The 243793-nt window shown below is 37.9% G+C and overlaps 2 protein-coding genes, 1 long non-coding RNA gene and 1 pseudogene across 13 annotated transcripts; 2 read left to right on the top strand and 2 right to left on the bottom strand.

Annotated features, from left to right (window-relative positions):
• Positions 1–21944: 21944 nt before the first annotated feature.
• On the bottom strand, positions 21945–182444 carry COL28A1 (collagen type XXVIII alpha 1 chain). Its single transcript, XM_072764384.1, has 36 exons — positions 182262–182444; positions 179032–179192; positions 177140–177696; positions 171221–171241; positions 169464–169520; positions 166715–166768; positions 164406–164447; positions 159973–159999; positions 155651–155695; positions 152653–152697; positions 151556–151609; positions 136406–136474; positions 135232–135300; positions 128033–128101; positions 125370–125438; positions 121641–121709; positions 117426–117494; positions 116228–116296; positions 107119–107190; positions 106302–106370; positions 103511–103582; positions 100292–100360; positions 99602–99670; positions 96330–96398; positions 96147–96215; positions 83215–83283; positions 79169–79237; positions 50002–50070; positions 49356–49436; positions 49232–49267; positions 44453–44489; positions 42244–42798; positions 40485–40642; positions 25616–25802; positions 23762–23934; positions 21945–22654 (listed from the first exon to the last, which is right to left on the bottom strand). Exons 2-35 carry the CDS (start codon positions 179153–179155, stop codon positions 23762–23764), a joined length of 3432 nt encoding a protein of 1143 aa, XP_072620485.1. The 5' UTR covers positions 179156–179192; positions 182262–182444; the 3' UTR covers positions 21945–22654.
• Positions 182445–188891: 6447 nt separating this feature from the next.
• On the bottom strand, positions 188892–199675 carry LOC140599713 (uncharacterized). Its single transcript, XR_012002672.1, has 3 exons — positions 199349–199675; positions 199181–199245; positions 188892–189072 (listed from the first exon to the last, which is right to left on the bottom strand). It is a non-coding gene; the product is annotated as an uncharacterized lncRNA (long non-coding RNA).
• LOC112923921 (RNA-binding protein EWS pseudogene) lies at positions 189447–197108 on the top strand (annotated as a pseudogene).
• Positions 199676–201400: 1725 nt separating the features above from the next.
• Positions 201401–236951, top strand: MIOS (meiosis regulator for oocyte development). 11 transcript variants are annotated; one of them, XM_026003819.2, is made up of 12 exons: positions 201401–201559; positions 202627–202719; positions 207790–209131; positions 209462–209560; positions 216556–216810; positions 219360–219529; positions 222052–222117; positions 222943–223101; positions 228215–228367; positions 229601–229805; positions 235777–235906; positions 236717–236951. In XM_026003819.2, the coding sequence occupies exons 3-12, from the start codon at positions 207838–207840 to the stop codon at positions 236811–236813; spliced, it is 2628 nt and encodes an 875-aa protein (XP_025859604.1). In that variant the 5' UTR covers positions 201401–201559; positions 202627–202719; positions 207790–207837; the 3' UTR covers positions 236814–236951. The 11 variants fall into 11 exon arrangements, with proteins under 11 accessions (XP_025859604.1, XP_072620491.1, XP_072620490.1 ...); XM_072764389.1 differs by having other exon boundaries at positions 201404–201559; positions 202623–202719; XM_026003818.2 differs by having other exon boundaries at positions 201415–201559; positions 202575–202719.
• Positions 236952–243793: the final 6842 nt, after the last annotated feature.

The raw sequence follows: 243793 nt of genomic DNA on the forward strand, positions 1-243793 counted from the left end.
TCAGAGATAAACACTGGTAAGGAGTGTGACAAACAGGGAACTAAGCTGGGTCTCTTCATGGTGACCCCTTGTTTCTTATAGGACATGCTTTCTCAGGGAACATCCAACCTTAGTCCACATGAAGCAGGTTTTGGGGTACAGAATGGGGGGAAATGTGAAATGCTTATGACCCTCTCGCCTTGCTGGCCCTCACCAACTATGTGGACGCCTATCAGGGCTTTTGAAATCCCTTCTGAGATGGACCAATTTCCCTCCCTAGCAGTGCAGTGTGGACCTCTAGGTTAATTACTAAGAGGTCTGGAATTCCTGCTGAATTAGAAGAAATTGTGTTGTAAAACTTAACCGGTGAGATTTAGTACTGACGTAAAGAGGAATTGGTGTTTCACAGATAATAGCCAGTGGTAATTGTTACACAATATTCATGGAAATAGGTATAAAGCCTAATGACACTTGCCCCAAATGTCTCTTAAGTTACAATCTGCTCCCGGAGTACAGAGGACGGAGAAGGGCCACTGTGGATCTCAACTGAGGTTGTGGGGAAAACAGTAAAAGTTTGATTAAGTGTGGATTTAGAATTTGAAGATACTCTGGTTGAGAAGTCCTCAAATAGCTCTTCAGTTTCAACTCTAAAACTGATACTCTATTAACAACCCACAGGCAGTTTTGGAAGTAGCTAAGTGCTGTCTGACTCATATTTCTAATGCATTTCCTATATGCTCTGTGCAGAAAAGAAGTTGAGTTTCTGTTGTGATAACTGGGCTACCCAGAATCAACTAACCGACAGGTCTGACTTGTAGCTGATCCACCCTTCTGAATACCTGTAACCTAAGAATGACCCAGAGCCAGAAAGGCTAGAAATCACCATTTATTCACTATCAGACTCTGAAGCCTTATGAAACCACACAATGGATCGGGGATGGGTTGTGTGTGTAGAACTACTCCCAGGTCACTTACCCCATTTCTAGGCTCCCTGAGTGACAACCTGGGGCAGTTCCAGCAATAGAACACATTTCTTGGAGTTAGAACTGGCTTTGAGTAGTAGTAAATTTACTGTAAAACTGGCTAAGTGACTGTGAGCAAATCATTTCACCCTCCAGGAACTGAGTTCTGGCATTTGTAAAATGAAGGCTGTGGACTCAGTAATCCCATACATGATAAACTTCTATTAAGATTTATGATAAGAAACAAGAACTTCATATAAATTAAGATGTAAGTCTTAAGAAGAAAAGTCTAGGCCTGGTTCATTTAGAACTTGTATTTCTCAAATCACTCAATTAAGTCAGTCTTGGAGTTATAAATAAAGGTATTTGATAGAGAAACCTTTTCAGATTTCCTTAACCATGGGTAATATACACACTTAACAAAAATCTCTGATTTTTTCAAACTAGAACATAATTGTACTGGATGAAAAAGTTTACATTACACAAAGAGTTCTTTAGGGTCGTACCTGACATTCCCCAACAATGATAGTTTTAATGAAATCTTGTAATTGATTTGCTGTCTACATGTGGGTGTAAACTTACTCCTTTAGAATGTGGGCTCAATGGGAGTGCAACATCTTTTACTTCTATTTCAGTCCAGCAACATTGAATTCAGTACTCTAAATATAGTCTGCATTCAATAAAAATTTAATTATTGACTGAATCTAGGCTGTCAGAGGGAAAAAGGACATTGCTACTTGTTTGGACATGCCCCTCTGATTAAATGCCACTTTTGCCTTTCTAGCTAATCAGTCAGTTAACTAAGTGTGGTGCACATTTGACCTTCTCCCTAAGAGAAGGTCAGTGGCTGAAAATGAGATCCAGCATGATCATATTAGAAGGATTTTCATGTGTACTCCATTAAGGAGATTAAATATCCAGGTGCCTCCCACATTTCCCCTTAGAACTTGTTAGAATCTCAACATTTCAAGACTAGCATCAATGCATTCATTGTCACTTCCCAATGATGTTTATAAAAGGTTCATATAATATTAGGGTCCTTCAGAGAAACAGAACCAACAGGACGTATATACATAGAGTCATTGTCAGGAATTGGCTCACTGATTGTAAGGGCCTGGTAAATCCAAAATCTGCAGGGCTAGCTGACCAGGAGGCCCAGGGGGGAGTAGCAGCTCAAGTCTGGAGGCAGATTCCATCTTCCTCAAGGAACCCGTCTTTTCTCTTCAACTGATTAGATGAGGCTCTCCCACATTATGGAAAATAAAGTTTTCCTCAAAATCTTCTGACTTAATTAATTGAAAGTGGTTTTTTTTTTAGATGTGACTAATATTCCTAACAACATCTATATTGATGTTTGACCAAACATCCGAGCACCAAAGCCACACTAAACTGACACACAAAATTAACCATCACACATATCAAAGCAAAAAAAAAGGATTTGGGCCTCTTGCAGTTATCTTCTAGAAGTTCCTAATTTCTTCATTATTTAAAATTGTTCAGGGCACCTGAGTAGCTCAGTGGTTGAGAGTCTGCCTTCAGCTCAGGTAGTGATCCCAGGGTCCTGGGATCAAATCTCACATCAGGTTCCCTGAAACACAGAAGAAAGAGCATGGTTTCCAACTCTCATGAGGTTATAGTCTGAGAAGAGAAGAGTGTGTAAACTATTGCCAGGCTGTCTGCTTGCTGTTCTGAGTTGCACAAGGACAACAGAAGAAGGAAGAATTAATAAGTAAATTCACGTGTTGACGGTGCTTGCTTATGTAAGTCCTGTTTCTTTTCTCTATGAGGCACATGCATCCTCCCTGTATAATGGTTAGGAATTGGATTTTCCCTGGAGCTGAGTCTGAGGGCATGTGACCCCAAACAATCTGTAAACTCATTTACTCTTATCTCCCTAGCATACACACTAAGCTAAATAAATTTATTCTCCTGGTAAAACTTATCATTTAATGAAATGACATTAACTTGGTGGCAGTTTCTCTTCTGTTTGCGACTTTATTTTCCATTCTTAACTTTATGTTAATTAAGCTCCAGATTTTCTTTTTCACTGTGTTAAAATACATGTAATGTAAAATTTGCCATCTTAACCTTTTCAAACTGTACAGTTCAGTCGTATTTCACATCCGTGCCTGTGACTCTTTTCATCTTGGAAATTCTGAAACTGTACCAATAAGCAACTCCCTAGTCTCCCTTCCTCCAGCACCCTTCTGTCTTTATGATTTTGATTACTCCATCATATAAATGGAATAAAATAGTATTTGTCCTTTCGTGACAGTAATTAAACTTCAAATTTTGAAATAGGCTATATAGCTACATGTGTAGGCTATAAAGATGTGTCTGGTGCTGGAGGGAAGGTGTGTAGGACTATGTCATTGAGACAGAGGCAAAATTTCCTTTCCCACAGCACTGGGATTTGATCATGCAGCCAAGATCCAGCAGGGTATTAAGGGCCCAGACTCTAAGTGAACCCTTATTGTCCAAGCACTGCTGAGAAGCCACTGCCAACAGGAAGTTGATTCTAGAGACTAGCATGCTAGCAAATATATATCCTGGGATTATGAGCACCTGGCAGTGGTTTTGGCAGGCCTCCCTTGGCCTCATTGACATCAGTGGTAGGGAAGGGACAGAGATAGACTTGTGGACAGAAATGAGAACCTTTCAGAGATGTCAATTCTAGGATAGCACCTTTGGTTTTCTAACCCTTCAAGGGAGTGAAGAAAGCTATCATCCCTTCTATTTTTCTTTTCATATTTTTCTTTGATCCAAGGCATGAGCCCCATTCATTGTCTGTGACCATGACACAAAAGTTAAGAAATCCTGCATTCTACTCAAAGTGTGGAGGGGTCTGGGTTTTTGATTGTGCCAAGCATGTCTACAATTGCTTTCTGAGGTTTGGGGGGAAGCAAACAGAAACCTAAGGAGGCTTCTCAGTCCTCCTTATCATGTGCTTAAAATTCCAGTGTACTATTAGATCCTAGAATGGTGAGAATTCCAGGGAAAATGGAATTATTAAAAGCAGAGCCTGAGGCACATGCCATTTAATAAAGCCACAGAACAGCCTCAGATTCTGCAAGTAGGGGGGAAAATGGTTAGTATAAGACTTATGTTCTGGCCTTTTAAAATGGTCTTCACACAGTCTTTACACATTCTGGAATTAAATGTGTATTATTCTATTTAGATGACTTGTGCACATTAACCACCAGTTTGAAATGTGACTCCAGGGCCAATCTTTTGTGCTTCTTTTTCTATGTTTTGTTCTAGCTCTTCAGAGGAATTGCGTTAGCTCAAGTCTTTAAAAAAATTACTGAAACTAAGAAATGTTGGTCCCTCGTATTCTATACTAGGCAAATACATGCACGATTAGTTCCATTTCTCCCCGTGGGCCTGTCTCCTGGGAATCATAATTAGGGAGATGTTTCAGGAGCCTTTTAGTCAGAGCAAGGAGCCTTGGGGGATAATGCAGATGTCTGCTAGCGCTAGACTGTGGCAGCCCGATGCATCCGTTCACAGCAGGGGCAAGTCTGGGCAACAGACAGGATCATGAACTGGCACCCCCACCTCCTCTAGTGGGGCAGGCTAGGCACCACTGTATGCATTTTTAAGGTAAATTTAAAATATTTTTGTCCTGCAAGTATCTGAAGCATTGTAAACAATCTCGTGCATCGAGATTCTTTGGCAGACACAGCCAGCAGGATTAAAGGTTGCTGTGTAAGTACCTCTCACTGGTTTGCGATCAATTTATCCTAAATACTCTCAATGCTGGTGTATGAGGCAGCATTTCATAAGGCTGCAGGGAAATGCCACAGGGTTATCATATCAGATAGGTCTAAGCCATAGGAAGAAGATAAAGATGAAGCAGGAAATATTGAGATGGGAGAAAGTAGAATGAGAAAAGGTAAGAAGGTGAGAGGCAGGAAAGGGAAAAAGAAATATTTCATAGGAGGACCTGTTTTTGTGGGAAGTATAAATCGCCTTTAAAACTGCTCCAGGGGACACTTGGGTGGCTCAGTCAGTTAAGCACCTACTTTCGGCTCAGGTCCTGATCCCAGGGTCCTGGGATCCCTGCCTAGCAAGGAGTCTGCTTTTCCCTCTGCCTTTTCCCTCTGCTCATCATCTCAATCTCTCTCTCTCAAATAAATAAAATATGAAAAGAAACAAAGAAAGAAACTGCTCCAAGGATTATGGTTCTCATAGCAACTTAGGCTACATGAATATCTGAGCCAAAGAACAAACCACATATCCTAACCCTAGGTTGATCTAACGATAATGCCTCAGGCAAGTTGCTACCTTTCTGCGTATTTTTCATCCATAATCTCAAGATAACTAATACTTGCAAAATAGAATGAAAATAGACATGACTGGCCATGATAGTGTCTGGCCAAACTACTGGTTGTTTTTTCTCAGCTGTGTCCCTCCTTCTTTCTTTGCCATGAAGTATTGGCACTCACACATTTAACTTTCCTAGTGAGGCCCAAATTAGAGACAACCTCCAAAGCAAACCAAACACTAACCAACTAAATACACCAAAATTGCTCAGAACATATTATGCCAGAAAACTTATCTATAAATTTCTTCAGATTTCGGCATTATTGTCAAGAGACTAGGAAACAAATAACCTCATTCAGCACTACGTGCTAGGTTATATATACGTGGTCTGATTTGAGTTTTGTCCAAACCTGCTCAATAGGTATCACTTTCTCATTTTACAGATGTAGAAACATTTCAGAGAGCTCATTGTAATGTATATTGGAATGGCTTTGCAAACCCATGTCTCTGACTTGAACCTTCCATTAATTCCTAAGACCAGTTACCCGTGTGGGGGAGTATTCTTTGAAGAATCAATTCAGGGACATACAATACATGTATAATATGATTAATAGAGTGTATTTACTGAGTAATGTGATCTAGGCCCTAAGGTTCTCCACCTTCTTGTGCATATATTTTCTCATCTGTAAAATTAGGTTAACAATGGTAACCTCACAACAAATAAAGCAATGGAACAGGATAAATGATCCAGAAACATATCATTCATCTTTGCTCACCAGATGATCAAGGGGGCACTGCAGGATCATCACTTCATTAAATGGGACTCAGTTAACTGGATAGAAATATGGGGAGGAAAACGTGGTCTCTACTTCACACTATATCTCAAAGTCAATTTCAAGTGGATTAAAACTTTTAGAATAATAATGGGAGGACATCTTTATTTCTTTAAGCAAGGATTTCTTAAACAGCAGCAAAAGTGTCCCAAACAGGGAAAAAAGGTAATAAATAGGACTACAATATAAGATTAAGGACACGGAAGGCACTATTGAGAGAGAATAGGTAATGTACAGTATAGAAGAAAAATATTTGTGCAACACATATGACTGACTCACATCAAAATATAGAGCACCTAAAAGTCAATTTGAAAAAGTAGATTGTTATGATAATTAAACATATTAATACAGGTTTAGAGAAGAATTTGGTTCATAATATGCCTTCACTTCATATATGCTATTATTTTTATTAAGAATCTGAACAAAGGTTTAGGACTCTCCTGTTTTGAAGTTCTGTCTATTACCAGCCTAAGGGTCTCAAGTTTTGGTTTGGAAAACATGGTAACCATAGTAATAAGGCACTGGAAAGGTAAATCTACAGACTAGGCTTCAAAATATATGATTCAACAACATCAAGAGAGCATTTATTTTCCCATTGTTTCAGTATTTTCTCACTGCTTTCTATTGCTGTGTGCCCATGGAAAAGGTGTAAGGTAAGAGTAATGCTACAATCTAAATTTAGCTCAAGAAGCAAAGCATGCTCCCACTCCACCAGTCAGTTAAGGGCATCACAACCTCTCATTCCTGGAGCACCTCCAAGTCCCAGAGGGCCTCCCATTTAGGAATCCTGAGTTCAGGGTCTCTCCTCTTAGTGTTCCGACTCAAGCCAATCTGAAGCTCCAGAGGGACTACAGTCTGCCTGTCTACTTCATGTCTGATCTCTCTCAAGGCCTGCTGGAAGGAGGGACTCTGTCCCCACATTTACCAAAGTGCTTTGGGACTCATTCTCTCACAGTGTTGTATAACCTGTATCCCTGTTATCAGCACCCTTCACCCCAAGTTGACCTAAGGAACTTCCATTTTCATGTGGAAAATCCCTCCAGAATCTTGGCTTCTTGAGTTCATGATCATATTCCCCTGTTCAGCTACCCACTGTTATTGCCTTGTTTTAAACTTTGCCATAACCTGAAGTTCTAAATTCAAGCATGCTACTCTTTAAACACAAAACTCTGTTCTTTCAATTCTTTCTCATCCATTTGCATGACATTATTTCTTTGACTTCAACAAAGCCACCAGTCATTGAATCTCTTCACTTCCCAACTATCACCACTGTTTTCAGGTGAATTTTGTTCCTCCAAATTCATATGTTCAAGTCCAACCCCCAATACCTCAACATGCAGCTGTATTTGGAGATAGGGCTTTCAAAGAGGTAAACTGAGGTAAAATGAGGTCATATGGGTGGGCCCTAATCCCAAATGACTGGCATCCTTATCAGAAGAAGATATTGGGACACAGACATATGTATGCACAGAGAGAAGACCATGTGACAACATAGTAGGAAGGTGGCCATTTGCAAGCCAAAGAGGGAAGCCCTAGAGGAAACCAAATCTTCTGACACCTTGATCCTGGACTTTAGCCTTCAATGCTGTGAGAAAATTATTTTCCTTATTTAAAACATCCAGGTTATAGTATTCTTGTGGCAGCTCTAGCAAACTAATATAACCACTTTCCATATTTTCTTCTCCTCAGTTTAATTTGTATTTCATGAGCCATCCACCACTCTCTTTCTACATCTTTGCTCCATTGTCCTTCTTAGTTCATTGGCCTAGCAAAATCTCAACCCTAGGTGAATTTAATAGTCTGTCCCATGCATGTCTGCACCCAGGCACCTTAATGTGGTTGGAGAGAATCACAACACCATGCTTATTGGTAAAGCTTCAAAGCTATGGTTTCAGTCTCAACCAGACCTACAATTACCCTAATTTCCCTTTTATATCTATAAATATGCAAGCTTTCTACCTCTCCTCTCACTCTTGACAAGTTATTTTGCATCCTTCTCATTTGAAAGGAGCCACCAGACAATAATTCATTCAACTTTCTAACACCAAATCAGTACATTGTTCTGCCTGCACCCCATCTTTTACACTTTCCTATGTGCTGCAATGGAACTGGTATCTCTGGCTAATCCTTCCACTCATACTGTAGATTGTATGCTCTCCATGTACCTCAGAAACTTCTTTCAGTGTTCTCTTCTCTTTCATATATTCAACCTCTCCCTCTGTATAGCTCTCTCCCAACATCATTTAAATATAATCAACCCTGTTCCATTAAAAACAAAAAAAATATAAGAACCAGCCTTTATTCCATGTGATAGACTGATAACCAAAAATGGCCTCAATTCTTTACCCCTACCAGTGGGCTTTGCAGTGGAACTTTGCAGTCCCTCCTATCAAGAGGTAGATCTATTTCCCTATATCTTGAAGTTTGGCTGACTTTGTGACTCACTTTGGATAGTCAGGTGTGTCAGATAGAGTACCAATTCATGACTAGGCCTCAAGAGATCTTATGGGCTTGTGCTCTGTCTTAGAACCCTGCTATCACCATGTGAGCTAGCATGCTGAATGATGAAACATGGTCCAGGCACTGCCCCCACCCCAGCCAATAGAAAACCAACTTTTTTTTTGAAAACCAACTTTCTAAACTGTGAGTAAGACCATTCTAGATCAGTCAGCCCTCAGATGAGCCCTTAGTTGCATGAATGGGCCTAGCTAGGCCCAGTTCCGAAGAACCATCCAACTCACCCATAGACATAGGAGTGATAATAAATCCTTATTTTAAGATACTGAGTTTAGGGCTGTTTGTTACAAAGCAATAGCTAACTGATATAGCCCATATCCCCTTTCAACTGCCCTCTAGTCTTTTTCCTTTGGATTCCCAACTAACTATATTTCCTATCTTACTTCCCTCTCATTCTATCCTTTAAGCACCTTAGTCTCCAACCCTAACAATTACTCTTCTTAGGGCATTTTTGCCAAGATGTCCATGACTGCCCTGTTGTTAAATGTAGTGGACACTTGATATAAACTTACCAAACTTTGGCTCAGCATTTATCACCAGTGACTCTCCTGCTTTGGCTTTTGTGCTTAGATGTCTCACTTGTGACACCCAGGTTTCTCCTTCCAGGTTTCCTCAGAGGCTTCTCTTGGATTTCCAACCCTCTAACATCGTGGTTACTTAAGAAGTGTGTCCTAGGGTGCTACTCTTCCCACTTTATAATCCTTCCTGAAGACCTCTTGAACTCATTTTTTTTTCATAGAACTATTACTTCTTTTATAAATTTATTTCTATTAAAAATTTTAAAAGACTTATTTAATAACCACATGAGAATCACCATGCTACTTTGCTCACCAAATTTAACTATGGTTTAGGTTAAGAAGCAGCATGTATTAATATTAAGTTGAATTTTTTCTTGGCTTGTTGAAATTAGGCATATTTTTAACCTTGTAGATTGTTTCTATCATATCTATATGGACAGATTCTTTCAGCATTTTGAAAATGTCACAAAGTCTTCTGGCCTCCATTATTTTTGCTGAGAAGTTAGTTATTAATCATATTATTGTTTTGTAGTTAATGTAACATTTTTCTCTTGTTGCTTTCAAGATTTTCCTTCCTTTCTTGGCTTTCATCAGTTTGACTCTGTTATGGCCAAGTGTGGTTTCTTGCTTTTTGTTTGTTTGCTTTTTGACATTTTAGTTATTTATTCATGAGAGAGACACAGAGAGAGAGAGAGAGGCAGAGACACAGGCAGAGGGAAAAGCAGGTTCCATGCAGGGAACCTGATGTGGGACTCGATCCCAGGTCTCCAGGATCAGGCCGTGGTCCGAAGGCAGTGCTAAACCACTGAGCCACCTGGGCTGCCCCAAGTGTGTTTTTCTTTATATTCATCCCACTTGGGACCCATTAGTTTTTTGGCTCTATAAGTTAATTTTTTTTTCTTCTTGCCTAATCTGAGATTGCCACTTTATCTTCAAATATAGAATATTTTTACCACCCTTAAATCTCCTTCACATCCATACAGTCATTATTCGACTTCCTATAACATTCTCTATCTCATGTGGTCCAGAGCTTTAAATATTGTCCCTTTCATTCTCAGAATCTACTGAAGCTAAGATTTAAGACATTCCAGAATAAATGTTGTATGTATAGACTCCAGTGTTCTACTAACATCTCTAATTTCCACTTAGATTTTAGGCCTTGTATCCCTCAATCTCTCATTAGCAGTTTGATGCTTTTAAGAAATTTCTTCTACTCTTTTCAACAATTTCATTGCTTCTAGTAATCAGATTTGTCTAACTAAGTAGCCCTGACTGTTACCAGGAATAAAATTCTCTAATTATAAATTGGTTCAAATGTTTTTTGATTTTTTTAAAAAAGAACATACATTTACTAAGGAACTCTCCCAGAAAGGCATGGGTTCTTTATAAAATGATGAAAATCCAGAGGATAGAAAAGCCCTCCCTGTCAAAGGCTGTACAATGTCATTTGAATTGGAAAGAAAATCTGAAGATTTCCCCACTGTAGCAGTGGAAACTAAAGAAAGCATACAGAAAGTACCAAAAACCTACTCAAGACTTTTAACATGTTCATGACTATTTTATATTTTATGCCTCAGGAAATCAAATTATATCATTCAATATCCTGTAGCAAATAATTTGGAAGGCTTTTCTAAAAAGAAAATAATGGAAAATTCATTTATTTTGAAAACTCACTTAAGTTTTGTGTAAAACAGAATGACCAGAGGAAGGGTAAGATTTGTACTGGAAAAGAGGTTTAAGAGGGATAATCCTTAATTTGGAACTAGCAGTTCTAGGAAAGTGTAGATAACAAATATATCATAGAAAAACTTTCCACCTATTCCTGCCAAAACTTCATTTAAAAATCATTTGCCAGAGCCTTTTGATACTGAAAATATAAATAATATCTATAGAGTTGTTTCAAAGCTTCATTATCTTAAAATATTTAAAATTATTTTCCTTTATCAAACAAACCAGATAAATCACTCGGAAATTTTTTTTAGCAGAGATGAATTAGGATTCTTGTCTTCTGACTTGCACCATGTTGCTTTCCCACAGTGATGAATATTTATTAAAATAAATTGTAGTAGTCACACCTGCAAACAAGAATGCACATAGGCTGTCAATTAGATTTTAGCTACACTGCCCAGTGAAAGGAAATGACCGTTCTCCTTCTTGTCCCTGGTGCATGAGTCTCATTTAAAATGCATGTTTACAGAATGCCGGGGTGGCTCAGTGGTTAAGCTGCCTTCAGCTCAGGGCCTGATCCCGAAGTCCTGGGATCGAGTCCCACATCAGGCTCCCTACAGGCAGCCTGCTTCTCCTTCTGCCTCTCTCTTTGTGTCTTGATTGAATGAATTAATGAATGAATGAATAAATAAATAAATAAATAAAATGTCTGTTTATAGTCTTCATTGGAATGACACATGTCACTCCATCAATAAGTAAATTATTTCTTTTTCAGGTAGGTGGGGTTAATAAGTACAAGTTTCTAAATGCCCAGAACATAGATCTTTCATCTTCTAATGTCTATTCTAATAAAAATGATTGCTCTTCATTTTTTATTATTATCTTTCTAAAAACAGTCTTAGTCTCTAGGTGGCTCCAAGAAAGGTAGTACTGCAAACTCTGACCTACATATTCCTTTTTTCTTTCTGTTATTTCCTTTTTACACTAGAATTTCTGTGATGTCTCCTAGCCCAAAGCACTGTAGACGTCCAAGTTCACTGCCCCAAGGTTATGGTTAGTTATCATTTTACTTGTGCCATTAGTAGATCTCACTAAGGCAATATTATTTAGAGGCTCAAACAAAAGGGGACTTTTTTTATTTTATTTTTATTTATGATAGTCAGAGAGAGAGAGAGAGGCAGAGACATAGGCAGAGGGAGAAGCAGGCTCCAGGCACTGGGAGCCCGACGTGGGATTCGATCCCGCGTCTCCAGGATAGCGCCCTGGGCCAAAGGCAGGAGCCAAACCGCTGCGCCACCCAGCGATCCCCGGGACTTTTTTTTTTTTTTTTTTTTGAGAAGCTGAGAAAGGCTTAATCAGAGATATAATGTTTAAACTAAGTCTTATAGAAACGACAAATACCCACCATTTGCTTCGACGTGGATAGAACTGGAGGGTATTATGCTGAGTGAAATAAGTCAATCGGAGAAGGACAAACATTATATGGTCTCATTCATTTGGGGAATATAAAAAATAGTGAAAGGGAATAAAGGGGAAAGGAGAAAAAATGAGTGGGAAATACCAGAAAGGGAGACAGAACATAAGAGACTTCTAACTCTGGGAAACGAACAAGGGGTGGTAGAAAGGGAGGTGGGAGGTGGATGAGGGGTGGGGGTGACTGGGTGACGGGCACTGAGGGGGGCACTTGATGGGATGAGCACTGGGTGTTATTCTATATGTTGGCAAATTGAACACCAATAAAAAAAAAAAACAACTAAGTCTTAAGAGATTCTGTAGGAGTCTACCGTGCAGAGGAGAGATAGAGGAAACAGCAGGTATGAAGGCACAAAGGCAAAAATACCAACATCAAACCTTGCCTAGTACACTTAAGATTATTAAGCAGAATGGCTGGAGCATAAGGTGAGGAATGAATGATGGAACAGCATTAAAGCTGGATTGTGAAGGAAATTATCAGTCTTATAATTATAACATTGGACTTCATCATGTAGGTAATGGGGAGTAGAGCTTTGAAAATAATCTAATTTGTATCTTAGAATATTTCTGATGATTCTGTAAATTATTAATTGACATGGCAACTAAAAAAATAAAGAAAACACTTAAAGATAATAGAAGTTAGCATGTAGAGAAGGGGGTAGATTTGATAGAAATTTCTGAGGTCCAATTGACAGGACTCAATGATTTATAGAATGCAACAGGAAGGGAAGAACTGAAAATAAATGTGCAAGATTGGTGACATAGTGAGGCCATTAATAGAGATGGGGGACAAGGGGAGTAAAGCTGGGGTTCAGAAGGACTTGGAGTTATCACTGGAACTATGCCAGGTCATATATAGATCAAATAGTGTAAATAGAGGTTAAGATCTCTACCCACCTCTCAAACCCCAGCTTTCTTCCCTTGAGAATATGGGGGGTGTCTGGGGGGCTCAGTCAGTTAAGCTTCCCAACTCTTGATTTCAGCTCAGGTCATGATCTCAGGGTCGTGAGATGGAGTTTTGTGTCACTCCTGCTGAGTGTGGAGGCTGCTTGGGATTCTTTCTTTCCCTCTCCCTCTGCCCCTCCCACTTGTACTGGTTCTCTCTCTCTCTCTCTCTCTCTCTCTCTAAGAAGAAATACAAAAACGAAAACTAGAATAAAGGATGTTAACTTGATTGATCACAGGTCACCAAAGTATCCACATTTACCTCTAGACAGGAGCAATGTGTATTAAAATATTAAAATGCCAAAAAATATATTAAAATGCCAAGTACATAGGAATTTGTAGTCTCTAGAGCATTCTCTCTCTTTCTCTCTCAGGCTGTAGAAGGGTCAGCTCCTTTATTCTCTCTCTCTCCCTACAAGACACTTTAAAAATACTTAACAGCTTCATTGAGGTATAATTGACATACAGTAAACTGCATCTATTTAAATTATAGAATTCTGTAAGTTTATATGTATATACCCATTTGTTTTCTGCTTTCTATTTTGTTAGTTTTCACTCTGGTCTTTATTATTTCCTTTTTTCTACTTATTTTAGGTTTAATTTACTCTTTCTTTTATTTAGTGCTATAAATTTCCCCTTAAACATTCTACAAATTATGATACGTTGTAAATTTTTTCATTAAATTCAAAACACTTTCTGATTTTCCCTTTCATTTTTTTCTTGACTTATGGATCTACATGTGTTCTATATGGTTTGGAAATATTTTGAGATTTTTCAAAATATATTTTTATTACTGGTTTATAATTTAAACTCATTGTGATAAAAGAACATATTTTCTTTTCTTTTCTTTTTTAAGATTTACTTATTTATCCGACAGAGAGCAACTGAGCCAGAGAGAGCTTGCACAAGTTGGGGGAGGGTCAGAGGGAGAAGCAGACACCCTGCTGAGCAGGGAGCCTGATTTGGGACTCGATCCTAGGACCCCAGGATCATGACCTGAACCAAAGTCAGATGCTTAACCAACTGAGCTGCTCAGGAGCCCCAAGAGAACATACTTTATATGATCTGAGTTCTTTGAGGTATAATGGCACTTATTTTACGGCTCAGAATAAGTACTCTACCCAATATTCTGTGAATCTTGAGGTTTTCCAGTCTGGCTGGTGTGTAACAGGCACTGTTCCGGGCCCACTTAGCACCCAGCGCTGCTACCTCTGATCTGTCAGAGGGTTCAGTTTCTAGCTTTGGGTAGTTTCCTCATATGCATTCAGTCATCAGTACTTAGCTGAATACTCAAGGGGAACTGTCCATGTATTTTCCAAGTTCTCACTCTGTGAACTTGTCTCTTTTCTAGCCTTCTGCCCCCATCCTTAGAATTTAGTTATCTAGGTCTTCCTTGACTCAGCTCATTTGCTCACCCAGGGAGTCCTCCAGTTTCTGCCTTTGTTCACCCTCTCTGCACTGTGACTTGTAAATGCTCTCAGATCAATAGGCTGGGACAATTGCAGGGCTCACTTCATTTTCTTTCCTGCCTGTTGGGACCACTCTTCTTCCTTGACTGACTTACAATGTTTTGCAAACTACTGTTTCCTATATTTTGTCTGGGTTTGGTTGTTTCAGGAAAAAGGGTAAATCTGGGCCCTTACTTCATCTTGGTTAGAAGCAAAATTCTCTCTCTCTCTCTCTCTCTCTTTCTTCTTCTAAGAAGATGCAGCAGTAGACATGTCAGAGCCTTTTCCTACAAGGGAAGAGACCCAGCCATCTCCTACAGATTTACTCTTTTCACTTGTGTCAGCCAGGCCAGGAGCTACAGCCTCCCATACACAGCCAGGGCAAGCCTGGGAATAGGAGTTTGTATTTGTCCACTTTTGAAGTTGTAAAAAACAATAAAATCTAAGTAGCTGGTGACAACAAACATTTATTTCTTGCTTACTTGACATGAGGGCTGCAGTTGGTTCCAGCTGTGCTGGGCTCAGCTAGCTTTGCTTGGTCCAACTGGGCTTGTCGGGATTTATTTCATCTCTATGCATCCAAGAACCCAAGGTGAAGAAATGATATCTTCTTGGTGAAGGTCCAGAGTGAGAGACACAAGGCCAAAGCATGCAATACATTTAAAGCTTTTGCTCAGTCCTGACATATACTTCACATCTATACATATTCTACAGACAAATGCAAGTCAATAGCTAAGCCCAAAGTTAAATGTTTGGGAAAGTACACCCTACCCACAGGGAGCATAGCAAAGATAAAGAATAATTTTGAAGAATTATAATCTTCCATAGCATTGAAGACTTACTCTCTCTTGCTATAATTACTAAGTGTTCTAGCACAATGGACCTCTCTCATAGTACTGAACACATCACAGTATTTCACACATTAATTTCAATTTGACATTTATGTGACTCTTTTCTCTCTCCTCCACTGGAAAATAAGCTTCATAAATGCAGAGATGATTCCTGGTGCATAGTAAGCAACTGTTGAATGAATGAATGAATGTCTTTCTCTGTTTACTTCCTCAAAGCACTAAAAAATATGCCAGACTTTGCATTTGGTTAGAAATAGTTTAGGATAGACTAACCTAGGACCAAATGATTCTACATTGTCCACCATGTTGGCAGAGAGCTCAGCTCTGGTACTTGACTCAAGTATAGAAAATGATGTAGAGGTTTGCTTTCCTTTGCTATTGTTCTCTGTATATATTCTTATGGACATGGGGAGCTGCAGTTGGGAGCAACTCTTGTCCCAAAATGAAAGAGAAATACAGATGAAAACAAAAGTGAGATTCCAATTTTAACTATCAGATGAGCAAAAAATAAAATAATTGATAGCACTCAGTGACAGTGAGGAGGTGAAAAAGCAGGCACACTTGTATGTTGGAGGAATGTAAATTGGCACAGTCTTTAAGGAGGGCACTTTGACATACTTATCAAAAGTACATTCTCTTTGTCCTTACAATTTTGCTTTATGAATATATCCTATAGATATACTCACACAAAGGCTAATAATGTATAAAAGGATATTCAGTGAACATAATAATGAAGGATTGGGAACATTTAAAGGCCCAGCAAAGATGGATCAATTAAATAAAATGAGCAGCTGTGAAGCTCTTAAAACTAAAGTAGCTCTTTATCTACTGATATGAAATGAATTCTGTAATGCTAAGTGAAGAAGAGAGAGGGAGGCAGTGAAGAAGGGGAAACTCCAAAGGGAAATAAATAGTGTTCTCAAAAAGTAGCAAATGTTTGAGTATAGCTGAATTGAAGAGCATGTATAAGGACTTAGAGGGAAATAAACTAGAAATGTAAACACCAGAAAGATCCTGAAGGCCCTCGAATACTACATTGAAAATATTGCTCTGTGTCTTGAAGAGTTGGAGAGTCCCTAATAAGGAGATGGAGAGTCCCTCATGTACTCGTTCTCCTCCTCCTGGAGAACGAGTGGGTCAGACTTCCTGGGGCTCCACAGCACTGGGCAGATAAAAATCAGAGGTGAGGGATAGGGTGGAGGCCATTGTGGAAGCCATGACAGACTCATGTTAGAGCAAGAGGTAAGATTGACCAAGGGCACTGACAATTAGGTGTAGGGAGTAAGGGAGAGGAAAGAGTCTGGGATGTTTCTCAGAGGCTAGACAAGGTCACTGACAGTGATTGCAACATTCACAGAGACATGGAATAGAGGGACTACTGGTTTATGGTGAATGTGGAAGCAAATTAATAGACTTGTCCTCTAACTTTCAATACAGGAACAAGTTTGAGAAACATTCTAACATTTGAATAGGCACAATTTTAGTCCATTTTACTGTATTTGTCACTATTTTTCTAATAGCAAAGTATGTAATCTACCATAGGAAAAGCCTATACAAATTCCAATATTTATTTCTTGGAAGCCTAGAGATGAGACAATCACATGAAGGAAGGGGTTGTTGGGTTTTTGTTTTTTCCCCTTTTGGAGATGTGTTTTAAACAACTGAAAACAAGTTGGAGCAGTGATTTGTTCAGAGTAGAATTAATTTGAGAAAAATCCCAACCAAGTTGCAGTACTGGCAAAGCCATAGCATTCTTCATTAAAATGCAGGAGAGGGAAAACAGGCAAATGATAAATTTAAAGTAGCACCAACTAATATGCTAAGGAGCAAATAACTGGAAAATGCCATCAGTTCTTAAAACTGATGTCGAGAAACTATGAGTATGGAGTTTAAGGGCAAATTTGAAGGATGGTGAAAATAAAAGCCTCTGTCTGGTCAATTTCAGAGAGAAATAGGGAAAGAAGCCTTTAATTTTTCTGTCTTTGCAAACTACAGTCCTATTTACTGTTTAGAATTCCTACTATGTAATTCTGGTTTCTTTTTGCTTCCAAGGTAGAAGGAAATTTTCCCATGTCTTCTCTTGACATGTGGTAGTCAGAGAAGTCAGGTTTGTCATATTCCATAGCAATATAATATCTAGAATGGGGATGTGTTAGGGATGCCTGGGTGGCTTAGAGTTCTCTCTCTCTCTGCCCCTTCCCCCCCAAAAATAAATAAATAAATAAAAATAAAAAGATAACTAAAGAAAAATGATATGTCAGTGAGTAAAAACTATCACTTTCACCCACTTCCAGGAGATTCAGGACCCCCTCCTATGATTAGCAAAACAAAGGGAAAATTCAGAGAGAATGCTGTCTAGCTAGACAAAGGATCAAAGAGGGTGTTATCTAGCTAGATAAAGGATCAAAGAGGCTGAATTTAATGATCTGAGAATTCTGGAGGAAAAAGTGATTTACAGTTTCATTTTAAGCTAGTGAGCAAGCCAACAGGGATGAGATAATGTAGGACATTCTGTTTCTCCATTCCCATATGAAAAATGGATAGACTATGTATGTGTATCTAAAGAAGTCTTCATTTTAAATTAAGACATCAAGAAATTTTTAGCATTTTATTAAGAACTAATGCTGTTCAAGAATTTTAACAGTGAAAAAAACCCTACCAAAATGTTAAAATATCTTAGATGATTTCTATCATTTTCATTTAGTTGAAACCTTAGTTTTGCTAACTGCAAGAAATACCCTACTCAGGTTTTGGAAGACCAGCAATTTTAATCTTAGTGTTTTTCCTAAACACATCAAAAAGTAAACAATACAATAGAGAAAAATATTCACATGTAACCTAGAACAGAATTTTCATATCTCCAATAGATCAAAAAGAATAAAAAGGAAAAAATGGAAAAATGATAAAGATTGCTAATTCAAAGAAGATGGCCAATATACATGAAGAGATGCCCAGCTTTATTTAAAGATTTCTTTGAGAGAGAAGAATGGAGGGCCAGAGGGAGAGGGAGAGGGAGGGAAAGGGAAGAGCAGAGGGGGAGGGAGAGGGACAAACAGACTTGGTGCTGAGCCAGGAGCTGATGAAGGACTGGATCTCACGACCATGAGATCATGACCCAAGCTGAAACCAAGAGTTGGGCACTTAACTGACTGAGCTACCCAAGGAACTCGAGATACTCAGCTTTATTAAGGGTCAGAGAAACATGCTAAGCAGGCTGAGGATGAGGCTGTTAGCAATCCTGGCTAGAATAGTGAGGGGACATCTAAATTATGCTAACTTTAGGAGACAGTCTACTCTTTAGGCCTTTTCTCTCTGCAAATCTATAATTCAATGTCTTTTGGGGAATGGCAATGAAAAGATAGATTAATGCTGTTGGTGTCCAAGATTTTCCTCCCTCCTTATACCTTTTAGTAAAATATCGCTAGAATAAGACATGTTTTAGAATATTGTGTGTCTGTATGATTATCAAAACAAGGATAGTCCCAAATCATATTTCACGCATATATTTATGACATTTGGGTTTTTAAAAAATATTGGACTGATTTGATTTCTAAAATCATTATGTTTTATCATTTTATATAAATTAATATCTTTGAAAAAGTCTTCATGTAGATTCAAGTCACACCAGACTCAAATTTAGGAGATTTGAAACCCTGGTTTAATCACACTTTTAGAATTGCCAAGGATCCTTAGAGTCTTCTAGTCCTCTGTCTCCTCAATTACTTATATCCATTAGACAAATAACCCAAGTGCATGGGCAGTCTTGGGGTAAATATTTCTGGTAGGACAATAATCTCCTTCTGAGACAGCCCGTTCCTTAGATAACGCTGACTCCCACTGATGCAACTTGACTTGGATGTCTTCTGTGGCTTCTATCCTAACAACTTCTACTCTGACATCTGGATTCTGGAGCCTTTCAGAATGGTTGTGTTATTTTAAAATAGTCGATATGTCCTCTTTCATTCTGGTGCTTTGAGTAATTTGCCCTATTTCCATGGCTCTTTTATCATTCTGTCCTCTAATTCTGAGTATGTCCTTGAGCTTGGGACAATGGAAAGAGGTATCAACTGGCATGTCCCAATGCTTTTTTTTTTTTTTTTAGAGAGAGAGAGAGAGAGCATGCATACAGGGGTTGGGGGCCAGAGGGAGAGGGAGAGACAATCTTAAGTGATGCTGAGATCACGACCTGAGCTGAAATGGAGAGTCAGGATACTTAACCAATTGAGCTATTCAAGTGCCCCTCTAAATTATCTTTTTAAACTAGTGTGATATTTCTTTGATCTTTTTTTCTCCTAAGTAGTTATTATTTCTGCAATTATTTTTATGAAGTCAATTCTAATTTTTTTCAAATGTATGGAGTTCTTCTTATGTGCCAGGAACTAGGGACACAGAGATAAACAAGGCCTGCATTGCTCCTAATCTCAGAAAGCAGTCAGAAGATATAGGTGCTACGGTCCATGGAATAATGACCCCAACCATTCCCTTTCCCTTACATAGCAAAAGGGATTTTGTAGATATGGTTAAGGTTGAAGGCCTTGAGAAGATGAAAGTATCTTGGGTCATTCAGGTAGACCCAGTCTAATCACATCCTTAAAAGAAGAGAATCTGGGGATCCCTGGGTGGCTTAGTGGTTTGGCACCTGCCTTTGGCCCAGGGCGCAATCCTGGAGTCCTGGGATCGAGTCCCATGTCGGGCTCCCGGCATGGAGCCTGCTTCTCCCTCTGCCTGTATCTCTGCCTCCCTCTCTCTCTCTCTCTCTCCCTCTGTCTATAATAAATAAATAAATAAATCTTAAAAAAAAAAAAAAAAGAAGAAGAAGAAGAGAATCTTTCCCAGCTATACTCAGAGAACCAGAGAGATGGCAGCATGAGAAGAATTCAACCTGCTGTCACTGGTTTTGAAAACAGAGGAAGGGGCTACTAGCCAAGGATTGTGGAGAGCCACTAGAAATTGGAAAAGGTAAAAAAAAAAAAAAAAAGAAAGAAAAAGAAAAAGAAATTGGAAAAGGTAAGGAGACAGATTCTTCCCCAGATCCTCCAGAAGAAGTACAAGTCCCATGACACCATGATTTTAGCTCAGTGAGAACTGCATAGGACTTCTGACCTACAGAACTAAAGATAATACATTTGTGATGTGTATGCTGCCAAATTTGTGGTAATTTGTTAAAGCAACAAAAAGCAAATTAATGCAGATGGTCTCAGTGCAAGGCTGTTCAGATGGTGGTCAAGGTAGAATGGAGGTGTAAGCCAAGTGCTTTGGGCACTCAGTGTTGAGCATAGCCCAACTGATAAAGATGAGCAAGGAATGCAAAGGAAGTCCACAAGTTGTCCTTGAAGTATTAGGATTCAGTCAGTCATGGAAGGAGAAAAAGACATTTCAGACAAAGGGATGAAGACCCAAGTCAACATTATAACATGTTTGCATATCAATTTTCTGTCTGGGTAAAGTTGTGAAAAACTTGGAATAGGAATATAAATACTTCTGTTCTGACAAAAATAGCAGTCTGGATATTCCCAATGGTCCTTCTACTTTCCAACATCCATATGGTGACCAATGCATGCCTTTTAATGCATTGCTGAGCTTCCAGGAAATAAGAAAATACCTGAAGCCCTCCCTCACACAGCAAATCAATAGATTAATGGCCATCCATGTAGATCAGACCCACTTTCATGCTGAGGATAACTAAAAAAGATGAAGAAAAAAAACAGCCACTGAGAAATTACCATAGTGCTAATAGGATCATAAGGAATTACCATGCATGCAGATGGAAATCTAGAGACATACACTCAGTACCCAGAGCAATTTCTTCTGTCCTGGGGGAGTTCCTACCCCAAAAAAAGTGGCTTAAGAGGCTGGTCAGCATAAACAAGAAAAAAAAAAGTGCTATCCCCAAGAGAAAAGATGGGTAAATTTGATTGCATTAAAATTGAGGACTTCTGCTCATTTAAGGGAAAAAAAAGTAAAGTAAAAAGGCACAAAGATACGAGGCCACAAATAATAAAGAATTCAATTTTAGAACCTATAAGGAACTCCAGAAATTCAATAAGAAAAAAGACTGACAATCCAATAGAAAAATCTCCAAATATCAACAGACATTTCACATAAGCCTCAGCAGAGATAGTAAACAAATATAGTAAGATGTCACCAGAGAAAGTCAATTTAAAATAAGATACCATTTTACACCCACTGTTAGCAAAATGAAGAAATCTGACAATACTAAATGTTGACAAGAATATCAAACAATGGACACTGTTATACACAACTGGTGCGAATTTGTAATGAATTGGTTCAAACACTCTGGGGGAAAAAATTGGTATAATACACTAGTTTTGAATGTTTATATGTCCTGCAACCCAACAATTCCACCTTAGGGTATATATCCTGGAAAAACACTGGTACACATACACCCGAAACTGCATAAGAGCATATACCCAAAACTGCATAAGAGCATTCATAGCAACACTGATGGATCAGGGAGGAAAAATTAAATAGAAACAATTTAATCATAGACAAGGCAATGGTTAAATATATTGTGATATATTCACACAAATATGATACAACTTTGAATGTAAATGGAGATATATGAATTATGTAATGACACACCAAGTTGCAAAGAATTACATATTATGAAACAAATTTTCTAAAGTTCAAAAAACCCTAAATAATAAGTTATTTAGGAATATATTTATATATGATAAAACATATGGATTAATTATAATATTGGATGAAAATAGCAAGTTGCAGAAAACTAGAATATGACCCAATTTTTATAAAGCTCTAAAATAAGCAAGACTATGTATTTTGTAGAACTACATAGAAATCTATGTGATTTTACATGTAAAATTACATGTAAAAACCCAATAGCAAAGTAAAATGTTAAGCACAAAATTCAGGATGGGTTATCCCCAGCAGGAAACAGGGGGCTGGGTTTGCAGAAGTCCACACAGGAACCTTCAACAGAATTGATTGTATTTGGTTGACTGTCAGTATGATATGTTCACTGATGTTTATCTTATTATCATGTTCGGTGACTTACAAGTACATTGCCTATATTCTTTCATGGTACCAAATATTACCTAATAAAATTTTAACTAAACCACACAAAATTGTGTTTGTTAAGGTGGCTGTTCATCCAGCTCCCTCTTCCTTGAGTGTTCTGTTTTGTACTGCCAGACTTGAATGGGGGTCTTAGGCCTGAAAGAAGAAAAAAGCGTGCTGAAGATGATATGCACCAATGCTGCCTGAGCACAGCTCACAACTAATGATCTTACCAGGCTGGATGTCTCAAAATTATTATAAAATGACAGAGTCAATTCTCTATTACTCTGTTGGGTTGTATTTCAATTTAGTGGCTCATTTTTCAGTGGCAGTCTGATCTTCAAAATACCCTGTTCAAGACTGGATGTGGGCTTCAAGGGGTGCCTGGTTGTCACATGCCTTCTCTTTCTGCCCCCTAACAGTGAAAGTCTCATTTATGTATTTTAAAGGAAGGGTAGAAAGAATTCCTTGGTTTAAGTTACAAGTTTTGTCTTAAACATAGAGTTTAAACACACAATAAAGCCTTTGTTACCAAACATGTTGGAGGAGTGGAGAGTGACAATTGTTAATAAATTTTAGTTAGGTAATTTTCAATCAGATTGGTTTCTCAATCTCTTTAAGGACTAGCAAGGCAAAAATCTAACTACCCTCAGCACCTCACTTCTATTCCAGTGCCTCTCATCTCTCAGAACCACCATCTTGCTGGGTTTACCCCAAGCAGAAAGTCTTTCTCATCTTACCTCCTGCTATCCAGAGATATGCTCCCTTCCCTTCTAATTGCCAAACTCAGATCCTTGCCAACCACCTCCCTTTTGCTAGAGGCAGGGCTTTAATGGGGTTCAGGACTGGGCCAATGGGAGGGGCTGAGGGGCTGGGGACCTCTGGCCAGGGCAGGAGTTTAATCCAACGTAATGCAGAGAATAAGAATTAATGTAGATCAGAATGACACTGCAAGCCATGATGTGGCTAGAGACTGTCCATTGAGGTTATACATCCCTGACTCAAAACCCCCAGTTATGCCACTTTTTAGTTCTAGAGTCCCTGAAATCCTCAGAGCCTCAGCTTCTTTGCCAATAAAAATAGTTAATATCTATATCCTAGGGTGGTTATAAAGATTCAATTATGTTTATAAATGAAGTACTCAGTATATACTCAGATATGGTGTTTTATTTGTATTGGGTGAATATGTTGAAATTATAGAGGTTCTTTCTAGGTTTGCTGATAGATATTCAGCCTTGATTCATGAGGGGTTGATTCACTTACTCATTCTTGAACACAGATTTCTTGACACTCCTTTTCACTGTTGAATCTATTTCCTGAGCCATTACAGCCACTGAACCAAAAGCGGGCGCAGGAGTTGACCTGTTTGTCATAATACCATCGAACCACGTATTCTCCACAGTTTCCTGGCTTTAGGGCTTCCAAGCATCTAGGATCTAGAGTGAGAAAAGGATCATGTGTCATTATAGGTTTTTCTTTCCCTGAAAAGATGAAAAGTGAAAGCTTTATGAAGTTTATTCTCCATGCACCCAAGCACACCAAGAAAATGAGGTAACAAGTTAAAGAAGGGTTCCCTAATACCTAAAATATTTCCTTCACTACCACCAACTCCACCATTAGATACTCCTTTGAAAACATAAAAGTTTTTGATCTTCATGAAATCTCATTAAAAGTGTATATTCCCCTGAAAGCATAGCACCTTCATTGACTAATACTCTTGCAACGATTAGTTGACAAGAGAAAACTAGGATTTCTTCATTTACTTTGGACTAGATTTAAAATTAGATTAACATTTGGAATAAAGATGATCTCAGCCTTCTATACACCTTTCTTCCCAGTATGTTCATGGAAAGTACCACTGTGATCACATTAATTGTGCCTACTAAAAAAGGAAAATCCTTTTAAGTTACAAAAATATATATAAATAAAGGGCTCTTCTTATATCACATTTTTCTTTTAAAAAGAGCAGTTCTTGGGGTGCCTGAGTGACTCAGTCAGTTAAGCATCCGACTCTTGATTTCAGCACAGGTCATGATTTCAGGGTTGTGAGATGGAAACCTACGTTGGGCTTCATGTTCAGTGTAGTCTACTTAAGATTCTCTCCCTCCCCCTCTGCCCCTCTCCCTGCTCACTCTCTCTCTCTCTCTAAATTAAAAAAAACTTCAAAAAGAGCAATTCCTACAGGACAATAAAAACATGAGCTTTTAATGTCTACTTATGAATAAATTTTAGAAACACTTCCACCGTAAAGAAAAAAAAAAAACAAAAGAGAACTACAATAATAAAGCCATTCATTAAATCTCTTTTTATTTTGTAGTACTCCTTAGTGTCTTGATCAGTATTCCTTACCTGGAGATGTGATTCCAGGGTAAGAAAAGCCACAAGAACCAATTAGGTACTTGTTGCCTGAGACTTGTGTTCTGTGAGACAGTTTATATGCCGTAAGCTTTACTCCTTAGTTGCAAAACAAGCCCTCTCTCCATCTCCCAGATTCATCTCCCTAGATATGGAGCATGTCTTGATTCCTTTATTTTCCAAAACTAACCTCCAAATCCACCTCTCCTATGAAGACTTCTTAGATCAAATGGAAAGTAGTAGACTTTCACTATCTCCACTGTTAAAAACTAAATAATGTATATTGTCTAACTTGTCAAGCCAACCTCTGAGCTTCTTTTGGGCAAAGATGTTGTTTATGGGCCTGTTCTTCAGAAACTATGTATATAATGATTAATTTCTATAGATAGTAACCATAGAAAATATGTGGAAGAATCTAGGTTCTAGCTTTTTTTCTCTTCTACAGTCTGGGTGAAATTCAAATGTCTATATGTGTCAAGGCCACATATAATACAACAGGGAATGGTAGGGGCTATGGTAAAGTGGGAACACAATCCTCTCTAAAGGCATTTAAATTAAAAAAAAATGTTACAAGAATTTTAAAAAAATTTTATTGACCGAATTTGTTCCACAATTTTCTAATTTGCTATATAATAAAATGTGTTTCCTATTTAGAGTCAAAACACATCCTTTCTGAATGAGTGCTTAGAGCGCGCCCCCCCCCCCCCCCCCCCCGCACCTTGACATTATAGACACAGCAGCATATTAGCAGGTGTTTCTTACCTTTGTGCGCCAACTTTTCTGGCTGTAAGTTCAAAACAGGACTTGGAATTCTGGATTCTACACCCTCTGTCCCATCTTCTGGCTGCTCGGTGGCAGCAGCCTCAGGTGAAGGACTGGTGGCCAGGCTGCCAGCCCAGGTAGGCTCTGGAGGCTCATTCTCTTTGTCCTCAGCTCCAGAGACACTGACCTACACAAAACATCCACATTTTTGTTTCTGGTGATAATCAAGTCAGAAAAGTTAGTTTGCTTTGGGGAACATTTAGGGGAAAATTCAGCATTGCTTCTTCTCCCCAATTCTCCAATATTATTTCAGTAAAAACTCAGGAAACGATGCCCCTCTTCTATATCATGCATCCCTGAGTACCTAAATTATGGACGCTCCCACTGCCAGGCATGTGCTGGACCTTCCAGAGAGATCTGCATGCAGGGCATGAAAGGTGGTGAGCTTAGGAGGAGTTAATCTTCATTCTTTTCATAGTCACTGGCATGAGGAGGGGAAATAACCTAGTTTCTCTGACTTTTTTTAAAATAGCCTTTTCTCCATTTCTTAACACTAGATAAATTAACAATATATTCCAGAATATCTACAACAAACTCTCAATCGATTTTGAGATTGGGGATGGGGGTGGCAGAGGACAATAATACAGCTGAAATAAAAACAGTAGCAATCACTTTTCATCTCATCCTAATATCTGGACCCCAGCAAATGCCAGTGCTGCAGGATACTTAGCTTCAAAGGAGTTTTAGAAATGTTTGTTAGCTAAGGAACAAAGGAATATAATTATAAAAGCAAGTTTTCTGGACTCCAGTTTCTGTTTTATCTATATTTATGATATGTAATGAGACAAGGAAAAAAAGGTATTTTGCTTCAAAAAAAAAATGTCAGATCAGTTATTCTTGACTACAATTGCCAGGAGCAAGGGCAATCATTTATGGGACCAATTAAGTTCTTTTACTTTTTTCCCCCTTGGACCCCAGCTACAGGAAATTAAATTGATCATTTATCTTGGTCTTGGCACAGGATGGTCATTTATCCTTTCAAGGCCCTCTTTTTTCCTTTTTTTTTAATTTAATAGGCAAATCTACAAACAAAGTCAAGTAATTTTTGATGCCTTCTTACCCATCATCCTGTGTCTAGAGCCAGCTGTCACCATTAGCTCTTCTCTGCTGTCTAAGCAATTCCACTGTTTCTGATTCTGTACACAAACACACACACACACACACACACACACACACGGGGAAAGGCCAATCAATTCTGTTACTCGGAGTTGGTTCTTTGAAAGAATTAATAAGATAGATAAACCATTAGCCAGCCTTATTAAAAATAAGAGAGAGAAGACTCAAATTAATAAAATCATGAATGAGAAAGGAGAGATCACTACCAACACCAAGGAAATACAAACGATTTTAAAAACATATTATGAGCAGCTATACACCAATAAATTAGGCATTCTAGAAGAAATGGACGCATTCTTGGAAAGCCACAAACTACCAAAACTGGAACAGGAAGAAATAGTAAACCTGAACAGGCCAATAACCAGGGAGGAAATTGAAGCAGTCATCAAAAACCTCCCAAGACACAGAAGTCCAGGGCCAGATGGCTTCCCGGGGAATTCTATCAAACGTTTAAAGAAGAAATCATATCTATTCTACTAAAGCTGTTTGGAAAGATAGAAAGAGATGGAGTACTTCCAAATTCGTTCTATGAGGCCAGCATCACCTTAATTCCAAAACCAGACAAAGACCCCACCAAAAAGGAGAATTACAGACCAATATCGCTGATGAACATGGATGCAAAAATTCTCAACAAGATACTAGCCAATAAGATCCAACAACACATTAAGAAAATTATTCACCATGACCAAGTAGGATTTATCCCCGGGACACGAGGCTGGTTCAACACTCGTAAAACAATCAATGTGATTCATCATATCAGCAAGAGAAAAACCAAGAACCATATGATCCTCTCAATAGATGCAGAGAAAGCATTTGACAAAATACAGCATCCATTCCTGATCAAAACTCTTCAGAGTGTAGGGATAGAGGGTACATTTCTCAACATCTTAAAAGCCATCTACGAAAAGCCCACAGCAAATATCATCCTCAATGGGGAAGCACTGGGAGCCTTTCCCCTAAGATCAGGAACAAGACAGGGATGTCCACTCTCACCACTGCTGTTCAACATAGTACTGGAAGTCGTAGCCTCAGCAATCAGACAACAAAAAGACATTAAAAGCATTCAAATTGGCAAAGAAAAAGTCAAACTCTCCCTCTTCGCCGATGACATGATACTCTACATAGAAAACCCAAAGGCCTCCACCCCAAGATTGCTAGAACTCATACAGCAATTTGGTAGCGTGGCAGGATACAAAATCAATGCCCAGAAATCAATGGCATTTCTATACACTAACAATGAGACTGAAAGAGAAATTAAGGAGTCAACCCCATTTACAATTGCACCCAAAAGCATAAGATACCTAGGAATAAACCTAACCAAAGAGGTAAAGGATCTATACCCTAAAAACTATAGAACACTTCTGAAAGAAATTGAGGAAGACACAAAGAGATGGAAAAATATTCCATGCTCATGGATTGGCAGAATTGATATTGTGAAAATGTCAATGTTCCCCACGGCAATTTACACGTTTAATGCAATCCCTATCAAAATACCATGGACTTTCTTCAGAGAGTTAGAACAAATTATTTTAAGATTTGTGTGGAATCAGAAAAGACCCCGAATAGCCAGGGGAATTTTAAAAAAGAAAACCATAGCTGGGGGGCAACACAATGCCAGATTTCAGGTTGTACTACAAAGCTGTGGTCATCAAGACAGTGTGGTACTGGCACAAAAACAGACACATAGATCAATGGAACAGAATAGAGAACCCAGAAGTGGACCCTCAACTTTATGGTCAACTAATATTCGATAAAGGAGGAAAGACTATCTATTGGAAGAAAGACAGTCTCTTCAATAAATGGTGCTGGGAAAATTGGACATCCACATGCAGAAGAATGAAACTGGACCACTCCCTTGCACCATACACAAAGATAAACTCAAAATGGATGAAAGATCTAAATGTGAGACAAGATTCCATTAAAATCCTAGAGAAGAACACAGGCAACACCCTTTTTGAACTCAGCCACAGTAACTTCTTGCAAGATACATCCATGAAGGCAAAAGAAACAAAAGCAAAAATGAACTATTGGGACTTCATCAAGATAAGAAGCTTTTGCACAACAAAGGATACAGTCAACAAAACTCAAAGACAACCTACAGAATGGGAGAAGATATTTGCAAATGACATATCAGATAAAGGGCTAGTTTCCAAAATCTATAAAGAACTTATTAAACTCAACACCAAAGAAACAAACAATCCAATCATGAAATGGGCAAAAGACATGAAGAGAAATCTCACAGAGGAAGACATAGACATGGCCAACATGCACATGAGAAAATGCTCTGCATCACTTGCCATCAGGGAAATACAAATCAAAACCACAATGAGATACCACCTCACACCGGTGAGAATGGGGAAAATTAACAAGGCAGGAAACCACAAATGTTGGAGAGGATGCGGAGAAAAGGGAACCCTCTTACACTGTTGGCGGGAATGTGAACTGGTGCAGCCACTCTGGAAAACTGTGTGGAGGTTCCTCAAAGAGTTAAAAATAGACCTGCCCTATGACCCAGCAATTGCACTGTTGGAGATTTACCCCAAAGATTCAGATGCAATGAAACACCGGGACACCTGCACCCCGATGTTTATAGCAGCAATGGCCACAATAGCCAAACTGTGGAAGGAGCCTCGGTGTCCACTGAAAGATGAATGGATGAAGAAGATGTGGTTTATGTATACAATGGACTATTACTCAGCCATTAGAAACGACAAATACCCACCATTTGCTTCAACGTGGATGGAACTGGAGGGTATTATGCTGAGTGAAGTAAGTCAATCGGAGAAGAACAAACATTATATGGTCTCATTCATTTGGGGAATATAAATAATAGTGAAAGGTAATATAAGGGAAGGGAGAAGAAATGTGTGGGAAATATCAGAAAGGGAGACAGAACATAAAGACTCCTAACTATGGGAAACGAACTAGGGGTGGTGGAAGGGGAGGAGGCTGGGGGGTGGGGGTGAATGGGTGATGGGCACTGAGGGGGGCACTTGACGGGATGAGCACTGGGTGTTATTCTGTATGTTGGTAAATTGAACACCAATAAAAAATAAATTTATTATAAAAAATTAAAAAAATTCTGTTACTCGTGTGTGTATATTTTTACAAAAATTAAAATACTACTAGGTAAATCAAAGTAAACATTTCCATTGGGACTAGTTTGGTCAACAGCCTGATATAAAAGGTGCTTAATTCAAATGCAATCATGACTCTTCACTAGCCCCAAAACACAACTTTTGGGACAAATTGATGTAAAATTGTGGGCCATCTGGCATTCCTCTTTCTTTGAGAATGATCTGGTGTGTATGTATATTGATTTGAATGGGAGGTTTTGTTATTATCATTGGACTAAAGAATTTTAAGACTGAAGGAAAATTTTGTGAGTACTTCATTTTCTGTAGAGGAATCTAAAGCTCCAAATGATGAAAGAACTTCCAAAAATCACTTGATAAGCTAGTGGTAAAGTCTGAGAAATGCCTGTTTCAAGAAAAAGATAACTATTTTTTGGTTTTGTTGTGTTTGCCTGCACATATTTTGTTAAGGAAAAAAAATAAGTTAAAAGCTTGACTAAAGAGTAGTTTATGAAACATAAAAAAGCCAACAGCTATTAGGCTACACTTCAGACATCCTATCTGCCAATTTAGAAGATTCTTTTGAAGTACACTGGACAGCAGTTTTCTTAAAAGACTTAACTTGGCCTATAAATCATTACCTTGTTCAAGCCTTAAGGCCTCATAAGTTATTCTTTACCACTTGTAAGTTTAGGAGTGTGTGTTTTCTTTCTCAGTCACTGCATCATTTGGGGCTTTTGACTACTACTGCTACCTCAGGTTACCTCAGGTTCTAGAACAAGTGAAATTAATTTTTTCTCATAAATGAGGGTGATTTTATCTTTTGGTTCCATGAGATTTCAGATTATTTAAACAAATGCATAATCACTATGATTTGCCATTTTCATAGTTTTCTTATTACAAAAACAAACATTAATTGAGAGGAATTTAGAAAATCTGGACAAGCAACAAGAAGAAAATAAGAATCACAAGGGATCCCACCTCCCAGAAATAATCATTGTTGACATTCAGGTGTACTTTTAGCTCAATCCTCTTCCTACATGCATTTTTTTAAAAAAACAAAAAAACATGCTGTAGTGTTGTTGGTTTTTTTTTTTGTAGTGTTGGTTTTTAATGTTTTTTGAATTTAATATATTATGGTTCCATTTATTTTACTGTGACCATAAAATACCATTGAATTACATAACTATATTTCAATATATAACAACAATATCCTTTCTTAAACATTTATTTGCTTTTTGTTTTCTGTTGGAAAGTTGGTCCCGGCAGCAAAACCTCACCCAATAACCCAGTCAGCACCAGCGCTCCCCTTCCAGTTGTTGCACAGTACCTCCTACTGCTCCTCTCCTTGGCCCTGACCATACAGAAGCTAGCCCCTAGCCCAACACTATTTTCTATCATTTTCCATTTCACACGTGTAACCATCACCTCCCTGATAAGATAAATTAAACCATGCTACGGTTTTCTTCATCTTCATCTCATTCCTTTTTCTCCCTCCCCTTTTTTCTTTCCTTTTTGTTTTCTTTTTAAAAATCGTTATAGCACAGAACAGCAAATAGTAGCATTGGATAAATTCAGAATGAGTTACAGGGATAGAGAAGGAGAGAAAGGATTTGGGATTAATTATTCCATTCCTTTAGGTTTTAATGTCATCAGTTTTTTAAAAAGATTTTATTTCTTCATTCCAGAAGACTGAGAGAGAGGGAGGCAGAGGGAAAGGCTGGGTCCCCATGGAGCAGGGAGCTTGCTGCGGGATTTGATCCTGAGACCCGGGGATCATGACCTGAGCCAAAGGCAGATGCTCAACCCGTCGAGCCACTCAGACGCCCCTAATGTCATCATTTTAAAGTAAGATAAGATTAAACCCTGATGTGATTTCTACCTCTAAAAGTGGAAATTAACCAGCTCCAAACTTCCCCAGCAGAATGCACACCAAATTCAGTCACTGCCTCTAGAGAGAGAGGAGGAGGAGGAGGACCAGACTGAAGACACAGGCAAGCACCTGAACTTTATCCGAGCACAAGTAGAGAACAAATGGGAACACTAGTCTGTCCTATCAGCTCACGGGCCTGCCTTGGAGGAAACGAGTGGTCCCAGCTCCAAGCAGGGGCTCCCCACAGTAAAGACACGGAAGAGGAAGTAGAGGCCCGTGAGGGGCCAGCTTCTGGAGTCCAGGGCTGCTCCGTGCAGCGGGACAGGCAGATGGGACATGGGACGCTGTCAGTCTCTTTGGGCCTTAGAGCAGGTCTTTAGGAGAAGAAAGCCGATGGCCAGCGGCCCCTGGGGATGTGAGGGTATGAGCTGACGGGGGATCACTAGCAGGTGCCGCACTGTTCCAAAAGGTCATTTGGTTTCTGAATTCCAAACATTTTCCTCAGAATCCAGCACCCAGAATCTTGGATATATTACAGCAAGCCTTCACGTGGGACGCACGTCTTCTCGGAATGAGTGCTAATGATTATCTGCATTAGCCCACGGGTTCAGGCTTCGCTTTTCCCAGCCTGAGGGTCCAAGCTTCTCGAGGTTGGCTGCGGGGGATTTGCTCCCACCAGCTGGTTCTACAGCCAGGGCCCGCAAGGTGCTTGCGTTTCTAGGCTTCCAACCTTAATTGACTCCTTCCAGGTGACAACACTTCGTTGCCAGGTCTCTCAGCACATATTTAAACTGATGCTCTTTATTTGCATTTAAAGTTGCTGCGGACTAACAGGAACACCTGAAGTTTGAGCTGTGTGCCTCCCCTGATGGCCTGCAGCTGTGCTAGAGGGTGAACTACCGGATTTTAATCTGGCTAAAGCCTCTCCTCCCTTAGTATAATGCTCTCCACTCTGGCATTGTCCAGTAAATGCTTCTGACTGTTCTTTCTAATCACATATTTTTATAAAAAGGACAAAGAGCCTAGCAATAATCTCTTACTTTGCAAATGAGGGAAGAGAAACCCCAAGAAATAGATGATTCACCCAATGTCAGGCAGTTGTCAAATTTCATTTCTAAGATGTCATTCGCTGTGAGATACAGTATAAATTTGAAAAGTCTTCTTAAAAAGGCCACAACACATTAAATAGATGCATCCTCATCTCTGAAGTAATAAAAAATATTGAATTTGGGGCATCTAGGTGGCTCAGTCTGTTAAGCATCTGATTCTTAATTTTGGCTCAAGTCATAACCTCAGTCGTGAGATGGAGTTCCACATCTGGCTCTGTGCTCAGTGTGGAGCCTGCTTAGGCTTCTCTCATTCCCTCTCCTTCTGCCCCCCCCCCCCCCCCCCCGCCAATACGTATATACTACAGAGCCAAGGAAATAAAATGTTTAGCTTCAGGATTGAGATTACAAGCCAAGTTTCCTGACTTCTAGGTCCAGAATATTTCTTCTAGATCAGTCTGCAATGCATTTTTTTCCTCCTTCATAAGATAGAAGCATCTTATATTCTAAAGTAATAAGTTTATTATTAGCAATATATGATGCTTATATAGAACTTCACTAAGCAATACTAATATTAGTTGTTATGCAGTGTTTTATCAAGAATTTGAGTTTTTTGACCACCACAATGAGAGAGTATTGATTTTATTTTATAAACAAATAAATTATAATATCGATCAATATGACCATATCTATATATGTGGCTTAGTCAAGGTCACTTACAAATAACAAGGTCTGATTTCAGGAAATCAACTTAGTTTTCCTGTCAGTGGAGAGCCTAAACTAACACAAGTCTCAGTTTCAAGTTTTTTTGAAAGTTTGAAAAGTCCATGTGTTTTAAAAGCATTGATTATGACCTTTGGATAGGATATTTCATTTAATAATGAGTGTAGGGATCCCTGGGTGGCGCAGCGGTTTGGCGCCTGCCTTTGGCCCAGGGCGCGATCCTGGAGACCCGGGATCGAATCCCACATCGGGCTCCCGGTGCATGGAGCCTGCTTCTCCCTCCGCCTGTGTCTCTGCCTCTCTCTCTCTCTCTGTGACTATCATAAATAAATAAAAAATTTAAAAAATAATAATAATAATAATAATAATGAGTGTAATATGATCAAGCAACTTCTAAAATTTTACCTGAATAGGACATTAGGAGAAAATACAGATATACTCAAATATTTATGTTATTTTTCCTAATGTACCATCATGGAGGCTTAATACCAAGCTAAAATATAGGCCATTGTATTATACACAGATTTTTTAAAGGTAATTCAGCCAAATGGAATTATATATATAGAAAAAATATTACTTATTTTTTAAGAGTAAAAAATAAATGATGCTATCAACAAGTAATGAATAAACTGGAGAGGATATAGAAAAGAGAGATAGGACAAGAGTTTTGAGAACATATTTATTAATATAGACAATTATCAGACTCAATCTAAGAGAGTAGAGATATGGAAGAGGAGAAAAGAGTTGATAGCATGGATAGAGGGATGAGAAGTGCAGATCAAAGAAGACAATACCAATGATTGGGGAAGAAAAAGTAAGAATAGAGCTACAGATGTATTCCAGGTATCTTGTCAGATGCCTGGCTGGTTGGTGGGACCATCCCCCTACGGAAGGCAATCTGGAGGACCTGCATTGTGAACAAATTCCATGTTGAATGCCGGCAAAACACCCAGGATGTGATCTGCACAGACAATCAAATATATGAATCTAGGGCCCAGAAGAAAAGTCTGGACTGGGAGGCAGATTTGAGAGTTGTTAACATAAGAAAGAGAAAAAGGCTAAGGTCAGATCTTAGAGAAGTGAAGAGTTTAATATTTAAGGAGTAAACAGAGAAAGTGAAACCCCAAAAACAATTGAGAATGCTAACAAGGCTGAAAGGGGAACAAGGAGAAAGAGGACTCTCAAAACCAAAGAAAGGAGTGGCATGGTATTCTACGCAAAAGAGAAAATAAGTAAGAGGATGGCAATGAGGATGTGGCAATTAGGACATCACTCATCATTGTTCCAGCAGAGTTTCAGTGGTATATTGGAGGCAGTAGCCTGACTTCAGAGGTGTTCCCAAGTGAATGGAAGTGAGGAATGTGAAAGGAGAGAGAGGGAAGGAGAGTGAAGGGGAGTGAGTGAGTGTGTGTGTGTGTGTGTGTGTGTGTGTGTGTGTTTGACAGAGAGGCAGAGACAGCTGAGGCTGGCCTGTGGAATCATTTTATAATAAAAAGATAGAGATAGGATAATAAAAGGTGGACGTGAACTATGAGGTTAGAGGATTTTCTTAGATGGGAAAATCTGAAGCCTACTTGCTAGAACAGAGAGGGAGTCAGAAATACTGGCAGGAAAGGAAATACTGGTACAACAGTGAAGAAGGTCTGAGTTTTGGAAGAGGCAGAAGGGGATGGGCCTCAGAGCACAGGTGGGAAACTAAAAGGTGTCACATCAGAATTGAGGATAGAGCCTAGGGTCATGTTGTAGGATGAAGGGACACAAGGGACACATCCAATTCTGGTATCAAGTGAGAACCTACCCAGGTTCTGGTTTTTAAAAATATTGCCAGGAGGAGCCCATTTCAGAAGCAGCCTACTCTAGAAGATCTCGGGGTGCAGTAAGAATGAATAAATATTGCAGGGAATGGAGGGCAAGAGATGGGAGAGCCAACAAGGGTGAAAATGAGATGGGGAGCTAGGAGCAGCTGTGTGACAATGACAGGAGGGGAGAAATGATGCAAGTGGCATGGGGACCAGAGAGAGAATTTCCCTAAATGAGAAGGTGGGACAGCCAGCAGTCAGCCTGCTGTGTTAGTTTCCTGTCATTTACATCAATAAGGTATACATTTCCTCCATGGAAATGAGGGGCCTGCATCCTCACATTGGACTACATGTCCTGATGATAACGAAGGCAAGGAGAAGACTCACAGCTCCCACTTCCTCCACCACATGTCTCCACTTGGTGTGGAGCTACCCACAGGGACCCTTCCCAGACTAGCTTTGACTCTCCCTTTCACTGGCTTGTTGTGGAATCACTCTGCCTAGAAATCCCACAGCCTCCTTTCCACTAAGAGGAACATATCGCTGCTGCCAGTTATTTAAGTTATCTGCAATCAGGGAACAAAGTTTTATAATACAAAAAGAAGCTTTATGGAAAGGATAGACAGGGCTTCTTTTTGTTCTACTCTTTCAACCGGAAAAAGAACTAGGATATTGTTACAAGAAACCAGTTCCAGTGAATAAACAAGCTGTGTTTTGACATTACTTTATTAATGCATTTAGAATGACAAAAAGTTATTTCATGCAGGAAATTAATATGCTATTTGCTTAATGGACTGAATATAACCAGTTGGTCTGACTAAATGATATTTACTTAATTTTATTGCCCCACTCCCATTTATACCTTGGAAATCTTAACCTAACTGACTACACCCAGAAAGAATAAAGGAACATGAGTGCCAACATTTTTACTCCCATAAAAGATAAGGATTTTTTTAAACGTACAATTGACATCTTTCATTGAAAAGAAGTTTTAGATTTCTTTTTTAGCCTAACATTTGGTAGAGCACTCATTTGGTCAGTAAGTATTTACTAAGTATGTACTGTGTGAAAGATGGAGCATATTTTTAAGTCATGAGTGGGACACAAAATTTAATTAGACACATCACATTCTCAAGGTATTTAAGTCCATTAGGAGAGTTGAGGTATATACATAAATAATTATTAACAATGTAAAACGTAACACATTCCATACAAAGTGTAAATTATCCTGAGATTTCAGGAGAGGAACAGAGTAGAATGGATGTACATGTTTAGCTTCCCAAGACTGGCCTGAAAGAACAACAGAGTAGGGGGTTACCGAAGAGTTACAAATTTAGTAGAACCTGGGAAATCCGTCTGCTCTATTTCCCAACATACCTGTGCACAGATGTTTAGTGTACCTCAAGTTCATTCCACAATATGATAAAAGACTTAGTATGTAAGTCCTTCCTAGAGGTGGAAACCCATTGACTTAGATTTCATACAGAAGTATAAATAACTAGATTTTTCTCTAAGGACAGATTTCCATAGAAAGAAGAGGAAGAAGGAAAGCGAGATTTAGATGCTGTAAGGAGTGGTAGAGGCAATACAGAAAGGAAAGAGAGACACATGGAAAGGGAAGTAGGACTTCTGAGATGGTTTGTTTGACAGTATTGCCTAGGGCAGGCTTGGGGAAAATCAGAGAATTGAAAAGTTTGGACAGATCAACTTTACATGTTTGGATACTGTAATTATAGTTTTAGATAAAGGTGGATCTTAAGTATGCTTTTTTTTTTTTTTTAAACTATTTTTTTAAATTTTTATTTATTTATGATAGTCACACAGAGAGAGAGAGAGGCAGAGACACAGGCAGAGGGAGAAGCAGGCTCCATGCACCGGGTGCCTGATGTGGGATTCGATCCTGGGTCTCCAGGATCGCGCCCTGGGCCAAAGGCAGGCGCCAAACCGCTGCGCCACCCAGGGATCCCTTAAGTATGCTTTTGTATTTATGTGTGTGTACACGTTATATAAACATATGAGAAACACAACTGTGAATATACATGCACAGATATTTGTTCAGACTAAAATCTATTGGGAACGTTCATTGTCTAAAATCCAGTCTTGCCGGCATGCCTGGGTGGCTCAGTGGTGGCCTTTGTCTCAAGTCGTAATCTTGGGGTCCTGGGATGAGTCCCACATCAGCTTACCCACAGGAGCCTGTTTCTCTCTCTGCCTATGTCTCTGCCTCTCTTTGTGTGTTTTTCATGAATAATTTTAAAAAAATAAAATAAAATCCAGTCTTGCCTTGGTGCTTCTGCAAAGAGAGCCAGAGTGAGAAGGTCTAGAGATGAGGGCCATCCAGGAAGCTCAAGTCCATTGCAAGCTTCCCTATCTCTGTTAGAGGCACCGGAGAAGACCTAGCTGAGGCTAAGTTTCCCTCTATGTGGCTCTTGGTGTTCTAAATCCAAACTATTTGGGATGCACTTTTCTTACTCTTTGCCCTCCACAACTCCTAGAATGCTTCACCTGCCATAATGTGGTCACAATGCTTGTCTCTCAGGGCCATCTAACTTCCCGTGTCATGATACCAGGGGCAAAGGTACTTACTGTTCCTCATTCTGTGTCACAAGTGCATTGAAGAGTGCCTCAGGCACCTCTGCTTTCCTGGAGCAAACCAAGCTCGTTATTTTTTTTTTCAAGCTCATTTATTTTCCTTCAAAACCCCCCACCCTGCCTCCTCTAAGTCTCCATCTCAGCAGACTGTGTTTCAGTTCACTCCAAATCCAAGTTAGAAACCCAGCTGGCTAACCTCTCCCTGACCTCCAGTCCATCCAGTCACTAAATCCTGTTCACTCAAACCCAGAAATGGCTTCCAATCCATGCCTGCTTTCATTCTGACCTCCCTGCCTTAGTCGGGGGCTGCATTCTCTCTCACCCAGATGAGTACAAGACCTCACAGTTCAGCTCAGTCTCCTGTCCTCTGATTTATCCTTTGTGCTGCAACACGATTATTCCTCCTGCAAACCAGACATGACCATATGATACTTGCTTTAGAAACTCCTCTGCTTTCTCCCGGCTGCCTGCCCTACACATGAAGTTCAAGCTCTTTCACTTGATACATGAAGCATGTATAATTAGTCCTGACTGTCCCACTGTACCACTCACCATCCTGCCACACTCACCACAGGCTCCAATTAGACTTAACTTTTCCTAATGTCTTGAGATGCTTTGCCTTTTGGAATCCTCCTTTGGCCACATGTTCCTTCTGCTGGAAATACCCTTCCCCTTACTCTTGTCATGAGAAACTCCCACTTATTCTTAAAAGTCAGCTCAGTGTCACTTCTTCTGGAAAGCCTTCTTTTACTCTGAAATTAATTGCAACGTCTCTTGTGCTTCATCTACAGCTTTGTTAAAGTTCTTAATAATTCTCGTATATATCCATCTTCCTGATAGGCCATGGACTTCTCTTGAGCAGGAACTGTGTCTTAAGAACCACCCACTGGTAAGCAGTAAATAAATCAGTATATACTATGGAATACATTGATTATAAGGAGAGCTCAGGGTCTAAGTGACACTTGCTAGATGAAACCTAAGTCTACTCTTATCTAGGAGATGTTCACAAGGGACAGATTGAGTAGGACAGGGGCAAAAGTGGTAGGTCACACAAGTAGGCAAGGCCCCAGGAGCACTGCATGCTCAGAAGGAGACAAACTGTGTACTTTATTGTCTGTAATTTACTTTTAAATGCTCAGTGAAGACCAGGATCAGCAAACCCCATGGGCCAAACCCAAGCTTTCATCTGTTTTTAGAAACAAGTTTTATCCAAATGTAGCCATGTTTGTTCACTTAAGTGTTGGCTGTGGCTGCTTTTGCCCTTCAAAGGCAGAGCTGAGTAATTGCAAGAGAGATCAAATGACCAGCAAAGTATTTTGTGGCCCTTTATAGAAAGAGTTTGCTGACCCCTGATATAGACCATGTGGTATAAATGTGTATGTGAATTTCAATCTACAATCTAGGAATATTCTGTTGCTCTAATTGGAATTCCCATCTTGGAGTCAGTCAGTATTTAATCAAATAAAAATATATCATAGACTTTTCTGCCCCTTTTTGAACAGAGGATAAAAATCCAGCGAGTTCTATAGTCTGTCCCCTTAGGAATGGCAACATAGGCCTGATTCCTGAATGGTCCTGGGTTCAACTACTGATCTGGAGGTTTCCGACAGCTTTAGTCCAACTAGACAGTTAACTGAATCCTGATGCTAAAATACTGTTGCACTTGCTCATAATGAATCTTTCATGTCCTTTCACAAAAGGACAGCACAAAGACTTGACTGAGCACACAGAATAGGGTCATGACTCCTGTGTGCCTGCTTGCTAGAGGATGTCCTTATGTGTTGTAGAGATCAGTCTAGATCTTGTAACTTGGTGGGGAAAGAGCACAGCACTCCCTTACCAGTAATTATGAGAGACTTTCCAATTTTCACCTAAAAAAGCTTTGCTCTTGACCTGATTGGCTGAGGTCAGTGCCCAGAAGCTTGTTATGAGGACAGTCACATTTGTCTCCATACATTCAGGAAGTAGTTCTCTCATGCATGTGTGGTTGATGAGCTCTGAAACAGAGCACCCACCTTGTACGAGATACATGCATGGCCTCCCACCCAGTCTCTACTCTGAGCCCAGGAAGTAGAAGCTAAATGAGCAAGAACATAGCTTGGAACATGGAAAATGGCAGGTTGAGCATATGCATACTTTGAAGAAACTTGAGAGGGTGCAAAATGGGGAGCAAAACCACAGATGGATGAGGGGGATTCGTGGCCTGGTACAAAAGGATCTGCAGAGCATGGCAACTGGGTGATTCAAATAGTGTGTCATGTTAATCTGTTCTAGTGTACACAATTCCTTTGATGGTGGTTGGGGCATACTATAAAAATATTATTTGGAAAAAATACATTATTTGCAACATTCAATAAATAATTACTTTTAAATATGGAAATACTTAAAAATCTCATATTCATGCTCATAAGCCCCAGAGCTATTTCAGAACTAGAAATGTGAAAACAAAAGTACTACTATTTATAGCCAAGGACTTGAAAATACACATCCCTCAGTTGATTCTTGACAGTGCAGGCCAAGATGGTCTTTGACGTAAAACAGAACACACAATTTCAAGCTCACAAATTAAGCAAGACAGTTACTTACAGTCTCTGAAATTTCCTTCCGAGGCTCTGGAGTGGATTCACCAAGTTCTTCCCCTGATGTCCCAAATCCAGGTTGAAGTGCCGGTGAACCCAAAACTTGAATGAGGTAGGAATCAAAATCCTCACACTTTTTTTTAAACAATTTTTGCTTCAGGGTGTCTTTTAAAAGAGAAGTAGAAAAGTAGGGGGGATAAAACGAACCACTGTTTAAAGAGATAGTCCATGCTCTCGTTAAAATAAAGTCACTTTCCCATCACTTGAAGTCACCTGCTTGGTGAACTAAGTTTTCAAGCATTTGGGGATCATCCATAAGAGGCCATCTAAAATAATTCAGTTTAATTTAATAATGTACAACAGCCTATGAAGGCAAAAGAATCACTTAAATCCTGGCTATCCAAAGCATCGGTTAACTGAACTACTCTGTGGAAGGGGTAGGTCCCACCCATAAGGAGTAATAATAGGCAGTTACCTATGGTTTCAGAGATAGCAAAAGGCCAGCCAGTCCAAAAATATATCCCTCATTGGCTGGAATGAATAACTAATTCCCCTGGTTAAGATGATAAAGCTCTTTAATTATTAAAATACAATGTCTCTGAAATGTGCAAAATTTCTGGTCATTTTAACACAGTAACAGCCCAGTGAGACTGACTATATCCACTAAGCCCACCAGTCATCCTGCAATGTTAAGGGGAAAAAGGCTTAGAGAAAGGGAGAAATAGAAAGCAGGAAGGTTCTGAGCAGGGCATGCTACCTTTCAGGTGTGCGCTGCCAGTGCCCAAACTAGGCTGGGAACAGCACGAGGCAAGGAAGGTTTGAGCTAGGACACATCACCCCCCACTCCCCGACGGATGGTCAAGGAATGATGGGGCCAAATGGAAGCCAAATGTAAGCAAACATGTGGAGCATACATTTTACCCACTTCACAAGCTCGCTGGATGTGGCCCCTGCCACGATGAGTTCTCAGCTGCCAAAGAATTGGAATGTACTTCACCGTGAAGCACTAGCAACCATGTTACGATCACAGATGAGTCAGTGTCTTAGAATGCTTCCCTGGGAAGAAGCATCAGTTCATGTGACAGTGTCAAGTAGCAAAGGTAAACCCATCAGACTGGCACTGACTGTATGATGAGTATTCACAATATGGTACTTTAAGATAGATTCCTGATATCAACCTGTTTACGCTTCATTAGCTTCATATTTTCTAAGAGCAGAGAATGGAGACTAGAACAGAGACTAGAATAAAATAATCCCTGCTGCTTGTGTTTCTCATCTCTTTAGATGGCCATAATTTTCTTTCATTTATCATTCACTTCTTAATTCACTTTGATTCCATAGTTCTTTTTTTTTTTTTTTTTTTTTTTTTTTTAATTTTTTTTTGATTCCATAGTTCTTTTCTGCCTTGCTCTGGCTTCCTGCATCTCTTATGTAAGTTGGGTAATTTTTTTAAACATTTACTAGTCTTAGCAATAATCCAGATCCTACCCTTTCTTTTCAACCATGTCCTCGACCATAGACAGCCCAGTTAATCACCTCCAAGGCCAATTCAGCACTTATTCCAAATGAATAAGGACAAGAGATTGTACTCTCTAAACAGGCTTAGTGCTAAATGTTTTTTGCCTTCTGAAGTTTATGTATTCAATTTAATGTTGGCATAAGCCTCATTAGCCTCTTCTTGATTTCCATTTTTTGGTCAGGATAATCCAGTGATGCAGTACTTGGAAGAACAAGATTAATTCCTTTCCCCTGGCACTGAGTCTTACCTTGCAGGGTAATGAAGTCATCAAACTGATAAACATGCTCACTATCTGGGTCAGTGGCAATTAGATTCATTTCTTTGTGGAACATTTCAAAGTTTGGATCATTTTTCTTCACTACCCCAATCACAAATATTTCCACGTTGATGTCACTGGCTCTCTTCACCACTTCCGTTAGATTCTTTTCATCTCGGCTATCAGTCTGCCCGTCAGTGATGACCAAGGCCACCTTCTTTACACCGGGCCTTGCGGCTTCAAACATGTGGTTGGCTTCATGGAGAGCTGTGGCCGTGTAGGTGCCTTCCCCCAGATACTGCATGTTGTCCACAGCCAGCTTGAAGTCATCCTTGTTGGAGAACTGTGTCAAATGGGCCACCTTCTCCACCTTATGGCTATAGTTGATTATGCCTATGCGAGCTGTAGCAAGGTCCAGAGCAACCTGGTCAGACAGGGTCTTCACGAGACTTTTGATGATCTCAAAGTTCTCTAGCCCCACACTTTCTGAGCTGTCAATCACAAACATCAGTTCTAGAGGAGTCTCTTTGCATTTGGGCCCACAACCTAAAAGATGGATGTTGAGAGAGAAGCATTGCATGAATGCCAAGTCAGAATGTCACTGATTAGTATGAGATTGGTAAGAGACAGAAGCAGCAGGGGCAGCAGGCCACCAGAGGCCTGGATTAGTACCTTCCTCTTCTGTGTTAACAGCAAATAGCTGTCCCTCTTCTGGCTTCTATATCTGACTTTTTAAAAGAGAATATATTGCAACACCACCACCACAACCCACCAAAACACTGTAGAGGATAAAATACCAAACACTGATGTGCCAATTTCTCAGATTAAAAAAAAAAAATTTTTTTTAAAGGGTCAGCATCCCTGTGTACCCTCCTGACTACGTTCCTCTCTCTCTCTCTCCCTAAAAAATAACCCTCTTCTCAACTAGCTCTTTATCCTTCCAGCATTTGTATTTTATCTGAATCCAACAGATAATCTTTTGGTCTTCAACCATATCCTTATGTGAAAATTGATATTTGCTCACTGGGTAAAGTGATGGATTGAAAATGTTTAATTGTAGGGGAAGGACTAGAGCCCATAACTGTACACAAGAACAGCTGCCCCCAGCTACTCTAGCTTGTGTCCCTGGTCTTTCATAAAGATGACAAAGGTGGCTCCCTGAGGCCAGGAGTCCATCCATATAATGAAACCTTTTAAGAGAATGGTCTCAGAATGCTGGTCAATAAACAACTTCTGTTTAGGGTTTACCATTCAAAGCAATCGTTAGAGTCACCAGGAAATAAGAACTAACAGGGCTGCATTGGTTTATTCATATCCCCATGTTGACCAACAAACCTACCACAAAAAACCATGAGGAAACTTGGTGCTATTTTTACCGGGCTTCTAGAACTCAGAAGCCACATCTAAATTGGCTTGTCACTGTACAGAGTCCCAGGTGGGATCCTAATTTCCAGAGGTTTTTTGGGGGGCAAGCTAGTTCAGGGGTTCTGTTATGGAAGAACAATGACATTTCTCCTCTGTCCATTTTAAACACACAAGTTTCTCATCTCTATTATTCTACTAATCTCTTGCCTTTTGGCTAATCTCTTTTCTTCCCCTTTCTGCTAACTCTATTTTAAGTCTAAAGTATTTAGCCATAGAAGTATTTAGATGGAGCTATGAAGCAAGATGACCTTCTGACTATGTCCTCTTGCCTTTGAAATGAAATGCACTCTAGAAATCATGCTCAAAACTCAATTCAGAAAGACTTCTTGCTTCAGGAAAAACACAGACATTATAATCACCAGTCAGGCTGGATTCAAATACCAGTTAGGCCCCTGTGGTCATATTTCCTTTGTTGTTTTTTTCCTTCCCAAGCTCAGGTAAATGTCACTGAATACAAATGAGCTCTGTGCTCACAAAAGGCCTGGCTGCCCACAGACTCCAGGGCCAGTGTCTTCACTCTTAACCACCGTGGGAAGATGATTTCTTTTTTCAAATCAGGATTCCCACAGCTCCTGTCACCACTTCTTTCAGTTTCCCATTGACTTTTCAAATGAGCTTCAAACTTTCTCATGAGCTTTATCATATATATATATATATATATATATATATATATATATATATATATATATCTGGGTAACCACACTTATCTAACACAGAATATAGTAGCTTTGGTACTTTAAAGTGATGGTTCTTTTTCTTGATGGTCAAATCTTACCACATATTTCAAAAATAATTTTGATAACTTCTTCTCTCTGGAGAATAAAAGGAAAACACATGAATTACTTGAGCATAATATTTTTTCCTATAGTCATAAAAGCTATGTCTTATTACAATCAGCATTGGGCCACTTGCTTTCATTCTTTGGCTGAAGAAAATAAATATCACAGAAGTTAAAAGTTGGCTGTAATATATCATGACTGAAATGTGTTTGAGTTGTGAAATGTCATAGCTCAGACTTTCAGAGTTCAAATTGTGGCTCCAGCACTTATCAGCTGTGTGACCTTGGGTATTAGATAACCTAACAGTACCTGTGTCTCAGGGTGATGGTGCAGATCAAATGAGGCTATGCACACAGAACTCTTTGGGTCCAACTCCATAAAGTACTATTTACAAAGGTATGGGAGATGCATGCAATCAGTTACACAATTTAACCCACATGTTCTGAGCAATCAAGACAAATACCAGGGCCAAAAGAGAATCCATTCTACAGTTTATTTCTTCCCTTTCTCTACCACTGTCCAATTTTGCAAATCCCCTCCCCAGGTTTCTAATACTTTCACTTTGGCACTTCCATGAAATGTTCCCACATTCCTAAGTGCTCCTTCCTGGTCCTGCCGCCATAAGCTCCAGCAAAAGAGAGGTGGATAGAAGTCAGTGTGCCAATGCCTTGCTCAGAGTAGCACATATACAAATAACTGGAATGAGACAACAGAAAACAGAATTCTATATTTGCCAAAGACAGGAAGCTGACCAGAATGATTAACTGAATAGAAGCCCAAAAATTTCAACAGGAAGGAGGCAAAACCTGATCTAGGAAGATAAAATTTAACAGTTGTGAAAGTAAAGTTTTAAAGAAAAAAAATCTTTAATGACAGAACTGGGGTAAATGTGACATCGCTAATGATGTGTCTTAACAGAAGCATGCACAGAAAATATTCAGGACATTTTATTTTAATTGTGTTTTTTACTATAAATTGATACATATTGCCAAAGTGACCTTCAGAAAGGTAACTGATGCCTCTAATAGCAGTGTATAAGAAAACCTGTTTTATTTTAGACATACAATACTGGTTATTATTATTGTATAATCTTTGCTATTTGATAGAACAAGATAGCACATTGTTTTAAATTATACTTAAGCAATTCTTAGGCTAAATTTTTTTCATATGCATGTTTCCAAGTTGTACCCTCTTGTGCAAATTCTTTGTACGTACTTTGTCCATTTTTTCTATTAAGATAATTATCTTTCATTGACTTGTAAGAATAATTTATATATCAAAGTTGCATTTAAATTCTTTTTAATGTGTTTTGATAGCCTATGTCTAAATGCTTTAAGTACTCACATATATCAATCTTTTCCTCCTATTCCTTGCTTTTACTTGACTGAAATAGTTTTATTTTTTCCACTCAAACTGCTCAATGACTACTTTGGCTATTTTCATCAAGGATGAAGGCATTGAATTTATACTTATCAAAAGATTCATAGTCTAGTAAGAAGTAAACAAATAAGTGCTATATACTATTGGATTGGAGCCAAGGAACCATATTGGTCTGCTGGGATTTCCAGGCATGGGAGTGTGCGGGTGGGGCTGCAGTCCATGAAGGTGAATTATGAGCAGGTAGGAGAGGAGAGAAGTGGAATAGGAGGATCATTCCGTGCAGGGGATGGAGTACACACACACACAGTACATTATAGTGCTTGGGTAAATTTATGACACAGGTATGTGGCAGAGAGGATGAGAGGAAACCTGGAAGACAGATGAACTCTAGAAGGTCTTCAAGTCATGTTGAAGAGTATGCTTTATCTTAGGCAGTGAGAAGACACATGGTCCCTAAGCAGGGAAGAGATCTGATCACATTTTCGTTTTCAAAATGTGATCATGGCAGCCAATGGAGGAATTTGAGGTCTCTAAATAGTTCAGGGAGGAAAAGTGACACCAGAGAGCAGTGGTGGCAGCGATGGATAGGAAGGACTAGCCTGGACAGATCTTTCAGAGGGAAAATAAAGGAGATTGGTGAGTAATTGGAAGGAAGGACCAGGAAAAGCAGTCTCAGAGGAGGCAAATGATATTGGCCCACTCTCTGAGATAGGGAGGAATGGAAGGGAGCTAATGAAGGTCATTGGGCTCTGCTAGTGCCTGGCTGAGTCTGATACATTGATCCATCCAGCTGAAGATGTTCAGGAGACACTAAGTTGTAAGGTTTGGTGCTCAAGAGAGCAGTTCAGAATGGCGGAAGATTTCAGGAAAGCCAGTGTGCAGCTGGCTGTGGAAATGGGGATGGCAGATGAGATTTCATGGAACTGAGCTTCACAGTCTTTTTTAAAACAGTGTGTCCTGAACCCACCCTCACTTGTTAAACATATTCTTTTCCATGTTTGTAATATAAAGATAGTATGTTTTCATTCCCCATACAACTTTATTATGATATTAAATTCGCCTTTTCAAACTATACATCCCCCCTTCTGTTCACAGCCATCCCTGCCTGAGAGTTGGAAGGCCAGGAGAAAGAAGACTGAGGACAGAAACTGGGAAATGCTAACATTTAAGGGACAGGTGGAAGAACAGCCTTTTTGAAGCAATCTGGCATGAATTATTATGACATTAAACTCTGTCACTGGTATTTGCCTCCTAAAACAGTAGTTTGCTACTCTGGAATGAATCTACAACTGACAGCTGTTTGGAGATATATTTGGTCAGGGAGAGAAGGTGGGTGGGAAGAGGAAAGAAGCCTTCTAAGAACAGCATTGATGGGGGAGCAGCCTGGATTTGGTACCAGACAAGCCAGCTCCCGCTACAAGGGCTCCGCTACTGGCTAGCAAGGTGACTTGAGGCAAATGGCTCAAACTTTTCTGACATAGCATGTCTTTCATTGAAGTAGAGATGATAATACCTACCTGACAAAGCTATCATGTAGATTAACGTGAAGTCTTAGGCAAAAGAGGGCTGTGGCCGACAGCCTGTGCCCTTCTCATTGCACCCCCCTCCCCACCATTTCCACACTGCACGGGGGCTGGTCCATCATTCATTCCTGGCTTCTGAGCTCTGTCCACATTCCCTGAAAACACTTGCCTTTTTCTTTGTCCACCTTTTGGGGGGACCTATGCACACAAGCCAGTGCTGTCAGCTCTCCACACAGGCTATTTGGACAGGCAATGTGGGGATCCTGTGTATCCAGCATATAGATAGAGGGTGCATGTGCTCAAGGTGGTCACTCTCCTTGGCCCTAAGGGCTCCTCACCCAGGGCAAGGGAAGGGGTACAGCTGAAGAAGCACTAAAGGTCTGTGTCGGTGCTCTACAACATGAGCCTCAGGCACCTTACAGTACTAGGTAAGGGTGACACTGATGCAAAGGAGCCTCACACAGTACCAGTCACATACTAGATTCTCATTTCAGATAAATTCTCTCTTCCTTTACTCATCCTTCCCTGCTAGTCTCTTTTCTAGAATCTGGAAAGACAAGGTCAGAATAACATCATCATTTCTTGGTTAAAAATCTTCTACACAAGCAACAAAAGCCTAAGTTGACCCCAAATATCATACATTCTTTTGTCTGCTCTGGATCCACATATCTACTCCTATCATAGCATTTATCAAACAATAGGTGAATATCTGCTTGTCTTTTTTTTTCTAATGAGCTGTGAGCAACTGAATCCACAGAAACAGTCTCTTACTCTCTACTACGCCCCTGCCTGTCTTAGAGTCCAACCTGGAATACACACCCAATAAATGTTGGTGAAATGAGTGAACAAATGAATGGATGAAGGAAACCAAGCCCTCTCCACACTGGGATAGGAGGGAGGGGAGAAACTATGGAGACTGTTCCTCGTGGCATTTTACAGACACTCTCCCTGCTACTTTGGTGTTGGGGGTGGGGAAGGGTATGTATGTAGCTATGTATGATACATATGTAGCTATTTCATATGCTGTAGGCACCTGGGGTATTTCACTTGTGGTGAGGAAGAACAAAGAGAAAAAGGCAAATAGGCCCTAAAAAAGTGTGTGATCTGTTTGTCATATGCCCAGCTCTTGTGTCTTACCTTCACTACTTGAACTCCCACCCCTTACACCTAGACTAGCTTAGCACAGCACATAGGGTCAGCATCTCCAGGCTATGACCCACTGGAAAACCAAAAAGAAGAAAAAAGAGAAGGTTCCTATTGCTTTTCCACTCCAGAAGATGAAGTAAGTGCCTTTCAATGAGAAAGGAAGAAGTAAACTTTGCTACAGAAATTCTAGAACTTTCCACCCGGTGGGAGCTAGAAGAGTCAGCTTTTTATTTGCAATGGTGTAGGGAGAATAGGGAAAAGTTTGCCAATGCCTCACAAGTTTTGTTGAGTAAGTGAATTAGTGCATTAAAGTAATCCCCATTTGTGATGGCTGTTGTCCTCAGAGCACTTCCTAAAGGAGCTAGTTCAAGGAAACAGAGAGTGCCCCTGCCCCACTTTGGAAATGAGAAGGAGCATGTAAAGTAAGTCGTCTGGCTGTTTGCCTCCTTTTATACAGCTTACGTCCTTGTTACCCTATCTAGCAGGGGTCACAGGGGAGTAGTCACCCACCACCTCAAGGCTGGGTATGGACTGCCTAGTATTCTCTCTCTCATGCTCAGATCAATTACCTCATGCATTTAAGTCAACACTGGGCTTGTAGTAGTGCTATCATTAAATAGCAACTGGAACTCTGTGTCAAAAGAATTCACACTTCTGAAGCTAAAACATGAATGTAATAATTTTGCAACCACAAACCCTCAATTACCCTCTAGGATGGATACTCACTGTAAGTCCTATGTCTCCCTTTGGTCCTTGTAACCCCTACTTAGCAGAAGAAGAGTAACAGTCAATATAGTTGGAACTGGTTAGTGTATAAAATGACAGGAAGACTTTAAAAATCACTGCTTGCCTGTCTTCCTGGGGATCCAGGCTCCCCAATTTCTCCTTTATCGCCTTTCTTTCCCACAGCGCCCTGTTCTCCATGCTCTCCCTTTAGAATACAGAAAAAAGAGAAGGTTAGAATGTAAATATTAAAGCCAAATAAGAAAAACTCTAAAATTTACTTCATTTGCAAGTGGTAGCTTTTGAAGACCTGTGGTTCTGGTTGATACAAATATACTATAGGAAAAAAGGGGACAGACATGATATTTATATCACCCCCCCCCCCTACCCCCAGCCCGATTCCATAAACTAATTCATGATGAAGCATAGATCACAATGTAAGGAGACCTTGATTCACTATTAGGTCAGCTCACTGCCTTCAGGAAGTTCAACTATTATAAAACTTTACACCAGAGTTATCTGGTGTCTTTTACGTGGTATGTTGTAAGGGTTTAGTCCTTTTTCAGCTGGCTTTCAAGGATGAAGAAGATGAGATTTATAAAGTAAACATGTTTATAGTTAGGAAAGGAAATGCATAAGGATTTGCTTTCAAATGGATTTTTTCCTATGAGAGCTGTAATGATGAATGACCAGTATGAGAGCTCTTCCAAAGTTCACAATAAGCTATTGAGATCCTAAACCTAAGCATTTTTCTAAGGTCCAGAAATACTTACCTTCTGGCCAGGGAGCCCACGGCCTGTCATGCCTTTTGGCCCTGGAAAGCCTTGAGGTCCTTGCTCCCCCTACACAGTATGAAAAAGGGATCATCCCATTAATTTCTCAAGATAACTCAGAAAATTATTTGAGTCAGATATATACTTGCAGTTTCAAAACCATATTGTAGCATTATCTAAATTGGGGAGGGGGACTGTATATGTCAGATGGGCTTAATTCTTTGCTAGTAAAAGTTGAACTTCTGAATCTGGGGTAGAAGTGAAGGAGCTAGTTTACAGCATTTGCCTGTTTCTGTGGCATAATTACTCCCACCTTGGGCAATTTCAAACTATGAATATTTTATAAACCAGTTCACAAATAACAGGCAGCTGATAGGAATGGTGATTTTTATGATCTTCTCTACATTTTTCTATATTTTTTGATATGCTAAAAGCATGTATTGTCTTATTAGTGGAGGAAAAGAGGATATAACTGCATCTCTCCCCAGTAAATGCCAAGGAGCTGTTTATATAATTACCATAGACTGTTAGTTGCAGCCCTGATCATTGGTACCATGGATCTATTTATTTAGTACCTCCTTAATTCAGAAAATAAAAATGTTTTCATGGCAGGGCTTGTTTTTAACTGCCCCATCCCTTACCTCAACTTTTTTCTCCCACTCCCAGACCCCTGTCCCCACACAGATTTAAAGGGCTTTCATGAGGTTGAGCGCGAAGCAGAAATAATCCGTCTACTACACGAAGTCGTAGTTCTGATTCTGCTTACCTCTAAATCATTGTTAGCAATGAATCTGTGGCAAAGCTGTGTGACAATGAGCTACTGGGATTTTATTTGCTCACTTTGAACATCTTTCTCAAAGGTACCCTGACTATACCTACTAGAATCACTTATACACTTAATGAAAACCTCAGACAACGAATTGAGAATCCAGGTGGGGGTAGAGGTAAAATATGCATTTTGCCACAGGCTTGCTAGGGCTTGAGAACCACTACTCTAGAAGGCAGGATGGGATCTAGAAGGAGAGCCTGGAGGGGGTCACAGAGGCTTGCTTGGAGACCACTGCAACTTTGAGTATCAGCATTCCTCAGCCCCCTTCCTAACTCATTGGCTTCCAAACTTTTTAAAATCAACAGAACCCTTTGTTTTTAAAAGTATTATAATGAAATATTTTAGACATGCAACATGTATACTGAAAAAGGCAAATATTTATATACTACCATATTGAAACTCCTGAGGTACCCAATCCCCTCCCCTAAGAAGAGGGGACATCTGTCACTGAAATTGATATGCATCACTCATATCCCTGTTTTTATGCTTTAACTACATATATATAGTCTAAGACAATATTTCATATTTTAAACTTCAAAGAAGAGGTATATCTATGTATCCAATTTATATTTTAAATCTCAGCATTACCTATTTGAAATATATCTGTGTACATATACATAGTTCTAGTTTGTTAATTTTCTCTGCTCTACAGCAGAGAAACTAATGAACTAGACTATAATTGATCCATTATCCTAGTGATGGACATTTAGGTTGTTTCCCATATTTCCCAATTGCAAATAACGTTTCAGTGAATACTCTCTTAAATATCTTTGCACACTTGCTCACATCTCTAGGAGGGAACCTTTTCATTAAAACAAATTTTATACAGAGAGGTACAATATAGTATAAATATAATTGGAGACTCTTGTTGAAATAAAGTGGATCGGGGCAGCCCCAGTGGCTCAGCAGTTTAGTGCTGCCTTCAGTCTAGGGCGTGATCCTTAAGACTTGGGATCGAGTTCCACATTGGGCTCCCTGCATGGAGCCTGCTTCTCCCTCTGCCTGTGTCTCTGTCTCTGTCTCTGTCTCTCTCTATCTCTCATGAGTGAATAAATGAAATCTTAAAAAAAAAAAAAAAAAAGAAATGAAGTGGATCGGCTTGGCTGAACTTTTAGGTCCTTTTCATCTCTGCCATGTTGTATTTCTAAATGGAAAGCAGGTATGGGGTTACAGTTTTGCCTCAATTCAGCTCTAGAGGACTCAGACCAAGTACGTTACAAAGGTCAGGTTGTGGAGAGCTCATTCACTGAGTCTTTTTCACCTTGGTCATTCTTGAGCCAAGCACAGTGCCATAGTAGCGTGGGCCCACTGTAAAGGTACATGCAGTATTGTGCATGGATGTCTCAGCCCTATCTGAGGAGACTCAACCCTGAAGAAGTGCCCCCAGTATTAGTTGCTTTAGTGGTGACAGAAGACTGGCAGGGATCACTGGTCTTCTCTATTCAGTTCACAGTCAAGAGAGGAGTCTTTTCCCACCAGGAAACATGGTGCTACAGAGAGCCCAGAACCCTAGATTGGGATTGGTGCCAGTGAAGTAAGCTGGAGACAGTACATCAACATTCAGAGTCCAAGCTAGAGATTCAAGAAGGAAAAAGGAGAGATCCTTGGGTGACTCAGCGGTTTAGCCCCTGCCTTTAGCCCATGATCCTGGAGGGCGTGATTCTGGAGTCCCAGGATCGAGTCCCACATGGGGCTCCCTGCATGGAGCCTGCTTCTCCTTCTGCCTGTGTCTCTGCCTCTCTCTCTCTCTCTCTGTCTCTCATGAATAAATAAATAAAATCTTAAAAAAAAAAAAGAAGGAGGAGGACGAGAAAGGAGAGGAGAAAAATCTGTTCTGTTTCCAAAGATTAAACAGCTTGAACACAGGTGTGAAGAGGAATAGACAGGAAAATGTGGAACACAGACCAACCTCATTACACTTGCTGACAAACATGCTCTGGGAGTGGATGTGCAGCCTCATTTAGAAAATGAAGGCTAGAAGGATCTGTCTATATACAGAATGTGTGGCCAGCTCACAGAATCATATGGAGGATGGTGGGGGAGATACCTGCCTGAGAATCTGCCTTCTCTGTTCTAATTTAAAAAGAAAAGAAAAACGAAAAAATTATAAGAAAGATATCCTCTTAAGAAAGATGTGTCAGTAAATGATACTTTGGCATAAATTAGTTTCCTCAGAGTTTTTTTTTGCAGAGGTAAGTAGGACATCTTCGTTCAACCGGGTACCTGGTTGAAAGGTAATTTGAGGTTGTCAGGGAGATGCTTGCAATCCCTGGGACCTGAGTTCAGGGTTCAGAAGGTTTCCCAGATAGGCAGGAGGGGATTAAAGGTTCATGAGAGAACACTAGAAAAGGCTGTATAGCTGGCTGTGTCCCAGCCCGTAGGACAGAACAGTGTGACAAACAAAGCAGTTGGGCCCGGGGTATGATGACGAATTGTCACTGAGAATTGCACATTCAGACAAGTGGGTCCAGAAAGAGCTTGACACCTTTCTGACAATTCTTCAAAATAATATTTTTTTTTACAACCTTTTGGATCCTGTAACAGCTAATATAGATGTCCAATAAATATTTCTGACTAACTAGTTTCCTTCAAGAATTTATACAATTTCCTAGCAAACATAAAAGCTACTGTGGCTTCACTGCCAGGCCCTGAGGGGAAAACCTCAAAGTGACCACTTATTGTGTTAGGATCAGCTTCACAGTCAGGAATTTGTTTTGCATTATTTCACATTATAGACATTTTAGATATAATTGTTCACACTGTAGCTATTCCAGGCAGCTGGGTTTCCCTACAAAAAGACCTTTTTTTTTCTTCTGCCAATTTCCCTTCAAAATACTTGAAGTCTTCCTATAACTTTCAGAGTGTACTATCTGGCCAACAGTGAGCCAGCTCCTTAATTTGGCAGAGGTGAATGCTATCCAATCATGATTTTTTTCCTTACAAGTCTCAGGAAAATGATACACAATTATTTTCAGCCTGGGTCAGAAGCAACTACAGGAAAGAACCTGTCTGTCTGAAGGTATAATTAAATCTAAAATTCAAACCCAGCTTCTCAACCACTCTCTCACCCTTAGATCCATCCTGCTACAGATGTGATCATTTTCATTTTTCAGGTAATTAAGGTGCAGTAAGAAAAGAAATCAAAATGATGGATGATCCAAAACTATAAAATAAAACTTCTGCCTTCCCTTGAGGGCATAAAAACTTCTTAGAAAAGGCTGCTCTCATGTTTTCTTTTGTTTGTTTTAATTTTATTTATTTATTCATGAGAGACACAGAGAGAGCGGCAGAGACATAGGCAGATGGAGAAGTAGGTGCCATGCAGGGAGCCCAATGAGGGACTGGATCCCAGGACTCCATGAGCTGAAGGCAGACGCTTAACTGCTGAGCCACCCAGGTGTCCCTTTGCTTTCACTCTTAAATCCACAACAAAAAGTGCTAATCAATCTATGAAAGCACAACTTTTTTTGAGTGCATCATAGAGCTGCGGTTGTAGGGTAGCCAACTGACTCAAAATCTAAGGAAACAAAGGATCCTCTTAAGGAGAGACAAGGCATGGGCACTTACCTTCTGGAAACAACAGATATCATGCAGGCTGGTAAGAGGAATTCAGATAAAACTCCTAACCAATCACTAAAGGCTGAGTGTGGGCCAGTGTGAGAGTCAGAACCCCTGGGAGCTTCAGACACAGGGGACTTTATATCCACTCACAGGTCCTTTGGGGACCTCACCAGGGCTCATAAGAGAGACTGGGAGCAGAGTGACTCCCAAAACTTCCCTAGTGGCTCAAGCCCAGGGGAGGGAAGGAGCTAACCCCCAGCAAAAGGCACAAAGCCATCTATGGGACAAAAATCTGAAGCTGTTGAGGAAGGACAGCAATCAGTCACCTTTAGGGCACAGATGACCCGTGGGAGCTGAGGAAAGGAAACAATAAAACTTGCAGGCATGGATCATAGACTTTTAGAGATGCCCCACTACTTGGGGAAGGGTCAGGAAACCTTCCTTAGCCCAGACCGTCAGAGGCGTACTATGCATTTGCTGGAACTTATAACACTGCCCACACTTAAAAGGGTGAATTTTTCTATAAATAGTCTTTTACTAAAATTAGAAAAAGTCTTTTAAAAAGTAAAAAGAATTAATAGAACATGGGGCAAAATGAATAGCGTCTATAAACAGTACTGAAGCAATGGTAATTTTCCGACATTGATAATTTTACTGTGTTACATAAGAGAACGTAGATTTTGATAAATTTTGAAGGTAGGGGGTACAAGATTATTGAAGCAGGCCTGGAAAGAAAAGCAGCTCAAAGAAAGAAGCCAGTATTGTATTAAGATGTTGACTTAGTGGGTAAATGGCAGAGTGAGCAAGATATGGTGGCCTGGCCGATTAGTTATAGAAGTATTTGGCCTCAAATCCACGAACCATCTTGTATGGAAAGGGATTATTTTCTTAGGCTTCATGAAGGACACAGTAACTCACTTTAGAAGGAAAAATGGTATTTTCTTGGTGGCCCATGGAGTACATAAAATTGTACATGTAGATCGAAGGCGCTTGCCCAGAGGCCCCTAGAACGACCCAATGGTCTGGCATTTTGAAACCTAACCCCTTCCTCCTGAATCGCCATCATCACATTCTCATGTTACAACTAGCACCTGCCATGGAAAAGGACTGAGCCACACAATAAGAGAGCTAGACATAGTCTTAGGTAATTGCTAGAATAACCTGGGGGCAAGTATGTAAATGATAAAACCAAGGCTTGCAATCCCTCCCCATTTCCTCGGATTGTATTTGATTTCACCTCGATGCTTCCAACAGTAATTCTCTCCAAAGGCAGTTCCTCCAAAGCCTCTGCTGATTTTCTTTCCTCAGTTCTGTCTTGGCACAAAGTGGAAGCCTGGCAGTTTCTCCATCTCTAGCCTGAAAATCAAGAGCCTCCAGTTTCTTAAAATCCTTTCTTTTGTGGAATTGAATTCCTCTAACTTAATGTCCCATTTTGATATGTTAGCTTCTCCAACATGGGCTAATGCAGCATAACGCTTGTGCAGCAAAGCAGCCCATTTGGTTGGGAATGGAATCCATGGGTAAGTTATGTGTTAGCCAGCGAGCCTTCTGCTGGAGCACAGCCCAGGCTCACCTGGTACCTGGCCAGGCTATGGTACCAATGGGCTTAAATGGAACAATGTGGCTTCATTATACTTGATTCTCATTCAAATGGTGATCTAGTCCCATTGTGTCCAGTGAGAGGCAGAGAAATGGTTTACTTTACAGATTCAGGGACTTGTTTGGGGTCTGTCCCTAAAAATGGTTTAAAACTTGCATCATTTGTTCCTCTCCTCCTCTCCTTGGCCCATAATATAGGGTCTTTTTCAAAACCTAAGTAGTGTCAGCCATGTATGGCAAGGGTTTTCTGAACAACTCCTATGGAAACTTGCATGAGCTGGACCAAAATGCTGCTGACATCAATATTGATGGCTATATTCATTTCCTTTTGCCATTGTAATGAATTGCCACAAATTTAGTGGCTGAAACAACATAAATTTGTTCTCTTACTGTTCTGGAAATCAGAAGTACAAAATCAGTTTTACTGGGCTAAAGCCAAGGTATTGGCAGGGCTGCTTTTTCCTGGAGCCTCTGAGGGGAGCAACTATTTCTTGGACTTTTTCAACTTCTAGTAGTCATTGGTATTCTTTGGCTTGTGGCCCCTTCGTCCATCTTCCTCCGCTCTATCCTTATTTCCACCGTAACATCACCTCTTCCATAGTCTTTTCTCCTTCTTCCCCCCTCTTATAAGGACACTCATGATCACACTCAGGGTCCACCCAGATAATCCAGGATAACATCTCCATCTCAAAATGCTTAACTTAATCACATCTGCAGAGTTTCTTCTGCCATAGAAGGCAATATTCACAGACTCTAGGGATTAGGACATGAACATCTTTGGGGGACATTATTCAGCCTACCACATTGGCTTTTTACCTATATTCATGTGAAAAGCAATTGTTATATTTTCTGTAATTTACTTTCACATGCTTTAGTTTAGATAGTATCATGAGAATGTGTATGTGTAATTCAGTTTATACTGTAGGGATGCAGAAGTAACACTTGAAATACCATAATCAGTGGTACTGACCTGTGCTTCAATTCTTACTATCTGAATTTTCTCCAGAGGGATGAGAAAAACAATTTACCCTTGGGAAAATAAGAGGTAGTCAAGATCTGTCATAGATAGAAATGTCATGCAGGTACTTCACCCCTTGCATGGATGGGTATAAGAGTCAGCCAAATACTTTTGGTAGAGCACCCTAATTCTAGAACTCATTCAGAACAGGTGCCTCCTACCCCCATCCCATAATGAAGAGTCCCTTCACTGATCTGACTAAAAGGTTAATTGATCCAATCATGAGAATATGGGTATATTTGTCTCAGAGAAATCATTTTATGCAAAGCTTATCAAAGTGCTTTCAAAAAAAAAAGACAATTGGAACTTGGACCATGCTTTAGTGCCTTCTTGTTAATGAGTAGCTGAATATCGGATACAATTCTCTCTGAAACTTGGTTTAATTAAAAATATGACTCCTGATAGCAAGGTTGTCTAGGAGGAAGCAAGTAACTCCTGCCAATTTCTAATCTTTAGAGGCTACCAATAGTCACCATAAAGAACCTGACAAATCTAAATGTTGGAATTGACCTTGCTCGGCTCACAACAGGCACGGCCAAATGTGCTCAATTTGGGCATATGTTCCCTCTATTCATTTCGTTAAACTTTTTTGTCTCTGCTTCCAGTTTTCTGTTTCTGTCTTCTAGCAGATGTTAACATGGTTGAACAATTAGCACAAATATTCCCAAAGAATCTCAGCAACGGTCAAGCCACTTAACTGGACTGTTTGATTGCTTGGTGGACACGTGTGTTGCTGTTCCGATCTTCCATCTGATTGCAGGATCTGGTCCCATTTTCCAATAATAAAGTTGTTCTTAATATAAATGTTAGAATTAAATACATCGATAGGTCATAGTGCAAAGCCCATCATGGCTTATAGGGGTCCTGCCAGCTCAACTCAGTTGTACATGTTTAACTTATTCTGCTTAAATAGCCTTTTGTAAAACCTGCCAAGTTTCATGAAAATCTTGTACGGCATGTGGATATCCCTGCAGCACACATGATAGGATACAAAGAGACAAGGTCAGCTTTATGGCAGTTGCCTCGGCTAGAGACAGAGGACTCTGGAATGCTCCCTTTCCTGGCCACCTGCACAGTGTAGGCTCCTGGTTTCCCTCCTGCCATTGTCAGCTTGTTTTTCACTTCTCTAGAGTCTCTCTCTGAACCCTTGGTGCCCTCAAGGTGGATGTCTGCCATGGTCCTTCCTTTTGTTTTAGTATTATCCTCTGTAGTATTGTCCACTACCATGGCATCAGCGGTGACCTTCTTAAGATAATCTCCACTTCTCTAGCCCCAGTCTCACCCCAGTCTCTATGCTCTGGCCCTAACTTTATATCTGCTTTCCAGAACTTTCCACCTGTTAGCCAAGTCAGAACCAAATCTATCAAGTATAGACATTCTCTTCAGGCAAGCCTGCTTTGCTTTCTGCCTTTTTCCCTATCTGACTCCTCCCCCAGTGCCCAGGTTTGGGATTCTCTTTATGTTCTGATCTTCATGTCCTCTCTGTGTCCCTCCCAGTGTCCTCATCTCATCTGTGGACCAGTTCTAGCCCACCAAACACATCCAAGGGGTCTTGTCTGACCCATTCTCACCCCAATCACAAGTAAAACCCCCACATCAGCCCACACCTCTGTGGTATATGTCTCCTCGCGGGTTTGGGTGCACACATCTTTCTGTCCTTAAATTCTCAAAGTAGAGGCACTTCATCTTAATTGTCTTTCTACATCCTAAGGTACCTGTTTCAGGGCCCTGCATTTCAAACCAAGATAGATGGAGTGGATATGGAGGCTGGCTACCTTTTTGGTAGAAGCAGGAGGTAGCAGCTCCAGCTGTCAAAATGAATGTGTCTTGACTGTCACACTTCTGGTGTGAATGCTGGTAAAGATGATGTTTACTTTATATCATCACTCTATGATTCTGGGGGAAGAAAAACTTATTTAGACTGTATGTGTCATGTTTAATTTTACCAAAAAGAAGATACCAATGAGACTTTCAGCCAGGTCTATCCTTAGGCCCAGGGTATGATATTTCCTGTCAGTAGGTTTGGTGACAGCTGTTAACTCCTGTGGTGCACCAAAGAACAGACCAAAAGGTGAATGCCCCCCACCCCCCCACTTTATCCCATGGTCTCCTGTGGCCACACCAGTGACTTCTAAGCCAACATAGCACACTCCCTGCTATGCCAACAGTCCCCAGCCATCCTGGCTCTTCAATTGCTGCTCCTCCCATGGAGAAATTCTGGAGGCATCATTGACACTGACATCAAAAAACCATAATGGAAATTCTGCTTTTAAATGCTTATATTTGAGATGTGAATTTTGGACCTGTGCCTCTGTATTGGCCTCCTGCTTTTATTACCTGTCAAAAGGATTATAACTACTGAGAAACAGTGACATTCTAGAAACTGATTTCCTCTACCAGGAATTAAAAGCACAAAAAGGACTAACAACTAATTGATTGCTTTCTCAGAGAATGTCTTTCACCAGAGGGTTCACAACATTAGTTCTTCTATGTGTCTCTTTCTGGATATGATATGGGAGTTAAAGAAGTCACATCTAGAGACCCATGAATTCTTTGAGTAAAAGCAGGGTAAGCTTATTTCACTTCTCATAATGTCCTCTAAGTTGATTTATATTGTTCCTTATGGCATGAATTTCCTCCAATTTGGGGAGGCTTAATAATATTCTATTGTGTGGATATATCATATTTTCTTAATCCATTTGTGCTTTGATGGGCATTTAGGTTGTTTCATACCTTGGCTGTTGGAATAGTGCCACAGTGAATACAGGAGTACTAAGTGAAACAAGCCAGCCACAGAAGGACAAATACTGCATGATCACCCAGGGTTAGATGACCGAATAGTCAAAGTCATAGAGGCAGAGTAAAATAGGTAGCTGCCAGGGGCGAAGAGGGGGAAATGAAATGTTGTTCGATGGAAATAAGGTCTCAGTTATGGAAGATGAGTGCTGCATAACATACTGCCTATAGTTAGCAATACTGTACCATACACTTCAAAGATTGTTAAGGTAGGTCTCACGTTAAGTATTCTTACCACAATAAAAAAAATTAAAACAAAGGCTGAAAATAATGAATTTGTTTTTCAAAATATAGAAATGATAAGGCTATCCAAATATATTTTTAAAACAAAATAAAGAAAATTACATTAATTGGAAAAAGCTGGGGGGATAAAATTACAATAGGACCTACTTCCTATAGACAGTTCTGTCTCTTTCATTTTTATGCCTTGTTTTCCTTTCTCATTGCTTCCAACTCAACATGATAGAGACTATTCCTAATGATTCAGATGCTAGTTCAAAGGGGCAGAGCTTACACATATATGGCAACTTTCCTCTTGATTTTTCCCTGCAAAATTCCTCTAAACTGTCTTCTTAAGCAGTTCAATGACAACCTAACAATCAACCTTACTCTACCACAGAACACACAGATGTGGTTGGCATCTCTCAGGCCAAGAAACAGAATTGAAGCAATATGAAAACATCCACAAACCCATAGTCTCCTAAGAAAGCATATGTTTCAAGAAATGCAGTTATTGATAAAGTTAACTCAAGTTTTAATTGCATCACACTTGCTTCAAGGATAAAGCAAGAAAACATGCAAGGGCCAGTAAAAGAGACAAACATACGTATAATGAAATAATATTCACAAGTCTTTATAAGCCTAAACTTGTGCTCACAGTGAAGTAGAAAATTGCATAAAAGGAGTGGCAGCAGCAGAAAAATTCATAAGTAGACAGATTTCAGTTCAGAATGAAGAAGGAAAGCCTACCAATTATAGCTATAGAATAAGCCTTTCAAAGCACAATGAAATGGAAATGCTAGCACAAGTATGGGAAAGTACAAGAATGTTCTCTGCAGCATATCTAAGGAGATATATAAAATTGTCACATTCAGGTAATGAAGTACTATGAAACTGCTAAAAAGTATAGTAAATCTTTATGTATTGATTTGGAGGCCCATTCATGCTCTATTTACTGAGAGGGGGAGCAAGTTGGGAAAATAACGTATAAAATTATTTTAAAGGCTGTTGCACTGTATATGTGTGTGTTTATACATCTAGTTGAAAATATGGAAGCTACACATCAAACTGCAAACACTGACAATCTCTGTAGGGTAGGACTCACGGGAAAAGTAGAAGACTTTCAGAAGTTTACATGATTATGAGGTATTTGGATTTGACAGTTTTCTTTTGAAAAAGGAACAAAGTTTCTCGAATTTGCTACAAGACTACTAGGAAACATACAAGACAGGTACAAAGTTTCCATTCCCTGGAGAGTCTAAGCAGAGTGTAAATGGTCAGATGCCCTTTAGGATGTTGTAGAATAGCTTCTTGTGTTGGATTGGAGAGGAATTAGTAGAAACCCATTCTAATCCAAAATATCACAGGCATGCCTCTAGCAATCGCTTTCTCTTTGGCATCATGAATATTGCTTTCTGTTCACTAGATCTTTTCCATTAGCATACAATATACATACATACACACATACATACAATCTCTCCCATTTTTAAGAAAAACTTCCTTAGGGCACCTGGGTGGCACAGCCTCCAACTCTTGGTTTCAGCTCAGGTCATGATCTCAAGGTCATGATATCAGGGGTCATAAGATAGCAGCAGAGTCTGCTTAAGTGTCTCTTTCCCTCTCCCTCTGCTGCTCCTCCATCCCTCTCTGTGTCTCAAATAAATATATTTTTAATTTATTTGACACAGAGTGAGTACAAGCAGGAAGAGTGGCAGGCAGAGGGAGAGGGAGAAGCAGGCTCCCTGCTGAGCATGGAGCCCAGTGTGGTACTTGATCCCAGGACCTCAGGATCATGACCTGAACTGAAGGCAGATGCTCAACTGACTGAGCCACACAGGCACCCCTTCTCTCTCAAATAATTCTTTAAAAAGAAACTTCTTAATCACACATATCACTCTATTGCTCAATCTCTACGGACCTCATTTTCAAAAGTATTGCCAATTGTGCTCTGTTTTCATTTTCTTTCTCACCATTGTCTCTGTTTTATACTTTTTATTATAAAGTAATTTCAAACATACAGAAAATTATGATAATAATACAAATATATCACATATTCCCTTCACCCCCATTCATCAATTGTTAAGATTTTTTCCAGGTTTTATTCGGTGAGTGTGGTGTGTCTGTGTGTTCTGTGTGCATACATGTGATTCTTGTCAAGGTCACAATGACGATGTTGTCAAATCTAGTGACCACTTTTTACCTTTCAAACAATCAACAGCAATGAAACTAGATGACCATGCCCCCCTTGAGATAATTCTTCACTTGGCTTCTAGGAACCACTTCCTCTTGATACTCTGCCTACTTTTCAGTCTCCTTTGCTGTATCCTCTTTGTCATACAAACCGCCAACTGATGGAGTTGTATGCCCAGTCCTTGGATATCTTCTCTGTCTACATTTACTCATTACATCTTTCCATTTATGCTCAAGACTTTAAAAACTATCTATATATTATTAAACCAAATTAGTATCTCTTGTGTTGATCTCTTCTCTGAACTGTAGATTTCTATCCCCAGATATCTATTTAACAGCCCCACTGAAGATTTAGCCTCATGTGTCCAAATTGAAATTTCACATTATTTGAATTGATTTCCTCCATACTTGGCCATCCTCATCTTCCTATAGTCTCTCTCAGGTCAGAAAATGGCAACCCCATCCTTCTAGTTGCTCAAGTGAAAAATCGTAGTCATCCTTGACTCTTCTCTTACACCCTACATCCAACTCTGTATCCAACCACCCCTTCCCATTTCTACCATTACCATGCTCAGCCAAATCACCACCATCTCTCACCTGCACTTTGGCAATATCTTCCCATTTTAATTCTTGGTCTTAATAGCCCCCCCCCCCCCCCCCCCCCCCGTCTATTTGCTGCTTGCTGCTGGAACCATCTTTTTTTTTTTTTTAATTTTTGTTTATTTGTGATAGTCACAGAGAGAGAGGCAGAGACACAGGCAGAGGGAGAAGCAGGCTCCATGCACCGGGAACCCGATGTGGGATTCGATCCCGGGTCTCCAGGATCGCGCCCTGGGCCAAAGGCAGGCGCCAAACCGCCGTGCCACCCAGGGATCCCCTGGGACCATCTTTTTAAAAGATGATTTATATCAGGTTGTTCCTCTGTACAAAGCATCTGATGGGAGGGAGGAAAAAAAAAGCCTCTGATGGCTTCTTATCTCATTCATGACTTACTGAAGTCTTGTCGTTGTCCTATTACTGATGTTCCTTGAGTATGCCAGGCCTGGATTCTTATTCCAAATTCCTAATTAAGAAACCCAAAATTCCCCCTACCCACTGCCTAAGCTTCTATCCCACTTTTTAGAAAAGGTTTATTTGTTTTAGAGACAGAGTACACGCGAGCAGAGAGTGGGAGAGAGGGAAAGAATTTCAGGCAGACTTCCCACTGAGAATGGGGCCTAATGAGGGGTCCAATCCCAAGACCCAAGATCATGACCTGAGCCAAAATCAAGAGTCGACCACTTAACAAACTGAACCACCCAAGTGCCTCCTATGCCACTTTTTAACATGGAGAATGGAATATCAAGGGCTAGGAATGCAGGGTGAAGAAGGACAAAAGACATGGCCCAAAAGAAAGTGTTTTGGACAAAATAAGCAAAAGCAGGTGGTAAAGAGATTCTCCCAGTGGGAGATGTGTTGCCCTGAGTCCTCTGTTCCTTCTATTCATACTTTAGAACTTACCATCAATACAGCTGGTTACTCTGGGGAACTGTATGTTTTCCACATTGGCTGACATTATTAGGATTTACTTCCAGTTTATGATTTCATCAACAAAGTAAACAGAGTTAACCCTGAGGACTTTTTTGCTTCCTCTTGTCAAGGCTGGTTGCAATGTCATTGTATCATGCAATTGTAAATTATGTAGTGGTGAATTATAAATACACGTATTCTATGGCTCAGAAGGAACGGGCTCATTTTGGTGTGTAAGAGAAGGCTTCTGGAGAAAGTGTTATGTAATATGAGCCCTGACATAGAAATAAGAGTGAGCCTGCTACTTTGATGGTTAGTAATGTTGAGCAACTTTTCATCTACTTGCTAGTTATTTATATATGTTCTTTGGGAAAATTTTCATTGAGGACTTTTGATTATTTTTTAATTCCATTATTTCATTTTTTCTTTGCTATTGAATTGTATAAATTCTTTCTATATTTATGGCATTAACCACTTATCAAGTGTATGATTTGCAATTTTTTTCTAATTCTGTAGGATGTCTTTTCATCTTGTTGATCATTTCTTTTCCTCTGAAAAATCAATTATTTTCAGATTTGTTTTTTTCATTATTGTTTAGTCACTGGTAAATTTTTTTATTCAGTTCTTAATCTTAATTCCAGTATAGTTAACATATAGTGTTCTATTAGTTTCAGGTGTGCAATATAGTGATTGAACAATTCTATACATTACTCAGTGCTCATCAGGGAAATGCAAATCAAAACCACAATAAGATATCGCCTCATATTTGTTAGAATATCTGTCATCAATAAGACAAGAGATAACAAATCCTGGCAAGGAACCAGAGAAAAGGGACTCCTCATCCATTGTTGGTGGGATTGCAAATTGGCACAGCCACTGTGAAAAACAGTAGGGAGTTTCCTTTAAAAATTAAAAAAATGGAACTACACAATCCAGAAATTCCACTTCTGGGAACATATCCATAGAAAACAAAGCAAATGTCAAAGAGATATCTGCGCCTCCATGTCCATGGAGGCATTGTTTTTAGCAGCCAAGACATGAAAAATTTGAATGCCCATCAATTGATAAATGAATAAAGAAGTTGTGTTATATACATGTATTAATCATCCATAAAAAAGGAAATCCTGCCATTAGTGACAACAGTGATGGTTTCTGAGGCCATTATGCTAAGTGAAATAAGCCAGAAAGAGAAAAATAAATACTGTATTTTTTCACTTTATGTGAAACCTTAAAAAAATAGGAAAAAAAAAAAACCTTGGAGAAACCATTACTAAAGGCAAGGAGTAAAGGTACAGAGATTGAATAAATGTGGTCAAAGGTGTAAACATCTAGTTACAAGAGAAGTACTAAGGATGTAATGTACAACATGATGATCACAGTTAATACTGCTCTATGATATATTTGAAAGGTCTTAAGAGAGTAAATCCTGAATTCTCATCACAAGGAAAAATCTTTTATGTCTTTTTCATTTATTTTTTATATCTATATGAGATGATGGATTTTAACTACAGTAATTGCAGTATTCATGCATGTAAGTAAAGTCATTATACTGTATACTTTCAACATAAAAAAAAAAAGTGAGCCTACTTAAGCAGGGAGTGAAAGATATCTCTCCAAGAAGAAGGAAAGCATACACAGAAGCACTGGGGCCAAAGTACACAGGAACCAAAGGCTTTCAGAGCTGTGAGGTTGAGAAGATTTAAGATTGGATGTCCAGACCTTATGGAGTCATGCTAACTTGTGAAGCTGTCTCTTTGGGTATATGCTAAAAACTCTTTAGGTTTATTTTCTTGATATATAAATATATAAAGGTTTTTTAAATTACAGAACAGAGGTACCTGGGTGGCTCAGTTGATTAAGCACCTGCCTACAGCTCAGATCATGATTGTAGGATCCTGGGATCAAGCCCTACCTTGTGCTCCCTGCTCAGGAGTGAGTCTGTTTCTCTCTCTCTGCCCTCCCCCAGCTCATGCTCTCTCACTCTCAAATAAATAAATAAAATCTCTTTAAAAATAATAAAATTATAGAACAGATTTTGAATAATATAGTCACATCCACACCTTTTCTATGGATGAGGGTTTTGCTTATTAAGAAGTACATTCTAGAATGTTTTCTAATAGCCAAGAGAAGTCAGGACCTTCTTTTACTGGACTTTGGCCGGGAAGTCAGGCAACAAGCAGTATGTCTGTCACATACATGTCCTAAACCTCATGAGTTCACCTATAATGTTTTCAGCATATGGTTAACATAGACTGAGGAGAGAGAAGAAAGAGAGAAAGTCAAAGGCAAGAGGAAGATCCCACCTGTGTTTTCTCCAAAAGCGTGATGAAAACATGTCTCTAGGGTGAGGATGTTTTATAGTTGTACACAGTCCAGCTATAAAACACAGTTCAGCATGGTTCAATAGCTTAAACTGAGTTGGTAGATATGCAACCTGATTTATGTGTCTGGCATCAACTGTGCCAGAATGTTTCTCATCACATGTTTCTACTTTCAGATACAGGCAACTAGATATAAATCCTTTCCGAGGAAGTTAAATTTATGTGAACTAGATTATAAAACCTAGATTTTCAAATATCATTTGTAATTGCCTAGATTCCTAAATAGCCTCCCTCGTTCAGTCTTGGTCCTGCTACCGTCTGTTCTCAGCCCACCAGTCACAGTTATTCTTTTACAAACTAAGACCAAATCACTGTGTTGGTTAAAACCCACAAACAACTCCCCACTTGACTCCCCACTTGACTTGAGCTAACGTCCTTACAAGGGCCTATCTGGCTAGACATGAGCTGGACCGGCTCCAACCCTCTGCTGTTACCTTCCTGACCTCACCTCCAGCCACATAGCAGGTCCCTTTACTCTTCTTTTGAACTTGCCTGCCACCTTTCTAGAACCACAGGAAGGTGCCAGGCAAGTTCAGAGCTTTTGCACAAGCTCTTCTATCTGCCTCTGTTGCTCTTTCCTCAGAAATCCTCAAGAGTACCCCCTCACCTCCTTCAGATCTTTGCTCAAATGTTACCTTCTCACGATTTCATCCCACTTAACAATTCATCACATCCCCCTTACCCTGCTCTCCTTTTCTTTGCCATATCAGTTTCATCTTCAAGCTGGGTGGTTCCAGCTGCCCTCAAGGTGATACGCCTGAAGCCTACACAAAAGTTTGCTTACCTGGGGCGCCTGGCTCACGAGGTTGGCTGGAAGTACCAGCAAAGTACAAGTTATATAGTAAACATACTATATAACTTATTTACTATGTTAATTGCCAATAAAATGCAATTCCCATGAGTCAAGAATCTTTGTCTTACTTGCTTATGATATACCCCGAGCACCTAGAACAGAGCCGGGAATATTTATGTATGCTCAATAAATATTTATTGAATGAATTGCCATAATATAACTTTATATAACTAGCTAGGACTAAGTATTGGAGTCAGTATCCTTAATTTTTAGCAGAAGGAACATCTATTTTAAAACATATATAAACTTACTTTCCTTATATGCAGAACAGAAACAGATCCTATTTGAAGGACATGCTAGTATTACTTATCTCACAATCCTGGCAAAGAGTGCGTGTGCACTATTATTTAAGTATATATGTAGCAGGAAAACACAGCAAATGTGTTTACTTCACAAAATTACCATAGTAAGGTAAATCAAGAAGAACAGACTGAGGTCTGTGGAAGTATTATTTCTTTCTGAAACTGGCATAATAATCACAATGGGAACTATTGACTCATCAGATTTCACTTTTCAAAACCAACAGAAGCCAGTTGGAGAATTTTCAGAAGGCTAGTATTCTAATACATTAAAAATCTATTTTCTCCTTTGAAATTTAAGAGCCACTATTTAAAGGCACAATTACATATGCCAATAAATAGTCTTAACAAAAAAGCTCACTGTCTTTACACTGATAAATAGAAATTGATAATGAATGTATTAGTATTCTTAAAATGTCATCTCTACAAATACAAACTCATAGGAAAATCTATTTTCAAAGTTAAAACTTCCTGGTAAAAATTACTTCCTGGTAAAGATGTGAAAATGTAACAACTAGATAGCATACGTCTCTCATTTATTTCTAACTTGATTATTAACTTAAAAGGATCAAGGGAAATGTAATGATACTGCCATGATTGTCTGATCTGGTGACAGGTAATGATGGATTAAATTTCTTCCTCCTTACCTCCTTAATCTATTAATGCAAGTCTTTAAAGTTAGGACCTAGATCAAATCAATCAAGAATTATTGAATATATGCTCTGATTACCACCAGGCAGATCCCACTGAGCATTCAAAAGAACCACCAGATATAATGCCTTAGGTTCATTTGTATCAAACAAATACATTTACTTTGATAGCATCCACTGTGATCCTGTTGTACTGTGATAAAAGATAATTTGGGCACAAAGATCTACTTTCAAGAAAGCCAAATACAGTATTTCAAGTAAACTTCTACCTGTTAGTCCAATCAAGCATACCAACCTGTAAGAGTAAGGTATTCTCACTATTAAACACTAGGACTTAAAAAAGAATTTATCATTTCACAAGTTTAGAATTCTCTTAGTAATGGAATTCAATACTTGTTTGTACGTATAAATGAATCATGTTGTGGGTCAACAATTTGATTACAGGTGGAACTTTACCATCATCCACCATACATCTACCTTCATACCTCCATTCAATCATTCATTACCTTGTTCATTCATTATACAAATATTTATTAAGTGTCTACTGTATTCCAGACACTCTGCTAGGTGTTGGGGAATTAGACACAGATGAAAGAAGCTAAGTCCCTGCTTTCCAAAAAAAAAAATTTTTAATCCAAAGAAGAAGCAAAAATATATATATATATATATTTTTAGATGGTGGTAGTGCTATGAAAACAATAAAAATGAACAATGTTATAGATTGAGAATGGGATGATGAGTCTCCCCGAAATAATAAAAAAATACTATTCCACAAAATTAAAAATTCTGACAAATTAGGCAAAAGGCATAAAAAAGAATCTACACTAGCTACATGATAGTAAAACTGCATACCACCAAATAAAAGGAGAAAGCATTAAAAGTCACAGAGACAAGGACAAATTATCATTAAAGGAATAGTTAGAATGATAGGTAACTTCTCAAGAGCAACAATTAGGACCAGTTGATGGGAAAAATCTTCCCTGCCCTGAGAGAAAAAGCTGTGTACTTAGAATTCTCTACTCAGAAAAATATCTTTTAAGAAGAGATTATGGAGAAAGAAATATAGTTTTGGGGGCACCCGAGTGGCTCAGTTGGTTAAGCATCTGATTCTTGATTTCAGCTCGGGTCATGATCTCAGTGTTGAGGGATGAATCCCCACATTGGGCTCTGCACTCAGTGTGGATTTGGCTTGAGATTCTTTCTCTCCCTTTCCCTCTGCCTTTCCCCACTGTACCCCCTCTCTCTAATAAATAAATAAATCTTAAAAAAAGAAGAAAAGAAAAGAGATATAGTTTCAGGCAAACAGAAATGGAGAGGTTGCTCTGGTGGTTCTTTAACCAAAGGAAATTCTGAAGAATCAGGCAGAGGGAGAGTGGTTCCAGTCTGAGGTGAAAGATGGATTAAAGAGGTAGAAAGTATTAAATAAGTGGATAAATCTAAATAAACAGTGATTATATATTTTTAAAAAACATGATCTAGGGGAATTGAAAAATTTTAAATATAAAACAATAGCGATAGGGTAGAGGCAGATGGAATTAAGGTGTTCAAAATGATTGTAAGAACCAGACAGGTAAAATGGGTATTTCCTAAGGTAAATGTTAATATCTTTAAATGTAAATATTGAAAAAGAGGGAGAAAAATGAGTAGATTCCAAACAAGTAAGGGGAAAATATAATGGTTAAAAATGAGTAAGTATCAAAAAGGGGAAGAAAAGATTTTCAAAAAGGAACATAGAACATGAGGGACAAATGGCCCAAAGTTAGATGGTAGAAATAAATTATAAAAGTTCACTAATTACAAAATTGTAGCTGAACTAAAAATGCTTGTGACAAAAGACAAACATTGTCAGACTGGAGTTTTAAAAATCCAAATACATGTTGCCTAAAAGAAACACGTAAAGTAAAAGGATACAAAAAGGCAGAAGTAAAAGGATAAAGGTAGAACATAAGCAAAATTTAACCAAAGAATAGTAACTATATTCATTTCAGGTATTGGAGGCTTTAAGGCCAAAGGCATTACTACCCAGTGTCTTTAAAAAAGTCATCATTGTGGGCAGCCCTGGTGGTTCAGCGATTTAGCGCCACCTGCAGCCTGGGGTGTGATCCCGGAGACCCGGGATCCAATCCCATGTAGGGCTCTCTGCACGGAGCCTGCTTCTCCCCTTGCCTGCTTCTCCCTCTGCCTGTGTTTCTGCCTCTCTCTCTCTCTCTCTCTCTCTGTGTCTGTGTGTGTGTGTGTGTGTCTCTATGAATAAATAAATAAGTCATCATTGCCAATTTTCTATTCTTTATTCCCCTTTCTCCTTTTTCTTTCTTTTTTTTTTTTAATATTTTTTTTCTTTATTTATTTATGATAGTTACACAGGGAGAGAGAGAGAGAGGCAGAGGGAGAAGCAGGCTCCATGCACCGGGAGCCCGACGTGGGATTCGATCCCGGGTCTCCAGGATCGTGCCCTGGGCCAAAGGCAGGCACCAAACCACTGCACCACCCAGGGATCCCTCTCCTTTTTCTTTCTAATTCTTTTTCCTTTTCTCTCCATATCAATACCCTTTGCTCCTCTCATTCAGTTTCACTTTCCTAGGACAGAACACATACCCATTGTGCCCATGATTCCCACTCGTATGATGTAAGAAGCAGTTTTGAAGAACTGGTGATTGAAGAATTTGTCACAAAATGAAATAAAGATTATTCTGGGGTTATCTTTATCGCCTATCAGTTTGAGCCACAAATACCCACAAACTCCATACTCTTGGCTTTTTTAGAACTTCTCTGCTTATGAACAGGTAATTACCTCATTTCCTGTCATATATTTAAAATAAGAAGTCCTATCTGCAACTAGATAAGCAAAGGTACTGATAATTTAAAAAGCCAGTAATTGTAAAGTCCTTCAGATGTTTGTAAAAGCATAAAAAGTGTTTGATTACTTATCAGTTGGCCCTAACTGACTTGTCAAAGGTTTGCAGTACAAAAGAGTGTGTCCTTCAACCAACAATCCAGAAGGGACTTAATAAGCCTTTGTGTGTGGGGCAGAGTGGTTATTACAGCCTCACTCTGAAGCTACACTTGCCAGCCCAGAGCCTGTTGTAATTTCTAGTCTTAGGCCTGGCCATTGATTTCAAAAGGTCACTACATCCAATCCCTGGCTTCTGACAGAACAGCGCTCAGGGGAAAAGAAGAGCTTTTTAGTGCCTCTCTCTTTTAAAAAATTTAGATTATCATGGTAAAAGACCTTACTACATAGATCTCCTGTCTGGAAGGGCCACCTTTTAATTTCAAGATGCAAAAAAAAATTTTTTTGAGTGGCACATCTGAAAGTCTCAAACGGATCATTTCCTCTTTCTGACATCTACCCAGACTTGATTACTACATGTCACACAATGACTTCAGGGAGGCACATGAGAAGCAGGGGTGAGTGGCTTTGGATACATTACTTAACATCTGTGTATAGAACACATGGAATATAAAGAATGTAATATGGTCCTGGTTCTCTCCCTGAGCTCAAAGCCCTGAAGAATAAAGTTACCTCTTTCTTGAAAGAAGGAGAAAAATATATACTAGTAATTTACTTCTAACCAAGCATTGATGGGTGGGAAAAAGATAAAATACCTTTTATAAATTTTCAACAGTGAAATTCATATGCTAAAAAGATGGTGACAGCAAAGTATTAATTTATTCATGTCCTTCATTCAGCTTAGTTTTGTACAGACAGTATCTGTTACAAGAATGAAAAGGAATAAATATATAACATTTAAATCTTTATTTATTGAATGATATGAATGGATGGGTGGGAAGAGGAGAGGGACAGAGGGAAAGGAAGACACAAAGGGAAAAAGGAAAAAGTCAGAACAATTTGAAATGACAGCATGCTTGCTGTAATTATAAATGATGTACTATTATAACATGAGTACCTTTAGCAGCATATAACTGCTCAAATGAAGTCATTCATATAATTTTCAAATACTTGGTGCTAACTTAATCTTTTTTTTTTTAAATATTCGGCGTCAGAACATGACATCGGACATTGTCTTATCTTTATTACCTACTATTCAGTATTTTGATTTTTCTTTGGAACTAGGGAGACCATAGTAAAGCTTGGGGAAGGATATACCATTTACTATGGAAAAAGTGACTTAAAAATTATTTTTTCAGGATGCCTGGGTGGCTCAGTTGTTGAGCATCTGCCTTTGGCTCAGGGCGGGATCTCAGGGACCTAGGATTAAGTCCCACATCGGGCTCCCTGCAGGGAGCCTGCTATCCCTATACCACCCATCTCTGTGTCTCTCATGAATAAATAAATTTAAAAATATGTTTTTCCTTTGGGGTTTATGGCAGTATAGGAGTAGTCACTAGTCATTGCATAGGGCTTTATTCATGGCAAAGATGGAATATATAGAAGCTGGCAATAATGATTCAAGACCACTAAACTGAGATCCTAAAATCTCCATTCCAGTTCTGATTTGGGGAATAGGAAGACTATTTACATACAAAATTTTAATAATGAAACTGAGAAAGGAAAATACTATACCATATCCTCAGATTCATACTCAGAAATAAAATAAATAAATAAAACAAACAAAACATCCTTTTTTCTAACTAGCTTGAAGTATGAAAACCACTTGGCCCAGGAGGAAAATGAAAGCATGAAGCAGTAAATGAGAAATGCAAATGGTCTCAGAGCCAGCTGGGTAAAAAATAATAAAAGGTATAAAGGTATAATACAGGTATAAGAGGATGCCTTCAATGTCTGAAAACTAGGTTTGTGGATTTTGATTACCAGGATTGACTTTGAGTCACAGCCCTCCCCCACCAGAAGCAATCTGGCAGGTGTAATCCCAAAACACTGAACAATTTCAAAGTCAAGGTACCTCTCATGTGCTTCTGATGACTCCTTTCTATGTAGGGAAACCACTGTGGGAGTTTGAAAATTACAATACAGGAAAAGTATTAGAAGCTAATTCAAAGATGGTTTCTGGTTTAAGCACACATACAATCTATGTTATGCTATTAACTATATTCTTTATTGTTTCAATTTAATTTTTAAGTCATGTTCAGGTTGAATGTGGTGATTTACTATTACTGGGCTGGTTTGTTTTTTGGTTTTTATGCTGTTGTTTGTGGTCAGAAAGGAGAAAGAAAATTTTAAGTTGAAACACTAGAAAGTCACCATATTAAAATATGTGTGTGCATATACTGTTCTTTTTAGTAGTATTAACACCATCATACAGGTTATGAGTTTGGAAGACTAGAAAAACCTCCTGTCAATATCTCTGCAGGTATTTGCAACCTGGTGTTTATCAAATCTACTCCCAAATTTTATTAGGTCTCATTTTCCCCCCCTTGAGTCAGTTTAATTTCAACAAATGAATCATTTCTATTTGGCCGTTACATGGGGGCAATTTTTTCCATTCTGTAATAGGTCCACTCTAACCAAATATCTAGTCAAATGGTTTCTGGAAACACTTTTAAAGTGATCAGGGATATAGGTAGGAGCCAAACAGAAGGCTGCCAGGTTCTATGTGAGATTTCCACCACAGTATGCTCACATTCTTTATGGTATGCTCTCTTTTTCTTTCTTTCTTTCTTTCTTTCTTTCTTTCTTTCTTTCTTTCTTTCTTTCTTTCTCTCTCTCTCTCTCTTTCTTCTCTCTCTCTCTCTCTTTGAAAAGGCAGAGGGATAAGCAGGCTCCTTATGGGGAGCCTGATGGCCAGCATTCGATCCCAGGACCCTGGGATCACACCCTGAACTCAACCACTGAGCCACTCAGGCACCCCTGCTCACATTCTTCCAAGCTTTAGCCGTTCTGATGAAGGGATTTCAGAAGGTGGCAAAAGTACTTGCTGCAGTGAAAATGGTGCTGGGGGTTTTTAGAACCATAGTTACTTTGATGCAGCTGAAACAAACAAAAATGTACCTAAGAAATGACATTAACCCTAAACATTGAGCCAAGAATCTTAAAAGGTTCTGGGTTGTACACTGAGCTTCTAGTCATAGAGCTTTGGAGGTAGAAGCCATTTTTTTTTCAGCTGTCTTCATGCTCAGCCCTGCCAGCTGGGTTAACTCACCCACCATCAGACCTCTCTGGTCTCAGATGCTATTGGAGTCCTGGGTAATCAACACTGACCTTTCCCTTACTCCTCACGGGATCCTAATTATTGGGTCCTCTTTATTCTTCACATCAGCTCTGTGGGCCAGCCTCCCTCCTCTGACACCATGTCTCCCAATCTTGAAATCTCAGCTTCAGGATCCAGGTGACCCATGTCCTCTCACTCTTGGCTTTGTCACAGACATGAATGAGCATTTCCTGTTCCTTTCCTGGTCCTGCAAAACCCAAAGCCTCCTCCAGCTCTGTGGCTGGTACCCAGCCTGTCTACTCAAGACAGATTTCTAAATCATCCGCTAGTGCTCCTGATGCTGTGTGAAATAAGAAGATATCAAGGCTCTAAGGTTTTCTTTTGAAGTTAGGATAAAAGGAATGATGAAGCTGAACCCAGCCTTTGTAAGACTGGGTAACATTGCCCCACAGTACCAGGACAGTGTGAGGCATTCTGGAAGTTGCCATGGAGACCACTCTTGTCTTCTATTTGCTTCTGGAAGCACCAATATACTTCAGAACAACAAACAACTTTAAATTTGCCATCCTTCCTAGAAACAGGTTAAATTAGGTGTGGCGTTAATACCAGCTAGCTCTTCACCAAACCTCTTCTGGTTCTTCTTCCTGGACACACAGCTAGATAGCCTTTCCACGATGCTAGTTCTAGCCAGTAAAATGGGGCAGAGGTGACATGTGTCAGTGCCTGACCAAGACTTTGGAGAAGTAGGTGTGCCTCTTTCACACTCTCCCTATCTGCCTGCTGGGTATTAGTGGTGTAGAGGCCGAGCACAAGGAGGAAGCATCAATGGGAGATGAAATTCTCTGAAATTTAAAATGAAAGAACATTGCTCACTGAAAAGGAACACCTACATTGGCCTGTTAAGCAAGCAAAAATCTCTATTGTGTTTGAGCCATTATTCCTTTTGGGTTTTATTTGGTACTGCAGCTAGGCCTACACTAACTCCTGCAACCAATATTTTATGTTTTAGAGCACTGAATCATTTGAATGCCAGAATTCTGGGACTTCATCCTGGAAAATACAAGAGAGACTAGTGGAAAGGGAGGTAGAAAGGAAGGAACAATAATGTGAATAACTACAGACATCTACTGCACCTATAACTATGTGCCAAGCCCTGTGTTAAATGTGTTACACATAGTCTCATTAAGTTTCATTTATTTCTCATGCCAACTTTAGGTAATAGTACTATTACTATCCCTATTACTCAAATATGAAAACTGAGGCCAGGTTTTAGTCCTCAGGAAGCCATGATTCAAATCTGTTGACTCCATGGCCCAAAGTACTGGACACTTTGCACAATATTATTTTCACAGTGCCTTGTAAAATAGGCTGTCTTATCTCCATTATTTTAAAGATGAAAAAGCTAAGGTTCATGGCTTTATCCAAGCTTACACAACTAGCAAGACTCAGGCCAAAGTTCATTTCTTTCTATCATGCCTTGAATTCAGAATATAGAGGGGAGAGGTCATTTGGATTGAGTTTCCCTCCGTTTCTGTGTCCCTGTCATCTTAGAGGCTAATCTTTTAGCTCTTAGACTATGTGACCACTGTAATCATTGCTATTTACCCACTTTGGAAATATTGGGATTTCTGCCAGATAATGTTCACCAGATTCCCCCAGCACATCACTGAGGCTATTCTTCACACTGGCTTGGCCTACATAACCGTGAGCCCATCCTTTGCCACAGCCTGACTGCAGGGACAGTTCCTTCAGCCAGGGGATCAGTCATGTTCATGCCTAAATGCAGAATGGAAGCCAGTGTCATGGAAGCACACATTTTAATGAATAAAGGAGTGAAAGTAGAGCCCAGTCCACAAATCTACCTCAGAAACTCCTGAAGTCAAGGAGGGCCCTCAGGAATCTTGTTTTTATAAATACCTCTTGATCCTCTGAGAAAAAGTACTACAGGAATGTCAGGGCTGATCAGGGCCCTGGAACTGACTTCAACAAAGATGGAGAGAAGGAACCCTTTCATCACACCCCTCCTGGCCCCTAGAGGGGCTAGTTGACATAGCAAGTAATCCTTCAAGACCCCACTCCATTTCTTCTCCCTCCTGACTTAACCTGGAGGATTACTGGCATATCTATAGTCCATATTTAGGGGGATGCTCACTGTTCACAGTGGGATAAGATGGTAGCATCACATAACCTCCTGACCTAGTCCATGAACCCGAAGGACCAAGGCCAAAGAGCCATAGTCCCATATTCATCCACTTAATCAATAGACATCTGTAGTTGAGAGAAAGCACTGGAGGTCCTGAAGGAACCAGGGCTTCTCTGCAGTGCAGAGCTAGCTGAGTCACAGTGTGAACTACAGAGAAAATGCAGAAAACTGCCGTAGTGCCCAAGGGGAGTTGAGCCCATTATGTTTTTGTGTTTCCCAGGACCAAGGCTGCCACAGCAACAGCCCTGTGTGGTCCCAGAGCTTCAGGAGAGGCAGAAAGAGAGAGTTGCCAGAAAATCACATTCTACCCTATGGAGAATCAGGAGGAGGGGCATGAGTAGGGCAGCACCCACATTCCTTGTAGTCACGTGCATTCATTCTACAGATGGTAGACAGAGTCTTTTCTGATACCTGTCTGATCATGTCATCCTTCTCTGATTTTCAATTGCTCTTGAGATTAAGTCTAACCTCCTTATTGTGGCCTACTATAAACCCAATATATTCCATGTGCCTCTCCTCCATATTCTCTGGAGCTCAGAGTGTAATTATTTTATAGCCTATAAACTCCATGACTAAAATCATGTCTCTTCACTCGCCATTTTATACTGAAATTAGGTTATTTGCCTGACATAGATGGTACTTAACCAGTATTGGTGGTTAGTTGGTTGGTTGGTTGGTTGGTTGGCTGGCTGATTGATGAGTGACTACCTAAAGATACAATATTCTAGCAACAAAGTTAGGGAGGTGCTGGAACAAACCACTTATGTGATTGTTACCCAAGTGCTTCTTTTTGCCATGGTTGGGACAGCATGAGAGACAAGGCACAGGTCACACACCAGTCTTATAGCAGCAAGGGCTTCCATCAAAGACTTACCAACAGATAAATCAACAGAAGTGTTTTGCTATTTCAAATGGGTTTTAGAAAGATATGGGAAATAGGTCAACAAATGAACATAAGAAATTACATTTCACTCATCACGTAGCCTTAAAATGACTTGGAGGAACACCAAAAGCTTTATTTTTCAGTTCCCATCGTTTTACAGTGATAGTACAACCCAGGGTCAAGAAAATGAGGTGGCAGTCCTGAGTAAAATAGGTTTTCCCTGTTCCCAACGGGATGCCAGGTGATCCAGTATGTCTAGAGAGGTTTTATGAGACAGCCAGTGGCCAGGGCTCACTGACAAATAGGATCAGACCACAGCCCTCAGTGGAAGAAAAGCTGATCTCATTTCTGCTAGCACTGGATATGTGACAGTTTTAATTTTGGTTCTTTCCCTATCGTGTTAGGCTTCGCAGCAGAGTCTCACTCAAGATAGATTTTGAGTATAGCATACCCTGGAGGGCATAAGAAAGGATGAACAATGAGGAAGGCAGGGCACCAGTCAGAGTTGGTGAGGATTAAGTGCAATCCACAGTGCTGCTTGGGAAATAAGGAAGTATATCCCAGATAATAAAAAGGAAAATGCTGCATGTGATGTGATGAGTTCCGGGTGTTACATGTAGCTGATGAACTACTGAACACTACATCTGACACTAATGACGTACTATATGTTGGCTAATTGAATTTAATTTTTTTTAAAGGGGAAAAAATTAAAAAAGAAAAACGCTGGCACTGAATTTAACACAGTGGCAATAAGGATCTACCAGTGCATTTAGGCTGAGCTCCTGTTGGTGGAAGGACCAGTGGTCTAACATGGGTTCTCTACTTAAGTGAATTCATGCAATGGCATCTATAGAGCGTCACCATTTTTTAACTATAGAATTTTAAGATTAAGGATGAGAGTGATGTTATTTACAAAGAAGTAGGGTTTTGTTGGATTTTCCAGTGCTGGTACATCAGCAACATGGTAACTGTCAGGCCTTCCCTTGGATACTCAGCCCCACAGATGAGCAACTGTTATTTAAAGGACCTGCCGTGGAAGCCCTAGACATTGTGTGATAGATGGAAAGATTTAACACAGATTCAGTGAGTTTTGCTCTTGACTAAGCTCATTTTCTGCACAGGAGTAGGTGGTTTATTTTCAACACAGGATTTTCACAATTATTATCTTATACTCTTACTGTCTTCTACTTAATAAGAAATTCTATTTGAAAATTTAGTTTCAAAAAATTTTTTGAATGTTTCCACTTTTTAAGTGTCAGTATCAATTATCTAAGGGATGAACTACCCAGTTTTGAAGTGCAACCATGGTAAAAACAATAGAAGTTTATTTGGGAGAAAATAGAATGAGAATAAGCCAGTACAAAATAAAAACTAAAAATCAATAAATCAACCTATGAGATGTATAAGAGGAAATTGTTTGAAATTACATGGCAACCTTTAGATGCCAAACTTTGTCTCCTGAGACATGGGGCACCCTGGTGGTCCCATCTTGCTGCATAAGCTTATTACTATTGAGACAAACCACAGAATATGAGTAGTTGTGAATTCCAATAACACCAACTCAGAACCTCGAGCCAGAGTTCTCACCCTGGATGCTCAGAAGAATCACCTGGGGGGGCGGGGGGGCGGGCTTTCAGACTTCAAGTACTACACCAGAGATTCAGATCTAATTCTTCCAGGGGAGGTCATCAGTATTATTCATAAAGTTCCCTCGGCGGTTCAACTATGAGCTAAGACTAGGAAGCCTTGGGCTAAGAGCAGACAATACAGGTGAGGAAGATAAGAGACAGAGACAGACACAGGGAAAGAACACGCAGCTGGGCATAAATTCTCCACTCAGCTCAGAGATTGGCAAGAACGACAAACCCACCATCACAGTTAAATGTCTCGCCGAGCAATTTATGTAATGTCTAGTGTTCATGACACTAATGTGCTTAGAGCATTTTTACACTTCTGGGTTGTGTCTCTAAGTACCGGAGGTCATTTTAACTGCTAAGCTTAGATTAAATTCATTTCATAACAGTCATGTTTGATATTATCCACAACCTCTTTTCTCATCATTCTGGAGAATTGAGAGGTGACTCAAGCGCAATCACATCCACTTACTTTAATTCCTTGTAATCCGTAGCCAGGGGGTCCAGGAGGGCCAGGCAGGCCTTTCTGCCCAATATCTCCCTGTTGGAAGATGAAGCAAAATTGAAGAGAAGTGTGAGAGGATTCAGGAAGAAATAATGTATTTCTGCTCTTGGCTTCCTTCTAACTAGGGTCTGATCAAGACTAACATCTATGTGACCATAAAGCTAGATCATAGTTTATATAAAGCAGTGCTTTTCCCCAAATTTTAAGCCGCAGAACCCTTGGAAAAATCTTATGCATAATCCAAATATAAGTAAAAAGGCAAGGCAGGGCTACTTGGCCTTAGCCAAAGTGTTGGCCTGGTAGCCTTGTCTGCTTGGGCTTCTTTAGCTGCTCTACCACCAGCCCCTAGAACACCAGAAGTGTGAAGACCACTCACACATAACTCTGTGTAGCCTCTAATATGTTTCTCCACTTCAGTGTCAAGTGCTATTCACTAGGGTTGCAGTTAAAGTTTCAGTGGATCAGTATTGAATTTTTAAGAAAATAGATAAATGAAGCAAAAAGTACATCATTTCCCAGTATGTGTTTTTTACAACATAAGTTCACCCCATGTTTATTGAGGAAAGACTTCTGCGGTCAAATGAGATTGGAAAGTGTTCTACACCACGGTGTGTGCCTCTCCTTGGAGACCCCTAGAACACACAGGCATACCTTATTTTATTGTTCTTCACTGTTATGTTTCCTAGATACTGCTCGTTTTACAGATTGAAGGTTTATGGCCACCCTGTGTTAGGCGAGGTCATCAGAGCCATTTTTCCAATAGCATTTGCTAACTTCCTGTCTCTGTGTCACATTTTGATAATTCTTACAATATTTCAGGCTTTTTCATTATATTTCTTATGTTTATATCTGATCAGTAATCTCTAATGTCACTATCATAATTGTTTTAAGGAACCCTGAACCACACCCATCTAAGACAACAAATGTAATCATAAATGTTGCATGCAATCTGATTGTTCCACCAACTGGGGTGTTTCCCTGTCTCTCACCCTCTCCTCAGGCCTCCCTATTCCCTACAACAATACTGAAATTAGACCAATTTAATAACCCTACAATGGCCTCTAAGTGTTCAAGTGAAATGAAGAGTCACACATCTCTCACTTTAAATTAAGAGCTAGAAGTGATTAAACTTAGTGAGGAAGGTATGTCAAAAGCCAAAGCAGGGATGCCAGGGTGGCTCAGCAGTTGAGCGTCTGCCTTCAGCTCAGGGCATGATCCCGGGGTCTGGGATAGAGTCCTGCATCAGGTTCCCTGTGAGGAGCCTATTTCTCCCTCTGCCTGTGTCTCTGCCTCTCTCTGTCTCTCATTAATAAATAAATAAAATCTTTAAAAAAAAAAAAAAAAAAGCCAAGACAGGCCAAAAGCTAGGCCTCTTACACTGAACAGTTAGCCAAGTTGCAAATGCAAAGGAAAAGCTCTTGAGGGAAATTAAAAGTGCCGCTTCAGTGAATTGATGAAGCATAAGAAAGCAGAAGAGCCCTACTGCTGAGATGGAGAACATTTTAGTGCTCTGGGTAGATCAAACCAGCCATAACATTCCCTTAAGCCAAAATCTAATCCAGAGCAAGCCCCTCACTCCCTTTGATCCTATGAAGGCTGAGAGAGGTGAGAAAGCTGCAGAAGCAGGCTTGAAGCCAGCAGGGTTTGGTGCATGGGGAAAGACGTCCTCTCTTATAACATAAAGGTGCATGGTGAAGCAGCAAGTGCTGATGGAGCTGTCAGAAGTTGTCCAGAAGATCTAGCTCAGAGAAAAAAGAAAGTGGCTATGCTAAACAACAGACTTTCAGCATAGATGAAACAACTCCATTTTGTTAGAAGATGCCACCTAGGACTTTCATAGCTGGAGAGGAAAAGTCAATGGCTGGCTTCAAAGCTTCAAAGAACAGGCTGACCATCTTGTTCTAGGCTAATGGAGCTGAGGACTTTAAGTTGAAGCCAGTGCTCATTTACCATTTCAAAAATCCTGGGGCCCTTAAGTATTATGCCAAATTGACTTGGCTTATGTTCTATAAAGAGAACAACAAAGCCTGGATGATAGCACATCTGTTTATAACATGGTTTACCTAATATTTTAAATCTACTGTTGAGACTTACTGCTCAGAAAAAAATGATTATTTTCAAAATATTGACAATGCACCCGGTCACCCAGAGCTCTGGGTGGAGAAGGAGGATGAGATTAAGTTGTTCTCATGTCTGTTAACACACCATCCATTCTGCAGCCCATGGGTCAAGGCTGGGCTGCCCTAAAGCATTCTTAATTAAGGTATATTCATTGGTTTATTTTAGACATAATGCTATTGCACCCTTAATAGACTAGAAATATAATAGTAACATAAATTTTATATGCACTGGGAAACCAAAAAATTCATTGGACTCTCTTTATTGTGGTATTTACGGTATTGTGGTAGGCTGGAACTGAACCTGCAATACCTCCAAGGTATGTCTGTAGGAATATATTGGAGCCTCTAAGAAGTCCCACAATAGAGAAGTTCCCAAATTAACATTTGATGGAGTAAGCTTTGAGAAATGCTGGATTAATGTAAGCTACTGTATAAGTCTTTTTTTCTTTCCACTACAGAAAAAAAAGCTTTATTTTTTTTCTAATTGTAAGAGGCACACCTGCTCATTGAAAAAATAAATTAGAAATAATGATGAAAATGAAGAAGAAAAAATAAGCCTCTCTTTCCACCACCCAGTGATAGCAATTACTAACATCTTGGGAGTATCTTTAGCCACAGAAAATAATCTAGAAAGTTAAGAAATCATCTATTGCCAGAATGAAGCTGATGGACTGAAAAGGATAAACTAAGAATCTTGCTAATTCTGGGATCCTCAGTAAAATCTTTGACTCATAGATCCTTTCCCTTCCCTCTCTGCTAATGGGGCTCAATTCACTTCTGTGCATTTTGGTCATGAAATTTGAATTTGTAACAGGTGCCTCATTGACATCCATTTTCCCTATGAACATGCCTAATACTTCTTTATTTTACTATTTTAACAAATCAGAAAATTATTTGTTGAGCACATGAATCAACAATTAAGACAGGCCTTCTCAACCTCTGCACTATTGCCATTTTGAGCTGGATAATTCTTCATGAAGGCAGCTGTCCTGTGTCCTGTAGGATATTTAGCAGCATCCCTAGCCCCTCCCCAGTAGATGCCAGTAGAATTCCTTCCCCTGTTGTGACACTCAAAAATGATTCCAGACATCCCCAAATGTTCCCCGGGGCAAACCAGGGAGGATAAGATCTCCCTCATTGAAAAGCACTAGATTATAAGGATGAAAGGATGAGGGACCCCTGGGTGTCTCAGTTGGTTAAGTGTCTGCCTTCAACTCAGGTGGTGATCCCAGGGTCCCGAGATCAAGCCCCACATGGGGCTCCCTACTCAGGGGGGAGTCTGCTTCTCTCTCTCCCTCTGCTCCTCCTCCCTGTCTGTGCTATCTCTCTCACGCATTCTCTTTCTCAAATAAATGAATAAAATCTTAAAAAAAAAATGAAAGGATGAATAATCATCATATTGGAGATGACAAAAGAAAGAGAAATAGAAATGAGAGCAAAGGGAGCAGAGGAAGTTTCTCACACCTTCCATGGGACAATAAATCTAGACCTTGACATAAGGCCCCAACAGAGTAGACTCTACATATAGGACACAATCAATCTATTAGTGGGCATTCTGTTAAAAGGCCAACTGAGGCACCTCTGACCAAAGTAAAAACGTGCTCCTTAATGATGGCACAGCTGCTAAGAGACTAGAAATATTTTGAGCCTTTTGCAACCACTTTCTTAAGAGACACTTTCTAATTTCTTCTGGGGAAGCAAAAAAAGTGGCTTTATAAACTTAAATTATCTACTTTACTGAAAGCTACATAATATGAGAAAATGAGGCTTTTCATCAACACTCAAGAACAAATAAGCCAACATTAAAATAAACATTTGCTATGAAGTTAATGTTCACTTGGCTGGCACAGATGGTACCTGACCTTCACACAGAGCACAGACCTAAAGACTCACCTTTGGCCCTTGGGTTCCTATGCCCCGAGGCCCAGAGGGGCCTGGGGGTCCTCTGACACCAGGCTCTCCCTGAAAAGACACAGTGGATGACAAGTTACTGATTTAAAACAAACAGAAAAACTTTATGTTGTATATTTTATACAAAATGTCATATTTCATATTAAACATATTTTATACAGATTTTCATATATAAAAATATATTTTAGGGCAGCCCGGGTGGCTCAGCAGTTTAGCACTGCCTTCAGCCCAGGGTGTGATCCTGGAGACCCGGGATTGAGTCCCACCTCGGGATCAATGCATGGAGCCTGCTTCTCCCTCTGCCTGTGTCTCTGCCTCTCTCTCTCTCTCTCTCTCTGTGTCGCTCATAAATAAATGGGTTAAATCTTTTTTAAAAAAATATATATATAAGATATATATATATAAGAGATATATGCATATATATATTAAAGCCCAAACCCTTGAATTTGACTAAGATATTAATTGAACCCCCTTCTCCCAAATCACTTTCTTATACTTGACAAAGGGAGTGTTATTCCCCTTTGTTTTCATTTCTTAGTGCCATTTGTGTCAGCTTCCAGCCAACTGATACGGGTCCATTCCAAAGCAGTCGGGTCAGTTAACTTTTGACAATCTTAAAAGGTATTTTCTTCAGAACTCCCTTCTCTGGAATTTGGAAAAGTGCTGCCATTGTGAGTGGAGGGAGAAAGAAGAGACAAGAATAAAAAGAAACCATTGAAAGAGATAACCCCATTTTGAACTAGTTGCTTTTACTGCTTCATGCAACAAAGCTTATGCTAGTTGGAGTTAAGGATGAACTTTGTGATACTTCTGCCCTAAAAGCAGTTGCAGCTGCAGGATAAGTTCTATAAAAGCTTTTCAGATTGCCCAAAGCCTTTTAGAACAGGCAACTAGCCCAGAAAAGTGGTAGGGGCTGATTAGGGTAGGCCAGCCCTTTCATTAGATCTATATGAGATGTGAATGATAGAAAGAAGCAGAGAAATGAAAATCTCTTCATTAACCACCTTCTATGTACTCAGAACTATGCTATGCATGTTCACATATCTTACTGGATGTAATTTAGTACTCAAGACAACCCTGTGTTATAGCGATGACTAACTTACCTAACGTCTCTGAACCTCAGTACATTCATCAGGTACATACGAAATCATACTTATATTTCCTGGTGATGACAGGAAGTGAGACAAAGAATGTGTCTCTCTCACAATGTCTAGCTGATATCCAGCTGAGTAGGTACTTGGGAAGTATTAACCCCTCACCTCAGCAGGTTTGGGTTTTTTGGTTTTGTTTTTGCTTTAAGATTGATTGATTTTAGAAAAAGAGAAAGCAGGAATGGGATGGGCAGAGAGAGAGAGAATCTCAAGCAGATTCCATGCTGAGCACGGGGCCCAACATGGGGTTTGATCCCAGGACCCTGAGACCATGACCTGAGCCAAAACCAAGAGTGGGACACTCAACCAACTGCCCCAATCCCAGCTGTTTTTTTAAAGAGGAAACTAAAGTTAGTCTAAAGCATCACAGCTATTGGAAGGCAGGACTAGGAGAACATGGTGAAGGAGGTACCCTCCTAAGTTGCTAGTACAGCCACTTTGGCAAACAGGTTGGTAGTTTATTAAAATGTTCAACATTGGGGCACCTGGGTGGCTCAGTGGTTGAGCATCTGCCTTTAGCTCAGGACCTGATTCCAGGGTCCTAGGATCAAGTCCCACATTGGGCTCTCCAAAGGGAGCCTGCTTTTCCCTCTGCATAGATCTCTGCCTCTCTCTCTGTGTCTCTCATGAGTAAATAAATGAAATCTTTAAGAAAAAAAGGTTCAACATCAATTTACTGTATGATCTAGTAATTTCACTCCTGTACCCAAGGGAAATGAAGACATATGTCCACACAAAGACTTAGATATGAATGCTCTTAGCAGAATTATTCATAATATCTAAAAACTAGAAACAACCTAAATGCCCATCAATGATAAATGGATAGACAAAATGTGGTATATTCAGCAATAAAAAGTAACAAACCCGCAGTTACAAGCTACAACACAGATGAACCTCAGAATTCTCAATGAAAGAAGCCAGATCTATGGGACCACATATTGTCTGATTCCATTTCTATGAAATGTCCAGAAAAAGCAAATCTACGGAGACAGAAAGTAAATCCATGACTGTCTGGGACCAGGAATAGGAACTAGGATAGGATTAAGTGCAAACTGGCATAAGGGATTATAAAGGGTGAGGGAAGAAAATGTTCTAAAACTGATTTATGGTGAAGCCATACAACTTTAAATTTCCTTTAAAAATCATTGAAATATATACTTGGAATGAGCGAGTTCTATAATACATTAAATATGCCTCAATAAAATTATAAAAGGAAAAACCAGAAAGAAACCAAAGCCAGACTTTGAAGCTAAATCTCCCAAGCTCTTTGCCCTAGGTCCTGTTTCATCCATGTTCTGTTAGGAGCTAAATAGCTTATAGATTGCAACAGTGCAAAAATCATGGATTATAAGAAATGATGAAATTATTTAGCAAAAATAGTTCATCCTTATTTAACTTGACTTTCTACTTTTAAATCCTAAAATACTTCTAGAGAAAACAAGGCCTTAAAAGAAAAGGAAAAGATTTAAACATTTTATTACTAACTTGATTCTTTTAATCCCTGTTTTCATAATTACCATTTTCCTTGTACTTACAGGCCACTTTTATGATTCTGGTCTCCTGTCTCCATCTCTTTCACATAGTACATGGTTCCTTTTGAGACCACAGGTACTAATTATCTAACACCTCTCCTCCTTCTGATTCCCAGCTTTGAGTGACCCCATGTTTCTCCCAGCTTAAATAATCACTCCTATCATCAAGAGCTCCAAGTAGAGAACACAGCTTGTCCTGTACCACATGCATTTCTGTTGTCTCTCCTTTCTTGAGTATCTGATATACCTTTAGAGGGAGTATCTGTAAGTTCACTGGGGAAGGGTCTCCAGCTATACCTGACTGATTCACACACTTGCTGCATTTTGACACCTTCCAGCAAAGCAGAACCAAGATAAACAGTTCAATACATTTTACCCAGAAGCATTGAATGTTTTTATAAAAAATAATTATCTTCTTTGCCTGGTTGCTGTGAACCCCACCCCAGATACAATGGTTCCCTCTCTTGTGTTTCTATTCACCTCTGCCCTTCTGTGGTGAGGCTGGAAGCACAGGGCTGCAACCCTGTGTGGTGCAATGGGGAGTACACAGGCCCACCCAGAAAGCATGCTGCTAAGAAAAACAGAACCTATATCTGAGCAAGTCTCTAAATCTGACAACCAGAGGGTGTAGAAACATGTTAACATCGTAAGATTAGCATCTACAGGACCCTCAAAGACAAGGAAATCATCCACACAGAAAGCTCAAGGAAAAAACAAAGGATGACTAACCTTTGATAAAAAGAGATTTAAGAACCATCTCAATCGAAAGCAATGTGTGGACGTCATCTGGATCCCAATTCAGACAAACTAACTGTAACAAATTTGTAAGACAAGCTGGTCAGTTCGAACCCTAGATATTTGATGACACTAAGGAATTATTCATGTTTTCGAAGTTTGCTAATGATATCTCAGTTATGTTTTTATAAAGAGCCTTTATATTTGAGAGACAAACGCTAAACCTTTCTATGGGAGATGTCCGGGATTTGCTGTGGAGTAATGCAGTGGAACACGGGGAAGAGGAGAATGGAACAAGGTTGGCCACATACTGAAAATTGTTGAAGTGTGACAGGTAAATGGGAGTTCATTTTACTAGTCTTTCTACTTCTATCTATGCTTAATAATTTTCATAATACAATGTTTTTAATAGTATTTTTTAAGATCCACAAACAATTTCCAATAAAAATCTCACCAATAAAAGTGAGGAAAGGTTACCATGATGTTCACCATTAATAAGGAGAAGAATACAAGATTTTAAAGATAGAAAGACGGACAAAGGATTAAAGCACACAGGTGGATTCAGTATCATTAGAACTTACATGTCTTTCATGCATCCTTGGTATGTCTCAAAAGTTACATGTCTTTTAAAAACTAAGAATATGGAGACAAGGTAGAAGATCTTTTTTTATTGAGTAATATTTCTGTTAAGAAGGAATTCAATACTCTACAGTTCAATTCATGATATTTTTTTAATGATAATTTTAGTTAAAACTTCCTTCTCAATTAGTGTTAATCATACTAATACACACACACACACACACACACACAGACACCAGATGGGAAAGCAAATGGGAAAAACAGTTGAAATAAGTTGTGAGTGTACTTTAGGCTAGCCTTGTCCATGCTCATTATTGCTATTCATTCTCTCTCTTACTCAGTTTCCCTAACTCTCATCATGTAGAAGAGTCTGAAGGCTGAGTGCAGACCTTGTAGACATCGTATTGTCCTTTCTATTCTTGAACCATGGCCAATGAACTTTGATAGCATGATGCCCACATCATCTGTGGTGCAACAGTGTTTACCTCAAATAAACTCTCCATTCTTATCCATATAATTGTTGACATATAGCTCTGTTTTATCTATCCAAACAATCTTTGGTAACCTTTTCCCCTAGGTAAATATAATCTGACATATGCATTTATTTATCTGGTAGACTTTAAATCAGTCTTAGCTTAACATATTCTGCAGATGTTACCGTTGGTCTATAACATAGTATTAGGGTTGTTCCTTGGTGTTTCTGTACCATACTTTTTAATAGATGGGAATATCAGGCACTTAATGAGCTATGTGAATCCACAGAGACAGTGTCTCTCTACTATGATACAGTCTTAAAAATATATTATGTCTTATGTTCCACGGGCCATGTGCCCATAGAAGGCCACAACACCCACAACACCAAGTGAATGGATACAAGAGGACCATGGTCCAGACTCACTTCACCACTTGACAGCACCCAGTCTGCCACAATGCAGCACCAGTGGTACCTAAGAAGTGCATTTACCATGACATTTTCAGACGTGTAGTTTGATTGTCAGGGATGACATGACAATCACAAATAAAAGGAATTCCGACAGGCACTTGCACAGCTGGACTTAGCTTCCCAGGCAGGCTCTGAGAGTTGTTGGAGCCTGCAGAGGGAGCCCTTGCATTAGGAGATAATAAACAGCCCCGACAGCAAATTCTAGAGTTGCCATTTTTTTTTTTTTTACTATATCCATCAATTTCATAAGACCACATAGCCTAAGTCCTACCTCTACCCTCCACAAAATGAACAAACAAACAAACAAGCAAAACTGTTTAGATTTCCCAGAGTTTCCTTTTGGCCCACAAAAGGAATTCTAGACTTGAGATACTCCTTTCATTTTCACAGGAAATGGCCAGCTTTAGAACTAACTATCAGCAGTACTTGTATATGGGAATTTAACAAATGATTCCCTGAAGGATTTTACCTAGACCATAACCTTGCAGAGTGGTTGATTTCAACCCCTTTAAAATCATGCATAATCTTATGATGGTCCCAGTCATCATTCATTTATTAATATCACAAATTTAATTTTTTAAAAGATAGGAAAAGAAACCAAACACACTATCCCATTCATTCTTTTTTCTCATTGGTAAACCTTTGCTTTGGTTAATATTAAAATTATAATTAATAATAAAATAAACAATTAAGACTTATTAGTTTATTATATGGCAGGTACTTTTCATTCCTTGTCTTATCCTATCCTAGCAACATCAACTTACTTCATTTTATATGTAAGGCAACTAAGACTTCCAGGTAGGATACATGATTTTTTAAAAACCATGTAGCCAGCAGCAATTCACACCCAGGTATGACTCCAGAGTGCATCTACCATCCTGGTGTTGGCTGGAGCTAGACGCAAAATGCTAATATATCCAGAGACTTTCTTCCAGCTACCATCTGATGCAAAGACCAGGTCTCTGTGGCTGTGAAAGTCCACTTCCTACATTCAATCAATCACACTCTCAAGGATGCTCAAGAAAGAATCCTCAGGACAAGGACAATCCTCAGGACAATCCCTATGAGGCCCTTGCCACTAGCATAGTGCCCAGCTGTCTCAGGCTGGCCTCTCCATTTCTCTGTCATTGTCATGCTCAGTTTTGTGGTTTACTCCAATGTTTTATTTAGTCTCATCCCAGATCTTCTACCTATACCAATTCTTATGTTCTCTGTGTATCCATACTGCAATATACTTGATTTGGCAGAGTAATACATGCTGTGATGACTACTACTACTTTAGACATTATTCCATTAACTTCTCACAATAACCCTATGAGGTGGGTATCATTGTTCCACACCACAGATGAGGAGGCTAAGTCCCAGGGAGAGTCAGTAACTTGCTGAGGTCACACAGCTAGGAAGTAACAGAGGTCCAAGTGGAGCAGTGAAAAGGAAACAATCCAGTATACCTTTTGTGTTTTATGAGATTTAAATATAATGTTTGAGAAGATAGTGCTCTTAAAGACAAACAAAGCAGCCCAATTGGACTGTCTCCCTCCACCCCCACCACACATGAAGACAAGGCTCTAATCACTGCTTCACCTTGCCAGTTAAGTCCCTGTCACTCTTTGAGAGAATGGTAGAAGCATGTTACAGTTGTTTTAAAAGGGACTTCATGCTTTTGTACTTGGGAAACAATGAAAAGCAAATTGAATTCACTTTGAAAAGAATTAGATCTTAAGAAATGTCCAAGGAATAGTATTCAAGAATCTACTAAATGATAAAACCAGGGAATGACTGAGTTTATAATAAGTTGTAAGTCAAAGCAATGATTAGCTTTAAATTTCAAGATATTTAAAATAATTTCCATTCTTCCAAATAATTTCTCTCCTAGAACTTTAATATTAACCTCAAAGCAGTAGTGTCTCAAAGTCCATGGTAATTTAAAAACTTGCTTTAGGAAGGGGTGGTGGGGGTGACAAAACATGAGAGACTCCTAACTTTGGGAAACAAACAAAGGGTAATGGAAGGGGAGGTGGGCAGGGGGATGGGTAACTGGGTGACAGGCACTGAGAAAGTCACTTGATGGGATGAGCACTGGGTGTTATACTATATACTGGCAAATCAAAAATAAAAGAAGGAAGGAAGGAAGGAAGGAAGGAAGGAAGGAAGGAAGGAAGGAAGGGAGGGAGGGGAGGTGGTGGGGAATAGGAGAGGAAGAGGGGGGAATTTGGGGGAAGGGGAGGATTTGTCGATTGTTTCTTTTCTCAAAATCAACTAATCAAGATGAACAAAAGATTCCCCTGTGCCAAGGAGCCAAGAATTTCATTGGAAAGGGAGAGAATCTTTCTTATTTAGCTGCCTTAGGAATCTTAAAAATAGAAATAATGATATTGTCCATAATGACAGAGAGAAGGGAAGGCTCTCTTATACTGATATTCAATATAATTTCCCACTGTGGGGGAGCTCCTCTAGTCCGAAAGGCTGAAAATAAAAAATGTGTTGATGGTGATTTGGGTGGCTAATGTTAAGAGGATTTAGAGTGTGTCTCCAGGGCTGAAGGGAGAGGAGGGAGGTACCACTGGGGAGAGAAATGCAGAGCTAGGAAAACAACAAGGAGAAATGAAAGCAGCCCTGAAGGTCACTAGACAGACGAGAATAGAGCTCTGATATTAAAGAACATGCATGGAACTAAATTGGGGAAATAACCTTGAAAAGTCACCTATTCAAGTTTTCCTGGTCTTGAATGTGACCTTTTCTGAAATCTAAAGGTCAAATTGCCTGGCATTTTAACTTGATATGGCTCTGGCTTTCATTAGTCCTGTTTTTGAGCTGATTGTCCTGCCTGTCACAATTTTGCAGTCATATTATGGGACATGGGTTTCTTCAACCCCAACTTGGAGTCGCAGACCCTTCACTGTTGGGTCTGTACCTGAGGCCAGCCCTCCTTGTCAGAGACTGTTCAAAATGGAGCTTCCTGTCCAGGTCATGTCCACCAGTGGAATCCACAAATTCCTACTACATCTCTGTGTGAATTGCTCCTCTGTTCCGCCACTGCCTGTCGGTGGTGTGCACATATGTGAGCCATCGCAGAGAACAGAGGGGCAATTCAAATGCTGGGAACATTTTTAGAATAATGATACTCAGTGGAATTTCACAGAACTTTGCATTTTAATTTATGACTATGGGCCATTTTTGTCAAGTAAAGCATGTATTTACAATATTCAAACATGTAAAGCTTTTGAAAAATGTTTAACTCTTTTGGGTTTGGGTTTATGTTTCTTGTTAATATTTACATGATTTAAGTTTTGATGATGGGAAAGCTAGGATGGAAAGAGAAATAGTCCCACTGTATGCGAAGCGAAGCCAAGATATCTGGAAGATAGACAGCTTTGAAGATGAAGCATCTGCAGAGCAGAGAGGGTCAGTCTCTCTGCTCTGATTTATTCATCCATTTCGTTTGCATTCATTCATCAATATTCATAGTCTCCCTCTTGCACATAAACACAATATAGTAACAACACTGTTTCTATTGTAAAGGGGCAAGGTGTTCAGCCTTTCTGCTTCCTGATTTCCTTACCTACAAAATAAGGGAGTAGTTTATAATGCCTTGATATTCTGGAAATAGGTAGTATATAATGTCCATTTACATAGTATACAACCATAATAGCAATGACCCAATGTGGGCTTTCTGCCCACAGATGTTATGCCAACCACTTGATGGCAAAGAGGTCCTTGAGGGCCCTACCAGGCAGGTTAGAGTCCCTCTGTGCAGACTGGGCCAAGCTCACTTGCTCCAAAGCTTTAGGGAAGAAATGGCTTCCTGTCTGGTGAACTAGCACACTGAAAGGGACTGAGAGAGGTGCATGATAGGATGCACCTGCCCTCATGGAACTGTGGAGAGCTACTCCTTGTATTTCTCCCCCAGATATGTCGTGGGTCAGGCCCTGGTTGACACACACCTCATGAGCATTTGCAGGCGGAAATACAGGAGCAAAGAGTTAACTGGGCTTCTCAAAGGCAGATGAGGATCACATAACAATTGTCCCCAAATCACAAAGGGTCCTTTTCGTCTGTAGGAGTCTGGTGAAAAAGTGCAGGCAGCATCAAATAAGATCTTTGAGCTTGGCTTCCTCATCAGCAAACAAGTCTGGGTCCGGAACCAGACACTAGATGAGTGCTTCCCACTTAGCAAAAAAACCAAATTGTCAGTTTCTCTTCAGCCATGTTTCAAAAGCAGATTTTAAAGATTGATTGATTGATTGATTGATTTATGATAGACAGAGAGAAAGAGAGAGAAAGAGAGGCAGAGACACAGGAGGAGGGAGAAGCAGGCTCCATGCCGGGAGCCCAATGTGGGACTTGATCCTGGGACTCCAGGATCGCACCCTGGGCCAATGGCAGGCGCTAAACCATCAAAAGCAGATTTTAAAGCTGTATCTACTATCTACTTAAGTGTAGTTTTTACAAGAATTTTAGAAGTCTTTCAGAAGCCCTTGTCAAAATTTGGTTACAATTAGAGTAATTGCATATTCTATGCAATTGCACACTCTAGCCACTGATGTTATTTGGAAATTCTTCCACTTGGAAAAAAGCCAGAGAGCACCACAAGGATGCAAGATGTCAAGGACTGCTTCTGATATGTTTTGAAACATAGAAGCTTTGATTCTAAAGTCTGTGTCATATGCTAAACACATGTGCCCTTAACTAAATAGCACAAAAACCTACCATAAATTGTCACCCTTAATGGTTTCCTCATTTCAAAACACATTGGTTTTGTAAGTTAATGCTCTAAGACCAATATTTTAAGGTGACTACACAGAGTTTAAATGAAAAACATATCAGATATATATATGTCTATACAATTACACACACATACACACACACACACACTCCCACAGACTTACAATTTCTCTGTTATTTTAAGTCAGAATGAAAGGAGATGAATTTTGCATGCATTTGAGACCAGGGCTTTTGCTACCATTGACACCATTTTGAGGGTCTTACCTCCACTTTTTCAAACCAGAAGGACAAAATTAGGTGGAATTAAACTTTTCCAAATATCTTTCTTTCTTTACTTGCATGTGTGTGTTTCTAAAAGTTCTCTTTAGAGAAAAAGGCCACATAGAGACTTTAAGGCCTCTACTAAAGATGAGAGATGATATTGAAAATTATTTAAAAGCTTTTAGAATTTCCTTTATTTTCAAGTATGTGATCTAAAATCTTTCATTCTAAAATAAATAAATAAATAAATAAAATCTTTCATTCTAAGACCAGCTCACACTATTTCCAGGAAAATACATTTTCCCAGCAACCACAGGAAGAGGTCAAAGAGAAAAAGAAAAGGCAGCTGAGAGCGTGGTGAGGGGACAGGGAGACAGAGGTAGGTCCTGGCCAATATTTCCTCCTCCCCACAGCCAGGAATGAGCTGTCAGCTTCTGCCTCCACTCAGCCTCCTGTGTGGGCTAACAGAGATAATGAGTCTCACTTAGGACATATCTCTGGCAACATGTCAGTTGTTTAAAAAAGTAAAATAAGCAGCATAAAATTCTGAAGGAACACGCTTTTTCTTGATTTTTTCCCCCTAAAATACATACGATAGCAAAGACGAGGGACTTTCAGAGAAAACCAGTATATGGAATCATTTAATGCACGTTTTAGTTTGTATGTTAAATAACCTGATGTGGTGGAAGACTTACAAGAAACAAATCTTACAATGTTCTCTGTATGTAAATGCCTGGCTTTTTTTTTTTTTTAAGATTGTATTTACTTATTTATTCATGAGAGACACAGAGAGAGACAGGCAGAGACATAGGCAGAGGGAGAAGCAGGCTCCTCACAGGGAGCCTGATATGAGACTTGATCCCAGGACCCTGGGATCATGCCCTGAGCCAAAGGCAGATGCTCAACCTCTGAGCCACCCAGGCATGCCGGTGCCTGGCTTTAGTATCATTGGTAAACATAAAACAGTAGCAGTGGAAACATAAATGATCATGTTTCCATTTTAATACAAATACATTCCATTATACGTTTAATATATTTTATTTCATACTGTATGTTAAATAAGTGTCTACATTCCTAACTGAAAGAATATTTATGTAATCACAAAAGCTGTTACCAGAGCTCCACATTACACAGAAAACAAGGTTTACATACTGAAATGTCTTTCTAGTTTTACATTTTAACATTTTCAGATTACTATGCTTTAGAGAAAAAAAGAATACTTCACTACCCAAATTCAGCATGGCTTATTGACACTGTCAAGGTGTGTTAGAGGATTGGATTCAGCTCTGAGTCGGACCAAGCCAGAACCTTGATAAAAGTATCTCACGTATGCTATTGTGTACAGTTTGCACAGTAAACGTTCAGACACACCTTCCCCTGGGCTCTCATGATTACCCTAACAGAGAAAGGGGGGAGTCAAGGTGTCCTTTAATGACAAAATTTAGTGCCATCACCTCTGAATTTTCATTCTACCTAGGAGAAGGCAAATAGGTACCTGCCCCCCCCCCCCCCATACAAAAGCATTGTCACTCCCACGTGCTGGGGCAAAGACCAAAAAAATCAAAAAAGGAACTTGACATCGAGCAATTATAACATCTCTCTCCAATGACCCAGAAGCACTTGAAAAACTAAGTAGATATATTTCTAAGGACATATTTTCTCCCTAGGGTACTGTTGCTCATTCATTCAACATGTTACAAAGCTCCTATTGGGTGGCATGCCTACTTCTGGTGCCAGAAATTTATCAGGGCACAAGCCAAAGAACCTGCCTTCAGGAAACCTTATATTCTCAGGGAATAGGCAGAATAGTAAATGAACAAGATGGTTTGAAAAAGTGATACATGCTAAAGAGGAAATACACAAAGGGATGTGATAGTGATGAGTGAGGGAAGAGAGGACTGTTCTTTGTTTAGGTGGTCAGGCTCAGGTTAGGTGAGATTTGAGCCATGTCCTTAAGAATAAGCCATTTTGACAGAGCCAAGACCCAGAAGCAGGAATGAAATGAAATAGGGCAGGCCAGTGTAGCTTCCAGGCAGAAGGCAACAAAGGAGAAAGGGGGAAGGTGCTACAAACAGGTCATCAAGGGACTCACAGGCCACAGAAAGTGGTAGGCTCTTGTTCTAAGTGGAGAAAGAAGCCATCAGTGTTTTTTGAGAAGGAAAGGGATATGATCTAATTCATGCTTTTAAAAGATCACTCTTCCGGGCAGGTAGCAGAAGGGCCAAGGTAGAAGAAGAAGAAAGGTCAATGAAGGTTTTGTTTTGTTTTGTTTTGTTTTGTTGTTTTTTTTAATAGCCCAAGCAAGAGCTGATGGTGATTTGCCCTGGTGAAGCAGAAGGAGAAAAACAGCTAGAATCAAAATATATTTTGAAGAGAAAACTGACAAAATGTACCAAAAGAGCAGACATGGAGGGAGAAGGAAGGGAAGGGGCAAGAATGAATCAGGTCTCCTGGCTTGAGCATGAGGTAGGTGGTGCCGTGTACAGGCTTAGGAGGTGACAATTAAAATTAAATTAAATCTTGGACCCTAGGTTAGAGATGTCTGGGAGACGTCTAAGAGAAATAATATGGTAAGAAGCTAGATATAGACAACCAGAGCTTAGGGGGAAAGACAGAAACTTGAAAGGCATAAGCACATGAGTAGTGGGTAAAGCTATGGGGCCAGATGAGAACACCCAGGGTAAGAGATGTCTAGAGGAGGGCAGAGGGCTCTGGACCAAACTCTGACTTTACAGAAAACAAAGCAGCAAAAGAACGTGAGAGTTGCTACCAGAGAAGCAGGAGAAAATGCACAAAGTTAATCTACATGTTCAAAGTAGTGCAAGTTCCCCCAGGAAGTCCATAGGTGAAGATAAATAACTATCAATTCTTTAGACACTACTACCCTCTATTACGTCTGATTAAAAAAAAAAAAATCACCTTTACCAAAATCACTTTGGTAAGACATCCTTTTTAGAAGCTACTATGTAACCTACTTTAAAATCTTACCTTTGCTCCTGTGTCCCCCACTCCACGCAAACCCATTGGTCCAGGGGGTCCTGGTAGTCCCCGAGGTCCCTGAGATGACATAATAAGGGAGACAATGAGTGTCCTTGTCATGTGCAATGTTAAGAAGGAAAAAAAGAGAAGGAGGGAGGGAATGAAGGAAAGAACAACAATGTCCACACTTACAGCCACACCGGGGTAGCCATCACCTTTGAGTCCTGGAGCACCCATGGGTCCCCGAGGTCCTTGGGCCCCCTGTGTAAATTCGACACCAGATCATATCATAAGACTAAACTATGAAACACCTGACAAAACCTCAGCACAATACCAACTCTATCTGGCAACGTGCAGTTGGTAAGTGCAGAGGAATAATTTGAAAAATTTGAGAAGGGAGTTCTATCACAGATGATAACTTGTTCTGAGTCTCTCTTCGTAAGTCTTACCCATTTGCATTTGGTGGGAAGGATGGGATGAATATAGGGAATATATGTGAACTGCTATAAAATCCTCAATAGGAAACACATTCATAGGAATTAAAAATGACTGATTACTGATATTTTAATTTTTAAAATTTCACTTTTTTGTATCATGAATTGTAGAGAAGTATAAAAATGAGAAATTTTAACATGCATAGTATGAGAAGAGAAGGAAAAAATACATAGCAAGATCTCAATTGTAAAATTTTGAATATCAAGTAAGATAACTATATGCTACCTACTGTTATGTTCCATTTGTTGTCTTCCCCAACAGGGCCCAAATTACACAGGGAATAAATAAGCCCAAATGAAAATTAAAAACAAATTAACTTCTGAGAAATCACTTCTCAGAAGCACTTTATTGTGCTATTCCAACCATCTTTAAGGTTAAAGCTTTAAACATCCACATGGACACATCCCAAAGTAAGAAACCCATTTCTTTCCTTGCTTACACAAGAAACAGGCCAACAACAAAACAAAGCAGTAACAGCTCCCTGGTTAAGTTGAAAGGAAAAGAAAACTGGAATCAAAATTCACTTTCAATTTTTATTTCTAAGTTTCAAGCAGATTATCAGCAGCTGTTACTGTTTATCCTCTGGCACCCACACTGGGAGAAAAAAAATGTTAAAACATTTATAATTTACAACTAAACATTTTTTTTTCCATAGAGATCTTTGTCCTGCCTCCTGCAAAAGTGTCAGTTACCTCGTTACTTCTAATGTTAATAGAAAACATCAGGAGCAGGGATAAGGGATAAGGTTCTGTCTCAGATTTTCATTCTGGACCCCTCACAACACTTTTTTTTTTTTTAAGATTTTATTTATTTATTCATGAGAGACACACAAAGAGAGACAGAGAGGCAGAGACACAGGCAGAGGGAGAAGCAGGCGCCATGTGGGGAGCCTGATGTAGGACTCGAACCTGGGACTCCAGGATCACGCCCTGAGCCAAAGGCAGGCGCTAAACTGCCGAGCCACCCAGGAATGCCCCCTCACAACACTTTTATAGGTAGAATTTTTGTCAGTTGGCCTTGATGCACTGGATTCAAGAAAATGGCCTGTGAATGAGTTCTCTTTTAAGTGTCTCTCTCATTTGACAGGAATTAAGGCAGAAATCTTAATCTGGTATTTTGTAATTGGCTTTAGGGAAGGACCTGGGAGCTCCCTGAAGTCCTATGCAAAACTGAATTATGGGGACACCTGAGCAGCTCAGTGATTGAGCATCTGCCTTCAGCTGAGGGCGTGAATCCAAAGTCCTGGGATCAAGTCCCACATCGGGTCCCCTGCAGAGAGTCTGCTCCTCCCTCTGCCTATGTCTTTGCCTTGCTCTCTGTGTCTCTCATGATTAAATACATAAAAATCTTTAAAGAAAAAAACTGAATTACGTTTCAAAACTTCCATTGGACATTTCACCTTTCAAAAGCTTATAAACTAGTGCATTAGGGAAGGATGGCAGAAAGAGTATCATTAGAGGCCAAGGGATTAGAAAAATGATAGAGCAAAGAGGTAAAGAACTTCAAATACATCACCCACAATGCCAACAAGAATCAGTAAAAAAAAAAAAAAGGGAGGGCAGAGAGAGGCTTCTAAATCGAGAATGTACATTTAACTAGATTTTATTTCTACAGTAAAGAATAGTATAAGTAGAGAGAAATAACTTTAAATCATGGAACTAGGAATATGCAGATTCAGAATGTTATCAAACTATATGAAAATTGCCATCCAAACATTCTTGACCAAGGCCATATCTGTAGTTTTAACATTAGAAAATTTGCAATTTTCTCCTTGTGTCATACATAGCTTGGGTTGCCAGTGCCTCAGGGTCTGGGGGACTAGGAGGACTACCTTGTTCTGGTTTCCCCTGGACTTGCTTTGTTTCAGCTTGCAAATCCCTCAGTCTGGGAATCTTGTGTGTCCCCAAGTAAACCAGAAGATTGTCATTCTACCAAGGACACTGTTAAGTGATTAACAACAGTGGAAGTCAGGATCCTCCGTTGACCTTCAGAAGGGGCACTCCAACTTAATAACAGTCTATAGTAGGTTTCGCATTATATTTCAGAGATGGTTCTAAGTTTTCTTTTTTGAAGCTTGAAAATCACTGATGTTAGTACTTGATCTCTTTTATCCAGAAGAGGCAATCTGATAGCACTAAAGCCAGTTTTGAAACCACATAAAAACATGCTACTAATTCAATAAAGTGCTGATTATGGAGCCCTGAAGCCTATTCTCATAAACAGGAATGGGATGTGTTTGTGACATTTGGAATGTTAAATTTTGCTGTGATGCTGGGTTTTTGTGAGGAGGGAAATGGTGCTTTGTTGCCATGGAAAATAGATATGATAACTTAAAGCTGTCATCTCCTATAATTATTTGCATTTTCATTTAAAATAACTCTGAAAGATGGAAAAACAAAGCAAAGCAATTTAATTCAGTAAAGCTTCCAAACATGAACTTCCTGGACAATGTTTTGTGAAAGAGATACCTAGGCCATTAACATGTAAATGAAAGAAGTTAAAGGTCATATAATCTCATATCACAGACATTACAAAAGGAGCATTTTCAAATAACTGTTTAGTCATCCAAAATCTAGTTCCTCCACATTTGTGAGAAATGAATTATCTGATGGCTTGATATTTACTCTATTATTTTTTTTAAAGATTTTATTTATTTGTTCATGAGAGACAGAGAGAGAGGCAGAGACATAGGCAGAGGGAGAAGCAGGCTCCCTGTGGGGAGTGGTGTGGGACTCAATCCCAGAACCCTGGGATTAGGACCTGAGCCTAAGGCAAGACACTCAACCACTGAGCCACCCAGGTGCCCCTGATTGCTTGGTTTTTAAAAACGACAGTAGTGTACTTTTACATTCAACTTCATCAATGTAGACTGTGAGTAGAACAATCTTGATTATCAATATATTGTGCATTAAATACCCCTTCCTTTGTCTCTTACAGAGAAGGAAAGAAAGAACACGAATAAAGCCTACCTTTGGTCCTCGAATAGCAATTCCAGGTTCTCCTTTAAATCCAGGCATCCCTGGTCCTCCTCTGTCTCCCTGCACATTTCAAATAATGTTCAGTTTCAGGTTTTAAATGGCAGGAGAAACCATAACAGCACAAAACACAAAAGAGATGGGCCAATTTACAGAGTTTAATTTATCAGTTTCAGATCTTCTTCTAATATATTTGAGGGGGATTTCAAATCCGAAGCAAATAAAACCTGTCAGTAAAGATTATGACAGCTGTTTATAGAAAGGTCACTGAAATAGGAGGCAATCTAGGCTCAAATATTTAGACTATAAGAATGCCTGAGAATGCTCTTAAATCTGAGTGGATTTCTTTCTGCCAGACTTTCTGATTATGAATTCCACCAGATTCTTCTGAATAAATTTTACCTGCATTTGGGTCTAAGATTTGGTGGAGGTAGTTCATGAGGAAGTGACAGGTTCAAGGCCAGGAGCAAGAAATCTGTTTTCTAATCTTAAATCTTCTGCTAGTCTTTCCTAGCAGATACAAAAGTTGAACCAGATAATATCTTGGGTTCTTCTAAAACTAAAATTCTGGTACACTGGTATCATGAATTTTTCCATACTCTGCCAAAGATCCAAGTAATAAACAAACAGACAAACAAATAAATTCATTCATTCATTCATTCATTCACTCCCAAGAATGTATACCTTTGGCCCAGGTGGCCCAGGAATTGACGCTCCAGGCATCCCAAAAGGGCCCATGATTCCTGGTTCACCCTAAAAAAAAAAAAAAAAAAAGAGCAAAATACTCATTACATTACAATCAAAGAAACAGTATATATGAATTATATTAGGAAAAACATAGAAATGTATTCCCAGCTTTTTAAAATATTAAGTTTTAATATAATATTTTCACAGACCCTGTTTCACAGACCAATGTGAAAATATTTGAACATCTTTGCTAAACCACTACTAAAGTTTTTGACGATTAAGATTTCAGTGCCTTTAATAAATGCATTCAATTAGTTTCTGAATATTAGAAATTTTAATCTCTTGTGCATTCTTTTATTAGATAATAAAAATTATATAATTCATGGTGCTTCTCTTTTGTATTGCATGCCAGGAAGCTCAGAGGGAAATGTTTGTTCAATTACAAGAATTTTCTTTAGTATAAGTTCTTGGGTACACTTGGTAGGTAAATAATTTTCCTTCTAGTTTATAACTTTTTCCTTTGTTATTTTATTTTATGGCCGTGGCATATCAGTCTTCTATTATATCCTAGCTCACATTCTTTTTTTTAGAAGTAGGGAGTTTATGGTAAAAACAATGGAATTTCAAACAAATTTTAAAACGTCTTTTTTTTTTTTTTTTCGGTGTGTCACTATTGAATCTCAAGCAATATCTCTGTCCCATCTGATTCTAGACCAGTGATTCTCAAATTATAGTGGAGAGAAATCATCAGAGAAATTTGGTAAAATACAGAGTCGGGTCTCAGCCCCAGAGATTTTAACTCAATAGATCCCAAAGCTGGGCCCAGGATATGAGTTTCATGAGGCCCCTCTGAGAGTTCTGAGTAGGTACGATTACCTTACTTAAAGATTATATAAAGCAATTGTCATTAAAAGAAGGTGCACATAGCCAACCAGGTGTTGAAAATGACCCATTTGGGATACTAGAGGAACATATTTGGGCTTCATTATATACTTTTATCTCTTCTAAATGTTCAATTATTTATGTAAATTTCATAGCATATTAATTTGATAGTTTATGAGTAAAAACTACAATTAAAGAATAAACCTATATTGAAGTGTGGTCAAATTCGTTTTGACTAGTAGGGCTTTGTTATTGGTTTGGAAATTACTGATGTAGCACAAGGACAGGTGTGGCAAACTGTGACATTTGGGCCAAATATGGCCTGCTGCCAAGTTTCACACAGCCGTGGGCTAAAGATGGTTTTCATTTTTGTTTTGGTTTTTAAGTAGGCTCTGCACCCAATGTGAGGCTTGAACTCATGACCTCAAGATTAAGAGTCACATGCTCAGTTGCTCTACCAGCTGAGCCAGTCAGGCACCCTGAATGTAAAAAAAAAATCACGTTTTAAAATGATTGTTATATAATTGATTACATAATGTCCTCAATTTTGCCCTTGGCCACAAGTATTTACTACTTGTGCCTTACCAAGAAATTTGCCTCTCCCTGCCTTAGAGACTGAGCCGTTCTCAGTGGTGGGAACTGCCCACTTGGCCCGCCAGTCTTCCTCCGGGAGGGACTCCATCAGATTCACCACTAATGACTCACCCTGGCCCACATTCACCTTCACAGCTGAGGCCTCTCACTGGGCCCATCACCCAGTAGGACCCACAGGCCGAGCACACCAGCCAACCAAGGCCCAGACCACGCCAACACATATACGTGCCAGATCTTTGATTCTAAACCTATAAGGCAATGGTACATCACACAACCAGGATTCTGGCAATAGATAACCATCCTATCCAATCCGGTGGCAAAGGAATAAAACATCAACCTGTTAAAATTCTCACTTAAACCAGGGTAAGCAAAATTATGCTTCTACATTTCATCTATTCTACTCCTCTTTAAAAAAACACAATTATTTTTAAAATGTGAAATTATATGTGTAGGTAGTATGTAATTCTTTTAAAAGACCCTGTATTAAATTGTGATTATGCTTTAAAATAGGGCAGTTCTTCATCAAAAAATCTTTACTTAAAAAAAAATCTTTACTTCAAAATACAGAAAAATAGTCTTTAAGGAAGACTAAGATACGAGGAATAACCATTGTTATTAATACTGATACAACACTTTTCCTATATAGTGGCATTTCTCATCACATGTTCCTTGAATTACCTGTCACATAGGACACTTATTTAGGAAATCCCAATTTCTAGGACCCACCTACTAAAGTCCCCCTGTCTGGGCATAGCACCAAGAAACCCGGATCTGTCACAAGCTCCCAGGTGATACTGATGAACACTGAAGCTTAAGGACTTGTCTACAGAGGATGCTTTGTTTTCTCCCAGCTCTCATCTTGGCAGTACCGTGTTTGTTTGTTTCTAGAATAGTATGGTCCTTCAACATACTCCTTGTCTCCTGACAATTAGCATCTTCCTAAAAGCCTGAACTCTCTTAGGTTTGCAATTTCTGTTTCCTGACACATCCAAATGACCTTAAAATTCTCTCCTGCTAAGTCAGGACATGCAGCTGATTGCCTGTCTCACAGATTTCCCTTCCTTCATCCTCAGCACCTGGTCCTGGTCGGTTGATCAGGGCATCTATCCCTGACTTTTCATTGCACAGCCTTGATTTTTCTCTCTCTGAATAGCTCCATGTACTGAGCACTTACTAAGTGCCAGGAACAGTGCTAAGTGCTTTATTAACTCTTTAGTCTTTTTTTTTTTTTTTAACTATTTCAGTCTTCACAGCAATCCTGAGAAATAGATACTGTTATTGCTTTCTATCACTGAAGTCAGTGGCTCCAAAAGATTCTGGGTAGAACAGGATAAGAGTCCTACTCTCCTGCATTCTGAAGCCCTGCTTTTCATCATCACGGGGCTGCCTCTCAGTCTGCAACTGTGCTGTTGTTTAGCAAAACAAGATGGAAGAGAATTGGTATCTCCTGCAGTCTTAACTTTATCCCAACTTCTGAATATTTGGTGGTCATTTGAGAGAATTGACATACAGAGTGTCTCTAAGAATCATAAATGTTCCAATGACGATCACTTATTTTATGGGTTCTTCATACTACCCTGTTTGGTCCAGAATAGTACCAATAGTTTTCTAAAGCCTTTTTCATTTAGATTTGTTGAGAAGGAACGAGGGAATCCAATTTGCAGTGGAAATTTAAATTCTATTAAAACCAGACACAATTACAATTTCCCCAAAGCATAAATGAGAATATAAAAAACATACCTTTGGACCTTCAGGCCCTGGAAATCCCCTCTGTCCATGATTTCCTTTGCTCCCTTTCTTTCCTTCATCACCCTGACAAAATAATTATAAAAAGATGCCTGTATCAGCAAACCCTCCTTGCACTTCTAACAACCCTATCAGGACCATGTTATCAACTAACACCAATTTTCAAGCAATGTGTCCCAAGCTCAGCTCAGTTGTATAGGATTTGTCAAGGTTCTTGGGCAGATTGGATGACTTCAGAATGGTTCAGTCTCTACCACTTAATTGAATGTTTGTTTGTTGTTGTTTTTTTTAATCTAAGTTCAGTGTCTCTCTTTGGGGACTTTAATTTGAATCACAGTTCTTTTGCACCATTGGTTTATTAACAGATGCTTCTGAAACATTCCCTGAGGTTTCAGAAAAGAGAGCTACCTGTGCTTTTTCAGCTTTAGTGTTGCTTCTGTTTTAAAACATAAAATATTTTCCAATATAGAGAACAAACTGGTGGTTGCCAGAGGGGAGGTGGGTGGAGGACTGGGTGAACTAGGTGAAGGGGATGAAGAGTCCATTTATCTTGAGCACTGAGAAATGTATAGAATTGGTGAATCATTACATTGTACACTTGAAACTAATAAAAACACTGTATGTTAATTATACTTGAAAAAGAATTTTTTTTTAATTTTTAAAAAGAGGTGGCAACAAGGAAGGGAAGCATGAAATAGCTAACTATACAAAATGTGACCACTAAAACAAAACAAAACAAAATAAAAAAACCACAGCCAGATTTTTCAAATCCAGCCCCACTTCTTCCCTAATAAGGATCCTAGTTCTGTCTCCCAAATGAGACCAATAATCCTACTGGTGTAAAAATGCATGAGCATTAACCTGGAGCAGAGTTCTAACCTGCCCACTGGCTGTTCCTCAGCCTGGTTGTGTAAGCTAGTACTTCCCTGAAAGGATTTTGTTACCTTCTCACAGAGCCCTCAGAGTATTTCAGAACTATCCTTAAATGAGGACTCAGCTGCAAGATGTCATATCCAAATGTGGTTCAACAAAGGAATAGCCTTTTGGGGTTTGCAGCTGAGGCCATTTATGACATGAATGACTCTACTACCATTTTCAAACCTGCATCATGCATCATGCATCATGTACATACAGAATCATGTACAATCAGCCCACAGATTGCTGAGCCCCACCTCCAAGTTCCTGATGTAGTAGGTCTGCACTGAAACACAAGAATTCACATTTCTGACACATTCCCAAGGTCATCAACAATGCAGACACTCCCTCAAGAAGAAGGACTGAACCCCTACTGCACCTATAGATTGTAATTAACTTCCCAAGGTCCAAACTAATGAACAGCAGTGACACAGATGATAAAAAAAAAAAAAAACAATTGAAGGTTATTGTATCATTAACTTGTGCCATTATCATTTATCAGTAGAGGCAAAATCTAACCCCAACTAGTTATTTTCTTCCATTCACTTCCAAATTTAATTTATTGACCTAAATCACCCAGAAGACAACAGTAGGAACACAGAGGTAATAAAGCACTAACACTAAACCACAGCATGTCCGGGCTACATAACATAATCCTACCACTCCTCTCTATAACCTACCATAAGCTACAAATCCCCTCAGAGCTACAAATCCAGTGCCTTCTGTTTCCAATGCTTTCTCCTTGCTCTATCGATAGCATTTGACACCACTGGTGGCTTCCCTCTTGAAACCCTCTCACCTGGGTTTCCTTAACCTGGTAACTATGCTGCTTATCTTCATGCTGTTCTGAATGTTCTTTCTCCAACTACTGCCCAATGTGGGATTCAAACCTCAGCTCTCTTTCTCAGAGACATCACTCATTCTTATAGCTTCAATTATTAACTCCAAGGGTCTATTTTCTGAAAGTATATTCGAGAAAACATTAGTTTGATAGACAAGTATTTTTTATAGAATGTTGATAGACAAGTATTACTAAAAATATTTTTGTTGGATGTGAAAAATGTATCCTCTGTCCACATTTACCTCCCCGCCCCCACATGAAAAGAGATCTCATAGTCTGATAAGTCAATAAATTAAAATGTTTGAAATTCTGCAACTATATTTAAATGTCAAATACATTTATGGTTAAGGACTCAATTTTAGCCAATATTTGCACAAGATGTAGACATCTTAAGGTTTCACTAAACACTTTAACACAATTATAAATAGAACACTAATAAGTATATGGATTTTATTTTTACTTTACTCATGTAATTCTTCAGAATCTTTATGCATACATTGATGACGGTATATAAAAACTGCAGGAACATCTGGCATCTTAGAGGCTGTAGGTTATGTCCAGCATGGTTTTATTGATGAATTTGGATATTCTCATCTTGACATATAAAGATGTTATTCAACCAGCATTTCTACGATGTGTCACATAAATTTATGCCAAATTGTGAAAATGAAACCTCCATTTGATAATGTGATATTTCTTATTACTGTGTGAGATTCTATAAATATTTGAAGAAAACGTATGTACTTTCAAGTCTCAAGGATGTATCTCAGGGCTTCTTTTCTATTGTTTTTAAAATATCAGTCTGGCCATTTATTGAGAAAACATGTGTTGAACTCTTTCTCTTATGATAGATCTTAGGAAAGTAAAAATGAATAATGCATACTTGCTGTCTTCCAAAAGCTCACAAGCTAGATCTATAATTTTAAGCCAGAAGTAAACACATTTGACATAGCAGGAATAACAATCAAATTTCTCCTAAATTGTCTCCTTGGGCAGTCTGCTTTCCCCAATACTGTGTCAGTTCCATACCTTGGAGCCAGGTTGTCCTTTTCCAGGTGGTCCTTCTGGGCCTCTTGTCCCTGGAAGCCCTGCTTCTCCCTAGAGGAAATGACACTGATGTCTTAGCTAATCCTCAATGGACAGTTCATATAAGCCTTCCTTTTCCTCCTTTTATGGCCAGTGGATCCTCTGCTGAGACCCTCCAAAATAGACCAGACCTTCACTTTAGTCTTAAAATTAATTTGGAAATTTACCAACTTTAATAAATTAATATCAAATTCTAGTTTAGCTCAGAGCAGCTGAAATATGAAAAAGGCTAATTTCTCAGCCAATTTTCAAAGAATAAGCTCACTTTCTTTTGGCTCTTCATTCACATTTGATGGTTTGGTTTAAAAAAAAAAAAAACAAGAAAGACCTTCAGCCTTTCCATCTGCTGTTTTTCTCTACTTATATTGAAAAATGAGTATTTCAAATGTCAGCTCATAATACTTTAGAAAATTTTTATAATTACTTCCTGACTGCATTTACAGACTCTCTTTGTGGAGGGGGAAAAAGTGTTTTTCTCAAAATTTCAATTCAAGTGCTTTCTAGGAATCCCAAAAGGACCAGGTCACTGCAGGATGCCATGGCTGAGATGCCACAGAGAAAGCAGAGAGCTGGAGACACTCTTTAGTCATTAAAGTGGTGTTTTTTCTATCTAAAGAAGTGAAAAAGGAAATTTAGAGTTGAGAAATGTTTTCTTAAAAAGACTCAGTTTGTCCTGGATGATTTAATTTGAGCTCCTACAGGACCAAGATATCAGTGTGGTTCGATGGTTTTTACTCTAGGAACATAAAAATGGTGTTACCTTCTTCCCTGCAGCTCCATCCTCTCCTGGTACTCCTGGTTGTCCTGGGAGCCCTATTGAGCCTGGCTCCCCCTGGTGGATAAGAAAAGATTTTATTTCCCAGAAATTCATATTTATCTTATCATATTTATCATACTTTAAATTCATAAAGGTGGAGGTGCATAAACACCTCCATTTTGTGGTACTTGCCAACTGCTTGTATCTTACAGTACTTGCAAGAAGTCTCTGAATGGAGAAATCCGAGTAGTAGCTAGTAGTAATTAAACTATCAGACCTTGGGCAAGTTACTTAACCTCTTAGCATCTCAATTCTGGATTATATTGTTATGGATTGAACTGTAACCTCGAAAAAGACATGTTGAAGTCCTAATTCCTGGGACCTGTGTATGTTAACTCATTTGTAAATAGGGTCTTTGTAGACATAACCAAGTTAAGATGAGGTGATAAGGGCAGGCCCTAATTCAATATGACGGCTGTCCTTATGAAAAGAAACAAACACCACATTAAAGCAGGCACACAAGGGGAACTCCATGTGACAGCAGAGGCAGAGTCTGCAGTGGTTCAGCTACAAGCCATGGAATGCCAAGCACTGGCAGTCAGCATCGGAAACTAGGACAAGGCAAAGAAGGATTCTTCCCTACAGGTTTTAGAGAAAGCATGACCTGAAGACACCTGGATTTTCAATTTTCTCTAGAATTGTGAGATAATAGATTTCTATTGTGTTGAACCGCAGTTTGTGGTTCTTTGATACAGAAACCCCAAGAAACTAACCTACAAGTGAAATTTCAGCTCTAATAGTCAATAATGCTACTTGCTTTCAAGCTTGTTTAAGAATATATATCCTTTAAAATTCTCCAAGAATGTATGCTAATTTCAAACAGTGCCAAAGTGCTTTTACTGCATTTATTAAGAGCAAAAATATTAAAGATAAGTGAGAGTCATTTCATGTAAACTCAACTAAAACAAACCCAAAAAACAAAACAACAACAACAAAACCTAGTGAAAATAAGAAGTACATAAACCTAAAAATAAATAGAAGGATATGGTAAAGATGAGAGCAGACAGTAGTAAATTTGAAAATCAAAAGTAAGAAAAATAACAACACTAAAGGGTAATACCTTTAAAAAAATTAAATAAACTTCAGCAGAAATTACTAATATGAAAAAAGTTACAGATAACAGTATTAAGAATTAAAGGGAAATATAACTATGTACATAGTAAAGGTTTTTCTAAAATCATAGAAAATTTCTGTGACAATTTCAAACAAATAAATTGGAAAAGAATAACAAATAATTTTTAAGAAAAATGTAAATTATTTAAATGACATAAGGATAAATGGACAAGCTAAATAAACCTGAAGCATTAAAAAACTGAATCAGTAATTGAAAGTCTCTAATTTGCTCTCCTTCCAAGATCACAGGCTCTGTTAGTTTTATATAGTCAAGCCTTCCAAATTCTTTATCCTTTGAAGAACAGATATTCCCTATCTTATACAAATAGTTCTGAGAAACAATAAAAGAGGGAAATTTACCCAATTTATTTCAAGAGGCTAGTAAAATGTTAAAGTCATATAATAATAGGATAAGCAAACAATATTGTAGAGCAGACTACCTATGAATGTAGATATAACGTAAGTTTCCAGTCAAATGGAGGAATAGGGACCAGATTTAACTTCCTCCCCCAACACAGCTAAAAACCAGACAAAATATATAAAGCAATATCTTTCAAGACATTAGACACCACCTAATGAAGAATAATAATACCTGAAAATGAGGAAACAAGTTAGGTGAATACTATAATTTCCCCAGTTTGCTGCCTGGGTAAAGTTTCCAGGCCATGGTACAGGGAGAGAGAACCCAGAGAAAGTTCAGAAATCTCTCTAATTTAAGGAGACAAAGGTAGGAGTCTAGGTAAGGCAGGTATCAAAAATTCACAGAATAAATTACCTGATGGGAAGAAGGTACACAGAAAGAACGATGAAGCTCTGATGAGTATCCCCCTCAAGTATTCAAGTAAATACTCTTCAGCATAGTGTGAAGAAACTACCCAACACCCAGAAACAACCAACTTAAAGGATTAGAGAAAACTGGCAGCAGGCCAGAAATAGTGCCTGCTTCCAGTGGCAAAAAAGGAAATCTCACAATTATGAGGGCATAGATTAGAGTTTTTAAAAAAGGTCTTGCTTCAGTAGTCAAGAAAAATGAATCCTAGTCTAAATGTTGCTTTAGTCCTATCTAAGAAAGCTTAAAAGCAAGATTAAGAGGTTCAAACTGTTTTTAAGGGTCTTAAAAGAATCCAGGAACAAAGATATGTATGGAAATACAAAGATGTATATAGGAGCACAAAAATGTCTAGCCCCCCAAAAATGTAAAATTCACAAAGTTTAGCATCTATCCAAAACTTATCAGGAATTCAGAGAAACTGGGATGGGGGGGGAGACTAAAGAAAATGGCACAGGTGACACAATAGTAGATAAGGACCCTAAAAGCTTTTGTACTGCATTCCATATTCCAGAAACCAAAGGAAAGTTGAGATACATTAAATAGAAACATGAAGTTATAGAAAGATACGATTTGAACTTCTAGAGTTGAAAACTGCAAAGTATGAAATAAACCATATGCTGGATAAAATTAAAAACAAATTAGACATCACAGCAGATTAATGAACTCAGAAACATAGCAATAAAAACTATCTAAAATGAAACAGAAAGAAAAGAGACTGAAAAGGAATGAGCAGAACTTCAGTGAAACAGCCACATTTAAGTAATATGGGGTGTCCTGGGTAAAGGCAGAGAGCAGGAAATATTTCAAGAAACAATGGCTTACTATTTACAAATTTGATGAAATCAATAACTCACAGATTCAAGAAAATCAATGAACCCTGAACCCAAGAAATATGAGGAAAACAAAAGTAAAGCACATTATAATCTCATGGCTCAAAACTAACGATACAGAAAAAAATCTCAAAGGTAGTCAGACAAAAGAGACATGTAGAAAAACAAATGTGTGGATTCTAGCAGATTTGTCATCAGAAACAATGAAAATGAGAAGTGAAACAACATCTTTTTTTTTAAGATTTTATTTTTATTTATTTATGAGAGAGAGAGAGAGAGAGAGAGAGAGAGGCAGAGACACAGGCAGAGGGAGAAGCAGGGTCCATGCTGGGAGCCTGATGCCAGACTTGATCCTGGGGCTCCAGGATCGGGCCCTGGGCTGAAGGCAGGCGCCATACCGCTGAGCCACCCAGGGATTCCCCTACATCTTTTTTTTTTTTTTTTTAAGATTTTATATATTTATTCATGAGAGACACAGAAAGAACGAGAGGCAGAGGCACAGGCAGAGGGAGAAGCAGGCTCCAAGCAGGGACCCCGATGTGGGACTCCAGGATCACGCCCTAGGCTGAAGGCGGTGCTAAACCGCTGAGCCACCAAGGCTACCCTCAACATCTTGAATGTACTAAAAAAAAAAAAAAAAAAAAAAAAGGAAAAAAAATAAATAAAACAAAAATAGTAATCAACCCAGACTTCCATACCCAGTGAGAATACAAGCAAAATAAAGACTTTTTTGGAAATGAATTTGGCAGTTTCTTGAAAAGCCAAATAGATACCTATCATATGACCACCCAGCCTTTTCAATCCCAGGGTAAAAATTTATTTACCGAAGAGAAATGAAAGCATATGTACATAAATGTTCATAACAGCTTTATTTTTAATGTCCCAAAGCTGGAAACAGCCAAATTTCCATCAGCATGTGAATGGATGAACAAATGACAGTATGTCTATATCATGGAATACTATTCAACAATAAAAAGAATAAAAAAGAAGCTATTCCTGGGGCATCTGGATGGCTCAGTGAGTAAAGTGTCTGACCTTGGCTTAGGTCATGATCCCGAGGTCCTGAGATGGAGCCCCACATCAGGCTCCCTGCCTAGCAGGGAGTGTGCTTTTTTCCCTCTTCCTCTCACTCTGCTCATGCTCGCTTTCTCTCACTCTCAAATAAATAAATAAAATCTTTTTTTTTTTTAAGGAAGCTACTCATAGATGCTAAACATGGATCTCACAATTATTTTGTTGAGTAAAAGAGAAGATAGGAAAAAAAGCTTATATAGTATATTATTCTATGTATATAAAATTCTAGGAAAGTCAAACTAATCTACAATGACAGAAAGCAGATTAATAGTTACCAGAAATTGCAGAGCAGATCAATAGGAGAAGTTAGGGAAGGATGGAAGGATGGTATTACAAAGGGACACATATTAATTTGGTGGGGGTGGGATGGGGGCAGAATGATGGATACTTTATTTGGTTTCAGTGATAGTTTTAGGAACATAAACATACGTTTTATCAAAATGCACACTTTAACCATGTGCTTTAATTGTATGTTAACCATGGAATAAATAGAATTATTTAAAATGGATGCAAGGGGATGCCTGGGTGGCTCAGCGGTTGAGGGTCTGCCTTTGGCTCAGGGCATGATCCCAGGATTTGGGATCAAGTCCTACATCAGGCTCCCTACATGGAGCTTGCTTCTCCCTCTGCTATGTCTCTGCTTCTCTCTGTGTGTCTCTCATGAATGAATAAATAAATAAATAAATAAAATCTTTAAAAAATAAAATAAAATGGATGCAAAAATCCTGAATAAAAGATTAGTTGAAAAAAAAAAGATTAGTTGATTAAATTACATTACTATCATAAAAAAGTTATATATCATGATAAGTTGAGTTTATCTCAAGAACGTCAGGATGGTTCAACATTTTAAAATTCTAAAAATATAATATACTATTATAAACAGGTTAAAAGGGAAAAACATAAATTAATTATCTTAATAGACACAGAATCTGATAAAATCTAATACTCATTTATAATTAATAAGAAACTTTTGGTAAAATTGAAACCCAAGGTAATTATCTTAACCTAATAGAGGTTATCTATCAAAAACCTATAGCAAATGTCACACTTAACATTGAAATTTTAGGGGCACCTGGGTGACTCAGTGGGTTAAGCCTCTGCCTTTGGCTCAGGTCATGATATCCGGGTCCTGGGATTGAGCCCCAGTCAGGCTCCCTGCTCAGCGGGGAGTCTACTTGTCCCTCTGCCCACTCCCCCTCTGTGTGCTCTCTTGCATGCTCTTTCTTTCTCTCCTTCTCTCTCAAATAAATAAATAAAATCTTTTTTAGAAAGTGAAATTTTAGAAGTACTTCCTTTGAAGTCACTTCTTTTAAGCACTGCACTGGAGATCCTAGCAGTGTAAAAAATTTTAAAAACAGAGAGGAAAAGAACTAAAAAGAAGTAGGTAAAACAGTTTTATTTTCAGACACTATGATGATGTATATAGGGAATAAAAAAGCAAGACTTTACAAATAATTAGAAATAAAAGGAGATATTTATCAGGTGCCTGAATACAAAAATCAATATATCAAAATAAAACAAAACATCACCACAAATAAAATAATACTTCTCCTGGGATTCCTGGGTGGCTCAGCAGTTAAGTGCCTGCTTTCAGCCCAGGGCATGATCCTGGAGACCCAGGATCAAATCCCACATCAGGCTCACTGCATAGAGCCTGCTTCTCCCTCTGCCTATGTCTCTGCCTCTCTCTCTCTCTCTCATATGAATAAATAAATAAAATCTTTTAAAAAAAAAGAGCCACAACACTTTAAAAAAAATAATACTTCTCCTATAATAGGTAATTAGCTGTAATAGCTAATGAAAGATGTAGAAAAAACAAAAAAAGAAAGCAATTCACAATTGGAATAAATTTCCCCAATGTACCTTTTTTTTTTTTTTTTTAGATTTTATTTATTTATTCATGAGAGATACAGAGAGAAAGAGAGAGAGGCAAAGACACAGGCAGAGGGAGAAGCAAGCTCCATGCAGGGATCCTGATGCAGGACTCCATCCCAGGACTCCAGGATCATGCCCTAGGCCAAAGGCAGGCGCTAAACCGCTGAGCCACCCAGAAATCCCCCTCCAACGTACCTTTTTAACTAAAAAAATTAGAAGATCTTTATGGATAAAAGAACAAATATTTTCCTGAAAAATTAGTTTTACAGTCGTTCAAAAGACTCAATATTTAATCTTCAGATTCAATGCAATCTCAATAGGATACCCCACTGGGATACTCTGTCAAATTTGACAAGTCAATCCTAAAAGGAATATGTTAGAATTAAGAGTAACCAGGAAAGAAGTTGAGAGCATTGTCCCTATTGATGATAAAACTTATTATAACTCTATCATAATCAAGACAGAGAATTAATAGCACTGAAAGATATAAATAGACAAATGGAGCAGAATAGAGAACTCAGGCACTGATCCTCACACATAGAGAAGCTCGATGTATAACAGATGTGGAATTATAAACCAGTGCAGCAAAGATGGACTATTCACCAATCCATGTGAGGACATCTGGTTGTCCATCTCAGAAAAAAGAGATCTCTCACTACCTTGCCCCATACACAAAAAGAAACTGTAAATGGACTAAAGACCTAAATTTTACAAAGCAAAAACACCAAATTTTAAGAGGAAAATATGAGTATCTTTAAGACTTTGGAGTCAAGAAATGTTTGTAAATAATATTCAAAAAGCTCAGACCATCAGAACTTACAACTTCTGTATAGTAAAAGGTACCCTAGGTAAAAAAGCAAAAATAAAAACAAAACAAAATAAATGATAGCCCAGGGAATATCTGTAACCAAAATAACAAAGGATTAATATCCTAATACAAAGAACAGGAACACCAAACCTAAAAAAAGAATACCTAAAAGAATTCACAAAGGAAAAGAGCTGCAGATCCACTAAGTACCCAAAAACCGTTCAAACAGTTACCAGGGAATAGAAATTAAAACAATGAGATATATTGTATATGCTTCATATTGGCAAAAAGGTAGAGAAAGGAGCGTTGTCACATATTGCTAGAAGGAGGTGAATGGGCAGAGCCATTTTACCCATTGTTCATTTTGGACAGGATTTTCACAATATCAAAACTGAAAACTTGCCTATATTCTATGATCTTCCAGTTCTACTTACGGTATCTATCACCAACTAGTGAGAGAAACTTGTAGTCTGATTTACACAAAAGGAAACTCGTAGAATATTTATGGCAGCATTGTTGGCAAAGGCAAAAGAATGGGAAGTAATTTAAATGTCTATCGATAAGAAGATGGATAAATTTTAAATGAGGTATTTTTACACAATAGACTACCAAAGAGCAATGAAAATGAATGGATGAAGGACATATAAAAACAAATAAGACATGGGGCTGAACATAAATATATGGCAGAATGATGCATCATGTAAAGTTCAAGAACACACAAAAGGCACATGTGGTTTATGGATAAAAACATATGTAGGAAAATCATAAAAACTTTGAAAGAATGATAAATACCCAAGTCATGATAATAATTAAGCCCGGTGAGGAAGAGGAGGGTCATGGGATTCAGAAGCACAGGGAAAGTCCTCTAGCTATATCTGTAATGCTCCTTCTGAAAAATAATAGCTATAATAAATATGGCAAAATGTCAACATTTGATAAAGCTGGGTTGTGGATTACATGGGTGGTCTCTGTATTATCCTCTACACTATTGAGTATGTTAGAAATATTTCATTTTCTAAAGTGAAAGAAGATTAAGATTGCACTTCTGATTAGTGGCAAAACTGGGATTCAGAGTCAGGTAGCCTAACTGTTGAGCCTTACTACCCTATGTTGCTTCTCTGAAATTGGCACATATATGATATAATGCGTGTACACACATATACATATACTACATATATGTATGGTGACATTTATGTCATACTCAGCACCTAGCATATTGCGTGGCACATGGAAACCATTCAACAAATGGCAGCTATTATTACTATTTATGTTAGTGACTGCTATTTACATTAGCACATTTTGTATCCTTTGTAATTATATATTTATGTATATGTAACATGTATATTCTTCTAGATCCACATCTTGCACATTCTAATGCCAAATACTTATAAGAATGATGACAATGTCAGCCGCAACAATGATGGAGCTTAACCCTCAGGATGGACAGCCAGATCCTATGTGCCTTCAGGATTAGTTATAGAAATTGTGAATGGTAAAGTAAGAATTCGTTCATGTACTCAACAGCATTTATTGAGATCTTGTCCCCAGAACTGGAGATTCAGTAATAAGACAAAAAAAGAAACAAGGACCCTGCTGCAGTGCAGTAGCACTGTCCAATAGACATATAAAGCAAGCCATCTATGTAATTACAGCTTCTCTAGTTGTCACATTCGCAAAGTTAAAGGACAGGTGAAAATAATCCTAGTAATGTATTTTACTTACCTTGCTATGTCTGAAATTGTATCATTTCAATATGCAATCAATCTGCAAATGTACTAATGATACAGTTCACATTTTTGTGCTAAGCTCTGTAATCTAGTGTGTCTTTCACACTTATCACACACCTCACTTTATACTTGTCTCATTCCCAGCATTCAATAACCACATCTGGCCGGTGGCTGCAGTGTGGGGCACTGCATTCCTTTGAGTGATTAGTAAGATGAAAAGTAATTCAGAAAACATGCCAGTTGAGGGGAGTGGTAAGAGCAAAGGAAACAGCATGCTGGGATATAAAATAACTGGGTAAAAGGAGTAGGAGAGACATACTTTAGGTTTCAGGACCAAATTTCTGAGGGAGTAGCTTTTGAGTTGAGATCTGAAACATGAGCCAGCCACAAAACAAGACAAGGGAAGTACCCTTTGCTGAAATCTTACTATGTTATGTGCTCCGTTTATAATCTGGCAGGCAAGAATATTCTTAAAGAATTACACTGTGCCATCGCTTCTTGGCCTTTTGGCTAAGATCATGTGAAGAATCACACTGTGCCAAAAGAGGGCCTCCGATGCTAATAAATATACAAATAAAAACCAGATAGCAGTCATTAAAATAAACTAAGATTTTTGGTTCTTCTTAAAAAGTAAGAGTTGCACTGAGCATAAGAACCCTTCCTGAATAAATATTCTCCTCTGATGAAATAACAGATGACACATGCAGATCTGTGTTGTATTTGGACATAAATGAAACTCCACATAATATGACATAAATTATCTAAATGCTTCTGATCACTATGGGCAGCTCACCTTTGGGCCTTGTACTCCAACTCCTACTGGTCCTCTAGGACCCATAGCTCCTTTCTGGCCTACTTCACCCTAGAGAGGAAAGAGTATTAGAAGAGTATGTGACTATAGTAGCAATATAAAAATAATATATTCCTGCCTTAAGAGCTAGGAGCTTTCTTGTATCAACAAAATAAGATCAAACTGAGCTTTGTATGCTGGATTCACATTATGTGTCCAAATATATATATATATATATATATATATATATATATATATATAGTAAATAGATATTAATTATATTGTCAATATTAACACTCACAATACATTTTAACATAAAACATTAAAGTATATTTTAATATATATTGATTCTATTATTTTAATATATGTTTATATATAATTCAAATGCATATATTTGCCTAAAATCCCTTCAGGTGGATGGAGTTTTACCAAATTTGGAATGTATAATGGTCTTGCTTAAAATACAGGCTAGGTGGCGTACTCAAAAGGTAGCACCTGGAAGATGGACAGTTATACCCCACAGCAATGGAAATTGACATATGAGAAGCCAAAATGACTGTGAGTCCAGAGCAATTATCATAAGCAGAGAAAACCTGAGCTTCTAATAATGAACCCACAGCAAAAAGCTCAAGGACAGTAACTTTATTCTATCACATGGCAATCTCTAAGGAGTATACTGGAAGGTGGGTACTCTCAGAGAAGTATTTATTTAACAATGATTAGCGATCATTTGGAGCAACGTTAAGGACAGCGAGTTAAATAAGAAGTGCCATGCCTCTCCCTAAGGGATAAAAATAATAGTTTTAATTTAGGACATAAAATGATTCCCACGTTCATAGATTTTTTTCCTTATCTCTGACTCTATATCTTTAATTAAATGTGTCAGGAGTTAGGCCTACTGTGGCAGTGCTAGGGAGAATGGCTTAGCCAGTCCACAGGTAGCCTGCTTGATCTGCTAGAATGGGATCTTTTGAGAAAAGGTAATAAAGAAAACAATAAACTAAGATTGCATAAATAAATGCTTCTAAATGTATAAAGATTACATATATTATCCAAACCATCAGGAATTACAGTAACATTTTGCATTAAGTAGAAATCTGATTTTAAGTTCCTTTCATCTGCTGCTTTCCCAATGCACTGGCTACTGACCAGGAAACAGCAATTAGACATAGCTATGTTAAACTCTGCTCTCAGAAAATACCTTAGAACCAGGTAAGCCTTGTCCTGGAGGCCCTTGTGGACCGGGTGGACCCATAGGACCTTGGATTCCCTTTAAAATAAAACATTTTTAAAAACTGTTAGTGAAATTAAGAAATTTGCATAAAAGTGGTTTCATACCCTCTAAAGTGAAAATTTCATTAACAACCCATAATACATTACTGGTAGTATTTGTTGAATGGCATGGTAGAGGCTGCCAGTTGAACCATAATATGCATTATCCCCTTTTTCCATACTAAGAGAATTTTAGCTGACCTGCATGGCTGCCAAGAATAACAACCATGATTCTCAATTCCTGTAGCCAGGTGTTGCCAGATGGACTGGATGCTGGCCAACGGGATACAAATGGAAGTGATGTGTGCAACTGCTGATTCACAATAAGGGAAGAGGTATGCATTTCCCTTCCCTAATCCCCTTTCCCAGGGGCTGAATTGAAGACACAGTGGCTATCCTGGACCATGTGGATGAGGAAAGTACCCTTGGAAGGGCAGATTCACAAGAATGAAGACTGAACTTCCGAAGACCCTGATGAACAGAGCTACCACACCAGCTTGGAGTTTCAAACAAGAGAAATAAAATTCCTTCTTGTTAACCTATTTCACATTTCAGTCACATGCAGGTGAACCTGTATTCTAGCTGTTTCAATCAAAATATAACAGGATGTTAAATTGAAGTTTTGACCTTAGGCTCTTAAGAAGTAGTAGTCTATAGACACCAAAATGAAGAATGTTCAAACACTAGATTCTCACTCACCTCGTGGGTATAAAAAGGGGAAAGAGATAGGATTAATTAGTTCTTCTCTGGAGAAAGTAATCTTATAAAGCGTTTTCTCTGAAGAAAATGAGAGAGGTTTGAGTTGCTTCTCTCTTTACCACTTCTAGAAAGAGAGCTTCAGTGAAACCACTTATTGACGTGGAGTTTTGCTTTGGTGACACAAGGGACCTATGTCTGACTCCTATCTGGGAAAGCTAAAATGGACTGTAATGGTTAAGAGAAGGCTAGGGTTGGATCCCATCTATCCCATCTGTCCAGAATTTGATAGCACAAAGGTCACACAAGTTTTTTCTGTGGATCAGATGTACTCTAGGTGAGAAATAGGGTTGGCCTGGAATTGTTTTGAATCCTGTCCCATAGGACCTGGAGGAGCAGTGGAATTTCAACAGAGAGAATCAGTATAGAACAAACCCCCAGAAAAGCAGAAGCTGATGATGAGAAACAGCTAGAGGAAGAGAGTCCTTCATCCATGTTCTGAGAGTGGCAGTCACAGGGGCAAGGCAGGAGCCCCACAATGAAGCTCGGTGTCAAGCAATTAGCAAGACCAGAGGATCCAAAGCCATATGACAATAGACCATCCAAGAAAGAACCTGTGTCCTCCCCTCTACCCTCATCCTTGATTCAGCCTGGGAGGGATAAGGAGCACATTTCTTCTCACAGATCATAGGTTTTCTCTATAGCTCATATCAGATAAATGAAGATTAAAAGGAAAATTAATATACTGACTGAATAATTTTTATTACTCAATTAAAACTGTGATTTATAACCTAGAGGTGACACTATGACTTGTTATTACCTAAAAGTAATAAGAAAAGTTTGTAGCTCATTGGTAATTTCTTCCTGCAGTAAGAAAAAGAAAAAACTTTCCCCACCAAAAAATATTTAAACAGTTGATAAAGAAAAACTAAAATTTTGTTTTGCTTACACCCCACAAGTTATGATTGTGTAAATAATGGCTACAGATACATGATTTTTTTTATTTTAAGTAGTATCCCCTTTTCTCCAGCTGGATGACACAACTGCTTGTTTGTCTTTTAACTATAAATATCATTTTCTCTGGTTAATGAAGATGAAGCAGTCTAAACAGTTTAAGAAAGCTAAGGTTATTATGAAAAGGATGCAAAAGGACTCTTCTAGAATAATCTACAAGTTGGATGATATGTGACAAGGAACTAGAAAATTCAAAAAGATCCACCATATATGTTTGCACATGTGTTTAAATGTGGTTATTTGGTATTTTCACTCCAATTTATGACAGTTAATGTGGACAAGCCTCCAAACATTTCATGAAAATCTGCAGGTCACTTGAGAAGTATTATCAACATGTTCCTGAAACCAGGAGTTCTCCCAAAAACAGATGATTGGGGAAATTCATTTCTGTAAGAGAATTAGGAAGATGTAATAATAATAGTAATTCAGTGGGTAAACATGTTAAATTAAGGAGAAGAAAAATGAACAACTGTATAAATAGAGGTTACATTTAAGTAGGCTTTAAATCATTTGTCTTAAAAGAGCAATCAAATTCCTTTCTTGTTCAAAGCAGTTTACAAATAACATTCTATTCAGTCTCCTATGCAGAGTCAGCTCCATATGGACATCTACCTTAAAAGTTCTTTCTCTTGAAATTTTTGAGAGAAAGGGGTGAGGAGACAAAAGAAGTCAAAGAGATTTTTGTTTAAGCTAAAGAACAACAACCCCCACCAAGAACCAGCATTAAAGGCAACAGGAAGTTGCTGGTGGGAGGTCCAGAACTCACAGGCCATCTGGAAAGATTTGGCTTTCTTTGAACCTCATTTTTAGCACCAGGACCACAACACCCAGAACTAGGATTGCCCAGCCCCTTCCAGGATCAGAATGTAAGCCTGGCTGAAACCAGCAAATAACTACAAAGTTTGAGACTGCCCAGTGCTGTAGTCAAACCATAGTTCTGGTGTAATCAAAATATCCAACTCTTAATTATTATCTGAACACTTATATACAGACTTATCTTTGCTTTTCCTGCATCTTAATCCTCCTAATGTATTACACTAGGATCGCTACCAAGAGAAAGGAAATGGGAAAGGAGTAATATCCAACTTTGCTGTTGCTTGGATTAACAACAACAAAATACTAATTAATTTCAAGACGTGGGGGTGGGGGGCACCTGGGTGGCTCAGTCACTTAAGCATCTACCTTCAGCTCATGTCATTATCTCAGGGTCCTAGGATAGAGCCCTATATCAAGTTCCCTGTTCAGCAGAGAGCCTACTTCTGCGTTTTACTCTCCCTCTGTACTCTCCTTCTGTCAAATAAATCAATAAAATCTTAAAAATAATAATAATAATTTCCAGATGGTTAGAAATAAATTCTAATGTCAACAATGAGATTTGGAATTCTTTCTTTTTTTATTCTCTTTTCCCACTCTCCTAGATAAGGGAAGCACTATTCTTTCTCTAGGCAACAGAATAATTCAAACCTTAATCATAAATCTTAAACCGATTGGCTACTTTCTATGCAGGAGGACAGTTAGCATAAAGTTGGATTTGTTCATCACTTTGATTAAATGAGATTCTATAGGTAGATAGTGCTATTACATTATCTTTATATTATTTAAATCTAATAAAATTGCCCAGCTTTTCCAAAAGTTATGGTCAGAAGATTTTGGAAGCAGTAAGGCCAAGAATGTGGACATCTTCAGAGAGCTTTCCTTCCTTCTGACCAAGAGAAGCCAAATGTCATTTATAAACCCAGTCTGTAGGGGCACTTGCATGGCTCAGTGGTTGAGTGCTTTTGGTTCAGGTCATGATCCCAGGGTCCTGGGATTGAGTCCCACATCAGGCTCCATCTGCCTAAGTCTACCTCTGCCTATGTTTCTGCCTCTCTCTCTGAGTCCCTCATGAACAAACAAACAAACAAACAAACAAACCCAATCTGTGATTTGCTTCTATTCAGGAATGGTGCTCTTTAATTTAAATGGTTACCTCTGGTTCTGGTGCTTGTTTTAAGTTTAACAGTTTTTTTAGATTGGTACAAGGCTCAGAGGTGGGAAATACTACTCTACTAGCATTGGGAGAGAGTGAGATTTAATCATTCATAAAGCCTCAAGGGGAAAACACGCACACCAACTGGTAAATAAACCAATGCTCCTAAGGAAAACTAAAAATATAAAATCACTCTGAAACTCTTATCCCTGTTAACTAGGCATTAATGCTAAAACTCACAGCTCCAAGAAACACACATGTTAGTTTTTTTTAATCTTTGGAAGTTCTAAAAAGTAAAATCTCACAGAACCATCTTTTCTTTCCCCACATTCACTTTTGGCTGTATATTCCATTACTCTTTGACTATCAATTATACTCATAGGTGTTTGCAGAACTGGCTTTCAACGAACACCAGCATTGGGCCAGAATGTTCTGTACAGAAGGGAAAGAGAAAGCTTTGATTACCTGTTCCCCTTGACTCCCAATTCCAGGGACACCCATTGGCCCTTGGGGTCCCACAGGTCCCAAATCTCCCTGTATAGAAAATAAGACAGAAATGTAACCATAAACCTCATTCTTTCATACTTTGCTAATCTTGAATTGTGCTGAACTGAAATCTAGCTATGCCATAAAAGGGTTCAACATAAAAAGTTAGAAAACTCTCTTTCTTTTAAACAGTGTATAGTTAAAGTTTGCCAAAGTAGTGAATGATATTTTCACTACATAGTCTAAATTGGTATTTGCACCAGTTTATATTTACCAATCATTTTTCTCACAAGGACCAAAAGTGCCTAAATGGTTATTATAATGACACAAACACTTCCTGTTAGGATCATAACAGAAATATTTAGAAGCCTAATATTCATAGGGTACAAGAAAATCAGGATTTTTCTAAATTTTCTAAATACCTTTTCCCTCCACATCTTGCTAAAATACATTTTAAAAATTAAGAAATTATTTAAGGTAAATGCAACAAAATTAAAGAATAACACCTTTTCCTTCCTTGAAATAAATTTGAAAAACAAATTATCAGTAAGAAGAACACTATCAATCATTCATTCTTTGTGTCTTTCAACAAATACTTGTGAGTGCCCATTATGTGCCAGGGATTGTTCCAAACACTGGGGAAGCAACAGTGACCTAAACAGCCAAAAATCTCTGTTTTCACAGAGCTTACATTTTAGTAGGGAAAACAAAGGATAGTAAACAAAATAAATAAGATAAAATAAATATTATGTTGAATAAGGCTAAGTGCTAAGGAGAAAAATAAATTGGGGAAGGAGGAGACAGCTATAATTTTGTGTAAGGTGTCCAGGGATGGCCTCACTAATGAAAGGGAATGAACCAGGTAGAAACAGAAGAAAAAGCATTCCAGGCAAGCAAACATCCAGTACGAGGATGATGCCTAGCACATCCCAGAACAGCAAGGACACAATGAGACGCATATATTTTTTATTTTTTATTTTTTATTTTTTATTTTTAGAAGAAGGCTCTATGCCCAATGTGGGCCTTGAGCTCACAATCCTGAGATTAAGAGTCACGTGCTCTACCAACGAAGCTAGCCAGATGCCTTAGACATTTAAATGTCAATTGTATTTAGGCTACATTAGGATCCATGAACTTGTTCGTAAACAGCTGGAGACTAAACATTATTCTTCAGGGCCATACTGAGGTCTCTGTCATAACTAATTAACGCTGCTTTGGTAGTGAAGAAGCAGCCACAGACAGTACTTAACTGAACAGATGTGCCTATTTTCTAAAAACACTTTATAACAGCCAGCCCCATAGTTTGCCAATGCCTGGGATAAATAAATGTTTTTTGAACAAAACTATATCATTAGATCATAGTTCATATAATATCATGGCGTGCCTGGGTGGCTCAGTTGATTAGGTATCCAACTCTTAATCACAGTGTCCTGAGTTCAAGCCCCACATTGGGCTCTATGCTGGGTGTGGAACCTGTTTAAATAAATAAATAAATAAATAAATAAAGTTTCCTGATCTTGTCATTAAGACATGCCCTAGAATATGCTTCTTAGTATTTTACTTTTTGTCAACCCCCAGTCTAAATAAATATCTAAGAAGGAAAAATGTAATGGACTCAAGTTCTAGTTTAAAGCTGGATTATTCTGATACAAAATTTGATTGCTTGTCATCTGGCAGACACTGGGCTAAATGTTTTTGATGCATTATCTCACTTAATCCTCACAAGTACTCTCTAAAGGTAGGCATCCCTATTTTGCAGATGAGGTTAAGTACCTTGCCTCAGTCATACAACTGTTTGATGACAGAGGCAAGATTCAAATTCACTCTCTCTCTGACTCCAGAACCCAACTCATAACCACTATTCTGCAAATATTCAATGAATGCATAAGAAGGATCCTCTTTTGCACATTATTATTTACATTTAATATCTGTATCAAAACTACTTCCTTGTGTTTTACCCATTACATATTTTGAGAGTCCTTATCATAGAGGTGTTTATCTTATCACTTGAATTACAGACACCAAAGTACTTGAATCTAGTATTATATATAAAAGAATAGGAAAGGAAGAAAGAGGGAAGAGAAAGATAAGATGGTATTGATTTGGTAAGGCAGTAGTATCAGATGAAAGCCTCATAATTACTATGTGATACTGTCTGATATTTCAATGTATTTTCTTTGTATGAGCTCCAGACGTAAAAACAAATATCATGATAACAACACCTGAAAAAGTTAATTTACTGAACTTATAAAACAATAGAACTGGTGTGCTCAGTTCTTACTGCTCCAAAGGAAAAAAAAAAAAAAACTTACATATTGTTAGGGTATTTTGGAGCTGGAGCTGAACTATTTGAACCAAGAATTATATTGTAACTAAAATTTGTATAACTCACTATTTACCAGTATCTCTGCTATTTAAAAACAGAGACCTAGACGAGACAGCTATCAGTAAATAAAAGAAATAAGTAATTCAAAATTGAAACACAACACCTAAGATAATAATGAATATAAATTATTATTCTAATATATAATGTGATGATATGCTTATAGTTTAACATATAACTGACTCCAAATTGATATTAGGTCTCTGTTTTTTGCACATTTCTTATATCCTCTCCCCTTCTGGCAGCTTTTCCTTCCCACTGGTCTGTAAGACCTTATCAGCCTCCATAGCTCCTATTACTAGCCTCACCACACTTCTAATCTGGGTATAATCTGCAGTTATTTTAAAGAAAACAAGTAACTAATGAGAAAGAGAAAAGCAATGACAGATAGGCCATGGTATTAAACATAAACAATTTTAGAGAATACTGTCAGATATGGCCATTCAATGTAATGAACTAAGATAAAAGGAAGTCTGCTCCATAGTCATGTCTGAGCACAGACAAAAACAACAACATACAAATTACCCAACCCCAGCAAAATGATCACACATCCCCCTATACTAGCTGAAATTAATGACTGTTACTCTTTTACCAATTGAAGCTAAGCCTGACTCCATTTTTCCCACCTCCTAGATAAGATTCATTAAGATAGCCAGTTTTAAAATTACCTCACTTCCTAACAGCATTTAATCCAAAATCAACTGCTACTTTCTTAGATACTTTCCAAAATCGCCTAACACAAGCCCAAATCCTATAAAAAATCTTTAATCTTCTTACTGAATATTGATGAGTTCCCCATGGTATGTGGCCTCCCTCACTGCACTGAATCTATAAACCTAAGTTTGTTCAACTATATGTGGATCCCTCTTGGTCCTTATTAGAGGGCATCAATGCTAGTTTTCTTAAATGAGTTCTCTTATTTTAGTTCTATTTTAAAGTAATAGTATTTGAGTGAGCACATAAGGATGGACATGCACTTTCTATAATGGGGTCAAGTCAATACATTTTAAAAAACTATTTTCTTTAATAAGAAGAGGTCTGTTTTGCTAATGTTTGGTTTCAAAGCTGCTTAGCTGAAGATAGTTTTACTGGAAGTCAAAACCCAAATAAACGAGACGTTAGTATAAATACACATGATGGAATATCTCAACTCATAATTCATCTTACATAATAATATACCTTGCATATACTTGATTTATAATTAACTGGATACCTGTATGATACGGTCGTCAGGTTGAACACAGTTCATAAATCTACATGCATAAAGAACAGTGAACAAAATATTTTATTGGCATCTTTCCTATTGTATACCCTATATGCAGTACCTTGTCCCCTTTGATTGACAGGCCTTGTAATCCTTGTGGGCCAATTGGTCCTTCAGAGCCTTTTTCACCCTGAAAATATATGGGAGAGATATTAGTATATTAATAAAAATCGGGATTTAAAAACAGTTGAAGCATTCAAAGCATCAGATTCACTACTACTACAAATGGGTAATTCTAGCTGACCCAAAGATTTGTAACTTGCAACAAAATATAATTAGTTTTATGACTCTTAGATAGGAAGAAATCTGTCCAAACAGAACATGTACACAGCATCACTAAAGTTGGAGAAAAGCTCCATTCCTGATATAATCAGATATACCTGGAAATGGAGGACCTATCTAATCATGCAGTACAACAAACAGAATCAATCCTCCATTTCCTTAACACTGCTCAACTAGATCCATCACACAATGAAAATTCATCTTTCGTATTAGTCTATGAATACTTGCTAGTATTGAGTTACTTATTAAACATTTTATATCATAATTTATAAACATTCATTGAAAATTTAGTTTTAGAACAAGTCATAGAAAATCTTCTTGAGGGATGCCGGGGTAGTCAGCGGTTGAATGTCTGCCTTTGGCTCAGGGCACAATCCCGGGGTCCTGGGATCCAGTCCCACGTCGGGCTCCCTGCATGGAGCCTGCTTCTCCCTCTGCCTGTGTCTCTGCCTCTCTCTTTGTGTTTCTCATGAATAAATAAGTAAACTCTTTATTTTAAAAAAAAGAAATAGCATTCATTTCATGGGTTTTTTTAACCCAGAGTAAAATCAAAGAACACGTGCAAGAAACCTAGGAAACAGGAAAATATACCTTTAAGTCCCTCCTTATTTATAATTTATTCACTTTACCTCTACATCATCACAAACTAATCCCAAGTAGCTCGTATAGAAAACTCCCATTGGCCCTGCTGGTTGGCGGATGAAGTATTCTGATTAATGGGTTTTTCTGAAATCTACCACAGAATAAAATTACATAAGATGACCCTAAAATAACCCTGAATATAATGTATTCTTTCTGTGAAGAGATACAGGGTGATGCAGTGCTGTGAGTTGTTATGAATAAAAGTATATCATTATAACATACAGTTGAACCTGTCACTAAGACCCACCCTGCAGCCTGCTTTTTAATATTTCCCTTATTCATTTCTCATTTACTTATGTATCTTAAAAACCCCCACAGACTCTCAAGAGAAATAACCCTGGCTATTTGAATTTCCCAGGTTGTTTGGACTATTTATAAACAGAAATTGACTATATGCCAAAAAATTCAAGAAATTATGTATTATAAAACTTTCTAAAATGTAGCACTAAACTGCTGGTCTGCCTTCTGATAGTGACACTCTGGTTAGGTTAGGGCTTTAGTAATGTCCCCTTTATCTTACAGATGATTTCCATTGATTATGCCAAAATAAGTTTATGAGTTAATGAGGGCCTCTTTTAAAATTCAACCCAGCAGTCACCCACAACTTAGTATGAATTAGGTTGTAACAAATTGATTTTTTTTCTCTAGTTGAAGTTTAGGTTACTCACAGAAAATAGAATTTTGATTCTGGTGGAAAAGGCTAAGAAGGAGATGATATTTTATAGCATGAGGCTGGGATGAGAAGGCCAGATCTTGGTGACCTTACCAAATAGCTGAAATGGAAGTTCTTAGATACTTAGAAAACAGCATCTGCTTCTCTGGGTGGTATGTGTATGCATGCATGTGTGTTTGGGGGAAATAATCAGCAAACTATAGCCCATTGGCTAAATCTGGCCCCCTGCTTGTTTTTATGTAAATAAAGCTTTATTGGAATACAGCCACACTCACTCATTTATACTTAGTTGATGACTGCTTTCATGCTACACCAGCAGAGGTTAAATCATTGTGACAGATACCATACTGCTCACACAGCCTAAAATATTTATTTTTTGGCCCTTTACAGAAAAAGCTTGCCAACCCATGATCCAGAGGAACTGGAGCACCAAGAATTATACATGGGAGCAGTAGAAACATTTAAAATCTCAATTGCCAGGTAAAAGATACATTTTTCATAGCATTTTGCTTCTCATGATAACAAGGTAATTCCAGTTCTGTCCTCCCACACATATTTTCTTTTTTTTTTAATAATAAACTTATTTTTTATTGGTGTTCAGTTTGCCAACATACAGAATAACACCCAGTGCTCATCCCATCAAGTGCCCCCCTCAGTGCCCGCCACCCAGTCACCCCCACCCCCCGCCCTCCTCCCCTTCCATCATATTTTCTTTCTTATTATACTAATGACAATATGATTACACATTGGTTTATTAGTTTCTTATCTATGTTTCCAAAACAAAGCTGCAAGTAAAGTTCTGTCAAAGCTATGCTCAATAACTTAACTTTTGGGCATAAAGATGCTTTTTATCACTATGCTTGAATGACTACAAACTATGAGAGTTTTCTCATTTCACATGCAATAATTCTATCAAGTAAAATCTGTTAATTAGTTACTTATAATTGCAAATTTCACTACAGTTTCGTGTCAAGGGAAAATTTACATATTGCTTCCTTTAGGTAGGGTGAAGATGGTCAGGAAAATATCTTCGACTTCTGATCATGGCCAGGACACATTCTTTAAAGTTGTAAATCATGACCATGCAAGGCAAAGCACTTTTTTCATAGCCCAGAATGTATTGTTACCTTTGGCCCTGGAAATCCTTCTCCTGGTAAGCCCCTCTCTCCTGGTGCTCCCTCAGGACCACGGGGACCCTGTTGAGGAGACGAGAGAATGAGGAGCAGGTAATGAGCAGGAAAGAGAGAGTGGGAGGGGTAGAGAGAGAAGGGAGAAGGAAGGAAGGAAGGAAGGAAGAAATAGTCATATCTTGATGCACACGGGCATGCGGCGGTGGGACTCCTTCTAGCAAACTCTACACTGATCAGTAGAATCATAGAGTTGTGAAGAACAATATTCCCTTTGTATTACTCATTCCAGTTGATTGGTAGAAGATGTTCTATCCCAGTGTCCTCAAATTAGGGGAAAATGGAAATTAAGTGATGATTCAGAATAAGGATTGGGAAATAAATCCTATGAGGAAAGTCTAAAAATCTAGGACTCTGTGGTCTGGAGAAAGTTGCAGAGTGATTACACAATTGAAAAATATTGGGGGGAAAAAAGAAAGAAAAATATCAGGAGACCTCTGTGAAGAAATCACGGCACAGCTGCTTTAAAACATTGAATTCTGTTTACACATGTTTTAATTTCTATCCTGATACATTTGGATTCAAACTTGTATTTTTTCAAGGACTGCTGGAATCCACTGGAGGTTTATGTGCAAAGAGGAATCTCGATAGCATCTTTCAGGGGAAGCACGGTTTTTGATCTCAGTGATTCAAATTAAGAAGTCCAGGTAGCTTTTGCTCAGAAAGGCACTTGGGAAATCAGGTGAAGATTTCTCATAGAAGGAAAGAAAAACAACACAGTTTCAAGCTTTGAAGTGGACTGGCTTGAAACACACTAATTGAAAAATAAAAGACAACAGCAAGATACTCGAAGTTGGAATTTTAAAAAGGCAACAAATTTTCCCTGTCTTTATTCTTGGCCAGAAGGCAACAAAGCAGAAAAGTAACTAACAAGAATCTTAGAAGCACAAACTGAAGCTTTTCCCCTAATAGATCTAAAAAGATAATTAGGGCTTGCTTGGCAGGGAAGTGAACCTAAGATAGAATAAAGTCTACTGAGTTGCCCAGAAACTCCAAAGCCAGCACACTGCAGACACTGAACCATCTGGGTGCTCCGAATGCAATAAACCAGAGTAATCTGAGAGGCACTGTCTCCTGAAGCCTGGTAGCAGGAGTAGGAGGCAGCATTTGCTAATCAGTGACTAGAGATTTGTAAACATGAAAGCCAACTGTACCCCATGTTTAATTTTTTTGCCTTTCCCTAATATTATATATTTTAAAAGACAGCCTCCTTCAGAATTTATGCATCACCAATTTCGTAAAGACTTTAATTAAAGGAAAAAGCTAACATTTAATTCAATTTAAATTGCTCTGCTTATGGGAAGCCTAGCTTTTAACGACCTGAGACCTTAATCAAAGCACTAATATCCATGACAGCTCGCTCTAATGCTAGAGCAATTAACTAGGGGAAAAAATAAATATAAGCATGAAAACTAGATTGCAAACTAGAAAGGCAAGTGCCTAGCTAACATCATGTAATTTAACAACAACAACAACAACAAAAATTCAACAAATTATTCCTCTTTCCCAATGATGAAACAAATGAAAATAGCACAATTTACATTAAATGCAAAGAAGTCTTTTTCCAGCTCACTCAAATTGTTTCCATTCATTCAGCAAATACTGACCTAATGGGTGCAAGGCACTGTGCTAAATTCTGGGAATAGTAGACAGACCTGCTCCCTTGTCTCATAGAGCTTACAGTCTTTCACAATAATTGAAGGCATATTATGGTGTCATCCAGATAGAGGTTCAAGTCCTAGCTCTGCTGTGTGTTAGCAGTGTGATCTTCAACAAAGATTTTAATCTCTCTAAAGTTCAGCATCCTTATCATAATGGTGATAGCAACAGTATGTACCTACATCAACCATAGGTATTACTCTAAGGGTTAGGTCAGAGAGACTTAAAGCTCTCATATACAGAGCACTCAATAAATGTTGGCTATCACTATCAAAATTATTTTACTTGAATCTTGTGATTATGAAGAATATCCTTTCATGGCATATTTAGGAATAAAGTAGCCTCAACAAATGGTTTACAGTAGGCAATATGGAGAGAGGGCTGCTGCACAGCATAAACACTGAACCCTCCTTCCTTTGAGGAGCCATGTGTTCCAATCTGCTGAGAACAGAGGACAAATACTCATGAGTAGTCACTTAAAGGAATTTTAAAAAGCAGTGATCTAAGGTTTAATTACTATAAACTGTTGGAGTAATATTCCACATCATCAGTACATTCTCCTATTTTCCAGCTTAACAGAATGGAAGATGATTTCTTGGTTAAGAGAAAGAGCAGGTACTTTGGTTAGATGAACTGCACTTTATTATGACAGTACTCATGGATTATTTTTAAAAGACAGAAATGCCTCTCTAAAAAATTCACAGTGTCCTTTTCAAAAGCCATGAGGACCAATTATAATTATGGCACACTTATCTGACTTCTCATGAATGCCACTAATAAAAAAATAATGGAGGAATCTAATTATCAGTTAACAGTCTGACCAATGAAATGCTTTATTTGAGACATTAATGAGATAAAATGTGATTATCCATTATCTTATATTTTTCTTTATGATCTCACTAGTGTGGATAATCAATAAAAGTGGTTTTAACATACATTGCAAGCATTAAAAATAAATATGCTAAATAATAATAAAAATTGCCCATAATATTCAAACAGTACCATGTAATTTTTTAAACTCACAGTATTTATAGTTGTACATCAGGAAGTATTTTTTACTAATAGTGCTCTGAATATACTTGTACAAAAAAGTAAAAACCCAAAATCACTTGAAATCATTTAGACAAAGGAACAAACATAAAGGACCTTTGCAGAATTTTTTAGTCCCAAAGTAAGTCTCTATGTTACTTCTAAATAATTCAAAAACTCACAATGTTGGGTTTTTATTATGATATTTTGGTGCAAAACATTTTCATACATTGTGATCTGCCCCACCTTTGTTATGATTTCAGTTCCCAATTAAACCACAGACTTCATAGTGTTACTGTGATTTGTATAATTGTGGCTTAGAAAGCAAACAAACAAGAACTTCATATCCTGACAGTATTGTGAAAACTCTCTAGCTACAAACAAAAAGGCAAGTAATACAAATTTTTCTTTAATAAGAAATTTTAAAGGCATAGCTGAAGTCACAGGGCTCCAAAACAAAAGGAGAGTGGAACATAGAACTGATGCTATGGCCATCCTGGGTGAAGAGTGTGGTTGTTTGGTGGAAATAAGTCTAGAAAATCTAAGAGAACTGGGAGCAAGGATTTTGGCTCACTCAATGGAAAATGAGGACAGAATTAGAGCTGAGATCTCCGCGTAAAGCTAGGCTCTGTGCTGGGCACAGACCCTGCCTAAGACTCACTCTCTCTCTCTGCCCCTCTACACCCCCTACCCCCATGCACACTCTCTCTCTTAAAAAAAAAAAAAAGCCTATGGTCAGTATATTAATTTTAGGATCAGATACCAATACTGATGACATTTCAAGCTTGTTAGCTAAAAGCACATCTTAAAAGTTCAATAACCAGGGCCACCTGAGTGGCTTAGTTGGTTAGGCATCTGACTTCGGCTCAGGTCATGATCTCAGAGTCCAGGGATCCAGCCCTACATCGGGTGCCATCGGGTGCATGAAGCGCACAACAGCCACACTGGGTCCCTATTGGGTTCTGCGCTCAGTGGGGAGTCTGCTTGTCCCTCTGGCCCTTCCCTGGCTCGTGCACACGCTCTCTTTCTCAAATAAATAAAATATTTTCTTAAAAGTTCAATAACCATATATACATACATGTAGATATATGCATACATGCATGTGTATATAAAAATACACACACATATTCTTATACGTAGGTGCTTTCTAGTTAGATTTTTTTAATATTAAATTTTGAGGGCTCTTTATACAGTTTTAATATAAATCCTTTGTCAGATGTGTGGTTTGCAAATACTTTCTCCTGGTTAGTAGCTTTTCTTTTCACCCTTTTAACAGAGTTACAGGACAAACACTTTCACTGTCCAGGAGTCCAACTAATCAATTTTTTTCTTTTTTGGATCATGTTTTTTTGTGACATGTCTAAGAAATCTTCACTAAGCAGTAGGTCCCAAAGATTTTCCCTCATGTTTAATTCAAAAGTTTTCTAGTCTTATATTTCACACTTAAGTCTATGAGCCATGTTGAGTTCCTTTTTTATAAGGTGTGTGTGAAACTTACTTAAGTTGAGGTTCATTTTTTTGTGTGTATGGATATCCAATTGGTTCAGCACCATTTGTTGAAAAAGTTATGCTTCCTTCATTGAATTGTTTTTGCATTTTTATCAAAAAAATCAGTATGTGGGTCCATGCCTGGGTTCTCTATTCTATTCCATTGATCGTGTTTTTACAATTCGCCAGATCTGTACAATCTTGATTACTAGAGCTACGTGAATAAAACACTTTCTTCAACTTTTTCTTTTTGAAAATTTCTTTTAACTAATCCAACTCCTTTGACTTTATATATAAATTTTAAAATAATCTCATCCATATCTATAACAAAAATCTTACTGAGATATTTACAAAGACTTGCATTAAACCTTAAATCAATTTAAGGAGATTGACAGCTTTATGGTGTCAAGTCTTCAATCCATGAACATGGTGTGTCTCTCAATTTATTAAATATTCATCAGTGTTTTGTAGTATTTAGGATGCAAGTCCTATATATTTTTATTAAATTTATACCCAAGTATTTCTATTTTTTAAAGATTATAAATGCTATTATATTTTACATTTTTATTTCTGTGTCCGTTTATAGAATATAGATATAAAATTAAATTTGTCTGTTCTCTGTATCTATGAGATTGGTTTGTGTTTTTTTGTTTGTTTGTTTGTTTTTAAGGTTCCACATATAAGAGAGACCATATGGTATTTGCCTTTCTCTGTCTGACTTATTTCAGTTAGTATAATGCCCACAAAGTCCATCCACCATGTTGTTGAAAATGGCAAATGGCAAGACTTCATTCTTTTTTGACTGAATAGTAACCCACTTTCCTATATATATACAGTAGTAATCCATTATATATATTGTGAGACATATACATGAGATACATATAGACAGAGATAATTTCTTTTTTTTTAAGATTTTATTTTTTTATTTTTTTATTTGACGGAGAGAGAAAAGGAGTGCACACAAGCAGGGAGAGCGGTAGAAGAGGGAGAAGAAGTAGGCTCTCCACCAAGCAGGGAGCCTGATGCAGAGCTCAATCTCAGGACTGTGGGCAGATGATTAACCAATTTAGCCACCCAGGTACCCCAACAACTTCTTTACCCATTTATCTATTAACGACCATTCCGTTTGATTCCCTATATTGGCTATTGTAAATAGCAATGAACATGAGGATGCATACATCTTTTAGTGGTTAATGGTTTTATTTTCTTTGAATAAATACCTAGAAGTGGAATGGCTGGATCATATAGTGATTCCATTTTTAATTTTTTGAGGAACCTCCATATTGTTTCCACAGTGGCTAGACCAAATTACATCCCCACCAATGGTGCATGAGGGTTCCCTTTTCTCCACATCCTCACCAACACTTGTTATTCTTGTATTTTTTTTAACAGTCATTCTAACAGATATGAAGTGACATCTCATTTTGATTTTGATTTGCATACCTGTTGGCCATTTGTACATCTTCTTTGCAAAAATATCTACTCAAGTCTTCTGCCTGTCCTTCGATTGATTTTTTTGTTGATATTATTGAGTTGTATGAGTTCTTTATATATTTTGGATATTATAAGATATATGATTTGAAAATATTTTCTCCCATTATGTAGATTGCCTTTTATTTTGTTGATGGCTTCCTTTAATGTGCAGAAGCTTTCTGGTTTGATCTAGTACAGACTTGTTTATTTTTGCTTTTGTCTTTTTTTTTTTTTTTTTTTTTACTTTGGGCATTAAATTCAAAACATCATTGCTAAGACCTATGTTAAGGAGCCTACTGCTCATGTTTTCTTCTAGGAGTTTTATGGTTGTACACTCAAGACTCAAATCCATTTTGAGTTAATTTTTTGTGTATGGTATAAAATAGTGGTCCAGTTTACCCAATATCACTTATTAAAAAGACTGTCCTTTCCCCAGTGTATATTCTTGGCTTCTTTGTTGTAAATTAATTGACCATATATGTGTGAATTTATTTATGGGCTCTCTATTCTGTTCCATTTGTCTAGAGTCTGCTTTTGTGCTAACATCCTGTTTTGATTGCTATAGCTTTGTAATATATTTAGAAATCAGAAAGTGTGATGCCTCCACCTTTGTTTTTCTTTCTTAAGATTGCTTTGGCTATTCAGGATCTTTTATGGTTCCATACAAATTTAAAGGTTGTTTGTCTGTTTCCATGGAAAATACCATTGGAGTTTTCATAGGGATTGCATCGAATCTGTAGATTGCTTTGGGTAGTATGGACATTTTAACAATATTAATTCCTCCAATTTGATCCAGTTGTTTTTATATTTACCTCAATGAGTTAGTTACTGTTCTTTTCTGGGAGAATAATGATGACTTGAAAAGCTAAGAGCATTTCTATACTAGGATAGTCATGTTTTATTCATTTCTTCTCCAGATATCTTTTGACAGAAATACTTTTTTTTTCTTCTGCAAAAATAGTAAACTTCAAAGCTCCATAAGCTAGAAGCTGCAAATAGCACAGGTATTACCTGTCTACCTTCATCAGTCCTAGTGTTAGAGTATGCTCATAAACTCATAAGCTAGATAATGAGCAAGGTCCTTATTCTCAATGATTTTCTCATGATTACATGAAAGTCAGTTACAAAGTATAGACCTTAGGCCTGAATCCAGTTCTCCTATCTCCTAGGAGATTTTGACACATGACATCTCTTTCTTTCTTGGACAAGCTGATTAATCTTGTGAGAGATTTCAGTAAGAGAGAGAGAGAGCCAGTTGTACATATCGTGCCATGCATGTGTGTGTGTGTGTGTGTGTGTGTGTGTGTGTGTGTCTCTATTTCAAGTCTTATGAAAAATAACACTTGGATCTGACACTTGCATATTTTTTTGTCTTCTGTTATCCCCAAAGATGCAAGATGGGCTTAATTTAACCATTTAGTCTAACCACAAAAGGCACATGAGAACTATATTTGTACTTTCTATTCCATCTAAAATTTCTTGCTACTTACTGGCTGGCCTGGCTCACCGATGCCGATTGGTCCTGGTGCCCCTGTTCTTCCTTCCTGACCTCTTTCCCCCTAAGAGAAAGAAATATCAAATGAAGATTTGAGTTTTTAAAGAAAGAATAAACATAGCACAAGATACTCTGGAGATTTCAACAAGGATATGTGTTGCACAATAGTCAAGCTTTTCACAATCATAAAGATAAAAAAAAATTCTGGAGGAGGAGAAATGGCTGAAATTTAAGGGAACAAATTACTCTAAAATGTTCATCATCCCTTCTTGTATAAGTGCCATACACCACTTTTAGCTTTCAGAAGCTATTGTGTAGCAATTGGAAGGATGGACTGTATTCAATTCATTTGAGTTACTGAAAGGACCAAGCTAACAATGCTTGTGCTGTTCCCTGCCCTTCTCACCATCATCCTGGAATGCCATCCTCTTCTTGTCCTCATTCTGTTCCATTTTACCTCTCCTTTCAGCCCTGTTTCACGTTTGATCTCCTTCAGAATCTTTTTCTGATCACCTTGCCAATACAAACTCCACCTTCCCTGGAGTCTCAATATGCTTACTGTTTAAATGCTATCCATGCTATCCACTTGATTATATTAGATGTGCCTGTTTTGTACCACTCTCTATTTTAGTCCCGCATCAAAGTCTTACTGTCCCAATGACATAGAAAAGCCATTTAAAATAAGCACTTCTGTTCTGTGACATCCTGCATGATGCAGAGCACTGCAGGGTGTTAGATATTCTGGTACTTTCTAGTTCCCTACAAACCTTTCTATCAACACTTACTTATTCAGTGTGGTGGTCCTTCTGGTTTCTGTCCCTCTATGCTTATTTAATGTGAACATGTGATAGTTCATATGTTAAGATGTTTCACATTCCAATATCACCCTTGCATGTTAACATTTAAATTCCATGAAATCTCAACAGAACTAGATGTACATTGGCAAAAGGGTGGGTATTTGGAGGCAAGGCAAATTTTTTATACCAATCGAATAAAAAAATACATTGTGGTAACTGCCCCAGTGTCCAAGCACCCAGACTGTAAGTACCTTCTATACGTAGCCTCTTTGCATCTAGAGGGCAAAGCTGAGCAGAGTTTGAACAACAGCATGGCCAACTCCTGTAATAAATTCAGTACTCATTAATGGGGAAAAAGGCAAGAATCATTACCTTAATACCTTGCTGTCCAATACCAGGGGCTCCTGGAGGACCATCAGGACCAGGGGGACCTGGTTCACCCTGGAGGAAGAAACAGTTACACATTAGGTCAACTCAACAGTATTTGTTGAACAGTTCTTACATGAAAAGTGACGCAGTAGAAGCTTTGAGGGCAAATCTAAGTGAGATCTGGGACATAATCACTGTCCTCAAAGTCTTTATAATCCAGTTGGAAGGACAACATAGACCCAGGATTGAATTAACCACCAGACACAGCAGGCACAGTATCTAGGGTCCATGAATGTGTTTCCATTTTAATGTTTAAAATCAGAATAAAAAATTAAAAAATAATAATGGTGAATACATAACAGTGAATCCAGTCTAGATTAAATTTGTCTTTCTGCCAGCTCAGTTGTAATATATAATTTTTAACATTTTTTATGGAAAAAGAGGCCCACAAAAGCAAAAATTTTTAGGATCCTGCAGCCCTCATTTGTTTGCTCAACAAATATTTATTCTGTCCTTCTGACAGACACATTTGTTTCCTACTCAATGACCATCCTTTCCTTTCTTTCCCTCCTTACTATTAGAACTCTGACCTCTTCATGTCCATGAATAGCTATTCTTCACACTCAGGGCTGTAGGATGAATGATAATTGGTTCAGTGCAAGTCTAGAATCTCCTTTCCCTTTGCTACTGGCTGGTCCTCTGGCTTAGTTCCAACAGATGAGATAAGGGGATGTTATTAGGTACAAAGAGAAAGCTTTTGCCTCTACTTCTTCTTTCCTAGTTGGAGATATGGTAGCTGTCTTGTAACCATGAGGTAACAATCTCTCAGACTAATGCTAACCATTGAAGAGGATGATGCAGAGAAACATTTTTAACTGCCCTAGCTCCTGGAAAACCTCACTGCACTTGATCAAGCAAAACCTCATTGAGCTATCTACCTTCAAACCTTCTGTTTAATAAACAAGAATTCTTATGGTGTAAGCCACAATTAATCAAGATGTCTGTTATTAGAAGCCAGGTGCATTTTCAATTAATAGTCTGCTATGTGGCAGGCCCATTCTAGAATTCAAGCATCACAGAACTGAACATTGATGCACTCAAACTTCTACATTTCATGAGTGAGGAACCTGAGTCCCAGGGAGGTTATATGGCCTTCCCAAATTCACACTCAGTATCACCCACAGGAACATGGCTCTTCAGGTTTCTCAAATTTCTGGTTGTGTGGCATGTTGATAGGGGAAAGCAGAGTGGCTATTGATTAAAATTTCTTTTTCTTATTTTTTTCTGTTTACCAAAATAATGTATCTTCATTATAGAAAATTTGCTATAATTATCCATTTATAACGACTACTGATTTCTGGTACATTTCCTTCTAGTTCTTTATGTACACGACATACCTCTATTTTATGTTGAAGAAGATTTCTAAATCCTCTCATATTTGAGTTAATGAATCCTTGCCATTTAAAATTTCATCCAACTTACAGATTTCTCTCTTCTCTTCATGCTTGTGTTAAGCAACAGTAAAACGGAACAAGAAGTTGAGACAAACTTTCTCCAGATTGAGGGGAACAAAAGAATTGTCACCAATGTTAAAGACTCAATTTTCCCTGGAGGCTTGTGATTTTGAGGAGGACTCTTACTAACTAAAGCAATGTCCTATTGATATGGTAGGGGCATTATGTTAAGGAAGTCTATGGACTTTAATCAATTGCAAAAGGGAAAAAGAAGGGACAAGAAGAGGGGTCAGAGTCAAATCAGCTCCCCAAAAGATATGCCCAGGCTCAAAATCATAACAAAGAAAATCTGTCACAAAATCTGTTGATTGTTAGAGTTTATGATGCTTTGGCATTTGAGTGGACTGGATCTAAAGGTACCTTCAGTTCTTTCTTTCTTTCTTTCTTTCTTTCTTTCTTTCTTTCTTTCTTTCAAGATTTTTATTTCTTTGAGAGAGAGAGAGAGACCACAAGCCAGGGGGAGAGGCAGAGGGAGAAGCAGACTCCTCACTGAGCAGGGAGCTCAATGCGGGCCTTGATCCCATGACCCTGGGATCATGACCCAAGCCAAAGGCAGCCGCCTAACCGACTGAGCCACCCAGGCACCCCCAGTTCATTCTTTTAACTATAAGTCAATTTGGCAGATACATCAACTTAAATTTTCCATTTAAAATTCAAAGTTGTACTTATTTTTATATGTATATTAAATGTTCTGGAGCAGCCAGATAATCACCATTCTTAGCTGTTACTTGGTCTTGGCCATGGAATTTCTCCATAAATAATATTAGACAGAAAGGTTCTCCCAAATTTGGAGCTGTTCTCTCTCTCTCTCTCTCTCTCTCTCTCTCTCTCCCTCTCCTTTTTTTTTTTTTTTTTTTTTTTTGTAGCTGTTCTCTTGACCTCAAAGGTTAAGTGGTAGAGAATATTTGGCTTCCTAATTTAGATTCCAAATTTTCACTTCAAAGAAACTTTTTCTTAAAATTTCCTGTGCCACACCCTTGTGAGTTATATTGTATGTGGGTGATGGTTTCCATCACTTAGCAAAGGAACACCAAGCATTTAATATGTCGGCAATAATGGAGTAAACACAGAGAAGTTTGTGGCACAGTCCCTAAACTCAAAGGCCTAGTTTAAGAGATAAAAAACACCATTAGAATAATAATAAGTCCCTAAGTTCCCTTATTCTATTCATTCCCCATCCCTTTTATATTAATTAGGTTCTGTAATGAATCAGAAGGCTTTTAAGTATCATCTCTATCATATATCATATATTATATATACATAGTATATATTTGGAGGAGAATTTGAGTTTTTTAAGTAGTGGAAGCTCTGTGCTACTTAGTACTTTTCTATATGCTTGATTTAAAACAAACAAGAGCCTAGGTTGGTGAGAAGGTTTCCTCTAACTAGGGACAAGGAATGGGTTCTGTTGTTAACTTGAAATGTGTGAATCAGGAAAATCAATAGGAGAAGCAACTGTCTTATCCTTCAACCCATGTGCTTCCTTTAGCTTTGGTCAAGTACCAATTCCCACTGAGCGATTTCTCAATACTGCTTTTTTAGAGAAGGTGCAGAGATCTGAAGGTTATAGAGGGACCACTTTCCCTTATATTGGCACAGCTCAGTAGCAACATAGCTTCACCTTTCAGTTGCTTAAAAAAATTTCTCAGGAGCTTAGCTTCTCACCATAAGGCCTGCACACCAGTATTGGCCTACAATTAATGTTTATCCCTTTCATACTTCTTTCCCTTTCCTACAAGATTCCTGAGGTAATAAATAAAGTGATCTTGATTGTAACATACCATCACCAGGTAAGACAGAACAGGAAGAGAAGAATTAGCACTCTATTAACAATGATTTTCTGAAAATTCACCAAGGCCACATTGCCCATTATTCCTACCCCAACCTTCACCAGTAAGTACAAATACACAGAGATTTAATGGCTCTAGTACTATTTGTTATTTCTCTACTTCACTTTTTTTTAACCATCAGAAGCATATCCAAAGAGGACTGAGTTAAAGTGAATAGCTCTGGAAGGGGTCTGTTTCTCATAACCTCCATATGAGTGTAAGCACAGGTAGGAACATTGAGGAGGACAAGTAAACCACTTTGATCTTCCTCAGAAATTAAGGATGCCTATGTGATGGGCCCCAACATTGAAAGAAGATGATGTCTTTTTTTTTTTAAGAAGATGATGTCTAATAAAACCTAGTATTTTCAAGCACTGTCCTGATACTTTATATATATTATATCACTTACTCTTCTAATAATCTTAGGAAACGGTTATTTTTTTCCCTATTTTATGATATGGGATATAATCACCACGTTTTAATCTAATTTTCAACATGCATAGAATCACTGGGGAAAAAAAACATGGCTTTTTTATTCAGTCTTGTTGAATCCTGGCTCTATAATTTACTAACAGTTTGAGTTTTTGCAAGATCTCCATATGCAAAATGAGGATAATTATATCTACCTTGCAGCGTTGTTGAAAAGATGAAAGATACTGTCTATAAAACATCTAAGTCACGACTAATCACATTATAGCTGTTTAATTTGTGTGGATTCAATTGTTACTCACTAGACTTTCATAAAGCATCACCCTGGTACTGCGTACCCAGTTACATAATTATAGACATAAATCAGAGTACACCTGCACTTTGTAGACACTTACAATCTGGCTGGAGAAACAAATGAGTATAAAAAAATACAAGCATGCAAGTTAGTGATAATAAAGGTATTAAGAGAGGATATAAGACTCTGAGGCAGAAATGTTCAATTCTACCTTAAGGAATTGGAAAAGTTTCATATTGCAGAGGAGATATTTGCTCTGAACAAAAAAGGTAGGATTCATATCTAATCTGGTAGAGAAGAGGAACAAAAGTTCAGAAAAGGAAAGAGTATGAAGCATAAAATAATCCAGGGATGACCAACAGCTCTGTAGGCTCAAGTGGACTTACTCTTGTGAATAAGCCAACAATAGGGTCACTGTCCATCGCAGTGCCATCTACTAGAAATATACACTGAGCCACACATATAATTTTAAATTTTCTAGTAGCCACATTAAGAAAGTAATAACATAATAACATTTTACTTAACTCAATATATCTAAAATATTATCATTTCAAGATATAATCAATATAAAAATCTTATTAATGATTTTATTATTTCTCACACATGTCTTTGAAATCCTATGTGTATTTAACAATTATAGCACACCTCCATTTAGACTAGCCATATTTCAAGGGCTCAACAACCACAAGTTGCTACTGTATTGAACAGGGCAAGTTTAGGAGTAAGGAGGCCAGAGGCTCAGGTCACAACATGTTGAGGACCAACAATTAAGTAGAGTGAGAGTGGAAGAACACAGAAATGTCTTGTGGGGAGTTGAGGAAGGCAGTGGCTGAGAAAAAGAAATGGGAACTTCTAAAAATAGTGTGATAGAAGTCAGGAAAGAGATTTTCAAAAGGAACTCATTTCCAGAGACAAACTCCTACCCTTCCCCTCGCAGCCTGATCATCTTCCAGCATTCTCTGAGGAAAGAGCACCAAATGCCTCCATGAGTCAAGCCAGAAGGAGTCATTCTTGATACCTCTCACTCCTTTACCCACCATATGTAATGCATCACCAATGCTTTTCCATATGCCTTCTATTTCTGTCTCAAATCCATCTACCTCTTGAATTCTCTACCATGTCTCTACAGTCTACTTCAAATCAATATCACCTCTTGTTTAGACTATAACTAAGTCTTTAGTACCCTACACACATCCATTGTAGTATACGTTAATTTATCCACCCCTGCCCCCACTGCTGCCAGCACAGTCTTTTAATTTTAGTTTTAGGTTCAGTCTGAGTGAAACAATTCAAACCTTTCCTTTTGCTCTTAGGAGAAAGACAGAGGTCCTTACAAAGCTTATGAGCCCCTACATGGTGTGGGTCCTACTGCCTTTCCAGTCCCTTTTGTAACTGGTTGCTTCTTTGCTCATCACCCTAGCAGCATTGGCCTTTGTTCAGTTTCTTGTGCTTGCCAGGCTCCCTTCTGCCACAGGATCTTAGCACATGCTATTCTATCCAGGATGTTCTTAGTTTCCTTTTTCCTAGTCAACCCTTACTCATCCTTCAAATCTTATTTTAAGCAGCACAGCTTCAGAGAGGGCTTCTCTGATTAAGCGTAATTCCTATTCTAGAGGGACTGATAGCACCATTTTCCTCTTTTCTGACTATTCATTATAATTAAAACTCTGTATTTAGTTAATATGTCTCCCCCAGATTGTGGGGACAATGTCAACTTTGCACTGTCAATGCTTAGCTAATTGATAACATTCACTCAATAATCCAGGCAGCAAACATTTACTGAGCAGCAAACAACCTGGGAGCAGATCCCATGCTAGTTGCTGGAGGTGAACAAAACAGGAAACAAACAGGTCTGAGTTGGGGGAGTTGGGAATCTGGAAATGCTCTTTTGGAGTTCCTTTGGTTTAGTTAGGTTTTCAACCAAGAGCAATGATATATAAATTACATAGTGATACCAAGTACCTATAACAGTTTCTCCTGCAAACTTATCCAGGTAAAATTAAACATATCTTTTTCAGCTGAAGGAATGATGAAATTCCAATTGATGGTCTAATGTTATACTGTATGGGAAGTTCAGCTAGAGAAACCCAACATGCCTTATTCTGAGCATCAGCAAAGTTAACATCTTTTCCTGCTATAAGATAATAAATAATAAATGGTTGTCTAAGACTGAATGTTTTAAGGACAGAAAATTATCTTTTCTTGAATAATACAGTTATGAACAATTTAATCATACTTTGGGGTCTTAACATTAGAAAAGACATCTTAGCAACTTCTTTCTGTGTTACTTCTCAAATATGTGTAGCATCAACTTTAATATTTTAAGTCTTGTGACTAATATTCTCATACTTTCTAAATGGAAGAAAATGGTGGATGAGCATTTTGTAGGTACAGAATGATTCAAGTATGGCCAAGATACAATCTCAGCTGAAACTCAATGCGGTGACGACTACATACAAAGATTTAGGAGAAAAGTCAAGAAAGGTCCTTTATGGAGGGGAAAGAAAGAAGTGGGTGTTGGGAGGCAAGAAACTAACATTTATCAAATACTTGCTAAATCAAGCTCTATATTTAGTATCTAATTTCTCTTGTTTCAGAGAAGTGTTATAAGCAGCTTATTTTAGAAATCATTTCAGGCTATATGTTTTCCTACATTAATAAAAGCGAGTTGTAAAATACTTAGCTGCTTAATTATTATCAACACATATGGCAGTTACTATAATTAACTCACATAATCTCCAAAACAACTCTTAGGAGGTAGGTGCTATTATTAACCCATTACATGAATGAGAAAACTGTGGCCTGGGGAGGATAAGTAACTTGCCCAAATCACAGAACTAACACAATAAAGGGCTGGGTTTGAATCCCAGAAGTCTTGTTTTAGAACCAGTGCTCTAACCACCATGCAAAACTGCCTCTCAAGACTTTTCAATTCTTCTTGAATTATTTCAAAAATCACTTGATCGCAGAAAAAATCCATATCTTTGTTACAGGATGGAAAGCACAAAAGTCAGATAGTTACAATCTGCCCGTTGTGAAAGATCCATCACATGAAGACAAAGGATCTTTAAAATAAAATGCAAACCAATAGAAAATATACTTTTACAAGCCAATTCACATGTCATTTCAGGCATTTAAGCCTACTGGATCAGTATTACCACTAAATTAGTGGTAAAGGTTATATAAATTATAATTGCCAATATTGTGACCTCACAGTGTAGGTCTACACATAAATCAGTTATTAACCAACTGCACTGAGTTTGAAACCATCATTATTTCAAATCTCCAACTGCAATCTTTTTTGAATACCCTTTATGCAGATAAGAGAAAAGATGACAGTCCACCCACTCCACCTATTTATACTCTCCAAAGGAGAAAAAAATACTCCATAGTAACAAAAAAATCAGTGAAAATTGTAGTATTGTACCAGATTTAGTAACTCAACTCCTTTTCTTTATTGCTATTAGGTTAAACCACCTGAAGCTGATAATATTCAACCATAGTTGACCTAAAAAAATGGCATTCATATGGTTCAATATACTAGGAAAGTCATACTTCAACATATATAATAAAGTCTAAAGAATTCTGTGTCATTGTCCCTAAAAGGAAGGACTGCTCAGCAGCCCATCAGGAGAACTTTTAAAATCTCAGCTCTGATGGACATTCCTTGAATTTCTACCATCATAAAAAAAAAGCCTTACTCTTGGGATAAACTTAATATTCCCTGTTGCAATGCTATTGCAATTTACTTGAATCAAATAGGTACATTAATGTGTTTGTTTTTGTTTTTGTTTTTAATTGTGACATCCCTCTGAAGACCCTGTAGTAACTGATTCAGTTCCATGTTGCCCAGCTTGACTGGCCAGGTAGGTTAGACTCAGCACCTTTATGTTAGCAGCATTTTGGGTTTCTTGATCCATTAGAGTTTATAGTTTGGCAGTCTCTGTACGTGTGCACACGCACACACACATGCACACACACGGTATACCCGCCTGCTGAGAACCATACGCGTCAGAGATTTGGGAATGAAAATCATCTACCTTGAAGCCATTGGCTGACATCCCACATGTTCTGGCAGCCACTTCAAGTTGTCACTATCAGTTGTCTCATGTCAAATGAGTTAATAAGCTCATTTAGAGTCCTGGTGGGCAGATGTGCATGCAGGTCAAAGTCCTTTCCACGACAAGAATTACTGGATTACTAATGAATTTTCTTCCCTTTAATTAGGCTCAGGACAGAAATAGCATTTAAACTTTGACATCTCTGAAGAAAAAAGCATTCAGATAGTTTGGCAGCTTGGCTCCAATCTTTATTAAATAGATATTTATAATTAAAATTGTAAAGAGATTCTTCACACCGAGCAGTCACAACCTTGTTCAAAGTTGTTAGCTGCCAGGGGAACCAGAGGCCCATCATTGGTTTGGGACAATTGGAAAGGTTGACACGTTCAAGTACCCTGACTTAAATTGCTTTACGTGAAGCGAAAAATATAGTCATTCTGTTAAGAGGACCATGAACTTAAAAAAGTTTTCTGTTTGACTAATATTCCATTCTAGGAATTGTTGATGTCTATGTAGGTTTCACCTGGTTTGTTTCCCATCAAGTTAGAAGAATTATATCCTACTTCAAATCATGTTTTTTTATGATTGAAAGCAACATTATGATGTCAGGAGATTGTTAGGTCTTTGAATTGTGTGAGAGCTGAAATAAAACTACACAGCGTGCTTGTTTGAAGAGGAAGTTTAAAATCCTTCATACTTGTTCATATCTGTGGTGTTGAACTACTTCCAAGCCATTAAAATATTAAAATATTAAAATATTAATATATTAGTTACATTTAGTAGATTGATCTTCTAAAGCTGTTATGCTAACATTGAGTCAAATCAAGTATTTAAATAATGAATAAAGCAAGAATGTATTTTTAAGACTACTAAAACTTCGTTAATGATAATTCTGTTCCAGCAAAACTAGTGCTGTTATAGAAAACACGAGACTCTAAGTTGTATATTTAAAACTGTAAAAAAAATAAAAAATTAAATCCCAAGTCTACTTGCCTCTCTTAGAAAAAAGTGGAAGTATAGGGACAGTTGGTTAAGCATTTGCCTTTGGCTCAAGTCATGACCCCAGGGTCCTGGGATGGAGCCCTGCCTCTGGCTCTCTGCTGAACAGGGAATGCATTTCTCCCTCTCCCTCTGCCCCTCCACCCACCTGGGCTCTCTCTCTCTCTCAAATAAAATCCTTGAAAAAGTGGAAGTACAAGAACACATCAGATTATTAAATGCACAAAAGCTTTTGATGGGTTATGTCAATGCTGTCCTGTTTCACTTTATTATCCCAATATCTTGGAAGAATGGTCAGGATTCCTGGCTATTGTATCCTTCTCCCTTTTCACTTCCCCAATCTCTCTATCAAAACTGTTCCCTTACAGATTTCCAATAACTTCAAAGTTGATGCACTAAATGACTTTTAGGTTCCTGCCTGTTTGACTTGTCTACAGTATGTAACTGTTGACAACTCATTCCATTTAAATATACATCTTCCTATTCATTCAACAAATATTTCTTTGTCCCATATGTACTTTTTTCTCTGAGATATAATAATGGTGCTCCTTACCCATTGTCACTAGATTTATTTTTTTAAACAGTAAAGGACCTGCATATATTTATCCAATTCCCTTGCTAGTGGTTCATATCTTGAAAAGGCTAGTCATATTTAAAGGCAGAATGCATAGAAGCTAAAAGGAAACTATTAGCTACCAAAAAGATGTGCATGTGCATTCCTGGTAGCTATTACAAAGGTTGACAACCAGCACTCTTTTAAAAATCGACCTCTTTCCATAGGACATTTTGAAGAAAACAGGATGTTGTGTAGAGATCCTATGTTTACAGTTTTAACTTTAGGATTTGTACTTTTAGTTCTTAGTCACTTCTTTAGAAGAATACTAGCTACTTGAAAAATATATACCATGTTTGGAAACCTCAAGAAATTAGATGAATCCTTGACAAAGTTGGATAAGGAAGAAGAGAGCGTACAAAAATCATGGTGTGATGCAGAACCATGGTATGTTCTACCTGCTTGATTTGCCCTCATCCCTCTTGAAACATAGGTTCCATTTATTCATTGATACAAGATCCTTTGTTCATTTTGAATGGATAAATAAATGCTGGATTCACTGGAGATTATTTACCCTCACCATACCTATTTATTAAACTGGACAAGCCTGCTATTTCTCTGTGGGTTTTCTTGACATCTCACAAATAAAAGTGAGTTAAGACAAATCTCATACGTAAAAGGCCTTTTAGTTTCTCACACTTGTGTGTAGCACAAGAAGAAAAATCTTAGGGGAGAAAAATCCTGAAGGAAATATATGAATATCCTGGAGTAAAACAATAGAAGAAGTTATGATAGGCAAGGTTATGCATCCATTAGCATAAGTTAATATAGAATATAATATCATGGTATTTGTAATTGTTGGAGGATTAACATGTGGTACTTGGACTTGGGAAAGCACATCAGGAATATTTCCTACTGCTCTTATACCACTAAAGCTCTAGCAGTACTAGGATACCCCACTAGCCCTAAAGCTCTGGTAGTACTAGGATACTCCAACATGTCACAAGCTATTTTCTGCTCATACCACAGTGAGCAGGCCCTCATCCCAGGAGCACAAAGAGGGTCTTGGAAAGAGCACATTTGCAGAGATTGGAGAAGGAAATACCCTTCCAAAATAACCTCAAAAAGACATCAAGAAATGGCAAAAATTATCTAATGTGGTTTTGGCACACCCAGCATTCTACTGTGTTTATTTGTACAAAACTAATTTTGTAACTTGTTCTCTGTGATTTGAAAGCCCTGCCAATTTTGAGCCATTTTTTTCTAGTTATTAGAGAGCCCATTGTAGGGCCAGATGGGATTGCAACCTGAACCACCACAACAGCCCTTAGAAGTCGGCATAGGACTCTCAGGTACTCACTTTTTACTAAGAGCACAGTGCTCTCTCCAGAGTTATAATATTTTCCTTTTGGTCCCAGGGATAAGGCCCTTGTGTGATTATAATGCTAATTGATTTTGGAGACTGATGGAATGTTCTTATGAATGCCACTGCATGACCCTCATATACGAGGGAGGCTGAAGTGGCATTAGAGCCACAGCTTCATTTTGAGAAATATCTATGTTTTGTTTCTAAGACAACAAGGTCATTCAGGGCAGAACACTTTACATATGGAAAATATTAATGACAGAAATGATTTGTGAAACTGGGCCTGCATCACATTTTTCCTTGATTTATCCCATGCTATTTTTTCCCTTTTGTTCTTTGACCACCTTTCTGCAAACCCTTTGTTGAAGAAAATCCAACTACTAGAGCAATAGCATGAGACTGTAGCTCATGAGAGAGATCATTCATAAATTCAACGACATAGGCCCCATCTAGAAACTCTTATGGAATCTTTGCAAATGTAACAAGTCTAAAGTTTTCTGTTTGAAGGTCTCTTAAAAGAAAAAATATTTGAAAATGTACATTACTGTTTTCTTTTCCCCATGCAATTCCCTTCCTTCTCTTCCTACATCTTCAGATGAACAGTATAACCAAATAGAAATGCACCTCTCAACAGACTGTTGTTTCTAGCCAGAGTACAGGAGAAGGGAGACAGATGCAAATTCCATACTGTCCAAAAAATACATTTATCTCAGGTCAACAATGCAGGAAATTCAGCAATATCTCTAAGGAGGTAAATATAAATTGGTGATGAAGAGCAGGCTGGCTGGGTTTGAATCCTGACTCTATCCCTTACTAGCTATATAGACTTGAACCCATAGCTTAAACTCTCTCTGTTTGAATAGCCTAATCTGTAGCATGGAGGTAAGACTAGATCATGCCCCAAAAGGTAGCAGTATGTTAAGTGAGTCTTTAAAACTACATATCTGTACATAGTAAATATACAATAAATGTTATTGATTATTATAGAAGTTTCAAAATAAATAATCCTCCCTGTGCCCATTAGAAAATACAGAATTACTAGATTTTAGAGAATTTTTTGCACAAATTGCAACAGCAATTTCTTAAAAATATTTTGTAATAAAATGGTAATGCAGGAAAAGAAATGTCATTATAAACATAACATTATTTCCAGATTGAGGAAAAAAGTATATTAAGCCTTTAAGATTTAGAAGTATGTTCTGAGACACAAGATGAAATTACTCCCTTAAACCTGACTTTTAAGAGAATATACTAATAAATTTATAAATTTTTAAAAAATTTAATGATCAATGCAACATGCATCTCTGGTTGACAGACCCAAAGAGAAGTAAAAATTAATAATAGTCTTTTTTAAAGATTTTATTTATTTATTCATGAGAGAGACACACAGAGAGAGAGGTAGAGAGACGGGGAGGGAGAAACAGGCTTCATGCTGGGAACCCAATGTGGGACTCTTTCCCAGGTCTCCAAGATCACACCCTGGGCTGAAGGCGGCGCTAAACCACTGAGCCACCAGGGCTGCCCAAATTAATAATAGTCTTGAAGTATGAGTCAAGAGACTACTAAATTTGTGACCTTAAACAAGAAATATTACTAGAAGGAAAAAGAAAAATTCACTCCCACTTCATTTGCTCCCAACAACCCAGAATATACTCTAGAAATTGACATCTTTTTCAATTGGCAATGAGCTTTATGTATTCACCGTATTCACCTGGCAGTGAATTTTGTGATTAAAATCCATCTGGTGGGGTGCCTGTGTGGCTCAATTGGTTAAGCATCTGCCCTCAGCTCAGGTCATGATCCCAGGGTCCTGGGATTGAGTCTCACATTGGGCTCCTTGCTCTGCCCGCTTCTCCCTCTACCTCTGTCTGCTACTCCCCCTGCTTGTGCTTGCTTTCTCTCTGTGTCAAATAAAAATCTTTTAAAAATAAAATAAAAACTCAAGTGCTCAAGTGGTAATTTTATGTTATATATCCTTTAGCACAATTTGTTTTTATTTTTTTAAGATTTTATTTATCTTATTAGAGAGAGAGAATGCTGGTGGAGGGGCAGAAGGAAAGAATCCCAAGAAAACTCCACCCAGAGTTGTGGAACCCAACTGGGATTCAATCTCTTAAGTGACTGAGCCTTCTTAGTGCCCCCTTTACCACAATTTTTTTAAAAATTTATTTTAAAGAGAGGACTTTAGAAAATTTGTGAAGTCCTCAAATACTTTTGGAAAAATGACTCCTCTTATGATGATGTAAAGTCAAGCATGAAATGTTCCAACTTCCCCTAAACTCTTTTTTTTTTTTCAAAAATTTTATTTATTCACTCATGACAGACACACACACAGAGAGAGAGAAAGAGAGAGAGGCAGAGACACAGGCAGAGGGAGAAGCAGGCTCCATGCAGGGAGCCTGACATGGGACTCGATCCCAAGTCTCCAGGATCACACCCTGGGCTGAAGGCAGGCATTAAACCGCTAAGCCACGGGGGCTGCCCCCCCCCAAACTCTTGACTATATTTACTCTAAGAATTAATGCACAATTGGAATTAAAAGCTAAATTTTGTCTAAGTTTATGTTAAAAGAAAAACCTAAATAGTAATTGTATGAGATATGAATAGAAGTGAGCAAATGATGGTACGTTTTGATGGACTGCCACTAACCAACTCCTAAAGCTACCTGCCCTGCTCCTAACCCTCCACTGAGTGCTCTCCAGAGCTGATGAGCCTTGTTGTGCCTTTGCCTCAGGCAAGCCATTTGATATCCAGACTTTACTTCTCATTTTCCAAAATGAAAACTTTAGGCCAGTATAATCTCTAACATCCCTCATGGCTCAGTCTATAATTCTACAGCTATTGCAAACTCCAAACCCCATCCCTGATTTTAAGCCTCTTTTACACAAACATGAAAATTATCATCTTAGGTAACCAGAGAATCCTAGAAATAAGTGTGGACTGTCAAAATATTTTTTTTCTTGCTGCAGGATCTTATCTACAGCCAAAGCAATTTTATAAAAACTCCTATTCAGTATTCAAGAGATACGTTTCTTCTCCCCAGAGAGAATTAATCATAGGCAAAGACTGGAAAAGGCAGTTTCCCCTGATGAAGCTTAAGCACACTCCTGCTGAGAAGCTCATTCTATTTTAATTTACCAATTAAAAGTGGCCTGGGAAATCACACATTGTTGTTATCTCATTAAAAATACTATACTTAAAAAAAAAAAAATACTATACTTGTCACTCTCTTTCTTCTCCTTGGAAAATGAACACTTCAGCAGCTCAACTGCTCCCCACAGCTTAGATTTGATAGCACCTTTAAAAGATTGGCTGTATCCAGGGTCCATTGAGAATGGCATCTTCTGCTGTTCTTGCTGCCACAAATTCTACAGATCTCCACTCACAACACTGTTTATTGGAAATTTACTATATCCATGAAATTTACTAAGCATTGAGAAGAGTTTACAAGGTACTTAAAAGCTTGTTTTCAGCAAATTAATGGCCACTCTTATTGGAAAACAAAGCCTTATAACCAGGTCTTTTAAATATCCCAGCCATAGCATCTTTTGGCTCAGTTTGGCTCTTATTCAACCCGTCCTCATTTTGCCTGGTTATATGTAACATGACATTACAAGCCTGGTACTGATCGTTGAGATTGCACCCCTGTAGCGATCTTTAAAAGCTCGATTTTTGTTCGCATGACATTCATAAATCTCCTTCTTTCATAGACTCTATATTGAGTTGGTATCACATATGGGGAAACAGTGATTTAAATTGGTTATTTGTTACTACTTTTCAGTTTCTAATGAACCATAAAATGACTAAAGCGCAGGAGTGAGAAGGAAACACTGCAAGATTCTGAATAATGACTCGTATTTAATAATACACCTTTGACTAATATGATAATGAATTATAAAGCTATGCCACTGACTTCCTGCATGTATTGGAACACAATTCTGTGTATACACCTGCAGGTTATTATGGATTGCCAAAGATACACCCTCAAAGAGTCATTGACTTCTGCTTCATAAAAACACACATTAAAAAAAAAAACCAAACCATACATCACTATAGCTCATTAGGGGAAAGGCACTCTGCCTGTCTTTAATCGAAGGGTATGATTACCTTGTTGCCTTGAAATCCCTTCGGGCCTGGATCCCCTGGAGGTCCACTAATGCCCTGTTCCAGGATGAAAACCAAGAATTAGTTCTGTGTACCAAGGCCAACCAGGAATGAATTGTTCACTAGGGTCCCCAGTGTTGCTGAATTTAGAAGTCAAACTATGTATCTCGGAGCTGCATAGGAGTTCTGTGTGACTGAGAAGTGGAATGAGATAAAATTTCTCATGTCTAAGAGGCAACTTCTGAAATAGTACTTAAGCTGAGAGCAAACATATGTTCATGAGGTGTTTGCTTTCTAAGCCCGTGTTTCCAACCTTATTCCTGGGCTGGACGCCCTTTTGGAAAAATTTTGAATGAACAACAATTTTTTTTTGAAATATCTAAGGTGTTTATAACTAAAAGTTGGAGCTTCTGATGACTCCATGATAACCAGAGTTACTGCCCTGCCCTGACACAATTCCAGGCCAAAGAAAAGTAGGTGATGGTTAACTAGGTGCTGTTGAGGAAATCTTGGGTCAAGTTATAATTTTCAGTAGACTTTTTGAAATACATACACCCTCCCACTACCCCCCAGAAACTTTAGACTAGGTAAATTCCCAGACTGGAAAAAAACTGATCTAAATTATTTTTTGAAATCCATAGACTATGTTTAACTTAAATAAATGCCTTTAAGTATTAGTCCATGTTACTAAGTACTTATAATAACGGAACAATACAAATACCGTAATTTAGACAAAATGCATAGTTCTTCTAACTATATTACAGCAGCAAAGCAAAAATAGTTACCTCCTGTTTTTAATTGCTTTGGCTTTATCTGTCTTCTGAGACTCAAATTTTTAAACTTTTATCCCTCTACTAAGTAAATCCAGCTGCTGGTACCTATCCATGGGGAGCCTGAATTAGTTATTCAAAACACTGGATAGTGATTTCCAAACATTGTTGTACATTGGAGTCACCTGAGAATATGTAAAACTACTGATGCCTGGCTTCAATCCTTAGACATTCAGATTGAATTGGCAGAGAGAGCAAATGCGAAAAGTGAGTTTTAAAAGCTTCCTAGGTGATTCTAATCCAGACATAGATTTGGTTTAGCTTCCTTACCTGAAGTCCTCTGGGTCCCTTTGGTCCATGTGGTCCTAACGATCCCTGTGAAATAAAATTAATAGTAAGTTGCTCTAAATATTCATCTTCAAAGTACAATGATTTTAGATGGGGGAGAAGGGAATGTGTTCTGAGTAATAGCCAATCTTCCAAGGTTATCTAAACAGGAACGCCAAAGGATGCACTGTTAACAAAATGATCCGAATTAATATGCCAACTTGAGGTCAAATTTTCCTTTAGTGAACTCCATGAAAACACAATTTTAGATGTAAGTCCTTCACCCGTATATTAAAATTTTGATCAGAGTAAAAAATTTATTTCTTAAGATTCCTTAGAAAGCAGTGCTCTTCGTGGAATATTTTTTCTTTCCAACAAGGCAAAGACAAGTAACAATTTAGTAAGTTTTCACAATGTCTAGATCACTCTTTTGCCCATCTTCAAGACATGCAGCTTGACAAAACCATGTTTATACTCAACCCCCCTTTTAACAGAAAATATTTCAGTATGTTCCATAACTAGGAAACCCTCTAAAACTTATTTTTAGGAGAATATAATATAGTCTAGTCTCTCTTTTCTCACATTTTCATTTTTTTTTTTGCTTACCAAAATATAACCTGTCCATAATAGACACGCCTTGACAATTATAGAAAAATGCAAAGAAAAGAAAAAAAATCACACAGAAGCAACTACTATTAACATTTTAGGCATATACAATAATTACATTTCTTCAAATAATTTGATTAAAGAGCATATACAATTTGTGCCCTTCTTATCTGGTCTTCCATTGTATCAAAAATATTTATCCATGTCATTAAAAGCTCTTAGTAAATGGAATAATATTCAAGAATATGAAACTATCATAATTTACTTACTCGTTTCCCTAGTTTTGACATTTAAATAGTTTTTGATGATTGCTATTTTAAATAATATTATAATGAACATCTTTGTACATAATCTTGTCCAATTTCTGATGAATTCCTAAAGATGATGTCCTGGAAGAGGACGACAGACACAGAGATGATGAGCACGTTCAAGGCTTACTGTCTTTTGTGTCTCACACCCTACATGGAAAGAAAAAGCAAAAACTCCCTCCATAGACATTGTTCAGATTTCCATTCTTACTACCTGAGCAGAGAGTGATTTCATTTTACAGCCCCCCCCATCAATGCTGAGTATTATTTACTGTCTCAGTGTTTGCTAGTTTGATAAGAGAAATAATATTTTAATGTGTTACTTTCACTTATCTGATTGCTAATGTATTTGGATTTTTTCGATTTAATGAACCATTTATATTCCCTCTCTTGTGTCTCTTCATGTTCTTTGTATGTTTGACATAAACTTATATGAACTCATGTCAAGGACACTATTTCATTGACTCTAGACATGCATTTGTTTTCCAGATTTTTATATCCCTGGCACTAAGATACATTTTGCAGTCAATTGATCTTCGGTTTGTAATTGGCAGCATGTTTGCTTTCTTTTTGGCACAAAAAAATAATAGGGCATTTAACAATCCCCTGGCATCCTAGTCAATGAAATGGGATATTAACTCTTTGTCAGTCGTTTTTGTTTCAAATAGTTTTCACGGTTACTGTTTAATATAACTTTCATTTTTGTTCTATGTGTCCCTCCTTCTGTATATTCAAGTCCATGTCTGTCTCCCATTTTCAATTATCCTCCAAGCAGAATCCACTCATTACAACAATTTTCACTCTGCCCAGAGATAATTACCAAGCCCACATTTTTCAGATCCACCTGGCCTTTAACTCCACAGTACTTTAAAAGCTTTCACAGTCTCAAGCTATTTAAAGTGCTTAGTTAGCTACATAGGCCGGTGTCATTATCTCATTCTCTGCTTTTCACTTTTTGCCTGTTTTTTTTTTCCTTGGCTCTCTTCTATAATTAAAATACAGATATTGAAAGAGTTGAGTATCTGGGTAGCATGCTGTTCATAGTTCTTAGCTATAATGAAAATATTTTTATTCTCTACATTTTTGGATCTTTTGCCATTTTGTTTCAAATGTACTCTGTATATTTGTGGTCCATTAAGGAACTCCTTAACATATTTAATGTTGTCTCCAGTTTATTTTATTTATTTTTTTAAAGATTTTATTTATTTATTCATGAGAGACAGAGAGAGTCAGAGACACAGGCAGAGGGAGAAGCAGGCTCCATGCAGGGAGCCCTATGTGGGATTCGATCCCGGGTCTCCAGGATCACACCCTGGGCTGAAGGTGGCACTAAACTGATGGACCACCCGGGCTGCCCTTGTCTTCAGTTTAAATACTTGATTCATATTTATTTATTTTTTTATAAGGTAAATTTTTTTTAAATTTATTTATGATAGTCACACACAGAGAGAGAGAGAGGCAGAGACAGGCTCCATGCACCGGGAGCCCGACGTGGGATTCGATCCCGGATCTCCAGGATCGCGCCCTGGGCCAAAGGCAGGCTCCAAACCGCAGCGCCATCCAGGGATCCCTCATACTTATTTTTAATGAAAGACAAATGCCTACCCGATTGCCTGTGGCTTGCTGCAATTTCAAAATGCCAAACTCCCGCCTATACCAGTTCTGCCACATTATTTATAACTACGTCCTTAACTTATTCCATGGAGTTCTTTACTCCGTTTTGGAAAGTGCTTACAGTCAGTGTTTACATCTGAAAAACAATTCCACTTTGACCCAATTGAAGCTTGAATTGACTTTGCGGGTTAAATTTTTTTTTTCACTATAACATTCTGGAGGCCTGGCCTCAAAGGTTTGGTGCCACTAAGCAAGGTCTTTAAGGTCCATGGGAAAGGCATGTGGGGTCTCCATTCACTAAAGTTAGGTATGGCTTTGTTTTCTACTTCATGTTTTATAGATGTGCAAATGGAGCCAATGACTTTCCAACTCCAGTAGCGAGAGCAAGGTAATGCATTTCAGGAATTTCCTCTTAAGGAAACTTAGCCCCAAAGGGATCACAGCTGTTAGCGTTTTAAAAACATGTTCCTTACTTTGTCACCTTTTATTCCTGGTTTGCCACATTCTCCATTTTCCCCCTGAAAAATAAATAAATGAAATAAGTAAGAAGACATATGCAGTCATTCGGGGTTAGGATTTTTAAAAAAGATTTCTTACGGCATAAGCACACTGAAGGGTTATATAGAAGTTTACCGTCAATCCTGTGGATTATCTGGGTATTGCACTCTGAAAAATTTTATCCATGAGTCATCCTTGACTTGACAGAATTAAATCAGTGATACCACCTAGTGAGGTTTAACATTGTTGAGAGGTGGATGAAATTAAAAGGAAAGAAACTAAGGTTTACTGAGCACCTATCATACGCTCTTTCTGTATGTGATTTAATTGAATCCACATCACAACTCCATGAGATCAGTTTTACAATTTTATTTTATAGATGAGAAAACTTAAGCTCAACAAGATAATTTCCCTTGATCAAGCAGCTCAGACTCATGTTCTCTATCTCTTCCACAACACCATACTCCGTCCTGAGTACCAGCTTTGATCAATTAGTAGTAAGAAAAAGATCCTGAGACCATGCCATGGCTTGCTAGGGAAAGGAGCCATGAAGAATTAGCAAGACCTGCTGGGAATGGGCATGGTGGCAAGCACACTCTGTCATTTCCCATCATCACATTCTCCTGTCCTGCCTTTCCTGGAATATTAATCAAAAAAGAACTAACATTTAAATTATGCTTTACAGTTTATGATCAATGTTATTTTGCAGATGTTATCTCAGTTAAGCTGATGTTAACTGTCTGACATAGATATTATTAGCCCAATTTCACAAACTGAGAATTTGTGATTCAAAAGGTTAAGTAACTTGCTCGTGTATAATGAGAATTGGGATCTCTGAATACTAATCCATTGTATCAGACTTCTAAGACTTTGAATAATTAGAACTAAAAAGTATCAAAGACAATTAGAAAAATTACTAGTTAGAATTTTCAAGTGCTTTCATATTTTTTTTGAACCTCAAAGCAGTTCCTTTAAGTTTTATTTGAGCATGTCTGACACACAGTATTACATTAGTTTCAGGTGTGATATAGCGATTCAACCTCTCTCTAAGTTATGTTGTGCTCACCACCTTGTAGCTACTATCCATAACCATACTATCCAACACTATTGCAATACTGACTATGCTGCCTAAAAGCAATTCATACTTTTAAGATATGGCAGCTGAACTGGAGAGGTTAAATGAGTTACTTAAATGTACATGCTAGCCAATGACTCCTAGTCCAGTGCCCTCACTATGAGTGTGTGTTTCTGCTGCCGCTTTATCTTCCATGTGCTGTAAGGCATGCTACTCAAAGTGCCACTGCACAGTGACAAAAGAAATATGCACTACGATGAACATCAGTGCCCTGCCTCCTTCATTAAAGAAGATATGCTGTGAGAAATGAACGTCGACTAAACAGTGTATGTAGTGATATAGTGGATTTGTATTCTTTTTTTTTTTTAATTTTTATTTATTTATGATAGTCACAGAGAGAGAGAGAGAGAGGCAGGGACATAGGCAGAGGGAGAAGCAGGCTCCATGCACCGGGAGCCCGACGTGGGATTCGATCCCGGGTCTCCAGGATCGCGCCCTGGGCCAAAGGCAGGCGCCAAACCTCTGCACCACCCAGGGATCCCCAGTGGATTTGTATTCTAATACAAGCTTTATCTCATCACAAAATACCAACAGTTCACAGATTGACAGCCAGTGGGCAGATCACACTTTGAATAGCACTACTCTAAGGAGGTAAATAACTATTGTAACCACCAATCATGGATATAAAAAACAAAGATTTTACATTACTGCTAATCCTCACAACAGATTAGATTAGATAAGAGAGAGAGGGAGAATGAGAGAGAGAGAGAGAGAGAGGAAACGAAGGTTTGGAGAGATTAAACAGCTTGCCCATTGACCACAAACTTGAGTCTGTTAGATTCGCAAGTCCATGTTTATCAACCATCCAAAGCTGAAGAAGGCACACCGCCATGGTCTGCAAGTTACTCTCCACTAACCATGGTACCACATGGGGTGTTGCTGGCATCAGGAACAGGAAAGAGGGAGGTACAATTCCTAGATCCAGCTATGCCTCTGTTCAAAAGCAATCTGTTCTCTCTCCACATCAAACTGAGTCAAACTGACCCAGGGAAAAACTGAGCTTTTACTTAGAACAAATTGAACATTTACTTCTGAATAAAAATGGAAAAATCACTCTTGAAGAATCAATTAGAAAGCAATTAATTTAATAATGTTGGATGGGAATAAAATGAGTCAGCCACCAAAATATAAAACAGAAAAGTGCCCTAAATACACTCAAAATTCTTTTGGCCAGAGTTCACATTCCATTTGTCCAGACAGATTTGTTAGCTATAGGGTCCTGAGGAACAGCATTTGTTTTGGGGGCAGACTTCCATCAATGAAAATATTGTACTCATGTTATTTGCCTCTGCAAAGGCGGTTTCTTTTTTGGTGGGCTCAGTTAATCCCTGTGGAATGGCCACAATTACACAGTTTCAGAAACCAAGTCTTCAGAAAGCTATGAACAGATTAGCTCTGTTCCCAGCCTCTAATTTCTGATGCTGCTGTTCTTGGTGAAATTCTAGTTTGAATGTCAATGGTTCAGGGTCACTTTACTCTGACAGCTTGTATTTTCCAAATGAGAACTCCACCAGTGATTCTATAATTTCCCAGAAGTTTAAATGAGTCTTTCATATATATACATACATATATACATACATACATATATATATAAATATTTATGAATATATGTGTGTGTATAAATGTATATATAGTGTTCATGAGTAGTTCATATTATAAATCAAGATGGAGGGTCTGGATAATTTTCTTCAACTATATATGGGACAATTTTACAATCATGAAACACTCTTAGCTTTCCCATATTATCATTTGCTCACTGGCTCTTCATAATAGCACCTTACCTTTTTAGACCAGCAAAAAATTTATAATACATTGTCACTTCCATAATTCCATTTGATTCTCCAACCACGCTGTAACTTAAGGAAGCCTACATTAATCTAGTTTTATGTGGATGAAGAAAGAGACACCTAACATTTCCTGTGATTGGGAATATGTTTATTGCCTGTATGCAGACTCACCTCTAATATATGCAGGACCATGTATCTAAATAGTTGAAAGTTATAAATTAAGATAATAACCTAGAAATGTTCTAGGTTCCTTTTCCAACAAGCACAGCTTCAAAAGGAATAAAAAATGAAAGAATTTTGGCATTCCTCAGAGGTCCATGTGGAAGTACAGCCCTACACCCACAGCTGACAGCCCTGCTCCCTCTTGACTCCTCCCCACTTCTGGTTCCTTCCACAACAGGAGGAACAGATACACACGAAGGTGCATCAGGCTGTACAACAAAGCTCCCACCAGGGCCCCCTCCAGCTTCAACAAACAACTTGCATTTTGTTTCCACATAGGCCTAGGGAAAAGATAGACATAGGAAAGATGTTTGCATCTGCCCGCAAAGCAGGCTCAGGCCATTTTGTAGGGATTTCTGGGGTCTTGGTTACCCAAAGCACCGTCAAGTTTTAAGGGGGCACAAGCCCCTTGCCCCGCAACTTTCTGACTCTAATGGGGATTGGGCCAGAGGAGACCCAAACCAAGACATCTTGCCCAGATCTGAGGGTTGCAGACAGATTGAATGAGAGGAACATGCTTTGCTTTCAGATAGATGATCTGCTAGCAGAGAGAACAGTGGCATAAACCTATGAATGGACCATTGAACACTCTCAAAGGTTCTTAACACCCCTCATCCAGCTTGATAACTTGTAATTTGCAAAGAATCATAAAATAATCTATGAGCCCATAACTTTTGTTTGTTTGTCCCCAATGCAAACTCTACCCAGACACCTGACTATATGAAATAAAGTGGTTCCTTAGTGCTTCACCCAGGATAAATCCTCTTGCTTCCATGAGACAGTTCAGTGTCTATGTTTTATAGGAAGTGAAGGGCCAAGGGAGAAACCTAACTGCAATGTTGTTGTGTCCATTTGTACGTAGACACTTTTAGTCTGGATATCTGCTACCTAGCTGTTAAGTTGGGGTCCTCATGTTTGCAGAGCTGAGAGAGGCTGGATCCTATTCTCAGGGATCTTAGGGTGCCGTACACCCCTTACAACGTGTCCTGTATCTTAAGTTCTATTATTATTTCATGTTAACAGTTAAGAGTATACTTAGGAAACCCAGATTTACAAAAGTAAAAGAAACAAACTTTTTTTAAGTACACAAATACAGTTCTGTTTCTTTTTCTTTCTGAAATCCTGGTCTTCCCATTCATTGTTACCAACTTACCTTCTCACCCTTGTACCCAGGAATTCCCTAGTTAAAAAAAGAAAGAAAGAGTAAACTATATTAGGAGACATTACTGGAGGAAGTATTTGACGTTTTTCGTTTATGGAGTATAACAAAACACATCTGTACAGTCAAGGAACTAAGATCACATACGGAAATATCAGCTATCTTACTCCTCTTTGAGCCTAGGGAATGTGCATTTACTCGGGAGAAGAGAAGAACGTGCTTTTCCCTTCATTACTTTCTATTCTCAGTTCCACATATTTTTTTAAACCCAATTCCTTACTTTGGCCCAAAGCTCAAGGAAGGACCATACACCGAAACTTGTTGCAGAAGGGATAACCTATAATGCTCCTTTCAAAATGGTGATATTGACTTTTAAACGATGAACCATCCCAGCTGAGAATGTTTCACAGAGACTGTTAGAGAAATTGACTTTAAAAAAAATAATGGCCTTTCCGGAGTATGGAAATATTTATATCCATTCCTCCTTTCAAATTCGGGCTGAAATATAGAACATCAACGAAATGAACGGTTCCTTTATCAACATTAATGAGACAGTGACCTTTGAGTTCCTGTATTTTTTCTCTTGCTAACTAACCAGGGGCCAGTGCCTCTGTTCCTCTCTGGGGTACCCGTTGGGAACCCTGCTGGGCCTTCTGCAAGGCATCCCTGCCCATGAGCCCTCTAAGTAATATACTACTGTGAACCAGAAAATTACCAACTTTAAGCAACAGCAAGGCTTTTTCAAATAGGATTTCATGTCTTCATACAATAGCTTTCAAGGATGAAAATAGAATTGTAAGACATATTCTAAGTAAGGTGGAGAAACCAATAGAATAAACAAGCTATTATCACAGTTACATGTGTCAGGCTACACAATTTTGTTTTGTATGACTTTTCTTACAAAAGGCAAAAAAGGAAAACTTCAGGAAGGAAATAACACTTCTTTCCAAATGAGCGGTCACTGAGAAATTGAATATAAAAATAGAGCTACAGTAAAAAATATTGTTACACTATAATTTAATTCGTCTTAGAAATATTTATTTGCATGGAGTTTAAGTTTTAATCTTGTGCTTAAAATTAAAGGCTGCATTATAGACAAATTGGGATTCTTTATGAAAACAATTCATGTTTTTAGCACTAAAAAATTCTGGACTTCCAATCTCAGGAATTTGAGAGTGTTCTCCGTCCCTTACAGCACACAACCATATTCAAATTCTGTCACTTTTTAATGTTAAAAGAGTATAGACTATATTTATGAAGGAGCAAACAGAGCTTATGAATAGAAATCTTACTTTTTAGAGTATACTCTTCCCCCCGCCCCCCACCGCCCTGTTTTTCTTCTGAAATCTCTGGTCAATGTATTTTTTTTATTACAATTTTATTTATTTATTCATGAGAGACACAGAAAGAAAGAGGCAGAGACACAGGCAGAGGGAGAAGCAGGCTCCATGCAGGGAGCCCGATGTGGGACTCGATCCCAGAACTCCAGGGTCACGCCCTGAGCTGAAGGCAGACACTCAACTGCTGGATACCCAGGAGTCCCTGGTCAATGTATTGTTTGGGTGCTTATCAGCTTCCTTCCTTCCTTCCTTCCTTCCTTCCTTCCTTCCTTCCTTCCTTCCTTCCTTCCTTCCTTCATTTCTTCCTTCCTTCCTTCCTATCAGGACATCTTAATTATTAGTTTTAAACTATTCAGATTTAAAATATCCAAAACTGCACTCATCAGTCTGCCAAATTTGTTTCTGACTTTCTTGTTTCTATTAATGGTACCATCATATTTCAGATTACACAGAATCAAAAGTTTATAATTATCTTTTCTCTCTACTTACCCCTTACATTCCTTTAATCTAACCAGTTAAAATTCTCCACCAACTTTCACTGCATTTAGTTTTAAATCCATCCTCCCTACCCCTGCCAGCAGAGCCTTCATCTACCCCGCCGATATCAATAACCTGTCCACCACCACTCTTTGCCAAGTTCTGGCTTTCTTTCCATTTCTGCAGCCTACCAAGCTTATTCCTACTCAAGAGTCTTTGTACCTATTGTTCTTTCTGCCTAGAACACCCTCATGACCTTGTTTTACGTTTCCAGAACAAATCTCGCTGATGAAATCTCATGTGTTTGCCTGTTTATTGTGCCCCCTGCTAGAACATTGTATGAAACAGGGACTGTGTCTTGCTCACTCCTGTATTCCCAGCATCTAAAGAAAGGCCTAGCATATAAGTACATGCTCAACAAATATTTGTTGAATATATGAGTTAGAGTCAGTCCCCACAGCCTTTTCATGATTCTCACAGTGTTCTCTTCTTTTCTACTCTACTATCACTGTGGCCCAATTCTGTCCAATAGAATGTGAGCTACATATGTAATTTAATTCCCTATAGCCACATTTAAAAAGCAACAATAAACAGGCAAAATTAATTTTTAATAATATGTTTTACTGAGGGGTGCCTGGGTGGCTCAGTCAGTTAAATGTCTGACTCCTGATTTCAGGTCAGGCCATGATCTCAGGGTTGCGAGATTGAGCCCTGCGTCTCCGCTTTGGATTCCCTCTCTCCCTCTCCCGCTGCTCCTGCATCCCCACGTACCCCATCTTGTATGCATATGAACTCTCTCTAAAATAAATAAATAAATAAATAAATAAATAAATAAATAAATAAATAAAATTTTACCGATCACAGTAGGTGTGAAATACAGTCATCCACATGTGACCAATATAAAAGTTATTAATGAGATATTTTATGTTTTCTTTGGTACTAAGTCATCAAAATTCATTGTGTATTTTACTCCTACAGCACACCTCAATTCAGGCCTGCCGTGTTCCAGCCGTTCAGTAAGCACGTATGGATAGTGGCTTCCATATTGTCCAGAGCAGCTCTAGCTAGTGTCCCTGTTCTCATATAAACTGTAATAGAAAACCTTCTTCTCCATGCCCCTTTCTTCTGTGTATCCCCACTTCAGTTTCTCCTTTACAGTCATCCCAGATTAATCTCCCAAGTACATAGCTCTTGGGTTGTACGCTTCATCTAAAATCTAAATCTCTCACCTAGCAGAACAGGGAGCACTCACTCTGACCTTTACACTGTGGCTGGCAACAGGAGTCTCTCACTATTTTCCAGCACATGGCCCTCCCTCCAACTGCAGGTCTTGGCACCCTCCACTTGGAATGCCTGTGCCCTTGCACCTTTCCATTCTGTCCTTTCCTGTCTCCAGGAGTCATTCTGTAAAACCTACTCTGGCTTCAATATCCTCTGAATGCCCACAGTAATTTGTGCATGCAAGTTTTACAATATTTTGACATTCTGCTTCATGGTGTAGCAATTTTTTAAAATTAAAGTATAAGTGACACACAATGTTACATTAGTTTCAGGTCTACAACATAGTGATTTGATTTCTCTATACATTATGCTACCTTCACCACAAGAGTAGCTACCATCTGGCACCATAAAACACTACATATAATACCATTGACTGTTCCTTATGCTGTACCTCTTATCCTTTTATCCTCATGACTTATTCACTTTAAAACTGGATACATATACCTCCTACTCCACTTCACCCATTTTGCCATCCACCCCCCTCACTTCTGGCAACCAATACCATAGCTATTCTAAATATCTTAATCTCTCCTATAACACACTTCTCAAAAAATATAATTTGTCTTAATTTTATTTTCACACAGTAATATGCTTTATAGGTAGAAGACACCTAAGAAATATTTCCTAAATGAATAACACACATTTCTGAATGTATTCCCACTGTTCATAAAGTTGATTAAAAACACCAAGAGATCAGTTTTTAAAACCTCTGGGCCTGCCTACTGGGCTTTTGCCAAGGGGACAAGCCAGGAGGAGAAATGTGGCATAGCCTTTTCTTAAAATTAACCGTTCACACTTATCTGCTCTTTGCTATTTTACTGCAACTCCCCAGAAAATGCAAGAGAAGAAATTTACAGTGATTATTTCTCAGACAATCTCTAACATCTTCTGATTTTAGAAATAACAAATCAACTAGAATGATAACTTTTTTTTTTTTTTTGTCTGTAGATCAAATTTACAAAAGTGCAGTTTAGGTTATATAGTTCTATGCTCCCAGATTTTTAAACTCATTCTTTATTGGAAAAAAGAAAAAGAAAAACAAGAAGCAAAGCAAAATATTTTTCTTATTTGAGTCTTCCACAAATCTTACTTAAGTATCAGAGAATGTCATGTAGTTGACTACCCGGCTCCATCATCACTCCTGTTGAGCAGAGTATCTCCCCACATTTCCACTTCTAAAGCCCTATCTGTCTGCCTGTCTGAGCCATCAGGAGCATATGTATATATAAATCATTTCTTCCCTTGCACTACAGAGGTCACAATGATCAATGACAGGATCTTAGCATCCTGGATTACTTTCTTGGGAAGGCATTCCACTTATATACATACCCCTGGGCCTCTTTTTCCAGGTTCCCCTTTTTGAGCATCACCCTGTGACAAACAACAAAAAATCAGTCAAAATTCCACAACCCTGCAGAGGAACTGATTGCTCAATAAAATGCATTATTCAGAATTCCCAGATTAACAGGTTAACTGAATGGGGAAAAAAATCTTTGACCTTTGCCACTGACATTTTCACCATGCAATCTGGGGAAGAAAATAGCAGGTCAGATAGCCTTTGCCCTTTGGAGTGAAGCCAGATGCACAGGGTGCAGGATCCAGGTATAGTTGCACAGCTTAGGCCGAGTTTTGCATCCCAGCTTAACAACACAGACGTTGTTCTCAAATACAGCATTGTACCCAACTGGAGCCAGCCATTCTGGCTTTGCTCCAAGGGGCTTTGGAATGTTTTCCAAAATGTCCTTAAGAGTAATTGCTTGATTTCAGCAAGACTTAGGAAAATATATTATGTGTCACAAAATTACAAGCCAAATAAATGAAATGTAAACATAGATTTAAGACAGGTATTTAACAACAACAACAAAAAGACAGGTATTTAACAAAACAAAAAGAAGCCATGATGGCATCAGTTTGGACCTACATAACGAGTATGTAGGGTTGTGTGCGCTTGTATTGTAAAGACACCTAAGGATGTATCAAATTCCTTTCCTTTTCCAGGTAAGCAATGGGCTTTCATGCATCTAAAAATACTTTCATGCACCTAACTTATTATATTTTTCATTACCTCCCTAAATATAGTTTCAGAAAATAAGTTATTGGGTTAAAATTTGAATATTTTAATACTTCTTATGCAATGTCTAATTGCTTTCCAAAATGTTCACACCAAGTTATGTTTGCAATGCAGAGCAAACCAGTTTCACCACTTTATTGTTATTACTAGTTATTATTATCTTAATATTGCTGTGTTAACTGCTACAAAAAAAACATGCTTTTTAATATCTGAAATACCTAAAAACCCCCAAACCCCAACTATGTGAACTAGAAAACTGGTCCCCGCCACCATGCAAAAAAACAACACAACAACCCTGGACTACAAAGTTTCTAAAATGTGAATAAGTAGTATTTGAGGGTACCTCATTGTCTTTATCTAAATTTCGTTCATTATCTAATGAAATTAAATGTTTTTCTAGTTCTTTATTTACTGATTTTGTTTCCTCTCCTGAAAATTGAGTCTGTTGATCAATTAATTATTAGTGGCTTGATCTTTTCCCAACCATTTTATAAAATCTGTATATACTATAGAAATTAACCCAATATCCCAATATCCACTGTATTTCATACAAATATTTCCCTCTTTTCCTCTTTATTTTAATCATTATTTTTCATTATATAGAATTTTGCCATGAATTTCCACATAGTCTATCTCTCTCCTGTGATCCTTTTGGTCACTCTTGAACTTGGAAGATCGTCATCTGAAATATATCTGATTTTTACAAATTTATCTAGAATTTTTTCTAATTTAACTTCAGTTTACCAACATAGATTATAAAACCCAGTGCTCATTTCGTCAAGTGCCCTCCCTAGTACCCATCACCCACTTACCCTATCCCTCTACCCACCTCCTCTTCTGCAACCCTTTGTTTCCCAGAGTTAGGAGTCTCTCATAGTTTGTCTTCCTCTCTAATTTTTCCCACTTAGTTCTCCTCCTTTCTCTATGATTCCTTTCACTATTTCTTATATACCACATATGAGTGACCCTATATGGTAATTATATCTTTCTCCTATTGACTCATTTTGGTTTGTTTATTTATTTATTTATTTTTCTATTGACTCATTTTACTCAGCATAATACCCTCCAGTTCCATCCATATTGATATGAATGGTAGATATTCATCCTTTCAGATGGCTGAGTAATATTCCATTGTATTAATCTAGAGGTTTTTTTATGGGTACACAAAGAAAAGAATTGTGGAAGTGCCTGAAGATGTTCTGGGCATAGGAGATAACTATTGTTTGACACCTAAGTGTCAATGCCAATCTGAAATGGAACACATATTAGTAATTCATGAAACATTGTAGTAATTAATTTGGGCCACATATTTCAATTTGTTCAGTATTCCTAGGTTTCCTAGACTTATTGACTAAAATGGACATATATTACTTAGAACTTGCAAGTGCTAGCTAGCACAAATCAGATAGATAATACAGGACATAAGCATCCTGTAGTTTTCACAGAAATCATCATATTTTTGGCATTGACATACACTATAATGCTCTTCATTTTCTTCATTTTCATTCTTTAAATAAATCTAGGAAGAGATACATTGGTTTATAAGGAAAGTTGTTAATTCATTTACCGGATTTCCTTTCGGTCCTCGCTCACCTTTGATACCTGGGTTTCCATGTGTACCCTGAAGGCAAAGGGAAAAAAGATTATATTGAGCACACATCCTATTAGTTTTTAACACATTATAATAATTTCTGATCAACTTCATCCCATAACAGGAATGAAGACTGTAAACAAAAACCTGCCAAGCAGAGATTCAACTGTATTCTCTCCTTCACTGCACACCAGGAAGACTGTATTTTCTTGAATAAGTAGATTCTCTAGATTTGCTCAAAAGAAGATAACGTCTCTCTCTGCCTGCTATCCAAGGAATCATCTCAAAGATGAGAGAAGACAGTGTTCCAATCCTGTTCCAGAAAGGTGTTATGTTTTCTATTCTCAAACCACCAAAAAACTAGCTTTTCTGAGAATGGGTTTTAGGAACACTCAGTAAATGCTAAATAGTGTAGTTTTATGTCTATCACTATTAAAACAGTGTATGGTACAGCATAGGGAATAAAGTCAATGGCATTATAATAGCACTATATGGTGACAGTTGGTGGTTCCACTTGTGGTGAACACAGCATAATGTATAAACTTATTGAATAAATATGTTTAACCTGAAACTAATATAAAATTGTTTGTCAACTATTCTTCAATTAAAAAAAAAACACGGGTAGGGCATCTGGCTGGCTCAGTCATTTAAGCAACTAACTCCTGATTTTGGCTCAGGTCAGGATTTCGGGGTCCTGAGATCAAGCCCTGTGTTGGATTCCACATTCACTGGGGAATCTGCTTAAGATTCTCTCTCTATCTCTGCCCCTCCCCTTGCTTGCACTCTCCCTCTCTCTTTAGAATAAGAAAATAAAATCTTTTAAAATGATATAATTTCAAAAAATGGTAAATTAATCTCCAACAATATTAAGTGACTGAAATTGTCAGTTTAGCTCAGCAGCTGTAAATTTTCTTACTGTTCATTCTAAACTATAAATGAATAACCCAAGTAAATCTGCCCCTAGCAATTTCTCGGTGTAATAAATATAAACTAAGACTTTAAAAGAAGGGAATGTTAGAGACATCTGAGTGTCTCAGTGGTTGAGCATCTGCCTTTGGTTCAGGGCATGATCCCGGGGTCCAGGATTGGGTCCTGCATCGGGCTCCTTGCAGGGGGCCTGCTTCTCCCTCTGCCTATGTCTCTGCCTTTCTCTCTCTGTGTCTCTCATGGATAAAAAGAAAGGAAAGAAGAAAGAAGAAAGAAAGAAAGGAAAGAAAGAAAGAAAGAAAGAAAGAAAGAAAGAAAGAAAGAAAGAAAGAAAGAAAAAAGAAGAAGAAGAAGAAGAAGAAGAAGAAGAAGAAGAAGAAGAAGAAGAAGAAAATGTTAAAACCTTTACTTTGGCCAAAATCAACTTCTACTGGCTGCCACATTGTCCTATAATGTATCTAACTTACATTTTAGAAAAAAAAAAAAAAGAAGACAAATATTCCTGCTTTCTAATGCCTTGACTGGTAGAATGATTTGAGAAAGTATAGGGTATCTGGGTGGCTCAGTCGGTTAAGCATCTGCCTTCAGCTCAGGTCACAATTACAGGGTCCTAGGATCCAGCCCTGCATCAAGTTCCCAGCTCTGAGGGAGTCCACTTCTCCCTCTCCCTCTGCTACTTCCCCCACCCCCCATTTGTGCTCATTCCTTCTCTCTCTGTCTCAAATAAATAAATACATAAAATCTTTAAAAATCTTTAAAGAAGAAAGAAAGAAAGAAAGAAAAGAAAGAAAGAAAGAGAGAAAGAAAGAAAGAAAGAAAGAAAGAAAGAAAGAAAGAAAGAAAGAAAAGAAAGAAAGAAAGAGAGAAAGAAAGAAAGAAAATAGTCTTTGGACTCAAGTCTCAAGAGAAAATGTGGCATAATCTAAGAAATTTATAGTACACATTCTCCTCTCCGTACCCAAATACAAGCACTTGTTTAAAAATTGTAGTGATGCATTTTTTGAAATATATCCACTGGACTTTTGACCTCTAAGATTTGAAACCACATAAGTAAATGGAATACTAAATGAACAGCATAGATGCATGATGCTGATGATACGTGTTAGAGAAATATACAGTATATCCAGTCACTGTGATGTTGTTGCAAATACCTTCCCAGTGCATAAATGGCACCTACCAGATGTTAGCCCAGAATATAAAGGAAGCAATCCTTTTGGGATTACTTTATCAAGCATTGAATCATTGTAATAAATCCTGCCTTTAACCTTCAATTGCCAAATTCCATTTCACAGAATTCACTCTAATCCCTAAATCTTCCTGACCAGCTTCCACCCTAAGAGGCCACCCAGTGTTGTTCTTGGATACATGTGAAAACAGTTAAGGGACTTCCAGAGAAGTCCCTATCACTTGTTTCTAGGTGGAGTAGGATAAAGCTGTCCCTAAAGCCCCAAGGATTTGTATGATCTCTTTTTCTATATTTTCACTTCAGTGTTGAGAAATTCTGGCCCCAATTGTCACATCAGAAGTGACTCTGGGACATCCTTTGTGAGAACAACTTCATCATTTTAAACTGAATCTGCCCTTAGTTCAGGTCAGCAAAATCCCAGGCTTATTTCTAAGGACAGAATGTATCCCTTTAGGAATAAAAGGAAGAAACAGCATTTCCATGTTTGCTGCTATTTGCACACAACTGCTTTTCACCAGCACAAAACAGTGCTGGTGTTTTCAAGGGCAAGCAGAGTAATCATGACTAGGGCTTCCTGACTTGACCCTCAGTTCAGAGTAGAAACATACTCACAGGAGGCCCTGGGTCACCTGGATCCCCCTTCTCACATTCACAAATCTTCAGTTCACACTGCACCAAGAATGAAATCCAGTATTAACACGCAATGAAACACAGTATTTCCAATCTTATTCAGTACATAACTAGATTGAACACTCCTTTGAAGAAATTTTATCTTGCAAATTTATGAAGATTTTGTTCTCTCTTTTCAATCCTTCTAGGCTAACTCAGATCTAGTAAAAGCCAGCTAGCTAATAAAGTACTATTAAACATTGCCATGGTTAGATAAAATAGACCTCCATCAAAAATATATGTATAACATCTAGTTGCCAGTGAAAATGGAAAATGAACATTTTCAGTGGATTTTTAAAATTTCTACTTTTTCTCTTTTCTACAGCACATCAAAGCTCAATAATATACAAATATCAACTACTCCTTTAGTCCAAAAGGAAAACATGTGATATATTTTATCAATTCTAGGATATTCATTTCTCCTTATTTTAAAGTCAGAATGAGTCTTAATTGAATCAGGCCTGATCATAATGAAGTTGTTATTTTCTGCACATGAACTTCAAAACTTAGAGTGAAATGGAAGAAAATTCCAGAGACACAACTGGCACATACTCAAGAAATGCTTCATCACCAGTATTTTTGATGGCTCAGAGGCCAATATTGCAGTGGGACAGAAGAGCATCAGTGACTCAGAGACAAAAAATGATTCAGAAGATTCAGACTCTGAATGCAAAGATGTTTTAGAAATAACCAATTTAGTTTGCCTCAATTGTCCCTCATATGTATGCACAAAAGCAATACAGGATTTAAAAATCTATATCTAAATAAATTTAGAGGGACTTTTACCATAAGTATAAAATCAAGAACTATAATCTATAAGACAGTACTATATCATAGTTTAATTGGCAGGGTCCTTTCCTGTTTCAATGGTACATGATGAATCTGACCATTTGATGAAATGTGGTGCTCTGTAGGGTTTGGTTGGCTCCAATTATTTTATGTGGTACTACTTGTAAATGTCCTGATGTTTAATAAGCAGCTTATCAAACAAAATTTACATGTTCCAAACTCTTTGTGTTAAGAAACACACGTTCAGTAAAGAAGTCCTCAGCAACCCGGTGGTCATCTACTGTGCTAAGCACTATCCAACCGATATTGGCCAGCTTCCTTTGCCACTTGGTGTCGTTGCCACCATCAAGAAGGATGAGCTTAAAATCAATCACCAGGTAGCAGCGGGAGACTCTGAGCTGTCTCCTGGCCAGGAATCCGCGCCAACACCAGGCACATCTCCCAAGGTGGAGAACCCCTATGTACCTGGTGCCAGATATAGGCTTAGAATAAAGGAACTCATATCAAAGTGAGCAAAAACTATGCCTTTTGCAAGGTGCCTGGTGGGCTCAGTCGGTGGAGTGTGCAACTCCTGATTTCAGAGTTGTGAGTTGGAGCCCTGCACTGGGTGTAGAGATTACTTAAAAATCAAATCTTAAAAAACAAAACAACCACGCTATTTGGTTATCAATGATTTCTAAAATCACTCTCTAGAATCATATTAAATACTTCCTACTTTTTCCAAATTTTGAAACTTTCAGTATACATAGGTACATAAAGAAATCAGATGGCTGCCTCAAAATGGAGTGGCTCATTTTTAAAAGAATTAAGCATTTTTGTTTAGACACATCTTCTAATGTGAATTGTAATGCTGATTTGATTATGCAAACTTTTAGAGTTAATTCATAATAATCAAAGCATGTAGTACTTACCTTCTCTTCAAATAAGATATCCTAGGAGGGAAAAAAGAATAAAATATTAACTCGATTCATGGTTCTGCTTTCAGCTTCTTATTAGTCTTAATTATTCCCTATGGGATATGCAATTTCCAGGAAGGACAGTAATTCAGCTTTTTAACCTTGTAAAAGCAATAGAGCCTACCAGCCAACCACTCCAGGAACACTTTGAGCCATATAATAAGAGGCATGAAGGGCACTAACATTAAAAATTGTTCTATTTTCTAGGAACTTTATCCTGTTGCACTCTGTGTTCTATCTTTTGTTTCCTTTATCAGCTCTCTAAACTCCATAATTTGGCTACAAGCTTATTCAGTCATAACAAAAATTTCTCATTTTTACTTATAGACACCCAGAACACATAATTGTGCGTTTTCTCTTCTTTTGTTTTTCCATCCCTATACATACACGCATTTGTTTTTCAGCATTAAAGCATTAATTTTAGAGTGATCATTTCATATCATGAAATAAGCCTTTGAAGTCAATCAGGTCCAATCTCTAATTTTGCCCTTAAGAGACATAGGTCCACAGTGCTGTATGTAACTTGCCCAAGGTCACACACTTGACTGAGCCACTTCACCAAGTTCAAGTGCTACTTTATACTTACACACAAATTAATTAATCAGAATATTTTCCAAAACTCCTTTAAATCCATGATTTTGGAGAAATCACAATCTGATTTTTGTCTAACATCTAGGCCTCCCTAACCTGCTTCCACTTAATGGGTGTTACTTGACAACTGAACTGAAGGCCATGTCTGAAGCCAAACACAGGAAAGAAATTAACCTCTGCTTACAGATAGAATTATTGCTTTCATAACGCGGAAACTATGTGTCAGATTGATGCTTTATGACTGAATCTCAAGAGTTAATTTGCATTTGATAAAACAAAAATGGAAGTAAAAAGCACTAAAATATTTGTTACAAGATATTAAAAATGAAGATAAGTCAGAGTTGTGCCTTTATGGAGGACCCCACATCTTTTTAGTTTTATTTTTACTTTACCTTTATTTACATATAAACTGATAATACAGAGGGAAGATATAGCAAAATGCTTTTAAGTGGCCCTAATGATTTAATGGGAACAAAAATTAGGCCAGGAATTGTCAACCAGGGTTTTCATTCGGTGACCACCATTAACTAGCTGTGTGGCCTTGGGCAAGTCACGTAATCCTTCTCGGTCATTTTTCACATATATGAAAAACAAGAGAGTTTGACTATGTGGTCCCAGGAGTTGTAAAACTCTGGCCACTGAGGCCATCTACAAACTTCAGAGTCTTACCTATGGCCTTCTTTCCTTTTCTCCCTCCCATTCACTCCCCACTCCAATGATTTAAAATAACTAGACAATGTAAATCCAGACTGAAGGCACGTGAGATACTTGTGTCTTTATGAATTAGAAAGTCATGTGAAGAAATGGGAATTCAAATGTCCTAACAGCCTTAGTGTTCAATGGCATTTACCCTCTTCTAAACATTTGGCTGTGCCTATAAACCTGAAGATGTGTGTGCTCTATTTCTAGGCTGCCCAGGACAGGTCCTTGTTCCCACCAATTATTCTGACCTTTCTTGCAGTCATATCTTAGGAAAATTCTTGTACTTCCTGTATATTTCAGAATTTATTATATTTAATAGTGAAAAATTGGAATTTGGAAATAATATTCATCAATATTAGAATGCATCAATAAACAAAACATTATTCAACAGTTAAGATGAATGCATTGGATGTACATATTTAAACATAGAAAATTTTCCAAAGACACTGAGTGAAAAAGGTAGTTGCAGATGGATATACAGAATATGATCCAAATTATAAAAATATTTAAAACACATGTAAGAAGTTTAGTTTTTCTAGGAGGGAGAGAAGGAAAGAAATTTGAAGAGAATTTAAGAGACAAAAACAACTAATAATTCAAGTCAAATTGTAATATTCGAAAACAACTACTGAATAAAGAAAACTCCAAAGTTTTGTCACCTTGCAACCCCTTTATGATAAGCAACATCCTTCTATTAACCAATATCAGTTTTTAAATTCATGAATTCAGCTGCTACTATGCCTGATGTATAATTTTACACTTTTTTCAGCTTTTCCTTTGAGAATTTAATTTCTGCTTTGCACATGAACTCTTTAAAAACATGTGCCATGAGGCTTAAAACCGTAACAGCATAACAAACGTTGGAACTCATTGGATTTTGTGTTTGCTGGAATTTATATTTCTAAGGAAACAAAAATGGACCCAAGATGGCACAATAGACAAGACTGTTTCACACAAAGAACAAAGCTCTGTCCCCAAGGGCACTTATAGTCTATAAGCCCCAGGACAGAACACACAACAAGCAGAGTGGGAGATCCCAGACTGGGTGGGGAGGTGGGTAACAAGGCAGTTTCTTGAAATAGGTGGGTTTTCTGGATAATTTCCAAGAGAGGAATGCCAAAGACCAACTCACTGATGGAATGCTACTCTGTATGTTAAAGGTTATGAAGAGAAAAGTCATAAAGACTAGTGTGGGCAATAAGACAAAGGAAGCAGTGAGGAGAACCATTTAGAAAGAGTGGATGAAAGGACCCATGTGGGGGGAGCTGGACACCTTGGGATGTAGTGAGTACTTTCACTTAGGCTGAGAGGCAGGTTATGTGGAGTACACCTGAGGGAACATGATCAAAGCCATAGAGAAGGGTACATTAGTTAGGATCTGGGTGGATACTGTGATCTAACTAGAGAGGACAAATAGAGAAAAGACCTCCCTAGAGCAAGAGAAGGTGCATTTTGTTAATGGAGGAAGAGTTTTATGATGGCATATACGTGAAAGAAGAGGGCTAGGATGAAACCGCCAATTTTGTGAATGAGTAGAGTATGAGAAGAAGACAGAGGGAAGTGTCAACATTATTGGCACAATAACAAAGGGGATGAGAATAAAGAGATTAGTAGGCAAGGATTACAAACTCTACAACAAAAAATATTTGCAGCTTAGTATACCAGCCAAATAGTCACCATAAAATCTCTTCTAAAAGACCAACTAATATTTATGAACATCGAGTTGGAATTATTTCTTTGGTTTTGATACTGTTATGTAAATCATAATAAAATAGTATTAAACATTTTATATACATTTTACATAACCTTTTCAATGTGGAATCATCAGATCTCTCTTGGGATATTCAGAACTGAAATTTTTCATGGGAGTTCTTACATGATACTTTCTACTAGAGATTCCAAGGAGTTGGTCATGATTCTTTGATTTGTCTTGGCTCCTGCAAGATGTATTCATTGTGGGCACTCATGTCCATTAAAATTCAACTAAGTCGGCTCCGCAACAACAAAAATAAACTGCTGATACAAAAAACAGCCCAGTTGAATTCCAAAATCATTATGCTGGGTATGAGAACTCTGACAGAAAAAGAGTACACACTACATAAGCTTACTTATATAAAAGCCTAGAAAGGGTACACTAATCTGGAGTGACAAAAATCAGATCAGGAGCTTAGAGACAAGGGAAGAATATCTTACAAAGAGTCATGAAGAAATCTGAGGGTGCCAGAAATGTATACTGTGTTAGTGGTTTCATGAATATATACATCTAGCAAAACTTAAATAGATGTAGTTTTGTACTTAAACCATACCTAATTAATTTATTTTAGAAAGTCAACCACATAATTATTTCAAAGTGAAAAGTTTAAGAATTCAACTAAAAACGTAATAGAAATAGATTAGAGGAGGAACTTTTCCAATGGCCTGACCAAGAGTCAAGTTCTGCCTCCTACACAGTGGCGATTTGAAACACTGAAGCTTAGTATACTGTTCTTTGAAGGGGCTAATAGGCCCTTTGGATGTTGGAAGTGTTTAGAAAGCAGCGTGTCCTAAGAAGTGGCTTGTTCATAGAGTTTCCATCTGAACAAACAAGCTGAAGTCACAGGATGCTGAGGAAGAGCAGGGTCGTTGGGACATTTGGTCATTCTCTGGTTTCCTCAGAAATGAACAAATAGTCCTGCTTCAAGTCTACGGCCAAGACCCCGTGTTCTGAGTTGGTCAGAAGCTCTCTGTGAGGAGAGTGTATCTGGACCAAGTAGGAATCTCCTGAGCCTACACAACTGTCCAAACAAGGAGCTTCTATAGTCAGCAATTGGCAACTCATTATCTCAACTCCAGTGTTCTCTCCTGCACATGCTGGAAACTTCTGTTTCTAGTTAGTGGTAAGGACTGATTAAATTATGGCACAGCCAGCTCTAGGCAGTTAGCTAGGCATCTCCTGCACATTTCCCTTTTATTTGAAGGGGATGCTCAGGGTGAGCACTCACCTTAAGCCCCCTGGGGGCCAAATCCATCATCTCTAGGGAAGGCAGAGCTCTCCCAATCCACCCTGAATGTCCATGGAAAAGAGGCTAGCAACAATATAACTTTGGAGGAGGGATGTTACTAAACTGTTCCAAGGCAGTTCTGACTGAGAAAACCTTAAAACATAGTTATTATTTTCCCCTTTCAATATAATTTCACAGGGTTGAGCCTAAAGGCTCCAGGGCCTTTGCCTATTCTTACATTTTCAACTATAAAGATAATATAGTACCTATGTCATAAGATGTCATAAACATTTAATAAAATAAAATATGTAAAGTGTTCAGAAAATGCCTAATACACAGAGCACTCAAGGTGTGATAATTATTATTTAGATTTTAAAAAGTCAATGTCTCATGCCAAAAGCAACAATTACAAGAATAACTTACAAAGTAATATTTTATAGTTAATATTGATTTGTAAGTTATAAGAGAAATGTTAGGAAAAGGATTGGGGAAGGGACAAAAGGGGCAAAAAAAAAATCTCTGAAGCAAGGCTGAGATTTTTTGCAACCTATAGAAAACAGCCATATAAAATGCTCAGTACCTAAAGGACACACTTGCCTTGCTCTCTCCTCAAGAAACCAAAGAAAATCAATATTTTTAAGAAAATCAATTTTTAACACTTAACAAATCAACCACTTTTTCTCCAGGAGTTTTCTTCTTGAGAAACACTGTAAAGAAGGATTTTATTTTCATTGCTTTGCCTTGTGTTTTCCTGAGCAGAAAAAATCTCACACACAGCTGAGCAATCAACAAAGAAAAACATTAACTCAACTAATCAGCCCAATCAAATGGCACTCACTGATCTGCAGAGAGAAACTCTAGGGTGACTGCTAACCACAAGTGATTTTAAATTGGGTAGGCTTGCTAATGTCTAAGAACAAGGACACAATAAGAAAGAAAGAAAGTCTAAGAACTTTGCTTGAGTAGCATAATAGAGCAGTAGGTGAGACATTGAGTCAAAATATTTCTGCAGATGTTAAATGGGAAAAAACCAACTTAGTACAAATACAGCAGACCACAAGTTGGCCACAAAGTGAATATAAGTCAGCAATGCTCATGATCCCAGGATGTATAAACAAGAGCCTGAAGTGTATGATTGGAAAGTAATTCTTCCAAAATCCTCAGCATTGGCTAGCAATAAAGGTAGGAATGCAATTCCAGAGCATGAGCCTTGTACTTTCCCAGTTTATCTGGTATAAACTATCAAGGAGGTGGAGAGAGACTTCAGAAAGATTCTCCTAGCTATTTCCAAGGTGAATCCTTTTTCTTTCATCTTTCTGACTCAGTACCTAATCTTTACAGACTTTGTAATTAATGTATCAATAATATGACTGGAAATATATATATATAATCAACTCATTAGGGGTACCTGGGTGGCTTAGTGGTTCAGCGTCTGCCTTTGGCTCCAGTCGTGACCCCAGGATCCTGGGATTGAGTCCTGCGTCGGACTCCCTATGGGGAGCCTGCTTCTCCCTCTGCCTATGTCACTGCCTCTCTCTGTGTCTTTCATGAGTAAATAAATAAAATCTTAAAAAAAAAAAAAAACTCATTAGATACCTACCAGGCGATCACAAATTTTATCTGCAAGGGTTGCATCACTTAACAGTAGAATGGGTTCACTGGGTGGATCCCCAGATATCAAACGAAGTTTGGCTTCATTGACTACAGTGGAAAGTCCAATGGTGATAAATAATATTCCTGCAGTTCTGGCATCTTCAGAAATACTCTGGACATCTGGATTCTTTGGATGGTCAATGCCATCGGTCATCAGCAAAGCTACTTTCACACTATCTTTACGCCCTTCTCTCCTAAGTAGCATAGTGGCATTGGAGATGGCGTAATAAGAGAAGGTGCCTTGGCCAATGAAATTCATAGACTTGACCTTCTGTTTAAAAGTCTGCAGATCCTTCCAAGAGGAAAAAGGTGGATCAATTTGGACAGAGCTGCTAAACTGAAGCGCTGCCAGTCTGATGTCGTATTTCAAGGAGCCAACTGGGGTCAACTGGAAAACCTTGTCACTCAAGCTATTCACAAAATCTTTCTGTTTATCAAAGAGGGCAATTTTAGAACTTTCAGAGCTGTCCACAATGAAGACAACATCTATGAAGCAAGTAGAGTCTGAAATAGAACAAATAAGTTAGGCAAAATATGTGTTCCTACTCATGAAATTACTTTGCATAACAAAAGCCCTGAAGTAATGTGATGTGTATGGTTTTGCTGTTGTTTTGTTTTGTTGTTTTTGTTTTTTGTTTTGAGAGGAGAAGAGAGGGGAGTGAAAAGAGAAGCATCTTGTAGATACAGCTAAAGCTGTGAAGAACTATATCTTTCCAAATCTATAAATTATTTGCTTCTTGTAAAATCATGTAAATCAAAAGTAAATGAATAAGCAAAAATTCCATGTATTTTTTAAGCGTCTTTAAAGCCTGTTTAAATATTCAACAAATATATTTATATATATTTATTTTATTTCTTTCTTTTGAGAGGAGGAGGAAGGGGCAGAAACAGAGAGAGAGAGAGAATCTCAATCAGACTCCACACTGAGCCTGAAGCCTGATATAGGGCTTGATCTCACTACCCCAAGATCATGGCCTGAGCCAAAATCAAGAGTCAAATGCTTACCTGACTGAGTCATCCAGGCATCCTAGAATTCAACAAATATTGGGCAAAGTTGTCTAGAAGTAAATAGTGTTCTGCCTAATTCTCAGGTCGTGTGTCACAGTTGTGAGGCCCCATTTTGTTTTGGTGGTTGTTTTTTTGCTTGTTTTTAGCTTTTTTGAAATCAAGGGAGAAAATGGCTATCCACATCACATTATAGCAATGAGGGAAAAGAAACATAAAAGCAGATAACCTAAGTTTGAATTCTAGCTCTTAGCCATTAATTTGCCTATTGGCCTTGGATGTGCCACTTAACGTCTCTGGGCCTCAATTTATCTATGAGAGTGGCAATGTCTGTCATTCCCATTTCACAAAACTACAGTGAGGCAAATGAAATAAGGGCTCTAAAATATCTGATATTTTTGTAAGTATGCTCTATAAGTATATAGCATATTATTATTATTATATTAAAATAGAATATTACATATATTTATATATATATATATGGTTTGCTATCTACATCAACTGCTGTTTAGAAAAATTCATATTAGCATCCTAACAGGCTAAAACTAATCATTAAAAACAGAAACAGGGGATCCCTGGGTGGCTCAGTGGTTTAGCACCTGCTTTCCATCCAGGGCATGATCCTAGAGTCCCGAGATAGAGTCCTGCATCAGGCTCCCTGCATGGAGCCTGCTTCTCCCTCTGCCTGTGTCTCTGCCTCTCTCTCTCTCTCTCTCTCTCTCTCTCTCTCTCTCTCTTTCTCTCTGTGTGTGTCTCTTATGAATAAATAAATAAAATCTTTAAATAAATAAATTAATTAATTAAAAAAAACAGAAACAGAACATTTTTATTTACCCTGGAGATCATTTTTCCTTGCAAATAAATTGGATTTTGATCCTTTCTTTCTTTGTCCATATATTGTTTGGTTCATAAAAGCTGGCAAAAGCAGGAGATAGAAGACAAAATGTCTGTTCCACATTATGATAGATGGTTAAAAGTCATCTGTCTTGTAGCACCTTTAACAGAAAAAATCGGTTACAAATACTTTTGCAAAATACAGTGTCTGCTATTTTAAATTTCAAGCCAGCAGAATTGAAAACTGGCATGTGACAGGAGAAAAGGGTTTTCATTTATGTTTGCAGAAAAACATCCGCATTGAGATTTTAAACGATTCTAATCCAAGTAAATCATGGCACCACAACCAAACATTTACTAGTGAATAGTTCTTTTTTTTTTTTAAGATTTTATTTATTTGTTCATGAGAGACACAGAGAGAGAGCCAGAGACATAGGCAGAGATAGATTCAGGCTCTCTGCAGGAAGTCTGATGTGGGACTGGATCCCAGGACACTGGGATCATGACCTCAGGTGAAGGCAGACACTTAACCACTAAGCCACCCAGGCACCCCTGCTAGTGAATTTTTCTATATAGTCAAAGAATTACATCCAAGTAATCTGAATTTCCCATTTTATTATGGTTAGCAGAGAGTGGGGAAAGCCTTTAAAAAACACTTCAGTTTTACTCTATACAATGACTTTGGTTCAAGCACAGGGTCTGTTTTGACATTTCTACATTCTTCAAGGTGATATCAGATTGCTACGTCATTGTTTCATTATGACCAATTCCTGATCATCTCAATATTTTCACAGTTAGAGAGAACCACCATCATTGCAGTGTTAATAATACATGCACAATTTTAGTGAGTTCAAAAGGCTAGTCAAAAATGGAATCGCCCTTCCCATTCCCATAGAACATCATCTCTCTTTTGTACTCTTACTTGGAAACTTCATCAACAGAGCTCCAAGCTGGACCACAGCTGCATTCATATCCAATGAATCAAAAGAGTATGAGAACAAAAATTATAGACTTGCTCAGAAAGAAACACTGTTCTTCTAGTGAAGAACTGATGGACAAAAATGACACTTGAAATCAGGAAACACTTCCTCTGAACGTTCCTGTGAAACATTTTTCTGGGTAGATTAACAATGAAAAATCTAATCCTGTATTAAAATCTACAGCCATCTTCATCTCTCAATACGTGCAGTTCTATACCAAATGACTTTTAAACTCACAGGCTTCCCTGGCAAGAGGAGACTCATGAGGGGCTAGCTCAGTATACTTGAGAAAGACCAAGAAAGCTTTTTTTTGAATCAACATTCTGCATGGTTTGGAAATGCTTTCCTTCTTAAACTATACTGACTTCAGAAGTTCTGGAAAAGGAAATCACATTTTCCTTCACTTTGCCTTCAGGGAATGGGAACTGGGAAATCATAAGCATGATTTTTCCAGGCTCAAATAAGGGATAGAAATATATGCAAAAGCAGTGGGAAATGGAATGGATGACTAGCTCTTTCGTACATGCCAGATTGAGAAACCCAAAAAGGAATCAAATCTGTGGGGTTGAGGATGAACCAATGGATGGCTCCATGCTGTAATTTGCTTCTCAATAACATTCTCTAGCAGAAAGCTTATTAAGTTGACTTTGTATCAGTATAGCCAAGAACCTCTGTTGACAAGTGCATCAAGTGCAATTGACCAAATGTCAACTGTTCTTCAGATCAGGTATGCTAAGATGTGAAGATGTGGGTGTTTAAAAAAGAAAAAGTACAAGAAGTTTGCTGGGGAAACAGAGTACATAAAGGACATCCTTCCCCAAGTAATTCTTTGTTAACCAAAGAGAAGAATACAGAAGGATGTACAAGTTTAACTCTGAAGACTAGTGTAAGAATAAGGCTATGTAGCAGAACACAGCCGCTGGAGCATTTTCAGGGGGGAAGGCAGGAGAAATAACATTATCTCCCTAGTATTACACATAACTTTTCTCTTGTTGAGCCCATACCATAAGAAGGTCACAGAAGTTATGGAAATAAGAGGCTGAGAATTTAATTTCATTGAAAATAGGAGAGATTTAACAAGCTACATAATCAATACGACTCTTAAAAAATCTAAAGAAGGTGACTCCCCTGCATGATCCTAAGCAGAAAACCACTTTCTCCTCATTTGTAGGCCTCATTTTTGGGCTTTAGAAATGCTGTCTTTAAATAAAGGCTTGTATTTCCTAAAACTAAGGACCTGCTCATATAGTTTTTTTGCATATAATCATGAATTCATACCTGAAGCTTTGTATATACACTGTTCACTATCACAACTTATTCATTAACACTAATCACAGTCCCATATTTCATTACTATTTGCTCTGATATTTTTTATCTAGCTCTACCAAAGCAGTCTTGCTATTCCCCTCTCTTTACTGCTATTAGCCAGAGGACACCCTTATATCTTTGGGTTTTTAGTCCTACTACCATCCTAAAATCTAAAATCTTTATTTTATATTAGTTTGGCACTTTGAGAGCACACTCATTTCTAACCATTTTTGCCATGTTTTATTTTGCCTCAGCTTTAAATAATTCTTACCTTTCTCTCACTTATATATAACACAAAAATAGATTTCTGGGGGAAAATACCATTAGTTAAATAAAGGAAACATAAATTTCTATGTTCACTATAAGTTACATTTTTATAAATGCAGAAACAATGATTATCTTTAATCAAATGACATATATTTGCCTTTTTTTGCCTAAAATTTATTTTGGGTAAATACTAGAATCAATAAATCCAAGAGACTTTATATTTTGTGATTTTTCAAAAATAAAATTCTTTCAGCACAGTTTAAAATTGTATTCACATTATTTATATCTCATTTGTTTCACAGAAAGATAAAATTATCAAATGAAGGCTTTATTCAAATTGCCAAACTAGCCAAATTATAAAATATTCTGTGATCAATACTGTTATAAAAATATGTTCCAAATTAATAAAAAGAGTTTCCAAAAGACATTAATATCATTGCAATTCTAGGTAGTAGACTGCAAATTAAAAATCAATTTTAAGCTTTGAAAAAAATTTTAAACATCTACATTTGAATAACTATTTAAACTTTCTAATAATTAATTTAAAGTAATGGCAGAGGATAGAAAATTTTGATAAGCTTTCTTCACATAAGTAGGTACAGCTTTTAGTCTTCCACAGTGCCTCAGTGGTACTATCTGATTTCAAGTGATTAAAATAAAACAGTTATGTCTTACCTTATAAAGTTTGTCAAACAGGAATTAAAGACTGATTAAGCAAATGTCAACAGCAAGGACCATTGTTGGGGATGGAGTTGGCTATTTGATATTGTTCTTTTCTGTGGAAATAAAAATTGTCTTTGCTCTTGGAAGTTTTGCAATCTTTTATTCGTGTTTATTAGCCTAAGTTAAAGCAAGAGTGGTCAGGCACTTGGCCAGGGTGCAAGATCTGGGTGGGATCAGTAAGTAGTTTAAAGGAACAGTGTCCTCTCAGAACAAATCTGTGTTCTCTAGACTGTTAAAAAAATAACTTGAGCAGATTTCCAAAATTTTAGGCATTTATTGACAGCCTGCTATTTCTCATTCCATGTCCTCCTTCTATGTCTATGTTTCTTTGCCTGGAGTGTGCTTTGTGTGATACTGGTTCTGAACAGCTCTGTGAGGGAGTACAGGTGACAACAGGCTCAGATGCAAAACTGATTTTTGAAATTTTTCATAAACAAAAGTTGATATAATATACAGTGAAAGAGTGATCTGAATTTAGCTCTGGTTCTGTCTCTTATATGGGGACCTCAGTCTTCCATTTATGAAATGAGGGAGTGAATTTAATTAGCTATCAAGATCCTTCCAAACTATAACACAAGAGCTAGGTTTACAGTGCTCAACATTCCGAGCTCTCTGTCCCAGGAAGATAGTCACTCAAGTGGCTTTATTCTCTTTATTTCTAGTTTCTACCTCGTGGTTATGACCTATGTTAAGTTGATGTTTACCAGGGCAAAACATACTGCAGAGAAGGCACTCCACTCCTAGACAACTAATAGGCTTCTCAGCAAACTGCCTCCAAGATAGAGTACCAAGCCGATCAGAGATAGCAATATAAACGTTCATGTCATAATTATTTATAATCAGCCTTCTTAGGAAGGCACTTTGACATTTACAGATCTGCTTATTGTAATAATAATAGCTTCCATTTTGTGAACACTTTACCAGGTTCAAGGCACTGTGCTAAGTGCTTTGTACACATGATGGCACTTAGCCCTCCCAAAGCACCACCACCTACATACAATAAGTGCTGTAAGATTTCACGTTTTGAGGATAAGGATGTTGAGTATGAGATGAGTGAGGTAACTTTCCCACTGTCATACTAATGCTAGAGAATGCCAGAATGATATCTTAACTCAGATGTATCTGACCCCTTAGCCTCACTTACAACAACTGCATCATTAAATTTCTTATCTGTGTGAATGTTCATGTTTTTATTGTCTCTGCACCATAACACAGTTTTTGAGGAACTGAGCAAATTTTGTGAGGCTTCATTAACAGAAAGAAAAAACAGTGGGTATCATGCAGAAGCACAAATGGAATTTCCCAAGAAGCAACCACATATATACTTAAATAGCACATGAATGTTAGCCACACTTTTGTGAAATGAGAATCCATGGACAAGGAAGTGCCATTTTTGCGGATGTTCATCTCTCTTTTTTCCTGGGGTAGAGTACAACCTCCTGAATAACATACCTGAAAGAAGCAAACAGGTAACTCCTGAAGGGGAGATATGGACTAAAGCCCTTCTGATTTGGAACTGTTCTGACTGAAGTTGGGGATGGGTTGGAGTCCTGCCTGCACATCCTTTTCCTTCCATCCCCCCAAGTCAAATAGGGTAACCAGAACCCAGAGTTTTCCTCCTTTCATCAGCACTAAGCTGATTGGGTAGATGACTCCAAAGAAAATCTTTTGTCCTGTCCATTTATATAAGGCAATTTGCTTTCCACCCAGAGAAACAGGATACCACGGGTGAATACTGCAGTCTTGAATGGTCTCAAATTAGTGTGCAATTGGACATACATAGTCCAAATAAGAATGCACAGATAATGATGATGATTCCAAGTCAACTTGGGGTCCATACCTTTCTGACAGTTGTTCTGTAGCAAAGTCTTTTTTTTTTTTTAGAGTCTTCATTATGCCTTTATTATTGCTTACATAGAGCCTACCTCCTTTATACACCCACTTGACAACATCTACCTTAATACCTCTAATTTTTCCCATTATTTGCAGTGTACAGTGTTGGCTATAGGAAAGTCTTCATAAAAGAAAAAAGAATGCTATTTTTGCTATTATTACCGTAATGGCCTAGAGTTTATCTTCGTGTTGCAGCTGGGTATCTTTCATTAACCCTGAAGCCCCCAGGAAGATTCTTGGCCTTTGCACCATCTGGGCTTGTTGGCACAGCAGGACAAAAAGGAGACTGGTCCCTGGCCAAAAATTTATGCTTGAAAAATATGGATTTACTTTAGGGGCAAATGGCTCAGGAAAATTATCACGGGCTAAATCCCTGAATATAATGAGTCTCACAACCCACTGCGTAATGCCTCGGCCATCAACAGCAATGTTTACCAATTGTTAGAACCCTGAGTTGGAGAACTTTCTCCTCCAGGTTTGGGTTGGTTTGCCTGAGTAGCTGGGGATTATCACACAGATTTTAGTGACCTATGGTGCATGTTATTGGTACCTGATCAAAATATAGGCAGTAATATAAGAAGATATCATCATCTGTGTGAATACATTTCAGAAACTCAACACCCATTTTGAGTGGTCTAGTCAGCCCATTTGGGATTATTAAGAATATCCCAAAAAAGGAAAATTTTTAAATAATTATCAAATTTCTAGAACTTAAGAGTTTTCAAGAAGATTAAGTAACTTACTATGCCACATTATATCAACCGTTTAAAACTCCGGTTTACACAACATTCTCCCTAACTGAGGTAAGAGAGCCATCTGCTTTTCGAGTTACATCTAAATCATATAGTTTCTCCTGTGCAATAGTTTGTTTCTTCTGTCCTTTTAAATTCTTTACTAAAAGTAAACTATTCATGGATAAAGTTTACAGTGAAAGAGACCTGAGGTGAATTAATATTTTTACTATTTTGGGATATGAAAAATCTTTTAATAATCTAAAACTCTGCACAAATATATCTATTATTAATCATTATGTATTGTTTATATCCAGAACGATAGATTCTGAAATTACACCTATACAATTTTTAATGTACGTAATTTTAGTTAGATGTTTTCCATTATGCTAATTAACCAAATTATATGCTAATTGACCAAATTCAGATATGCCAAATACACAAATTAGGACGGACCCTGAATCGTGAGGGACTATTGGTCGAAAAAAGATATTTGGGCACCACCTTGTGGGCCTTTGTGGAAAGACACAGCATGAGAGTCCATTTACCTACTATCTTTAAAAGATTAAAATTCTTAATTGCCTATGATTCTGAACAGGTAGAGTGTAAGTTGATCTCTACAAAATTTCCTGGGTCGAGGAATAATAGAATAAGTCAAAGGTGTGACAAAACTACTTTTATATATGAATCAAGAAACTAACATCTGATGAAATCTCAAATGCATTAACTCACATTTAGTTCCTCCTATATGTGAGGCATTGGATAGAAAACAACTAAGACCCAGGTCTCTTCAGCCCAGTGAAAGAGATAAGGAAGTAAAAGGCAATGGCAAATTTTACCAAAAATATTTGTTTAAGTAATCAAATGATGAACTCTGGTTAATGATACCATGCTGTTGTGTTTGGAGGCAAAATGCACTGTTATCTGCAATTTGAATAAAGGCCTGGGTAGACAGATAAATACATGAGAGAGCAAATATGCCAGTTACAGACCGAATGTTAATCATGGAATCTAAATGGTGGATAGAGTTTATTTTATAAATCTGTCAACTTTTCTGTATGTTTAAAAATTTTTATGACAAAATATTGGTTTAAAAAAACCCAAACAGGGCAGCCCCGGTGGTGCAGCAGTTTAGTGCCTACCTTCAGCCCAGGGCGTGATCCTGGAGACCCGGGATCGAGTCCCACGTCAGGCTCCCTGCATGGAGCTTGCTTCTCCCTCTGCCTGTGTCTCTGCCTCTCTCTCTCTCTCTTTCGCTCTGTATCTCTCATGAATAAATAAAATAAAATAAAATCTTTAAAAATAATAATAAAAAAATAAAAATAAATAAATAAATTTAAAAACCCAAACAAGTAATGACAACAAAATACAACAATATCTATAGAAGAGACGTGTGAAGAGGCACCCAGTCCAGACCGTGACATGGAGTTTGGAAGTGCAGGGAGCAGAAGATAAGTAAGCATTTATTTGTTGCCATGTTAAACGGTTTAGACTTTATCTTGAAAGCAACAAGGAGCCACTGAACAGTTTTAAGCAGAGGAGTGACATGATCATATTTTCATTTTAGGGAAATCACTCTGGTGGCCTTGTGAAGAATTAATTGCAGAGAAGCAAGCCTGGAGACTGAGAGACCTACTAATAAATGTAGCAGAATACCAGTGAGAGATAAGACTCTCAAGTACCAGCAGTGGGGATGGAAAAAGTGAACAATTCTGAGAAATAATTGAGGAAGCAGAATCAAAAGGTTTAGTATTTAATTGACCTAGGAAAGGGAAGGAAATGAAGAAGCATGGTATCCAGTGGTTTGCTGAAGAGTGTTTAACAATTGGTTCTCTGGAAAAAAGTGTGTTTGCATCTGTATACAAGTTCATATAAGTTTATTAAAATGCTACTAATATAAAGAATGTGTGGTATTTAATTTACAAATAATAACAACATATACAATTTTCTGTGTTATAAATTCCATGTAGCAAGTTGATTCTCATGGAATGCTTTTTTTTTTTATTTTTGTCAATTTTTTTGTCCTTACTCAATCTCTGGCTGCAGTTGATACATGGTGGTAGTTCTGACAGGGATGCTTGCTAACTGATATTTCCATTTTCTTTAACAAGGAAGTACACCCTTGCTTTCATATTTCCATTGTACTTATGTGAATAGGTAACTTTTGGTATCTCTTTCCTCCCATTGCTCCTCCATAAGAGAAGGAGTTAGATTTATCCTGAATGATGGGGGTGATAGTATAACGCCCACTGGTTCATGTTTCCTGTCTCAACATCCATCATCACAAAATAATATTTTAATAGTCTGGGCATTTACTTAACTTATACACCAAGTGTGAAGGCTTCTCATGATATATAGTCTCATTCCCTTTAAAGTATTACACATGTAACATACACTATCATACCCCATATTAGAAAAGTGCCTTTTTCTTAAGACTCTTACTACCTGACAACTGTCAGAATAATCACAACTCAGATGACCCTTCTAGAGACATTTAATGTACAACCTGCAGAACTGTAGGCTTCAGCCCTGTGTAACAACACACTGTTCACACAATTAATATTTTGGTATGGAGTTGCAAAATCTTTTTTGTAATTTATTATTACATTTTATAATTTTTATTAACTTATTAAGGACTTGAAACTTCAGTTGCATACAATAGTTTGCTCACCCTGATTCCATTTGAATGTCACTAATCCATTGAAAATGCAGAACTCCACAGGATGTATTATAAAACAATTTTATTTTACTCCCCACTGTCCCTTTGTTTCTATTTTTGAGGGTAGGATTTTTTGTTTTATTTATGTATTTAGGGCAGCCATGGTGGCTCAGCAGTTTGGTGCTGCCTTCGGCCCAGGGTATGATCCTGGAGCCCGGGGATCAAGTCCCATGTCAGGCTCCCTGCTTGGGGCCTGCTTCTCCCTCTGCCTGTGTCTGCCTCTCTCTCTCTCTACTAGCTGTGTCTCTCATGAATAAATAAATAAAATCTTAAAGAAAATAAATATGTATATATGTATTTATTTATTTATTTATTTATTTAGCCACTTGGATGAAATCACAGGAAGGTGCATAAGTCTTTGGGTCAGTCTTTTTTATAAAAATCACTTCTTTCACATTTCATCATAAAAACTATGTGCTTCCCACAATTAAAATATCTATTCCCATGTAGTAGGCAATACTCTGCGCTTGAAGATTCTCCTCTCCTCGGCTGGGGCTTGCTTCAGGGCTGGAAGCCTGCAGTGGAAAAAGGAGCATAGTCAACTGTGCTCCATTTCCACTTTGTACCATTTCACCACTTTGTACCTCTCTGCTTTTCACACTCTCATGCAGAGCAGTTTCTGACTCTTCCAGGTAGACCAGCAGGAAGGAACTACTTAAGTCAACTGCCTTGCTCTGACTTTAGAAGGTATTTAAGTGATCCCTTTCTCCATTGTGGAGCTCTCCCTTGTTCTTTGGAGCCTGCTACACTGGGGATCTCTCATCACGTTCTTTTAAAGCCAGCCAGGTCTCTTCTCTGGCGGGTGTCCAACTCCACCTTCTCTGACCCCAGCCTGTTACCAGTAGAACACTGCCAGTGTCTCTCAGCTGAGGTCCTCTCACTCCTGCAATTTTCTTATGTGCTACACTGCTCTCTCACCCTTGTGGCCCCTATCCTGTCTGCAGGGCACTCCCAGGCACCATTCATCCTGATAAACTCCAGAAGTGAAGGTTTCCTCACCTCATCTTTCAGAACAACCAGCCAGCCTTTAGAGTTGTCCAGCACGGCTTAGACAGTGGACGGACACGTTCTCTACCCACGTCTCTGTTCCAGCTTGCACAGATCAAGCTCCATGGACAACAGCACTCTTAGATCTCTCCTAGGGTATTAGTAGTAAGAATCTTTGAAAATGAGTTTCTCCAAAGAACTCTCTCTCAGACTTCTCAGTTCCGAACTCTCTTCAGGAAGGTTTGGGGTCTTCAGGCTATAAAATCTGTTCCAGTTCTGCAGGTGGTAGCATCTCACTTTGGAACATGGGAGTATTCATCACCTATTGTTCTATTCCAGTCTGCTGGGGGTTTAACCAGTTACTAGACATGGCCAATTCTATTTTTAACATTTTATTACTCAGAAAAATATGTTGTATGAGCATGGATAAATCCTGAAAGAGAAACAGAGAAATGAAAACAGTGGTGCATGGTGGGAATACCTAAATTTTAAGACATTTTCTTCAATATTGTTTTCACAATAATATTTTTAAATTTTTGAGTTTGAATGGTAGCATTCGTATATGTGTAATTTTTCGTCATGCATTTCTTATTTTGATTCAATAAATAATGGGGAGAACAATGATGACTACAACATGTATCCTATCCTGGAGGAATTCACAAACTATGTAAGTATATTGCAATGTAATAGGTAATAGCATTACTACAGTAGTGTGTGTGTGTGTGTGTGTAGAGAGACAAAGAGTCTGATAGAGGCATAGAAGACAAGGTGCCAAGTAGCTTAGAAAGGCAGACATTACTTCCAGCTATGGGCGGTATTAAAGAGGAACTGAATAATACGTCCTGAGGGATGAATAGAATTTAATTTTTCTTGGGCAGCCCGGGTGGCTCAGCGGTTTAACACCACCTACAGCCCAGGGCCTGATACTGAAGGCCCGGGATCAAGTCCCATGGTGGGGTCCCTGCATGGAGCCTGCTTCTCCCTCTGCCTGTGTCTCTGCCTCTCTCTCTCTCTCTCTCTCTCTCTGTCTCTCATAAATAAATAAAATCTTAAAAAAATATTTAAAAGAATTTAATTTTTCTAATTCTTAGGGAAAGGCATTCCAGGAAAAAATTGGAACAAGTCACGTTACTGGGAGGTGGTTGTAGAATTCCTCAGTTTTGTCTTCTCAAAGGAGAGAATTCAGTCAAGAGACCCAGAAGAATGGTAAAGTAGCAAAAGTATTTCATTTAGCAAAGTGAAAGTACACTTCAGAGCCAGAGAAGCAGGCTGACCCAAGGATGGGTAGCAGTGTGCTGAGTTTCTCACTATATTCTTTTATGGGGTTTTATTTGGTCTCCTCCCTCTCCCCCATCCATCTTGTTATTATCACTCCATCCTTGGATCTGTCTTGGTTTCCTCCCCTCCAAACTTTTGGGCAAGTTTGTGTTAGTCCTCTTCCCATGAGTGACTAAGTACAACTCATGGGTTGGGGGGCCAAACCTCAGTGCAAATGGCATTATAATGATGTTATAATAGCCTCAGGGTTAGTAGTGGACAGACAAGATCTTTTTTAAGAGCACATGCTTCAAAGTTGGGGAAGTCCCTATAGCCTGTATCTTCTGCTTATCAGTCTGTGCCAAAAAGCAAAAGAGATTGACCTAAGGGAGATGGGATAGTTTCTTGGATGGAGACTCAATGGTCCCTAGCAATTGTCCATCTGTTATCCTCCATTCTCTCCTCCTGCTTATGTACATCTAACTGCCTACTCTACCAGGCATGATAGAAGAAAAGTGCTATGTAAAAGTAATTAGGAACAATTCAGTAGAGCTAGAGCTAGTATGGGTAAAAGGAACAAGTGGGAAAAACATATTGGGCCAGAATGGGGACAACTTCATGTTGATAACTTTTTTTAATATCCTAGAAGCTTTTATGCATGTTATATGAAGAGGAATACTCACTATTTATGTAACTTACTAATCTTTAAATCATTAATATCCACTTTACCTCATTTATACAATACATTAAAAATATATTAATTCAATAAGCTAGATTTCCTCAAACTCATAAACATTGTTGCAAACTGAATACTTTTTTCCAAGTTTAGAGTATCAGATTCTTTTAAATGTTTTTCAGAAGAAGACAAAATACACTCCACTGTGAAATTCTAAAACTGATTGATATAGAAGTTTCAAAAGGGTTAGACCTTAGGAAGTAAATTTGTTTCCTCATCATTTCTATCCTGATTCTAATTCTGATTCTCTTTATACTTCTGATTTCTTACCTCTTGAGTTTCCTCCTGGGGTTGCAATTATACTTACTAAGAAAATCAGGGTTAGCTTCTCAAATAAGCTGCTGATGGTCCATGATTTAGAACATGAGATTCAAATCCATTATCCATTTGAAGGTTTTATTTATTTATTTTATTTTTTAAAAAGGTTTTTTTTATTTATTTATTCATGAGAGAGAGAGACAGAGACAGAGACAGAGAGAGAGGCAGAGATACAGGCAGAGAGAGAAGCAGGCTCCCCGCAAGGAGCCTGATGCAGGACTCAATCCTGGACCCCAGGATCATGCCCTGTGCTAAAGGCAGACTTGCAACCGCTGAGCCACCCAGGCATCCCCGTTTGAGGGTTTTATAGTCACACATTATACATTACTTCAGAAACATTCCAAATTATTGATCAGTCCAATAAGATGTGCTTTGGTTTTTCTGTGACCTGATCTTTTGCTCAAAATAACCCTGATGCATCACCTTCATAGTTAGATATATGTCTAACTTTCAGTGACAGTTCTGGGAATCTTTTCCTCATCTTACTACCAAGAGAAGTCTGCCTTTCCAATTGCTTTGGGCTTTGTCTGGCTTAGGTGATTCTAAAATTATTTTGATCCATTGAAAATACAAATTTTCTTTCTCATTGACTGTTAAGACTTAAAGAATTGACATCTTAACTGCAGACTAAGGAATTTGGATGTTGGTCTTTAGGGAACATGAACCAATGAAGAGGTCTACCTAAGAGAGTCACTTGAGATGTGCTCATGAAGATCAATCTAGCTACATGGGGGAGATGAAAAGGTAGGAACAGGGGAATCAGAGGCCAGTAGGGAGACTACTGTCTGGGTGAGCAGTAATTAAGACCAAAACTAGGGCAATGGCTATGGGAGCAGAAAGATTAGCAGAATTTAGCCACATCATCTGTTTCAAAAGCTCAAACGTGATTTACTCAAATCCCATCCAAGGAGACAAAGAGACCAGGCAGCAATATAGCCTGCATTTCACTAGGATTAACAGTGCTGATCTGATAGTATTTTGATGGCTGCTGCTTTAGTGCTTCAGTGCTCATCAGAAGGGATGAACCAAGTTTCTCTGTCAGTTTGGGCTGCTATAACAAATTACCATAGATTGCATGGCTTGTAAACAACAGACATTTATTCCTTATAGTTCTGGAGGCTGGAAGTCTGAGATCAGGATACCAGGTTCTGATGAGGACTCTCTTCTGGATTTCAGAGTGGTGACTTCATTATGTCCACATATGCCAGGAAAGGGTTGCAAGAGTTCTCTGGGGTCCCTTTTATAAGGGCATTATTCCTATTCATGAGGGCAGAGCCTTATCTCATGAAGGCCCCATCTCCTAATATCATGACATAGGGTATTAGGATTTTGACATATCGATTTTGGGGGGACACACACTTTCATTCCATAACATGAAGTTACCCACAAATGAAACAGAAACTGTGAAGAAGCAATGAGCAAAGCAGGAAATGTTAGCATCACTCGTGTTGCAGTTAACATCCTAGAATGGGTCCAGTTACTGAAACATTTAGTATGCTGCTTAAACCTTATTATTGTGCCCTAACTCCATAGGTACAGGATTATGATGTATCTATCACTATGGAATTTAGCATCCTGATTCCTCCACTACGCTCTTTAAAATGATATTCATTGTTTTTTTCTCATTAAAAAATTTTACATTTTTATTTTAGAAAACGTAGAAAAGTATAATGAGGATAATAATGACCACTTTTAAACCTACCACAGAGAATCTACTAATAAAATGTTGCCAGTATTCCTTCCAGCTTTTACAAAATAAGGTTAGAATTATGTGTATTCTATTTGGTACTATTTTCTTCCTATAACAATAAACCATGAGTGTTTCTGGCATCTTTAAATGTTTTTCTAAAACAGAGTTTAGCAAACTAATCCAACCTGCCACCTGTTTCTATAAATAAAGTTTCCTGTAACATAGCCACATCCCTTTGTTTATGTTCTATCTACAGCTGCTTTTGCACTGCGATGGCAAAATGGTATAGTTGTAATGGAGCCAGTGTAACTTAAAAGGCTGAAAATATTTACTATCTGACCTTTTACAAAAAAGTTTGCCCGCTTCTGTTTTAAAAGATTATTATTATTTTTTAAATATTTTATTTATTTATTCATGAGATACCCAGAGAGAGGCAGATACACAGGCAGAGGGAGAAGCAGGCTCCATGCAGGGAGCCTAATGTGGGACTCAATCCCAAGTCTCCAGATCATGCCCTGGGCTGAAGGCGGAATCAGAAAAGACCCCGAATAGCCAGGGAATTTTAAAAAAGAAAACCATAGCTGGGGGCATCACAATGCCAGATTTCAGGTTGTACCACAAAGCTGTGGTCATCAAGACAGTGTGGTACTGGCACTAAAACAGACACATAGATCAATGGAACAGAATAGAGAACCCAGAAGTGGACCCTGAACTGTATGGTCAACTAATATTCGATAAAGGAGGAAAGACTATCCATTGGAAGAAAGACAGTCTCTTCAATAAATGGTGTTGGGAAAATTGGACATCCACATGCAGAAGAATGAAACTGGACCACTCTCTTTCACCATACACAAAGATAAACTCAAAATGGATGAGAGATCTAAATGTGAGACAAGATTCCATCAAAATCCTAGAGGAGAACACAGGCAACACCCTTTTTGAACTTGGCCACAGTAACTTCTTGCAAGATACATCCACGAAGGCAAAAGAAACAAAAGCAAAAATGAACTATTGGGACTTCATCAAGATAAGAAGCTTTTGCACAGCAAAGGATACAGTCAACAAAACTAAAAGACAACCTACAGAATGGGAGAAGATATTTGCAAATGACATATCAGATAAAGGGCTAGTTTCCAAAATCTATAAAGAACTTATTAAACTCAACACCAAAGAAACAAACAATCCAATCGTGAAATGGGCAAAAGACATGAAGAGAAATCTCACAGAGGAAGACATGGACATGGCCAACATGCACATGAGAAAATGCTCTGCATCACTTGCCATCAGGGAAATACAAATCCAAACCACAATGAGATACCACCTCACACCAGGGAGAATGGGGAAAATTAACAAGGCAGGAAACCACAAATGTTGGAGAGGATGCGGAGAAAAGGGAACCCTCTTACACTGTTGGTGGGAATGTGAACTGGTGCAGCCACTCTGGAAAACTGTGTGGAGGTTCCTCAAAGAGTTAAAAATAGACCTGCCCTACGACCCAGCAATTGCACTGTTGGGGATTTACCCCACAGATTCAGATGCAATGAAACGTCGGGACACCTGCACCCCGATGTTTCTAGCAGCAATGTCCACAATAGCCAAACTGTGGAAGGAGCCTTGGTGTCCATCGAAAGATGAATGGATAAAGAAGATAAAGAAGATGTATGTGTATACAGTGGAATATTACTCAGCAATTAGAAACGACAAATACCCACCATTTGCTTCAACGTGGATGGAACTGGAGGGTATTATGCTGAGTGCAGTAAGTCAATTGGAGAAGGATAAACAGTGTATGTTCTCATTCATTTGGGGAATATAAATAATAGTGAAAGGGAATATAAAGGAAGGGAAAAGAAATGTTGGGAAATATCAGGAAGGGAGACAGAACATAAAGACTCCTAACTCTGGGAAACGAACTAGGGGTGGTGGAAGGAGAGGAGGGCGGGGGGTGGGGGGGAATGGGTGACGGGCACTGAGGGGGGCACTTGACGGGATGAGCACTGGGTGTTTTTCTGTATGTTGGTAAATTGAACACCAATAAAAATTAATTTATTTAAAAAAAAATAAACCGCTGAGCCACCCGGGCTGCCCTATTTTAAAAGATTATTTTAGGAGACCGACGTTGAGAGAACTTGAGAGAACGAGAGGGAAGGAGAGAAAATTGCGTCCACGGATTACAGTACCTACAGCCAAGCTGCAGCCCAGCAGGGCTACAGTGCATACACCGCCCAACCAACTCAAGGATATGCACAGACCACCCAGGCGTATGGGCAGCAGAGTTATGGAACCTATGGACAGCCCACTGATGTCAGCTATACCCAGGCTCAGACCGCTGCGACCTATGAGCAGACCGTCTATGCAACCTCCTATGGACAGCCTCCCGCTGGTTATACTACTCCAACTGCCCCCCAGGCATACAGTCAGCCTGTCCAGGGGCACGGCACTGGTGCTTATGATACCACCACTGCTATGGTCACTACCACCCAGGCCTCCTATGCAGCTCAGTCTGCATAATGGCACTCAGCCTGCTTACCCAGCCTATGGGCAGAAGCCAGCAGCCACTGCACCTGCAAGACCACAGGATGGTAACAAACCCACTGAGACTAGTCAACCTCAATCTAGCACAGGGGGTTACAACCAGCCCAGCCTAGGATATGGACAGAGTAACTACAGTTATCCCCAGGTACCTGGGAGCTGCCCCATGCAGCCAGTCACAGCACCACCATCTTATCCTCCTACCAGCTACTCCTCTACACAGCCAACTAGTTATGATCAGAGCAGTTACTCTCAGCAGAACACCTATGGGCAGCCGAGCAGCTATGGACAGCAGAGTAGCTATGGTCAACAAAGCAGCTATGGGCAGCAGCCGCCCACTAGTTATCCCCCCCAAACTGGATCCTACAGCCAGGCTCCAAGTCAATATAGCCAACAGAGCAGCAGCTACGGACAGCAGAGTTCACTCCAACAGGACCACCACAGTAGCATGGGTGTTTATGGGCAGGAGTCTGGAGGATTTTTCCAGACCAGGAGAGAATCGGAGCATGAGTGGCCCTGATAACTGGGGCAGGGGAAGAGGGGGATTAGATCGTGGAGGCATGAGCAGAGATGGGTGGGGAGGAGGATGGGGTGGAATGGGCAGTGCTGGAGAGCGAGGTGGCTTCAATAAGCCTGGTGGACCCATGGATGAAGGACCAGATCTTGATCTAGGCCCACCTGTAGATCCAGATGAAGACTGACAACAGTGCAATTTATGTGCAAGGCTTAAATGACAATGTGACTCTAGATGATCTGGCTGACTTCTTTAAGCAGTGTGGAGTTGTTAAGATGAACAAGAGAACTGGACAACCCATGATCCATATCTACTTGGACAAGGAAACAGGAAAGCCCAAAGGTGATGCTATAGTATCCTATGAAGACCCACCGACTGCCAAGGCTGATGTGGAGTGGTTTGATGGGAAAGATTTTCAAGGAAGCAAACTTAAGGTTTCTCTTGCTCGGAAGAAACCTCCGATGAACAGCATGCAGGGTGGTATGCCTCCCCGGTGAGGGCAGAGGGATGCCACCGCCACTCCGTGGAGGTCCAGGGGGCCCAGGAGGTCCTGGGGGCCCCATGGGTCACATGGGAGGCCATGGAGGAGACAGAGGTGGCTTTCCCCCAAGAGGACCCTGGGGTTCCCAAGGGAACCCATCGGAGGAGGAAACGTCCAGCACCGAGCTGGGGACTGGCATTGCCCCAATCCGGGGTGTGGAAACCAGAACTTCGCCTGGAGAACAGAATGCAACCAGTGTAAGGCCCGAAGCCTAAAGGCTTCCTTCCACCACCCTTCCCACCCCCGGGCGGTGACCGTGGCAGAGGCGGCCCTAGTGGCATGCAGGGAGGAAGAGGTGGCCTCATGGACCGCGGTGGTCCCGGTGGGATGCTCTGAGGTGGCCGCGGTGGAGACAGAGGGGGCTTCCGTGGTGGCCGGGGCATGGACCCAGGTGGCTTTGGCGGGGGAAGACGAGGTGGTCCTGGTGGGCCCCCTGGACCTTTGATGGAACAGATGCGAGGAAGAAGAGGCGGGCGTGGAGGACCTGGATAAATGGATAAAGGCGAGCACCGTCAGGAGCGCAGGGACCGGCCCTACTAGACACAGAGACCCCGCAGAGCTGCATTGACTACCAGATTTATTTTTTAAACCAGAAAATGTTTTAAATTTATAATTCCATATTTATAATGCTGGCCACAACATTATGATTATTCTTTGTCTATACTTTAGTATTTTTCACCATTTGTGAAGAAACATTAAAACAAGTTAAATGGTAGTGTGCCGAATTTTTTTTTTTTCCTTCTTTTAAAGATGGTTTTTTAACTAAAGACTAAACGATGAGAACCCCTTGTGAGCATGCTCAGTATCATTGTGGAGAACCAAGAGGGCCTCTAACTGTAACAATGTTCATGGTTGTGATGTTTTGTTTATTTTTTTTTTAAATAAAATTCCAAATGTTTATTTAAAAAAAGATTATTTTAATAACACTTAGAACAGCATCAAGTGGCTATTCCATTTGATAGTTAGAAGCACAATGCTGGGGCCATATTGTCTAGGTCCCTAACCTCACTCCACCACTTAAGAGATATCCTGGGGGGGTGGGACTGGGTAGCTCAGTCAGTTAAGCAGTTAAGTATCTGACTCCATTTCGGCTTAGGTCATGATCTAGGTTTGGGATATTGAGCTGGATCAGGCTCCGACGTGGAGCCTGCTGAAGAGTCTCCCTCTCGCTCCCCCCCCTCCCCATTCCCTTGCTTAAAAAAAGAGAGAGAGAGAGAGGGAGAGAGGGAGGGAGAGAGAGAGATCTTGGGCAATTTATTTAACATTTCTGTGCCTCAGTTCTCTCATTTGTAAAAGGGGAAAATAACAGCATCATCCTCATAAAATTGTGAGGATGTGGTGAAGTCCATGGTGCACCTCCTGGATGTCTCCTTTCAGTAATAAATAACTTAGTCTTTCAGCTGCTGGGAAAGTCATCAGCAGATGGTCTTCAGCTGTCAGACATCTTGGGGGATTGCCTTGATAGAGGAAACTGCCTCACTCACAGCCACTTGTCCTTTGAGGGACAGGTCGTATCAAAAATATGTCTACTTCAGTGGGGTAGTATAAAGTCCTGGGTCCTTGTCCCAACTCAGGATAACTCTGGACAGCCCATCCAGTTTCAGAGTTTCTCATGGATTGGCTGAGGTCTTTGTTGGGTTGAATCACACAGCTCTGCTTCTCCCTCTGCCTAGTCCTGCATCTTCCTCCTTCCTTCCACAGGTCTTGATCCCAACACTCCTTTATAAATATCTGTGTCCTAATCTCCATCTTAAAATATGGCTCCAGGACACCCAACCTGAGCGAGACAGTGTTAAGTGAGCTTATGTTGTAAAGCATCTGGCACGTAGTAAAGGCTATATAATTGTTGATTATCACACAAATAAATAATTCTGGGAGAAAGTAAAATGGAAATACAAGATCAAGAAGAAAAATAGAATAATATAAAATTTCCTACAATTAAAAGAATAGCTTGGTCATAAAAATTTTAAATGAATGTAAGAAACTCTCACTAAAGTATTTAAATTTCATGAACTACATTTTAAGTGTTATGCAACAGTTTTATTTACCATTTAAGTATTTAAAAAGTATTCAAAATCATATCCTTGGAACTATGTAAATTTATTATGACAATGTTAGATGTACTCCTCCAAAATATATGAATAAGTATATTGATTTACCAAACTGATTTGGGAGTATGCTTGAATACTTTTTGAAGACCACTATTTTAAGATATCTCAGATCTTCCCATCCACAACTTTTGTAAAAAGATTACCCAAGCCATGTCGCATATTCCCAGGGCCCTATTTTCCCTTTGATGCCTAAAAACAAAACTTGCTCTCTGGTACAAACTTATTTTGTGCATGTAGAAATAAAAGGAGTTCAAATTAGCCAGTCACAGACTCCACAGAATATCCCAATAGTAACTGAACTGCTGCTGCTAAAGAGCAGCAGTAAATAAGGAAATGAACAGTTTTTCCACTGTTGTCCTTTACTGGTTTAAAAACCACACACACACACACACACACACACAATTTTTATCCTGGATTGCCACAATACAAGTGAAGCTTAGAAAGAACAATATCTTGTTAAGGACACAAAAGTTTACATTAAAAAAAGAAAACAAAACAAAAAACCCGTAAGACCAAACTATAGCAAACTCTGGCATCCATCACAAAATCCCTATTTGATAAAGAAAACTAGTGTATCCTCAGAGCAGCCTGCCAAATTCTCTGACACAGTTTAATCTTCTACAAAGTACAATGCACTTTCCCACTAAGTAACTATTTTTGAATACATACCATGCAGCAGGAGCTACAGGAAATCCAAAGTTCTATACTACAAGTTCACTACTCACAAGGAAATGGATGGCAAGAAGCTTCTCTCCTAAGGAATCCAGGTTTACTAACAAGGAGCACCATTTAGTAGAGAAGGGGAATGGATTTCCAAGTAGAATGCGAGAAGTGTCACTTACCTTTCTAGGGATTCTAGGGTGCAAGGTATTGGTAGCAGCATGAGAAGAATACACTTTCACCAAAGCTTATATGGGAAAGGAAGGAGAGAAAAATATATCAGCTGGAGGAGAGCATAGAGCAAGATATTGTTTCAGGATTTATCCAACAAATTTTTATTGAGTACATACCTGTTCTATGTACTTTTTAGGTTCTGGAGATTAAGGAGAGAATAAAACAGGCAGAGTTCCTGTGTATTAGAGAATAGGCCAAAGTGCCCTAACAAGTCCAAACAAACAGTAATTTTTAAAAGAACACAGTTTGTTTTCTCTTGTGTAATGGTGCAGAAGTCTATGGTTGATCCAAGGGAGGAGGTAGCTCAGCTTTCTGAATTAGACTGGGATTTAGACTAGTGGGGCAGTTTTGTCTCCCATAATACATGGTCTCCATTTCTATACCATGTTTCTTTTTGCCATATCCCAAACAGCTGGAAGGGGAAAGAGGAAGTAGACGTCAAGCAGCTTCTCTTTTAAGATGAGAAGCTAGTCACTCCTAGCTGAAACGGAGGCCTTTCAAGGAACTGTCCTCTCTAACTGGCTCACCTAAGCGCCTTGCTGACATCTGGGGGTGGAGGTGCAATGGAATGAATCCTGGGGTGTGGGGCATGTATTCTAGCAGGGGAAGACAACTATAAGCAAGTAAAGAGCAGTTTTGGGGGTGGCATGAAGGCCCAAGAAGAATAAATTCAAGGGAAAATACGAGGATGTAGGATTGGAGAGAGCCAATATGGCCTTCTCCTGTGAGGACAAAAATGAGTCTGATTTGAACCTATGTTGAAGGCAAAGAAGCAGTAGAAATGGAGAGGCTTAAGACACATAGAAAAGGAGAAAACTGATGGTGCAAGGTCCCGGAAGAGGAGAAACCTATGCAGTCCCTCCTCTTACTTTGTGTCAAGTAGAAGAAGGTAAGAATGGGAGTGAATGATGATGTTGGGGACAGGAAAGAGAAATAATAGGAGGCTGTGGGGAATTCCTACCTAATAGCTTTAATTTTTTTTGAAGTAGGAAGCAATGTCATCTCCTGAGGGTAGACTAGGTCTGTGGTAGGAGTGGATAAGGAAGAGACTTTTATTGATCTGGAAATTTGGGGACCAGGGCCTGAACCATTGAGAAGATGGGCAAGAGAGTGCTTGAAGTGATGCATCCTATGGTATCTCCCTGCAGCTGTACAGCTTTTTCTTCAGCCTCCACTTCTCCAAAGGCAGGAATGGGAAACAAAAACCTAGAATCCTTTTTCTCCTTCACTGTCTTAAGCCCATCATTAAGTTCTGTTCATTCCATCTTCTAAATACTCCCTACACACTTCTCTCCTTCCCTACTCTCCATACCACAGGCAGTTTGGATTACCATCATCTCTCACTGGGATACAGACCCCGTCCTTCCCTTTTCTCCCTGAAAAACTGATCACACCACTTGCCTAGTTTAAAACCTTCAATGACTGCACCATGGCCTTTAGGAAAAAGTCCACCCAAACCTACTAACTTCGTTTCCAAATGCCTTTCTGATACAGCATCTTGATCTCCCCCCTCTTCCTCTGCTCATCCACCCATACTTCACTGTTTTCCCCATTGAGATGCCATCCCTTCTCAGCCTGCACTTGCTCTTCCTCTGCTCTAGAAGGCTCTTCTCTTCCAGCCTCCTGCACGGTTCCCTTTCCCAGTGAATCCCACACTCAACCTTCCTGGGTCCCCTAGGGGTCCACAAGGTAGCGTTCCTGACACCCCGACACTAAGGGGGCGCCCCTCCTGTGGAGCACTGTATGAGCCCCTAATACGGCATCACTGTTTTCTGCCGGGACCGCAGTCATTTTTAGTTCAATCTGGTGTCCCCAACACTCCAGCAATGTGCTAGGTACTCAAGACGTGTTTGTAGAACGAGTAAATGCATGAATAAATGGCGAACCACACATTCCCTGGAGTTTCTTACTCCATCGACGGCCTGCAATAAATTGTTCACGGAAATTGGAAGTGATCAAATGAGCTGAAGTGTCTGGAGGACTTGAGATAACGCACCTCGGAGAGGCCGTGCCCCGGAGACCTCTCCCGCAGGCTGCAGGGGCCGGGGCGCTGGGGCGGAAGGCGGGGCCTCCTGAGCAGTGGCCCCGCCCCCGAGGCGTGGCTACTCCCGGGCGGCCGGGGGGCGGGGCTCACGAGCCGGGGAACTCCCCTTCCAAGGCCGAGGCGCGCTGCGGTGGGGTCGCGGGTCCCGGCCGGGGGGCCCAGGTCGCCCAGGCCGCCGGCCGCGCCGCCGCGGCCGCCATCTTGCCCGCGTGCAGACTCCCACGGCGGGAGGGGCGGCGACCAGGCCGGAAGTGGCCGTGCGGCGGCCGCGGGGCCTCCTCAGGTCTGTGCGTTGCGGCTCTCGGGTGGCGTCTCGGCGCTCCTGAGGCGGAGGCCCCGGGCGTGGGTTGGCGAGCGCTGCGGCCGCCGCGAGGGGCCCGGGCAAGCCCAGTCGGAAGGCCCGGGCGGGGACGGCGCCCGAGGGCCTCCTGGAAGCCGGGCGCGGGGCGTCGCGTTCCGCGCTGAGGGCTGCGGGCTGACGGCGGCGGGCGGCGGGCGGCGGGCGGCGGGCGGCGGGCGGCGGGCTGGGCCTAGTAGGGAGCCTCGGAGCTGCCGGCGGCGCCGGGGCGCGGGCGGACCTCGGCGGGGGCGCGGGGTGCGCGGCGCAGCCGCTCGGGCGGCGAGTTGGTGCGGAGCCGCGTCAGGCGTGGGACGGGAGGCTCAGCCGGTGTGTGGAGCGCGGGAGGGGCCCTCGGGCCCTGAGGCAGCCGGGGTAGCGGGGAGCCGCGCTCTCCCTGCGCTCGGTCGGATCCTTCCTAAGGGGCCTGTCGCGCGATTAGCTCGCTGTCTTTTCTGCTTGTACGGGTAAAGGAAAATTCCATGAGAGAATGAATAAAGTCTTTCACGAGTGAGTGCCATGAGCATTGATTGCTAAGTTGCTTAGCAAATGACTGCGTTTTACAGATATTGAAGTTTTTAACAAATTTCAGCAAATTCTGAAGGGAAAGTTATGCAGTGCATCGCCCTAAGATCGAGAGGCTGAAAATTTCTTTGAGCTGCTTGCTAACTTTCGTTAGTGTCATGGTAAGAAAGGTAGAAGACAACGACAGAAGGATGTGAAAGGGTAGTCGGACACCTTGCACACTTAGTATTTCTGGATCTTCGCTGCCCGGTAGAGACGCGGGGTTGAGCCGTACTGTAAGTGCAAAATGCACATTGAACCTACCAGACTTGGCACCAAAGGAAAAATTCTCAGTGACTTTTTATATTGGTTATATGTGGAAAAGGGATATTTTTATTATTATTATTATATGTTGAGTTGAATGAAATATATTGTTTAATTTTCATCTCTTTTTCAGTGTGGCTGCTAGAAACTTAAATCATGGCTAACACTGTATTTCTGTCAGACAGTGCTGTTATATTCTGGTGAAGAATACAGAGTCAACACGGCTTTCCTTTGCTCAGAAACCATTGATGGGAAGTGAACAATTGTTAAACTCGAAGGTGAGGATGTAAATTGTGCTGTAATTATTGCAGATTTCACCCCCTCGCCTTCCACGGTTCAACATTTCCACCATTTGAAAACATTAACTTCCAGGGCTGCTTAAGGAAATCCTAGTGATACAGCTGTGTGATGGGAAGAGCTCAGTTTGTCACAACTTTGTGAGATGGCAATAGGGTGGGTTCTATGTCTTCATAGTCTGGGTGTATCAACGGACTTGTTAGAGTCTAGCCGGTGAGTGGTTGGAAGTCATCTCTACCCAGGTTCAGTTTTCTTTGCTCTTCATCATATTCCATATTCATCTGTGTTCAGGAGCCAAGATCCATCTATACTGTGTGTTGGATTGTAAAGAAATACATTTCTTAAAAGGGCGCTTAGGGACGTACTTCTCTATTCAGGGCCAGCTTTGGGTTGTACAGCCTATGCAGTCACGTAAGGCCCGTCATTTAAAAGGGCTTGGCACAGTTTATTGTTGTGTCGTCACCACTTTGAAATTCTTAATAATTTTTTAATAAGGGGGCTCTGTATTTTCATTTTGCAGTGTATCTTGCAAGTGATGTAGTTGGTTTTTTCTTTTGCTGTAATTTAGGATGGGAGTTGGGAGATATTGGACAAGAAGAACTAAGACATCTGGTCTTCACTTTACTCCTATGTGAAATGAGAGGTTTTACCAATCTCCCTCCAGTTTTGTGATTCTGTATGAATTACTATAATCAGATTTTGTGGCTGGTAATATAAACATTGTACATGCATAATTACATCAGAAGAAATGCTTATAGTCCTCCATTGAGAGTCATGCAAATCAAAGACTTTTTAAACTATAATAACACTTTATTTTTTCAAAGTGGATTTTTACATGTGCCACCAAGTTTTCTTATAGATTATCCATGTAAAGAATATAAATTATGAAAGGGAGGCTTCTATTGAAAGTGTGATTATTTCAGCATTTATCTTTTGATAAGATAGGCCAGATCTCTAGATACTTCCATTTAAGAGGTTTCCTCTGTTGGTCTGTGAAGACGTGTGTGAACCCTTACTTGTCAGTATCTGTTCCTTCTTTTTGTTGTTTTAGCTACTATTGCATGAAGTGCCTCTTCCTTCTTATTCCTAAATTTTTTAATTCTTTTTAAGATTGGACATAACTTCAGCATTGGAATACAGGCTTTATTAGACTGGTTTATTACTCTTCTTGGGCTGCCATAATAAAAGACCGTAGAGTAGGTGGCTTAAACAACAGAAATTTATTTTTTTCACAGTTCTCACAGGTTGGAAGTCCAAAATCAGCGTGCCAATGTGGTCCGGTTGTGGTGAGAGTTCTTGCCTTGGCTTATAGAAGGCTGCCTTCTCACTGTCCTCACATGGTGGGGAGGGAGCTCAGTTGTCTCTTCCTCTTCTAAGGGCACCAGTTCTATCAGTTTAGCACTCTACCCTTACGACCTCATTTAATTCTAATTACCTCCTTAAAGGGTCTTTCTCTAATACTGTCACATTGGGGATTGGGAGTCAACAATTTTGGAAGGACACAATTTAGTCCATAGGAACCAGGGAACTTATGTTTCTGTGCATTACCATGTTCTGAAAATTTAGAACAGTTTGTAGCACATATACTATGCCCAATAAATATTTATAGAATAAATGAAAGACAGGTATTAGAGTGATCCTTAGAGTAGCTCACTGTGGGCTCTTGCCCATCATTGGAACCAGTTATGACAGTGGACACTTTGCTCTTGACTGGAGCCAGTCTTTAGTTGAACGGATGATGGGTGGAAGCATGAGGAGATTGGTAAAAGTTGGATATAGCAGTGTGAGAAATGTCAGCTGGAGCATTTAACAAATAATTCTTAAATATCTACTAAGGGCCTAGCCCTGGGCTGGGTATCAGAGGTATAAACGGAGAGCAAAAGGTACTTTTCTTGCTCTTGTGGCACTTATAATTTAGTAAGAGAGACAGGATGATTTAAAGGGAAGGAAAACTTTTCGCCGAGAGTACTAGTTAAGTAACCTCACCAGGGAGGGGATGGAGGCATGTGTTAACTTGGCCAAGAAGGGAGGGAAGAATGCTCCAACCAGAGAGAACAGCATTTACAAAGTAGTAGTGATGGGAGGCAAAGGGGGGCGGATTACATTCGATGAACTGAAAAGAAGGAGTGTGTGGCTAAAACACAGCAAGGAGGAAAATGTGTGACTTGATGCCAAAGCAGTAAGTAGAGACCAAAGCATTTAGGATTTTATAGGTTATATTGAAGATTTGGAATTCTTTCTATTCCAAAGAGCATTTGGAAAGCATTAGAGGATTTTAAGTAGAGATTGTATAAACTAAGCTTGCATTTTAGAAAGGTCCCTGTGATACTACATAAAGATGAATTTCATAAAGGCCTAAGTATACACATGAGTAAAAGAATTGCTAAATCAACACCATAAGTCAAACATGTTGTATACCTTAATTTCTTGTGGAATCAGTCCTCAGAGATGTGAGACTTTGCAGCCTTTGTGGAGGAATAAAGAGTAAATAATTGGGTTGGTGTAGGCTTGGGGAAGGCATACCTAAAGTGGCAAAGAAATGAAGAAATTGAGGATCTAGTAAAAAAAAAAATATAATTGAAATGACTGATCTTGTGCTTCAGAACTCTCAAGGAAGGAAATAAACCAGTATAAAAATTCTTAGAGGTTTTTCCCAGTCATCTAAATTGTATGAATGTATTGAATTCTAGATTGATAATTATTGACTGAAAGTTTCACAAGATTAGAAGATAAAGCAAGTATGTTTGAGCTGAGTTTATTTAGTGTATCTATATTAGGAGGCTGTGCCTGGCTCTACATCTGATACAGGGGATCAGGGAATGAATGGACCATAACTTCACCTTTTTAGAACTGAAGCATTGTTGTACAGAGGGGCACCTCTGTGGCTCAGTCTGTTAAGTGTCTGCCTTCAGCTTGGGTCATAATCCTGGGTCCTGGGATGGAGTCCCACATCGGGCTCCCTCCTCAGCTGGGAGTCTGCTTCTCCCTCTGCCTTTCCTCTGCCCATTCTCTTTCTCTCTCAAATAAATAAAATTAAAACAAAAAAACCCATGGCTGTACAGATTCCAGTTGCCATGAAGATACTAAAGGTCTTTGTCCTTTTTTAATCCAGACTATAACCTCTAGCCAGAACTGGTTAAACAGATATTTAAGTGTTTGTTAAGTAGCTTTTGTTTTTAAAATACCTTTTTTTTTTTTTAAGGCGTATGTATTAGAGAGAGTGTGTGTGTGTGCCTGCATGTGTGAGTATGTTGAGGGGCAGAGGGAAAGAATCTTCAAGCAGACTCCCCCTACTGAACGTGGAGCCCCAAAGTGGAGCTCAGTCTCAAGACCCACGAAATCATGCCCTGAGCCGAAACTGAGACGGTCACTTTAACTCTCTGAACCACTCGGCTCCCCTAAAATACCATCTTTACCATAGCTGTATTTAGTTTGTGCTTAAGTGGCTATTATCTTTTCAAAATCATATGTCAATATTAAAGTTTATAGAGTCAAAAACTTTAAAGAGCCTTTAATGATCACTTAATTCAGTTTCCCAAATGCAGTATGTCCACTGATCATAAACAGAATGATTTTAGGTAAAACATAAGCATTTTTTAAAAATTTCAATATAGTTAGCATATCAAGCATTTTAATAGTTATACATTTAATTTAATGTGTGTTAGAGGGATCCCTGGGTGGCGCAGCGGTTTGGCGCCTGCCTTTGGCCCAGGGCGCGATCCTGGAGACCCGGGATCGAATCCCACATCAGGCTCCCGGTTCATGGAGCCTGCTTCTCCCTCCGCCTGTGTCTCTGCCTCTCTCTCTCTCTGTGACTATCATAAATAAATAAAAAATTAAAAAATAAATAAATAAATAAATAAAATCTTAAAAAAAAAAATAATGTGTGTTAGAAAAAATATTTTTAACATACCATACTGTGATTCATGGACTTCATAATGAGGTTAATATCAATTTTATGATTTTAAAAATAGTCACTTTAAATTAAAAGATTTTTTTTTTAAATTAAAAGATTAAATAAAAAATAGGTGGTACATGAATGAAATTTAGGAAACACTAATCTAAACCAACTCTTGTTATGTAGATAAGAAAATAAAAGGACTCCTAATCACAAAGGCCTTTCTGTGGTATATAGCTAATATATGTCAGAGCTAGGGATAGAAGTTAACTTGGCTCAATACATGCTACTGTTTATTCTGCCCTATAGGGCTACTTCTTATTGTTGATACTTGAGGTAGAGACCTCTGTCTTTATTTTTTTTTTTTAAAGATTTTATTTATTTATTCATGAGAGACACACAAAGAGAGAGAGAGAGGCAGAGACACAGGCAGAGGGAGAAGCAGGCGCCATGTAGGGAGCCTGATGTAGGACTCAAACCCAGGACTCCAGGATCATGCCCTGGGCCAAAGGCAGGCGCTAAACTGCTGAGCCACCCAGGGATCCCTGGAGACCTCTGTCTTAATAGTGGCATTGTACTTTAAATCTTCACTGTCCATTATGGTGGCCACATGTGGTTATTTATATATTAAAAATTAATGAAAAGTAAGATTTAAAATTTGTACTAGTCACATTTCTTGTGCTGGGTTAGCCACATGTGGCTAATAGCTGCCCTTTTGGCAGTACAGCTGGAGAACATTTCTATCACTGCAGAAAGTTCTATTGAATAGTGCTGCTGTAAACTGTTGCTTAACATGATTCATAACCCTTTAAAGTTTTACCGCCTTCAAAGAGATGATGCTTATTAATTTGCTCACCATACTGAAGTTAATACTGACTCTGAGATTAATGAAATCACTAGTAACATGCAATTAAAAAAATTTATCGTGGGAAATAAGGCTAAAATGTAGTTCTCAGAATCTTATACCTCATCTGATTGGGGGAAGGTCTTTTTCCCTTTTTAATCAATAAATTATGGTCATTAATTATAGCAATTAGAAGAAATATATTGAGAAATACAGTACTCATATAGAGAATTTCCTGACTTTCCAAATAGTTTATTCATCTTAGAATTCTATTTTGTTAAAATTTTAAAACTTTTCATTTTTAAACAGATTTTCAGTGAATGGACCTAACTGGACTCTTTGAGCATATCAATAAACATGAGCGGTACAAAACCTGATATATTGTGGGCACCACACCAAGTTGATAGATTTGTTGTATGTGACTCTGAACTGAGCCTTTATCATGTGGAATCTACTGTGAATTCAGAACTCAAAGCTGGATCTTTACGTTTATCTGAAGACTCTGCAGCTACATTATTATCAATAAATTCAGATACACCATATATGAAATGTGTTGCCTGGTATCTCAATTATGATCCTGAATGTCTCCTAGCAGTTGGACAAGCAAATGGTCGAGTTGTACTTACAAGTCTTGGTCAAGATCATAACTCAAAATTCAAAGATTTGATAGGAAAAGAATTTGTTCCAAAACATGCACGGCAATGTAATACTCTTGCATGGAATCCGTTGGATAGTAACTGGCTTGCTGCTGGGCTAGATAAACACAGAGCTGATTTTTCAGTGCTGATTTGGGATATTTGCAGCAAATATACTCCTGATATAGTACCTATGGAGAAAGTGAGACTTTCAGCAGGTGAAACTGAAACAACATTATTAGTAACAAAACCTCTTTATGAATTAGGACAGAATGATGCTTGTCTCTCTCTTTGTTGGCTTCCACGAGACCAGAAACTTCTCCTTGCTGGTATGCATCGTAACCTAGCCATATTTGATCTTCGGAATACAAGCCAAAAGATGTTTGTAAATACAAAAGCTGTTCAGGGAGTGACAGTAGACCCCTACTTCCATGATCGTGTTGCTTCCTTCTATGAAGGTCAGGTTGCAATATGGGATCTAAGGAAATTTGAGAAGCCAGTTTTGACTTTAACTGAGCAACCAAAGCCCTTAACAAAAGTAGCATGGTGTCCAACTAGGACTGGTCTGCTTGCCACTTTGACAAGGGATAGTAACATTATTAGATTATATGATATGCAACACACACCCACTCCCATTGGAGATGAAACTGAACCCACAATAATTGAAAGAAGTGTGCAACCTTGTGACAATTACATTGCTTCTTTTGCTTGGCATCCAACAAGTCAAAATCGAATGATAGTTTTAACTCCCAACCGAACAATGTCTGACTTCACTGTTTTTGAAAGGATATCTCTTGCCTGGAGCCCAATTACATCTTTAATGTGGGCTTGTGGCCGTCATTTGTATGAATGTGCAGAAGAAGAAAATGATAATTCTTTAGAAAAAGATATAGCAACGAAGATGCGCCTTCGGGCTTTATCCAGGTACGGACTTGATACAGAACAAGTGTGGAGAAACCATATTTTAGCTGGAAATGAAGACCCACAGCTCAAGTCACTCTGGTATACCCTGCACTATATCCTTTTCATTATGAATTTCATGAGATGAATCAGGTAGAAATGTTCTTAAAGTTTGCTGAAAGGTCAGTCTGTAAATTTTATTCTGAATGTTTTATATGCACATGCAAGTTACATAATGCCAAAATTACAAAGTAAAATTATTTAAAACTGTTGAACTTGAAATACTGCTTTACAGATTGTATAGAAGTAAGAAAAATATATCTTTACAATAAAGTAGAACCGACTTTCGCTGACACCTATTATGAATTGGCTCCAAATCAGAGTAAGTTTAGCTTTGAAATATATTATTATACATCGTCATTAGTATTTCCTATGCATTTAAATACTTATGAAGCAGTATACAGAAGATATGGATCAGAAGTCTCCAGGAAACAAAGGATCATTGGTTTATGCAGGAATTAAATCAATTGTAAAATCATCTTTAGGTAAGAAAATTCTATTTTCTGAAATATAATTTTGTAGTCTTATTTTTCACCCATTATCCTCATCAGTTAGCTACTTCAGAATAATGTACATAAATATTTGTTGGTTTTTTTGGGGTTCCTGGTTAGATATTTTAGTGAATTGTTGTTCTAAATGCATAATTTATATCCTTAATTCTTTTTTGGGAGGGGGGTAATATCTTGGTTCTTTGAAGTATACTGTCTTTCTAAATCTATTCACTTATTCAATGTTATTTTTTTGAAGACCCACTTTGAGAAGTCTTCCATTAGATGAGTTATAGGATCCTGGTGGTTAGTTTGGATTTTATCACAGCATTTTGCTTTTTATAAAAGCTAAATGAAAAGACATATAATTGAAGGAGATCTCTTTTTATTGTGTTGCCCAAACACTTTGACTTAGCTATTTGATGGCAAGGTCTGGGTAACTACGTCATGAAGTATGACCTTACCTATAGGAGCCTTACTTGAGAGAGTCCTTGATGATTAAATGAATGTATGAGTTAATGTAGGATTAAAATTGGTCAACTATTTAAGAATAAAGATGATAGAAGAGCTAAACTAAGTTTTTCACTGAACAGTTGTTCTTATTCATTTTTTTTAAAAATAGAATTGTGCATTATACTATAATCCTTTCCCCAACCTAGGATTCAGGCCACATTACATTCTCAGTTATTTTGAGGTTTATTATTGTTTTTGTTGTATTTTGATATATTTTAGGGGAAAACCTACAAACTGCCTCTGAAGAAAAGCAAGAGGAAAAGTAGAATATCTGTATATATATTTCTGGTGCAATAGAAACTGAAAGTCTTGAGTCAAGGATGGTCTTTACCCAGATTAAAAAAACTACATTGGAATGATTTCCTCATTGCTAGACTTTCAGCTTTTTGTTTTGGTTTAGATATTTTTGTTTCTATAGCCCCAAAGTAAAAAGTAAAAGAAATAACTGTCAAAGATGGCACATGTGGAATTCAGTTTTTTTATCTGGCCATACTTTTTTCTCTAATTGTATATCTTATGATTCAGCACATAGTAAGTCAACACATTGAGCCATCTTGCTCACAGTAATCCAATACACAAGTTTATTAGAGCTCACAGTGCAATTTTAACGATAGTGACAAATAATATGTATTGAATGCTTACTATTAATTGGATATCATGCTAGTTACTTTCCCCATGTTACTTTATTTAATTCTTAAAATATGAGGTAAATTTATTCATTCAGCAAATATTTATTATTTGCTTATTATGTGCTAAGAATTGTCCTTGGAATAATAAGATATAACTTAAGCCTTTTCCCTCATAGAGACTGAATGTGGATATTACCCATGTTCTTGGGAAGTTTACATTCTAATACTATTTCAGAGTATGGACAGATAACTAGGCTATTTACCATGAGGAATAACAAACAATTATGTATAGAAGAATCCTAATCTGGGTGTAAGATTTGAGAGGGTTCCCTTGAGAAGGTAAAAGCAAAGACAAGCATGGTCCAAATAGGAAGCAGCATATGCAATTAACCCAAAGGAGAGGGAGCATAGCACATTTCAGTATTGGTGGAACTGTGTGAGAGAGGAAATGAGGAAAGAATGGAGACTAGAAAGGTAAGCAATGGGGTAACTCAGGACTTAGAAATCATGGTAAGAATTTAGGGAGATTTATCCTGTAACAAAGAGAAGCCACGGAAAGATTTTAAAGAGTATTGGCAGAATTAGATTTGTCTCTTATAGGTGTAGCTATGTGTGGAATGAATTGGAGAGAATCAAACAGGGACCTTATGCCCACAGTAGTTAGGGGCACCTGGGTGGCACAGTCAGTTAAGCATCTGCCTTCGGCTTGGATGGTGATCTCAAGGTCCTCGGATCGAGCCCCACATCAGGCTCTTTGGTTCTCCCTCTTACTTTGCTGTTTCTTCCTGCTTGTAGTCTCTCTCTCTCTCTCTCTCAAATGAATAAATCTTAAAAAAAAAAAAAAAAAAGCTATAATAATTAGGCAAGACAATGAGGGTGTTCCTACCGAGGTTACTGGTAGAGGAGCTAAATAAATGTGGATTAATTAAAGTGTGACAACTTAATGATTGAATAAAGGTAATGGAAGGTAAAGTGAAAGTACACATATATATATAGCTTAGGAAACTGGGTTACTACTGGTACCAATTAATTACATAGGATTAACAGAGGAAGAGTTCATTTGAGAAGAAAAAAAGTTTGTTTTGGAGAAAGTTGAATTTGTGATAGCTGGGTAAAGATGTGCAGTAGGCAAGAGGTTTAGAGTAGGTTGAAGAAGTAAAGTCATCCATTTTAAATAATTCTTCCAGGAAATTTGACTAAAGGAAGAGAAAAGGTTTATAGTAAAAGCAGCAAGTGAATCTGGAGACATAGTAGGGTTTTTTTGTTGCTTTGTTTTTGTTTTTAACATGGGATTGATTTAAGTAAGTTTAAATGCTGATGTGAGGAAGCCCATACAAAGAGATTGAAGATGCAGAGAAAAGGAAGTGAAGAGCAAAAATCCTAGAAATAGAAGAGAATCGGATCTGGAGCACAGGTGAAAAGACTAGCGTTAGCTAGGAGGCTCTACACTTTGTCCATACCGTCCAGAGGGAAAGGGGAAAGGTATACATGTTTTATAAGGTTCAGTGACTAGAGACTGAGGAGTTCCCCCCAATGGCTCCTCTTTTCTCAATGTAGTAGGTTTGCTTATTGAGAAGGAGCAGGGAGGTTGTAGAGAGAAGACACTGAGAAGAGGAGCCAGAGTGGTCTTGAGAAACAAGGGAGGATTGTGTGGCAATGTTATTTTACCAGAAGATAAAGGACAGTGGGGGGAGAGAATTGGGACACTGGCAAGAGAATGATTCATTTGTTGAGCATTGGGAGGGAAATGACAGAAGACTGATAAGTAAAAATATGGGGGGCCAAGAGATTGTGAGGTTGAAAAATTTAGAAGTGAGATTTCTGGAAGGCTATATGAAGTTGTAGTAAGAAAGTAGTTCTTTTGAAGGAGGAACAATTTGTAGTAGGTCTGTGAAAGGAGTGGGTGAAATCTTGGAGGTGTGAACCACTGGAGATAAAGTAGCAAAGGAACAGAGAGACTAGTTTATTGGGTGGGCTAAGTGTGAAAGTCAACCAGGATGAGAATGCATGCTCTAAGGGAATATCTTGTACAGTCTTGTGGAGAAGTGTTCATGATGTTAATAATTATAGTTCCTTTGTTTTAGGATGGCAGAAAATTGTATAATAAACGTTGGTCAGCCTTCCATCCAATATGATGAAAATATTTTTAGACTTAAGGGGTAAATTCTGTTCTAGAGAACTTGTCATTCAGAATTACTTTAATGAACAGAATAAATAAGGAAGTGTTTTTAACAACAAAATGTTCTTATAAACACTGGATAATTTTACTGCTTTGTTATATAGATGTAAAAATGCAACAAATTAATATCTACAGGTAGCATAGTGTCTGATTACTTGGTGTAGTATTTGAAACCAGTTTTTAAAAAATGTTTTTGAATGTCTAAGTAAACTGGTTTCTCACACTTGTCAATAAAATGTCAATTCTATTATTTATATATAGCACAATCTCAAATTTAGGGGATATAGTTTTGTCACTTTAATATTACGTAACATGCATAAATATATTTTAATCTTTTTCAGATATAAATTTTAAATTCGTACATGTTAAAAATAATGACAGTACATTTAGAAGTGTACAATATTATCATATTGCTTATTTGATAACCCTAATTAACCTGTCACATAGTTATCAAGTGATAGGAAGGCCTCTGGGCATTACAGGACATAATAACCATATTTGACTTAAAGGGTATTTTTCTACCTCCTAGTATAAAACTCTTTGGAGTCCTATGTATTGATCTTTATTCCATGACACTGTTTCTATAAAATAAAAACTCTAAGAAAACTGGAATATTATTAAGCTATGAGAAAGTTTGAAAAAGACTTTTTGTTCAGCTATTGAAAATTGTTATTTTTACCATTTAATGTCTTCAGCTTGAATCCAAAATTTATAGGGGAACTATGAAAGCAAATACCTTATGTATATCTACAGCTTGTTCTACTTGAAATGTAATAACTCCATTCTCCCTAAATTTAAGTTTTTTACGCAGAAAAGTAATGTTTAAATTTTTAATATGCATGTTTTATTTTATTTTTGAGATTTTATTTATTTATTTATTCATGAGAGACACACAGACAGGCAGAGACATGGGCAAAGGGAGAAGCCAGCTCCCTCTGGAAGCCTGATGCGGAACTCAGTCCCAGGCCCCAGGGATCACGACCTGAGCCAAAGGCAGACACTCAGGCACTGAGCCACCCAGGTGCCCCTAATATACCTGTTTTAAATTAATCATTTGGAATTTTCTAATAGTTCTTAAAATTTCACTTTCATAAGCTAAAAGTGATTTTGTCTTGAATAACTTTCCTCATGGTTGCAAATAGAGTAGCATGCTTCCTTTTTTTCCAATGGGCAGGTGGTTGTCTTAAGAAAGAACTTTTCAGAAGTCTCCTCCTGACCCCTTGACCTAAATAGCGATAGTTTCAACAGTACAATTAAAAATAAGTAATTTAAAGTGTAATTATTAAACTGTTTTCTGAATTTCCAGAATTTTACAAATAATTCATCTTGAAACTTTTACATAAAGCAGTGATATATAGCTTAAAATATGTCCTAACATGAATAATATTGTAGGCTTTTGCCACAGCCTAACATCATATAATGAAACAAGTTATTTAAAAGTGTGAATTAGGTTTAGCAAGTTCAGACTTTGGCTATATACTGATTTTACTCTGTGCATGTATTTAGACTAAATGAACTTTAATAATGTGTTTTGCATTATTTATGTATATGTTTACTTTGTAAATAACTGATTCAGTTGTTTTTTTTTTTAAGATTTTATTTATTTAGAGAGTGCACGCACACAATGGGGAGGGAGGGGCAGAGGGAGAGAGAGAATCTCAAGTGGACTCCATGCTGAGAGTGGAGCCCAATGCAGTGCTCAGTCTCTCAACCTTGAGAACATGATCTGAGCCAAAATCAAGAGCTGGACATTTAATCCTCTGAGTTACCCAGGCATCCCCTGGTTCAGTTTTTAATATTTTCTCAATTTTGCTTGTGTTCATTTCTTTAATGCCTTGATCAGATGAGTGTAGTTAAAAGTCAACTTTGGACAGTATATTAATTTTTATATTATGCATTTATTATCTTACCATTTCCATGGTCTGTGGAGTCTGGGCATGCCTTCACTTAATCCTCTGCTCAGGATCTCTCACAAGGCTAAAATAAAGATGTTGGCTAGGCTTCTTGTGGTTGGAGTGCTTCTCTCAGTTCACATGGTTGTTGACAGAATTGGTTCTTTGAGTTAGAGGACAGAAGTATCCTTCCTGGCTGTCACAAGGGGCTGCCATGAGCTCCTAGAGGCTGCCCATGCTTCCTTACCGCATAAACTTCTTACAACAAAGTAGCTTTTCCTTCCAGTCCAGCTAGAGAGTCTCTCTCATTTCCTGGATTCTTTTAAAGGTATCACCTGGTTACATCAGGCCCACACAGTATTAATTTCCCTTTGATTAACTCAGTTAATGGAGTAACGACCTTAATTACGTCTGCAAAATGCTTTCACTTGTACTAATGTTATTTAGAAGCAAGTCAGATTTCACCTGTACTCAAGGGGAGGGGATTATGCAAAGGTGTGGTTATTAGGGGGCAAGAATCGTGGAGACCATTTTACAGTTCTGCCTACCACAGACAAGTTGAATTATTTCTTAAAACCTATTTATTATTGATCTAGTTATTTACAGAGGTATAATAACTGTATTATATGTAAGTGGATAAATGTAGAATTACTCTAAGTTACTCCTAATAAAAGATGTTAGTAATGTTGGACATTCTTGCTGCCTAATTCATAATTCAGTTTATTCTGAAAAATAACAGGTAATTCTACAATGACAGTTTTGATGATAAAATGTCCTAGAATGAGCAGCCCGAGTGGTTCAGTGGTTTAGTGCCGCCTTCAGCCCAGGGCCTGATCCTGGAGACTCAGGATCGAGTCCCAAGTCGGGCTCCCTGCATGTGGCCTGCTTCTCCCTCTTCCTGTGTTTCTGCCTCTCTCTCTCTCTCTCTCTCTCTCTCTCTCTGTGTCTCTCATGAATAAATAAATGTAAAAAAAAATGTTAAAAAAAAATGTCCTAGAACATTTAAGAATTTGAGTTGCAATTAAAAGTCAAGTTTCATCTTTTTTTTTTATCTTTATTTTAGTTTTATTTAGTACCATTAGGATCATCTGCCTTGATTGAAATCTAATGCTGGAAGAATTAAATTCCTTATGAAAAGAAAATGAGAATATAAAGTCTTCTGATATTGTGAAGAAGAAAACTTCATATCATTCCCATTGTATTTTAGCTTTAGTATTTAATTTAAACTTTTGAAGTACTTTTATATATATGATCTCATTTTTTCATATATTTGCATATATGCATACAAAGAGGTAGCAAATGGAGAAAGAGAATCTATTGAATCTTAAACACTGGAGATAACCTTTCAAATAGAACAAGATGCCTCCCCTTTTGGAGCATATGTTCTAGCAGGAGAAGAGATAGGTCTGAAAATTAATAAAATATAAGAGCTTACATTAGTTCTGAAGGAAGTAGAGGAGACAGTGTCACATTAGATAATAACAGGTGCACTCAGATTAGGTGGTCAGGGAGGCTTCTCTGAAGCAGTGACTCAGCCCATCAAGCATTAATTGTTCTAGTAGCTTTTTTTGGTATCTCAAGGAACTGTTGTATTTAACAACATGTAAAGTATGTTTTGTTTGTGGCATATTTTACATTTATGGTGTCACGAATTTGTGGTTAAGTAGTCATATCCAAAGCATGCTGTCGAAATCTCTCTGTGTAAAATGGACTTATTTTTTAAGTATATTTTAAAAAATAATAAAAAAGCAACTAATATAAAAATGCTTCTCTTTTTAGGAATGGTGGAAAGCAGCAGACATAATTGGAGCGGTTTGGATAAGCAAAGTGATATTCAGAATTTAAATGAAGAGAGAATCTTAGCTTTACAGCTTTGTGGGTGGATAAAGAAAGGAACAGATGTAGATGTAGGGCCGTTTTTGAATTCCCTTGTACAAGAAGGGGAGTGGGAGAGAGCTGCTGCTGTGGCATTGTTCAACTTGGATATTCGACGAGCAATCCAAATCCTGAATGAAGGGGCATCTTCAGAGAAAGGTACTAGGTTATTATATTCTAAGATAATTGCAGTTTTTAGAATTCTTTAAAGAAAAGATACTGATAACTTTCAAATATTTAGTCAATATTTTTCTGTAAATTTTTTTGAAAGACAAATTAGTACAGAACTGTATGAAAGTAAATATTAGCCCATTCCTTTTGTTTATGCCTTGATTTATGTCTGTAAAGAAGAAAATATGTCTTATGGGCCATTTTTTAAAAAAGATTTTATTTATTTATTCATGAGAGAGGCAGAAACAGGCAGAGACAGGCAGAGGGAGAAGCAGGCTCCCCTCAAGGAGCCCGATCAGGACTCCATCTTAGACCCCAGGATCATGCCCTGAGCTAAAGGCAGAGGTTCAACTGCTGAGCCACCCAGGCATCCCTTAATTGCCATTTTAATAATAATATAGTGAATATTCAAATGCATCCATTTTTAATGCTTTTTCTTTTAAACATAGTTCACATAGATTTTTGAAAATGTATTTTCTTGGAGATTAGGACTACTTCATTTTGCAAGCATTCTTTCTGTTTGCAAGCATTCTTATGGCAAACATTTGAGAGTTTTTTATTTCATTAGATGGTTATTGGCTGACTTTTAGGAAACTCTAAATGACACTATTAGACTAATGTAGATTATTATAAAAATTACACTTTGATCTGCAAAAATGCTTCTACTTGAGGCTGGTGATTTAAACATAGTTTCCTCCCAAAATAAATAAGTAAATAAACATAGTTTCCATTTAATTTTTTTTTTAAAGGAAGAAAATACAAAATGTGATAAAGTTTTTACTCTGACATTTTGTAAGAGAATATTCAGGCAAATAAATCTCAATCCAGAAATTCAGTTTTTTTTACTATCAGGGATATTTCACTTGAGTAACAAAAGATATATATAGCTATTGATGTTTAATACACCTAGCAAATTATTTCTGATAATCAGAATGCTTAATTCTTACTTGTCCATATTGAAATCATTACAGTTCTGTTGTGCCATAGAGAAAAACATGAAATTAATTGTAATTATTTACTTGCAATAAGAAGTTGAAAATCTAATGTTTTGCCCAGATTGGCCTCTTTCCTTCACTTTTGCTCCAACATAAATCTTCCTTATTTGAGAGTACAATAGAAGATAAAGTGATGAAAAAAAAGTTGATATTTAAAGCCATTTCTAACTATGATTTTGATATGAATTGGGAGCATGGTACTTCCCTGTCATGTATATGTGGAAAATTTGGTGTTAGATTTAAACACCCATATATCAGTAAGGGAAAAAGTATCTTTCCAGTGATTTCAATAGGTTTTTAAGGACTAAAGAAAAGATTTATATGTTCCTTCTACCTGGAAATAAATTGTTTTGAGCAGGATTCAAGAAGATATTTCTCTGTTGTGATGGTAGTGGTTGCTGTTAATCTTAAAAGACTTTAAATCCAATTTAATAGAGTAGGCAGAGGAAGCAAGCACAAAGCAACTTGGGGAAAGTGTTTATAGAAATGAAGAACAAGGGATCCCTGGGTGGCGCAGCGGTTTGGCGCCTGCCTTTGGCCCAGGGCGCGATCCTGGAGACCCGGGATCGAATCCTACATCGGGCTCCCGGTGCTTGGAGCCTGCTTCTCCCTCTGCCTGTGTCTCTGCCTCTCTCTCTCTCTCTGTGACTATCATAAATAAAAATTAAAAAAAAAAAAAAAAGAAAAAAAAGAAATGAAGAACAAGGCTATTTAATACCATAAAGTGGGAAATGCTCTTTTATTTTGAAAAGAAAGAAAATGATTAGGACCCAGGAACAGAATAAGAACACTGCTCTAATAAATGTACAAAATACTAAAGAGTAAAAGTTAAAGGTGAATTTAATTTTCTCTTGAAGGTGAACTTATATTAGAAGAAACCTAGGGTTGACTACCAGGTTAGCAGCTTATTAGTGACTATTTAAACTGCTAAGAACTAATGTTTAATAGACTATTGATAAATACTTTGTTGTAAATATGTCTAAATACAATGCTATGGTAATACTGGTAATTAATTTTGTCCTAGAAAAATAAAGTCTTATACTATGATAAGAATGGTGAAATACTGGTTTTCAGAACATATACTTAAGTATATGCATTATATATTTAGGAGTAGGAAAACAAAGTGATTTTGAAAATTGTAGTACTGAGGTGCAGTAATATTTACTATTGGTGCTTTGAAATATGTCCACATAAATGAACTTGATAAGACTGACAATGATTCTGGTAGAATGGCATCACTTCTCCATTTTGGTCCTAAATAATAACATTGTATAGCAACTTGCCTGGAATGAGAACTTGAAAATTTAAAGATGTGCTCGTCCTGGACAGGGTTAGTAATATGGGCAAAAGTTTTATAAGAATGGAAATGTTGCTTGTGGTCCTTGCCAAATATTCCAATCTGGATCAAAACCCTTAATTCTAGTGGGCTTATTTTTCTGTAGGTAAACATGACCCTCTGATCTTTACTTTGTGATTTAAGAACTGGAAGAGGGGGATGAAGCTTTTGATCACTTTGATTAGCTGACTGTTTTTAATGCGCAGGTGATCTGAATCTCAATGTGGTAGCAATGGCTTTATCGGGTTATACGGATGAGAAAAACTCTCTTTGGAGAGAAATGTGCAGCACTCTACGACTACAATTAAATAACCCGTATCTGTGTGTCATGTTTGCATTTCTGACAAGTGAGACAGGATCTTATGATGGAGTATTGGTAAGCTAATTTCTGTTTGACAGGACTCCTTTAAGATAGTTTTATCTAGTCTTGCTAAAATTTTCAAATGTCTGTTGCCTAAAATACTATATTTTGATGTATTTTGTATAATTTAAAATAAAATATCTTAAATATTTTTGAGCAGCTCTTGAATGTCATCCTACAGTTAGCTGATAACAAACTTGATTTTTTAGATAGTTTTAACAGTATAATTGACATAGAAAGTTAGGGTTTTATCCTTTATCTTAAGAGTAGCTCTAGAATTATACAACTGTATAAGCATAAATTTTATATTGAAATGTAATTTTTTAAAAGTGCCTGTCTTTGTTTTTAGTTAAGTAAGCAAACTTATTTGTGATCAGAATGACTATATATCTTGTCTGAGTTAGTATTTGCATTCTCAGACATTTACCAGTTTGGAAGATGGACGATCACACTACTTCTAGTGAAATACTTAATTTTTTCATTATTTAGTCTTTCATTGCTTTTTCTCTCCTGCTTTAACCACCTATAAACACATCAGCAAATAGGTTCTTTATCACAAAGTGGGGAAAGAAATAATGAAGTGAAGTGTGCTTGTAAGTTTTTTTTGGTTTTAAGCTTCACATTAATACAACTTTTTTTGCATTGTTGGACTTCTTTCTACCACTGACAAGAGCTTTGTAACATGAAATTTATTTCTGTGTTTGCCATTATAGCACTTCATATAAAGACACATTGTTTGAATAATTGATTTAAGTGTCTCAGTCCCTAAGAATTTATAAGAACCTGTCTTTTATTGAGGTATCTTAATGAAAATTTCAATAAATTTTGTTAGCATCCATTTTGACAATTCCTTAGTTTATATACTTTGTTACTCTTAGTAAATGAACTACTGAACTTTTCTAACCACTTCAGATTAGTATCTGAGAATATGTTGGGTTTTTTGTTTGTTTTTTACTATTACTTTTTTTTGTTAAACAGAAGACTTCAGGTGTTGCATTTTGAAGAAATAAAATACTTTCAGGAAGTAGTAAAGTATGGTGAAGACTAGAAAAAAGTGGATTGTTCAGATTTTAAGTTGATAAAGAAATATTCTTTAAATATTATATTTATTTTAAGTTAAGTGACCTATTATAAATACTCTCATTTTCTTATATGTAAATTTGGGTTATTAGGTAGGTTATCTTACCTTGAGTAGGAAGTTCATATTTCCAAACTGCTTCAATAGTGTACCTAATTTTACTTCATCTGTAAATAATTATAATTAACATATCTTTTGTTAAAAATTGTTAACTTGTAGTAATCTAATGAAAAGTACTGAACTGGGAAATCAGAAGATGAAGGTCTGAGTCCTTGCTCCAACACAGTTACTTCATTCAGCTGGCCAATTAACTTTTTTGGGTTTTAGTTTTCTGAGCTATAAAATGGGACAGCTAATATTTATAACACTTTCCCCATCAAAATTGAACACTTGCACTCGAATCTAAAGAGTTAAATCCAGTTTGTACCAAACATGCTCCCTAATAAGGGCAGAACCATATTTTATAATTGAGAAAACATGCTAGGATAGGTACCAGTTGAAGTGATCTTATGTTTAAGCAGGAAAACTATTTTTCATAGAATGACTTCAGTGGAAATAGGATCTTTTTCTCACCTTTAGACTGTTTTCTACTTACCACAAAATTAATTACCTTTTTACATTTATAGAAATTCAAAATAGTGTTTTACAATACTGGCAGGTATACAAAAATTAAGTTATCACAAATACCCCTGAAATTTTGCCACAAATCACCTTTATAACAGTATTTTGCTCTGGCCACAAAGTGTGTCTTGTTGGTTTTCTTATAAGATTTTATTTATTTGAAAGAGAAAGAGCACATGTGGGGGAAGGAGTGGTGAGAGAGGGAGAAGCAGACTCCCCGCTGAGCAGGGAGCCAGATGCAGGACTCAGTTCCAGGACCATAGGATCATGACCCGAGCGGAAGGCAGATGCTTAACAGACTGAGCCACCCAGACACCCCATGTCTTATTTATTTATAAGTGTATATTTTAAAACTTACCACTTTGTATTTAGATACACGTGCTGATAGTCTTTCCAAATTCTGTATTGGTATATTGATACTGGCATATTCACTGGTAATTCACAGATTTCCTAGACTTATTGATTAAGTTAGCATCCCAGAAAAGATTTTCTCAGTTTCCCCAAAATTAATTTCTATGTTGGAAGGATTACATGGCATCTTAAATCTAATAAACCATACATCATTGCTTATATTTTATGTTGCAGTTATATAAGACTGAAGTGGTATGCTTTATAACTGAATTGGTCAGTATTTAAGATATAAATTTTTACTTTACAAGAACAATAATTTTAGAGCTGAGTTTCCAGAGGGATACATTAAGAAAGGCCTCTTAGGCTCTGCCAGTATATACACAATAACTTACTAATACATTTGAAAATAAAATTCCAATTAGGTTAATAGTCTGCAAGAATTTAAAACTCCTAGCTCCCACAAGTAACGTCTTGCTCTTCTTTTCAGTATGAAAACAAAGTTGCTGTACGTGACAGAGTGGCATTTGCTTGTAAATTCCTAAGTGATAGTCAGGTAAAAATTGGTTTAATTCTATATTTGAAGTGATTAATATTTACTGTTACTGGATTAGGAAACTAATCTTCATGTACAAATATGTGTATGTAACATATAAATTCTTCTTTAAAAATAATTTATTAGATCAAGATACTGTAAACATGTGTATTGTAACCAAAATTGTTTAAGATTGCTGACTTAATATTTTAGTTTATTTTTGCTTTTGGTCTAGAGATAAAGACATTAAATTCACCGCTTAGGGATGCTATAAAAAAATTCCTTTATTCCTTCCTAATACAATAAATAAGTATTGAACGCGTATGCTGTGTATATAGTGACAGAGAAATGCCCATAAACAATCAGTAATAAAAGGTGCTAAGCACTATAATAATGAGCAGGAAGTGCTGAGGGAACAGAGAGGAATATAGACTAGAATTTGGGGTGGGATGAAGTCAGAGACCTTACCAACAGATGATTATTTTTGATCATCTTCAAGTTCCCTTTCAACTCAGATTCTATGTTTCTATTACAATAAAACTTTGCAGAATACTGAGGGACAGTTCTCTTTAAATTTAAAATAATAAACCCTCTATAGTTCTTTTATAGAATAATTACTAAAATATAATGAATGCCTTTTTAAAAAAATATTTTAAATAACCAAGAATGCTGTATTGTAATTTATGACAGATGCAGACTTCTTAAGAGATCACATCTAGATTTTTGCAAGGGCTTTGTTTTAAAATGTGTTCCATAAAAATAAAACTGTTCCAAAAGTATAAGTTTTGAAGTACAGAGTATATAGTGAAACAAATTGCTTCAGAAAAATCACTTTGAATTTTCCAGTTAAATAGATATATTGAAAAGTTGACCAACGAAATGAAAGAGGCTGGAAATTTGGAAGGAATACTGCTTACAGGCCTTACTAAAGATGGAGTGGACTTAATGGAGAGTTATGTCGATAGAACTGGAGATGTCCAAACAGCAAGTTACTGCATGTTGCAGGTTAGTGCAGCGTGGCAGCAGCTTAAAGAAAAACAGTGCTTAACCACCTTTCCTTCATTTGAGTGGGTATGCCTTTTGCTTGTTTAGGATCTTTATAAGGCATTTAACTTTATTTTTTTTTACTCTAAATTTAGGTAATTAACATATAGTGCAATATTGGTTTCTATGGTAGAATTCAGTGAGTCATCACTTACATACAACACCCAGTGCCCATCATAAGCGCCCTCCTTAATCCCCATCACCCATCTAACCCATCCCCACCCACAACCCTCAATCAACCCTCAGTTTGTGCTCTATTTTTAAGAGTCTCTTATGGCTTGTTTCTGTCTTTTTTTTTTTCTTTTCCTATTTCCCGTGTTCATCCGTTTTCGTAAATTTCACATATAAGTGAGATCATGTGACATTTGTCTTTCTCTGACTGACTTATTTCACTTAGCGTAATATACTGTAGCTCCATCCGTGTCATTGTGAATGGCAAGAGTCCATTCCTTTGGATGGCTGAGTAATATTTCTTTGTGTGTGTGTGTGTGTGTGTGTGTGTCTGTGTGTGTCTGTGTGTACACACACCACGTCTTCATCAGTTGATGGATATTTGGGCTCTCTCCATAGTTTGGCTATTGTGGACATTGCTGCTCTGGATGCTGGGGTGCATCTGTCCCTTCGAATCTGTATTTTTTTATTCTTTAGTTAAATACCTAGTGTAATTGCTGAATAATGGGGGATCGTTCATCGTTCTATTTTTAACATTTTGAGGAACCTCCATACTGTTCTCCAAAGTGGCTGTATCAGTTTGCATCCACACCAACAGTGCAAGAGAGTTCCCCTTTCTCTATATCCTTGCCAACACCTGTTGTTTCTTGTGTTGTTAATTTTAGACATCCTGACAGGTATGAGATGGTATCTCGTTGTGATTTTGATTTGTATTTCCATGATGATGAATGATGTGGAGCATCTTTTTATGTGTCTATTAGCCATCTGGATGTCTTCTTCAGAAAAGTGTCTATTCATGTCTTCTGCCTATTTCTTAACTGGATTATTTATTCTTTTGGTGTTGAGTTTTATAAGTTCTTTGTAGATTTTATTTTTTTTAAGATTTTATTTATTTATTTTGAGAGAGAGAGAAAGAGAGAGGCAGAGACACAGGCAGAAGGAGAAGCAGGCTCCATGCAGGGAGCCCGACGTGGGACTCGATCCCAGGTCTCCAGGATCATGCCCTGGGCTGAAGGTGGCGCTAAACCGCTGAGCCATCTGGGCTGCCCTCTTTGTAGATTTTAGATACTAACCCTTTATCAGATATGTTGTTGGCAGATACCTTCTCCCATTCTGTAGGCTGCCTGTAGTTTTGTTGATTGTTTCCTTCACTGTGCCAAAGCTTTCTTTTTTTAAGATTTATTTATTATTCATAGAGACAGAAAGAGAGAGAAAGAGAGAGAGGCAGAGACACAGGCAGAGGGAGAAGCAGGCTCCACGCAGAGAGCCTGATGCAGGACTCGATCCAGGGTCTCCAGGATCATACCCTTGGCTGCAGGCGGCGCTAAACCGCTGCACCACCAGGGCTGCCCCCAACTATATTATCTTGATGACTACAGCTTTGTTACAATAGCTTGAAATCTAGAATTATGATGCCCCCAGTTTTGTTTTTCAGAATTGCTTTGTCTGTTAGAGGTCTTTTGTGGTTCCACACAAATTTTAGGATTGTTTGTTCTAGCTCTGTGAAAAATGCTGGTGGTATTTTGATAGGGATTGCATTAAATGTGTAGATTGCTTGGGGTTAGAAGGCATTTAACTTTAAGCTAATCAGTTATTCTGTAGTAGACTTCTACCTTATCTTACTATCCCTCAGCCAGTTTTTCCTTTCATTTTGGGAAGTGTCCGTGTTGAACTTACATAAAGCTCAAATGGAACAGAGAAACCTCTTTGTAGTTTCTCCAATTCACAAAACTACTTACTATAAGAGTTGCCTTTCCCTGATCTGAACTATGGTCTCACTTGAAGTGCAGAAAGAAGTTATACCACAACTTCCTTCCTCTCATTTTACCTTTTTAATATTTGGGGTAGCCGGTTCATCAGTTTACTCTCAGTTTTTATTGTCTAACAGTTAAAAACAGATTTTTGGCAAAGGTTCCCTTCTTTACTTTTGATAGAAATATGGTGAACAGTTAGAGCATTTCCCTGAGAGTTCATGTAGCCCTCCAGCTAATCTTATCTTCTCATGGTGTCCTCTTTCCTATCCCCATCTTTTCATACAGTTGATAGCATGCTGTATACTGGGTAAACGTAGTAAAATGCACCCTCGGATCCTACCTTCTTATGAACAAACTGAGATACTGGCCCACAAACCACAGTATAAATTTACCAACTTATCAGGCCACTGCCTGTGGAAGAAAAGGTGTCTTTCTGTAGCATAGTACATCATTTTTTTTTCTTACTGAAATGAGATTATATCTATTAAATCAACTGAGATTACATGTATTAAATCATCCCAAATCTCCCCTGTGTAAGGTTTCATTTTCCTTTGGGCTGCTTTTGATTTTCAGCAGTTTACCCTTGATGCTTAGTTGTATTTCTTTGTGCCCTGCTTGTGGTTCATTGAGCTTCTTGGATCTGCAAGTCTGTGTTTTTCATTAGTTTTGCAAAGTTTAGGGGTGTTGTTTCTTTATATATATTTTTTCTGCTTCAATCTCATTCTCTTCTCTTTTTCAGGCTTCTATTACCATACATTAAACCATTTGATAGTGTCCTGTAGGTATCTGAGGTTTTGTTCATTTTCTTTCCATCCTTTTTTCTCTGCTCCTCAAATAGGTTAAATGCTATTGATTTGTTCATTGACTTTTGTGTCACCTGATACTAAGTTTTTCAGTGAATTCTTAATTTCAGTTACTGTACAATTTAGTTCTAGAATCTGTTTTTTATAGTTTACATTTTTCACTTAGATCCCTATCTGTACACTAATTAAAATACTTTTCCTTTAAGTCTTTGAACTTATGTCTTATAGGTGCATTCAGGAAGTTGCCTGCTAACTTTGATATGGGCTATTTTAGACTTGGTTTCTATTGACTGCCTTTTTTCTTGACTTTGAACTACATCTACCTGTTTCTTTGTGTCTAGCAGTTTTTCATTTGAATACTAGATGTTGTGTATTGTACATTATAGAGATCTGGGTTCTTATTACCTCTTCTGGAGAATGTTGGTTAATGCTTTTGGAAATTCAGTTATTTACTGCTCACTTTGGTCTTTTTTTTTTTTTTTAAACTTTTTATTTTATTTTATTTATTTATGATAGGCACACAGTGAGAGAGAGAGAGAGGCAGAGACACAGGCAGAGGGAGAAGCAGGCTCCATGCACCGGGAGCCCGACATGGGATTCGATCCCGGGTCTCCAGGATCGCGCCCTGGGCCAAAGGCAGGCGCTAAACCACTGCGCCACCCAGGGATCCCCCGCTCACTTTGGTCTTAAGTTTTGTTACTATGGATCTTTGAGAAGCCCAAGCCTTTCCAGTCTTAATCTTTGGATTGTTTCCTCTGCAGATTTTGTTGGAGCTTAATTTTAGGTTTATTTGGGGGCAGATCTAGAGAAGACTTAACAAATATGAATTGACCAAATTCTTTCTTAGTTTATCCTTAATACTGCCATGAAAGGAGAAAGAGTGGTATATGAAGATTTCTCTTTTTTTCTGTGAATTTTCTTTTTAAACTAGGGATTATAGTCTACTTTAGCACTTAGTTCTGGCTAATTGACCATTATTAGGACTAGAAGAGATGTTTACTTTTTTAAGAAGTAAAATTTAAAATTATCAGCTAAGAGTTTTTCACATATTCTTTTAGCTGATTTAACTCTGGTAACAGAAGTTAATACCTAATTAATAGGTGAAAGATAAGCTCATTCTGTCTTGATAAAATGTCTAAAGATAGATTGTCTATTAGTTGTTACAGGTTTCTTCCCTTCTTCCATAAGTAAGATATATGCTAAGTTCTCTATACATTTTACTTTTCTGTCTGGCCCCCCAAAACTGGGCTTCACATTGATGCTTATGGCATCATCAGAGGTTGAGACTTTCTCAACTTTCTTCATCATGTGAACTTAAGGGAGATATCATGTACAGGGGTAAAAACATTCTATGAAAACCCAAAGCAAGCATAGGTAAAATGTGAAATGTCACAGCTGCCAGGGAAAATAAAGCTTTAGGAAGTCTTACTGGCAAGAAATTGAAGTTCTTATTGAGAAGAAATGTAAACTTGAGGTAAAGAAATTGTCGCTTTTCATTGTGGCCTAAGGGCAAAAGAATGAAGAACTTTTTTGGTTTGGTTTTGGGATTTTGTTTTGTTTATTCTTTTTAATTTTTTTTTTATTTTATTTTTTTTATTTATTTATGATAGTCACAGAGAGAGAGAGAGAGAAAGAGAGAGAGAGAGAGGCAGAGACACAGGCAGAGGGAGAAGCAGGCTTCATGCACTGGGAGCCCGATGTGGGATTCGATCCCGGGTCTCCAGGATCGCGCTCTGGGCCAAAGGCAGGCACCAAACCGCTGCGCCACCCAGGGATCCCTCTTTTTAATTTTTAAGGTGATAAATGTATGTTTTAATTGAGGGAAAGAGAATAGGCAGGTTTAACTTTCAGATAATAGGTATGCATAAATAGCAACTCTATTCACAGTATATTGGTAGATACAAAGGACAACAAGGCTCAGTATTTTCAATGTGACGAAGCAATTTTGGTATGTATTTGAATTAGATAGTAAATAGATATTATGAATGCAGAAGTTTTAATTTAGGGGACAAAATATTCACATCAGTTTTTATTGTATTCAAGTAGGAAAGTGAATTGTTTATTTTTGGGTCCTTAAACTTAAATAAGAGATATGGAATTACACTTCCTGGCCAGGTATAAAGATAATGTATATAGTACATATTTATGTCATTAGTAGAAGCCAACTTAAAGTAAATTCAAAAAAACTTCTGTCAGTTATTTTATTTATATCCTCATTGTAAACCAGCTTTTGGCGGAAAGGGAGCCTATTTCTTCTGTGTGACTCATACTCACATGTTACCTGGAATCCTCTGGCTTAGTCACAGGATTTTTAAACAACTGTATTAATTTGTGTTTTCTTTTTAGGGCTCTCCTTTAGATGTTCTTAAAGATGAAAGAGTTCAGTACTGGATTGAGAATTACAGAAATTTATTAGATGCCTGGAGGTTTTGGCACAAACGAGCTGAGTTTGATATTCACAGGAGTAAATTGGATCCCAGTTCTAAGCCTCTAGCACAGGTAAGTAAGTAAGTAAGTACATTATTTTGGAGAGAATCATATTGTAACATATACTTAATCCAGCCCAAAGGGAAGTGTTCACAGCATTATTACATTGGGTAAATTTAGAGTTCAATTTAATAAATTATCATTAGCTCATCTTTGCTTATATTGAGTTCCTGTTGATGTTTTTATACCACAGTGCATTTCATCCTTGACCACCCTGTTTTTTTTTTCAGTCCTGCCACTTCCTGACAGTCATCTCAGTGTCAGCTTTAGTCTGAGCTAGAGCAAACCACATCAGGCCTAGAGGGTCTTAGGCAACCTAAATAAATCCTAGGGCTCAGCTTTTCTAGTATATTCTAAGCCCTTTCGGAATCTAAACTTTTACACTATCTTATAAATTCCATTTATGAATTAAATTTATCTGTGCTACTTATGTGTAATAAAGCACCATTTGCTTTTTCTCTAATAGTATGTACATATATCTATATATCTAACTAAACATGGAAGTTTTTTTCTTTTGGCATTAGTTCAAAAAACATGAGCTCATTTATCACATAAAGCACATGACATGAAATCACTATCTAAATTTGGACATTAAATACTGGGTATATCCTCATTGTGAGCACTGGATGGTGCTGTTTTCTTATTTTAGAAAGTTGAGAAATTAGTGATTATATTAAAACAACCTGAGTTTTTGTAAAATAGCACTGCATGATAATGTTTGTTATTAATCTGTGTAAGTGTTTAAGAGCCTAGGAATTTAATGTAAAGGCAAAATGAACAGTTTCTGTTGCTATTATTCTAAAATCCTAGCTATTTGACATTATAGGGTCCTTAACTCCTTTGTATCTTAGGAAATGAATATTTTCTTTACAAGAAAATTTTGTTCAGGAGATTGAATCATTGAACTTTAGATCAGAACTTATATTGGGTTGTTTTGTAATATTCCAATGTGAATTCTAAAGTCTGTCATTTCTAAAATGTTATCTAACGTTTCCAAGTTTTCTTCAGATGCTATGGTATTAGGAAGAATATAGGTAAACAGAGGTAACAGAGAAGTACTCAGTGTCATTGCTGAGTGGAAATCCTAAATGAGAGCTACTCAAAATATCACAGATCACAAATTATTTTATAATAAAAAATAAAGTTTAAAAATTGTTTAAGACTAACTTGTTAGGATTAAACTTTAAATTTATTTTCTTTATAAAGTTTATATTATATTTATTCCTCCTTTCATTTGTTGTATAGGTGTTTGTGAGTTGCAATTTTTGTGGCAAGTCGATCTCCTACAGCTGTTCAACTGTGCCTCATCAAGGCAGAGGTTTTAGTCAGTATGGTGTCAGTGGTTCACCAACAAAATCTAAAGTCACAAGTTGCCCTGGCTGTCGAAAACCCCTTCCTCGATGTGCACTTTGCCTCATTAATATGGGAACACCTGTTTCTAGCTGTCCTGGTATGACATCATTCTATGATATATTTTCTGAGCTGAAATTGTTCCTACATAATTGATTTACTGTTGTCAATAGAAGTCATACAGAGTTGAGTTCATATTATAACTAAGAGCAAGCCGCTCTGCTGGCTTAAAGGTTTTGTATTTCCTGGAATTTATTTTATTTTTATTTTTAATTTTTTTTAAAGTTTTTTTTGGGGGGGAAGAGAGTTTTCAGTAATTTTTATTTTTTTTTTAATTTTTATTTATTTATGATAGTCACACAGAGAGAGAGAGAGAGAGGCAGAGACATAGGCAGAGGGAGAAGCAGGCTCCATGCACCGGGAGCCCGACGTGGGATTTGATCTGGGTCTCCAGGATGGCGCCCTGGGCCAAAGGCAGGCACCAAACCGCTGCGCCACCCAGGGATCCCCATGGAATTTATAAAAATCAATACATTAAAAGTAAAATCTGTATTCATATCACAAGTAACCTCACAAATGCTGGCCAATTTAAAGTTTGTGAAAAGAGCTTAAATATTAAGTAACCCTATAATTATACTATTTTCTTACCATTTTTTCTAAGAGGGGTTCCCTCACACTTTATGTTCAAACATATTCTTTTTTTTTTTTTTTTTTAATTTTTATTTATTTATGATAGGCACACAGTGAGAGAGAGAGAGAGAGAGAGGCAGAGACACAGGTAGAGGGAGAAGCAGGCTCCATGCACCGGGAGCCCGACGTGGGATTCGATCCCGGGTCTCTAGGATCGCGCCCTGGGCCAAGGCAGGCGCTAAACCCGCTGCGCCACCCAGGGATCCCCACACTTTATGTTTAAAAGTCACTGTGCCCTCATCTATTAACAAATACCTTATATGCATAAAGAGCTTTTGATAGTCTCAAAGAACTTTCACATTCTCTCTTTTTGAGTCTTCAAAATCTACCTGTGAAATACTTAGAGAAAATGTTAGTTTAGAAATCAGGTCCCTTTACCTCCAAGTTTTGGTGCTTCTTCTGCTATATACCAATTACCTAGTGGATCTATGTATTTTTTTAATGGTTAGAAATGTTAGGATTATTGTTTACTACTTACAGTAAACATATAGGAAAAAATTTTGAAAATGGTAGATAATTGAATATAAAATATTCAGTGGCTGGAAATATTTGAGCTATTTATGTAACTTGAAAATGATACTATGCAAAATTTTTAATTAAAAATGTTTGAGTATTAATTTAGCATACTGGTATTATCAAGAACTGGATCTGATGTCAGAATGCCTGTTTTATTAGTTCTACCTGTGTGACATTCAGTCTGTAACACTGAGAGTTCCATATATATGAGTTATATCTTTCATATAAGGTGTTGGACAGAGAATCTTTCTAGTTAAGAAATTTTGTGATTCTATTCAGCAATTGGTTCATGTAAATAGTTTGTTTTATTTCATACATTAACATCTTTGAAAGAGGTTTGCCAGTATCGTTGGATGAGTATTTTTCAAGTGAGATGCCTTTTTTTAAATAAAGGCAATATGTAATGTTTTCAAATTTATAATATTAGTTTTGATTTAAATTTTAATCAAGAATTTTCATTTTATATTGCATAATGATTACTTTTATGGTCCTGATACTAGTAAAAAAAAATAATTAGGAATAAAAATCCACTACAGTGAAAGAACAAGGCAAAATATTGCATAAAAAAGTTATATATGAATTGGGATACATAAAAATAGTTAAATTCAATACATCTTTCAGACTATAAGCACCAGGAAGCCATAATGGTCTAAGTGCTATTCCATTTTGCTAGATAATTAGCTTTTCAATCTTTTTTATTTTTGAAATGGGTCTGAAGAAAAAGCAAAACATTTCAGCCTCTCTGTTATGGAGACTGTTAATTTAATGAATATTCAGCGCTCAGGTTTATAAAATCTTAACATTTTCCCATATTTGCCTCAGAAATGTTTTTTGAAATTTGCTTCAGTAATAATTTTTTGTACATATTAACACTTGGCTTAGGTAAGACTGATACCCTGAGATGAATCAAAGACCCTTGTGGAGTTTTTAGTGTATAATGAGCACGGATAAGAAATGATATGTTAAAGAAAATAGTCCAGAATCCCTTATCTGTCATTCCAAAATCTCTAGAAAGTTCTGAAAATCTAAAGTTTTTGTTTTTTTAAATCAAATTTACAATAATTTCATATGACCAAAACAACAACAAAAACCTGTTCAGAATTGATTTGCATACAGAGTGCTGCCCCAAACTTTCCTGGAATTGTTATATATTGTTTGCTCTTTATTTTTTTTTAAATCCCAAATATTCTATGTTCTGAAACACGTTTAGCTCTTTGAAGTGAATAAGGAATGTTGTATAAAGAAAGTGTTAGGATTTTTGAAAGCAGGAATCATTACTTCTGTTTGAAGGGTATCTGGAAAACTTCAGAAGAAGATGGCTGTTCAAACTGATCCTTTAAAAAAGTTTGGGAGATTTAAATATGTGAAGATTTTAGAGAAGCTTTCCAGGTGTAGACAGTGAAAAGCATGAACTAGGATAAAGAGATTGGTGAATAAAGTACAGAAAGTATATGGGAACTAGCAGTTGCATCTGCATGGTGAGGGCCTTAGGAAGTATACTGATAGAAAATAGTGTAAGAAAATGAGGGAAACCTGAATACAATCTTTAAAGGATTACTGAGCCAAAGTACAGTTACCCTTGAACAACATGGAAGTTAGTGGCACCAACCTCTGAATAGTCAAAAATCTAGGTATAACTTTTGACTGCCCAAAATTTAGCTACTACTAGCTTACTGTTGACCGGAAGCCTTACTGTTAACATAAACAGTCAATTAACACATATTGAATGCTTTGTGTATATTGCATACTGTATTCTTATGGTAAAGTAAGTTAGAGAAAAAATGTTAAGAAAATCATAAGGAAGAGAAAATACATTTACAGTACCATATTGCAAGAAATCCAGATGCAAGCACATCCATACAGTTCAAACTCAGGTTTTTCAAGGGTTAGCTATAATAAGCATATTCTTTTTTAGTGTATAAAATCAGAAGGTCCTGAGTTCCAAAATAAGACAGGAGCTGATAGAAATAAAGTACTAGCTCAAGGCTGTAAAAGATTGAGGTGTACAAACCCCCTGATGCTTTGCCTGCAATTAGAGTTGTCATTCTTCCATCACGCTTCATGATCCAAATGGCCAGAATTTCCATAAGCTTATTTAACTGATGGTTGCATATTTTTATTCTCAGTTGTGCTTTAAAGATTGGAACTCTATTGAAACTTGGTAACACCTATGGTTATAAATGTTTGTAATTATTTATGAATATTTATAGCTATGTTTGGTTATAAACATTTAGCATTGTTTAGTATTTAGTATTATTGAATAACAAGTATCTATTTAGCACCTATTGTCCTAAGTGCTAGAATGTTAGAGTAAACAAAACAGACAAAAATCCCTGCCCCTAGAGAGCTTAATGTATAGAGGTAATACCTTTCTTAAAGTTAGATTATATATTCGTTTCCTTCCTACTCTTCTTTTATTATTAATTATTATTAGTTAGACTGTGTGAAACCCTAGTATCCCTCAACTATTCTATAGCACTTTGTAATTCACTATGAATCTTCCAAAAGTTAAAATTATTTTTTTAAAAAGTTAAAACTATTTGATCTTTTTTGGCACACAGTATTACATAAGTTTCAGATATACAGCTTAGTCATTTGACAAGTTGGTATATTGTTCACCACAAGCGTATAGCTACCATCTGTCCTGTTATATCGCTATTATTACAATATCAGTGACTGTATTCCTTATGTCTGCCTTTTATTTGAGGCTTACTCATTCCAAAATTGGAGACCTGTATCTCCCTTTCCCCTTCACACATTTTGCTTAACTCCCCATACCTCCCCTCTGGCAACCATCAGTTTGTTCTCTGTATTTATGGGTCTGATTCAGCTTTTTGTTTATTATTTATTTATATTTTAGATTCCATTTACGAGTGGAATTGTATGATGTTTATTTTTCTCAGTTTGACTTATTTCACTTAGTAGCATGATAACTCTCTAGGTCCATCCACGTTGTCTCAAATGGCACAATCTCATCTGTTTTATGGCTTTGTAATATACTTGTATGTGTATACCAAATTTTCCTTATCCATTTGTCTATTGATGGACACTTAGGTTGCTTCCATGCCTTGGCTATTGTAAATAATGCTGCAATAAACAGGGGTGCATATATCTTTTTGAGTTAGTGTTTTCATTTTCTCTGAGTAAATACCCAATATTGGGATCACTGAATCACATAGTAATTCTATTTTTAATTTCCTGAGGAACCTCCGTATTGTTTTTCACAGTGGTTACTCTGTTTGCATTCCCACCAGCACTTCACAAGAGTTCCCTTTTCTCCACATCCTCATCAACACTTGTTATTTCTTGTCTTTTGGATTCTAGTCATTCTGACAGGGGATATCTCATTATGGTTTTGACTTGCATTTCCCTGATGATTAGTGATGTTGCATCTATTCATGTGTCTGTGAGCCATCTGTGTGTCTTCTTTGTAAAAATGTCTATTCAGATCCTCTGCTTGTTTTGTAATAGGATTGTGTGTTTTCTGGTGTTCAGTTATATAACTTCTTTACGTATTTTGGTTATAAACCAACCCCCTATCAGGTATATCATTTGCTAAAGCTATTTGATCTTTAAAAAGTCTTTTCATGTGGCAATAGGGTAGACCTTAGTATTTTCAGCTTCATCAGAGAAACATAAGGAGTAAACTGTTCCGGATCCAGTCTGTTTTCCATGTGTTAGAAGTTATAAACACAAAGTAAAAATCACTTAATGAACTATATGCAATACAGAATAATTTAAAAAGTCTGTATTTTCTTTCTTTTTGTTTTCTTCCTATCCCGTTTCATTATTTTTATGAAGCTTTTAGGGAAAATTTCAGTGTATTTACATCTTAGCCACCTATACATCCTTTTTACCTTAGTATCATTAGCAAAAACAGATAGGTATTTTAAGAAACTATTTGTAAGACTAATAACCCTGTGGTCATTAACTTGTGAGCAGCAATAGTCTAGATAAAATTTTGAATGTAGCATCATGTTAATAGGTATACAACTGTGTAATTAAACTTAATATTTTTACTTACTCATTTTTGTATTCTTGTCTCTAAATTTTATTCAGTCTTGAAATATTTTAATTTGATCTGTTTTAGAACAAAAGAAAACATATTAGGATGGCCAAAATAAATAGAATGAGCGTTTTTTTACTGTCACACACTTTGTTCCACTTTACTATTGATTGACACTTTGGTTGTCAATCAGACTTTTACTATTTTTTGCTATTTGACTTTTATTTTATGAACAGACTTTTACTATTATGAACAATGCTGTTATGAACATTTCTGCATAGGTCTCCTGTTAGCATGTACAAAAGCCTCTAGTATATGTACCTAGAAGTTAGTACTAAATAATACTAGTTACTAATTTTTCCTTTGGATTTTTATGTCTGTTCAAGGAAAGAGATTGACCTATAATCTGCGTTTCTCATACACTTTTGTGAGCAAAGTTATACTAGCCTTAGAAGTGCATTGAGGCATTTTCCCTCTTTTACTAATTCTTTGAAAGAGTTTATATAGATAAAAATTACCTGTTCCTTTAGGACTTAGTAGAACTCACCTATATACTGGTCTTAGTATTTTCTCTGTGGGAAGATTTTAAACTGATTGTTTTTCTAAGGTTGTTAATTCAAATTGCTTCTTAGTGGGTTTTGATCATTTAAATTTTTCCATTTTTTATTGACTATTAAAAGTATAAGGACACTCCTCTTATCTAGTAGTTTTTCAATCTAAACTAGATCATAGCACTAAAATTGCTATTTTGATATGGTGTGTAATTTGTATTTTGACATAGTTTTAGAAATATTTTTTAAGAAGCTTTGAATAAAATATTTTGACAGAGTTAATGAAGATAATTTTCTTTAACCCATAGGAGGATCCAAATCAGATGAAAAAGTAGACTTGAGCAAGGATAAAAAATTAGCTCAATTTAACAACTGGTTCACATGGTGTCACAATTGCAGGCATGGTGGACATGCTGGTCATATGCTTAGTTGGTTCAGGTAATCAGTACATTTCTTTTTATAATAGGCTTGAGTTAGAGGAGATAAGGCAGATGGCCTTTTAAATAGTTGAGGTGTATATAGTGAAGGATAAATTTCTTCTTTGCTAAAAAAAAAATTCTTTTTTGCTGTCACTTGAGTTAGCAGAAGTGGTGTCAACATTTCTGTCATTAGATATCCTATGTAATCTTAAACTATAAAATTAATACTTATATATAGGAAACAGTTTAAATACTATATATGAGTTAAATGTTTGAATAGCATTATTTGGAGAGGGGATATATTTATAGGTTTTTTTTACAACTAACCTAATATTCTATCAGAGTATATAATTGAAATTAGAAATTAAATGATGGAGTATACATATCAAACAACTATATCAATTATTGTCTAAATAAACTTGTTATATAGTAAGTAAGCACTTCATGCAATAGAGACTCAAGCCATATTTAACTTCTACTTTAAATAGTGCCAGTGGCTCTTTTGCTATAACTTTTATACTCCATGTGTCTCATTGGCTTTAATTAAAACTCTGAGCACATCCTTGTCACTTTCATAACTATAAATCAGGTATCGTGTTATATATTTAAAAGGTAAAGCTATTCATTTTTCAGTAACTTTCTCCTTGGTTCAGCTCATCAGTCATTTTTTATTTAGTTCTTTTCATGTTTTTTGTCTTTGGGTTTTAATTCCTGTATTTTTTCAAATACCATTGTGAAAATTGCATTCTGCATATAGATAGGTATATAGATAAATGTATGTATATGATTAATTTAGATTTTTAACTTTTACTTGACCTATTTTTTTTAGGGACCATGCAGAGTGTCCCGTTTCTGCATGCACATGTAAATGTATGCAGTTGGATACGACAGGAAATCTGGTACCTGCAGAGACTGTCCAGCCATAAAATGTTATCATCTAAAGAGAAACCTTCAAGTGTGGAGCTTTCTAATAGATGTCCTTCATAGCTCAAAAACGTACCTCAGAACAAGTCACTCATGACTTTCCTGTAATGGGAAAATAAATCATTCTATCAAATCAGCAATTTGATGTTTGAGTGATTTTGATGTGCTTCATAGAGACAAATGCTGCTGAAGTGAACATCGGTGTGTGGGCATGAATTCTGTTCAGTAGGTTGAAAAAGTTCATTTTGGAAGAGTTTTTTAGGGTTTGTTGAAATTATGAACACTATGCAAGCAGTTTCTGGGCTAACCCAGAGCAGACCTTGAACCTGTATCTTCTAAGCTGAAATTGGCTATCATTTCAGTAAAATCTGTATATTTTTTAAAATAGAATAAAATGACCAATTTTTTACCTTTAGAATTGAAGAACCCCTACCCCACAATGGAGAATAAATTTCATCAAGGAATGGTTGGTATATATTTCTTGAGTCTTTTCCTTCATACACTTTCATTTCAAGATAATAAATCTTTTGGTACAGGTCATTATTGTCTAACTAAGAAAAACCAAAATTGAGAATGTATCTTACAACTTTTTCTCTTCTGAAGAGAAAAATATATACCATTTCAGGGAACGTTTTATAAAATCACCAGTTCTTCAGCCTTTCGTTTTCCAGTGTCTTTTGTCTCCAAAAATTTCCTCCCTATTAATTCATCATTTTATGTTCATCATCTCAGAGCATTTTTCTGGGTGACTAATCAGCTTAATCTGCTTCAGTGTTTTCTATTGTCAGACTCCCTCCTGGCTTCAAATACTCTTGTTTTTTCTAAGGTAACCTGGGAGATGTTGGGGAGAACAGGGTCACTTTGGAGACAGTTATGCTTTAAATGTCAGTTTCTAAAAGTAAGTATTTTGGGGCCAATTCAGGAATTTTATTTAAAATTTTTATTTTCTCTTTTCACAGCTAACTAGTTGGAAGAGAAATACAAAGGATTTGTAGCTTGCTTCTCTGTTGTCTGACATATATACAGAGTACTCAACTGAATTTTGTAGTTGAAGTTGTATTCATAAAGTAAAAGTAAGCATAAAAATTTTTGAATAGATTTTGGAGAAAGAAATACCTTAAGCTAAAGAATTTTAAGAGCTTTCATGTTAGTAGTTTTACTTGGTGGAATTAACATTGATTACATTAGTTTGAGGTGACTTAAATACTGAACAAAAGTAGATTCAATTTACCTTGATCTTCTACAGAAGGCCCTTTTCAGGTAAAACCATTGTATATCTATTTTATATCTACTCACCTAGATGGCAGTCTTCTTTTATATTGAAAGAGTTAGGAATTGGTGTATTTTTTGTTTTTACAAAGATTGCTATAAAAGAGACTTTTTCCGGTTTTCTTTTAAGTAAATCTTCCTGACTTCATTTTACTAAAATATAACCTTTATCTTTACCTTTAAAACTGCTTCATGTAAAGTGTTCCTTTCCAATTTTCTGTGTCCTAAATATGCCAAGTCAGCTTTAAGTGATGTCAAACTATCATAATACATTTTCATTTCTTCTTAGCTGAAGTTTGATAAAATTATTGAATCTATATTTATAATAGGGTTATTTCTAAGATATTTATAATTTTCAGAAATACAATATAATAAAAACAAAGTCTAGAATATAAATAATCTGCTTGTTTGTAATCAAATAGGGTGACATTTTTAAGATTGTTAATGCCTGTGTGTTTTCTCTGAAGCCCAAATACTCATGTCTGTTATATTCGTTTTGCATTTCAGCATATGTGGACTATGAAAGTAGATTCAAATTATTTTTCCATTTTTATTACTAGTCACTGATATTTGGGATTATAAACTCAAGATACTTTACCTAAACATGTTTAATATAAGTGTTTAATAAAAGTGTTTTTATTACTTTTTAAAAAATTGAATAAATTTGGGTTGAAGTCAGCATGTTTGATCTAGAAATTATCTTTGACTCTTCTACAAATAACCCAATAAAATAATATTAGTACTTATTTTGATGGCAAATTTGATACCCGATCTTAGAAGTAACATTTTTAAGGCTCTTTTACAGTTTAATATGCTTTCCAGAATAGTTTATTCTTTAAAATGGTATATTTTAAAAGGAGCTTCCATTGTCAGTGGTATTAGAGTTAGAAGGGATATAATTCTGAATGTAATTATATGGCCAAATTTAATTTCAGGTACTCATTTGACTACAAATATTAGAAGTATGGGCTTTAAAATTTAAATTGTAATCCTAACCCCAGTGTAGTGGCCAAGTGACCTGACCTTTATGGGCCTCAATTTCCTCAATGTTAAACAGTTCAGAATACCTCCTAGGATGGTTAGAAGTGTTAAGTGATGAAATGAGAAGTACTATATACCTGTCACATAGTAAGTAAGGTAGTAGTTAATAGTTACTGTTACTTTAATCTTTACTGATTACTTATCTCAGTGCATTTTAATTGAATATGGTATAATTTAAATGAAGGATTTACATTTTTCTAAGGAGTGAAAATTTCCTAAGGGCTCATTTTCTGAAATCTGGGTAAGTTATAGCATTTTTTTTTTTTTTGAGGTAGAACTTAACTACTTTTGTTTATCCTATATTTAGAATAATACTTTTTGCTTTTTGAGGAAAAACAATAATACTTTTTGCTTTTTGAGGAAAAACAATCAATTAGGAGTTTGATGTGATACAGGAGTGAACCCAAGGATTAAAATTAAATTTTCAGCACATCTGGACAGCTGACTGGTAACTCTTGAAAACTTGAGGTTTTCATATCCATATTCAATTCTTTTTTTTCCATATTCAAATCTTAAATCCAGGTTGTTACTTTTCTAGGAGAACATATTTATCTCTGTGTAATCCTTCCTTTTCTGCTATTTTGTTACACTTAACGTTCATTTCAGTTAAAATGTTGAAGTAGTAGTAGTAACAGGAAGTATCCTGTGAGATTTTTTTTCTCCCTTGGGATAGCTATAATTAAAACAAGTTGGGCACAAATTAGTTGTATATGTCAAACATTTGCTCAGAGGCATCAGAGAGGTGGGAGAGACGTGTTAAATACTGGTTCAACGTCCTCACTTTGTGCTTGTGATCCACTGGTCGTGGCAGAGTTGGGGCTACCTGGACAGCTGATCTCAAAGTCCACCACTCTTAACTCCTTCCATTACATTATATGCCTGTTTTCTCTCTTGCCTAAGTTTTGAAATTTTTTTTTGGCTGAGTATAAAAAGCAACACTTTACGAAAATGTTACTTTGTGTAAAATATTAATTTTTCCTGAGTCTAGGGAGAGAAGGAAAGCTTCCCAAATGTTTTTAAAAGCTTATGCAATCCAGATATCAAATCACATGGATTGCCCAAAGAACTGCCTTCACTTAGGAATATACGTGATAAATTCCTAAGTAAAATGAATAATTAGCCCAACAGTCTATTAATAATAGTTACTGTTGGTGCCTCTTCTGTGCCAGGTACTATGCACATTATACCTTTTGATCTTCACAGTAGCCCTGTGGGGCAGGTATACTATTACCATTACCATTACCATTACCATTCTGTACGAGGTAGTTGAAGTAGCAGATCCCATGGTGTAATGGTTAGCACTCTGGACTTTGAGGCAATTGAGGTGTAGGGAGGTGACATCACTGTGCTAGGTTATACAGCTAGTCAATAGCAGAACCAAGATTGAGGGTCCAGTAATCTGACTTCCCAATCTTCACTTTTTAGTTAATATTTTATACTTCTATGTACTAGTTTATGGGCTGTATATAAGATAATCCACTATAACAAAGAAAGGTTTATTATATTCAGTATTAATACATCAGAAGAGAAAAACCATGTCAACAGCTCATTGGATGTAAAAGGCATTTGATAAAATTCAAAAATTGATTTCCATTTTTTTAGATTTAGTTACTACATGCAAAGGAAGTGTTTTTCCTCCATTGTTTTCCTCCTCTTTTACTATGTATCTCTAACAGCTGGCATCATGCCTAGTGGAGAAAATACTAAAATCCTTCCCATTTATGGGCAGGAATAAAACAAGGATCCTGTTGTTACCACTGGTTTTGCACACAGCAATGCAGAAGAGGAAAGCAGGAGATACACTTTACTGCTTTTCCAAGTCCTTAAAATTTGGTGTGGCAAAAATACAGTAAACAGTTAACGATAAGCACGATAAACTACAGCATGCATGACAAATACCCTTAATTCATAAGAAGCATTCTCAAATCCATAAAGACACAACCAATGGATATAATTGATCAGGAATTATATAGCCAAAATAAATTAAAATGGCCAGTATATATAAATAGTGCTGATTAAAACAACAGGATACTGTTCACTTGCCTGCATAGGTTAAAAAGAACAATGCTCATTTTCATGGACGTGGGAAAGGAGCATTCTGAGATAACAGCTTGTAAGAGTATATGTATTGGTACAAGTGTTCTCAAGGATTTGTGAGCAGTATGTATCAAAAGCCTTAAAAAGGTTCACACCCTTTGACACAGTATGTTAGGAATATTTTCTAGGAATAGAAAAGTGCACAAATATGTATGTTTCTAGGAAGTGGTTTATCACAGCATTGTTTATAGTAAAAACTTTTAAACTTAAATAATAAGGGTAAAGAAATTATGTCCAGTTGACATAACAATTGTTACTTGACAATGTTCAGATAGCATATTTTTATTGACAAGGGAAGATTCATGATAATGGAGAGAAAGGCAAGTTATAGTACGTATAGCATATAAACATTTGCATGAAAGACTTGAATACAAAAGTTTTAACAGTGGTCATCAAGAGTGGAATTTTAAGTGACATTTTTCTTCTTATTTGTATCCTCTAATTTTTCTATAATGTAAAAGTACAAATAAATGAATGTGCATATCACAGATTACTGGCTTTTATTAAAGTTACCCATAATATGGTATCTTGTTACTATCATAATTAACAAATATTGGGAGTTATTCTGTGAGGTAAAGAAACTTGCTACAAGGTATTATAAAAGTTAGTATTGAAATCTAGTTGCAAAAAAAAATCTAGTTGAAAAGCATTTTTGTAGATTTCGTATTTTGCAGTAATATATAGGAATAACAAGAAGATGCAGATCTTTCTCTTAATATTATCTCTCATCATATTTTGAAATAGTACATTTTGCCCTCCATTTAGCACATTGGGAAATACATCCACAAAATAATTCCGGTTTCTCTAAAGTTAGTGGTACATAATTAATTACTTTATTTCAATATTTCCACTCCTAGATCTTTCTCACAAGATTTCCTAACTCCTCTGTTTTGGCTCTAGGCCTGTGGCAGGAAACATATCGTCTATTTTGAGAATTTAGTTGATTATTGTCCAAATCAGCCTAGAGTGCATCTTACTCATTTCCAGTAATGTAACAACCTGTATTTAAGCAATAATTCTGAGCATGCCTGTTTGTCCATGCTTCTAACTAGCAAGCATTTGTGTGCCTTGGTGTACCAAACACTGTGAAATGTTAGGATTTCAAAGGATTGATGGGCAGCATAGGTTGCCTTGGAGGTGCTGTGTATCTCATGGAAGAGGCAGTCATAAACGTAGTTTCAGCAGACGCAAATCTATTCAGGTTAATATTTATCCTCGCTGGAAAGTATTTTAGCATCTTTCTTATCTCTTTGGACAAGCCAAGAAAAGTTTAGTTTTCCAACTTTGGGCCTTCAAAAATTGTTGTCTAATTAGAAATAATTTAATGAAGTAGAGTTTGTCCATAACATTTTCCAAGATGTAATTTTCTTACTGATCTATTAATAGTCCAAAGTTTTCAACTGTCTTGTTAAAAACTTAACTTTAGGGTTAAAGTTATAGACAGGAATAAAACAAGGATCCTGTTACTTCTGGTTCTGCACATAAGAAGAAAGTACACCTTACATCTTTTTTAAGTCCTTAAGGTTTGGTAATATATGTAATGTATGTAATGTTGGAAGTAGCTGCAATAATATAATTCAGTACATGATGTAGTCTTTCATCATTCAATTTATGAAAAGTATGTTGCCTTAAATTTTATAACGAAATTCAGATGTAGGAATCTAATTAGTTGGGCTCTTAAAATATAAAGTCATAAAGACAAGGTAGTCTGGGAGCATATGAATAAATTAATGTGTCAGAAACTTGAAACAGACATTTGCATAAGAATTCATACAAACTTTTGGTTGTACATCTTTTTATTTAGAGAGTATTAGCTCCATTTATATATACAAATATACATGTGGGGTGAGAATGTGCCTGGGTGTATATGCAAGAGAGTCTGGAGTTGGAAATAGCAAATGTCAAAAGTCATGTTTATTCAGATTTCTATCACATGGCAGCTACATATTTTGCTGATGACAATTTAAGAAGTTGCCACTGTCAAATGTGAAATTATCCTTTTTAGCAGCAAGTAATTTGATAACCAATTATCTCAGTAAAAATTTGAATGGTACAAAGTTCTTGTACTACATATATTAGTTATTTTCTCTATCAATTTGGAAATTTGCATTATGCATTAAGAAGGTATATTTAATATTTGTTAGTTAAACTAGGGGTATATATCTTTATGATAAGTAAATGTTCCCCAAGTAGGTAGATATATAATTAATGGAGCAAAACATTGAGCAACTTGATAGACGTGGGAGAAGTGACTCTTGCAAAAGTAATGCATTTTTTTCATCTTAAATCTTACCTTTCCCTTTCATTCTTAAAAAATGGAATGTTGGGGATCCCTGGGTGGCGCAGTGGTTTGGCGCTTGCCTTTGGCCCAGGGCGCGATCCTGGAGACCCGGGATCGAATCCCACATCGGGCTCCCGGTGCATGGAGCCTGCTTCTCCCTCTGCCTGTGTCTCTGCCTCTCTCTCTCTCTCTGTGACTATCATAAATAAATTTTTAAAAAAAATAGAATGTTGGGGGATCCCTGGGTGGTGCAGCGGTTTGGTGCCTGCCTTTGGTCCGGGGCCTGATCCTGGA

This window comes from Vulpes vulpes, chromosome 7, assembly GCF_048418805.1.
Source record: "Vulpes vulpes isolate BD-2025 chromosome 7, VulVul3, whole genome shotgun sequence".
Classification (NCBI taxonomy): Eukaryota; Metazoa; Chordata; class Mammalia; order Carnivora; family Canidae; genus Vulpes; species Vulpes vulpes.

What these genes read in the sequence shown, in the direction of transcription:
- COL28A1 (XM_072764384.1), bottom strand. Translation starts at nt 179,155, where the DNA reads ATGTGGAACAGACATTTTGTCTTCTATCTCCTGCTTTTGCCAGCTTTT. An exon ending in CTGGAAAAAGAGGCCCAGGG is followed by an intron (nt 160,000 to 164,405) that starts GTATGTATATAA and finishes TTTTTTAACTAG; the next exon opens with GGAATTCCTGGGTACAAGGG. An exon ending in AGGGAGACATAGGACTTACA is followed by an intron (nt 44,490 to 49,231) that starts GTGAGTATCCAT and finishes TTTATTCTCCAG; the next exon opens with AGAGAAGAAGTTATCAAAAT.
- MIOS (XM_026003819.2), top strand. Translation starts at nt 207,838, where the DNA reads ATGAGCGGTACAAAACCTGATATATTGTGGGCACCACACCAAGTTGAT. An exon ending in AATTGTAAAATCATCTTTAG is followed by an intron (nt 209,561 to 216,555) that starts GTAAGAAAATTC and finishes TTCTCTTTTTAG; the next exon opens with GAATGGTGGAAAGCAGCAGA. An exon ending in GATCTTATGATGGAGTATTG is followed by an intron (nt 219,530 to 222,051) that starts GTAAGCTAATTT and finishes TCTTCTTTTCAG; the next exon opens with TATGAAAACAAAGTTGCTGT.